This window comes from Centropristis striata, chromosome 5 (genome assembly GCF_030273125.1).
Source record: "Centropristis striata isolate RG_2023a ecotype Rhode Island chromosome 5, C.striata_1.0, whole genome shotgun sequence".
Classification (NCBI taxonomy): Eukaryota; Metazoa; Chordata; class Actinopteri; order Perciformes; family Serranidae; genus Centropristis; species Centropristis striata.
Genome location: NC_081521.1, coordinates 40,428,381 through 40,642,325, shown reverse-complemented (window position 1 = coordinate 40,642,325; position 213,945 = coordinate 40,428,381). Strand labels below are relative to the sequence as shown.

The following is a 213,945-nucleotide window of genomic DNA, read 5'->3' as shown; positions in this document are numbered from 1 at the left end:
AGTAGATAGATTGATTACTTTATTCATCCCTGAAGGGAAATTCGATTGTCACAGCAGTCCGGTATATTAAGTTATTAAATGAGCCCTGTCTTTTCAAAATGAAAACACTTCTTACATAAATGCATCAATGCAAATAATGTTATAGTATATTTAGAATATATCAAACAATCTGAGTGGGTTCATTCTGCATAACAAGTACTTTTACTTTTGATACTTTAAGTACATTTTGATGCTGATACTTTTGTACTTTTACTTCAGAAAGGTTTGAATGCAGGACTTTTACTTGTAGTGGAGTCATTTCACAGAGAAATATTAGTACTTTTACTTAAGTAAAGGATCTGAATACTTCTTCCACCTCTGCCCTTTGCATTATTTTCCACACGCTCTTTATTTCTCAGAGGGGGAGTTAGACAGCAGAGCTTCAACTCATGCCTGAGAGGTGTTTATGAGGACGCTCAGGAAGAGCAGCTGTGTAGCTCAGGCTACGGCCACAACAGAGGCTCCTGGGTATTCTTAAGATGTTGGTTGGCTTTAGGGGGAGAAAGCATGTAAACTGCCTGGTTGTGTTGTGTGAAGAAATCACAACAAGTTGATTGGCTGTCCGCTTCAGCAGTTTCTTTTAGGAGGCAGCAGCACACTAGTTTAGATTTACTGCCCGCTTCAGTTGAAATGTGACGAAATCCAAAAGTGGAAATGACCGTTTTTAAATTACTCCCATCAAGAGATAGTGTCGTGTGGGCTTTAAACGTGACCGTATAGTATATCTATAGCTCATTAAGGCAGTCATCCGTGTTAAGCCAAAATGACACTCAATTTATTCTCTCCATTAAGGCATACAGCTTGCATAAACCCCACCTGTCAGACTGTGGAGCTGCGTCCTGGTGAAGGGAAACCGCCACTGTTCCAGATGGCTTACTGTGCTGTCAGTGGAGGGGATCAATGAGGTGGGCATTGAATGAGACCTGACAGGAATGGTAAGGCTGCTCCCTCAGGACGCTGTGAGAAGGTCTGCCTCGAAAGCAATCTCTTTGTTGAAGAAGTCTGGGGTTGCTGCTTTGCGCCCAATGAAAACATTTGTGGTTTCTACATTTTGGCTGAGCTGGATTTAATGGCATATTTTAAACATCTCCGTTTGAGTGTTTCCAGGGAAAAAATGGCAGCATGAAGAGAGAAGGGCTCATGTTTATGGTGCAGAATTCATACAAACAAACATGAATTTGCAGTAATTGAGACCACATATGCACTACACACACACACACACACACACTTGTACTTCTATCTTTGTGAGGACCCTCATTGGAACAGTGAATTCCCTTGCAAGGTGATAACAGTTTGGGATTTTTCATTAGTTTTAGTTTTAATTTAGTTGTGATTTTTTTGTTTTCAAATTCAGTTAGTTTTAATGAGTTTTTAGAGTGAGTTTGCTAGTTCTAGTTTAGTTTTTATTACTTTTAGTTTGTTGTAATGTGGTATTTGTTGGGTGGGAGATTAAAAGAGGTCACAGTAAATTTTGCCTTTATTTCCTTTGTCTGATCCATCTTCATTATGGATGAAAAAAAGTTGACAAAGACGAAAACGAAAGACATTTTCACTATAATTTTAGTTAGTTTTGTAACCTCACAATACAGTTTCAGTTAATTATCATCATCATGTAACCTTTAACCCTTAAAACAAAGTCTGAAATCTCAAAAAAGCCTTTAAAGAAGTGAGGACCGGCCGAAATGTCCTCACTTTGCAAAAATGTCCTCACTCTGTTGGTTAAAAGCGTGTTCTGGTCCTCACTATGTAGGAAGTACAAGAACACACACACACACACACACACACACACACACACACACATTCTTGCACTTCTGTGAGGGCCCTCATTGGAATAATTAATTTTTCATTAGTTTTAGTTTTAATTTCGTTGTGAATTTTTGTTTTCAAATCCAGTTAGTTTTAATTAGTATTTAGAATGAATTTACTGGTTTTAGTTTAGTATTAATTTTTTGAAATGCTTTAGTTTTAGTTTAGTTTTTTGGTGGTTTTAATTTTTAGTAATGGTGTATTTGTTGGTTGGGAGATTAAAAGAGGTCACAGTAAATTTTGCCTTTATTTCCTTTGTCTGATCCATCTTCATTATGTATGAAAAAAAGTTGACAAAGACGAAAACAAAGGACATTTTCGCTATAATTTTAGTTAGTTTTGTAACCACACAATACAGTTTCAGTTAATTATCATTATCATGTAACCTTTAACCCTTAAACAAAGTCTGAAATCTCAAAAAAGCCTTTAAAGAAGTGAGGACCAGCCAAAATGTCCTCACTTTGCAAAAATGTCCTCACTCTGTTGGTTAAATTCGTGTCTTGGTCCTCACTATGTAGGAAATACCGGAACACACACACACACACACACACACACACACACAACCTAAAAAAAAGTTGACCTCCATGCCAAATTTCCGCCTCCTTCGGCGAAGGATGAGGCCACCAAAGGATAGGAACTGTATATTTTTTCTGGACGGAGCAACCAACAGAGAAAGCTAAAACTTTTTGCAAGACTGTCTGATGGTTCATGAGTTTGGCCATGATATGAGAAATCATTACCAATTCATGTTCCTTTTTCTTTTAGTCCACTCTGATTGCCGAACCCCCTTTTACCAATCACCATGAAGAGTGAGAAGATTTTTCACCCCCGAGGAATTTAGAGGATATGACCTGTCGTCCACTGCCTCCGATTGGCTAGTACCTGTCGTCCACTGCCTCCGATTGGCTAGTACCTGTTTCCTTCACTAGTTAGGTTTAGACCAGGGATGGGCAACTGCAGGCCCAGGGGCCGCATCCGGCCCGCACCCTCACTTGAAGTGGCCCTCAGTACAACTACATGCATTTGAGCATTTTTTGAGCAAATCTTAAAAGTGCAGTGTAAAAATGCACAAAATGACTTCTTGCAATTAATGTTGGTCTGCTGTTCTTGCACTGAAAAAAAAAAAGAAATCACAGTAAGTGGTTATTTTTAATTTGCAAACCTTTAGTATTCCTATTTATACTGTTATACATGCATTTGAGCATGAAATATGTTAAATTACTGCACTGTAAACATAATTAAAATTGCAGTGCATTGCATATTTAAAAGTGCACGGTCCTGTATGTGGCCATGTGGTAGTGTCGATGAAAAATTGTGGCCCCCTCCAGCATTTAAGTTGCCCATCCCTGGTTTAGACGTTAGGACTGACACTGGTTAAGGTAAGAGTATTAGGGTAAACAGATTTATATGCCTTTAACCTCCTAGGAAAAAAGAAATAGCATAAACAGTTACTCAGCTGTCCTTTCCACAAAATCTTGTAGTCTGGAACCTGAAGTTTTTGAAACAAGACACTCCCACTAACACGCCCCCTTTTTACAATTTACCCTTAAAACAAACACACACACACACCATGCCAAATTTCAGTGTTCTAATACAAAAACTGTGGCTGCTAGAGTGTAGGGAATATTTTTTTGACTGACCAGCTGCAGAAGACCTATAGAGCTGCAGCTAAAAATGAAACAAATATCAATGCAAATCTCATCAAGCTCCCGATCTATATCCTGGCTGTTTTGATTTGTTATAGAAGCACCATTGAGGAAACTCCCGGACCTATTTGGTTTTGGTATTTACGACTTTAATTATGTATTATAGGGATATCAGAAAACCGAGTCAATTACTTCATGGCCTACAATGTTCCCTTCTGTGTGCCAGTTCAGATCCATCACACAAATGCGTGTCTATATGAGGTGATTGCTGGTCTCAGCAGAGAGTATTTGGCATTCTCTGAAAATAAAAAAAGTTTTCCACTCTGCTGGTTAAATGATTGTGGCCTCTTCTTCCATCACAGCTGGCAAATGTTTTGCAGGGCTGAAGTAAGAGAGCTTCCGAGAGAGTTTGCAACTATATGAGCGATTTCACAGAAATAAATCTCTCTGGCTGGCACCCGCACTGGCACCAGCATATGACTGGTCAGCCAGAGAAAGAAAGGAGAGAGCCCAAGAGCATAATAATGACGAGCAGTATTTTTTTGAAGTGGTTAATATCCTGTGGTTGCTGCCATTCCTCATCCACCAGTCATGAGTTCCAGTACTTCCAAATGTCCCAGAAGCTATTATGAGTTGATGGTATGTATGACTTATGGAGCTGCAATGGTTTGATAGTGTAATTGTGGACTAGTAAATATGAAAATGGGATTTTTAGGTTGAAATAATGTGATTTTATGATGTGATTTTTTTGTGGTACTGTTTTTATTCCCTTCTCCTCCAATTTAAAACACAAGGTCAGTTAAAGAGCAGCAGAGCTGGAAGGGATTCAACACCCCACTGAAGGACACTTTAACCGTCTAATGGGCGCTACGACTCACGGATGTGAATCTCGGATAGTTTCCTTCCCTTCTAACACCGTGGCATTTTTGTTGTGCTGAGGGCACAAAACACAGACTTTTATGGTGTGTGCATTGTCTGGGAGGTGTTTACTACAGGAAATGCATCAGAACTGAGGAATTAGGAATGGCATTTGGCAGCGTTGACGTGCAACACCACCCTGTGACTACTGGCTGTTAATGGCTGTGTACTGTATATCCTTCTGGGTGGCATGTCCAGGCTCTTCTTGGCCTCCTGCCATGTGGATTAGGGAGCCACAGAGAAAAAACCTCATGTACTCCATCTGTATCCCATGTCCTCAAACTGTTTCCCACTGTCACTGATTTGCTGCAGCTCTGCCTCCACATTAAAATAAGTTATCTGAGATCATTAGAGTGCAGCTTTAAAGGAACACTCCACCGTTTTTTCATATTAAAACATGTTATTCGGTCAAGTAAGACGAGTTGATACAGACCTCTTGCGTCTCAGTGCGTGCACTCAATCGCCCTGGCGCGCGGCGCCACTTGGCTAGCACTTAGCTTAGCCCAGTTCATTCATTAGGATCCAAACAGATGGACAGTTAGAAGCGACCAAACTCCTCCACGTTTTCCCTATTTAAATACAGCTACACGAGTAGTTAAACGACCAAGTATGGCGACACAAAATAAAACGTGGCGCTTTTCTAAGCGGATAAAAAGGAGAACTATAATGTATGGCGGAATAGCACTTGGGAGCACTTCGACTCGGCGCAGTAATATCATCACTCCTGAGGGGAGAAGATTTTTCAGGAGTGATGATATTACTGCGCCGAGTCGAAGTGCTCCCAAGTGCTATTCCGCCATACATTATAGTTCTCCTTTTTATCCGCTTCGAAAAGCGCCACGTTTTATTTTGTGTGGCCATACTTGGTCGTTTAACTACTCGTGTAGCTGTATTTAAATAGGGAAAACGTGGAGGAGTTTGGTCGCTTCTAACTGTCCATCTGTTTGGATCCTAATGAATGAACTGGGCTAAGCTAAGTGCTAGCCAAGTGGCGCCGCGCGCCAGGGCGATTGAGTGCACGCATTGAGACGCAAGAGGTCTGTATCAACTCGTCTTACTTGACCGAATAACATGTTTTAATATGAAAAAACGGTGGAGTGTTCCTTTAACACGGTAAAGCCTGCCAGAAAGGTAAAGCCCTCAATTTTATGGACGCTGCATTCTTCTTCTGTGTATGCACTGTACGTAACTGCATCCAGGAACACAACTTCTCAACTCAGCTTTGAAGAAATGATCAAAAGAAACACGAGTGGATATGAAAATGTTGTGTTTTTGACAACTACTCTAAAGCGTACGTTGCTTTGATGACAAAGTCAGCCATGGGGGAGCGATCACAAGACACAGGGTGCAGAGCGACTAATGCAAACTGCCATAGCTCCGTCTCAGTCACTGACTCACCTCTCAGTCCCTGGACACATGGTTGCAAACTCCTGCAAGGGATATTTTTAAAAGGCAAACAGACTTTTTCCCCCCCTGCATCACAGGCTGTGTTTGCTTTTGAAACTTTCCAGTTTTTTAGCCCCACTTTTAAAATGTCATAGAAATCCTATGATTTAGCCTAACATCAGTTGGCAGATGGGGCTGTGATGGCCAAGCATGAAAGTTAAGCATCGGGCTCTTTATATCACAGGGCAGTGCTGCAGTTTGCTCTCATACACTCATGAGAATACTCTGCTGCCTGTGTAAATCTGCAGCCTCCTGCCTGCCACACATACAGATCTGCTGCACAGTTAAGTCATTTTTTTATTCTAACACTAACACACGCTGCTCCCATCTATTATGATCATTTCACTAGAGGGGGTACAGCCTGCTGGTGGAATGGCAACACACAGACAGCATAGTAAACAACTCTGCAGGAGAGACGCAGCACCACCACACTGTGCTACAGCATTGGGAACAGAACAGGCGGACTACAATGCAACAAAGTTGTTGGGTAATGTGTTTGCAATATGAGTGTGAGATTTTGCAACATGGTCTCACAGAAATCCGTGAAATAGCCACAGATTTCGCTTAACTCAAAATCCGTGGAATAGCCACGGAATCGCTCAAATTTCCGTGAAACTGACACGGATTTCGCTACAATGCAAGTTAATGACAGTCATATTTTTCTGGCGAGATCTTCACCACAAAGTGATTATGTACATTCACTGAGTGAAGATTTAGAAAATAAAACATATATTTCTCGCTAGAAATGTGATCAAAATCCATTTTTATGCAGAAACTAAGTCAAAATATTGATTTTTCACTAAAAATGAGAGAACTGTCCGCCATGTTTTTTGTTCTGACCGCCGGGACCTTGAAAGTCACGTGACTTGGAACAAACCAATAGCCACGGGATATGACTGTCATTAACTTGCATTGTAGCGAAATCCGTGTCTATTTCACGGATTTCTGTGAGACCAGGTTGGATTTTGCATACATGCAGAAATGAAATGAACTGGCATAAGAAAAGATTTTTTAACCCATAAGAACCCAGGGTGACACCCATGTAACAAACACTTTCAATTTTCTAGAATCTCCCATATTCAGCTTTATGCTTCACCATAACTCATTAACTCTATGGAGTCTTGGGCTATTTTGTGCATTTTTGAATCATTTTCGTGTCTTTGTAAGTCATTTTGTGTTTTTTTTTGGTCATTTGTGTCTTTTTGTGTCATTTTGTGTCTGTTGTTGTGTCTTTTTTAGTTATTTTGTGTCTTTTGTTGGTCATTTTGTGTCTTTTTTTGTCATTTTGTGTCTTCTGTGGGGTTTTTTTTGGTTATTCTGTCTTCTCATTTTGTGTCTTTTTTGGTGATTTTGTGTCTTTTTTGTGATTTTGTGTCTTTTTAAAAGTAATTTAGTGTTTTTTCAGTAATTTTGTGTCTTTTTTTAGTAATTGTGTGTCTTTTTTTAAGTAATTTCGTTTTTTCTGTCATTTTGTGTCTTTTTTGTTTAAGTAATTTTGGTCATTTGTGTCTTTTTGTGTCTGTTGTTGTGTCTTTTTTAGTTATTTTGTGTCTTTTGTTGGTCATTTTGTGTCTTTTTTTGTCATTGTGTGTCTTCTGTGTTTTTTTTTTTTGGTTATTCTGTCTTCACATTTTGTGTCTTTTTTGGTGATTTTGTGTCTTTTTTTAAAGTAATTTACTGTTTTTTTCAGTAATTTTGTGCCTTTTTTTAGTAATTGTGTGTCTTTTTTAAGTAATTTCGTTTGTTCTGTCATTTTGTGTCTTTTTTTTTAGTAATTTTGGTCATTTGTGTCTTTTTGTGTCATTTTGTGTCTGTTGTTGTGTCTTTTGTTGGTCATTTTGTGTCTTCTGTGGGTTTTTTTTGGTTATTCTGTCTTCTCATTTTGTGTCTTTTTGGGTGATTTTGTGTCTTTTTTGTGATTTTGTGTCTTTTTTTAAGTAATTTTGTGTTTTTTTCAGTAATTTTGTGTCTTTTTTTAGTAATTGTGTGTCTTTTTTAAGTAATTTCGTTTTTTCTGTCATTTTGTGTCTTTTTTTTTTTTTTTTAGTAATTTTGGTCATTTTGATACTGCCTCCAGCAGCCCCCAGATAATCTGAGTTTGAGACCCCTGTTCTAGAAGATTTAAAGTGTTTGTTACACAGGTGTCACCGTGGGTTCTTATGGGTTAAAACTCCACATCCACCCCTCCTCCAGCAGCTGCAGAGCGATTGTTGCGCTCAATGCGACCTGCAGATTCATAAAACTTGAAAACCCCGCCTCCTTGACAGCCAGCGTCTGTTTACGAAAAGTCACGGGAGCAGCATGGAGCCAGAGGTTCCTCACCGAGATGTCATAGCGAGCTGCCAACAGGGGGGAGCAGCCGGACTCACACAGAGACAACTACGCTCCACATCATAATGTAGTCTGCCACGTTTGCTTGATTGATATTTAGACGCCTGCAGCTTGCTACGTGATTAGGAGCTTCTAGTTTGGTGTGCAGTGGGACTTCTAAACGCGCGTAGCGAGAGTATTCCTGCTTCTGACTTCCAACAATGGCGAGGCGTAAAAGGCGCAACCTACTGAATTGTTGCGCGTAAAAAAAAAAAACCCAGTCTGGACTACACGGAACCATCTCCCGGGGCTTCTGCGAGACAACAGTGGGGAGCAAGCACGGCGCACTCGGAGCGACATGGAAAGCCCAACCGAGAACCCTACCAGGGCTGTGGAATATCTGAAGGAGCTGAACAAGATCATCGAGACCCAGCAGGAGTTGCTGGAGAGGCAGAGGGGAAGGATAGAGGAGCTGGAGCAGCAAGTGTCCGACTTGTGCACGGAGAACGCCTGTCTGAAGGAGCAGTACCAGCGGCACCTGGCAACCTGCAGGCTGCTGCAGGGCAGCAACAGCCTGGTCACACTGGGAGCCATCAAGGAACACATCACACAGGAAAAGTAAGGGATGACATCTTTACCAAAGTCGTGCAATCTCTCTTTCACTATATTTCCTTCAAAGTAAAAGATACTTGATTAAAGTCATTGTTGTTAGTTTGTGTCCAACACTGCCACACAGTGATCCGCAGCTGCAACGAGGCTACTTTGGGATCAGATGCTTTTCATTTTACTGATGTTTGCTGCTGGAAAATGGGTCCGTGGATCATGCACGGTACAATAACAGAAAATGGCTATTGTTGAGGCAGAACAAAGCTTTTCTGATCATATCTGGACATGCACAAAAGGGAATTTGATCATAGCATCCAGCTTTATTGTTAGGACAAACCAGTCCCAACAGTTGTTTCATTTCCCCTCTGTCACTGTGTGTGAAATACATAGCAGATCAAGTTGATCTTGAGATGCTGTAAATTCATCCTGATACAGACATATCAATGTTTCTACATGTGCAAGAATGATTTTTTTTCAAATACAAAACACAGACTTAAATGCTTTCTGATTATTCTGCTTTGTCATCTTTGTTTGCATCAGTGTGGTGTGTGTCAGGCTCTGTAACTTCAGCACACTAAAGTCTGAACTATGCCTGTGCTGTAGCCCTCAGTGGTCTTAAAAGAGGATTTCATGCGCGTGGACAGGCACATTAATCTGTGATATATAGAATGCAATAGCTACAACCCCTGGGAAAAAGGCACATACTTGGGATGGAGCCATTATGCAATTATGTTTTAGGGCTGGCCCTATCTGCAGGCAGTGGGTTAAGCTCCAGGCAGAGCAAAACCAGAGTAGGTAGGGCAGATGTAGTGGAGCATTATATCAGGAGTGCTAGTAAAGACCTTGATAGTGAGGCAGGATTACCCTCCCTGCACAGGTCTGCGCTTAAATTCAAAATCTGTAGGCTATATATCCAGAATGCCACAGCATGCAGACATTTAAACTGAGCTTTTGTCAGTCTGCAGATTCATGTGATCATACTTGACCTTTGTGTCCGAGGCCTTGTTGGTGTCATGAAGATCAGTGGCAGCAAATCAATAGTGATGACTCATGGACTGTATGTCTTTGCTGGCTGGTAAAACCAGACTCATGAGATTAGGACATACTGTAACACTGACCTTTAGCTTGATCCCTTTATAAATCTCTCTCGGGCACCATGGCGTATTCTGTGTGATTTCCCTGGAAAATCAGTTTGCGGCTGTCGCTCATTTCGTTCGGTCACAGTGTCTGAACACTATTTCAGTCCTGCTCCGGTAGGACGGCACAGAGGTTATAGTGAGGAGAGCGTGATTACCCCAGTGAACCTGATGAAATATGACGGCTGTTAATAATGTAAAGTGTGCTTTATGGACGATTCAGGATTTGAAATGTCATTTAATTGCAGTGAGCAATTTAAAGAATGTGGTGATCCTAAGCAAGACTGATTCCACGATCTATAAAGGTCACTTTAGCATCATGAAATGGGATTTAAATAGTGTGTGCTTGGAAATTAAATTGTGTAGCCCTCCATTTTTCTTTTTTTTTTTTGCCATTATCTAAGATCAGGAACACAGTAACGCCAATTAGAGCAGCTTGATGCCTGTTTCTTAGCTTTCCTTTTTTTCTCTGAGGGATTCCCAGGAATTCCCAGACTCGGGGTCTTCTCATAATCTGCCATTGAGTTCATACATCCAGAAGGAGCTCTGGGCAGCTGCTCCAATGCTAAGAGCCATTTCTAGTCGTCATCTTGAGCTCTGGTGGCTTGTGGTGGACAGTTGTTATTATTTTTAGCTATTCTAGTGGCAGGGCTCTAAGGATGGCAGTCTGCTGAATGGATGGTCAATCCGCCACTTTAGCCACTGGCCACTATTGTCCTCAAAATTCCCTCTGCAGCCCAAAAAGCACTGTTTCCTTAGAGCAGTAGTTCTCAACCTTTTTGAGTCGCGATTTAACATGCATGTTGTCCGTGACCCCCACTCACTGAACACAATCTCACACGCACAGTTCAGATCACCCAAAAAAGAAACAAAATGACCAAAAAAAGGAAACAAAATGACCAAAAAAGACACAAATTGACCACAAAATGATCAAAAAAGACACAAAATGACCAAAAAAAGACACAAAATGACCCAAAAAAGATACAAAATGACCAAAAAATACACAAATTGACCACAAAATAATCAGAGAAGACACAAAATTACCAAAAAGACACAAATTTACCACAAAATGATCAAAAAAAGACACAAAATGACCAAAAAAAGACACAAAATGACAAAAAAAAAAAGAAATTAAGTGACCAAAAAGACTTTAACACATTAACACTTTAACACAGTGGAGACAGAGCTGACTTCCAAAATGATTTGGCGACCCCCAGAAATCATCTCACGACCCCAATTGGGGTCGGGACCCCAAGGTTGAGAACAGCTGCCTTAGAGCACCATTCTAGAGACATCTGTAAAACTCAACAGGACACCTCAAACTGCAAACAAGGTCAATTATGACCCTTTTCTATTATAAAGTTTTGAACCATGAAGGTTTTACATTTCGTAAAACTTTTCTCGAGCGATTTAAAAAATTCCTTTAAGCTTTTCTAACCACATATCTTCTTTTCTGTCTACTTCTTCTAACTATTTGACCATTTCACATTCATGCAGTATTTATTTATTTATTTATTACTATATTTCTATAGCACCTTTCAAAACCAGGGTTACAAGGTACTTTACAAAGTACATTATCACGGAGGCAATACAACAGTTAAAACAAAAATAACAGAACATCATCAAAAACAGTGAACAAGCAAAAATAATAGGATACAAAAATTAAAATATGTGTAAGACGTTAGAAATCATTGCACAAATGCCAGTCTGTACAAGTGGGTTTTTAAAAGTTTTTTAAAATGATACACAAACGGTATTCTCCAGTTCTCTTTGAACTCCTATAAAGCAGGCTAACCTAGCTAGCCTATGCTAATAAGAAAGATTGCACCTCTGTTACTGGGAATTTGCAGAGAAGCTTGTGACAACAGCGGCATGCAAAGAAGGGGTTAGATTATTAATAATGTATGTTGTGATTGGCTGTTACTGACAGCACAGGGGCGTACTGGTTTGTTGTATTGTGGAAAAATGTCAGTCATTCACGTGATTTGTAAGATTTTAAATTTGATTTGAAGCAGAACTGATCGCTGGGCCGCCAGTCAAACAGGCCTGGTGTAAATGTTTGTGCTGACTTCATAACAAAACTGCTGAGAAATGCAAATCAGAGATCTCAAGCCTGAATATCAACATGATCTGCAAACAGCAGATGCTAATGTCGTTTAAACAGACACACTTCAGACCTTTGCTGTGTCTGGAAATTCTCCATAAAAGTGTAATTTACATAGACAGATCCGGCTTCCATTGACATAACAAATTTGAGGTTTCTTTTTTGACTTCAGGCCAAGAACGTACACACAGTGCTCTTTGTCCTGTCAAGCATTACCTGTTTCCCTCTTACCATGGTGGTTGTCACTCTAGCTATGTAATCAGGACCTGGCGTGCTCCTACTGTAAGGAAGCAGATGAGAGCAGTTATAATGGAAAGCCAATTGTATCTGATTCTGGCTCTCAAACCAGGAACGTGTCCTAATCTGCTACACATTTCTCTCAACAAAACAAAAGTTTAGCAGACTCCCCGCAGCCCTCACTTATCTGTAAAATGGTAAAGTTTGACTTTTACTGTGAAAGAAATAGTTTTGTTGAACTGAAATATGCTTGTTTACTTTCTTGCCTCAGGTTAGATTGATACCACTATCATGTCTTTATGCTGGAATATGAAGCAGGAAAATAGTTCTCTAAGTTGAGCAGACTGTAAACAAGGAGAAAAGTACTGAACATACAGTACAGGCCAAAAGTTTGGACACACCTTCTCATTCAATGCGTTTTTCTTTATTTTCATGACTATTTACATTGTAGATTCTCACTGAAGGCATCAAAACTATGAATGAACACATATGGAATTATGTACTTAACAAAAAAAAGTGTGAGATAACTGAAAACATGTCTTTTATTTTAGATTCCTCAAAGTAACCACCCTTTGCTTACTAGAATATAAGACATGTTTACAGTTATTTCACACTTTTTTGTTAAGTACATAATTCCACATGTGTTCATTAATAGTTTTGATGAATCTACAATGTAAATAGTCATGAAAATAAAGGAAACACATTGAATGAGAAGGTGTGTCCAAACTTTTGGCCTGTACTGTACTTTTTGTGGGATGATTTGACCAAATGTGAAGCGTGGCGAGAGCTAACTGATGACCTCGTGCTGAGTGTTAAACTTTTTATCAGAAGGAAAAACAACTTTTTTAATGACCTATTCAAACCCTAAAGTGACTCTGCTTTACACCAATATATTTCTCTTCATATTTCATTACACTCTTGTTCAATGAATGCAGGTTGTCATATAACATCCAGTGAATTTATAATCCTATTACATTCTACTCTCAATAGCGTCTTAATATGATCCAGACATCTGTCAGTTTGAAGCTTTTATCCCTCTTTGCTTCCCTTTTCACTTGTCAGCTGTGTGATGTATTTGTATTACAGTCATCTTGAATACAGAGTGTTCTGTATTGTTTGCTCATACTGTACTGTAGGCAAATAGTTGTGAGCTGTGCTGTCTGTCCTCACTTGGCTTAAGATGTCATACCATTATGTGACTCCATAATGGAAAGAAAGAAAGGAAGGGGAAGAGGAAAGAGAATGTTACACGGTGTATAACAGTGATTTTCTGTTCCAAAACAAGTGGCAGATAAAGAGTTTCTGCTACTGAATCATGCATTAGATAGTGTGCTGCTATCTTGGGTTGCCTGTAAATGGAAGGCTTTTCCCTGTATGTTGTTTGTATATTTTTCCATCTATCCTCTTTTAGAAACAAAATGCACAGAGCAGGAAATGTGATGCACGACTGATAGTGGAACCTGTGGTGCCAAGTCAACAGATTTCTCAGTGAACTCTGCAAAACAGGCTCCTGGGTAACACTACCGGTGGGGTTGACAGGATGTAGGACTGCTGCGCAGGTATTGGATATCATCTCTGTGTGCATTGACCCAGATGTGGATCCATAAACTCATCCACCTGGTTAATTGTAAACCCCAGGAGCTGGTTGAGCAAGAACAGCTGAGGAGGAGTTAGGGCCGGGTGATTAATCAACTTTTATTTTCAATTACGATTTTGCCTTGTCACTATTATAAACAATAAAATGATCAAGATGAAATGGTTATTGAGCTGCATTCCCTTTTGCATGACGCTTTCTTTTTGTTCTGTGTTATGAATCCAGAGTGCCCTTTCGTTTACAGCGGTGCTGCACTGTAAAAAACCTTTGTAGAAATTACAGTAAAAAACTGCATGCTTGCATCAGAAATAGATTGTCAAATTAAACATTGTACATCACCGTAGTGAATACTTTCAATTACTGTCAATCAAAGAATATCATAAAACTTTAAATTCAACTGCCATAAACTGCAGAAAACACACAGTTTTAGTGTAAAAATATAAAAATTTTGATGTAAAATGAATGGAGAAATACCATGATGACACAATTATCCTAAAAGTAATGGGATTATTCTGTATAAATTACAGTTTTTGCTGATATTTACATTTACATACGCTCACTGTATTTTTTACAGTGAAGTTCTGGCAACCAAAGCTGCCGGTATTTTACCGTAAATTAAACTGATTTTTTTTTTACAGTGCACGCAATGGATTAAAGAGGCTATGTCCTTTTTAAAAGTAGAGAAAATTAGATATTCAAGAAGGGGAAACTTGAGCAAATTCTACGATAAATGGCAACCGTTTATGGACTTTTTTTGTGACGATGTAACCCCCCACACTCCTTTCTTTTCTTTTCTTTGTCCCTTTTTATTTATTTATTTTTATTAGTATTATTATTTATTTATTTTTTACTTCCTCCTCTCTCTTTTATTATTATTTATGTTTTTTATCTGTTATGTTTATGTGGTCAGTTTATTCATTTAGCCAGTTTTTGCTGAGTTACTGACTGGAACATGTTAAACATAGCTTTAAAAAACACATTTGATTTAATTCATTTTGAGCTTATTAATTTTGATCTATTTATTATCTTACAATATTTATTTTAATGTATGTATATGTATTATTTACATTTTTTAAATATATTTTTTTACATTTCCATTTATTTGTTTTTCAGTTAACCCTTGTGCCTCCCTCAAATTTTCTACCTCTAACCACCCTTGTGGACAAAAACGTCCACGCACACTAAAACTGCTATAAAATAAAAATACATCAATATTTTTTTCAGATTTTTTTCCATAAATCTCTAAAACAACTTCAGACTTGTTCAAAACTATCAAACATTAAATCATTTTCAAAAGTTTAACCCTTTATATGCCAGTTTATAAATTCCAAATTTTCCATAATTTCTTCCAAAAAAACACAAAAAATTAATTTTTCCCCATAAAATAAATGGTAGGAAGCTGGAATTTTGGTGGTGATTAGAGTCTTGGATATGTCAAAGAGTAGCAACAAAATTGATTTGATTGCATTAGTATTTTTTATGTAGTGCCAAATACTCCCTCTGCCGTCCCTCGTGGACAAAAACGTCCACGCACAGTAAAACTGTTATAAAATAAAAATACATCTATTTTTTTTTTTCAATTTTTTTTTCCATAAATCTCTTAAATTATACATAAAGTTCAAGAAAATCCACTTCTCAGAAGACATGTTAAGAAAAAATAAGTTGTATGAGTAATCATGTTAAATAATTTATTTTTATCAAATTTTTTTCATTTATTATTTTATAATATTTATTTACATTAAATGTTAAATGTATTTATTATTTACTATTTCATTTTATTATTATTTTTTTTTTACATTTTTTGTATTTGTTGTTAAGTTAAATTATATTTGAAGTTCAGGATTATCCACTTTTAGCTAATCCAAGTTTTTAGGAAAAAATACACTAAATGCAGGATTTCTCCAAAGTCAGTAAGTCATCATGTTAAATAATTTATTTTATCTAATTTTTTTCATTTATTATTTTATAATATTTATTTACATTAAATGTTAAATGTATTTGTTATTTACTATTTCATTTTATTATTATTTTTTTTTTAATTTTTTTTTATTTGTTGTTAAGTTAAATTATATTTGAAGTTCAGGATTATCCACTTAGCTAATCCAAGTTTTTAGGAAAAAATACACTAAATGCAGGATTTCTCCAAAGTCAGTAAGTCATTGTGTTAAATCGTCATAATCTCAATTTTGACCAAAATAATTGTCATGATGATGTTTGCCATAATCAGGTAGCCCTAGCAGGTTTAACCCATAAGAACCTATGGTGACACGGTGTCACAAACATTTTAAATGTTCTAGTAATGTTCATGTATGTTTTTTTTCAAGTACATAAGTGTGTTTTTTAGTGTCCTACAGCTACAGTAGCTTGTTGAGAAGCCGTCAAATAAGGCAGTGTTATTTATATTTATTTATTATCGATTTATTATTATTTTGTTACTTAAAAACAAATCTGAAATGGAATTTGTTGTCTAACAGCACTATTAAGGTCACAATTGACAAGTGATATATGTTATGGAGATGAAAACAAAAAAGGCAGATGGTTATTTGTTTTTATTTATTATTGATTTAATATTATTTTGTTAGTTAAAAACAAATCTAAAAAAAATATTTATTGTTAAACAGCACTATTAATGTCACAATTTTGATATATGTTATGGAGATGCAAAGAAAAAGGCAAGTTTGTGTTTCTGTAAGCAGAATAGGTGTCTAGTTTATTTATTTAAAAATAAGAAATATCATAAGGTCCACTTGGTCTGTGGTATATCTGCCATAACTTTTTTTTTTTTTTTTTTTTTAAACATGTTTATTGCACATTTTGTTAATTTACAAACGGTGAACAACATAGAACAAGAAGGCACATACAAGAAAAAAATAATAACAATAATGATAGCAATAATTATGATTAAAAATAAATAAATAAATAAAAAATAAATAAATAAATAACTGGGGGGAAAAAAGGGGGGGGGGCTTTATAACCACAAAATAAATAAATGAAAAAATAAGTAAATAAATATATACATACTTATATCTATGCCATAACTTTTTTTCCTTTTTAAGGATTACTGGGTCTGGGTTCTTATGGGTTAAATTCAAAGCTAAAACTCCCGTTTAACTTGATTTCAAGAAAGTGTGAGGATAAAGATTGTTCAAGAATTAACAAACACACACGTATCAGTTTTCTCCTGAGTTGCCTGCCTTGTCAGCCCTTTCGTCCGACAGTATTTATGCTGACCCTGTGCAGTTTTCTCTCCTAATGGTGTTTGTTTTTAACACTGCTCTACAGTTACTTGTATCCCTTGTGTTCACTTAGGAATTAAATGACAGCTAATACAAGATCGGGCTGCAAGTTTTTTGCTGCGCACTTTGGTGATAAATGACTTTTCATGAGCAGTTAAGTCTGACTGACTTAAAGGCTTTAGCAGACTTTAAACCACACGTTGCACCTTGTCTGAGAATATGATGCGCTGTAAAGTGAAACAAAAAGTGAAGTGTGCAGTTGTGATGATAAATGTTTTTCGTGCACGATGCAGGAGAGACTGGCGGTTTAATCAGAGTGGATGCACTGTGATCTGAACCTGTCCTCTGGGGTTTAGGGTGGAATAGTGTTAGAGAGTGCTTTCTCTTCTTATCTCGGTGCCGGTGGATGCATCTGCCAGCCCACATTTAGCATTCAAACTTTGTCCCAGGCCCCAGATAGCCAACCGAGTGTAAACAATATTTGGGACGCTGACGTGATCGCTGGAGAGATAACTTCTTCAGCTGCAGATGACAAAAAAGCTGACGTGTCATTTTCTGCACAGCTTTGTTTTTCTCGACGTACGAAAACAGTATTCTAAGTTAGCTCTGTGAAAACAAAGGTAATTTGCTACCTTTTGCACCACACAAGACAGTCGGAAAGTCATTGTTTGCTGAAACAATGCAGCCGTTACCATGGAAAATTGTATTCAGAGGAGAGTTATATCTCACATAAGCCCGGTTGAGTGTGACAGCTGCAGTGGCAGTGTTTGTAGAGGTTGATTTTTTTCTTTTTTTTACATTTAAATTCAGTATGAATCTGAGTCGGTAAAGAAGTTATCTTAAGTGATCAAATATTGATGAATAACGTGACAAATCATTGCTAACTCCAACTCTCTCCCTGTTACTGCTCTAATGGAGCTAATATTAATGTTTCAGTTCTGATGAATGAGCAGCAGTGCTCTCGAGTTGTTGATTCAAGTTGTTGATTTTGTGGCAGATCTCAGGCAGGGTGTGTGCCAGAATGTGTGACAAAAAACCCTAAACAAACATGTAAAGATAATCCGCAGACAATGTATACAGTATATCCATCTTCTGTAGAGTGGTTTGCATTTGTTGCACATATTCAGCTGCTAAGAAACTATAATTGCTTTGATGCTTGAGACCTGCAGTCAAATGACAAGTTAAAGCAGCTGCAGAATTATGCAAAAGGAGTTTTTAATGGAAGATGAGTGCTAAAAAAAACATGTTTAGTTTGTATTTTTACCTGTTTTTGGTGCTGTTAATGGGCTTTCTTTTAACTTCCATTAAAATTGGAATAAATTGTGTTCGAGGGGTTCTGATTTAGTTTTATATGGAAGTAAATCTGTGTCATCGGAGTTTGAGAGTAGATTTTCAGTTTGACAGCATAATTTGTCTTTCTCGTGCTCAGATTTGTTCTCCTCATGCTCACATTTTGCGCTCGCACTCAGATTTCTGCTGCTTTCTTTCAAAATGTGTGCGTGCACTTAAAAATCACATGCTTGTGCTCACATTTCTTCTTCTTGGACACAAACATTTCGCTCGCACTCAAATATGTCCTGTGCTCGCTCAAATCTAAAGTCTAAGTTAAGGAACGCGCCTAAGACCGGGCCACAATCTAGCGGTCTCCCTATTGGCTGGTGAAACACACTATTTTAAGCGCAGTCTGAGCAGACACCTCAACCTGAGAGGACGTGCGTGTTCTGGGTCCGAGCACAAAAGTTTTGAGAGCGCAGAGTTGAGATCTGAGCGCGTAGACTTTAGATTTGAGCGCGCACAGGACATATCTGAGTGCGAGCGAAATGTTTGTGTCCAAGAAGAAGAAATGTGAGCACAAGCATGTGATTTTTAAGTGCACGCACACATTTTGAAAGAAAGCAGCAGAAATCTGAGTGCGAGCGCAAAATGTGAGCATGAGGAGAACAAATCTGAGCACGAGAAAGACAAATTATGCTCTCAAACTGAAAATCTACGCTCACTCCGATGACACAGATTTACTTCCATAGTTTTAAAGTGTAAAATCTGAGGTGGAGTAAACGCATCCTGAGTAAATGTTGGTGATCATTGTTAAAAATTGCTTTACTGTGAAGAGAAACAAATTATACAAAATAAGTACAAATAAATACATAGCTGCAAAACTGGACTTGTTATTGGTTTCCGTTTGCTTTATTGCAGGTATGTCACTCTGTATATTTAACTTCTGTCATTACAACACTGATCTCGTCTGTTACACAGTACATCTCTGAGTTTGGAATCAACCCAGAGGACTTAATAGTCAGAGGAGTTCATCAATAGATATCGAGGCATTTGATAAAGGTTCTTTAAGGTTGTCGATATCGGCTACTGAATTATCTCTCTAAAGTCACTTGTGGTTTTATATTACCCTCTGTTACAGTTGTAGAGGCTTCTTTTTTGTAATTTGCTGCCTAAGAAAACCTCAGCTGCCATTACTAAGTCCCCTGGATGGAGCCTGGAGACTGAAGATTGGCAACTTCATAAATAGTTCGCCCCGAGCCAGCGTAATGCCTTTAGCATGTGTTTTGGGACCCCTCGGCAGAATATAATAGCATGATGGAGAAAGCTGTTTCTTGTGGCTGGCGGTGTCCACTCATTTACCCAGCGATCTGCTGAACAATCAGTGTGCCAGACCGAATTTACGAGCACATGAGCTCCCTCCCTCCCTCCCTCCAGCAAAGCCCCCTCTAATGAAATACCCCTGCTAGATTAATGTCCACGCAGGGATGATTTGCATTCAGACCCACCTATAAATCTCAAGCAATGGCCAAAGACAATTTGCAACTCAAAATCAACTGCAGGCTGCTTTCATAGGTCCGAGCCTTCCTGCATGAGTGTGGCTGCAGACATGCTGGAGGAAAGCCAGGCCCTGCTGACCTCTGGTCCCCACAATCAGGCCTATTAAGACTAGGGTGGTCACAATACTAAAAAAAACTCCATACCGATACTCAGGAAAATATTCGATACTCGATACCATTTTCGATACCACCAGGATAAAAACAAAGACCCCAAAATTTAACTGAAATATTTTTATTCACAAGAAAAATGCAACATGTAAAAATTAACAGAACCACAGGTTAAATATTTATAATAAAAAATAGTTGCGCAAAAAGAAACTATGATAACAAGCTTCAGATACTCGATACTTTTGAAAATGAGGATGTATCCGGATACAACGTTTTAGTATCGATACTTTTTTGAGTATCGATACTTTTTTGAGTATCGATACTTTTTTGTGTTCAATATCTTTATTGAGTTTTTCATATAGCAAAAACAACAACAAAAAAATAAAATAAAGATAAATACAACTATAAAGCAATCGGCTGGAGAAACATGAATGGAAGGTTATGACATGTATTCAAAAAAATAAAGCTGTACAGATTCTGCTCCTTTGCATATATACAGCATTATGAGTAGCCAAATATACTTTACACAAACCAGCACAGACAGCCACAAAAACAAACAAACAGAGCTGTCTTAGACAAAAACAACAACCATAACAACAAGAACCACAGGGGGTATCATACATAAATTTAAAAAAAAGAGATCATATATGATACATAGAGATAAGTGGGGGGAGTCCCCCTAGAGACAATATCCACAGAAGCATCATATTATCTCACTTATGGTCCAACGACCCTTCAACACAATGGCAGTTAGTCTCGTACCAATATAAGTCAGGAATGGGGACCAGATTCTATAGAAAGCTTCAGTCATACATCTGGACCTATATGTTAAGTATTCCATGGGTAACATATCAAAAATAAATTTATGCCATCCAGCTATTGTTTGGGTTTACAGTCTATCCACTTCAGCAATATGTTCACACAAAAAGTGAGAATAGAGAAGAGTCTTTTGGAATGTGCACTTTTAAGTCCAAACAGTAGACACAACGGGTCTTTTTTGGGTTTAATGTCAAAAATTAGTTGTAGTTGGTTTTCTACATCTTGCCAATATTTATCAATATATCTACAAGTCCAGACACAATGAATAAAACTCCCCACCTCGACATTACACTTAGTGCACAGTTCTGATTTACTGTTGTCCAGTTTAAGTATCGATACTTTTGACAACCCTAATTAAGACACTGTTAAGGTTGGTTTGTGTTCTTTGATCTTGCCCCATAAGAATAGATAATGATGACTTTAACAAGCACTCGATCTGATGGTTTTGCTGGTAAAGGCAACACCAAGGGTGGTCAGACTGTGCAGCTTAGTGCGAGGCAGGAAACCATATTAGGTTTAAATAGCCAAACTCAACTCTGCACCACTGCCTCAGTTCGATTGAACTTTGGTTTAACTTTTAACAAGCAAGAGAGTAAGAAAGAAGAACCTGCTATTAATCCCTTTGACATTTGATTATACTGTTTTCAAATTCCATCGTGGGTGTGCATGTGGAGGATAATGTGGCTGCATCTATTCTAAAAACATAAAGCTTTTAGATTGCGAACACCCTCAGATTTCTAATTCTTAGCTGGGGAAAAACCATCATGGTGTGAAAGCAGAGCCTCGTGCCTCATTCATATTCTGCCTGTATGATCTGCAAATACGAACTTAACCTTTACATTGTCCTCTCCTTCGACCATGCAGCTTTTTTTCCTGTTTCTGATCTTTTTAACCCATAAGACCCCACGGTGACACCCATGTAACAAACACTTTAAATATTCTAGAGCAGGGGTCTCAAACTCAAATTACCTGGGGGCCGCTGGAGGCAGTATCAAAAGGACCAAAAAAATCTAAATTACTTAAAAAAGACACAAAAAAGACAGACAAAATGACTTAAAAAGACACAAAATGACCAAAAAAGACACAAAATTACTAAAAAAAAAGGACACAAAATGACAGAAAAAAACTAAATTACTTTAAAAAGACACAAAAAAGACAAAATTACTAAAAAAGAGACACAAAATTACTAAAAAAGAGACACAAAATGACCAAAAAAGACACAAAATTACTAAAAAAAAGGACACAAAATGACAGAAAAAAACTAAATTACTTTAAAAAGACACAAAAAAGACAAAATTACTAAAAAAGAGACACAAAATAACTAAAAAAGAGACACAAAATGACCAAAAAAGACACAAAATGACTGAAAAAACACTAAATTACTTAAAAAAGACACAAAATGACAGAAAAAAGACACAAAATGACAGAAAAAAGACACAAAATGACAGAAAAAAATAAATTACTTAAAAAAGACACAAAAACCTCCACAAAATTACTAAAAAAAGACACAGAATGACCAAAAAAAACCCACATCATAAATATGTTCTGCGTGGTTCACTTGGTCTGTGATATATCCCCCATAACTTTCCTTTATGGATAACTGGCTCTGGGTTCTTATGGGTTAAGTATAAATTATCACCTAATCTGTGTCACACCGTCTTAGCCAACTCATTATCATAGGTTTTTACGCTTCTTTTGGGACTTTTCCCATGTTATTTTGTGGCATCTAGGTGAAAGTTATCCAAATGTCTGCTATAAAAACATCTGAAGCAGGTCAAATTTGTTAGCTGATACTGAACTTGATCTGGAATGAAAATATTGTGTACTGATTTTTTTAACCACTCTGCAAAGGGACCCAGAGAACATAATAATGTATTAAATAATATTTAATATAAATTTTACAAACAATGAATTACACTGTCAGCCAATTATATAAATGATAACTAAGAAAATAAATAATAAATATGAATAAAATTATTATTATGTCGGTTCAGTTTCAGTCAATTTCTGACTATTTGAAAATAATAGAATAAATAAATAATAGCTAACACCATTTCTAAATCACGCCAAGCAACGTATGCTGCATTATATATTGTGTAAAAAAAGTTTTCATAACAGCACATATCGGACAGCATATACACCAATACTCATATGCCTTTGATCGGCCAATATCGGCCGATAATATCATATATACACTACTGGTCAAAAGTTTTAGAACACACCAACTTTTCCAGAATTTAATTGAAAATGATGCAGTTTAATGTCTCAGTGTACTCTGAAATGAATGCACATTTGCAACATTTGAAATTCTTTATTGAGCATGATAGTGTTTTGAAAGTAAAAAAAGATTAAAAATCAAATTTTATGTTGGACTAAAGGACTAAAAAAAGACACAAAATGACAAAAAAAAGACACAAAATGACCAAAAAGACACAAAATGACTAAATAAAAGACACAAAATGACCAAAAAAAACAACAAATGACTTACAAAGACATGAAAAGAATTCAAAAATGGACAAAACAGCCCAAGACTCCATAGAGTTAAGTTGTTAACCCATTTCTTGTTCCCTGAAAAAGGCCTACTTGTATAATTCTGAAATGTACATTATTTTTCAGTTTTGGTTAAGCTTACCTTTTTTTATTTACCTCTGGCAGTTCACCACTTACCTTTGGACCCTTTCAAGCTGTTCATTTGACTTGAACTGCTTGAATTTCAATAAAAAAATGGAAAAATTGGGGTGTTCTGAAACTTTTGACCGGTAGTGTATATCTGTCGGGCTCTATAAATAAGGTGTCTTGATAAACATGTATGGCTTTAACTAAAGCCCCAATCTGCGATCAATGTTGTGCTATCATAGATTCAGTGTTTGTGTCAGTGTTCAATAAAACTAATATTCTGATTGCATTGACATTAGACCTGTTTACATTAAGGTTGGGTGTTTGGGGGGTAAATTGCCAGTGTACCCTTAATTGCATGCACAATGTTGAACTATTCTTCTAATTAGCTAAATAGAACAGACTTTAATGGAAAGCTGTGCCTTTCTTACTTTGCTATAATGCTATATTTCCTCTGGATATAAAAGGAACACATTACCGTTAAAAATAATTCCTCTGTTTGTTTCCATAGTTCTCAGAAACAAAGCAAACACAACCCTCTGTGATACATAAAACACACCCGAAAATGTGCCCAGTTTTCCTATTTTGTGAGAAAGCTCATCGAGTGTAACTCTTAAATGTATTCTAATGTGAGGTTTAATGCATGTAAATTGGATGCACATTGCACACTTTGTTTACTGAACACTCTTTTTACTTCAAGCTAGCCAAGTCTTCAAATCCCTTTCCACCGTCTTTTATCATTACAAACTGTGATCAACACTAAAGCAGCACACTCGGAGGGTCCACAAGGCCAAAGTACGCTCGCTTGTTCATTCTTTATTTCTTCACAGTTGAACCAATTATCCGCCTTGCAGCTGTCAAAACCAGCTGATGCAGCAGCTGAATCGAAGGCAATTTGTAGCATAGTACCTGTGGAGAGCTGTTTGAAAGGCTGCCACTAGTTTTCTGCCAAGTGGGAGTGCAGTGTGTGTGTGTGTGTGTGTGTGTGTGCATCGTGGACGAGGTGGAGGCTGAGTCAACAGCTAAACACAGATGAGGAGATACTGCTCACACATCTTCTTAGTCATCACGGGTAGATGTCAAACACGGACTCACTCACAGCTGGCTGGGCCTTTGACAACCAATATTTGTGCTGAAAATTCTGCAGGATGAAGTTAGGAGTCACTTTTTGCTGATTCTTGTGTCTCCTTTGTTTGGTAGACATGCCTACCTGCCTTTAATAGGCCGAGTGAGTGACTTGCACGTTCAACAGTTTCCATTGTTTCCACTCTTAGGTGTTGGACTATATCCTGCATGTTTCCACTCTGGCTGCTGTTTGTGTTTCTGCGTAACCCTGGAGATTGCGAGGGTTGATCTAAATCCAGGCAATATGTTCAGGAATGTAGAGTGAAAGTCGACTTGTATCCAGCTCTCTGTGTTTCAGGTGCTTGTTAGAATCGAGAATGGAAGCAGTGCAGTTTATCTTATCAGTATGAACAAAAATCTGAGATTCAGATCCTGTTGAAATCAGAATATTGACACTTCACATAGTATTTTCACTTGAAATACTGAGACTGAATAGAAGTTGGTAAAGTATTGCCACAAGGCTTTTTGGCTTGAAATAACAGAATATTGCCACTAATATAAGACAAAGGCTGCTCCCTTTAAATATCAGAGTTTCCTCCATTTAATTGGGACGAAAGTCCAATGGTTGCATTGAGAGAAATGAAAGAATACTGGAAATATACAGAAGTTCACTGAAACTATACTTACTGGGCAGTACGAATTATTCAGCAGGGGCTAAATCTGCATTCCTTTCTGAATTCTGAATCCTCAGAATTCATCTCTGTGAGGGCAAGCGAGCAATTAAGGGGCCATCTGGGGTTGGTAACAACCCCCAGGTGTGAGCAATTGTGCACCTCAATTGTAAATTCCAACCATTCACAGCTCTGGCAGAGGGCTGAATCCAAAGACAAAGGCTTCTCCCTTTAAATATCAGTTTTACCTCCATCTAATTTGGACGAAAGTCCAATGGTTGCGTTGAGAGAAGTGAAAGTATACTGCAAATATACAGAAATTCACTGAAACTATACAGACTGGGCAGTATGAGTTATTCAGCTGTTGTTATTTCGATCATCACATCCATCTACTCTCTACTCTCTCTAAAATTGGCATCTCTGGCTCGGCTCTGTCCTGGTTTGATTCCTACCTGAAAGGACGCTCATTCAGTGTATCCCGCCATGGACAGTTGTCTACTTTGCATTGCCTCACCACAGGGGTTCCCCCAGGGAGTCAGATTTCCTGCTCACATGGCTTTTCCTGTCACTTCTATGCAGATGACACTCAGCCCTATCTGTCATTTCCTCCTGGTCAAATCTCTAATGCTGACCTACAAAGTTGTCTCCGGTACTGCACCCAGCTACTTGAGCGCCCTCATACAGGCATATGCTACCTCACAACCGTTGCGCTCTTCCAATGAATGACGCCTTGCTCTGCCACCTGTTGGTCCAAGGCAATCCAGACTCTTTGCTTTTTTTGTTCCCCGTTGGTGGAACGGTACCAGTTCCTACCAGAGCAGGGACGTCCCTCTCCTGAAGACCCAGCTCTTCAGAGAGCATCTTCTCTCCTAGCACCAGACCACAACTCTACTCCTTAAAGAATTGTCGGTAACACTTTACTTGAAGGTATCGTCATAATAGTGACATGATACTGTCATAACTGTGACATGACACAGTCATAAATGTGTCATAAACATTATGTCAATGTCATAAACGTTTATGACTGCTGTCATTAAGTGTCATTTGGTTTTTGTCATGACAAGTTGACATTCCTTGGGTTGTCTTGATTATGACAACTTGTGTACTGGATTGCTACTCCTGAACCCTTCCTCCAATTTAGTGTACAGTAAATAGTAGTGAAAACAACAAAAAAAAGAAAATATTGTCATATGTAATTGTATCTGTCAGTTTGTACTTCGTGATATGTTAATGACAAATCAAAATGCTACCATTTTACTTGAGGTCAAAGAATATCTTCATTACAGCGTCATAATGGTGTCATGACAGTCAGTTTTGGGTATCTTGTCGGTATTCTGTCAAACATCTATGACCAAGTGCTAGAATTGGTCTGTAACCTTGCACATCTAATTATAATAATCATTATGCCAATTTGCCATAAACACAAATATAGAAACATATTTTGTTTATGTCAAGTTGCCATGACAAAGACATTTTGTGGTAATGTCACTTTGATTAAAGTCAAGTTGTCATAATCAAGACAACCCAAGGAATGTCAACTTGTCATGACAAAAACCGAATGACACTTAATGACAGCAGTCATAAATGTTTATGACATTGACATAATGTTTATGACACATTTATGACTGTGTCATGTCACAGTTATGACAGTATCATGTCACTATTATGACGATACCTTCAAGTAAAGTGTTACCGAATTGTCACTAGCACTTATTGCTGCACTTATGACTCTTATTGCACTACACCGTGATTGTTCCCCTTTTTCCTGTAAGTCACTGTGGATAAAAGTGTCTGCTAAATGACCAAATGTAAGTGTAAATGTAAATATTCACCTTGGCTTGCATAACCTAAATGCAGCCAAGGCAGATGAAATATCTTCCAAAGACTCATCAATAAAGATGGCGCTCCCGGCTTGACAACAATACTGATGAGTGACAGAGTCAGTATATCAATTCTTAAAGGTCTAGTTCCTCTCTCGGTGCATTCTATGCTCTTTGACATTTGTCTAAATAATATATGGTCTATTAAGGGGGTGTCAGATGAGTACATGATGAGTTATGAAGGAAGCAGGTGGACTGTTTTGAGCAGTTTTCAGCTATAAGTGTGTGTGTGTGTGTGTGTGAAGGACTGCTGGGGCAGACAGCCAATGGGGGTCACGCACCACTAACTCCTTAGAGATACATAATTTGACAGCACCACGAGAAGCAGACCACTACAGAGGACTGCACTTACTCATTAGATCTGCTTAGCCAGACATATTTCTGCCTGTAATTAGTTGCTGATTAATACAGATCATTTAAGTCTCAGTAATATGAACGGCACAAGCAAATGGTGCAGCGAGGAGCCTAACAAATGATGAATGTCCTTCATTTAGGCACTGGACTGAGAAAAAGTCAGAAACCAAGAGAAGCAGACATAAAGGCACACATGCATGAACCTCATTGGACAAGCAAGAGAAAAATAAAACACCAAAACATCCTTTATCGACTGCAGTGTTCTTTTCGGGGGGGAAAGAAATCTTATAAAATACTGACAATAACTATGAGATACTGCGCAAGACTGACAGTGTTCTTTTGTGGGACCTGTCGGTATGAATGAGCTGTTATAGCAGACCGCAGGTTCAAGTCATTGATCACTCAGTGACATTGTTGTGAATTGAGGCCAGAGCCACAAAATTGCGAGAAGTGCTGTTCTGTTTTCAGCAGAAAGTTTTGTAAATTCAGTGTTCCTTCGGATGTGATTTATTATTTTTCATCACAGCTCCAAGGGGTTTGTTTGCTAAAGCTTGAAGCGCTTCATGGCTGTCACGGTTGCCACTGAATGACACAGTATATTCAGTGAACCCAATAACTGCTTGGGTAACTTTGGAAATAACTCTGGTCTAAGCAGTTCAGTTAAGGACTCTGTAAAGTTCATAATGGAATTCCTGCTGTTAGCTGCTTCTAGTATAGTCAAAGATAGGGCTGCGTGTCCTGATTTCAGAGCTGAAGGATGCAAAATATAAGGGAAAAAATAAAAAATAACAAGAGAAATGTGTAGTACAGACATTTTTGCATGCAATAGGATCTCCAGTACACACTTAAAAAACCTTGGAAAACATGTGATCAGTCACACACCTTGCAAAAACTGTAATTACCTCCAATTTTCTTCTGAATTTAGGAAAGGAAATAGCCAAACACATATTTCCTTTATTGTCTCAGCAATGTGCTTTTTTCTTTTTGCAGTAATGTGATGAAGTGCTGGAAGCCATTTCTTCAAGGCTTAACCCTACTCAATATTTTAAAGCAAAAAACAAATAATGGGTTTATAATTACATTGGAGCGGGTCCTTTCTGAACGAGTCGATGAAAGTAAAACAGCTTTAGGGGAAAGTATCCAAGCCTTTATAATACATGGGACTATATTTGAAATGATTATACTAAAAATAGTTTACATACAAAATGATGCTCGGGATGTTGATGTGTGAATTGCTGCAGCTGTGTAGCTTATCCGTATACATGATGGTCCAGGCAGGCAGGCAGCTATGATTAAATGAGCAGACTAGTGCATTTCTGCAGTCGTGTCCAGTTGCACTTGCTCTTGCAGAAAGGCAGATTGATAAACTGAGTCAGCATTTTGTGCGCTGGGTGTGCCCTCTGTCCGTTTCCTCCCTCACAACAGGAAACAGACTGTCCTCATTGCAACACAGCCACAGGGGGAAAAAAGGTACAAATGTATTGTATGCAAGGGACACACACATACACACAGTTGAACAGAGAGTTAGAGGGCAGGGTAAAGACACTGACATGATGGTAAAGACAGAAGTGTTAGATTTGATTTCAAGGAATACTAATGGACGTAGTCGCCGTGATGTCACCCGTTGGTTTGTGGCCCGTTGGAAGCATCGAGTTCAGCGTTATACTCGTCGCCATCTTGTTTCCGATACAGGAAGCATGACCATATTTGGACTGTGGAGGAGGAGAGGGATCTGATCACTGACTACAGCCTCTCTACACCTCAACCTGACTGAGAGAAGCTGCTGCTAATTCATGTTAGCATTAACTGGAGCATTAACTGGGATGTTAGTTTTGGCTAGCAAAAAAACAAAATGTATGTTACTTACCTCAGAAAACTGAGCAGCGACTCCTTGGAGTGTCTGTAAGTGGAGTGTTTGCTTCTCCAGTTCTCGCTTTCTGCAAGATTATGTATTTTCACGCTTTATTCCCCCTCATGTCATTCAGCCACACACATCCACTGATTTTATGGGCAATAAACAAGCTGCTGCGGGCCTCTGGGGGCTCCGCTGTCCCCTGGCTCGTAGCGAGATTAGCGCTGCTAGCGGCGCTAATAGTCCCGCTACAGGTGATCTGGCTACCAGCCGGGGGACAGCGGAGCCGCCGAGAGACCTTTCGCCTTTCAACTTTCGCTCTAAACTATTTAAAACACCATCTACAGCTAAAGAGAGTTTCGCGTCTGCAGCAGCCATGTTGGATCCGGAAAACTACAAGCTTCCAAGTGCCGAGTAGTACGCGTCATCGTCTTGCCGTCCCTCCCCGCTCTGTGATTGGATCCCTAAAACAGGGCTAAGAAACCTCCCTGGTTGCCAGACTGGATGGAGGTTCGAAATTAAATTCGAGCGCGCAAGGCAGTCTGGGTATACCCAGGCTAGGTGATAGCTGGAAATGTACAAAATTCTGCTTCTGAGATTTGAAGTAAAGGGGGGATGCATTTAACAACAGCAAGACTATATCAAAACACCATTTTAAACTCTCACACAATTTATATTTTCACCAAAATTGCAAACTCACTAACTAATTAATTACAAAAAATGTATGTGTTTGTGAATTACTGAGCATATGGCTGGATAAATGAGACTTGGATTATCCTGCATGGGCTCTGTGAGAGTTTGAGACATATGCTTTGATATAGTTTTGCTTTTGTTAAACCTACCTTCTGTTTACTTAATTCATTCATGAAAGATTTATAACTTTTATGGCCATTTTTGTGCAAGAAAACCACATTTTTCTTGGTAACTCGCGGTGACTAATTGACACACAACCGGCCATTATAAAGGTGAAATATACCTTCTTAAGGAAGCAGCCGGGCTTGAAGTCTTAATTCTACTACCGGAGATTTGGCTTCTCTGTTGGCCACCGTGGAAGAAACCAATCTCACAGCTTGTGGAGTCCTTCCTGTGGAATGATACCTCCAATGGGATTTGGCATTTCATGCATTATTTAAAAGGCTTTAGGAATGCACCTGAAAGAACCTCAATAGTCAGTGTTTCTACGCAGTGGAGAAGAATAACAGTTTATCTTGCATTTTAACTTAAATGTATATATCCATCATCATGAAAATTATAGATCCAGCTTATATAAGACAGTAAAATGTGGAATTAATTAATTTAATGACTAGACAAAGCTTATTAATGAGCGAAATGAATACTTCATCATATGCCTGTCTCTTATGACCATACATTCTGTGAGAGCTGTTTCATTATATCCTCACCTACTGTGATCCAAGTTTATACCAAAAGTGTAGTAGTTTACCTTAAATCCAATCAGTACCACTCCTAGTGTTTCAGACTAAGCTCTATTGATTCTGTTTCACTTATAGAGTGCAAATTGCAGCACTGCAGCTTTTACGAATGTCATGAAAAGGAGAAGATAAATGGCAGTAAAATGCGCCTCTGTTGTCACCTGCAGCTGTGCAGCACGGGCTCAGAAATCAAGTGCATAAAGCTATGAAGTTCCATTTGAATAGCAATGACTGATGACACCTCACATGGCGTCCATCTGCTTTACTTACAGTGTGAGTTTTGCAGAAAGTATTAAACTAAGAATAAAGGCACGGCCCAGGTGAAGTGCTGTGTAGATTAGTAATAGTTGTAGTATCAGTACTAGTTTGTGGTCGGCCTCCCTGCAGACTAAAGGAGCTGTCCAGGGTTCTGAGCACTTCCTAATTTGTTTTGAGTTTTTTTTTTTTTTCTGAGGATGTTCGGTCTGCACTGCTGGGTGAAAGAGGCGTAAAAGACTGATATATCAACCAGCAAAACAAATATGGTTTGGGTCTGATCATTTTTTTCAGTGATGCATTGTATACGCAGCAATCGATAGCTCCAGTAATTGCCAATGGATCCGGACTGCAGCATGTGTGTCAATGAATCTCACCCTACCACTGTATTATATTGACCCAGCTCTAGTTTTCACCTCAACCTAATTCAACAGTCGTAATGGGGTTTGCTGTAATGAAAACACCAGCGGTATCAAGTTTGTTCTGTGCTTTATGGAATAATTAAAGGATGCTTGGATGTCTTTGCCAATATAGCAGGCAATAGGAAGCAGGTGTTTAAGTAAAGCGTTGTGGAGTGAGGAGAAAGGTGCACGGCTAACAGAGGAGAAAAAGTAAGAGTGATGAGAAAGGACGGAGAAAAAAAAAAAAAATCACTCAGCCCAACAGAGAAATAGAAAGCATAGCATTATACAACAGAGACAATCATTATTTCTTGAAGCGAACACAATAAAAAGCTGAACAGTACACTCCTTCTGCAATGTTGTACTGGACTCACCTTTCACCATGAATACCTCATTGTTTCCTTCTATGTGAAAAGTGAAAAAAGGTGACAAGGGGGCTCATAAATTTGCCTGGATGCAGCCATGCAGGAGCTTTATTGCCCCTTAGTGTTGTGGTTCACAGAACAGGCTACACTTTATTTCTCTGGTGTAAAGAGTATTTTCCTTGCTGTTTGAAAGCCATTTACTGCAGCCTGTTTCTAAAAGGGCGTAAAGTGAAGTGAATTGATTTAAGTTGCCGATCTTGTTATCAGTTTTCCCAACGGTGTAATTGTTATCTAACTGAATTTTAAGCTTGATGATTGGATTTTTGGTGCGGAAATGCACCTTGGGAGTCTGAGTTGTCTTTCCCCTTTTATGTACACAGACTTGTACCTTTGACTTGTTATTGAAGGAACAGGTATGCTGTTTCGTACCAGGGAATTTGTTCCAGTTTAAGGGCTGTCGTGAATACCGCTTTTTGGGGCTTTGAAGCTTCAGTGAGATTGACAAGCGAACATTCAAAGCTTGGACGGGCGCGGTGCCAGATGGATTTCACTGGGTGAAGAGCTGATCGCGGCCACTGTAGACAATGCTTGTGATTCCAGCAGACGTGCCATGCAGCCGAAAAGAACCTCTATGTGGTCTGAAGCCACGTAGAGGACAAAACAAAACTGGGTCATCGCTGAAACGCAGCACAGATGTGACAGACTCAAGAGGATCAAGTTTTCGACCTGTCTTTCAAAAAGTCCTTCTTTTCCTTCTCGCTGCGGCAGTCACTTTTCCTTCAAATGCTTCTCTGTCATCATCTATGGACAGGAGGAGCTCCATTTCTCCCTCCTCAATAAAAAAATAAAAAAATGTGTAAAAAAGGTCTTCCAAAAAATGTCAAAGAAGAACTGGAAAAAAATTTGGCAGTGGAACGTCCAATGGACTCTTTGTTATTTTTATTAGATGTGTTTCCTGACCACCTGTTTACCACAGAACAATGTTATATATTACACATTTTGTTGATGATTGCAAGAAAAATTATTACTATAAATTGGATGAAGAATGACCCCCCATGATCACTCAGTGGCTACAGAAAGTAAAACATGTCTACATGATGGAATATATGACCAATTACAGCTAAAAGTACCTGTTTTTATGAGAAGGTGGGCCCCAGTTACAGACTATATCGCTTAAAACTCTTATACACTATTATTATCTAAATTATCCCTTTTTTTTTTTTTTTTTTTGAATACAGAACCAGATAAAATATGTGTAATACCCTTTACAGTGCCATTTGTGTGACAGATGAGACCCACAGCATTGAAAGACAGACTTGGTAATGCGAGAAGCTTTGAAGCAAAAAATGTTATGCTGTGGATTTACACCTATGTAATTATAAAGAGTTCCCCCCCACTTCTAAACTCCATACAAGGACCCTGAAACTGAAGCAGTTAAATGGAATTAAGTTGTCATTATTTTGTACCTGCAGTATTCCTACTGCGAGATGTCATACGAGAAAAAAGACCTATTCAGCAGAACTTTAGGTGTTTCCAAGACTTTGCCCAGCCTTGTTTTAGTGGAAACTCTGTTTTACAACCGCTACCTGCAGCCTAAAAGACAATCAACACCAAAGCACAAAAAGAAAGCTGTCTGTATCTGCAAAGGCAAGATGCTGCATTTATAATAAGCGCTGCATTGTCAGAGGAGACATTTTTACACACCCAGTGGAATATCAATGTATAATTTTGTGACTGTCACTAAGTTGTAGCTGGAATTTAAAGTGTGGCCATGTCTTAGGCTGCCAGATTCATCTGTTGAAAAGTGTTGCACCCTTTGTTGCCAGAAAACTGGCTGCTCTAATGAAGTTGCTGAATCAAGTGATGGTAGCAAATGAGGCGTTTTGTTACTCTACATGTCTTTAGCTGCATTACTGACACGCTGCAGCATTCTTGTTTCTACCTGCTCAACAGAATCATTGACCGGTGTTTTTTTCCTCCTTCCAGGTCTGAATGTGACTCCTCCAGAATGGTCAGGTATGTCCAACTGGTCAGGTATGTTAGTGTTACTCTATCTCTGTCTGCTCAGGATAGAACGTCCGCCTGCATTTTGTGAAAATTCTGTCTTTAAAACACCTCTAAATCCTGTGCCTTTTGGTGGGAAAGGCTTTGAGGAAGACATGGTGTTATATAAGGCTTGTGATTTGAGTGTGTAAAGCTGAATATCCTGGCACCGTGGTGCTAGCCAGTTTTTTAAGTGGTTTTTCCTCTGTCTGAAGGATTGAGGCAGGCCTGATGCGGTGTCTGTTATTGGTGTTGTGGATATTACACTGTGGAGGAAATGATGAGATTTTATGTCAAGTGTAGTCCAAGGTCACATTCCTCTGTTGTTAGCTTGTTCGTTGTGTGAACCGTAGTGGCTGGAGATTTGTAGGGGTGTCTCTGCTGAGTTAGGATGTGGGCTGATTTAAAACTGTAACGTGAATCCATCATTGCTGTGAACAAAGCTAAGAAATATGGCTCGCATGTAGACAGTAGATGGGCTCCTCTCACTGGTAAACACACTCCTTATCTGCAGCTTCTCTCTCTTTAGGGACGCTTCACTGTGGGACCCAAACAGCCTCTTCCTCTGTAGCGCTGTACTAAGGACCCGCTAGTGTCTAGACAAGTCAAACAGAGTATCACGGCGCCTGTCCCGTGTTTTAGTGAAAATTTTCCAGGCCATGTCTATTTTTTTTTCCTTTAGGTTCTCAACTGTCTGCGATCCCCAGGCCGCTTTTCTTCTGCTCTAAATGTCCTATCAGAAATGTGAAGTGAATCCAGTGGGCCACAGCCTGGAGATGTGTGCCAGTCTTTTTGCCTTTGTACCATCGCAGCAAATGTGTTTGTGCACGCAAGAGTTAGAGATGTGCATGTGAAGTTTGTCTGTCACTCAGTAGCATCCATTCCCCGGCAAAAGTAGCAAACCAAATAAAAGGAAGGCTGCTTGTAGAAAATAGGTTGTATCAAAATTTAATGTGTGCTGTATAAAATTATTTAAATACAATATCTTATTAGTGTTTAATATTTTTTTTATTTCTAGGTTTTTAGGTAGGTTGCTTTATATAAATTACACTCTACGCCAGGGGTGGGCAATTAATTCGCCTGCTCAATGTTAATGTTATCACTTTATAAAATACAGTAAATTATCTGGTTTTGAGCTGCTACTGATAGGAACACATGTTATGATAAGACTGTTAATGTGGAGTAAATCAAATATAGCAGTAAAAAGTAGTAAATACTCCAATCACTATATCACTATTCCATTTATTTTAAACACAACTGTAAATGACCTTTAGCAAGGTTCATATTTATGTTTTTGTATTATATAGCTTGTTTTTCATGTTTGTACATTTTCAAGGTGTTTCACAATGTTGTGATGCTTTTATTTTGAAAAGGTGCCGTCCAGTGTAAAACGGGTGCTTTAATTTTGAAAGGTAGTGACAGGAAATAACCGGTAGAACGGTTAAATGAAAAAACTAACGGTAAATAATAACAAGTGCGTAATAATTCATATAAAGTTGATATAAAGTATCTAAAGGCTTCTATAGTGGCGACTGACAGGACACAAGGTTTGTTAAAGTTTATTTATTCTGTCATATATATTAGTGGTTATATTTGTTGTCTTAACTATAGTAAAAGTGCTTGTTAGCTCTTTCCACACCAAACAGATGTTATAATGAATATAATAGGCATTTTTTCACACCTGCCTATATATGTTTCTATATATATAGATATATGTGTGAAAAAATGCCTAGATAATTGATGCTGGTTTGAAGGCAAAAGGGTCAAACCTAATATTGATTTGATTTTCCTTCTGTTCACTCACTTTGCATTTTGTTAAAAATTAACATTCCTATTTTTGTATATATATTATATTTATGTATAAATATTTTTCGATCAAATGTTGAAAAACCAGCAGCCAGAAGCTGTTACGGCAATATTTAAGTCACTTTATGTTCTGATTATGAATGTTTGAGCCAGGCTAGAGAAAAACCATCCAGGTGCTGGAGCATACGAAATGGGCTTTCAACATATTATATATAATATAGATATGAAATTACCTTCATCAGATAGAAGATTTTGGTCATATTGCCAAGCCCTACAGAGGAACGTTCTCTATATTATCATGAAATGTATTTCTGCAGCTGATAGTAGACTCTAAAAGCATAGCAGTGGAAATAAAGTACAAGGCTTCAGAGGCAAACAATCCCATCTCACCAAATTGATGCTTTGATGTGGTTGGAAACCTCCCAAATGGCAGCAGCTCTCTGCATATCGTTCTTGGTTGTGAATTTGGCCACGGCTGCAGAATCTTCCCTTCATTAATATGAAGCTGGCGTGCCAAGGCTGTTATAGTGCTACTGTATAAAGTGAGGTTCGATCTTCACGTGCACAAACACAGTTTGGATCACTTGACTTGTTTGGCAGCTACATGCAAAAAGGGGTTGGATGCAAAAGCCATGTCATTTTTGAATTAAAGTGATTGCAGACTTCTGCTCAGCTTCGAGCGATACGTGATGGCACCGATCCTGCAAATTAGTGAAAAAAGATCAAGAGCAGCTCCTCTCCCACTGTGTCAGGTGCAGCTGCTGATACTATAGCAGTGTTAAGCTGTTCAGCATTTATTTTGACACCAATCCATCAAGTTAGTAAGGCTGGGCACGTAAATTGGACTAAACGGTACAAGGTGTTTTTATGCAGGACTGACAGTGATTGTAAAGCAGGTTAATAAATGATATGTAATTGGCCAATAAACAAGGGAATAATAAAAGACTTTACAAGTGGATGGATAAATGATTCAATAAATAGACCAAATTTCAAAGCAGTTAATCAAAAGACACATACATACCAAGGTTATTATAGTTAACGAAAACTAACGAAATAACGAAAACTAGAATTGAAAAAACATTTTCGTTAACTGAAATAGAAATAAAAACTAGAGTTTTTAAAAAAACGACAACTAACTGAAACTGTATTTTGTGGTTACAAAACTAACTAAAACGAACTAAAATTATTGTGGAAATGTCCTTAGTTTTCGTTTTTGTCAACTTTTTTCATTCATAATTCAGTGTTTCTATTTCAACATGCAACACATGGTGAATATGTTTACTGAGACTGGGATGTTTACACTAGAACCAAAATTAAAAACAGTTAATAACCTTATTGGGGCTGAGATGTTAAACCAAAGGAAATAAAGGAAAAATTTATTATGACCTCTTTGAATCTGGCACCAACAAATACCCCATTACAAAAAAACTAAAACTAACAATAAAACTAATAAAAACTAAACTAAAACGAAGCATTTTCAAAAAATAAAAGCTAAACTAAAACTAGAAAACTCACTCTAAAAACTAACTAAAACTAACTGAATTTGAAAACAGAAATTAAAACTAAAACTAATGAAAAATACAAAACTATTATAACCTTGATAAATACAAACAAGACAAAGAGTGTTGAATAAAAGACTTCAGAACTACATCTGTCCCATGATTACACTAATAACTGGAAGAAGAAAAAGAAGAAAATACACATGGGGCTGCACATGGTGGGGTGCCCCGGGAGCAGATGGGTGTTCGGTGCCTTGCTCAAGAGCACATAGGCATTTCCTGGGAGGTGATCTGGTACCTCTCTAGCGACCAGTCCACCCACAATACTTATTGAACCAGCCACCCTCTGGTTCTCAAGCCAAGTCCCCACAGACTGATCTACAAAATAAAAGTTTGAAAATCAGGTAGTTCCTAAAAAATCTGCATTTAGATTAAAAAATAGTGTCAACATTCACTTTTCGGTTAGCCAAATGATTATTTATGTGGCAATCTGAGGCACAAGACCAGGTGGGACATTAACAAAGAAGTCACACCAAGCAGTGGCGAAGTCTGGCTTACAGGGAGGGAGGCAGGGAGGAGTTTTTATGAAATTCAGTTGAGAAGAAATTCTTTGAAACATACACTACTGGTCAAAAGTTTTAGAACACACCAACTTTTCCAGAATTTAATTGAAAATTATGCAGTTTAATGTCTCAGAGTACTCTGAAATTAATGCACATTTGCAACATTTAAAATTCTTTATTGAGCATGATAGTGTTTTGAAAGTAAAAAAAAAGATTCAAAATCACATTTTATGTTGGACTAAAGGACTAAAAAAAGACACAAAATGACAAAAAAAAGACACAAAATGACTAAAAAAAGACAGTCATATCCCGTGGCTATTCCATGGATATTTGTTCCTATTGGTTTGTTCCAAGTCACGTGACTTTCAAGGTCCCGGCGGTCAGAACAAAAAACAAGGCGGACAGTTCTCTCATTTTTTTGTGAAAAATCTATATTTTGACTTAGTTTCTGCATAAAAATGGATTTTGATCACATTTCTAGCGAGAAATATATGTTTTATTTTCTAAATCTTCACTCAGTGAATGTACATAATCACTCACATCATAAGTATGTTGGAATAGCCACGGGATATGACGAAGCGAAATCCGTGTCAGTTTCACGGAAATTTGAGTGATTCCGTGGCTATTCCACGGATTTCTGTGAGACCATGTTGCAAAAATGTGGGGATGTTGTTTAAAATATAAATATTAATAACCAGGTAAGTGCTGCTTGTCCAATACACATGATTGCATTTTGCTCCCACTCCAACATTGTGTTATGTAGTTAATGGATGCCTGTTTGTGAAACAAAATCACCACCTAAAACTAAAATGATGAATATGAAATGTCACCGATGTAAAGCACTTATATCATATTTGACTTAATTATGTATTTTGCATCTCTCTTCTTTTTAAAATTACAGTAGTTGTAGTTTGAGTAAAAAAAAACATGATTCAATTCAATTCAATTGGCTTTATTGGCATGACATAACACTGTATATATTGCCAAAGCAAGCATCAGAAAAAAGGTAACAGTAAGGAATATTGAAAGCAGTATTTACAAAAAATTATTATAATTCTATTATTCATTTTAAAAGGAAACAAAAACTAATAACAATAAAAGAAAGCAATATTTACAATCATTGAATTACAATCAACATATAATTTATACAATCTAACTGTCCCAGCAAAAAAGAAGAAAAAATAAAATAGAAAATAAAAACAAAAGTAAAAAAAAACATGACATGTCTTTGCCTCCATTCTGATGCAGCTCCACTCCTCCCTAAAGACAATGTAGAAGCAACTTTCTACATGCTGCTTTCCCGGCAGATGCAGTATAAGTATCAGTGTGATTATTCAGCAGCATCTCTTTAAAGCATGAGCAAGAGTTTCAAATCAGTGCGACCATATCTGGGAATCAGTCACATGATTTATCTTGGCCCGGAGTTCCCCTTTGTATCAGAGCTCAAAGCTGTTTGAAATCACTACAACTGCCAACACAGCACTCTGCAACAACACACAGCAGACTTACAGTCACTTACATCTCTCACCCCGTTAATATGCCACACCATGACACAAGTGAGCCTGGCTGTTTAAAATTTTGTGTGTTACATGGCTTGGTAGGTTTCATTATCATTAATAATGGAAAAGCCACTGAACTTGGCTCAGGCGCTATAAATAAATAAGCCCTGCTCCCGAAGGATTGCTTTGCACTGGTTTGATAGAAGTTTGAGTGTGTGTGTGTGGTGAGAAGGAGAGATTGGCCCTGTCGGTGATGAGGGGATTATTCTCATACACACTCCATGCCTAATGGCAGAGGAATAACAACATGGCGCTGTTTAATTGGTCTGCTGTTCTGTAATCAGAATAGATGGCTTCATTCAGATGTGATTAGAACCTGGGCGAGATAGGCAGGCAGGTGCTCAACAGCCTCAGTGACCTGCTTTTATTGGATTGTTCTTCGCTGAGTGTCTGATGATGAGATGCTCTCCCACTCCCAGATGCACTTTTGTGCCGCACTCATTCATAAACGCTACTAGCATACGACAGAAGCCTACAGCGGAGGAGTAGTCCGGCACTTTGTTGCAGGATGAGAGTGCTCTCGTCTGCAGATGAACAGTTTTTGGAGGTCCATTAGCGCTCTTGTTATTTATACCTGTTTACTTGCACCCGGTGAGCTCATTGTAATGGATGGCAGCTGTTTAATTGTGTCTGCGATAGAGCCCGAGCTATAGGGGAATTTTTGGAGGAGAAATACAGATGATGATTATTAAAGACAGGGAAAATTGACCAAAATGGCGGCAGATGAAGTTAATTTTTCAGCTGGAATGAAAGTAGAACTTTTCTATGTGGATGTAGCGGATCTTGACTGCTTGAGGACACACAGTCACACGTCCAGTCATAAATACAGTATCTTCTAAGGTTTCTTACACCCACTTAGAGTAACATTAAGGTAAATCTACATTATTTTGTTTTATAGATCTACAGCTGCATAAATAAACTGCGTACAGTTTGTAAATGTGCTAGAAAGCGGCATTTATAGACTTATTTTCAGGGCCCAGTAGAGCATGGGTCTCATGTACAAAGGCTAAGTCATCTGACTGCGACTCACGCAACTTTGCTACATGTCGTCCCCTCTCTTTCCCTCCTTTCATGCCAATCTCCCTCTGTACTCTGTACAAAATGTGAAAAAAAAAATCCACAAAAAATATTCATCCCTAATTCTCTTCATGCCTGTTAGTGGGCACCGTCATAAGGTAAACGTTGTGATGCATTGCACACAAATTGACATATTTATGTAAACGTTGTTATTGATTTACATCCATAACTTGCATACATATGTGGCATTTCAGCCCTATTGTCAACCAATTCAAGAAATGATGATGCTGAGAAAATAAAGAATAAATAAAAAATTAAAAAGATAAATAAACGGCTCAGTTGGTAGATCAGTCACCCACTGATTGGATGGTCAGATCCCTGACCATGGCAGCCTACATGTCGAAGTATCCTTGAGCAAGACACTGAACCTCAAATTGCTCCCGATGCTGCATTCATAGTTGTGTGAATGAATTCCCGCCCGGTGGCAGGTGGCATCATTTAGGGTAACCTCTGCCACCAGTATGAATGTGCATGTGAACGGGTGAATGAGTCTGTAGCGTAAATCGTTTTGAGCGGTCACAAAGCGACTAGAAAAGCGCTATATAAGTGCAGGTCCATTTACCATAACACAATTTCTAAATCATCCTAAGTATTGTTTCCTCATATATTGTTTAAAAAAGTTCTCATAACGGTGCATATTGGACAACATATAAACCAATATTGACAAGATGTATAAACAAATATTGGCCGATAATATTGGTCTACCAATATCTCACTCCGGCTCTAGTCTGAGAGCAGAAAAGCTAACTGAAATTTTAAATGTTATTGCTTGGAATGCTGTATCCATTCTTTCTTCAGTTAACATGTTTGTGCAGAAGCATTTGAAGGCCAGAGTAGCTTGGCAGAGAGCTGCAGCATAGTGAGTGACTGGAGGTATTCTGGAAAGAATCCTCGACGGGGTCTGCGGCTTTTATTTCTCTGTAATTCTCCACAGAGAGTTGGGGAAACAGAGAGGCAGGGATTATAAAGCCCCCCCCCTCCCCTTCCCCATTATTGTAGAGTCGACAATGAAGAGAATAAAGCTTTGCTGGGCTGTTGTTGTGGAGGTCAAAACCCCTCTCGAAGTGTGTCTCAAAACAACACCAGGAGGCAAAGTGTTTCCAATCAATTTAAGCATTAATTCGGCTTATCTTGTTGTATTTGATGCGAAGGTATTGTACGGATCATTTACAAGGCAGAATAAAATGGCAAAGGAATTAACATAAATGGGAGCAGAGAGACTGCACTCTGCAACTTCTTTTGCTTCTAACAGATGAGGCGTTCGTTTGTAATAGCGGTGGAGCTGCAGTTTTCTACCTGCAGGCAGGCCATTTCTCTAAAACAGCACAATGTGTGGACTGAGCTGTGCTTAATTCACACAGAAATCTAACCTAAAAAGAGTCGGCCGGTCCTCAGATGCACACTGACAGTACGTGTCAGGGCAGCTGAACTGATATTTGTCTGCAGGGAGGAGAGGTGACAGGGCTGTATTTCAGGGACGATCCAGTGCAGCGTCTCACCCTCAGCCGTGGCTCTCCGCAGGGACCACACAGACCTATCGTCTTCTCTCGTCTCCGTCGCCATCTCTTGTTGCCATGGTGAGCGATGCTCAACTTGGATGGGTAGGACATCGAGCCTGCTTGTATTTGTCCTTGTGTGCGAGTCCCTTTTGACTGGGCAAACTGGATTTCAGGCCTTAATCAGGCATTGTTCTGAAAACACTTCTCTCTACAGGAATTTAACAAAACGGAGCATGTGTGCGGTGTATGGTGTTAACAAAACGGAGCATGTGTGCGGTGTATGGTGACATAAAAGAATGAAGGACACGGTTTTCGAGGTTTAGAACATTTCTACCGCAGTGGAAAAGAACTGACGCTTTTTTTTAATGAATTGTGGGAGTTTGTGCATCAGTCATTGCCCTGACAGATCTGAAACAAGGTCTGGGTGTTTGATTGTGCAGCACTATCACAGTAACTAATGGAAGACAGGAAGAAAACTCAGATTAATTCAAGGTTCACAGCTCCCAACTCCGCCAGAGCACAGACATTAGCATTTCTTAAATTAATAATTCATTATGCCGAAACAGCAGCAAATGGCAACAGCCATGACACAATTAGCCATTGATATTACTCAGGGCCTCAGAGCAGGATTTTTCACACACAGCCTGAGAATGAGCTGTGTTTAAGAATGAAGGATGCTTATATTTTTTTTGCCATGAATGCTTTTACAAAATGCATGACTGTGGATGAAATGAGGAATGCAGATCTCATGGAATATTAGCAATTATTCCTTCAACATATGTACATGTAGTTTGCCTAAATCAAATAAGCTACGGTTGTCATTATAGGCTTGATGGCTTTCTGCACCGAGCCAGATGCGGCTTTATGTTTTTTGATGAAGACCTCGTCTCCTGAGAGAGATGGGTGTCTGTTTTTGACTGCAAATTGAATGCATGAGAAAACGTGCCTGGCCTGTGTGAGACAACCGGCTCTGTGAAAAACCTTAACAAACAATAGATGAGAGAGAGCAATGCCTCTGTGGAAATGTTATCCAGTGCAAGGAGATGAGAAATGTCTGAGCAATGATCAGTAGAGGACAAAACCGCTTTAACTGCAGTACACTGAGCACAAACTATGGAGCTGCACAGACACAAAGACACTTACCCCAGTATAACCTTTTTTTTCTTTGACCCACCACATAGTGAGTTTTTTCTCCCCCTACACATTTAATGAGCTGAATTTACAACTGGCCTGTTTTCTTTGATATGAACTAAAAATAGATAAGTGGGTATTTTTGGAACAAATGTGACCAACTGAAGTGTGTGATATCATATATAATGTATGATGAATAGTAGTCCAAAAGATGTTTAGTAATATGATTTAAGTATGCACAAATGTCCCCCATTAATACAAAAAGTGTTCTTAAGGACAATCTAATATCACTATCATCTGCACTTAACTCAAGTATATAATATGTGAGTTGCACTATGTTTTGTAAATAAATTAAGTGCAATTTTATTATAGTTTATATTCAGGCTCCATTCATTCACATTGGCAGTATGCACTCAAATTTTGAGCATCACTTTTGATTGGTTCTCTTGTTTGAATGTGTGCCTCTTTTCAAATCAGTGCACATTGTTCTTAGCAATCTGAGTTTTCCTGCAACCTGCTGAAAACACCAAGGTGGGACGCCATGGCAACCGACAAGAATGGGCTTCATTGCAGGAAATTCAGCACCATTTTCCTTCTGAAATCATAAAAAGGACTCTAACATTACTGTAAAGTGTAAAAAGTAACCTGCCAAACTCTGTCTGCAGGTCATGCAATGATGGATCAAAAATGAGTTATTCACTGTGATAAATTCTCAAACAAGTTTCACTTCTTGCAAGTTTGAAAGTCGGACTGCAGTGACGGCGCTCTTTCAAAAGTAGTCATCAATAATAAAAACTGTACAGTATAGAGTAAAGTTGCAGTCAATGGGCCAGAGCATGCCAACACTGATCTGGTGTTTTAAGTGGAATTTTTTAGTATTTGAAGTGGTCAACTCGGCTTTGCTTTCATGTGTAGTAATATTGTGTGTTGTGGTGAGTGCTTTGGTAATTTTGTGTCATACTACACTGTTACTTAGAGCAGCTATTCTCAACCTTGGGGTCGGGACCCCAATTGGGGTCGCGAGATGATTTCTGGGGGTCGCCAAATCATTTTGTAAGTCAGCTCTGTCTCCACTGTGTTAAAGTGTTAATGTGTTAATGTGTTTTAGTCTTTTTGGTCATTTCATGTCTTTTTTTTTGTCATTTCGGGGTTTTTTTTGGTCATTTTGTGTCTTTTTTTGGTAATTTTGTGTCTTTTTTTTATCATTTTGTGGTCAATTTGTGTCTTTTTTGGTCATTTTGTTTCCTTTTCTTAGTCATTTTGTGTCTTTTTAGTAATTTTGTCTTTTTTTTTGTCATTTTGTTTCTTTTCTGCATCATTTTGTGTCTTTCTTGGTCATTTTGTGTCATTTTTGGTCATTTTGTTTTCTTTTTTTTGGTCATTTTGTGTCTTTTTAGTCATTTTGTGTCTTTTTGTTTGTTTTTTGGGTGATCTGAACTGTGCGTGTGAGATTCTGTTCAGTGAGAGGGGGAAGCGGACAACATGCATGTTAAATTTGGGGTCGTGACTCAATAAAGGTTGAGAACCACTGACTTAGAGGTAGTTACAAAGCAGAATCCCATACTACCATTCTACATGACACAAATGTGATACAGTACGGTTCTAAAACAGTCTGTGAAAAATGAGGTACACGGACATGAAAGTCACCAAGCCCCAGTGGGAAACCTCAGAGGGAAAATGGATGACTTTAATGCAGTGCAGTCATATAACATTTAAAGGTTTCTTTCACATTTGCCCTTCTATGTCAGCAGTCTGAGACGTGTTTTGTTTGTCCCTCTGTAGGAGGCATGCCTCCCTACCTGTCGAAGTCTCGGAGAATCCTGGGAGGTTAACATCTGCCGGCTGCAGAAGAGCCGTCCCCTGCCGTAAATGGAAGTCCGCATCCTTTGGGTACAGTAAGATGTTAATTTTATGACTAAGTGCTTAATGTTTGTCCCTTGAGAACCACAGCATTTCCAGCAGCGTGGCTCAGAAGTCTTGTTAATGTCTGAAAGTCATCACAGATTTTATCCATGCCCCGGTCATTAGCCCTTTTTCTGCCAGATGGATCGGTCTTGACAGCTTGAAAACTTTGCTGTGTCCTAACATTTGAGTCTTTGCAGCTGTTCTCCAGTAATCAGCTTTTTATGACACAGCAGTTTCAGCGCTGCAATGTTGTTTTCCTGATGTGCACAATGAACGTCTGTGGCCAAATGCACAGTAAGAGGAGATCATTAGGTTTAGCCTTCATGAAATATGATCTCTGTGTATATGAGCCTTCATCATTGCTCACCCATTAGCCTGTGCTGAGTTCGGAGCCTCTGTAAAAAACAAGGAGAGATGAGCGCAGACAGCCGCATCAGTGGGACAGACTTAGGGGGCTTCAAAAGGCTGCAGAGAGTTTCAAAGATGCCTCCTAGTGCTGTGTGCCGCATCATCAAAAAGCAATGTGGGCCTAATCCATAGCCCACTTTTGGCTCATGTGCAGCCCAAAAATAAATCCCAGTGCATAGTGGGAACGTGTTCTATTTTTAAAGAGCAGTGTTCAGAAGTTTCCGATGACTGGGAACATCTGTGGGTTGTTTTTAGACTTTGGTAACGCTGCAGAAATGTGGAACGTGCTATTTCTTGCTGATTAACACCTCACTCTGTTTGTCTCTGATTATCCCTGTGTGATTGTTGCTCTGTCAGTAATTTTCAAGCACAGCTGAAAGCTAATAGGTTAAATGGATCATGACTGTAAACAAGATGATGGCTGTGATCGGAGGTTGATTGTTTTCCTCTCCGGCTCAGCAGCATTGTTTGCTTCTGTTTAGGCTCACACAGACACACCATCATCAAGCCCTAATTGCTCCGTGATGTCAGTCAAACACCTGATCATACTGACTTTACTGATTTATTGCAGATGGTTACATTAATGCTGGTCCCCAGAGGTGATTCTAAAGATATAAGAGATGTTTTTGGAGAATTTTCTGTCTCTAATTCTAGTGGATATTTACTTCCTGTCTTGGACTTACTTGCTTACATTTCTGGTCAGTTCTGCTGTGAGGATGTCAGTGAATGTGAGTGGGCAGCTCCCACACTGAATGCATGCCTTTAATACATTTCTCAAGGTTTTCAGAATCACACACACACTCCCGAAATGTTAAATGACAGGACTGACAAAAAGTTGCTGCATAAATCAAACTGAAAGCAACATTTAGCATAAAAGCCTTGCTCTATCATGTTCTGTCACTTTTTGTAGGCATTATTTCCTTTAAGCAAGACAGGAAAATCACTTTACATGTGACAAAGTGACAAAAGGTCCTAAGCCACATTTCAACCCAGGATGTTGCAGTTGTGTGGCATGTGCTGTAGAGAAAACATTCTTCACATCGTATCTGGAAAGGAATATGAAAAAATGTCGGGTAATCATTCTCCATTGAAGCAGTGGGGCTGCGTGAGGCTCTCGGCGAGTGATTGATCTTTGTGTATATTCTGATTTTTCTGTTCGTGTGGCATCAGAAGGAAGGGAGGAAGTGAAATATTAATTATTATGCCATTTGTGAGCTGCTGTGCCGTGCCCCCCCAGTATGCTGAATCACTCCACTTGTTTTAGATGTTTTGAGTGAGCATATTGGAAAAGTTTAAAGAAAGCTTTAATTACACAAAGTGTTTGTAGTTGCAGCATTATTCAGCAGAATTATGCCGCAACAAAAAGGTGTTAGTTATTGCAGCCCAGTTCATTTAAGCCAGTGTTATTTTAAGCCGTTTGTTTGATGCAGTCGTTGTCTAAAAGTTCAGTAATTCCCACAGACTTTTGAAACAGAGTCGCAGAACATAAAAGGTATTAATGGGCCAACTTTGTGTTGAAGCAGTGTTTACAGAGACCGGCTCCCTCAACATGCGTTGGGGTGATCTCTGGGGACGACCAATCACATTCAGAGCAGAGCGCCTGCTAGACTATAATAGCAAAAACAACCCCCAGGGATTCGTTTGAATTGTTGCTTTAGCTGTATGTTTTTTCTTCGCCTCTTATTCCTTGTTTGCACTCCTCTCATATTACTCTGTTCCTGGTCTTTATTGCTGTATACCTCTCTCTCCTCTGCCTCCTGCCCCAGCAACAAAGCAATCACATTAATGTGATCAGCTATAAAGCCACATCGGCAGGGTAAAAGCTTATTTCCCATGCCTGATTGTGCATATTTGAGTCAATGTATTTAACTAACGATGCAGTCGTTGGACTGCTGGTTATGATGATTCTGCTGCTTAGCCTGCTAAGATGATCAGCAGAAAGAGCATAGAGTAAATGATATCAGAGCTACAACAATAAGCTCATAAACTGTTCAAATTGATTGTATTCACTTCACTACCACCACAGTGTAACAGTCAGCTCATCATCCGAATGCTCGAAGTACAAAGAGAAACTCATCTCACCAGGTTTTGTGATTGCAGGATTTGTATTTGTGTAATATAAAAGCCAGACCTCATTTATTGTTGTGTTTCTATATGGTTCTGTTGAAAATCTCTCATGAACAGACAGACTCTCCTCTGATTTTAGTATTTTAGTCTGCAAATTACTCTTTTTGCCAAGTTTTGAGTCTAGCAGGCTTTTTTTAGCAGATGAGTTTAGTTTTTTATCCTTCATTAAAGCAGCTTTTAGGGATTACAAAAGAAGAATAAGCTTCATTTAGGGCTGCAACTAATGACAGTTAATCTGTTGATTATTTTTATGTTTTATTAATGATTATTTTTATCTACGAAATGGAAAAAACTAGTGAGAAATGTCCATCACAAGTTGCGGCAGCCAGCTAGAGCTATTAAGATATACTGACATCCATCCATCCATCCATCCATCCATCCATCCATCCATCCATCCATCCATCCATCCAATAAAACGTTCCATCCATCCATCCATCCATCCATCCATCCATCCATCCATCATCCATCCATCCATCCATCCATTACTTTACTTGATTAAACAACTGTTAAAGTTCATTCATAGAAGTGTTGCTGTTTGACTACTATATTAGCAGACCAGTGTTTCAGCTCTAGTTTCCTTTAAATTGACCAAACTGAATGTGTTTTCTAGTCGTTGACCGATACGGAATTTTTAAGGCCGATACCGATCATTTTGACATCAGTCTTAACCGATCCCCGATATGTGCTGCCGATTTTTTTTGGGCAGATTTTTTGGGGCCGATTCTTGAAGCTGATATTGCCTTTTCTCCCTCCATTTACATGATAAAAATGACACAATGATAACAAATGTTACACAAGTCTCAATTAAAACAAAAAAAGAAAAAATTATTAACAAAACAAACAAAACATATTAATAGCTGGATAGTAAACAATGTGTATGTAGTTCTAGGCCTGGAGGTGGTGGTGGCGCCTCAGATGATCCACATATTTGATGTGTTTTTCTTTTTTCCGGTATCAGCAGCAGCTCACCAGAGAATGGAGGTGTTGCACCGAGCCTGGAGGTGTTGCACACAGCCTTGCCTGGTGTTGGCTCAGTGGAATGGGCTAATTGATCGGCGAACGTACGCACGTATCGGCGGATGCCGATACAAGTAAAAAAAACGCAAATATCGGCCCAATATATCGGTCTACCTCTAGTGTTTTCTTTAAAAGACATAACTGTATTTGCCCCTGGTCCAGGAGATAATTTGAATAATAAAATGGGATTGAACTTCCATTGGCTTTGGGATTCAGGACCTTGGAAATCTAAATGTCAATGAGATTCCTGGATTTCACACACATGTACAAACTAAATTACATCACTGGGATGTAGCATGTGCCGCAAGTGCAACAGGATATCTGATTCTGAACAGAGGTGGTTGATAACCTGACCTCTATCTGAAATATGTTCATATTCCTGAAACGTGTTCCTCAAGGTGTTTAATGTCTTTCCATTCTTGACTTGCCCGCGCTGCTCACTGGCACAGTCAATCAGCGGCTGGTAATAAAACCAGAGCCTGTAGATATCAGAGCAGAGCGAGGAAATGATAGTGAAATGAAATGTAAAGCATAACTGAGCTAAATGTTAAAACAGGGAACAGTGAATTAATAAAATGGAAAAAGGTGCATTAATGTAAGAGGTGAATTATAAATCACATACTTCTAAGATTCTATTAAATAAATTTTGAAAAAATGGCTACATTGCCACTGCAGTATGAGTAAAAGATGTGAAAATGGCTCCTTGATCTGCTACGCTTTATTAAACTTAATTTGAATTTAGCAACTAAAGTACAGCAGCAAAGCATAGTTTATGATAATAAATGGTAAAACATTTCAAGTTAGGCAAAAACATTTACATTCACTTATATAGTTTAAAATACATTTCCAACAAGGCAAAGCCATACTTCCTTGCAGTTCATTATGTAAACTACTAGTTTCCAGACTGGAGGACGAGACACCTACAGGGGGGTTATTAAAGGGGGGCTACAAGCCCAAATATAAATAATGTATAGTTCTGCACTGCAAGCAAAACATGGTTTGTGAGCAGATGATGAATCTACACCAAAATAAAAAAAACCTTTCCCAGGGGAATGGGTCCAAGAAACCCAGGACATTAAACCAGGAGACTTCAAGTTGTTGGAAGTTTTATCTGGAAGAAGTGGTTTTGTGTTTGAATGTGATATTTTTGTGTCCTGTTATAGGAAGTTATGTTTAGAATAAGTTGTGTTTTTTTAAGTCTAACCCTATTATTATATATACATATCTTTTACCAAATAGTTTCAGTGTTTAAGACTCAATCTTCTTATCTTGAAAACAGCAGTTGTCTCATGTTTACAACGTGTCCCAGTCATTTTTAAAGCAGCAGTAGTCTTTGACTTTTAGTCAGCTGCTATAGCAACTTGAACCCAGCCAGCCACGGCAACTTCCTGCTGGATCAGGAACTTGTTGCTGGTTAGAAAGTCAATATGTGGGTGGTCATTGTTGATATTAGGGTGGGCTGCCACCAACAAATCAATGCATGGAAAAAATAAAAAATAAAACCCACATAAGGGGGCAGGATGATATTCCTGAATGCACTATTGAGGTCCGGATGTGATGCTGTGAGCTCTTGTCCCACATACTGAACATTATGTCAACATAACAGTTCATCTGTGAAGTTCCTTTTGCATTCCACCTTTTCAGTCACCTTTACGTCCCCATGTCGTCTTCTGCAATGATCCCTCCCACTCACACAGCCTCCTATGCAGAACTCCTGTGCAGCGATCCATCATAAGAAGAAAACGCATTGTGAAAAATCATCCCCCTTTTGTGGCCGCCGTATTGTACTGCTTATATTGTCTTCCCATGGCTGTTGTGTCGAGTGCTCTGCAGCAGTGAGAGGTGAAAGCAGGAAGGGTGTTTATATCAGGTTGAGAAAGTTAAAGTGGGGCAGTCAGCCAGGCCAATGGGGATGCAGGATTGCAGCTTATTGTGAGACAGGATAATTGGTCTGTACGCTTTACTGACGGGAGAAGAATCTGGATTTATCTGAAGGCATGTGGCTGCAACTTGAAAGGAGACGGTACAAAAGCAGCGTGTTATGACCAGATCTGATGTCGGAATATAAATGACCCCATCAATAGAGGAAAAAACGACTTCCTCAGTGGCAGTTACTCAGTGCCATGATGAAAAAGCATGTTTTAACTGATTGGGGTGTTGCCTGTGCAGTAGCTGCTGTATTCATTGCCTGCAGCTGCCTTCTAGTTCAGTCCTGTCCAGAGTTAAGACCTCTCTGCACCCATCAAGCTCAGCTCAAGGCTGAATGAATGCTTTTAAATACCCAAGATGCCCTCCTATTCCTTTCTCCACACTTCACGCTTCTCCTTCGACTTTTTCTTCTTCTCTCCAAATATTCTCTCTTTTCTTCCACTCAATCAAAAACCATCTGCTTCTCTGTATTCTCAAACCCTCTCTGACTCTCTTTGCTTATCTTGTTCCATCTCCTCAATTAAGGAAACACATCTGATTTGATGGATAGATACAGCCAGGGGCATTCCAGAGGTAAACGTACTACTGGGCGGTAATGGTGAAGTGTAAATCTTTCTGCAAATGTTTACATCTCTCTTAAAGCTCCCGTGGTATTACCAAAAGGTCGTAAAGCAGCTTATATTACACCACTGCTCCGTTTATTTGTGGTCTGGGTTCTGATTTGGCGTCGGACCATTAGCACAGATCTGAACCAGGAGCTCCATTTCATGTATAAATAATTCAGATGCTTTATGATATTCATTATGGTGAATGACTCTTTCAGAACAGAACCTGTGATTATCTCCAGGCCCTCTAATAATACCACTGCAGAGCCTATTGATTCCTTGGAATAGCCTGCCTTGGGATCACAGACCCCCAGCCTGCATGCTGCTAACTGCCAGCGTGTTATTTGCTGACGGTTGGAGGCAGGAAGGCAGCTCATGAGGCTGTGATCTCGCCGCAGGGATGAATACGGTGGACAAGTGACAGTAGATATGGAAAAGTATTACCATTTTGAACCTTGCATCATATCTGCTGTGTCTGACTGCTGCCTTCCCCCTCTCTGAAAGGCCTTGACAATATCTGAGGTCATTTTGAAAAGGGGCTTAACGACACAGTAAACATTTATTGTATGTGGCGTCAAACAGTCCTTGGTAAAAGAAGCAGAAGCAGTTGTTGTGTGCAAGAGTTAGGGTTTGTATAAAAGAGGCGGCAATGAAAGCTCCTTCCTTCCCATAAAATCCAGTTGTATGAATTCTTTCTTTATTGGCCCTTTTTATTTACTGCTGTTAGTATTGTAACGTTTTGATTTCACCAGATGGGAAATCACCACTGCACAATGATTTAATGGGCCTATGAAACGGAGAGCCCACTTCCATAATGTGTTTGAACTCTTGGGAAAGCTCTCGGTTTGTCTTTGAAGTTCCCAGCTTCTGTTTCGTCATCACATTCTCTAAGAGTTAATTACCGGCTCCGTGCTGCGCTATGAAGCTGGATCACTGGAAACTCAAAGTTTTGATTCTGGAGTGCAAACGGCCATGTGGCTTATGATAAGTTGCTTTGACTCTTAAATAACAGCAGAGATTGTGAGGCTCCTCGTGCCATGTGTCTTTCACTTCCCTCAGTTCTGCTGTTGATCCTTTTGGCTGAGGGAGGAATGCATCAACATGTATATTTGCATATTTTGTGTGTGTGTAACCTCATTTCACCCTCGTTGTGGCCAAGGTTTTGCGTCGCCCAAGATTGTTGTGATTGGTTTAAAATAATAAAAACAAACCAGAACCTGTTTTGTCCCCTACAGCAGATTGATAATGGGTGAAGAAAGGAATGATGAACTTTTAATTTTGTGGCGGTTTTGGCAGCATGGGGACAAAAATGGGTGTTTCCATGAGCTCCAGAACGCCGTTGGAAAGCCTCTCATTTTACTGCAGCAGGGTCTGACAGTCTGCCCTGCTCAGTCCTGGTCCTGGTTCTGGTTCTCCAGTGCTGGTTCACCTCCTTCCAGTGGACTCAACAAAACAATGCGGACCGCCAGGTTGAACGGTGTTGATCGGGAAATAAAACAAGCTTTCTGGGAAACTGATTAGCTTTTCACCTTTTAATTCTTACATTTTATGGGCTAAATTGATTAATTGGAAGAAAAAAACCCATAACAAATTCTATAAATAATGAAAAATAATTATAATCTGCGGCACAATTCACTAAATCCTTGATTGATTTACGATTTTGATGTTGTGGTCAAGATTTTTCATTGAAACTTTTTCACCACAGAAGGTTATGTCATTATTAGACTATTGAGTCTTAATTCAACAAGCCATTGGTTTTATGCCCTGTCATTCAAATTTTCTAATTCTACTTAAATGGGTGAGCTACACGGTATCAAGTGTGATATATATATTTTTTTTTAACGTAACTATTTAAGGTAATACGGTAAAATTTCTGATTTTGCCAGTCTTATTTTTTCAGTTCTGCAAATGCAATTGAAAGTTAATTTTGATTTAATTTTCAATGAAGAAATTCAAATTGTGACACCCTAAATAAGCTGTTGCAATCCCAGAAAACACCAGAGTCAAGTCATACCCAATATCAACAATCACAAATTTGCCTCACAAGTAAACTTGAGTTTACATTAACTATGCAGAAACGGTACACTGACTGTACTGATAAAACAATGATACATTCTTTTCATGTGACTTATGGGAGATTGTGAAAGCGACTTGTGAAGATGATGCCTAACAGTTTGTTTTCTATAGATAATTCTCTTTTCAGTTTGTTCTGTGCTTTTTTCAAAGTCGAGAGCTGTGAATCAGAGTGAAAGCACAAGATTACCTTGACTCGGTATCAAGCCATAATAACCAAGACGTCCTTTGAAACACTATAATCATGGCAACAAACAGATATCCTGCAGGAAGCAACAACTTTAAAACCCTTGAATCACATAATAGCCAGCAGTCAGTAAATGCCCATGACATGACATTACCTTTAATATGGTCATGATCGAGGACACTTGTCAAATACACACTGTGTGCGGATATTAATTACACATGAAAACAACTACCGTCTGTTATCTATATGCATGAAAAAGCAGCTTAATTATAACCAAATGTGTTGGTTTTTTTTGTTTTAAATCAGAAAGGCAGGAGTTTGTGTTTCCGTCAAGGCTGAACAAGCCCATTGTGCCTGGAGTGCATGCATCTCTTCAGCAGTAATGGAAACACATCCACCTGCCTAGCGACAGTGCCCAGGTGTTACATTTAAAGACAAAATCATGTGTGACATCGGTGTGATTTCAAAAAGCCCCTAGGTGATACAAGAGCAAACGATGCACCCGGAGCCCAGTGAAAACATGTCGGAGCATCCTTTTCTCTCAGCCGATGTTTCGACTCTTGTAAATCAGATGTAGTGAGAGATTAGTGAGCTCTCGCTTAGCTTATCCTTTCAGCTTCATGTCATAGTAATATCGGGGAAAAGGGGCCTCCGTGTGCTTCAGATCTATCTCCCAGTCTGATGGGAGGCATTTGCAATTCCATAGCTCTGTATTGCAGCTCACATCGAGCAGAGGGAGGAGGAGGAGGAGGAGGAGGAGGTGAAGGAGCAACGAGTTGCACACTTCTCCCCAGGAAATAAGACTGGAGAGCGTGATCGCTTGTTCTCAGCTGGTTGTTCAGCTCTCCTACTCAAGAAGAGGGATTTGTTTACGATATTAACAAGATGCTGCCGCTGCTGAATTGCGTGTGTGCGGTGAGATCTGCATGTGAGAAGCAGAAAGTGCCGATGACGGAGGGATTAGATTGTGAGAACTGATCTTTTTTCCCTTCATGGGTCATAATAAAGCAGAAATGAGACGTGCAAAAGCAGCAAAACCTGACCAAGGAGCTCCGGACTAGCCTTTCATTATGCTTTAGTGTGTGTGATATTGCATACTGATGGCTTAATAAATAGTAAATCCCATTTTAATTTGCCTTCGCTTCACATGCACTGTATTTAAAACACATTTATCTTTTCTTACTGCTCTATACTGTACCAGTCAAGAGGGACCTTTAAGAGTATTAAGAGAATAAAGATTAATTATTATTATTTTCACTTCAGTGCATTGTTGAGTCGCAGAGGGGCACTTTCCTGCATGAGTAATATCCTTTTAAGTATATTTTGGTGATGATACTTGCTCAAAAGTATTGCTTGGATTTATTGAAGTGGGGTTGTTTGAGGTACTTTCCCATAGGCAGTGTATTAGTAGATAGCAGTCAGCACGCTCCAGGTTTGGAGAAGCAGCTGGAGTTCTGGCAGGGAAGCTAAGTAATGTACTGCTGCAAAATGTACTTTTGCAACAAAAAAAAATCAATTTCAGTTGATGTGTACAATATTGAGAATGTTCTTACTTCATTATCTGGCCGTGAGAGAGCCCTCTTTAAGTTTATGCAAAGAAAAGGGAAGCGGTTCTGTGCTCTTTACAGTCCTTTAACCTCACAGGAGTTGCTGGTCTAACGCTGCCGTGATTGTTTAGTTTGTTTGTATTCTTGTGTGACTTTGGTGTTTTAAAGGGTTAGTTCAGATTCACCAAAGTCAGTAGTGTAGAGCAGTAGTTCTCAACCTTTTTGAGTCGCGACCCCCAATTTAACATGCATGTTGTCCGTGACCCCCGCTCACTGAACACAATCTCACACACACAGTTCAGATCGCCCAAAAAAGAAACAAAATGACCAAAAAAAGACACAAAATGACAAACAAAAAAAACACAAAGTGACCAAAAAAAGACATTAAATGACCAAAAATACTAGAACACATGAACACTTTAACACAGTGGAGACAGAGCTGACTTCCAAAATGATTTGGCGACCCCCAGAAATCATCTCGCGACCCCATTTGGGGTCCCGACCCCAAGGTTGAGAACAGCTGGTGTAGACCATAGGAGTGTAACGATACATACATACATCAAACTGCATTGATGCATATCGCCGTCATTGAAAGATCATCACAGACTCTAAGTTAACCCTTTGAGTTAACCACATAAAAAATGTTTGCAACATTTGCAATTAAATGCATGGATTGTTTTTCATTTTAATATCTGGAAGAGCCCTTGAATCGAACCGTATCAAAGTCGTACCGTGATATCGGCAAATATCGTACCGTTGTCCAATCAATCAATCAATCAATCAATCAAACTAACATTGTGTTGTGATGAAACCCACGATTTACACCCTTAGTAGACCAGAAAGACATGAGTGATAAACGATTTACACAGAGGCATCACAGGTGTGCGTGTGTGTGTGTGTGTGCGCGCGTGCGTGTGTGTATGTATGTGGATGAGGGGCAGATGCTACGACATATTTATAAAAATATATAACATGGCTCATTTATATGTATCACACAATGAAAATAAATAGGCAAACAAAGCAAGAAGCACTAACGATAGAAAACAAATAAAATAACTAATTAAATAAATTAAAAAAACAATAATAATAATAATAACGAACAAAATAGTAACATTGAAAATAATAATAATTATATAATTATATATATATATATATATATATATACCCACATATATACGTATATAAAAATATTAAAAAAAAAATAAACAACATATAATATAATACATAATATAATAACACAGGGGGATGGAAGACATCTTATTGGAGTATTTTTAAAGTTTAATCTGATCTGAGTACCTCTTCCACCCCTGGAAATATCATGTGTATGTGAGGTCTTTATAAAAATATAAAAAAAATAAATAAACAACATATAATATAATATATAATATAATAACACGGGGATGGAAGACATCTTATTGGAGTATTTTTTCAATCCAATCCAATCCCCTTTATTTGTTTCGCACATTTAAACAACACAAACGTCTCCAAAGTGCTGTACATAAAATCAACAATAAAACAAACAATTCCATATACCAATCAGCAATAAATAATAAGTGTATAAATCTAAAATGATGCCATAAATAAAACAATACAATCAAACAGATAAACATAGTAAAATAAAATAAAAGACGCAGTTAAAAGTTGTAAAATAAATAAAATAAAAGACACAGAGGACCACAAAACTCACGCAGTGTTAAAAAGCCAAGGAATAAAAATGGGTCTTGAGACGAGACTTAAAACATTCCATTTTAAAGTTTAATCTGATCTGAGTACCTCTTCCACCCCTGGAAATATCAGGTGTATGTGAGCTCTGGCTGCAGCAGCTTCACATCAGTATTACTGACACCAGCTTATCGACGAGCATAAACTTCTGCGGTGGCAGCGAAGAGCCTCAGCCGAGGCCCGAGGGGTCAAGAAACCGCTCTGTCTGTACTTCACAGTTAGGAGCAGAGAGACAGCTCTTTGTTTGGCCTGCTATGAAAAGCTCGTCTGTCTTCTGCCTCTGATGTTCTCAGGCTTGAGGCCAAGTCAGTGACAGAAGGAGCCTCAGCACAGCGCTGAGCCCTCTGCCAGAGAGCTACAGAGCGTTGTTACATGGAAAAAGCAGCAGGGAGACTCAGCTTCTCGCCCCTCGTCTGCAGCAGAGGCTGGTGGAGGTCACCATCTCAGGGGAGGGAGGTTTATCCAGCTGTTGACACTAATTGGAAAAGGTTAGGAACATTTTTTGCGGGGTGAAAACTTCATAGGCGTATTTTAAGTTAAAAATAGAAGTGCTGAAATAACTTTAGGCAACACTGGCTGTGATGTTTTTGTTATTTTAGCTTTATTTTTTTTTAATAAAACACACAAACAGGACATGTTTGCATTAATTCCTGTGATTTAGAACACTGCCATCTTCCATCACACATAAAAACAGCATGTTGAATCCCACATACACTACCGGTCAAAAGTTTTAGAACACACCAACTTTTCCAGAATTTAATTGAAAATTATGCAGTTTAATGTCTCAGTGTACTCTGAAATTAATGCACATTTGAAACATTTAAAATTCTTTATTGAGCATGATAGTGTTTTGAAAGTAAAAAAAAGATTCAAAATCACATTTTATGTTGGACTAAAGGACTAAAAAAAGACACAAAATGACCAAAAAAAGACACAAAATGACCAAAAAAAGACACAAAATGACCAAAAAAAGACACAAAATGACTAAAAAAAGACACAAAATTACCAAAAAAGACACAAAATGACTTACAAAGTCATGAAAAGAATTCAAAAATGGACAAAATAGCCCAAGACTCCATAGAGTTAAGTTGTTAACCCATTTCTTGTTCCCTGAAAAAGGCCTACCTGTACTTGTATAATTCTGAAATGTACATTATCTTCCAGTTTTGGTTAAGCTTACCTTTTTTTATTTACCTCTGGCAGTTCACCACTTACCTTTGTACCCTTTCGAGCTGTTCATTTGACTTGAACTGCTTGAATTTCAATAAAAAACTGGAAAATTTGGGGTGTTCTAAAACTTTTGACCGGTAGTGTATGCTCGAATAATGTTGCTAAATAAAACATATAACATGTTTTTTCCTCGCTTAGTCTGTCACACGTGGCCTTATAACAATAACACTGAGGGAAATGTTTTCCCAACATCACTAATGGCATTGATCACATTAGGCTGCTGCTGGTCATGCAGAGAAGGTGATGGAGTGCCATCTTGTGGCGTGCAGATCGTAGTGCTGCGGTGAACGTCTCTTCTTGCCTCTCACTGTGTCACTCTCTCCAATCCTGATGTGTTTGAAGTGGGCTGAAGTCTCATGAGAGGAGACAGGACCCCTGCAGAGCAGCTCAGCTGAGGACTAAATAATGCTTCCCACTGTTAGGCACAGACAGTTCCACCAGTGCTGTTGTTCCTACATATTGTGCAGATGCAGACAAAACGCTGCACAAAGAACATACAGTTTGTCTTGTTAAAGATTTATAAGATCGGAGAAAGCAAGCAACCTGAAGAAGAGGAAAACACAACGCACTTTGATGGGAACAAAGTGCGACATCAGTTTTGAACATTTCACTATAGAGAACTTTCTGTTTTGTGACCTCCAGCAGTTGTATGTCTTTGTTATCTTTCTTTATATCAGCTCAGCAGAGAGCACAGACTGACAGACATTTCAGTGAGAAACAAGTGATGGCAGGGATTTCTGTGATTTTCAATTCCAGCAAAGAGACACTTGAGTTATCATTCTTTTTTTTTAAACAATGACACATTTATGAAGCAACAACTAAACTAGGAAAATGTCATTAAAGACAGTGCTGCATCTAAGGTGCTGTGTTTGCTATTTTTGTAGCTTAATGCCCAAAATAAATGCCCAAAGGGTCATGTCCAGAGACGTCCTAAACCAACATGGTCTCACAGGAATCCGTGAAATAGCCACGGATTTCGCTTAACTCAAAATCCATGGAATAGCCACGGAATCGCTCAAATTTCCGTGAAACTGACACGGATTTCGCTACAATGCAAGTTAATGACAGTCATATCCCGTGGCTATTCCAACATACAGAGTGATTATGTACATTCACTGAGTGAATATTTAGAAAATAAAACATATATTTCTCGCTAGAAATGTGATCAAAATCCATTTTTATGCAGAAACTAAGTCAAAATATTGATTTTTTTTCACTAAAAATGAGAGAACTGTCCGCCATGTTTTTTGTTCTGACCGCTGGGACCTTGAAAGTCACGTGACTTGGAACAAACCAATAGCCATGGGATATGACTGTCATTAACTTGCATTGTAGCGAAATCCGTGTCAGTTTCACGGAAATATGAGCGATTCCGTGGCTATTCCACGGATTTTGAGTTAAGCGAAATCCGTGGCTATTTCACGGATTTCTGTGAGACCAGGTTGCCTAAACACAGTGAAAATGAATTTGGCAGAATCACACATCACAACACACTTCTAGTGGGTCAGAAGTGTTGATTTAGAGGGATTACTTTGTATAAGACTATACGTTGTTTTGTAGTGAAAAAAATCCTACATAGTATATTTCAAACGATGGATCAATTTTTCTAAATTGCTGCTGATTAATCTGTCGTTGGTCGACTAATTGCTTCAGCTCTTGTGTGAAAACATGAGTCAATATCCAGCTCCAGCTCTGTCCTAGATTTTTCTCAGCTGTTTAAAATCGAAGATGCCCACTCATCCTCCTCCAGTGACTGCAGGCATTCTCCCGTTTCATACTGGTTTCTGATACACGTAGTGAATGTGATTCACTATGCAGGTTCTCCAGTTGGCTCCGTCTTCAAGGGGACAGACACAAGGCAATTAGGTTGGAACTCATCAGCATGCATGTACTGTGACGCTAAAAGGCTTCTACCGTGTGTGTTGTTTGTGTGTGCATACAATGTATGTGCGTGAGCCGCCAGGCTGCAAAACCTTCTGCACAGAATCCTACAACTATGGTCCAACAGCCCACATCACACACCGAGGCCAGCTGGATTAAACGGGGACATATGGTGGCAGAGGAGAGCGGTGAGGCTGGCACAGGAACGCCAACCTATGCAGTATTGTACATCTTAAAGGCCGCATAGCATATTGTAATGTTGCATGCAGGGCCACGAAAGGCTAGAAAATGAAAATGGCATTTTGAACATTAACTTCTACCCTTGTATTTGCACTTTTGTGCTAAAAGGTGAATCCCTGAAACCAGGAATTTAAGGTTATTCATCAATTTGAAAAAGCATCTTGCTCAGCGCTCTGCTCCTCTGTGTTTGTGTGCCCAGACTACTAACACTCTGCTTGCTCTGGGTTTGCTGATACTCAGTGTTGTGCAGAATGGAGCTCACCATTACCCCTGTCGGAGCCCCTCCCCCTACAACCTATTGCACATACTGACACACATACACACAGTGAAGATAGCACACAAATTGGTCAGCTGTCCACCTGGAGGTTAAATTACATGCCAAGCTTTGGTAGAATGTGCTTGAGTTTTACTGGAACACCTCACTGATTAGCTGTCGCTGTGCTCTATCGGTGACATTACAAGTGCTAGCCCTGGAATAAGGAGGTAGCTGGCCCCAGAGTCTGCTAGTTAGAGGCTGCAATCTTTACTACAACCAGCAATTTAAAATGTTGAATAGAAATGTCACTTGTGTCTAAAGGGGCTCAAAGGTTAAGGCTGTTCTTAAGAGAACAGTAATGCACTTGAATACAAACATGATGTCCTTATTATAACCTATATTGAGTGGATATCATGGCTTGAGTGTTCCCTGAGGTTTACGGACACCAAATACATCAGAACTCCTCTGGGGAGCATGCAGTAGATTTCATGGCTTGGGATGAGAATAAAGGGCCAGTTCCAGTTGCAAACTAGTTTTAAGAGTGTCTGATCCATTGGAATAATATGCCTTCAAGCTTATCAGTACTTTACTGGCATATTTTTTATTGCATTGCAAAACGATGGTGAAATTTGCAATAAGAAGGAATCGTATCGTAGAGGAAGAAACGGTCAAAAGTGTGGCTTCATTTCACAAATAAATTGCTGCTTGTAATGTCTTAAGATAATGATTTCAAGAATGAGTGGAAACAAAAGCTTAAGTTCCAGGATCGCCATGTATTTGACTCTCTTTACACAGCCACTGCTTCCTAACCAAGCTGCACATCCATTACCAAGGGTATATCATCTTGTTTTAATTAACTCCACGCAGGCAGGTTAAGCAAAATCTTTCTTTGACTAATCTAAATGAAAATGAATGCTGTGAAGTATTATAAAACCGTATAATAAATGAACTGTGTTCAGACTCGGAGACATTAAAACGGTTGTGTTGATGCTGAAAACCTGTTCAGGATCAATAAAGAATCGGATCAATAACTGAATCAGTAATGGAATTAGCATCTATAAAATATATGAAATTGAGTCTGGACAGTGAATGTTGAAAAATTGCTGTTGCAAAACTTGCTATTTTTAATGTGTATGTAAAGCACTTTGAATTACCTTGTGTTGAATTGTGCTATACAAATAAAAAAAAAAAAGAAAAATCCTGCTCTGAATATGTGGACACGAAGAGCTGGAAAATGTTTGATTCAAAAATTATACATGCAGAGTTCCCACAAGTGTACACAAACACAAACAAACATGCACACATACAGTCACATGCGCACACACAAATGGCTCAGTGACAAGCACATGTCAGAGCTGGAGAGATCAGCACTTGTGGGTGATAATTAGAGAGTACATAGCCAGGGTAATTGCAGGGAGATGACGCACATATACAATTAGCCACTACACAAGTTCATTAAGAGAAAGACAAAGGTCTCTCAGCACTATTCACCTTGGCGTTAACACTCGATGCATCGACAGCACCGTGTGCCATCGAGTCTACCCGCGATGAAACACATCCTCCCCTGGAGACTGTTAGCCATCAGCCCAGGGCTTCTGTCTCTACCCCACTGTGTGTGTGTGTGTGTGTGTGTGTGTGTGTGTGTGTCGTCTCCATAGACACTCTCCTGCCTACCATCCTGCTTTGGATGCTGTTACCTGGAGAAGGTGTCAACAACAGTACCATCTATTTCCTAATAGGGACACAGTACAGAACAGTGTACAGTACATTGTGTAAGAAATAAATGGTTTTTAAATGGCTTTTCTTCTTTTTTTAACCAGTTTTGTTGCCAAAATGTCAATTTACCCCTGAATTAAGATGGAATCTTCAGTAATGTTGTCTTATTGCTACTTAAAATTTCACGCTTCCTTTTTTCTGGTTTTGGCATCACTTGTACGTGATGCAATGTCTGTGCAAGCCACATGCTCTCTGTTTCTGCTAACTTCTGGTAGGTCCAGAACTGTAGAAGCACAATCTTTAACTCCTTTACTAAAATGACTTGATTTCCTTCTGATTTCCTTCGCTTCCATTTCCTCCTCTTTCTCCTCTCCTCTCCCCTTTTTAGCTCTGTTCTGTTTCTTTTTTCTCAAGACAATCGCCCAGAGCTGTGCAGCATCTTTACCTGTTTGCACCATTCCTCACTGGACTGGAAAGCCTCATCTGTTTTGAAAGACACTACAGAGAAAAGTGCATTGATTTCAGAAGAGAGAAGGATGGGGATGGAGGGTAAGGGGGGAGTATGTGAGAAGAAGAGAAATGGGAAAAGGAGAAGAGAGAGGGATTGAAAACAAAATGGGAGGGAGGGGAGAGGAGGCATGATAATGAGCCCTACCTCTGACACATCCTCCTGTTTCTATGGCGACCAAGGAGCCAATCATGTGGCCCTGCTGAGGACCGTACTACTGAGAGGAGATAAGAGGGTGGAGAGAGGCGTACGCAGATGCTCCTCTCTGTTTATGAGAGGCGGTATCATCTTCCAGTAGCTCTCCTGCAGGTTGTGCCCTTGTGCTTTTTAGTCAGAAGTGGCAGCTTCCCCAGGCACTGACGCCACTAAAGAATTACCCATCAGCCACCATGCTATAACACAGAGGCTTCTCATCAGTGCTTAACAGACTGCTTCTTTAGCTTCTTGGCTCTACACCCTACCCCTCCTCCTCCTCCATCACCATCACCAACCACCCCCCACCAACCGCCAGCCTCTTGGACGCTCCTTGTTACATCACACACACTGCTCGCTGGCTGCCTGTGTTTGTGACTGGGAGGGAGAGGGAGAGTGAATGTGAGTGAGCCCGTGTGCGCACGCCGTCTCAGTCACGCAGTCCCATTGACCAGCATACAGGATGGACAAGCCAAGCGTGTGGCGCGCCGTGGTGAGCAGCACGGACCCCAGGAGGACACGAGACCCCGGGTCCCACTCCAGCAGACCGGGCTCCGCCATGGGCTACCGGCTCTACGACATGTGAGTAGCGCGTTCGGTGTGAATGCTGTCGGACGGGACGACAGACGGGCTCGCCTGCCTGCCTGGGCGGCGCTGGTGTAGCTCCCATTCATGGAGACAGCAGTGGAGTGGGTGGTGGTAGTGGAAAACACGGTGTCCACCTCTCCGGTGTGTATGCTGAGTCACCTATGGCACCAGGACCTTGCTGTGTCCTCTCATGTTCCCTTCCTGTGCTCTTAGTAAACAACTATTCTCTCCAGGGGAGGGGCGACGACATGGAACAGATCATCTTTGTGCAAAAAATGCCACTAAGATAAATGAATACCATGCGTCTTCATATGCTGGAACCTGACTGTTGTTTTGTATTTGCCCACCATTATGACTGGAATCACAACAGAGTCATGTGAGTGATGGTTTCAGAGCCTCGGGTGGCTCAGAGAAATGACTCATTTCTGGATGACAGCTCTTACTGGGCACATGAGTTCCTTGCAGCTTCTGCCGTATATTTGTGGGTGTGAGTGTGTTCTGTTGTGTGATTGGTACAATGTGTATGCGTGTGTGGCATTGCTAGTGTGTGTGTGTAAAATGCGGCTGAGTCTGAGGTGTTATTTTTGGGATAGTGAGGAGACCTACAGTCTGTGTGGAAAGCTTGCGTCTCTACTTCACTAAATCATGTGTCAGATCTGCTGGGATGAAAGGTGCACAAAATTAGATTGTGTTGTTTTTTTGGAGTTGTGTTCGGCTTTCTATTTGGTGCTGCACAAGACGAATTTACTGCACACAATCTAGCCGTGTCTAGTACTCTACAGAATTTAGCTGAATAAGCATTCTGCTATCTTATTTCTCTGCAGATGCACGTTTAAGTTTGTGTTTTTTTGCTGTAGTGTGTGTATTCTGCATCACTTTCGACCCTCTGATTCCTTTGCAGGCCTGCATGTGTAAGCATGTACCTGAACACTTGAATTTTTCACACATGTACTTAACAGATGGTGCATAACACTGAGCTGCATTACCCTGTCATGTCATGATTTAATGGCATACATGGGGATCAGTCAACTTAATGAATATGAGACCTTCATGGCTCTCCACTGAGTCCTTCACGGGCAATCTGACCCAGCCGTGCACTGGCTTAAATCTCTGTCTTGTTTTCATGTGTACAGTACACATGAATGCATAAATACATCAGATGCTCAAGTTCCTTCACTGTACCGGTAATTTTTGTGCACGCTTCAGTCCTTTTTTCTTGTCGTCGCATTAATGGCAATGGTCCGTCTGTGGTTCTGAGATAGTGGCTGATTTCTTTCCTTCCAGCTTTAGTTCAAAGAGAGCTTTAACCACAGAAAGTCACATGACCACCAGGCTCAGAGGCAGAGCTCAGGAAGGTGAATGTGGTGCAAATCGATGACTTTGTGAAACACTTGTGTTGTTGTTGTTGTGTATGGGACAGAGGATGGTTCTGCAGATTGACACAGATGTTCTGCTTTGACTGTGTGTCAAACAGACTGAGGCTCACAGTGCCCAGCCAATACTGCTTTAATGAGGAGCTGGAGCGGGATGAGTGTGTTCTGTTGTAAATGTCATTTCATCATTGCTGGCAGGCCCCACCCCTCTGGAATTCTAATGCTTTGCTTACAACACTGGAAGACCAGGAGGAGGAGGAGAACCTGCACTTTGTTGACCTTTAAGGATACTACACTTCACTACTCTGGCCTTAACAGAGGCAGTGGTTGCCCTGGGTAGAATTATAGAAACAGTATATCTGTTAATTCTATATCTATGGGTAGAAATCTCTGAAATACAATCCGAAGTGTATTTTGTTTAGTGCAGTAGAGCAAAATACATGGATTGCATGCAGGAGAATAAGCTGAAGAAAAGAAGAACAGAAGCACTGACAATCAAACCAGGTCTGTTAAAGTGCTGCCATGAATTTAGGAAATTGGTTTCCATATAGCCTCCATATTCCATATAGCAGGGAGAGATACTGTATGTTAAGCCTGCACATTATGATATTAGAAATTTAGTAGTAAGTACCAGTGAAATTCCATAATTCCCAATTAGATACCACAGTAAAAAAGGAAAAAAAACGAAATACAAATATTAACGTAAATAATGATAACGTAAAGATTTCAGGACAAGGATAACAAAGATAGCTCTTTGTTGTTGTTAATATGAGGTTGATATGAATTTTAACCCACTCACCTTGAATTCTTTGAATCTGTATGTCTGACTTTATTTACTTGTCTTTACATAAGAGGACATTCATCACAGCAGTTACAGCAAACAAAACAACGCAATAAAAAAGGTGTATCCTTCCACTAGAAGTATCGAGGTATTGAGATGGTGGCCATGATGCAGTCAAGGTTCGGTGCAAATTAAGCACATTTATTATTAAAGTAGAAGAGTGCATTCTTCTAAGAGTGGGTGGTCAGAGCTGCTTACATTTGACCATGCCTTCTGGTCATAAATATCTAGTAAAGACATTGGAGTTGTTTCCTATTTGTTTTTTTCTGGAAAAGTTCAATGGTTACGTTTTCATACTGGTTTTTGTGAATGTATTGTGCATCCCTGGTTATCCATCTCAAATGCAAAGTACCGCCATATGCGACATTTACTATTTTCTTTTCAACGAGTTGTGGTGAAGCTGTCACTACAACTGCATTTGTCCCCATTTTCAACATGTTATTGTTCTTTTGAGTTGGCAGGCATAGAACAATTGTAAGCATATACACTGCCACAGTCAGGTACAGCAACCTGCTGTACTGTAAAGAAAAGAAAAAGAAAAAAGAGTACTGCCATGTTTACTAAAGCACTAAATTGCTTTTTGCGGCCTCCCTACTTCACATGTTGTATTTTGTGACATGGTAATTGTATGGCTCAATCCACAGCACCAGCGTTGCATTTGTCTGAGTGGTTTGACATGAAAATGTATAAACTGTGCAGCAGTATTGTTGGCCAGCTTTGTTGTTTGGCAGTTGTTAACCTGGCTTGTGCGTGAAGAATTGCTTTCTAATAATATGCTAATTTTTGTAATACCAGATCATGAAAGATATCTACTGGAGTTGAGATGTGCACGTGTTTTTTGTAACTAAACGCTTAGTAATCCTATTGTCCGTGACATTACCATTCTGGAGGTTTGATCTTTGCGCATAGATTATTTCCCGTGAATCATAATCGCTTCCCTGTACTCAGCACGATGACTGTATAATATTGCACGGACAAGGTGGCTAATAAACATCAATGGGCTTTACCCTTCATTGAGATAATGTCATGCATTCACAGAGGGCATTCATGCCATAAAGCCGTTACAGCAGCAGCAGGAATACCCATTCCCCATTACTGGCTGAGAGATTCTTAATGCCATGCCCCTGCTCAAGTGATGCCAGTGCTGATGAAAAAGAGAGTGCGTCACCGGAGCTGTAAGGCTCTGACAGCACATTCCTTCACTTTGAGCCCAAGCCCTTGACAGCACAGTGTGCTAGGTCTGCAGACAGAGAGGGTGCACAAAGACAACTGCCAGCAGAGCTCTGAATATGCCTCCACTGGAGACAGCAACTGTAGGATGAATGCCGCTATTGCATGAGACAACAACTGCAATACAATGCATCACATTGCCAGCACATGGGCTGGCACAGAGCTTGTTGTCAGTTCCTATAGCCTCAGTGGATGAGGGCAGAACATTACAGAGCTGGAAGTGAGTCACTAGTTAAAGCAGGGGTACATGCTGTATGTATGTGCAGGCCTGTCTACTTAATAACCCTTTGATTTTCCACTTCTCTGATTGTCCACTGCCATAAATGATTACAGTCATTCCGTTACATGGATGTGATAATAGCTCTACCATTATTACTTCAGGCATTATACCAAGGGCTGTATAGTTTATTTATGGATCAACTGTTTGATCTTTTCCTAATTCATACCTTAAGATTTCCTCTCCTGCTGCATTAATCATGTTATGACAGAACAAACTAGAATAGAATGAAGTATAGCCTTACACATTAGAGCATAATGGATCATAAATAGATGAGAATGGACGATAGGAGTGTCAAAAATCACCTCACTGAGGTGTTTTGACAGCAGAGAGGTAAAAAGAGCTCCAACAGTAGATCTGTCTGCCAAGTCAAGCAGCCTACTGTACCATTTTCTCCACCGATGCTACAGTAACAGTTTGCCAAAATAGTACAAACTTGGCTCAGGCCATGCTCGGTCAGCTCAAAGACTGTCATTTGCACACTAAAACCTCGGCAGCTGGACTTCTGTAGGCTGGCACCGAGTTTTCAGTGGCTGAGTTTGCAGCTGGAGCTGTGTCAGCCATGTGTAAGGATTATCAAACCAACGGGAGCTGCTGGGCTCTCTGGGGCACATCTCAGTGAGTTAAAGTTTCCTCCGGGGAGTAGCTAGTGTCTGATGCATCCGTGGTTTGAAACAGCCCATAATAAGCGCTTGCCTTTGCCAATAGCAACGTCAGAAGCGACAGCACAGAGGAGAGTTGTGTGCATCAGAAAGGATGCATCTCCAGAACATTTTGTTCCTCTGGCAAAAATAAAAACAGATATGAGGATATGTTTATCAGCCACAATGTTACATAATAACAGCCATACCAGGATATCACTGATCACGTTATTTTGCATATTGATTCTTATTTCAATGGTTTCCTGTTTCATAATTGGAAAATGGCTTAAAGCCATTTCTGCAGCGTGCATACCGTGAGTGCTGACTCATGCTTAGACAGTATATTCTTTCTATACATGTTTTTCACTTTCATGACTCTGGTATTTCTGTGTGCGCTGTATTTACTTTATACAAGACATGCTAATCCTATCAGGGATTTTAAATGGTGAATCATCGTCATGTGTAAGCAGAGGCTCAGCTATAAGCCTGTGCACGGCATTCAACAAACCATATCATTGATATGATTATTTAAGAAGATGCAAGCGTCTCTTCTCTTTCATAGCAGACTTGACTACAGAGTGAGGTATTTTTGCCAAACGCAGCCTGCTGTGTTGGACTCGTGCACTGTGCCGGTGGTCCTGCGTCTAACTGTACCTCCTTTGACGGGGGAGACATCGCTCCTCATCACTGCTGGTACCCAGCCTCAGGTTATGAAAGGCCTTCAAGATAGCTGGCAGAGACTGAAGACTGCTGGATCCACCTCCAGCAGTCACAGAGGCTTTCCCCCGCCTTTTTCTGTTCCCTTTTTCATTGCCTTGCTGTTGTCTCTTGCCTTTGCTTTTCTGCTTTTATACAAAGCCAAAGCTGGAGGAGTGAGTCTGCTGTTATTATGGATCTCTCCCCTCCTCCATGTGTCTTCCTCTTTCTCTCTCTCTCTCTCATCCTGCTTTTGTCTCCATACCCTCCTTCTCTTTCCCTTCTGTTCTGTCTGTTTTTTCCCTCTCCACCTATCTTCTGCGTGGCTGCCGGCTAAACATCTGTACTGTGCTCATGCCAACTGCGCCGTAACTTTCATGTAAGATTGTCTCCCCAGAGCACCCCAGTAAAATGACATGAAATGATATTATTTGCCATGTGGTATAAACTAACATGCAAGTTAGTTACTCTTGAGCTTCTGTGTCTCCCTCTTGCAGGAATGGTATCTCCCCACCGACTGCAGCAATGTGTTTTCCATTTTTTTTATAGAAGAGGAAGCAAAACTGTGTGACACATCAGTGAGGCACATATGCAAAGAGTTGAGCTCGGACAGTATAAATCACCACCATAAATCATCCTAATGTTGAGTTTTAAAGCATTTCCCATGCAGCTGACATTAACTGTGTTTAATGATCTAAAAAACGTGTGTTGTTTTTGTGTAGCGATGTTAAAATTGGCCACTTGCGATCTAAAATCTGCCATTTATTGAATGCTTCTCCGATGCAGCATGAATAAGACATAAATGAATTTCCATGCTGTGTGATGTGCTCTGAGTGAATCAGCATGCCTGTCAGACTCCTCGTTCCCCCGATCACATCAGCTCATTGGCTCCAAAAGCTTTGAAAGCATGGAAGCTTCTCCAATCTGCCACCAGGGGGTGAACTTTTCTAACACATCCTTTCAGACAGGCTGTCCTTCACACACACATTATGAGCTCATGTTCCTCTGTGTACTATAAATCCTTCATATAATGACGTCTCTAATGTGAACTTTCAGTGCAACTTTGCTCGCTCTTATTCTGTGATCTATGATAGTTATTGTAGCTGCGTTCCAAATCGCGTACTTTTGCTTTTTACTTTTAATATCTGCTACAGCCGCCCTTACAATTCTATGTACTGTTGCATGCAGCACTGTAAAAAAAAAATCTGTTTAATTTACGGTAAAATACCGGCAGCTGTGGTTGCCAGAAAGTAAAAATTACAGTGAGTGGATTTTCTATTCTAAATTTAAATGTAAATATCAGCAAAAACTGTAATTTAGTCTGAATAATCTGTTATTTTTAGGGTAATTGTGTCATTAATTCATACATCATGGTATTTCTCCATAAATTTTGCATGAAAATGTTATATTTTACCTAAAACCTGTGTGTTTCTTCCAGTTTATGACAGAAAAAAGTTTTGCGATATTCTTTGATTTACGGTAATTAAAATTGTCTAATACAGTGATATACAATTTTTCATTTTATGCCCTATTTCTGATGTATTTGACAGAGTTTTACTGTTATTTCTACAAACCTTTTTTACAGTGAGTATGTACATAGCTCGCATATACTACACTGTAATAAATTATTCTGTAGTCATTTCATTTTTTAATATATTTGAAAAATGTATTAAATATAAATGCGTCCTTGATTTTGAGGCAGTTGTTTAAGTAACTTTAATATAAAAATGTTTGAGATAGAATCTACTTATTTTGTTCACATTAAATATAATCTTTATGTGTGTGTAATTCTAAATCAAGAGAATTTTGAATGAATCCAACACAATAGAATTAGTCCGTTTTTAATTTACAGGCACTTCCTGTTAAGTTGTTATTAACTCAACTTGTAATGTAGTTGGATTTAATTAATAATATTGCGTGCAATCTGTTGCCTCAATTTTATCGAATAGCTATTGTTTATCTTTTTTTACAGCGTACTCTGATTCCCCCAAAACTTTGATGCTGCTGTAAAAATGTAACAAAATCAGAATTAAAAGATTTGCACATCCTTTGAGACCTACATTTAATTGAATCAAAACTTTTTTAAATTTATTTTAAAACATATTCAGTTTTTTTTTTATATTTTCGACAATATCAGATATTTTGGATCCAGGGTTGTACTAATTCATCATAGCATTGCGCCTTGAACTTTGACCCTCTCACTCATATAAGTGGGCCATGATAAACAGAAAAGCATGTTTGCTTGCATACTGCAAAATGCAACTGAATGTACATACTGCATTTGACATACTCTTAATTGGAGCATATTAAATTGTTGTATGGCATACTAAACTGTGTGATAGAATGTGTATTGTAATCAGTGGTGGAAAAAGTATTCCGATCCCTTACTTAAGTAAAGTAAAAGCACTAATACCACACTGTGAAATGACTCCACTACAAATAAAAGTCCTGCATTCAAAACTTACGTACTTATGTACTTAAAGTATCAAAAGTAAAAATACTCATTATGGAGAATGGGCCCACTCAGATTGTTGCTTATATTCCAAATATATTGTTGGATTATTGTTATTGATGCATTTATTTAAGCAGCGTTTAACTGGTAGGGCAAATTTTTTTGCTTTGAATTGATAAATATGCGTAATCATTTTAAACTGATTGTATTTTTCATGTTAAATCTCGACCTGAAAAATAACTAAGGCTGGCAGCTAAATATAGTGGAGTAAAAAGTACAATATTTCCCCCTTAAATGTAGTGAAGTAAAAGTATAAAGTTAGACTTATGGAAATACTCAAATAAAGCACAAAATTGTACCTAAGTACAGTACTTGAGTAAATGTACTTAGTTACATTCCACCACTGATTGTAATGCACAGTACTATCTCCATCTAGCTTCTTTGGTCCCTTTTTGTTGTTTGCAGGAAGGTTATACCAGATAGACAAAGGGAAAGTGTTAGGGTTAAGGCTATTGTCCACTCAGGTTCTTTGTGAGCAAACAAGTCGATTTTAAGGCCCCGTTCACAGGAGGACGGTCTCAACAGAAGACGCAAAAGTGGCGTCTCGTCTTCACTTTTTATTCCTCGTTTAGACGAGCGTTTTCAGGAGGAAATCTGCTGCATACGGTGACGCAAAAGTGTGTGAAATTGGATTGTATGCAGCCAGGCGGCATCACTTAAAGCCATAAGAGCATCTTTGGGCATGCAGAAGTTTTCACACCACACATTTCCATCAGCTACTCCTTCCACAAAGTTCTCCTCCATCACTAGATCTCCCAGGTCTCGTTCACAGCCGTCTGGCTCGCCTCCAATGAATCGGTGCATCCAGAATGTGATGGAGGTAATTCCAGATCCTTCTCTGTTCACTAATACTATCTGTACATATCCTGGACATTTGGTGGAAAGACTCCTGTAAGTTTATTAGAGCTGCCAGAGCAGCTTGAAGGTCCCACCATGGAAATAATCCCACGTTTCTTTATTTCCTGTCCTGGAGCATGTATGTGACGTAAACACATACGTGACGTGAGCAGATCAGATCAGAGTTTTGTGTCTTGTCAGTGTAGACGACACGCTACGGAGGAGAGGATTACACTTTTACACTTTGGAGGGTGGTTTCAGATTTTTGCGTCTTTAAGCCCCCAAAACGCCGTCACCGTCTAAACGAAAGGCACTTCCCATAAAATATTTTGTCGTTTTCACCCGCGAGCGTCCTCGTGTGAACGGGGCCTAAGAGCCACCCTTAACTGTTCTCTTTTATATTCTTGCACCAGGTTCTCACCCATGCATTGTTTCTCCAGTGCATTGCACAAGTAGGACTCCCTGTCCGCTACTTTTCCTTCAGCTCCCTCTTTCATCCCTTCATACATACCGTGGACTAGAGGATTTTCTGCAGCAGGCCATTTTCCCTTTGAAGTGCTTATTGACTGCACATCTCCCGCTCAGAGCAGGTCATGGTGAAATCCTTCGGGCATCTTATCAGTGATTGACTGGGTCAGTCGCAGGGAGAAGTGGTGTCCCTGCACGCTCAATATCAGTCAGCATCAGCGTGCTACAGTATGATGCCGCAGCAGCGACGGGGGAGACGATGAGAGCTTGTCAAATTAGGGCATTTAGTGTGATTGATGGCCGAGCAGATATGATTGTCTGTCTTTTATAGAGTGTAGATTCATATTGATCCACCTGCAGTGTAATGTGGATTTTATTCAGGACGGGAGGAAAATAACTGTCGTATTTTCATATCCTCACCGTATTTTTTTAATTACAAATATAACCCAATCTCAGTCGGGTTATGTGACCCATTTTATTATTCATCTTGAGTCTGACCTCTGCAGAAATGCACTGACATTGGTATTTTTTAAGGTTTGTGCTGGCATTACATCAGAAATAGCGGTGGCTGGGTGAGTCCTGGTCACCAAGCAGTCTGAAGCACATCAGGTCCTACACTGTAAAAAATGTTTGTTTAAATTACAGTAAAAAACTGTCAAATTGCATCAGAAATAGGTGGTAAAATTAAACATTGTACATCACCGTAGTAGATACTTTTAATTACTGTAAATCAAACAATAGTATAAAACTTTAAATTCTACCGCCATAAACTGTAGAAAACACACAGTTTTGCTGTAAAAATATAACATTTTCATGTAAAGTTAATGGAGAAATACCATGATGAAACAATTATCCTAAAAGTAATGGGATTATTCTGTATAAATTACAGTTTTTGCTGATATTTACATTAACCCATTGACGCCTAAAACTGCCTGTAAAACCTCTGGGCGATTTTAAAATCAGCCCCTAAAACCTGAAGTTTTTCTGGAAATTCAACAGAAGTGTCAACTCTTCTACTAAATAATAGACTTTTCAGCCTCTGTAGCAGATAGAAATAAAATTCAAAAAGTATTTGAGAGCTTATACAAATACTACAAAACGACGTATCTGCTTTCCAGGCTTCAATGGGTTAACATACGCTCACTGTAATTTTTACGGTGATGTTCTGGCAACCACAGCTGCCGGTATTTTACCGTGAATTAAACAGATTTTTTTTTAAAGTGTAGATTTGAGTCAGTAAAGCACCTTTGTTGCATGCTCATCCTAAATGTTCAGCTTTCCACTCTTGCCTATTCTAAAAAGGTGGAAAAAAATAATCCGTCACTGAATATACTACACTCTGTCAAACTACAGAAAAATGCTGACAGCTATCAAAATGTTGGCACAGGCGGAGGCACGCATTGTGATTCGTGGAAAGAATGTTCATTTTCAATGCACTTTAAATCACACACATGCCAGGTCACCACACCTGTGGACGTGCCAGTGCATGCCATGTTGAAACATCCATCCATCTACTTATAAAATCATGTCCCGTTGTGCTTGTTTACACACTCCCTCCACCCTTCATCCGACAAAAAACAATTAATTGCCCGTCATGTGTGCTTGAATGGGAGCCACCTGTGTTTTACTGCTGTAATAATTGCTCTTCTTTGCCTTTGACAGACTCTAGTATATTCTGCACAGTGAAACAGTGGGGTTTCCACCCACACTGACGGTAAACAGACATGAATTAGAAAGAGGGAACTAAAAGGTTTCTCCATCTGGCATGAGTAAATTGTCACGATGAACAATAGACATCATGTCCTTTCGGAAAGAGCGAGAAAAATATTTCAAAGTGCAGTCGCTTACCTTTTAACTGCAACCTTAATTGCGGTTGGTGGACTTTTATCTCCGGCATTAGCCTCCGTCGCTAAATATTATCTGATAATCTGCTCTAAATGTGTCTTTACTCCCCAGCAAATGATGTGTAACCACTTAAATTCAGAGTGCAGACATTTAAACTGGAAGACACTCGCACTTGTTATGTGAGGAGAACGTGAAATGTTAACTCGCTGAAAGCAATTTTTTCATCAGTGTCGACTGAGATGAAGAGCTCAGATAAGAGAAGACACTGTCAGTGTGTGGTCACTTTCTGTGAAATGTGTGTAAATAAGCCGGCCTGAACTGTGACAAAAGCCTCATGAATAGTATGTAGATTAATTAATTAATTCCTTAGTGTCCCTGCTGTTCACACGGACTCTCAGTATAGCCTTTGTGCTGCCCTGGCCTTTCTATACATTGGCTTGGGAAGACAGTGGAAGCCCATATTGTGCCAGGAGGTGTGAGAAAAGAGTCATGTGGAGATCACTTGTCAGACGAAACAGATCTAACTATAGCAATTAGTGCGTTAATGTGCAAATATGCACACAAATTAATGCCCGTTTGTTTATTTGCGTGTTTGTGTTTGCATATGCGACTCTACTTGTTTGTGTAAATATGCAGTATTTTCAGTGTTTGTGTGTTTGGACTCTGACAGTGGCTGAATATTGATGAGAGGCCCTTTCCACACCCCTTTTCCCATGACTGCTGGGACTGGGTGGCACTGCAGCGTGGCACTGCATCTCCGGCAGAGAAAGAACAGCGCTGTGCTTGTGTTCAAGTGCAAAACCCCCTTTAGCAAGAAATCTTTCTATGTGTCTTCTAGCTCTGCTAAGCACTGCAGCAGCTTTGGACATGCTGCTAATGAAGACACACACTTCTTTGAAACAGATTTAGCCTACTGGGCCTCTTAAACACAGGAATTCAATTTAACCACATTCTCCATGCATAGCTCCATCATTGCAACATTCACATCACAGCCTCACAGTTTAATTCAGTCAGTGAATCACGCTATCGACCATAACCGAGCATTTAATCAAGCAATTTATGTGCAGTTGTGTTTTTTTGTAATACTTCCATGACCTTAATGAGTCACTGACAACACATGAGAGCACTAGAAGAGTGTATTTATTTTAAACAAAGCGTGTGTATAAACTCATGTGGTCATACAACATTGCAGCAGCCCCTCCCCGCTGAAAAACCGACCAATGGCAGACCGCTCTGCCAGGCTTCCATTTGAAGCTTCAGTAGTACGGTAGTGTTGCCCAGCAACCAGAATCGGCACATTTCTGGGAGGTCCTGTGTGGATGGCAGCCGCTGTAAGAGGGAGAGGGAGAGAGCAAGAGGCAGAGGATCAGGAGAAGGGGACAGAGATAGGAGTGGGTTCAGGATTTAACTGGAGAAAGGAGAAAAAAGAAGAGGAGGAGGAGGAGGATGGTGTTAGTGGATAAAGAGTGAGAAGAAAAAACAAATCTGCCGCCTCATTAGAAAGTTTGTTCGTGCAGCAGAGGAGGAGGAGGCCATTGATGATCCCTGTTGAGTCTGTGCCTGTTCAAACAGGGATGAGGGACTTTCGGAGGATTCCTCCTCGTATCTGCGCTCCGACACATTCCAGTACCTGTGCCTGCTGGAGCGGTGCGGAGCTCCGGCTGTAGCCATGTTGTCTCAGAGGATCCTGGGCTGACGCACTGTGTTTAGGGACTGGCACAGAGGACAGACTGAGTGACCTGGATAGGAGCTAAAAGAGAGCTGAAGCAGCCAAAATAGGGCTTATTTAGCGAGGTGGATTCCTGAGCGTTTATACCGGCTCCAAATCGGTTCTGTAGAGGGTTCCTGAAAGGCCTGAGACAGGTCCAGGAGTGATGTGGTTGTTCTGGGCGGGTTAAAAACCACTCAGGCTGTCCTCTAGTGGCAGTGTGGAAGCTGGAGCTCCAGAGGACGACAGATCCGACGTCCACGCCAGGGATTCACTGGCTGAAGGAAGGAGCAGGGTCCTGCTCTAGTGATGCCATGGTGCTTTTTCATGCTGTTGGATCCCGCTGCTCTTCTGCCCTGTTGATTGTCTGAGCTGAGGATGTGGAAGTTCAAAGCGTTTTGCCTGGATTACTGGCATGTGCTGTGTTTGCACCCACACAACAACTTTTATAAGAGGTATGTTTGAAAACGGCTGCGTTCTGCAGTCATGTTTGGCTTCGATCATTACTTCTTGTACTTCTTTGTGTTTTGGACAACATGTCATTATCACGCTGCTGTCAGCTTGTTGACGTTACCGCTCCCGACGTTAAGCAAATCAATATGATTTTAAAAGGGAATTACTTCATCAAGCATGGCTGATTTATGGAGAAACTGTTGTGGTGCTCAGCTCTGCACGCTGACATGCTGGCTGACTGACAGAGACATTACTCAGGAGCGTGCAAGCCGGCTGAACCTTTATCGATTTCTCCGAGAGAACCGGGTTACGACTGTTATTTTGTAGAAGCACTTGGTTAAGTAACTTAGTACTTAGAATGATCTTGTTTGTGTCGGTTGTCTGTTTAGCATCGGCGCTGCTGAAAAGCACAAGATGGGCTGTCTCTGGCTGAATTCATTCATCTGTGTCCCACTGGGACCTCTCCTCTTTCACCTTTCACCTACTGCATTCTGCAGCCTGATAACTGAGTCTATAGCGTTGCAGCTTTCATCACAGGGGGGGCAAAGAAATCCATGTTTTTATGAATGTATAATGTGTTTTGGGACTTATTCTTCTTTCACCGTAACATGCCAAACGTGTCATCAGATTTGATTTAATGTCCTGATTTGACACTTCAAACTATAAATCACAGCAGTGAATCAGAAAATGAAAGATTCATAACAGCTTCAACATCATGGTTTCATTTTCTTTTTTTTAATATAGTCAAGGTTTTGCCACTGATGTATGTTTTTCCTCAGCTTGCAGGTATGTTAAAAAGGTGCACACTCCTCTCTCACACTGTAAATTACTCACCCCATCCCCCTGCTGCTGTTTTGAGACCATTATACTGCCCATCACGACACAGAGATCTGATGCTCCACATTCCATACATACACACCACCCACTCAAACTGAGATGCATATGCACAAAACAACCACTATCTGTTGAAGAAGAGAAAAGGATGGGTATAAATGGATTTTCCACCATGATAAAGGAGCTTTAATGTTTGGGTGGTCTTCATTTTTCGCTCCAACCAGATGCTCTGTAATCTCACGTGTGTATTTAAAGCTGCAATTTCTGCTTCAAAAGACTGTAGTTGCCCAAATTGTCTCCTCACTTTCATTCAACATAATTCAGATCTTCGGATTTGCAATCGTGCAGACAAGAGCTACAATATTTTAGTGCATTTTCCGTCTGCTCTTGCTAAGATATAAGCAGTTCTGTTTCCTTGGTGCACATCCTGCCGTGCAGATGTTTGATGTCTGAATCAGACTCGAGCTGATGTGTGAAGACACTGATCCAGTACCTGTGAAATTCAGGAGCACATACTTGCTGTCATATCTCTATATGCTCATGAATTCACACATATATAAACACACACTTTGTCATAAGCATTAGTATGCTGAAGGTGAGGATACAGTATGTCCGTGATTCATTAATAATGCATCACCGATTTAGCTGGAAACTCTTCTTTGAACGTAGGCTTCGGGGAACCCCCCGCAGCTGTTGGTGCTACCTCAACATCAACTGTATTATCGTGGTCTTTTTAGTTCTGACCTTGTGCAGCAGTGTTGAAAATCATTAAGTTAATCTTGTGCTGCTAGTGGTAGATCTCAGCCTGTGACTCAGTGGTCTTTGGCATTATTTAGGAAGATTGTAGATTTTTTTCCACACACTCCGAACAAGTCATAATGTGTCTAATCCTGCAGAGTTACTGGAATATCCTGGTCATTGGGCGTAACTCATTACATTGCTCTGGCTCCAGTGCAACATAGTCAGATTGTATCCCAGGACTGAGACTGTGTTGTTAAAGCAAGGTCAGTGTAGTAACTCAAAACAGCCTCTCCCAGCTGCTGAACTGGGGTTCACCCTCCCTCCTGCGTGGCCTTCCCATTGAGAGCAGTGTGATTGTTGGACATGTGCCCAAGTATTACCATACACACAGGGTCTGAAAGCTCTTTCTATCTCTCCATCTATCTCTATCACTCCGTTTCTGCCTCTCTCTCTCTCTCTTACTTCCACATAAACACAAGCGCACATCAAACACACAACATAGGCCCTGCCCATCACCATTGGGGAGCAGCAGATGAGTGAAAGATTGCATTGGACGGCACAAAAAGGAACAAAAAGGAAGGGGTGTCTGCAGAGAGCAGAGAGAGGACTGGTGTGTGGTTCGCTGTGGGTGGAGAGCTTTTGTTACGAAGAGGGATGATTTTCTTCTGCTATATGTAGTGGGCCTTTACCTTACTTGGTCATCAGGCAGCCTGCTAGAGCAGCAACTCTGAGCCCAACATAAACCAGGGCAGGGAGAGCTCCGAAAAGGCACAGACAAAGTAACTTTAGCAGCGAAAGAATGAATTTCTCTGTGGGTTTTTCTATGGAAAGTGAAGGATGTGGGGTGTAATTTGTGGTGGAGAAGGGAGTGAGCACAGACTGTACTTTTGGTGGCTCTTTTAGGGGGAGTTGCTGCAGTTTAGTGTTTTTAAAACTTTTTTTTTTTTTTGGAACCCTTCAGTGCCATGCGCACTTTTTTCGGGCATGTCTGATGCCTCTGGTGATGTCACTGCCATGTGGAATGCGATGTGGAAGTACTGCATAACCAGCCGAACTATAAGGTAGGAGAGCATCTGGACGGGCCAGTGTGGATGGCAGCGGCCTGCAGTATAAGTGGTGGTTTGTCGTTTGGACTTACCGCAGCAGTCTGTGCAGATATTTCTGACGTTCCACTGATCAAATAACATTCCTGTCTATATGCTCAAGCTCGATGGTTTCCTTTCCAAAACCGCAGAAATATATTATCACTGGCACACAGCTGAAACAGGCAGACAGTGAACAGTAAAGACATTTCCAAGGTCTTTCAGGGCAGTCTACTTTATCAAGGACGTGTCTTCGATAATAAAGACTTAAGAATAATCTGGCTATTCTTTTTTAAGCTGTATTATCACTTAACTTTGTCTTAGAAGACTACAGCAAGAATGTCCTCTAACTGCAGGATTCAAATCTCTGAAATAAAACATAAAGCAGTACAAAGATTATCATTATTCTATATTATATGGAAAATATTTCCTTTGAATGTTTCAAGGCCATAGTAATGGGATTATGGGATGGATTTTTTTTGTACCTTTCTGTTACATTCAACCTTTGATTCTAATCATGTAGCCTGCAGGGAAACTAGTATGAACTAATCTGTTCTCTAGAACAGCTATTCTCAACCTTGGGGTCGGGACCCCAATTGGGGTCGCGAGATGATTTCTGGGGGTCGCCAAATCATTTTGGAAGTCAGCTCTGTCTCCACTGTGTTAAAGTGTTCATGTGTTTTAGTCTTTTTGGTCACTTAATGGGTTTTTTTTGGTCATTTTGTGGGTTTTTTGGTCATTTTGTGTCTTTTTTTTGTGTCTTTTTTTTGATCATTTTGTGGTCAATTTGTGTCTTTTTTGATAATTTTGTGTCTTTTTTTGGTCATTTTGTGGTCAATTTGTGTCGTTTTTGGTCATTTTGTTTCCTTTTTTTGGTGATCTGAACTGTGCGTGTGAGATTCTGTTCAGTGAGCGGGGGTCGCGAACAATATGGATGTTAAATTGGGGGTCGCGACTCAAAAAGGTTGAGAACTACTGCTCTAGAACTTCTGTAACTCACATAAAGTTGACATATGTCTCTATTTTTTTTTTAATACAGTTTGTTTCTGTTATGAGATTTTATTTCTTTACATAGCGGGCCAACCACATGTGCCTCATGTATGTGTTTTTATATAGTTTATATCATGATGTTGAAAAACCAGCAGCCAAACTGCTTTATGGCAGTATTTATGTTATTTGGAGTAGGGGTGTGCCATGTCGTATCGTTCACGATAATATCGGTATATTTTTTTTATGGTTAAAAAAAATGCATATCATGATATTGGCAACATTCCTACTTCTTCATGTAGTGGCGTAAGGTTAACATTAGCTAACAATTAAAGTTGTTTTAATCACAAAAAGCTACTTACTCCCTGTCACTAAACACATGCAGCTTTCAAAATAAGAGCACAGTGTGTTAACAGAATCCACCACAGAACTTACAAGAAGACTGTCAAAATAAGATGCCTTAAATAAAACATACAAGAACCTTTATTCTCCTTTACAAAATCTCATTAAAATATGCCCCCGGAATACCTAAATGGTTATTTTTTATTATTTGCTCATACTCAAGAGTCAAGAGTAAATTTGCAACTGTTGAGATTTGCACCTCACACTACATTTTGGATTTTTATTCCTCATATATGAAAGCTGGAGCTGGGCTGTTTCTCTACAGTGGACTTAAAATTATACAAAAATAGGTTTCACCATGTGGTTATGTCATATTTATTTATAGAATTCAGAAAACATGCTTTGTCACGATGAATTGTCTTTGAAGATTTTGGCCATATCGCCCTAAATTCATATGAGTGAAAACTTTTTTCATTGATTGCATCTAAAATACTTTTTAAAAAAAAAATGTTTTTCATAAATTGTTATTTATGCAAACCATGGACAGGAGGAGATAAGACCAAAAAAACACCCTTCCTGATATGAAAATTAGAAATTTGACTAATGTTATTGATTGGACAGATTGTAGGCTCTAATTCAGGGGTGTCAAACTCTGGCCCGCGGGCCAAATTTGGCCCACAGTGTAATATTTATTTGGCCCGCGAGGCAATACCAAATTATTATCTTATTATTGTACTATAAAAACTGACCCGCCAGTATTATACGGCGCATTTACCGCTAATACTACAAATCCCACAATGCCCTGCTGTTGTTTTGGCGCATCAATCCTCTGTGACAGTCGCCATAGCAACCTCAAGCTAGAGCTGTCTCCCAGCTACCCCTTCCCAAAAATGAAGAAAAGAAAGGCAGAATTTATTAACCTGTTGAAAAAGTTTATTTTGATATTTAAATCAGAAGGATGCAAATAGAAAAGAGGCATACGATTTTTATTTAATTTTTATTTAATAAATTAATGACATTGATGTGTTTTTTATTTGAAATGTGATTTTGCATGTCTGCACTATTGAGTTATATATTGTATGTTTATAAGCGTTGCTGGTTCCATATTTAATGTTAAAGCAAAACATGTTTGGTATATATTAAAAGGTTTATTTGTTCAATGTTGGCCCGCGATTTTATTCAAGTTTTACATTTTGGCCCATTGTGTATTTGAGTTTGACACCCCTGATATAATTGGACTACTTCTCTTCAGTATCAGTAACTCCTCCAGTTATGATACCCTCCTCTCTTTTTTCTCTGTCCTTTTTATATTCCTTCCCTCTCCACTTTCCTGGATAAAACATGGGGGAAAGAGAAAAAACAACAAAAAGCAAGACAAAAAGAACAATATTTTTGAGCCAGTGGAGGTAAACATCCTGAACGGATTAATGCTAACCTGCTAAATGTCTGAGAGATTAAAGCAGCGAGGCGATTCATGACTCAGACAGGAATCCGGTGGCAGCGACACCGTAGACACCAGGGTACATCTGATACGAGTCTGGCTCTGTGACAGCATTACTTATTTAACGCGTGCAGATCTGGAGCTCCTCGTCCCATCCTGGATATCCACGGGACAGAGTGGAAGAGGAAGCTGTATAGAGTCCTATCTGAATGCACTGGGATGTTAAACACCGCCTGACAGAACTGCACTGCTTCATACTAGGTAAATGGCTCCAACAGGATTTAACTGTGGGAACATTAGCACAAATTGGTGTTGGCCTGGACTGGACCTGGAGAGTAGGTGATCATGCTTTAGATGAAATGAGAGCAGGCCTCGACCCCTTTGTTGGTCCCCTGCTTTGGTACGCTGGCTTTATGACAAGTGAGGTCTTTTTTTGAGTGGAAGGGGGGGTTTGAGAGGAACTGTTTGTAATGGAAAAGTAGCAACCTGCCAAAGCGGACTTGCATTTCCACTGTGGTGAGTGAAAAAATACTCTCTGGGGTGGAAAAGCTTAGACGTGTCTAGGATGGAAGCCGTTTTCTGGTCAGAAATGTCAGGATGATTGAGATCTCAAGTTGCAGTTAGCCTGAGTGGACTGTTTTTCTTGCCTTGCATATTTGGTGCTGAAAGGATTAAATTCATAGTAATGTTCCTTTTGTAATTATAGTATTCATGTATGGGTGGACCATGGTCACACAGACTGGTACCAGGCCCAAATGGAGGTGTTTATATTGTTGATTCAGCATATTTCTGCTAGCCTGTTTGTAAATTTCATTTTTGTACTCATGCTTGTCCAAATGCGTAGAATAGGTTTACACTGCAGCAGTCTGTATCCTCAGGCTGTTGCCATTGGCTGGCCTCCACAGTGGGGTTCATCATTATGGATGTATTTTTCAAATCGGTGCCCATGACCAGAAAAAGAGCTCACTATGTGTTTGTGCTGTGGTTTAAAGAGGTTTACATCTAAAATACTTTATATGCACAGGGTTTTTACTGATCTACACTGTTAAAAATCTTTGTAGAAATAACAGTAAAACACTGTCAAATAGATCAGAAATAGGGCGTAAAATAAAAAATTGTATATCACCATATTAGACACTTTTAATTAATCAAAATCAAATCAAAGAATAGCACAAAACTTTTACTTTTTTCTGCCATAAAGTGGAAGAAACACACAGTTTTACAAATATAACATTTTCATGCAAAATTTATGGAGAAATACCATGATGTGTGAATGAATGACACAATTACCCTAAAAATAACAGGAATACTCAGTCTAAATGACAGTTTATTGCTGATATTTACATTTAAATTTAGAATAGAAAATCCACTCACTGTAATTTTTACGGTGAAGTTCTGGCAACCACAGCTGCCGGTATTTTACCGTAAATTAAACAGATTTTTTTTCCTTTTTTCCATAAATTTTGCATGAAAATTTTATATTTTTACAGCAAAACTGTATGTTTCTTCCAGTTTATGACAGAAAAAAGTAAAAGTTTTGTGCTATTCTTTGATTTGATTTTGATTAATTAAAAGTGTCTAATATGGTGATATACAATTTTTTATTTTACGCCCTATTTCTGATGTATTTGACAGTGTTTTACTGTTATTTCTACAAAGATTTTTAACAGTGCAGTGGGGTTCATCATTATGGATGTATTTTTCAAATCGGTGCCCATGACCAGAAAAAGAGCTTGCTATGCGTTTGTGCTGTGGTTTTATATTTTTATTTTTATTTTTTATATTTTATTTATTTTATTTATTAGGTTTTATAATACATACAGCACAAGAACATCCATGAACTCAAACACATCCAGAAACTCAAATGTATTGTGCGCACACCATAAAATCAATAAGAAATAATAATAATAATAATAATAAAAATAAACATGATTAGAATGTCCCAAATATATTAGCGTTAATGACAATAAGAAAAATAAACAGACATTCTGATACAAAGAAAAGCAATAATGGTAAAACTTCACAAATGATGCAAATCAGCTATACAAAACCGACAGAGGTGAACAGAGAAGTAAAAACAAAAACAGTAAAATAAATAATTTTTCTTTACTTTTATGTTTAAATTTAAGAATAATAGTTTTCTGTTAGCGCCTGCACTGTAAAAAAAATACTCTGTTTAATTTACGGAAAAATACCGGCAGCTCTGGTTGCCAGAACTTCACCGTAAAAAATACAGTGAGTGGATTTTCTATTCTAAATTTAAATGTAAATATCAGCAAAAACTGTAATTTAGACTGAGTATTCCCGTTATTTTTAGGGTAATTGTGTCATTCATTCACACATCATGGTATTTCTCCATAAATTTTGCATGAAAATGTTATATTTTTACAGCAAAACTGTGTGTTTCTTCCAGTTTATGACAGAAAAAAGTAAAAGTTTTGTGCTATTCTTTGATTTGATTTGACCTCTACCTCTCTTTTTCTTTACTTTTATTACGTGAATATTTTTATTGGGTTTTATAATACATACAGCACAAGAACATCCATGAACTCAAACACATCCAGAAACTCAAATGTATTGTGCGCACACCTTAAAATCAATAAGAAATAATAATAATAATAAAAATAAACATGATTAGAATGTCCCAAATATGTTAGCGTTAATGACAATAAGAAAAATAAACAGACATTCTGACACAAAGAAAAGCAATAATGGTAAAACTTCACAAATGAGGCAAATCAGCTATACAAAACCGACAGAGAAGTAAAAACAAAAAACAGTAAAATAAATAATTTTTCTTTACTTTTATGTTTAAATTTAAGAATAATAGTTTTCTGTTACCGCCTGCACTGTAAAAAAAATACTCTGTTTAATTTACGGAAAAATACCGGCAGCTGTGGTTGCCAGAACTTCACCGTAAAAATTACAGTGAGTGGATTTTCTATTCTAAATTTAAATGTAAATATCAGCAATAAACTGTAATTTAGACTGAATATTCCCGTTATTTTTAGGGTAATTGGGTCATTCATTCACACATCATGGTATTTCTCCATAGATTTTGCATGAAAATGTTATATTTTTACAGCAAAACTGTGTGTTTCTTCCAGTTTATGACAGAAAAAAGTAAAAGTTTTGTGCTATTCCTTGATTTGCGATAATTAAAAGTGTCTAATACGGTGATGTACGATTTTTAATTTCACGCCCTATTTCTGATGTATTTGACAGAGTTTTACTGTTATTTCTACAAACATTTTTTTACAGTGTGGCTTCCTTGTTTACTGGTAGGACATGTGATCCTGACAGTAATAAATGGCCTAATGTGGTGTGGCCATAAGGGAAAGGCTTGAGAATAAACTACAGTGTCACTGTCTCTTCACCTCTTATTGCTGCAGGGTTGCAACATGATGGGAGAATATATTTGGGAACATTGGCTCTGCTGCAGTATCTACAGCGCTCATGTTAAGCTGTACAGCTTTTGAAATGCTAATCATCTGAGGAAGCCAGTTTGTTTACTCTAATGCTGAAGAATGCCACCCTCTAGAGAACACGCTTTTCATGTTCAGGGTGTTTACTGAGGTGTCTGATGAGGAAAATGCATACAGTACAAATAAAAACCCTTATTGTCAGAAAAACATGTTTCCGTAATATCTCCCAGTCTTCTTTTTTTGTCCATGTTATTAGTATGATGAAGCAACCCAAAATATGTGCCACTGCTCTGCTCTTTGTGGTGAGTTAGAGACTGTGAAAGCTCGAGGGAAACACAGGCGCTGTCTCTTTCTGTTGCTTCTTTTTTTTTTTTGCTGTTACTCTACTTTTGATGACATATTCCTTTGCATCTCTTCACAGCGCTTGCCTGGAGAATAATGAGGGTGTGTGCTGCATTAACTTATGTAATGGCGAGCGCGAGGAGGGGTGGATTGGGGGGAGCGGTGAAGGAGGAGGGGGAGAAGAGAAGAGTGATGAGCTCATGCTGCTGCACTGCAGCTCTTATATACACACTCTGCACCTTGTGGTCGCTGTGCCCATGTGCACATTGCACATGCACAGATGCAAATGTTCAGTCTGTGCAAGTTTATTGATTGATTTAAATACAAATATGTATGCACGAAAGAACAGCTGATTTTGGCAAAATAAGAACCCAATTCTGCTGCAGAATCTGGAGGCTGGCTTGGGAGGTCTTTGCATCTTTTTCCACTCATCTATGTCGGTGCTTTACTGTGAATGAATCAATGTGTGTGTGTGTGTGTGTGTGTGTGAGTGTGAGAGTGTGTGTACACTGTCCTGTACCTGCACTACTACAGAGAGCTGATGCTCAGCTGTGAGCAAGCTGAGCCTGCAGAGCTCAGGTTGGTAATTGCTGCTAATCCACCAAGTTCTTTTCAGTGACGAGGTAGACCCTCATTATCCAGAGTGTGTTTTGATTTATGTCAGAAATGAGCGAGGTGGGGTGGGGTCAGGGGATGGGGAGGAGGGGGGAGTTGATAATAGCACCACAGCACATTTACGCTATAAAACAGAGTGGTCCCTTTGGGGGCTTTCAGCTCGTTCTCAGCCTGCAATGAATAGGTGAATAAATGGGTAAAATATTGCTCTTGGCAGAAGACTAAACATTAGAACATCATTGTCCAAGATACTCAATGTTAATATCATGGATAATTGGGAGAGGGGTCACACATTGTCTTGTATACTGTGACTCTATTATTTAAGGCTCATTTAAAGCAGATTTTCTAACAGTACATACTTTATCACAAACTGTGATGCACTGTGTGGGCCCCTGACAAGTGAAATTAGCACATGTCCATGCATGAGAGTGAAATAACCATGCTGTCAGGGAGGCTGGTACTGGTAGCTGGTAAACACTCATTAAAGTTAAATGTTTATCCTGATTGGACTAATTGCTCTGAGCTGTGTGTAAATGCAGGCCTGGCTGTTTTTCCACATGTACAGACGTCTGTATCTTCTAACGAGATGGACAGTGCATTTTTTTCCTGTCAGCCTTAGCTGTTGCCTTGACAACTGGCCTCAGAGATCTGTGCACGTGCATGAAATTGTGATAAATCCTGCTTTCAATCTATGAAGCATTTCCCACAGAGACGCATCTAATGTGTGCACCACTCAGGTTCCCATAGTCACATGACTTTTCTTTATAGTGACATCACTCACAAGGTTCATTCATATTGTACAGATATTGTCAGTCTGTATTGATTTTATTTCTTCAGGCTGCAATTAATGTGACCACGGAAGATGAAGCACTGGTGCACAGGAGCTGAATAATTGATCATTATTGGCATAGATATTATTATGATATGTAGAATTACAGCAGGAAAGCGTGAGTTTTTAACTTACTGTCAGTGTCAGGGCTTCTACCCAAGACAAGAGACAGTTCCTTTCAAATTAAGGGCCACTCAAGGCTGGAATTGAAGAGTCATTTCTGACAAATGAGACTAAGAGATAAAACCTGTCTCCTCATACAGACCGAACATGTCCGCCTGCAGCTTAAATGAGCTCCCTCGGGAGCTGCAGAATAATTCCTCTCCCTCACTATCTGCAGCTCTAACTTCTCTCTTCCTGCACATTTTCTCCCCTTTTTAAAAAACAGTGACCCTCCCACTTCTGCTCTACTTTACATTAACTTGTTTCCTTGGCCCCTCTTGATAAAAATGAGTGGGAGTCTTTTGATCAGTCACATATCCCTTAATCAGCCTGCAGAGTGCAGCGTTGACTGTACACTAGCGCCATCTGTTGGTGGAGAGACTGCAGGACAGAGACTGAATCTCCCTCCCAGTGTGTTGACAGTCCACAGGGCTTTGTCTGCATTTTCCCCAAAGACAGTGGCAGTTCTACACAGGGGCCTCCAGGGGCCACTGCCCCTGTGAAGAAGCCTTTGGCCCCTGCTGTGGCCCCTGTGTCAAATTAATAATAAAATGATCAATTTATAACAATGAACAACTGAACAATTCTAACCTTTTTTTGTTCAAACAATATCTCATTGTACACAAAATGAACCCAGAATGGGTTCATTTTATAATAGTTTAACTCTATGGAGTCTAATAGGGATATTTTGTCCATTTTTGAATCCTTTTCATGTCTTTGTAAGTCATTTTGTGTCTTTTTTGGTCATTTGTGTGTCTTTTTTTGGTAATTTTGTGTCTGTTGTTGTGTCTTTTTTATTTATTTTGTGTCTTTGTTTTGTTATTTTGTGTCTTTTTTGTCATTGGTGTCATTTATGTGTCTTTTTTGTGTCTGTTTTAGTTATTTTGTGTCTTTTTATGGTCATTTGTGTGTCTTCTTTTTGGTAATTTTGTGTCTGTTGTTGTGTCTTTTTTATTTATTTTGTGTCTTTGTTTTGTTATTTTGTGTCTTTTTTGTCATTGGTGTCATTTATGTGTCTTTTTTGTGTCTGTTTTAGTTATTTTGTGTCTTTTTATGGTCATTTTGTGTCTTTTTTGTCATTTTTATGTGTTCTGTGGGTTTTTTTTGTGGTTATTCTGTCTTCTCATTTTGTGTCTTTGTAAGTCATTTTGTGTCTTTTTTGGTCATTTGTGTGTCTTTTTTTGGTAATTTTGTGTCTGTTGTGTCTTTTTTATTTATTTTGTGTCTTTGTTTTGTTATTTTGTGTCTTTTTTTGGTAATTTTGTGTCTGTTGTGTCTTTTTTGTGTCTGTTTTAGTTATTTTGTGTCTTTTTATGGTCATTTTTATGTCTTCTGTGGGTTTTTTTGTTGGTTATTCTGTCTTCTCATTTTGTGTCTTTTTTGGTCATTTTGTGTCTTTTTCAAGACATTCAAAGATTTTGAATACTTAAATATCATCTTTGCCATTTTTCATGTGCTAATGTGCCCCTCTGATTAAACACTGGCCCCTCCTTGGCCCCCACAGTAAAACTGGTCTAGACCCGCCACTCCCCAAAGAAGCAGACGACGTGACTCGTCAAAGTTGTCTGCCTGTTAATGCTCATCAGTCAGTTGATTCAGGCTATTCTGCTGCCAGAGAGTCAAGGGTGGAGAGCTAAGTAATTAGACAATGAGATATATTTTAAGTCAAATAAATGAAAAGTGCTAAATTCCACTGTGAGCCATCAGTGAGTGGAGAGAAGACAAATGGAGGCAGATGGGGGATCCTGATGACTTGTCTGGAGTCCCACAGAGGCTGCTGCAGCCTTGTAGCCTGTTTCTCTGGCTTTTCTCCCAGATAGATGCTTTTGAGATTCACTGCCAAGGTTTACTTAACAGTCCTGATATAATAATGATTTGACAGAGGAGCAAAAGTCTTGTTTTATTTAGTGGAATGACTCACAAATCTGTTATTCCTGTCCTAAATTATTCTATGTAGAGCAACAAAGAGTAAAGGCATTTGCCTAAAAGTTTTATTTTTATTTAAAACAAGAACACCACCAAATGTGAGCTTGTTTCTGAGAATCTCTGCTCTTTTTTTGCCTCATGGGTATTGACTTGTTTTCATCAGTGATAGCCAGCTGGACAGAACTGGCCAGAGCTGGACACAAAAACAGAATAAACAAGGAGAGGTGGATGTTTGCAGAACGGCAATCTTAGACAGTGCTACTCACAGATACAGTGTCAGCTCATCAGACATGCCACAACCCCACCCTGTGCCCTCTCTTTTTCCTCAATTAGAAAGATATACATTCACTGGAAAGGGTTTTTAACGTACACTACTGGTCAAAAGATTTAGAACACACCAACTTTTCCAGAATTTAATTGAAAATGATGCAGTTTAATGTCTCAGTGTACTCTGAAATGAATGCACATTTGCAACATTTAAAATTCTTTATTGAGCATGATAGTGTTTTGAAAGTAAAAAAAAGATTCAGAATCACATTTTATGTTGGACTAAAGGACTAAAAAAAGACACAAAATTACCAAAAAAAGACACAAAAAGACAAAAAAAAGACACAAAATGACAAACAAAGACACAAAATGACCAAAAAAAGGACACAAAATGATTAAAAAAAAGACACAAAAAGACACCAAAATGACTTACAAAGACATGAAAAGAATTCAAAAATGGACAAAATAGCCCAAGACTCCATAGAGTTAAGTTGTTAACCCATTTCTTGTTCCCTGAAAAAGGCCTACTTGTATAATTCTGAAATGTACATTATTTTTCAGTTTTGGTTAAGCTTACCTTTTTTTATTTACCTCTGGCAGTTCACCACTTACCTTTGTACCCTTTCAAGCTGTTCATTTGACTTGAACTGCTTGAATTTCAATAAAAAAATGGAAAAATTGGGGTGTTCTAAAACTTTTGACCGGTAGTGTACATTCACTGAAAAGGGTTTTTAACGTATGTCTAATCAGACAGTGTAAATGAATGTGGATCACATTCTGATTTCTCTTCAGATGTATCGAGAGATTGTTAGACGACCTGTTATCTAACAACATTTTGGATTGTGCTCGGCCTGTCTGAGGATGTGTTCTGGTTGAGAGCTCAGATTTCCCCTTCGGCAACACCATGTGTCCTGAAGAGGGAGGGGAGGAAAAAAAAACAACAATCGGTGACCTTGCAGAGCTGCAACACACTCAGGCTCCGGACGTGTCCCCACTGAACCACAGACATCAACACAGCAGCTGAATAAATGACCACAGACCGGCGGAGAGGCATGTTGGGGGTGAGACGAGTGGACAGGAGAGAGAGAGATAGACTAATGAAAGAAAAAGAGAGATTGAAAGAAGGAGTGAGGCTGTGAGTGAGGCAGGGGGGAGGGCGCTCTGTGTGAGGAGAGCCTCCTCTTTTCATTGACGTTTAGGGGAATGTGCTGATTAGTGGAGAGTAAATCAGTCAGATGGAGGTTCCCAGTCTCCTCAGTGAGCCTGACAGAGCCGCTCTATCTTTCCAGTAACCACGGTCACCTTAGCTTTCAGTAGCAATTTGTCACCAGAGCCCGGATCTTGTTTCAAAAAGGTACAGGCCAACCCGGAGACAGATGTGTGGAGGTAGGTGGGCTCAGCCCTGAAGGTGTGTGTGTGATCTCTCAGGCTGTGAAGTGCAGGTTCATATAGATTCTGTAACGGAGACGGCAGCTGTGTACATTGTCAGACACTGCAGGTGTGTGATGAGCTGGTGTGCATGTAGAAGAATGGTGCAGAAATGATTAGGGGGGAAATTAATTACCAAAAATGTTGATTAATGTCATTTATAAAGCAAAAATAGCAAACTGTCTGCATTTTTTTGCAGCTTCATGAGTGTGAGTTTTTTTTCCTTTTGTTTGTTTTATATTTACTCTATTTTTTTTACTTTTTTCTACTATTTTCTCGACTAAGTAACTACTCCGTTTGTCTGAAAAACAATCAACAAAATAAGAATTATTCAGAAATGCTAATTAGCCGCGGCCCTTTTGTGTGGAAAGTATGTATCATGGAGCTGTTGATGCTCGTACACTGGGGTGCCGACGCCGCCGCTCTAGTCTGATGTCACACTGCCAGGAGGGAGGGTGAGTTGTTTGTGTTTATTTCTGCCTCTTATTTGAAGTCAAAATACATTTTTAATCAAGCTGCACTTTATATTTAATGTGTGATTCGCCACAGAACTTTTTAGCCTTTTAGCTCTTAGCTTCTCTCTCATTTCTATACTCCCATTTCCAATCCCAACATCTTCTCGCAGCACATTCCTGCTGATTGTCCTGCTCATGTCAAGCATCCTGTTGACATCTTTCCAGTGAAACCTATAGCAGGACCTCTGCTGATCTGTTTTTCCCCGATTGTTCATGAAGAGCCTGTGTGCACAGTCCACCCGGACCTGCTCTCATTAGACCTGTTAGCAGAATGGATGAGAGAGGGGGCATCATTAAAGCCTATTAGATGCACAGAGCGTGAGACGGCTTCTCGCTCATCAGTCACGCTGTACATGAGAATGGCGATGAGCGAGTACAGAGCTGCACTGTGCTCAATGCATGCATGCATGCTGCTTTTTCTTTGCTGCATATCACGTGCGACTCACCTCCTTCCTCCCTGTCCTTCCTCCTATCTCCCTCCTCATCTCCTCTGTCTGTCCTGTGCTTACGCTGTCGACTCACTGTATTGTTATCTTGTTGTCCTGGTGCAGGACGTTGCTGAGTTACGTTTTTTCCTTGTACAGCAAATAAAAGGCAGAATTCCCCTCTGGGGTCATTAGTAACAGCGCAGCAGCTATGAATCTCAATTGCTTTTTTATTACACAGAATCCCTCTGTGTTTCATCATTAAATGTAAAGTAATCACTAAAATTGGCGAACTGGCTTTTTCTGCGTTCGCTGCTCATTATTCTGTATTGTGCCTGCCTAAGAAACAGCTGAAAGAAAGTCTCAAAGCTGCTTAAACCTGATGCTGAGGAGCAAGGAGCTTAACCTGAAGCTGAGCAGACAACCTGGTCTCACAGGAATCCGTGAAATAGCCACGGATTTCGCTTAACTCAAAATCCGTGGAATAGCCACGGAATCGCTCAAATTTCCGTGAAACTGACACGGATTTGGCTACAATGCAAGTTAATGACAGTCATATCCCGTGGCTATTCCATGGATATTTGTTCCTATTGGTTTGTTCCAAGTCACGTGACTTTCAAGGTCCCAGCGGTCAGAACAAAAAACATGGCGGACAGTTCTCTCATTTTTAGTGAAAAAATCAATATTTTGACTTAGTTTCTGCATAAAAATGGATTTTGATCACATTTCTAGCGAGAAATATGTGTTTTATTTTCTAAATATTCACTCAGTGAATGTACATAATCACTTTGTATGTTGGAATAGCCACGGGATATGACTGGCATTAACTTGCATTGTAGCGAAATCCATGTCCGTGTCAATTTTGTGTCTTCTGGTCATTCTGTGTCTTTTTTGATCATTTTTTGGGATTGTTTAGTCATTTTTTGTCTTTTTTGGTAATTTTGTGTCTTTTTTTTTTTTTTTTGTGTCTTTTCTGGTCATTCTGTGTCTTTTTTGGTAATTTTGTGTCTTTTTTTAGTCATTTGGTGTCTTTTTTGGGGGGAAACTTAAGGAAATATGCCGCACGTTGAATTATGAGAATGAAGGATCCAGCACTTTTTTGGAACTTCCTATTGGTTTGTGTCCATTTTTAGTGAAAAAAAAATCAATATTTTGACTTAGTTTCTGCATAAAAATGGATTTTGATCACATTTCTAGCGAGAAATATATGTTTTATTTTCTAAATATTCACTCAGTGAATGTACATAATCACTTTGTATGTTGGAACAGCCACGAGATATGACTGGCATTAACTTGCATTGTAGCGAAATCCGTGTCAGTTTCACGGAAATTTGAGCGATTCCGTGGCTATTCCACGGATTTCTGTGAGACCATGTTGCAGCAGATGTTTGTGTACTGTAAAGCCGTCACAGTCACACTGGGCCTCCTGTGTAACTCACAGCGCTGATGGTGACTGAGCCACAAACACATTAACAGATTCTACACGGAAAAGGATCTCATCCTGTTATCAGGGTTGGTTTCAGGATGTTGCTGTGTTTGCTGACTCACCATGTCCCTCATTCTGAAACTGCTGCTCCCAGCTGTCACTGCAACATCTTCAGAGTGTGCTGTACAATTTACTGGTTAAAGGTTCAAGTGAGGCAATTGACCTTATGCACAGCGGAGTTGTTGAACAGCTGGGACTAGAAAATCTCTGGAAGGCTGAAACAGACTGAATGGACTAAATGTCTGCCTGTACAGGGAGGTCTCCAGGTAGATGACTAATAGCTATCAGGTAGCTTTAATAGGGTTTCACAGACTCTGGATCCAATATTTAGTGCGCTTATCTGTTTAGGTTTTATATTCTGTGAGCAATAAAAGTCATAAACAATTTAAAGCTGCTATAATTAACATGCTTATATTAACAATTGATCAAACAACATTGCAAAAGGGTGAACCTACAGATAATTATAACCAGTTCACCTCAGGTCTACCGAGCTTTTCAGCATCTTTCTAGTGGTTTTATGGCCTGCTCTCATCAGCACCGCTTCCAGCTGCAGCATGCAGCTGTTTTAAGCAAAAAAAAAAAAAGTTTTAAAACCCCACAGCAAAAAATAGCAAAACAGAGTTAGTGGCTAGCTGGTGAACAAAGTGGAGCATTTAGCTGCTCAACTACGTTTTCTCAGGTGATGGAGGAGAGATAAACAGAGCTGGTGAGTGAATGTTGGACGGACATTCAGTTACATTGATAAGAGGACAAGCTGCACAGACACAGTCTTACAGAATGTAATATATATATATTACATTCTGTATAAGCTGTTTAGCTAAATGGCTAACTTCCTTATCTGGTGAAAAACATTCACTGAGCCTCTGTGCTTTACAAATGTAGGCGTTTTAACAGATGGATCAAAATCAGGACCAGCTTTCTGAGTCCAATATTACTGCAAGTAAATATAGTCCATATACTTCCAATACTGAATTTGTCTCCTGTTCCTGCACCCTTTTCATACCTAAGGACAGCCTGAGTAAAATGTAAACTCAAACCTGCAGAAATAAGGTCAGCAGATCATAATTTCAGATAAACAGTGTCAGACTGCCCTTCCTATAGACAAAGTATTCCTTTTTCCACAAAGAAGAGTGCCAAGCCAATATATAAAAACTGGAGAAAAAGAGGGCCAACTCCCAGTATTCAAACTTTACTTTAGTTTGAGGAAATCGACTCCACCAAAAGAGCAAGAAAACATTCTCATGTGACCCATGTTAATTCTTTTATATCAGTCACAGATTACCATGTGGGTGTGAGAATCGCTCTCTGGCAATAAGGTCTTGATTGACACCTGAGGCTGTAAGGAAGTTGGGTTGATTAAAATTATAGTCTGCATTCAACCAAAACAGCCCCAGACCAATACGTTAAAACATGTCTGTCTCCTGGCCGCACCCTGCACTGCTCAGACAAATTTGTGGGATCCCAGAAAATGGGAGGTAGAGAAACAGAAGAAACATCCTCTCTGCCCTCTGAGATTTCCACATCCTTGACCAAGCCCATTTATTTTGGAAGTGTGTCTCATGGAAAACCAAGAATAAGTCATGCTTTAGTGCAGGGGTGTCAAACTCTGGCCCGCGGGCCAAATTTGGCCCGCAGTGTAATTTTATTTGGCCCGCGAGGCAATACCAATTTATTATATTATTATTGTACTATAAAAGCTGACCCGCCGGTATTATACAGCGCATTTACAGCTAATACTACAAATCCCACAATGCCCTGCTGTTGTTTTGGCGCGTCAACCAGGACAGGACCCAGAAACGCTCCTCTGAGACAGTCGTCATAGCAACCTCAAGCTAGAGCTGTCTCCCAGCTACCCCTTCCCAAAAATGGAGAAAAGAAAGGCAGAATTTATTAACCTGTTGAAAAAGTTTATTTTGATATTTAAATCAGAAGGATGCAAATAGAAAAGAGGCATACGATTTTTATTTAATTTTTATTTAATAAATGAATGACATTGATGTGTTTTTTATTTGAAATTTGATTTTGCATGTCTGCACTATTTAGTTATATATTGTATGTTTATAAGCGTTGCTGGTTCCATATTTAATGTTAAAGCAAAACATGTTTGGTATATATTAAAAGGTTTATTTGTTCAATGTTGGCCCGCGATTTTATTCAAGTTTTACATTTTGGCCCATTGTGTATTTGAGTTTGACACCCCTGCTTTAGTGGGAAAACCGTGTTTTTTGTGTGTTTCTCAAAACTGACAACATCCTAATCGCTTTTGTTGAAACTGACTCATGATTACAATTTGTCGTACAATGCATAACTGCACAAAGGACCCGTTTGTTTTCCTGCGGGCTCAGAGAGACGGGACGGGGCCTCTAATAAGTAATTGAAGGTCTACAGATCGATGTGCCCTGCAGCCTGCAGAGACCTGGGCTGCGCTTTCAGTCAATAAAACAGTAAGCTTTATGGAGCGTACATCAAACCTCCAAGGATACAGCCAAGGCAACACATTTAGTCTCAGTTTGAAACCTATTCTTCCGTAATGACATAAATATTGTCTCCTTTTTTTTTTTCCAATCTTGAGACTCCTAATATGTGTGTGTTGCAAGGTTTTCGTTAATGTTGATGCATGATCCGGCTGGCTGGCTCTTCTCTAGGACGAGGACGCCCCTTTAGGACTTGTGTTGTTATTGAGTTCCATTGTGCGCCAGAAAGCGTCCAATAAGCTTTGGTTGTGTGTGAATTAAATGGAAGCCAAACGACATTAGGCGCTGTCAGGTAGTTTGTCACGGAGATGGTGGATTAATCCATATGCCCCTGTGTAACCGCGTCTTCCCGTAAATGCCTTGGCATCGTCTCAAGTGGGGGTTATGGGAGGCATTGACAGAAATGAAACAATAAACACGGTGCTGTGTAACCCCTCCTCAAGGGGTTGTTATCATGAATTTCAGTCTGCTTCTCATTCTCCGAATGTCTCTATCGCTCTGTGAAGTCAGTCTTCATGTCCCAGCCAGCCTGCCTGAATGGGGCGTATGTTGAAATATAAGATCTGCTGACTTGCACCCACCAGGTCTTGTGGAAATGTGGAATGAATGGAACTTGCACACTCAGGATATCTTGTTCCACTGGAATATGTCAACATGAATCCTTTTCTCAGCACTCTGGTGACCTGCACAAGAGGTTTCCTCCGCTTCCTTTTACATTCCCGAGAAAAAAGGGAGCACAGATCGAGGATGACTGCTTTATCTCTGTGCTTTTGTTCTGTGATTGATTGCTTCCCCGGTTGTCTGTATAACTTTTAAGAAAAATGATGAACTGGCCAGTCCCTAGTTTGTCTTCTTTTTCAATATCTAAAAACAGTTTTTGGCTCGTTTTCAACCTTCCAATACTTTGACATGCATGTCTTTTGTAGACATAAGCAAGAGAGATTGGACTCATAAATTATTTCCTTTTTAATTCTGCTCTCATTGTTGAGGCGCTTTCAACCGTGGCTTTCAATTAATATTTAATCACAAGTGATCAAGTTTTCAGTGCAGCTGGGGGAAGTTCTCATCACATGTAAACTGACCCTGAGTTTTCTCATCATGACTTGGCCTGGAGGGGTTGTTTTGTTTGTTTTTTTGCTTGAATCTGCAGAGTTTTAGGAGGTGGAAAAAGTCAGGATTTCCTTTGACAAATGGGGCCCTGACGCAGCACTTTCATTATTGGTCAAACTTCTTTCTTACATAATAAAGTAGCAAATTCATTTAGATTTGTCGGTTCTTTTCAGTCTTTTTTTTAGGTGTTTAACCCAGTAGTTCTCAACCTTTTTGAGTCGCGACCCCCAATTTAACATGCATGTTGTCTGCGACCCCCACTCACTGAACACAATCTCACACGCACAGTTCAGATCATACAAAAAAGAAACAAAATGACCAAAAAAGGATACAAAATGACCAAAAAAGGAAACAAAATGACCAAAAAAGACTCAAAATGACAACAAAATGACCAAGAAGACACTAAATGACTAAAAAAGACTCAAAATGACCAAAAAAAGACACAAAATTACCAAAAAAAAGGAAACAAAATTACCAAAAAAGACACAAAATGACTAAAAAAAAGACACAAAATGATCAAAAAAGGAAACAAAATGACCAAAAAGACACAAAATGACTTTTTAAAAAAAAGACACAAAATGACCCAAAGAAAAAAGACGCAAAATGACAAAAAAAAGACACAAAATTACTTTTAAAAAAGACACAAAATGACAAAAAAAAGACGCAAAATGACAAAAAAAGACACAAAATTACTTTTAAAAAAGACACAAAATTACTTTAAAAAAAAAAAGACAAAAAAAAAGACGCAAAATTACAAAAATAAAGACGCAAAATGACAAAAAAAACCCCACAAAACTACCAAAAATGTTGTGTTCAAAATGATTTGGCGACCCCCAGAAATCATCTCGCGACCCTAATTGGGGTCCCGACCCCAAGGTTGAGAACAGCTGGTTTAACCAATGTAGTCTATGTTAAAGGGGACATATTGTGCTTATTTTTAGTTTTATACTTGTATTTTGGGTTTGTACAAGAACATGCTCTAATGTTCAAGATGTTTTTTCTTCTTGATGGCCCCCTGGTGGCTGGCTGCAGTGTAGCACATAAATCCTTCCCCCTCCATGTTAGTGGATGAGACATGAGCAAAACTAAACACTCATCAGGAAATTTTCATTTTGATTCTTTCACAGTCTTTATATAGCACCTAGACCCCCTTTATAATGAAGAAAATTAAACTTTTTTTTTACAATATGGGGCCTTTAAAGATGATTAAAATGAGTGCAATCACAACAGGTTTAAGCTTGAAGTGAAATCTTTACAGTAAGGCTTATCTGTGAATGAATTTTCTATCTTCTTCACAGTATTTGCACAGGATATCATGATCCTCATAGCTGCCTTCACTTTCCCACATCTGTATCCAGTCCTGCAGTTTGGGGCACTTCCTCCTAAAATAACATTATGTTTCCTGAATGATTCTATCACTGTCAGCCTAATGAGAGCCATGAAAATGAAATACGTTTTGTGCTTCAACTTCCAAGCAGAGCAGAATCTTTTCAGTTTGAAATCATTTATGAGGCTCAGAATTGTGACTTAACAAGAGAACAACAACATTTTAGTCCGACACATGTCAGGACCATCGCTACAGGGTAGCCCCTGTTGTTTACTGACTGTGTTTTCCTCAGTCAAAGACTGGAAAGGCGTGATGGAGCAGACATGAGAAAGGCTGCCTTTATATACGCAGTGCCAACACAAACAATGGCCGGTGCCAGTGCAGACGGCCGAGCCGGGAGCTGCTCCTCCCGTCTCAATAGCCGTAGTGTTTCTGCCGTGGGCTTCTGGACGCCGCGGAGGCACCGTCAGCTCTGCCAGAGAAGGGCGGCAGAGCACAGCGTGAAACTAGCTGGAGTCCAGGACTGAAGGGAAGCAAAGCCAGACAAACTGCTGAAGTGATTAGACAGCTGTGTGTGGAAAGGTGAGTGGTGGAGGGATGTAAGCCATCGCAGTCTGAGTATTATAGGAATGGAGAGGTTCTGATCCGTAGCAGGATGACTTTCTATTATATCAGCATGTATGCATCCATATACTGGAGTTCATGGGTGTCAAACTCGCAGCCCGCGGGCCAATTGTGGCCCTGGTGACGATATTCTGTGGCCTTCACCTTGATATGAAAGTTTAATGTGGAAGGTCCCTTTAATTACTTATTTTGGTCTCTTTTTTTTGGTATTTGTGTCTTTTTTAATAATTTTGTGCCTTTTTTTTGGTAATTCTGTGTCTTTCTTTGGTAATTTTTTGTCTTTTTTAAATCATTTTGTGTCTTTTTTAAATTATTTTGTGGGGTTTTTTGGTCATTTTGTGTCTTTTTTGGGGTCATTTTGTGTCTTTTTTGGGGTCATTTTGTGTCTTTTTTAAATTATTTTGTGTCTTTTTTGGTAATTCTATGTATTTTTTCGTCATTTGGTGTCTTTGCGGCCCCCAGGTAATTTGAGTTTGAGACCCCCTAATGTTTTTTGTTTTATGTGAATGGCACTTTACCGTGTTGTGTGTGGAAGGTCCCTTTAATTACTTTTTTAAAAATAATTTTGTGTCTTTTTTGGTCATTTTGTGTCTTTTTTTTAGTAATTTTGTGTCTTTTTTTGTAATTTTGTGTCTTTTTTTGTGGTAATTTTGTGTCTTTTTTTGTAATTTTGTGTCTTTTTTTGGTCATTTTGGATCTTTTTTTTTGTCATTTTGTGTCTTTTTTTTATTTTGTGTCTTTTTTGGTCATTTTGTGTCTTTTGTTGTAATTTTGTGTCTTTTTAAAATAATTTTGTGTCTCTTTTAAAATAATTTTGTATCTTTTTTGTAATTTTGTCTTTTTTTGTAATTTTGTGTCTTTTTTGGTCATTTTGTGTCTTTTGTTGTAATTTTGTGTCTTTTTAAAATAATTTTGTGTCTCTTTTAAAATAATTTTGTATCTTTTTTGTAATTTTGTCTTTTTTTGTAATTTTGTGTCTTTTTTGGTCATTTTGTGTCTTTTTTTTAATTTGGGTCTTTTTTGGTAATTTTGTGTCTTTTGTTGTCATTTTGTATCTTTTTTGGTCATTTTGTGTCTTTTTAAAATAATTTTGTGTCTCTTTTAAAATAATTTTGTGTCTTTTTTGGTAATTTTGTGTCTTTTTTTGTAATTTTGTCTTTTTTGTAATTTTGTCTTTTTTGTAATTTTGTGTCTTTTTTTATTGTGTGTCTTTTTTGGTCATTCTGTGTCTTTTTTTATTTTGTGTCTTTTTTGTAATTTTGTGTCTTTTTTTGGTTATTTTGTGTCTTTTTTTGTAATTTTGTGTCTTTTTTTGGTCATTGTGTCTTTTTTTGTCATTTTGTGTCTTTTTTTGTCATTTTGTGTCTTTTTTGGTCATTTTGTGTCTTTTTTGATCATTTTGTGTCTTTTTTGGTCATTTTGTGTCTTTTTTTGTGGTTATTTTGTGTCTTTTTTTTAGTAATTTTGTGCCTTTATTTGGTCATTTTGATCCTGCCTCCAGCGGGCCCCAGGTAATTAGAGTTTGAGACCCCTGCTGTAGGTGGTGCTGAATCACTAATTCAAGACATCAGATCAAAACTTTCTGCGCAATTAACATGTCTGTTTGCCTACCAGGAACTTGTTTATATGACGATCAGCTTAAACCAAAACACTATTTCACGGCAGACTGCTGATGGCATCTTGTGAGTGATTTGAATGATTGAGCAACGCAACATCTTGGAGATCATCAGCTATTTATCTGATCACTGATGCAGGCGGCAATGAATGGCATCTGATTGAAACAGCGAGCAATTATTATCATTGTAAGCCCTCCAGTCAATTTATACAGTTCAATGATGTCATTTAGCTCATGGCTCCAAATTGATTGCATTGCCACGCGCACAAACAGATGCACACACATGCAAACACACAGATAATTATTTTAGGAGCATGTCTGGTTTCTATCAAGGGATAGATGTTTTTTTTTTTATTATTATTCTCCAGGATTATGCTGATGGATGGCTCCTGGAAATCAGTTCTGGAATCAGGGCGTCAGAGGGACATGATTTTAAAGTGTTTGGCTGATGTTGTGCGTATTGGGAGTCTGTTTGATTGGCCAACGTGGTGCTATTACGGAGAGAGGCAGATACTTTTGGAAGGTTGTGGGACTTTAAAATGATTGAAAATAAACAGAGGAGTCATTTTGAATTTTAAAATATGTATACTTACTTCATCAGGCGTCACAATTTAAATTCTTAATTAAAAAATCATAGAAATACATCACAGTTACCTGACTGATGTGCCTGTGTTTGTTTTTTTGTTTTTGTTTTTTGTTGTTTTTTTTGTTGTGTTTTTTTGGCTGTTCTAGTTCTGTGAGTTGTGCAGCAATACTTCAATGATCACTTTTGTTTTCTGTTGTTTGTTTGTTTTTTCTATTAGAAAAAAAGACTACTTTACTCTTTGTGTATGTTTTAATACAATTGTACTCATCTGCAAAACCCAGTAAAAAAAGTTATATGTATATATATATATATATATATATATATATATATATAAATAGTCTGACAATAGCATAGCCTTCAGTAATTAGTTATTTTATATTATATATTAAACACACACACACACACACACACACACATACATATATATATATATATATATATAAAACCTTTTTTTGCAAGGGTGCAGATACTAATGTCTTTTTCTGCACACCAAATAGTAATTTGCATTCTTTTTAAATATATTTTGAATATTAAGAATATATATGTGTGTATATATATATACGCTACTGGTCAAAAGTTTTAGAACACACCAACTTTTCCAGAATTTAATTGAAAATTATGCAGTTTAATGTCTCAGTGTACTCTGAAATTAATGCACATTTGCAACATTTAAAATTCTTCATTGAGCATGATAGTGTTTTGAAAGTAAAAAAAAGATTCAAAAATCACATTTTATGTTGGACTAAAGGACTAAAAAAAGACACAAAATGAAAAAAAAAGACACAAAATGACAAAAAAGACACCGAAAGATACAAAATGACTAAAAAAAGACACAAAATGACCAAAAAAAGACACAAAATGACTTACAAAGACATGAAAAGAATTCAAAAATGGACAAAATAGCCCAAGACTCCATAGAGTTAAGTTGTTAACCCATTTCTTGTTCCCTGAAAAAGGCCTACTTGTATAATTCTGAAATGTAATGTCACTTATTGTAAGTCGCTTTGGACAAAAGCGTCTGCTAAATGACATGTAATGTAATGTAATGTAAAATATACATTATTTTTCAGTTAGACATGCTGATGATGGTCTTTGCTGTGCCACATTTACCAACACATACCAACATGTTAACCACAGGACTTTCTCTGTGTGACTTGAGACAGGTGTGAGTCTCCCACTGCCTCAAATAGATTATTGCACCAACCCCCAACACGTCCCCGCCAACATATCCCATCCAGAAAAAGCTGGTCTTTTTACATCCTGGTGCCTTTGAATAACCCAGCCGCCCTCCTGACTCGCAACCATGACGAACACGTTTGACCTCAGTAGTCCTGAATGACATCACTGCCACATGACTGCCCCCAGGCCCTGTGTACTGGAGAGAGCGTGCAGTATGGTTTCTAACCAGTGGGTGGCACTGTCACTCTGAGAGCCCACTGTGGAACGGTCTCAGCATGTCAGGGCTCTGTCAGGCTTGGTTTGTGGGTCTTGGCTGCGGTACCACGCTCCTGTAGCCATCATGACCACCTTGGGTATTTATACCCACTGTGGCTTTTGTCACATTTACAGTCAGGACTGCTCTACGCACTAACCGCTGGAGACACATGTCGAAGTCTTACACTGTTTTTCATCTGTCCTCAAAATTTGACAATGTCATTGAAAAGCGCTGCACATCGATCTGCCACAAAGGACCAGATAATGAGAGGAAATCATGCGGGCAATCAGAGGCCATTCTCTCATGTTAATGTGAATTCTTCCTCTTGTTCTTTGCAGCATTGTTCGTCTCCCTCACAGTGTTTACCAGAGTGTGTCACCTCACATGGGTCTATTTTTAGCAGGGGAGAATAGTGCTCTAGTGTGTTTCTGTGCTGGGGTGGGGCTACGGCGAAAAGCTTTAGAGAAATATGGTATCTGGTAATGGAGCGAACTGGAAGGAAAATATTGTAAATGGACAAACAGGGCCTGCTTCTAATAATGGAAACAGTACACAATGCACAACCTCTACCTGCCTTTTAGGGAGATAGCATATGCATGCAATCAGGAGAAGTACAGCGTTGTATTTGCTGCTATGGTTCCATGAAATGTATATTTTTACAGAAACACAAACATGCGGTCGAGCTGTAAAGTAACAGTTTGCTTGCTTTCCATCGTAAGGGTGTTATTTTATATCCATGCATTTTCTCTGCCACTTTAAGCATGTGGAGGTGGAGAAATGCCAAGGACAAGTTGCAAGATGCCCACATTCATATTTTTGGGTAATTTAGAATCTCCACCCCACCTGACTTGCATATGTCTGAGGAATGTAAGAGGAAACCAGAGGAAACCCACGCAAACACAGAGAGAACAAGCAAAAGCTCCACCCAGAAGAGACTGAGCAGCAGACCTGGATCCCTCTTTCTTCCCAGGTGCCATTTTGGTCGGGCTGGGTATCATTTCACTGTTTTATACTCATGCAGGTCTGCTGCAACTCTCAGTTCTTTTAGATATTTTCTTTAGACTTTTCTGTTTGCTGCTGCCTTTTATTAAAACACATAATTATTCATTTCTTACACTGCACTTTAACTTTTATTTCTGTATTTTTAGTAAAAACTTTTTTGGACAGTGTGCTAATCACCTCCTGGCCTCATATTTATACAGACATGAGAGTGATATTTTGTCTGAGTTGATCACAATCGGTGAATCTAAATCAATTCTAAAGGAAAAAGAAATAATATCTTGGTCAGTCTGCTCCATATAAGTCTCTATACTGAGGCTCCTTCAGTGTTGTTGTGATGGCTGTATTTGTATTTAATTGTATTTAATTGTTAATGTTAACTGTGGTTAAATGTTGTAACTTGTCACTTTTTATGCAGCTTTCTTGGTCAGGTCTCGCTGAAATCTCTCTCTGCTGCTTTCTTGGTCAGTGTACTCTGAAATGAATGCACATTTGCAACATTTAAAATTCTTTATTGAGCATGATAGTGTTTTGAAAGTAAAAAAAAGATTAAAAATCACATTTTATGTTGGACTAAAGGACTAAAAAAGACACAAAATGACCAAAAAAGACACAAAATGACAAAAAAAACACCAAAAGACACAAAATGACCAAAAAAAGACACAAAATGACAAAAAAAGACACCAAAAGACACAACATGACCAAAAAAAGACACAAAATGACTTACAAAGACATGAAAAGAATTCAAAAATGGACAAAATAGCCCAAGACTCCATAGAGTTAAGTTGTTAACCCATTTCTTGTTCCCTGAAAAAGGCCTACTTGTATAATTCTGAAATGTACATTATTTTTCAGTTTTGGTTAAGCTTACCTTTTTTTATTTACCTCTGGCAGTTCACCACTTACCTTTGGACCCTTTCAAGCTGTTCATTTGACTTGAACTGCTTGAATTTCAATAAAAAATGGAAAAATTGGGGTGTTCTAAAACTTTTGACCGGTAGTGTATATATTTATATATATATATATTTATCTTCTCATCTAATCTTTGACAAGAAAGCATATAAGCTGCTTTCCCCAAAGGTCAAACTATTCCTTTAAGGATCAAGTTAACAAGCTTTCAGTCCTTCAGGGATAGGAAAAGGACATTCAGTCACTTCAGATCGATGTTTTGCTGCGACAAAATAATCTCAGAAACCATCTCCTTCAGCTCAGCCTGTTATGTGTTTGGACAAACACGTTGTTTTGATCCAGATTGGCATTACTACGTGATGTGTGAACAGGAGAAAAGCTTCTCAGACATGGCTTGCCACTGATGATCTTTGATCATGCTCACAGGATCCCACAGGCAACACATCTGCTCCAGCTTAGCTGCCAGGATGTGATGAGCGCAGGCAGCATATCCTTTAATTACTCACATTTCAGCTCTATTTATACATCTGCTGCCAGATCCTTCTTATGCACAAAAATTCTTTGTTCCTGAGAATTCATTGGGAAAATGTGTTTCTTTTTTGTCTCTCTTTTTTCCTCCTATACAAAGTCCTCTGTGTTCACAGAGCTCTCCCGGGCCACTACATCTCATTTAGTATGCCGTTGTATCAAACTATGACATCAGCCCATTCTAATTGTTTCCAGACCAGGCCCGGGCTGAGTTTTCATTTTATTTTCCGTTTCTTCGCGCGGGTCTCGGCCGTTCAAAAGCAGATAATGAGAAACGGTGCATGATGTCATGTAGACAGAGCACAAGTCTTGTGACCAAGTTTCCAGGAAGCTATCAGTTTCCCTTGTCGTTTCCTTTCCTCGACTCTGTCTTTTTTCATGGGAAAATCCAAGTTTTTCTGTCCTTCTGATAATCTTCAGGTACTAAATCTGTGGGAACACACCTGATAAAGTGGTTTGTGTGGAGCTGACCTGCCGATGCCTCTTTGGCCTTGTCCCAAGTGTAATGTATCTAACTTTTCTTACACTACAACAAGACGGAAGAGGAAAAAGAAGGGAGGGCAGTTATATATACTGATAGAGTAGGAGCTGAAATGCAGAGAGACCATATGTACTGAGTTGAAGAAATGGCGTTTTATGAGCAGAGAGTGGGCCTCTGCTTGGAATTCTCAATGACATCATGCTGGAGCAGAGCCTCGCCGCGCAGCCAGGACTCAGGAGACGAAGCGGGCCTTCACTAGACGGGACGACTAGACTGGATCGTAACACTAGAGAGACCCAGAGGCAGGCAGACAGGAGGATTACTCAGGCTGACTAAGTGTCCTGAAGTTAGCGCAAACTTTTACAGCTCAGCTTTACCTGGAATTCATCTAATTAGATAATTTCAGCAGAACTCTCCTCGATGATTAAACCGACGCTGCCCTTGAGCCTCATGTTGAAACAATCACAGGCTGGAGGCTTATAAGCATCACATGCTCGCCTTCAAAATGAGACCATGATATTACTTCATATCTCATTACCAAACAAATAAAGTCTAGTTAGCCGCTCCCTGTGGTCCGCCAGCAAAACAAAGCCCGCACCATCCGGGGCTAATATCTTATATCATGCACACATTTTCAAAATCTAAACGCCCGCCTGCGTCTGCGCCTCTTGAGTGATAAAGCGACAGAATAATGAGGATGCCAGTTTTATTAACCCATTGAGGCCTGAAAAATCGCTGGGCAATTTTAAAATAAGCCTCTAATTTCTGGAAATTCTGGAAAAATTCTGGGGAAAAAGTGTCAACTCTTCTACTAAATAATAGATTTTTCAGCCTCTGTAGCAGGTAGAAATGAAATTCAAAAAGTATTTGAGAGCTTATACAAATACTACAAAACGACGTAAACGCTTTCCAGGCTTCAATGGGTTAAAGGTCTGTCTTTAATGGGTTCTGTTCTCTTTTTTTTTGTTTGTTTCGTTTACTGGCACTCAGGACTAAATTGATTTCGGTAAGGCTTGTGTGATAGGTGAGATCTGTGAGAGTCGGATATCTGCAGCTCCTCAAGGCCAAAGCAGCTGTAGTCACCAGAATACAGGGCCAAGGTCTCAAACTGAAATAGATCCGTCGGGCCGTTACTGTCTGTCCGCCTTTCTGCACATAATCATTCTGCCTGAGTCACACATTGCAAGTAAATCTGAGCATAAATCCACGCTGGGATCCACGACACATGTTCAGATAGGCTGAAGGGTTTTTGATTTGTAGCTTGGCTTTGTCTCTCATTCTGCATCTTTCGTTTGAAGTCTCAGATGAAAACAGTCCAGAGAAGGTGATCATTTTAGGGGTGCAGACCTGTAATTAGAGGACATCAACATGTCCCTCCAGAGACTGCTGTGTGTGTGTGTGTGTGTAGATGATTGGTGTCCCTGTAAACTGGCTCCATGTGGGAGCCATTCTCCTCTGTTTCCTGTGCCTGTTGTCATTAGGTAGAAAATACCTTTGACTTGGAGGCAGTTTACCCCAACCCCCTTCTCTCAGAGGGGTGATTAGTCACTGGCCTGTCTCAACAACACTGTGAAGTCCAGTGACGAGGCTCCGTCAGTTTGAGGCCTGCTGTGAGGGCTAAACTGGACGGAAGTGCTGCAACAATGGTGCAAAACAAGGTTATAATAGTTTTGGATTTTTCATTAGTTTTAGTTTTAATTTCGTTGTGAATTTTTGTTTTCAAATTCAGTTAGTTTTAGTTAGTTTTTAGAGTGAGTTTGCTAGTTTTAGTTTAGTTTTTATTAGTTTTAGTGTTAGTTTTAGTTTTTTTGTAATGGGTATGTGCCTTTATTTCCTTTGGTTTATCATCTCAGCCCCAATAAGGTTATTAACTCTTACAGTTCTGGGTGTTTTGTATTTTGGTTGGAGTGTAAACATCCCAGTCTCAGTAAACATATTCACCATGTGTTCCTGCATGCTGAAATAGAAACACTGAATTATGTATAAAAAAAGTTGACAAAAACGAATACTAAGGACATTTTCACTATAATTTTAGTTAGTTTTAGTTAACTTAGTTAGTTAGTTTCGTTAACTATAATAACCTTGGTGCAAAATTGGTGGAATTTTCTCAGTTTTACATTATCCGCTCAATTAAACAATTTGAGATATTAAGATAAAAAGGCTAGAGGTGGAGGGGCAGACTTCTAGTTTCTTTGGTTCGAATAGGAAATGTGCAACTTTTGTCATTTACATTTTTTTTATTTCAAAAGGAAGACTTTTTACACATGCTTCCATTCAAAAATGTTTACAATTATAATAAAGCATTTGTTTAACCAGTTGTTCTCATGCCTTCAAGGGTTATTGTAACTGTAAATAATAATAAAAATTGTAATACTGTTTTCCCTTGATACTGTCATATTTTCTGAGATAGTTATTGGATTGTGGAAATCTCTTACTATTGCAACCTGGGCTGGGCAATATGACAATATAAATGGTCAAACCAATATAAACACGTCTGTTTTATATATTTATTTTCTTCTATAATGTTTTAACATGAAAGTTCTAATCTTTGCACATGGAAGCGAAGCTGGAGTGAACCCTAGAGGTGTTAATATTGAGTATGAAGTCTAAAAAAATAGGCGATATCATGATATATATATCATCATCCAGATATGAAATGACCTATAACGAAATGGAAGATTTTGACCGTATCCCTGCGCTTGTATTGCATCACTAGCTAGAGGCGGACAACTTGTGCTCGTCTCTGTTTTTCTGCAGCAGAAAGACACAGAATCCTCTCTGGTTCTTTTCTTAGTGCACATTATAACAGTCACTTCTCCACCCTGAAAGGCTCTATTTATAGAGGTGCTCTCTTCTATTGGCCATCTCTGCCCACTAAGTCTTTTTTCTTTCATGCAAAAAAAGGCTAACAAAAGGTACCTGTGACATTCAGACACACCCAGCCCATTTCCTCGTGCACTATCTTGTGTCTTTATGCCAGCGTCTGTCATGCTTTGTCCTCTTACCTGTCCCTCTATCTCACTGCACCTCTACCTATATGCACCTAACTGGAACAAGCTGTCACTCACTCCCCCTCCTTGCTCTCTGTGCTTTTAGCGCCTTGCTTTATCTCTCATTTTCACCCCTCGCCGTCTAGAGCGCTCCTTTTCATATGTGTGCACGCTCTGTGATAACATGCCTGAAAAGCGTGATTTTTTCTATTCCACTTCTTCTGCTCCGGGGTCATTGTGTGTCCCTTCCTTGCATGATTAGCGTAGTGCAGAAGGTATTTCATTCTGTCTTGTCTCTTTCTACCCAGCTACAGAGCCACCACCGTGCTCACACACCCCTTTCCCTGCACCCCGCCCCCTTCCATACTGCTCAGGGCCTGGCAAAAAACCCCACACTCCCCTGTCTCCCAGCCTCCGCCCCCCTTATACTCCTACCAGCCCGCTGACGGAGGACAGAGAGTAAGAAAGAGAAAAAGAAAGAGCTCCATTTGTCTGTCAGAGATTACAGACTGCCACTTAGCACTGACCATGTACGCCTACCATCCATAGGGAGCTGATTTCACAAGGCAAAGACATGGAAACGTCTGCAAGAAGTAGGCAGCTACAAGATATAGCAGATGGCAGTTTTTAAATGTGTCTGTTGGAGGAACATTTTAGGCAGTAATGGGGACTGGTGAAGGGGACTGTTAATGTTTGGATTACATCGTTTTGTGAGTGCTGGCCAGCATGTGGTGTTTGCAGTGTAACTCAGAGAAGACGCAGTCGCTGCTGGAACTGGAGCTGAATGGCTGGTAAGAGTAAAAGGAGAGTGTAAAATGTGTGTTTGTTTTACTGTGTGTGTGTGTGTGCGTGGGTTGGTGTGCGCGTGCATATGTGTGTTTTGTCATTGGATGAGGTTACAGCGGGCTGTTAGAGCTCATACGGCTTTGTTTGATAAACAGCGGCGAGACAGTGTATTGTGTGTTTGCAAAAAAAGAGAGAGCTGGGATCACATGCCGAATTAACCTGCTTCTTTTGTGCTTTCACATAATCCACGCTAGAAGGTGACAGGAGTAATGTGAGGCTTCAAGCTAAGTCACGAAGATCATGAATTTTAAAGTGGGGTCTGCTGTTTCAATTTGGACTCCTTCACTGTGGAAAACACATCATGTCCCCCATCTCTGAGTCATCGAATGTGTTTAGTCTTACTGTACAGAATCCATCTGTGAGTTAGATTGCCCCCCCGCCCCTCCTCTGCTCGACTGAAGGGCATTCCTGTGGTGTGTCGTGGCCTCCCGCTAGCCGGCCGTGGCTGTGTGCGTTTCTCATAGCTGCTTCTTCAAGGGCAGGTGCTGAGCGTATAGTGTGAAAGATAGTTTAATTATTCATCAGTGAAAGATAATGACAGTGGCTCTGTTGTTGTTGCTGTTGTGTTATGAGTCCTGACAGGAGGAGGAGGAGGAGGGACACTTTGATTCAGACAGAATGAGGCCTGGCTGGTAACGGGGGAATAGTATTGATTTTCTGATTGCTTTAACTAACAAGTACGTTGATGGCATCAACAAAACACCGAAGCTTTCATCACACTTGCAGCGGAGTAGCCTCTTTTTTAATAAGCTGCATCTGTGTTGTGATAACAACGTGTTTATTTCAAGCCCTCTTGAGAAATCAATCAATAATCAGCAGACTTTATGTAGCAGAAAAACAGTCTAGTCACTTATTTGTCATTCTCAAGGAAAACTCAAGGGCCTTAAAGCTACAGTAGGTAATTTACCTGTCATATTTGTTGAAACTGTCAATATATCCTGACAGATGATCTGTGAGAAAAATCATGCTCCATTGCCTCCACTGCGCCTGAATGAAAACAAGCGATCAGAGCCGAGTAGTCTCCAACGCAGCTGTCAATCATGTCAGTCAAACAAGGTGATTTAATATCAAGATTCTGGTGGTGGATGGTTGTAAAATGAGAGTTTGTTGCCATTTTGAAAGCAGTCGAGCAGAGAAGGGAGGGGGATTGCTGTTAGAGGAAAAATTCTGGCATTTTTGGGCATTTCTGGCAAATTACTTTGCTGTTTAAAGTAATTGGGGCAAAGGTTACAATTTTGACATGTAGATTGAAGCCATTCAGCTGTCAACTGGATACATTCAGGTACATCCGAGACTGTTGGCCGTGGAAATGTACATATGAAAAGCTCAACAGCAGAACTCTACACTGTAAAAAAATACTGTTTAATTTCTGGTAAAATACCATCAGCTCTGGTTGCCAGAACTTCACCGTAAAAATTACAGTGAGTGGATTTTCTATTCTTAATTTAAATGTAAATATCAGCAAAAACTGTAATTTAGACTGAATATTCCCATTATTTTTAGGGTAATTGTGTCATTCATTCACACATCATGGTATTTCTCCATACATTTTGCATGAAAATGTTATATTTTTACAGCAAAACTGCATGTTTCTTCCAGTTTATGACAGAAAAAAGTAAAAGTTTTGTGCTATTCTTTGATTTACGGTAATTAAAAGTGTCTAATACGGTGATGTACAATTTTTAATTTTACGCCCTATTTCTGATGTATTTGACAGAGTTTTACTGTTATTTCTACAAACATTTTTTACAGTGTATCGATCAGTTTCTGATCCTGTGGTGAACTGTCCCTTTAAAGATCTCAAACTGAAGTATACAGACTTACAGTAGTTATCAGGCACGACTTACGAGGCTCCAGTCGTCTATATACCGTCTGCTGCAAACTCTCTGGAGTGATCCTGTCAGTCTGCTGGCTCCAGCCTGCAGCTGTGTCAAACAGCAAATCCCCAACCTGCTGCTTCATGTCTAGTTATTGCCGGTACAAAACCATGCATTAGTATGGTTATTGGTGCTAAAAAATGACTGATATATCTAAGTGTTTTACTGGCAGGTTTACTTTTTAATGCTGGACATCATTACCATGTTGCTGTGTGGTCTCCTGACCTTTTACCTGCAAAATCAATTTCCTCACATCTGTGTTGTGAGGGCTGGTGCGTGCATCTGTATTTATGAGCTCTCTCAGTTGCTGTGAAAGGAGAGAGAGAGAGAAAACATCTGCTTTTGTTGTGCTGGGAGCACATGTTGTCAGTGCATGTAGCAGGAGAAGTGTGATACATTTAATTTGATCAAAACCGTTTATATACACGCATGCAGTAAAAGATTATTGTCACTTCATGTCAGTAAATCTGAGAATGCATGTAAATGTGTTAGTGTTATTTCACATATTTAATTATAAACCCCCTTGTGAAGGAATCAGATTTCCATCACCATCTGCCGAACAAAAATAATCCTTGGCAGGCAGATCAGACTTCTTAGCAGCTTCTCAGTAGAATATTGCCAATACAAGATGGTATAATGTGTTTATCCAGCATCATTACCTTCTAACTTACATGAGGTTTTATCTGCAATAATTTGATCTGAAATAAAATGTTCAAAGATGACTAAATATTTCCAACAATTTTCAAACTTATTAGATAATGGTCCTTTCCATTTGGTTGCCTGTCAGCGTCGTGGTTGTCAGCCAGAAGCTGTCATAAAATGGCATTCTATCCAGTTTTAAGCCACATTTTTACAGTCGTTTAACTTTATATTCTAACCAGATGAAGGATTTAAGTACTCGGACGTCTGGATCTTAAGTTATCAGAGAAACAATCCTTCTTTGTTCGCCAAACTCTTTTAGAGAAACACAGATTTTTAATGTGAAGCAGCTTTATTCAGTGTTTTTACCAGTTTTATCACCATCCATTTGTTTTGGAGAGGAGGAAACCTTTGCAAATAATTCAGCTCCTGGTAAAAAAAAATCTCCTGAATAATGAACACTGAAGCAAACCGAACCAGGAGAAGCTGATGGAAATGACAACAACTTCCAGGATCCCACGCTACTTTATGACATCACCAAACTGTGTTGTTTGTTATTGTTTCGTTTGAGAGACCCCTAGACCCCATATTGTGCATTTAAGCAAACACTATTATCAGTATATGTGGTCAAATATTGCTGCAATTACCAGAATTGGGCATCCTTTAACTTGAAAAGGCCTCTAGATTTCATATTCATATCAATGTTTCTGAGTTCAAATTGAGTTTTTTGCCAAAAGTGAGGAGCAACTAAGTTTATTTGTATTTGTAAAGCACCCTTCAATAGAAGAACTTCACAAGTACTGTACAGTAATTAGCAACAGATATAAAATACAGAAGAGTAAAACACTATAAAGTAGAAATCAAGTCAAGTCAAGTCAAAGTTTATTTATAGACATTTAAAAACAACCTCAGTTGACCAAAGTGCTGTACAGTTATTAAAATAGAATAAATCATACACAAATAGGTATAAATAAAAACAATAAAAACAATAAAACAGTAAAAACAGTAAACTAAAATAGAATAAAATAGTAATAAAAACTCAATCCAAAACAGTGTTAGAGATAAAAAGACAAATAAAAGGGTAAAAAAGTAAAAAAAGAAAGCCTAGCTGGGACTGAATGCCAAGGAGAATAAATAGGTTTTTAATAATGTTTTAAAATCATTTAAAAAAAATAATAATAATGACACAAAGAAAGGTTTAAACAGGTGGGAGAGGAGTAGTGGGATTACTTTTGTGGCAATTTTTCTGTAAATATTTGGCATAATGCTCATTGTGTCTTTTAACTTCAAAATTCAATTACCCTTCCTCGGACCAATAGAGCAGTACTGCTGTACAGTTATTAAAATAGAATAAATCATACACAAATAGGTATAAATAAAAACAATGAAAACAATAAAACACTAAAAACAGTAAAAACAATCAAATAAAATAGAATAAAATAGTAATAAAAACTCAATCCAAAACAGTGTTAGAGATAAAAAGACAAATAAAAGGGTAAAAAAGTAAAAAGAAAGCCAAGGATTCTTGCCTAGCTGGGACTGAACGCCAAGGAGAATAAATAGGTTTTTTAATCCATCCATCCATCCATTTTCTTCCGCTTATCCGGGGCCGGGTCGCGTACAGTTATTAAAATAGAATAAATCATACACAAATAGGTATAAATAAAAACAATAAAAACAATGAAAACAATAAAACACTAAAAACAGTAAGAACAATAAAATAAAATAGAATAAAATAGTAATAAAAACTCAATCCAAAACAGTGTTAGAGATAAAAAGACAAATAAAAGGGTAAAAAAGTAAAAAGAAAGCCAAGGATTCTTGCCTAGCTGGGACTGAACGCCAAGGAGAATAAATAGGTTTTTAATAATGTTTTAAAATCATTTAAAAAAAATAATAATAATGACACAAAGAAAGGTTTAAACAGGTGGGAGAGGAGTAGTGAGATTACTTTTTCTGTAAATATTTGGCATAATGCTCATTGTGTCTTTTAACTTCAAAATTCAATTACCCTTCCTCGGACCAATAGAGCATCTCAAAAGACAAATTAGAAGTTGATTGGAAAAACATGCGAGCACTGAGCAGTTTGTAGACTTCTCTGTCTCCTCTGTGACTTGGTTTGGGAGTTCTGCTAGTTCCACACCACAGCTTCTCTTCCTCCGGAGCTTCAGCCTGCACTTCATTAGCCTTCTTCTATTCCCAGAACTCCTGTAGATGTGACTCCTCTTTTCCGGGATGGAGGAATGTTTCTCCCTCAGGTCCGACTGATGGAACGGGTTGAGGCCTGGGCAGGGGTCTGGGCCTGTTTGTTCAGGATGTGTTGAGAGGAAAGGAGGGGAGAAAGAGAGATGGTCGACCTCCCCCACCCCTCAATTCACCCCCCAAATCCCTGGATCCCATGGCTGAAAATCACTGCCAGCTGAGCTGACATGCTTATCCCAGCCTGCATCAGAACCAACGGGGCTCCTGGTGGATAAAGAGCCAGACAGAGCGACAGACACTGTTTAGCAGTTGTTGCTAGTGTTGTGGTATCATATTTCAAGGAGGTACAGTCACTATTAGGAAGGGGTCCTGCACTGTAAAAAATGTTTGTAGAAATTACAGTAAAACACTGTCAAATTATATCAGAAATAGGGCGTGAAATTAAAAATATAATATCACCGTAGTAGACACTTTTAATTACCGTAAATCAAAGAATAGCACAAAACTTTTACTTTTTTCTGTCATAAACTTTAGAAAACACAGTTTTGCTGTAAAAAAAATATGAGATTTTTCATTTAAAATGAATGGAGAAATAGCATAACGTCACAAGGACATAACTACCCTAAAAATAATAGCAGACTAAAGGACCTAAAATGACCAAATAAGTCACAAAACGACCAAAAAAAGAGACACAAAACGACCAAAAGAGACACAAAACCATCAAAAAAGACACAAAACGACCAAAAGAGACACAAAACTATCTAAAAAGACACAACATTACCCAAAAAAAGACAGAAAACGACCAAAAGAGACATGAAATTATCAAAAAAAGACACAAAATGGCCAAAACAATACATAAAATTATCAAATGAGACACAAAATTACAAAAAAGAGACACAATAGGGATAAAATGGCAAGTGATTTTTCAGTCTCAATGACAGATTTTGCTGATATTTACATTTAAATTTACAGCAGAAAACCCACTCACTGTATTTTCTACGGTAAAGTTCTGGCAACCACAGCTGCCGGTATTTTACCGTAAATTAAACAGAATATTTTTTACAGTGTGGGAGAAACATCATTGCTTCATTCTTCACCTCTCAGCACTGCTCAAACATTCTGGATGATAATATAAACAATAACATGACTTTTAGAGTTCTGTCTGGACCATGTGGAGTCATTTCTGGCCTTCTCTGGAATAACGTCATGCAACTTCCTGCTCTGCTGGAGTTCACTCCCTCTTTTTTCCTTCAACATCCATTACAGCTTAAAACATCAGTTCTCAAAATGCTGCTTTCTTCCCTTTCCCCGCCTTTTCCTCGCCATCAAGAACAACTGACCTCACTCTGTGGAGTATTTAGTGACCTCAGAGTATAAAAGAACTGCAGCACTTATTCCCGCTCTCTTTTCTCTGGAAGAAAATGAAGCAAAAAGAACAAAATAAAAGCAAAGATGCCGGCTCTGGCTCCCACTAGGGAGAGGCGAAGCCAGTAGTACAGCTGTAGTTTTGACTTTGAACCTGGATGTTTTTGGAAGTGACGGAGAAAGAGAGTAAACCCCAAATTAGCGCTGTTGGAGCTATGAAAAGCAGACTATAGTTTATTGTGTTTGCACTTGTATAGTGTTGACTCTATCATCCCATTATGTTGTCATACTACATCAATTGAAACTTATTTTGGTTCGCAAATAATTACGCAATTAGGCAAACCAATAGAAAGGCAATTACTGCCAACAATAGTGCGGCAGAAAACAATTAAATGAACAATTAAACTGACATTTTTATCAAAATTGCAATATGAAGTAGTGCAGTATCCAAATCTTAAAATACCATTCTGGATTACAGATTGTGGTGCTGCATAGATGACCCAGCTTACAAATCTTATTCTCCTGACTGAAGACAAATCTTTGTTTCGTACAGATCTGTTTGTAATTACTATATTTGCATTTTTTCCTATGCTGGGTCTGCTGTTTTTATAGTGCTGTGTCCAAAGGGTGGCACCCAGAAATGCCCCAAACACAGCAAAATAATAAGAAATGTGAAAATACAGGCAGAATGCAAAATCTCTGCCACACACTCATGTGGGTCATAAATGATTATTACTTTTCTATGACTCCAGTTTCAGTCAATTCTGCATACTGGTTTTATACCTTTTTAAAGTGAGATACAATGTTTTATGACATGCCCACACTGCAAAAAAAGAAAAGTTGGGTGAACTCAAAATTTCAAGGCAACAAACTTCGATAAAATTTTAAGTTGAACAATAAAACTAAATATTTTAAGTTTTGCTTTTGAGTTTGCTCAACTCTGAATTCAGATTTTTGTCAACCTTAACTGTAAGTTGCACTAACTTATAATTTTACATTGTAATAACTTTTAATCCTGTAACGCTGCTATGAAATGTCAGCTAATGTTGCGACCACAATTTTGAGTTAGCATTGATACGCTAATGGCTACTCTTGTAGCTGTAACAAGCTAGTTAGTTAGTAAGTTAGCCGCTAGCGTCAGTTAGCCACTAGCATCAGTTAGCCGCTAGCTTTCGCTAATGACCAAATTTCACCGCTTTCCTGCATTTCCCAACAAAGAAATAAGAGTTATCAGAACTATTGTCCCTTGTTGTGAACCCCAACTTAAAGATATAAGTAACAACAACTCACCAACTTGTTTTTGAGCAGACAACTGGCTTCCTTTGTTGTGCTAACTTACATTATTGCCCTAAATGTCAATAATTTATATTTCCAAGTTTTACCAACTTAAATCACTGTTTTAGGCCAAAAAACACAAGTTTCTTCACATAAATGTGAGTCCGACTGCACCTAAATCTTCTGTTCATCAGCGCTTTATCCAGATCGGTAATCAAGCCTCTAATGAAGACATAATGAAATCAAAAAAATTACCACCGGCTGTACTCTGGTGCTGTGACAGCTCGCAAGGTGTGACTTTTAACTCCAGGGATGGCTGCATCACAGTTTGCCACGACAGATGGTTGGGGGAGATTCATCCCAATGGCGATTATGCAATAAAGAAGGATTCTCTCTGTGCTGTGAGACATTTTATTTGAGTCCAGCAGTGTAAATGCCTCCTGTATTGGCCCTGTTGCTGTCTGCTGGTCCACATTTTAACATTATGTGTACCTATTGCCCCGAGGGAGTCAGCCAGCTTTAACTTACCATGAAGTTCTTCCATAGTGGCCTTGGCTGACCCTGGATGGGTCAGAAGGAAAGAAAGGGGGGCACAAGATGTGATGCACAAGAATTCACTAAGCTGAAGCATTTGGGGGAAGTGAATGCCTATGCTACTTAACCCTATAAAGCCTGAACCATGAAACAATTGCCAGAAAATTCAGTTTTTTTTTTAAACTGGAGTGTTTATTGAACCTGCTGACAAATTAAAAAAAATATATATATATATATGATTTTGCATGTATGAAGTCTAATTTGTATCATATTTGATACATCAGGTCTTTTTGTACAATTTGTTTCTCACAGTTTGTTTTTCTTGAACACATATAAAACCTAATATTTTTAACCAATTAAAACTTTGATTTTCATTTTAACATTTTTCTTAAACATACAAAATATTTTTTTTTCATATAATACAACATCAAACATCTGCTGATATGATTTTTTCATGCAGTAGAACCAGCAGATTGCCATCTAAAAATACACACCAAAAAAATAAATGATGTATTTCTTTGAATTGTTGGAGAGATTTCTCAATTTTACTCTAAATAAACCTAATTATGTCAGTTCAACCTTTACTTAGTTTACCTAAATAAGAAAAATGCTTTATGTTGCTATATTTAAGGCATAATGTATGAAATGCAAAAATTGACAAATTTTCAAATTAGTCATCATTAATACCTGATGATGTAGAGGTCTCAAAAACGGGTGAATCAAATATGATACATTTGGCTTTATAGGGTTAAAGGCATTATAATATTTGCTGCTTATTCTAACATTAATCAGTGGTAGTTTGGCAGCCTCTGCAGGACAACATATTCCACACTGTAGAAAAGCAGAAGTGCCTAGTTTTGCAAAAGAGGTTCTTCTCCAGAGCATTTCTATTGGTCTAAAAAAAAAGTGTCTGAAACCTTTTCAGAGAGGAGAAGTGACTCAGTTGTATGAGTTGTTGTGAGTTCAGTATTTACATTTACCTTATGTTATATTGCACTTTCACTGTTTGACAAGAATCAACAGGAAGAGAGGGTCAAATCAAATCGGTTCTGAATTACAAATTTACAAAATGATAAAGTATGCATTGTAGCAGACTGAGCTGCAGCTTTAAGTGATCATAGGTTATAGGGAACCATGACTGACCAGCTTTTGCAACATTTTGCTGGTGTGCTGTGCTGAGTGGGGCTGCAAATCAGTAAATCTGTATTTAGTTTAGATTAAAACTTGAATAATGTAGCCACACGGAAAGTGTTTACAAATACATCTGCTCCGTGAACTTTTGACCACATTTAGTTCCACGTTTTTTCCGCTCAGTGCTGGTTGATGTTTGCTGGCAGGCAGTTGTTGCTGTGTGTTGATTTCAGGCTGTCTAATGAAGGAAGTGGATTGTGTACACTGTATGGGTGTGTCCAGTCACAGTTCAAACACATTAGGCTGCCAGCGAACTGTGAATGCGCTGTACCGTGGAGGAGAAGAAATGTTAGTTAGTGTAATGTTACTTATTGAGCAGGTGGGGAACAAATACACCCACATCTCAGCTGTTTCTAAGGGACCGCTAAAGTTTGTATTTGCTCTGTCATTCTATTCTGAACTGGACTTTGTCACATGCATTGGAACTGTGTGCTGGCGCTACGGCAAACATGATGTAACTGCAGTTGGTCACTGATTGGCCCTTAAGGTGGAATAAACTTTGGTTTCCTGGAGGAGCCTCTGTACTCTGGACTTCATTTGACTGAAAGAATGGTGGACAAGATATGGAGGAAGAGCTGGCAGTTTATAGAGAATAGACGGTCTTTCCGCAATAAGCAGCAGTCCCCTTGTAGTACGGCAGAATGTAAGAGTGAGTGAGTAACCTGCTTGTTTTTTTTTTCTTCAAGTTATTTGTGTGAGAAGTAATCCCTGGAGGACGACGGGTGACTGGATGTGTTTAATATTTGGAGAGTGTTTACGTGGCATTTGTGTTTTTTGAATGTAAAACAGCAAATCCTGCGGCAGACTGTCAGATTAACAAGACTTATTATTATTACTCAGATAGGTACCAGTATTAGGCAGCTGAATGAATGTTGATTTAACTGTAAAGTCGTACAATCAGCACATTCCAGAAATGTACACACACTGCAGTTCACTTCTGTCACACCATACGTTTCTTTATATTGGATAACAGAGACACAGTACTAGAGTTTAAGATTTTTCTATTGAAGCGTAAAGCTATAAGTCCCTGAAGTTAAGCCATTTTTTTCTCTGACATTTAATAAGATGGATCAGAAATCCAGCCGCGATTAACCTGATAATACTTCTACCACACTCAAGAATGTAATGCGGATTTTGTAAAGGTAATGAGTTGAAGAAACTTATAGTTTGATTTCCTTTTTTTTTTTTTTTGGGTCTCCCGCTGTATATCAGTGACATGAATACAACTGAATGATGCCCAACTGCTACAGACATTTATATTTATTTATTTATTCATATTATGTATTTACTTTTTGCCTCCATACCCCTCTGGATGTAGATAGTTAAATTGTATGTCTTTGTTTTTTCTTTACTTATTCATATTATTAAAAAGGGAATGGACATAAACATTTGGAACAAGAAGCTATTGATACAAAACCTTTGGCTCTGTACAACTTTGATACTAACATTACATTACATTACATTACATGTCATTTAGCAGACGCTTTTGTCCAAAGCGACTTACAATAAGTGATGATAAGAAGAGATGAGAAGTTTTGTTTTGAAACAAAATTTTGAACTGAGCCATGTTGGTTTTGAAAAAGCTGACTCTTCAGAATGAAACAGATCACTTGCTGCAAAGAGTTGCATGATGGGAAATAAGCCTAATTAGCACAATGAGCTAATTCATTTCAAACTTGAAATTTTGCTCCTAGTTGACTTATATAAAGGTCTAAGAGACAGAGATCATGTTCGTGAAGTTCAGAAATTAATCTATTATCATGGCGCAGTCATGCAACCTTCTGCAACATCTCATTTGCATAATATACATAAATGATGTAGAAATTAGACAGAAATCAGGACATGGCTATATTTTCACTTTTTAGTCAACACAGAAAGGCCGGGAACGCTTTATATTAAGGTCTACAACAGCTGTACATCCATTTGTACTTTTCCTAATAAAAAGATAATAAAAAAATAAAAAAAGAATGTAATGCTCATTGTCTAATCTTGATGAACCATCTAAGCATCCCTTTGCTCTCTTGTTGCAGCGTGGAGGGGGATGGACGGCCCGGTGAGAGCGGCCCTTCCCTGGACGGTGGCGCCGGCTACGGCCAGGGCCCGGTGACTCACGGCTCAGCCATCAGCCCCGACCGGTTCGACAGCCCGCTCTACAGCCACGGCGTCCAGCCCGGGCCCCAGAGACCCCGTCGGCCCAAACTCCAGCACTCGCAGTCCATCCTCCGTAAGCAGGCGGAGGAGGAGGCCATCAAGCGGTCCCGCTCGCTCTCCGAGAGCTATGAGCTCTCTGCTGACCTCCAGGACAAACAGGTACTCCACAGTAGCCTCGCTGAATAGTTTGCTTCAGAGTTCATCAGAGTTTCTACATTATTGTAATTCAATTGGCTTTATTGGCATGACGTAACAATGTATATATTGCCAAAGCAAGCATCAGAAAAAAAGATAACAAGATAAGGAAAGCAATATTTACAATAAATTATTCTAATTCTGTTATTCGTTTTAAATGGAATGAAAAGAAAAACTAATAACAATAAAAGAAAGCAATAACGACGGGTGACTGGAAGTTTATTCCACCTTAAGGGCCAATCAGTGACCAGTATCGTAAAAGAGAATAAAGGTGTCATAAACAATTTGTCTTTAAAAATTATGAATTGTGTGGGGTTGTCACAATACTAAAATTTTCGACTCGATACCGATACTCAGGAAAATATTCGATACTCGATACCATTTTCGATACCACAAGGATAAAAACAAAGACCCCAAAATTTAACAGAAATATTTTTATTCAATTCAATTCAATTCAATTTGCTTTATTGGCATGACGTAACAATGTATATATTGCCAAAGCAAGCATCAGAAAAAAAGATAACAAGATAAGGAAAGCAATATTTACAATAGATTATTATAATTCTGTTATTCATTTTAAATGAAATGAAAAGAAAAACTAATAACAATAAAAGAAAGCAACCCTAACCCAAACCCTTATTAACAAGAAAAATGCAACATGTAAAAATGAACATAACCACAGGTTAAATATTTATAATAAAAACAGTTGTGCAAAAAGAAACTGCAACTATGATAACAGGCTTCAGGTCTGAGGTAGTGCAAAAAACAAATAAATACAATAAACAATAACAATTAGAACAATATTTTGAGGTTGTATGGTTTAGCTGCTTAATAACTTGTTGGATCGATACTTTTGAAAATGAGAATTGTATTCGGATAAAACATTTTAGTATCGATACTTTTTTGAGTATCGATACTTTTGACAACCTAGTGTGTGGGTTACGTAGCAGTAACCGAGTTATGAGATATTTCCTGCTAGATATAAGTTGTGTATCATTTTTTCCGTGCTTTTGCTTATACGTTTGGGTATCTGTTGTGCCAACCCAGTATAGAAAATATGGGATCCAACAAGCCTCTCGGGTTTAGCTCCCTTCCTATGTCACATGCAGGCTAGTTAGAATATATCGCCCCCCATCTATATATATATTTTATATATAATATTTTATATATATTTATAATATATTTTGAGAAATAAGTTTACGAGATTAAAGTGGCAAATCTACGAGAAAAAATGTGCAGATTTATGAGATTTAAAGTGGTGAATCTGCAAGAAAAAAGTTGCTTTTTTCCCCACTTTTTTCTCGTAAATCTGCAACTTTTTTCGCACAGATTTGCCACTTTAAATCTCTTAAATCTGCAACTTTTTTTTCTTGTAGATCTGCCACTTTAATCTAGTAAATTTGCAACTTTTTTCTTGAAATATTACCTGAAGTTACCAAATAAAGTTCTTCGCCCGATAAAGGGTTAAAAATGATGAATTGTGTGTGGAGTTATGAGATATTTCCTGCTAGATTTAAGTTGTTAAGGGGGCATATCATGTTTTCAGTGCATAAATGTTTGGGTATCTGTTGTGCCAACCCAGTATAGAAAGTATCGGATCCAACAAGCCTCTCGGGTTTAGCTCCCTTCCTATGTCACATGCAGGCTCGTTAGAATATATCGCCCCCCATCTGAGTATCTCACCCACGGTTTTAGCACATGAGAGATCTGGCTTCCTGACAGAAAACAGAAAGCTTCCGATGAGCAGACTGTTGTGGAGGAACGGGTTGAACACAAGACTGAGGTTTGCTTCCTGTGAGATACAAGAATACCTTTATTTTCTACTTCAGTTTGTATTTTCAGTTTTAAGTAGCAGTTTATTTAGGTTTAAGAAGAAATCATGGTTTTGGTTAAATTAGGCCCTTAAACCAGTAGTTCTCAACCTTTTTGAGTCGCGACCCCCAATTTAACATGCATGTTGTCTGCGACCCCCGCTCACTGAACAGAATCTCACACGCACAGTTCAGATCACCCAAAAAAGAAACAAAATGACCAAAAAGAGTAAACAAATGACCAAAAAAGACACAAAATGACCAGAAAAGACACAACATGACCAAAAAAAGACACAAAATGAACAAAAAAGGACACAAAATGACCAAAAAGGAAACAAAATGACCAAAAAAGACACAAAATGACAAAAAAAGACACAAAATGACCAAAAAAAGGACACAAAATGACCAAAAAAAGACACAAAAATGACCAAAAAAAGACACAAATTGAGCAAAAAGGAAATAAATTGAGCAAAAAAGACACAAAATGACCAAAAAGGAAACAAATTGACCAAAAAAGACACAAATTGATCAAAAAGGAAACAAAATGACCAAAAAAGACACAAATTGACCACAAAATGACAAAAACAAGACACAAAATGACTAAAAAGAACACAAAATTACCAAAAAAAGACGAAAACACATGAACACTTTAACACAGTGGAGACAGAGCTGACTTCCAAAATGATTTGGCGACCCCCAGAAATCATCTCGCGACCCCAATTGGGGTCCCGACCCCAAGGTTGAGAACAGCTGCCTTAAACAATATCAACCATATTTTGGGTATATTTACGCAGCCAGTATGAGAGAAATAATAAATGTTTTGAATATTAAATCAAGTTAACATGTTCTAGTATGAACCTGAAGATAACCTTTCAATTTTTTTTACAAACCCTCTGAAAACTATTTGATTAGTGGCATCCAGAAGTGAATAAATATCTACAGCATGGCTGCCAAAATTAATTTACTTTTCTCTTTTCTCTAGGTGGAGATGCTGGAGCGTAAATATGGTGGACGATTCATAACTCGGCATGCGGCCCGCACCATCCAAACAGCCTTCCGCCAGTATCAGATGAACAAGAACTTTGAACGTCTCAGGAGCTCCATGTCTGAGAACCGCATGTCCAGGCGCATCGTTCTCTCCAACATGAGGATGCAGCTCTCATTTGAGGGCCCTGAAAAAGTGCACAGCTCCTACTTCGAAGGGAGGCAGGTGTCCATGACGGAGGACGGCACCCCGCTGTCCATGGTGCAGTCTGAGTGTGGAGACATAGAGGTCCACCAGCAGGCCAACATGGCGTCCCACCCGGCCCAGCAGGGGGACCTGACGGATGCCATCACGGAGCTGGAGGACGCCTTTTCCAGGCAGGTGAAATCTCTGGCGGAGTCGATAGACGATGCACTGAACTGTCGCAGCCTTCAAGGGGACGAGGGTCCGGACCCCGAGGCCATGGGCTGCTCTAAGGTGGAGAGGGAGGTGCCCTATCAGGTGAAGTCCCACCGCAGGGCAGCTGGACGAATGCACGATGAAACGCTGGCCTCCTATAGCGACGTGACTCTTTTCATCGATGAGGAGGACATGTCCCCGTCTATCGCTCTGTCGAGGTCGGGGGACCAGCCCTCCAGCACGGAGTCAGACCTGCGGTTGCGCTCAGTCAATTCCTCCCAGGACTACTGGCCTATCGACCCTAAAGACGAGGGTCGTGACACAGACACGAGCTGCCGCAGCACTCCGTCTCTAGAGTGCCAAGAGCAGCGTCTCAGAATGGACCACCTTCCTTTGTTGACCATAGAACCTCCTAGCGACAGCTCGGCGGAGCTCAGCGACCGCTCCGAGCGCAGCTCCGTCAAACGGCCGCCCGTGTACGAACCGCACGGCCACATCGTAACGTCGTCCCAGGCGAGCCCCAAACACATTTCCCACGGCCCGCCGCCACGAGCTTCCTCCCGTGACGACGACGCGCCGCTGCGCCACCGCCACCGCCAGCTGGAGAGCCACTTGGCCATCAACGGCTCGGCGAACAGACAGAGCAAGTCCGAATCCGACTTCTCCGACGGGGACAACGACAGCATCAACAGCACATCCAACTCTAACGACACCATCAACTGCAGCTCCGAGTCGTCGTCGAGAGACAGCCTACGGGAGCAGACGCTCAGCAAGCAGACCTACCACAAAGAGACGCGCAACAGCTGGGACTCGCCCATCTTCAGTAATGACGTTATTCGCAAGAGATACTACCGCATCGGCCTGAACCTCTTCAACAAGTAGGTACTCCGCTCTGCAGGAGCAGGTGCTTGACCAGTGTTTGCATTGATTATTGGCCTATGATAAATAGAGGTGATGTAGGAAAAGCCTAGAATCCTTCTCTCACTGTGTGTCATATATTGAAGTTTATTTTCGTAGGATAAGCCCCTTTGTAGCGGTTAGACAGTGCCGGGGTGCCAGTCAGAGCTAATCTGACAATTTTCTTTGTATTTTTTGAGTTGTCAACCTTACACAGGACCCTACTAACAACCAGACTTAAGCCACCTTTGTCAAAGTCGACCCCTTAATCACAAAACACACACACACAAGATATTGCAATTCAACACAGTGTATTATACAATTCAATGCCCAAAATACAACCCATACTTGACACAGCCCAAAACACCAAAATTAGTCTCTTCCTTCCAAACAAAAAATAGTCCTTTTCAGGTACCCAATAAACAAAAGAGTCAGTTTTTGAAAATAAAAGTTGGTCACACAAAACTCAAACTAAGTGGCGCCTCGAGTTGTCACAACTCGTTTACGAGGGGGTCCTACACACAAAACATCAAGACATAACACAACTCAGCACAATACAATGAAAGGAAACAATACAATACAATACAATACAATACAATACAATACAGACAATAAAATAAAATAGAAAAACAGACAAGACAGACATATACAAAATCACTAAAAATACTGAAATTGCAACCAGAGTTTGAACAAATATTAGATGAGTTGTCCTCAGAACTTTAATTATCTGTATTAATATCAAATACAAAGATCGTTTGAAAGATATTTGCAGCTAAGAAGAAATTAAGTAGGCATTTTAGTTTGTCTGTAGTTGTACATGACTGCAGTATACAACATTTCTTTGAGATTCTTTGTTCATATTTAAGAAACAGGCATTAAAACAAATTTCTAGTTGGTTAGAGCAGTAGTTCTCAACCTTTTTGAGTCGTGACCCCCAATTTAACATGCATGTTGTCCATGACCCCCGCTCACTGAACACAATCTCACACGCACAGTTCAGATCACCCAAAAAAAGAAACAAAATGACCAAAAAAAGGAAACAAAATGACCAGAAAAGACACAAAATGACCAGAAAAGACACAAAATTACCAAAAAAGACGCAAAATTACCAAAAAAAAGACACAAAATTACCCAAAAAAAGACACAAAATGACCTAAAAAAGAAACAAAATGACAAAAAAGACACAAAATGACAAAAAAGACACAAAATGACCCAAAAAAGGAAACAGAATGACCAAAAAAGACACAAATTGACCACAAAATTATCAAAAAAAAACACAAAATGACTAAAAAAAGGCAAAAAATTATCCAAAAAAGACACAAAATGACTAAAAAAGACACAAAATGACAAAATAACACACAAAATGACCAAAAAAAGACATTAAGTGACCAAAAAGACTAAAACACATTAACACATGAACACTTTAACACAGTGGGGACAGAGCTGACTTCCAAAATGATTTGGCGACCCCCAGAAATCATCTCACGACCCCAATTGGGGTCCCGACCCCAAGGTTGAGAATAGCTGGGTTAGAGAACTAAACATGCCTCAAGAATTCCTTAATATAAGTTGTAGAAGATACCTCAAGACATTTCCTCATTTTTTGTCTTATTTTTTACGATTTAACAGATTTGTTTTGACATTATTTTAATTTACCTGCATCTTAATGTTTATTTAATTTATCAGGAAACCAGAAAAGGGCATCCAGTACCTGACTGAAAGAGGATTCATCCCTGACACACCAGTCGGCGTGGCTCACTTCCTCCTGCAGAGGAAGGGGCTGAGCAGGCAGATGATTGGAGAATTTCTCGGCAATCGACAGAAACAGTTCAACAGAGACGTCTTGGAGTAAGTCTGATTTTTATTCTCATGCCATCTTCCTTAAACCAAAGTATAATTGGATAAAAAGTCAGTGGAGAACAGCTCAAAATGTGTGTAAATACACTGAGAGCATAAAAATTACTCCAGAAATCTCTTGAAACATCCTCTTTTATAAACACTCAGTTTGGTCAATTTAAAGGAAACTAGAGCTGAAACTGCTAATATAGTAGTCAAACAGCAACACTTTTATGAATGAACTTTAACAGTTGTTTCATCAAGTAAAGTAATGGATGGATCAACATGGTCTCACAGAAATCCGTGAAATAGCCACGGATTTTCTTAACTCAAAATCTGTGGAATAGCCACGGAATCACTCAAATTTCCGTGAAATTGACACGGATTTCGCTACAATGCAAGTTAATGACAGTCATATCCCAAACTGGTATTTTTTCCTATTGGTTTGTGTCCAAGTCACGTGACTTTCAAGGTCCCGGCGGTCGGAACGAAAAACATGGTGGACAGTTCTCTCATTTTTAGTGAAAAAAATCAATATTTTGACTTAGTTTCTGCATAAAAATGGAATTTCATCACATTTCTAGCGAGAAATATATGTTTTATTTTCTAAATATTCACTCAGTGAATGTACATAATCACTTTGTGGCCAAGATCTCGCCAGAAAAAGACGATCCGCTGTGTTTTATTTTGAAATCTGTTTTATTTTGTAATCTACCGGATGTGCTGTGCGATCTCATTGAATCGCGCTTCACTGTAAATGGCCCGGACTCTGCTCTCCTGTTTTAGTTAAAATATCTTCATTAAACAAACATTGTTGTCTTTTTTTAGCATATATAATATACATACAGTATAATTATTTCTTAGACAGTGTGTGATATTTGATATATTGGGTAGAAATAGGTTTTCACAACCCTAATACGGAAGAACTACAAAACGAGAGGTCTAGGGAGTAGAATAGGAATTGAAGCTAACTTAGCCTTGTTAGATATAAAACAATTGGTGATGATGTGATTCATTGTTTGGTGTCCCCTGCAAGGTTATAATAGTTTTGGATTTTTCATTAGTTTTAGTTTTAATTTTGTTATGAATTTTTATTTTCAAATTCAGTTAGTTTTAGTTAGTTTTTAGAGTCAGTTTGCTAGTTTTAGTTTAGTTTTTATTTTTTGAAAATGCTTAGTTTTAGTTTAGTTTTTATTAGTTTTAGTGTTAGTTTTAGTTTTTTTGTAATGGGCTGTACGTTGGGTGCGAGATTCAAAGAGGTCATAATACATTTTGCGTTTATTTCCTTTTATTATCCATCTCAGCCCCAATAAGGTTATTAATTCTTACAGTTCTGGGTGTTTTGAATTTTGGTTCTAGTGTAAACATCCCAGTCTCAGTAAACATATTCACCATGTGTTGCATGTTCAAATAGAAACACTGAATTATGAATGAAAAAAGTTGACAAAAACGAAAACTAAAGACATTTTCACTATAATTTTAGTTAGTTTTAGTTAGTTTTGTAACCACACAATACAGTTTCAGTTAGTTATCGTTTTTTATTTTTATTTCAGTTAACGAAAATGTTTTTTCAATTCTAGTTTTCGTTATTTCGTTAGTTTTCGTTAACTATAATCACCTTGGTCCCCTGTGAATCAGCTGTGTGGTGGATGAGATGGACTTCCAGGGCATGGAGCTGGACGAAGCTCTCAGGAAATTTCAGAACCACATCCGTGTTCAGGGCGAGGCCCAGAAAGTGGAGCGGCTCATCGAAGCCTTCAGGTTAGTTCACACACTGGAACACGTATCCTTTAACCCTCCTGTTATGTTCATTTTTTCAGGAACAGCAACAACCCGGGCCATGTTTAACTCTCCAGAAGTGTCAGAAACGAAATAATCCCAATAAACATTGTTTATATTTCATTGATAACTCCATTAATAACCCTTTCAATCAATATTTAGTGCAATAGTGTTCTTTTCCTCTCCCAGATGATGGTTCAATGAGGATAATTCTCATTTTTCCAAAAAAAAATGCATGTTAAACTTAAAACTAAACTAAACTAAACTAAATATATATATATATATATATACACTACTGGTCAAAAGTTTTATAACACACCAACTTTTCCAGAATTTAATTGAAAATTATGCAGTTTAATGTCTCAGTGTACTCTGAAATTAATGCACATTTGCGACATTAAATTTAAAATTCTTTATTGAGCATGATAGTGTTTTGAAAGTAAAAAAAAGATTCAAAATCACATTTTATGTTGGACTAAAGGACTAAAAAAGACACAAAATGACATGAAAAGAATTCAAAAATGGACAAAATAGCCCAAGACTCCATAGAGTTAAGTTGTTAACCCATTTCTTGTTCCCTGAAAAAGGCCTACTTGTATAATTCTGAAATGTACGTTATATTTTACCTTTTTTTATTTACCTCTGGCAGTTCACCACTTACCTTTGGACCCTTTCAAGCTGTTCATTTGACTTGAACTGCTTGATTTTCAATAAAAAACTGGAAAAATTGGGGTGTTCTAAAACTTTTAACCGGTAGTGTATGTATATTACATTTTTTCTTTTAATGAAAAAATACTATTAACTATTTATTTTTTTAGATTTTTAAACTTTGAAATGCGTCAGTTTGACTTGCAACATAACAGGAGGGTTAAACGTAGTGAAAATTGACCAATAATTGCACAGTAAAACAGCAGAAAACAATCAATCCTGAGCCAAAGATGATCACAATGAATGATTGTGTTTTAGGAACACACTGATGCTGTGTTAATCCTTACACAGCCATAAAAACACTGCATGTTATCACGCTTTGTGATTGTAACACTAGAAGCACTTTTTTCAGACTTGTATTGATTTTTTTAAAAGTCATTTCTGCTTGGTTTCCACACAGCTGTATTGTCTAGGTGATTATCGGTACAGAAGGAGAACAAACGCTGGGTTCTACTTCTGTTTTCTTCTTGAAATGTTGAAAATGTTTCCTCACTTTGAGCAGGACCGTGTATGTGTTGTAATGTGAGCGTGGTTAGAAGTTCAGAGGGGTGATTTTGCTCTCCTGTCTCCAGCCAGCGCTACTGCATCTGTAACCCCACAGTGGTGCGGCAGTTCAGGAACCCGGACACCATCTTCATCTTGGCGTTCGCCATCATCCTCCTCAACACCGACATGTACAGCCCCAACGTCAAACCTGAGAGGAAGATGAAGCTGGAGGACTTTATCAAGAATTTAAGAGGTATCACAATCTGTGAACAAAATCAAATCAAATCAAATCAAATCAAATAGTCTTTATTGTCATTATATAGTTCACTATACAACGAAATTGAATTATTAGTTATGACAATCATAACACAAGACAACATGAGTAAAAACATTTAAAAAATACCGAGCTAAACAAGGACAAAAACGGACAAAAAAGGACATGTGATGTAATAAATAAGTATAAAAATAAATAAATGGCTACTTAAAATGCTATAATTTATACATGAGGTAAATTGAGTGTTTTGCACATATCAATTGTATTGCACATGTCCGTTTTATTGCACCTTTTAATTAATTTATCCTGTGTGGGTGTTGAGAGTTCTGACAAAATATATTTGTTGCTATTGCAAAATTGCTGCGTGCATAATACACCCACAGTACTTTTATGTCCTTGCAATATGAATAGAAGATAGAAGAAGATCAAAATAAAATCCTTTCCAGATTCAGTGTTCTGACACAGTAGATTTGAATATACTACAACTACTATTATTATTAGACTGGCATTATTATTATTATTATTATTATTTTATTTTATTATTATTATTATTATTATTATTATATATTACATACTGTACTATTATTATATACTGTCTAGTCGCTATAGCAACTGTCTTGCCACTGTACCTTACCTACCAACTGATCTTCTTTTTATCTTCGTAAGTGTCCTTGTTCTATTCTATTCTGTGTTATTACTGCTATATAGCAGTAATAAGTAGTAAATACTCCAATCACTATATAACTTTTCCATTTATTTTAAACACAACTGTAAATGACCTTTAGCAAGGTTCCTATTGATGTTTTTGTATTATATAGCTTTTTTCCCCATTTTTGTAAATGTTTTTGTTTTACAATGTTTTGATGCTTTTATTTTGAAAAGGTGCCGTCCAGTGTGAAACGGGTGCTTTAATTTTGAAAGGTAGAGACAGGAAATAACAGGTGCAACAGTTAAATGAAAAAAGAACGACATAACGAGTAATAACGAGTGCTTCGTAATTCATATAAAGTTTATATAAAGTATCTAAAATGCTTCTATAGTGGCTGACTGACAGGACACAAGGTTTGTTAAAGTTTATTTTATTCTGTCATATATATCAGTGGCTATATTTGTTGTCTTAACTACAGTAAAAGTGCTTGTTTGCTGAAGTGCAACTCAGATATACATAAATCGCCTTCAAAATAAAAGCACTGCGGTTGTATTGATTTCTAATTTCTGGGTGACCTCACGTGGGCCGCACAAGGACAGCCAACGGGCCGGATGTGGCCCGCGGGCCGCCTAATAACCACGTCTGACCTAGACCTTGGTGTATTATCTTGTAACTCTGCTCTTACCTGTGTGCCAGGTGTGGATGATGGAGAGGATATTCCTCGGGAGACTCTGGTCGGCATCTACGAAAGGATCCGTAAGCGAGAGCTCAAGACCAATGAAGACCACGTCTCACAGGTGCAGAAGGTGGAGAAGCTCATTGTGGGAAAGAAACCAGTGAGTACTGTTTATTATCTACTGCAGCTGTTCTCAACCTTGGGGTCGGGACCCCAATTGGGGTCGCGAGATGATTTCTGGGGGTCGCCAAATCATTTTAGAAGTCAGCTCTGTCTTTTTTTGGTCATTTTGTGTTGTTGTTTTTTGTCGTTTTGTGTCTTTTTTGGTCATTTTGTGTCTTTTTTTGGTCATTTTGTGTTGTTGTTTTTAGTCGTTTTGTGTCTTTTTTGGTCATTTTGTGTCTTTTTTTAGTCATTTTGTGTCTTTTTTTGGCAATTTTGTGTCTTTTTTGGTAATTTTGTGTCTTTTTTTGGTCATTTTGTGTCTTTTTTTAGTAATTTTGTGTCTTTTTTTGGTCATTTTGTGTCTTTTTTGGTCATTTTGGTCCCTTTTTTGGTCATTTTGTGTCTTTTTTTGTCATTTTGTGTCTTTTTTGGACATTTTGTTTCTTTTTTGGGTGATCTGAACTGTGCCTGTGAGATTCTGTTCAGTGAGCGGGGGTCGCGGACAACATGCATGTTATATTGGGGGTCGCGACTCAAAAAAGTTGAGAACTACTGATCTACTGTACTAAGTTCAATAAAATACATTATCATTTCCATTGTAGGACATCATTCTCTGAAGTGTCTATAAGATATTCACAGTGTTGCTTATTCTGTAATCAGTATTTAGAGACCCTTATCTGACTAGAATGACTTTTTACAAATAAAAATACCACTTTTCTCACCATTTACTGAGTTTAAAATCAATGGAAGGAACAAAGACATTTAGAAAATCTTGGTAACACTTTACAATAACCAACTAAATAATGTTTATAGATGGTTTATAAACCAATTATTAACCATTTACAAAGTGCTATTTAATCGATATATTGTTTTCAACCAATTTCTTAAAGGTAAATTAATCATTTCAATATAATTTACATACTTAATATGGTGTTAAAAATGTTATAATGAGTGCAACTAAAACTATTAATAAACTATTAATTATAATCTAATTGTTTGTTAATGGTAAAGTAACTATAAACTTGCATTAATATACCATCTTTTTTGCCATTTATAATATATATAAGTAATGATTTAGTTAGTTAAACATTAATAAATTATCTATTTACCATTCTAAATGGCCTATATGGTCATGGTTATGGTTCATAAATGACAATTAAACAATAATAAACTATCTGTTTACCATTTATAAATGATGGTTATTGTAAAGTGTTACCAAAATCTTTTGTACCTTAAGGCAGCTATTCTCAACCTTGGGGTCGGGACCCCAATTGGGGTCGCGAGATGATTTCTGGGGGTCGCCAAATCATTTTGGAAGTCAGCTCTGTCTTCACTGTGTTAAAGTGTTCATGTGTTCATGTGTTTTAGTCTTTTTTGGTCATTTAATGTCTTTTTTTTTTGCCATTTTGTGTCTTTTTTTGTCATTTTGTGTCTTTTTTTGGTCATTTTGTGTTTTATTTGGTCATTTTGTGTCTTTTTTGGTCATTTTATGTCTTTTTTGGGTCATTTTGTGTCTTTTTTTGGTCATTTTGTGTTTATTTTTTGTTCATTTTGTGTCTTTTTGGTCATTTTGTGTCTTTTTTGGGTCATTTTGTGTCTTTTTGGTCATTTTGTGTCTTTTTTGGTCATTTTATGTCTTTTTTGAGTCATTTTGTGTCTTTTTTGGTCATTTTGTGTCATTTTTTGGTCATTTTGTGTCTTTTTTTGGTCATTTTGTGTCTTTTTTTTGGTCATTTTGTGTCGTCTTTGGGGTGATCTGAACTGTGCGTGTGAGATTGTGTTCAGTGAGCGGGGGTCACGGACAACATGCATGTTAAATTGGGGGTCGCGACTCAAAAAGGTTGAGAACTACTGCCTTAAGGTATTGATGTGTGTAAAGGGGGGCACATGCCTGGGCTGAGACCTTCACGCTGGTGATTTTAACACACCCGAAGCCCTTGAAAGATGTCGCCCAGTGCTGCAGTCGGATGAAAAATGAGTGCTTCCAGCTGCTGTAGCACATGGTAGTTCTTACTAAGTCGCAGAGGGAGAGGTGGTTGAATCCAGCAGTTAATTTGGCTGCATAAATTGCAGTAATCTGTTAATTATTAATTATTAGTCAGTTAATTCTGTGTATGAATACTGAACCAGAGCAAATATCAAATGTAGTTCTGACTGTGCTGCAGCCCCTCAGGAGCAGGGCAGCAGGATATCTGCATTGTCCTGCAGGCAATGATATCTCTTTCATGTGTGAAGGTTAAAAGTGTGATTAACCTATGCAGCCTCAGGGACATAGAGGACTTTGTTTCAGTTGCTTTCCAGTGGGATGGAATCTCTCCTGCTCTGCCAGTAATAATTTAATGTATTGAAAAAGGATCCCTCGTCGCCATTTAGCTGCAGAATTAAAAGCTCGGGAGGACACTCTGTAAAACACTTTAAAATAAAAACCAAAGCCAAATTCCTCTCCTTAATAACCAGGACCACCAGAGTGGGCTTCTAGGGGAGGATCTGTTTTCACTCCAACATCATTACAGACTCCCTCGAGTCCTGCAGCAGAGAAAGATCACCACCCTGTACACAGAGCCCGAGAGCTGCATAGCTCTTCATCGCCACTTTAATAGACTGTAGGTGCACACTCTGCAAGGGTAAACCCTTATATTGGGTCATTAATAAACAGGAGAGAGTCCATGTTCATGTTATCAGAGGCACTGGTGTTAAGATTCCCAACAAAACAGCTGCATATAACATCTTCTTTGTCCTCTCCTTTTAGATTGGATCCCTCCATCACGGCCTGGGATGTGTAAGTAGGCTAAATATACATGAATCACACCATATTTGATCATTTTTCATTCAATATTTCACTGTATGCGCACAGCTTCCTGTGTTTTCTCTGTCCCGGGGCGGTGCACTTAATGCACATCAAACAGGTAGTTTTAGAGGCGGATTAGCCGAAAATTTTGCCCCCGAAGCATCACATCTGTCATCACTGCTCCCTCGGGACCGAATCAAGAGACATAAATTGTTAGGTGGCACTGAGCTGCGGTGTTCACAGATTCTGTGCTCAGCAGGGTGTACATCACTGCTGGGTGCAGTAAAATATACGTAGGTCCCTCATTTGTATGGAGATTATTAGTTATGGGAGGGGCTGTGCAATGATTTAGCACCAGTAGAAGTACATTATTTTGGAATACATTAGTGCTAATAAAACAGTACCGATGGTAAATACTTTTATGTTTTTGGATGCAAGGACTCCTCAAGGTTGGTTACCTCAGTGCATAAGGAAACTTTTGGTAACACTTTACAATAACCATCATTTATAGATGGTAAATAGACCATTTATCAATGGTAAACAGATAGTTTATTAAAGTTTAATCATCATTTATAAACCATATATAGGCCATTTGGAGTGGTAAATAGAAAATGTATTAATGTTGAACTATATATATATATGTATAATATGTATATGTATGTATATGTATATATATTAATATGTATATTAATGTAAGTTGATAGTTACTTTACCATTAAGAAACAATTACATTATAATTATTAGTTTATTAATAATCATTATAACATTTTTAACACCAATGTTAAGTATGTAAATGATTTCAAAATGATGTATAGCACTTTGTAAATGGTTAATAATTGGTTTATAAACCATCTATAAACATCACTTTGATGGTTATTGGAAAGTGTTACCAAACTTTTATAAGAAAGAATAAAGTTAACTATAGCAACAATAATCGATGCTATGTTACCAGATAATTAGGTGAAACAAGCCTGATGAAAACCAACTATTTTTGGATTTAGTTAGTCATTTAGTTAGTTATACAAAAAGATTGACCATACAGGTTTAAAGGGTTAAGTAATAGTGCGAACCTGAGCTTATTGTGCCCACACTTAAAACTTAACCCTTTGATGCACAACATGGGTCTAAAGTGACCCGACAGTTTTTATGTTCTATATCTTTGCAATAATTCATCATTCAGTATTCCAGGTTTTCCTCAATTAGTTTGTTTTTGATCATCATTCATCATAATTTTTATGTTTTCCTTTATTTATTTTGAATAGAATCCCTTTTTCTGTCACTACTCTTCTAATACACAACATGGGTGAAAAATGAGCCATATCCATTTTTTAGCTAAGTAGCTTGTTAAGCTAACTTCTTAGCTAACTTCTTGGCTAAGTATTTAGCTAAGTAGCTTGCTAAGCTAACTACTTAGCTAACTTCTTGGCTAAGTTGTTAGCTTAGCAAGCTACTTAGCCCAGTAGTTAGCTATGTAATAATACAAAATCGTTTTTTCTTCATAAATTATTAGAAACAAAATGAAAATAATGATCTGTTTTATCAAAAACAAGATATTTAAACATACTTAGAATATTCTCTCATAAAATAAGTTGATATCAAAACAGATAGCACAGAAACACAGCAGCATTAAATACCAGGGGAAATAAACGTGGGTCCTTTTTTAGCCATGTTGTGCATCAACAGTGTACCCCAAACTTTACCCAAAAAAACAGCTTGAGATGATCGTAATAGTATTTTTTTTTTACTATTTTCAGTTGTGCAACAGAACAATTCAGGCGTGGTCACGCATGTAAAATTGATATTTTAGAATATTTACTTCCTGTTCACCTCCATTCTTTCTGAGCAAAGGGGCAAATCTTTGCAACTTTGCAAAGTTCAGCTTTGGTAAACTTTGACGGTGATTATTGCCTCAGTCACTGGCCTGCATTTGCTCATGTGTAACTGTGCCCTTAATGGTCAGCTGCAGCCCAAAACATAAGTATCCAAAATGTCACCACATACATCACTGTGAACACAAGGAAGAATGCAAAACACGTAAGAAATTGGAATCTGTCGTCCTTTCGCTTCACCTTCTTTAACCCTATAAAGCCTGAACCATTAAATAATTGCCAGAAAATTTTTTTTTAAACTGGAGTGTTTATTGAACCTGCTGACAGATCATTTAAAAAAAATCTAAAAACAATAGGCATATATGATTTTAATTTGTATCATATTTGATACATCAGTTCTTTTTGTGCAATTTGTTGCTCACAGTTTGTTTTTCTTGAACTAGCAAAAACATATAAAACCCAACATTTTTAACCTTTTAAGACTTTACTTTCTTTTAACATTTTCCTCAAACATGCAAAATATTTCTTTCCATATAACACAACATCATACATCTGCTGATATGAAGTTTTCACGCAGCAATGACTGATCCACCAGTGGAATCTGCATATCATTTTTGCTATATCTTGTATTTTTGTGCAATTTTGTGCTCAGTTTTTTTTTCTTCAACACATGTATACATCAGGTTTTTCAGGAAAAAAATATCACACTGATGATGTTTAGGTCTCAAAAACTTGTGTATCAAATATGATACACTTGGCTTTATAGGGTTAAATTCTGCTAAGGGGAAGAGGTGACTTCTGTTCCTTATTACCTTTTGGACTGAGGCCATAATGACCTCTGAAGTGTTGGTATCTGTGCTCTTTTTTCTGCCTCTAGGTGCTGTCGCTGCCTCATCGCCGGCTGGTGTGTTACTGCCGTCTGTTTGAAGTGCCAGACCCCAACAAGCTGCAGAAGCTGGGCCTGCACCAGCGGGAGATCTTCCTGTTCAACGACCTCCTAGTGGTAAAAGCCCTCTGCTGTCCTCTCTTTCCTTCTCATCGTGTCTCCTTGGAGAAACCTTTAAACCATGGGTCTCAAACTCGCGGCCCGCGGGCCAATTGCGGCCCTCAAGACGATATTTTGTGGCCCCCACCTTGATATGAAAGTTTAATGTGGAAGGTCCCTTTAATTACTTATTTTGGTAACTTTGTGTCTCTTTTTTTTTGGTATTTGTCTTTTTTAAATCATTTTGTGTCTTTTTTGGGTCATTTTGTGGGGTTTTTTGGTCATTTTGTGTCTCTTTTTTTGGTATTTGTGTCTTTTTTAAATCATTTTGTGTCTTTTTTGTGTCATTTTGTGGGTTTTTTTGGTCATTTTGTGTCTTTTTTGGGTCGTTTTGTGTCTTTTTTAAATCATTTTGTGTCTTTTTTGGGTCATTTTGTGGGGTTTTTTGGTCATTTTGTGTCTTTTTTGTGTCATTTTGTGTCTTTTAAATCATTTTGTGTCTTTTTTTTCTAATTTTGTGGGTTTTTTTGGTCATTTTGTGTCTTTTTTGGGTCATTTTGTGTCTTTTTTGGGTCATTTTGTGTCTTTTTTAAATCATTTTGTGTCTTTTTTTCTAATTTTGTGGGTTTTTTTGGTCATTTTGTGTCTTTCTTTGGTCATTTTGTGTCTTTTTTAAAACATTTTGTGTCTTTTTTTCTAATTTTGTGGGGTTTTTTGGTCATTTTGTGTCTTTTTTGGGTCATTTTGTGTCTTTTTTAAATCAATTTGTGTCTTTTTTTCTAATTTTGTGGGGTTTTTTGGTCATTTTGTGTCTTTTTTGGGTCATTTTGTGTCTTTTTTAAATTATTTTGTGTCTTTTTTGGTAATTCTATGTATTTTTTCGTCATTTGGTGTCTTTGCGGCCCCCAGGCAATTTGAGTTTGAGACCCCTGCTTTAAACTATTCTCTTTTCATGATTTCAGGTAACCAAGATTTTCCAGAAGAAGAAGAACTCTGTGACATACAGCTTCAGACAGTCCTTCTCTCTGTATGGGATGCAGGTCATGCTGTTTGAAAATCAGTGTAAGTGGCATTTCCCATTGCTCTGCCTTTGTGCCTGTGGCATGTTGGCTGACAGTGTTTACATCACAGGGTTTGATTCAGCGCAGCAACACATCCAGCTGAAATGGAAGGTCAAACCAATGGGCTGTGACATTGTTTATACTCTCCAAACTTCAGAAAGATTCGCTCAATGTGTTTTAACTTGGTTTTGATCAATGGCCCATGTGTAAGTGTCTCTCCCTCTCTTTGCCACCATCCAGATTACCCAAATGGAATCAGACTTACATCAGCGATACCAGGTGCAGACATCAAAGTCCTCATCAACTTTAATGCGCCCAACCCCCAGGACCGCAAGAAGTTCACAGACGACCTACGAGAGTCCATTGCCGAGGTCCAGGAAATGGAGAAATACAGAATAGAGTGTGAGTTTTTTCCCCTCCCATCCCCCCTCTTACTCTGTCTACCAAAGTAGAAACAGGGCATGGTCCTCATTACTCAACTGCGGCACTTTATGAGGGAGAATGTTTACAGGGTTCACCGGATGGCTAGAAGACGGGAGAACAGTTTTTTTTTTTCTCCAAAAAGCAGGATATTTAAAAAGCAATTCCGTCACGACGACTAAAAACAGGATGTTGGAAATTATGCAGATCAATAGTGGGCATTCAGTGTCTCAGACAGGGAAAGGTGGAAAATGTAGAAGTTCTACAGTCATTCGTTGGCCAGAGTGAGATGTAAAACCGCTGCCACTTACCTCAGTCTTTCCTTGGCTTCCTTTCTGCAGCTGAGCTGGAGAAGCAGAAGGGGGTGGTGAGGCCCAGCATGTCCCAGAGCTCCGGTCTGAAGAAGGAAGCTGGCAACGGCAACATGAACCGCGCCAGTCTGGATGACACCTACGCCATGGGTGAGGGCCTGAAGAGGAGCGCCCTCAGCAGCTCCCTGCGAGACCTCTCCGAAGCAGGTACAGCCAAAACGTCTTTGTTTCTACCAGCCGGTTCTTCTAACGGAAAAGTCCTTCTGTCTCCTTCTGTCATCCACCTCTCTGTGATGATGTCGAGGGGATAAAAATAGCAAAATGTTGTTTCACGGCACCATACATTGACTTAAGTGTTTCCCCTTTAAAGGAATACTCCACCGTTTTTTCATATTAAAACATGTTATTCGGGTAAGTAAGACAAGTTGATACAGACCTCTTGCGTCTCAATGCGTGCACTCAATCGCCCTGGCGCGCGGCGCCACTTGGCTAGCACTTAGCTTAGCCCAGTTCATTCATTAGGATCCAAACAGATGGACAGTTAGAAGCAGTAATATCATCACTTCCGCTCCCTCTCACTTCCGTCAGGAGTGATGATATTACTGCGCCGAGTCGAAGTGCTCCCAAGTGCTATTCCGCCATACATTATAGTTCTCCTTTTTATCCGCTTAGAAAAGCGCCACGTTTTATTTTGTGTCGCCATACTTGGTCGTTTAACTACTCGTGTAGCTGTATTTAAATAGGGAAAACGTGGAGGAGTTTGGTCGCTTCTAACTGTCCATCTGTTTGGATCCTAATGAATGAACTGGGCTAAGCTACGTGCTAGCCAAGTAGCGCCGCGCGCCAGGGCGATTGAGTGCACGCATTGAGACGCAAGAGGTCTGTATCAACTCGTCTTACTTGACCGAATAACATGTTTTAATATGAAAAAACGGTGGAGTGTTCCTTTAAAGGGATAGTTCAGATTTATTGGAGTGGGGTTGAATGAGGTCATAGTCTTCGTATTACCTACAGTAGATGGCAGTCAACAACCCACCAGTTGAGAGAAGTAGGCAGGAGCTAGTTACCACTAACCATCAACGTATTTACACCACCTAAAAAAAATGAATATAAATATAAATGTACGCTATAACTAGAATATTTTCACCACTTTACCTTGCTCTCAGACATCCCTGTTAATGTTGATGTTGGGGGAGGAGAGGCCATTCTTTCTAATCGAAGCCACTAGACCAGTGATTCCCAACCCAGGGGGGGCCCAAAGATCCACAGGGGGTCGCAAAGCCCTCTTGATTTTAAGGCGTGTAATAAATCTAACGGGTTAAATATATACAACTATACCCATACATTTGAAAAAAGCCAATCTACAAGCTCACAACACATGGCAAGGCTTCATGCACGTTTGAATGTCTGCTAAGTAATTTAGCGTAAATTTAAACCTCTTAAAATCGAAAGTCAAGGCAAAGCAAGGCAAGTTTATTTGTATAGCACAATTCAACACAAGGTAATTCAAAGTGCTTTACATAAACATTAAAAACAGCAAGACACAATTGAAAACAGTAAAAAGAGTCAATTAAAACAGGGAAATAGAAATAAAAATATAAATAGGATAGGCTGAGTCTCTGACTAGTATGTTATGATCAACTGTGTCAAATGCAGCACTGAGATCCAGTAAAACCAGGACAGAGGATTTTCCTGCATCAGTGTTCAGATGAATATCATTTAAGACTTTGATAAGTACAGTCTCAGTGCTGTGGTGTCGCCGAAATCCAGACTGAAATGTGTTAAAAAGATTATTTTGCATCATAAATGCATGAATTTGCTCAAAAACAACCTTTTCAATGATTTTCCCCAGAAATGGCAGATTTGATATTGGCCTATAGTTACTAATTGTTATTAAAGTCCACACAAACTTGGTGTCCCGTCAAAGCAGAAACTACGCTGATTACAAAGATATGTGTCACATCACTGTTCGGCAAAAACTCGGCGAGCTAGCCCCCAAGGAGGGGGGGGGGTCTGCAAAGTTTACAATAGTAAAAATGTGGGTCCCTCAAGAAAAAGGTTGGGAATCACTGCACTAGACTACATTGACAAAAACATTTTCATTTGACCTCACAGAAGAGGGGAGATGCTGCTCTACCTCCGCCTCATTATTTTAGTTTGTTTGTATCGTTGTGTGACATTGGTGAATCGAAACTATACCTTTAAATCACCAAAGTCACACAATACACACACAAATTAAACAATCAAGGCAGACCAGCAACTCCTGCATTCTGTAAAATTACTGTTTTTGTCAATGGAGTCTGGTGGCTTTGATTTAGACCAGTAGTTCTCAACCTTTTTGAGTCGCGACCCCCAATTTAACATGCATGTTGTCCGCGACCCCCGCTCACTGAACAGAATCTCACACGCACAGTTCAGATCACCCAAAAAAGAAACAAAGTGACCAAAAAAGACACAAAATGACCAAAAAAGACACAAAATGACTAAAAAAAGACACAAAATGCCCAAAAAAGGAAACAAAATGACCAAAAAAGACACAAATTGACTAGAAAATGATCAAAAAAAGACACAAAATGACCAAATAAGACACAAAATGACAAAAAAAACACAAAATGACCCAAAAAAACATGACCCAAACAACACAAAGACATTAGGTGACCAAAAAGACTAAAAGACTAAAACACATGAACACTTGAACACACAAAAATGACTGAAAAAAGACCCAAAAATGACCAAAAAAAGGTAACAAAATGACCAAAAAGACACAAAATGACCAAAAAAGACACAAAATTATTTTAAAAAAGACACAAAATGACACAAAATGACTTAAAAAAGACACAAAATGCCCAAAAAAAGGAAACAAAATGACCAAAAAAGACACAAATTGACTAGAAAATGATCAAAAAAAGACACAAAATGACCAAATAAGACACAAAATGACAAAAAAAACACAAAATGACCCCAAAAAAAAGACCTAAAAGACTAAAACACATGAACACTTTAACACAGTGGAGACAGAGCTGACTTCCAAAATGATTTGGCGACCCCCAGAAATCATCTTGCGACCCCAATTGGGGTCCCGACCCCAAGGTTGAGAATAGCTGATTTAGAGCATAGAAAACGGCTTTGTTTCCCCCTGCATCAACTCAAACTGTCTGTTGGCAATGTAAAGTAGTTAACATATTTTAAATATAGTAGACAATTATAGTTTTTGCTGCCCCCTTCATTACTCCTGCCTGCTTCTTCAGCTGAGGCTGTGTGGACAGATGTCTACTTTAGATATTACACTATAAGGACCTCATTTAACCCCACTTCAATAAATCCAAGCTATCCCTTTAAATCCACTATATAACTCACTCATGATTGGATAGTTTGTTCTGATGATGTTTAACCTCAGCATACTTTGCTTTAGCCGTGACTGAAGGTGTGCTCCACCTTTTTACTATTCCAAGACTGAATATAGACCGATTTAAGAAGAAGAAATGCAGATTTGTCTTCTCAGTGATGAATGAAATTGACGGGCAGTTCTCACCCCCTGATCATCTGGATGAGTTTTATTTCTGAACATTTCCATTCATGTTTTTAATCGTCACTTCTTCTTTTTTTTACCTCACACTTTTGCACTCCTAAGTTGGTTTTACTCAAATACATTTCATGATAATCTTCCGTTACGTTTTATCAAACACCATTTGCCATTTCCTCTCACGTATATTTGTGAACCAAACAAACCAGTGCTGATGTGTACCATTCCTAAGCAGCAACAAGATCAAGATTTAGCTTCAGTCTTGGCGTTTAAAGTCATTCCACATCCATGAATATCAGTGTTTAGCGCAGCCGCTCTGTCTCTGAAGCAAGAATACATTTCATTCATTACAGATAACAGCTATGTGAAGTTATCGGGTGATTAACACGATAACAAAATGAAATCCAGTCAGGGGTCTGCCTCACTGTTGGTAATACAATACGCTTTGTTCTTATGATCACTACCGCAATGGGAAATGATAGGTCAGTCAGAGAAGAAGCCTGTAGAAGTCCCTTCGCCCTCCTGTGTCCTGTGTTTTTGGATGCAGGATGTAGCATGTTAGTGGGGTCATTTTTGTTAAGTGTTTTCTTTTTCCTTTCCTGCCATACTCCCATTTCATGTGTATTTACTGTGTTATTTCCATACACATCAGGTATTTTCCTGTTTATGTGTGATTATTGGTCATGTATCATTGGCTGAGTGTGCCTAACAACGGCAAAAAGTGCTCTGTTCGCCCTCAGACCTGTATATGCCTGTACATCCCATGTGCAACAGCCACTGTATTGCTTTTGATGTGTCTCCTCCTTCGTGACTGTCACTGAGACTGGCTTTTCGCCAACCTTTTGAAAATCCTCATCTTAACAAACGGGTTGTCATTATCCTATCAAGTCGAAAAATCTGAGAAAATTTGGTTTTGGCATCAAAAAAGTAGCCTGCAATATTTTAGTCAAACTTCACTTTTGGACATTTCCTTGGTCTGCCAGACTTGATGAGTCCATATTTGTTGTGATTTATAGAAATTAATTCAAAATTTTAAGCAGTTCGAAGTGCGCTTTTAAGGCTTAAATCACTGAATTTCAATGCAGCTTTAGTTTTTCAGCCTTTACAGTTAGCCACCTGTCACCCACCACCCTCCCAGGCCTGAACGCGCTCCCCCCCCTTCCCGCCCATATTTGGACCTTACTCACAGTCACAATCCACTGCACTGCCCCCTTCGGGACTGGTGGGCGGCCTAAACGTGTGTAGTCAATCCAGGAGTGCTGTCGATCTCTAATCTGTGGTATTGCATGTCTCGGGCAGGCAAGCGGGGGCGTCGCAGCAGTGCAGGATCACTAGACAGCAATATGGAAGTAAGTTGGAAGCAGCTGGTATCCAAGCTACTCTCTATGTGATGATGTGCACTGTGAAAACACACCATTTATTTTTGGTCTTACACCTTCTTTGCTTCATAGACTCAGTCCATTTGTTTGGATCATTTATTTTTCTTCCTGGGATGCCTTATAAACCTGCTTGCCTCAGTTAGTGTGCATGCATGGGTTGCCTGCCTCTGATCCTGCCCCCCTTTTTTGGAAGCCAGAGATCTCCTGTTTTGGTCATGTTATATGACCAATATACACTTTATCTTCAAACAAGCATGACTCTACTAATCCCTCCTCTGATCCCTCCCCTTGTCGCCTGTCTCTGTCTTTCATTCAATCACATCCAAGCGGTTTTCATTTGGTTCTTTTTTTCAGTGGCAGGGTGGTAGCTCTGTGAGACACTAGGACACTGTTCATCTCCTGCAGCCTCCTTTCTTTTTTCCCTTATCCACAACTTCTCTTAAATGCTGTAAGGTTCAGGGAGGAACGTAGCCTTCATAGTGAGAGGTCTACTGATGGGCTTCACACGGACTTATAAAAAAGATGTGGATTTCATTCATTCATCTTTCCCTCATTCCATGTGTCCATGAGTTCATGTGTTGGGTTGAAGTCTGGGACCCTGAAAATTTCATTCTGCTTTCAAAGACGTCGTGTTGTCTTTCTCCAGTCGTAGATGAAGCATGCACTAAAGGAAAAGCCTTTTTTTTTTTTTTAGGAGAATTCAAACCTGGATAGTGAGCAGTGTTGGACCTTAAAAGTGGAGGAAAAGTGTCCAGGCCTGTTGTAAAGTCTGCACACCAGAGCTTAGTTCCTCCTGCCTTCTGACTTCTAGTTGAATGCTAACGTGTGGATGCTGAGTTTGCCTGTCACATCCTCTGCATGTGGAAACTATTGTAACAAGTTGCATGTGTGACTCTTAGAGGGTTTGGCACACTGACTGAAATGAAGATGAAATGTTGTCTTTTCTACCCGTGTTGATGTCATTATTTATGCTCCTGATGGTATTTATGTAATTACTCTTGTTACAGATTTACGGTTTGAAGCCAGTTAGTCTCTTTACAGCAGAAAACAGGCTCCCTTCATCTTGAAGCTGAATTATTCCTAGTGTTGCTGCTGCCTACCATGACAACATTTTTAGTTTCTCATTTGCATGCCCTATAACATTTTGCTACTTGTTTATCTAAAATAAGAAAGCTGTGAATTCATCCTGCTGGTGCCTTGTAGCTGTAGTTTAGTAGCTGTTGTGCAGCAGCACGTGTACAGTGTCTGACGGACATGCTGTTACCTTTTTTTCCCGCCTGCAGGGGTCCATCATTAGCAGTCCACACACACGCCGGAGAGCCACCACCCCACGTGAGGGCGCACCCCGCGGCCATCCCTCCATCCCTAACTCAGCATCGACCTCCATCCTTGGGTCGCTCTTTGGCAGCAAGCGAGGCAAACCGTCATCCCAGAGCCACTCCCCTTTCCCCGCCCCGGGTCAGCCCACTCTCATATCCCACAAGCCCCACCCCACCAACCTGCACCACACAGCACAGGTAGCACACACAGTCCAGCTCCACGGTCACCACTCGCAGTACTGCCAAGTCCCGCAGAACCCGCCGCCTTACCACCACCACCACCACTACCACCCCCCTCCTCACACGCAGTACCACCAGCACCCGGGCTACGCCGCACACGCTCACCAACAGCCCCATTCACAGCACAGCCATTACAGCCAGCATCCCCATCACGCCTCACACTCCCAGCATGCCCCTCACCATCACAGTCAGCAAGGTTCGGCACCTGGCGGACCTAAACCGAAACACAGTGGCATCAGCACCGTAGTGTGATGCTCCTCACACGGAGAGGAGGAGCGAGGAGGGGACTTGATAAAGGAGGGACAATTGCTTACACCAAAGGGACTGACAGCAGAACTCTATGGCCTGTCCACTGTGTTTTACCGCTGCTGTGATGGGAACCAATCACACGCAGCCACCTTTTTCACCTCCAGGTCCAACTAATATGCAGGATGGAAATCGGACACAAATCTTCCACCAGGGGCCTTTTACTAGTTTGCCTGATCATGGGCCTGGCCCCATCAGCGTTTTTTGTGGGCGGGGTTCTGTACAGGAAGATGCTCTAGCATTTTCCACACACACACACACACACACACACACACACCGCCCGGCCGGCCGTGACGGCTGTGGAGAAAAGCTCTCTCAACAAGCCGCTCCCCCACTGCTTCATTCCTTCAATATCCCGTCTTACCTTCACATAATCAGGAGGAAAGACCACCTGAGACGAGAACATGGCTGACTGTTTTCTCTGTCACAATGATGGCATCATTTCTCGTGCACAGCCTTTCAGAAGTCGACTTTCTTTGGTTTGCAGATCCTCCCATCATATGAATGCAATTTGTCGTTGCCTCCCGTAGAGCTCATATGTAGTGAACAACCTAGATATAATCATTTCACACTAACTTAAATCAAAGGACAGGTAAACAACTGAGTCTCAGTCATTGTAGTTCTAGTGCTGTATTTACTGTAGATGACAGCTATATGTGTTGTCTCCTAGCTCTCATAAATAAATGTGCCAATTATTAATGCATAATCTATTTAGTCAAGACTTCATGTACAGTATATTGTGCGTAAAGTAATTTGTAAGATTATACTTACAATTATTATTATCAGCAAAAATGAATTTTATCAGTATTATACTGACTCTGTGGTAACAGGATGTAGATCTGAAAGGAGTGAACTCCCATTCAGTCCGGCCTATAATCTATTCTGGAATTTTTGCCTTTCAAACGGATCAGAAGGAGCTTCTGGATGGCAGCTGTTGCATATATGGGCCTCGGTACGCTGTGATGTCACAGCTGAGGCCTCAAAGCAGACTTTTCCTGTCAACTTTCATGAATGATAAACTGGGCTCGTCGTCGGTTGTTTTAATCTCAGTTTACGTCTCATACCGTGGCTGCTCAAACTGTAAAAAGTAACAAAGATTACCTGAAAAGACATTTTAAATACACTCAAAGTTCAAATGTTACAAACGGACCCACGAAAAGCATTGAACACGTCAAGTCTGTTGCCTTTAAGATATGCGACAGCTGCTTTCTCCGCTCTTAAATCAAAAAAACAAACACTTTTGAAATCTTTTTTTGCCTTGTTTAGTATATTTTTTTTATTCACCAACAAGGTGTGGTGAGTGAATAAAATCAGTTCTTACACAGTGAAGTATTTTTTTCATCTTTTTTCTATCATATGTGCAATATCTTTGTAATGATTTTGTACATTAAGAACAAGCAAGGTGTCCCTCCAATTTGTGCGTTTTTTTTTTTCGTTCATGTTGCATCATTATTTATTTATTTTTTTGTTTTTGACCCCTGTCAGAGTCTTTCTCAGTAAATTAATGTGTGGCTGTCCTCGTGGTCTTATGAGAGGCACAGACTTGGAGTTCAGTGGAATGTCTAGTAAGTGATTTTTGCATGTAATGTTATTAATGTGAGGCTATCCCTCTGCACATTGTATAACAAATCAGTGTTACCATAGCAAGTTTAAGTGCAATCATGTTCAGAAAATGCAGACTTGTACTGAGAGTGGAAGTCTGTTATCTTGTTGTCCAGAACGAGATTCAGGTGAAAAAAATATCTTTTTTCATTTAAGAATATATAAATACTTACTTACACAGTTCACAATGGAAAGAGGAATGTGTATATATATTTTAATAAAAGGAATATGCTTCTCTTTGGGCTGAACAGAAATATTTTGCTGGATAAGCACATATGAAAGAACACTTTCATTTTTTCAGGAAATGCAGTTATAATATACAAAATGCAAACTGAACAAAGGAACTGGGTATATGTAAAGAATAACTTTCTACATTCTACAAATAAGAGTCTATTCTAGTGTGTAAACTAGTGACAGTAAACTGTTTGTCCCAATATTCAGGTTGTAAATGTATTTTAACATTCACAAAGAAAACCATTGCCATAAGTCAGGCTTATTCTCACACATTTCTCCTCATGTGAATTAAGAAGGAACGTTCAGATGGCAGACATATCACATATAATGATCAGTTGAATGTGTCTTTCCATTGATTTCATATATTTTGCTATTAATTCTGAAATCGTGGGATGATGTAAAACCGAGGAATCTGTTTATTTTGGTGTGTGTTGTAGTGCTTCAGTTGTCTCCAGTCATTCTTTGTGAGAAAGTACCCCAACAATGCACTGCATGGATCATCATGTGTCCTATTCACTGTGAGCTGATGGGGAGAAAAAAAAAATCAGCCTATCAATTTTGACTTTTGGTTTTGATTTTAATTTGGAATTTCCTGATGTTGACGTGTTCTTGTTGCTCCATGTTAGACTGGTAGTTATTCAAGCTCGGCATGCATTTCATCAAAGCCATTGTGTAAATTACAAACATAAAGAACATTGCACTTCTGTTTCTGAGGGCTTTCATCGTGTAAATATGGGATTTTGGTGTGCAAAGTGATGAACTGCTTGGAAGGAGGGTTTATCTTTATGAAGCTGTAAAGGGACCAAGACGGGGGTTAACACAGCTGTACATAATGTGTATATGATCAGTGCTCTATTCTGATATCTGCAGTTATGATCAGGATGTATATACATAACCTCACAGATGGATACGAGGGGTGATATATGAACATATCGATTGTCTCTGCCTGCAGCTGTCGTGAACTGACATTTTGCTGTAGAAATAAAAAAACAGACTGTTAGAAAGTCCGCTGCCATTTACATCCAGCTCTCTTTTCATACATGCAACCCCTTCACACACACACACAGATAAACATACACACATCCTGCTGCAAGCTGTTCAGTCTGGCGTGAGACACATTTAAAAAAAAAAAAAAAAAAAAAAGGAAAAGACAAGAATGGCCTCATTTATATGTGCATTCTGTTTGTACAGTGAGTAGTGAGTCAGTAAGACCCCAGTTATTGTAAAACTTCAACTGTGACAATGTTGAGAACGCAAAATAAACAAATATATGACTTATGGTACACATGTGTTGTTTTTGCTCTCCAGTGTACATGAAGTAGAAAATCTTGTGTCCTATTGAGTCAGCTCTCAGTGTGAATCAAAGGGAAACTAGACTGTTTTTCCTCCATTTTGTATAATGCATTTTGCATTAGTGCCTTATCTTTAGGCTCCCGTATCTTCCACTTCCAGACTCCAGCATGACTTTCCATTACTTAATATTGCTCACTTCCACTAGAGGGCATGCAGTAAAGTGCTTTAAAATGAAAAGGAAAATCTGTGCCATCACACCACCTATGGGCCAAAAGTGAGAATGATTCTTCTTAATCTGACCTCTCCGTTTGAAATCCCTTCTCTGAAGCTGTGAAAGTGAGGATTATTTTCTTGGATTGCATATTTTCTTGGACATATTTCCATTTTGCTTTGCAGCTCAGAATTTCCTTTAAGAAACATTTGCTCTTTGGCCTCAAGCTCATTCAGTATTTGGCTTTCAAAATATCTCACAGGTAAATTTAAATTCACACAAAACTGCACATGCTTCAAGCTTTATTTTTGCAGTAAAGTGCCCCAGTGTGCCCTCAGTTTAGGCTGTCAGTACTAAACTTTGTGTGGGAGAGCTCCAGATAGCCTCCGCCACTGTTTTTATTAGATAGACTCTTATCTCCTTTAAGCAGATGGATTTCCTTCATTAGAAATGCGCCATAACCGTGCAGTGTTATTGGTGCGTTGCTCACCCTGACGTTGCTCTGTACTGTGTGTGTGATAACTCAGTTTGACAACACGTCAATTACAAAACAGGGGAACCTCGAGTTCAGCAGAACTTTTGAAACATTCTTCAATGCAACATTGGACTAGAACGGTGAATATATAATTACATTTTAAGGATGACTGGCACCACAAGAGGCAACTTCCAAGTTGGCTTGACTTGAAAAGGTTTGTAAATTATATAATTTAATGTATTCTATTTGTCATTTAGCTTCAGGATACACGGGAATGTTTAGAATCTTTCACCTCATAGATCCATTTTGGGCGTAAACAATAAAATCAGTAATAAGTTTTGGTGTTTGGCGCTTAACCCATAAGAACCCAGACCCAGTAATACTTAAAGGAAAATGATGGGGATATACCACAGACCAAGTTGACCACATAGAACACATTTATGATGGGGTTTGTTTTGTTTTTTAAATCTACCCCTAAATGTCAAAGATCTGTGATGTGACATTGGGCATTTATGGTATTTATGTTTATGATATTTCTTATTTTAAAATAGAAAAACTAGACACTTTTTCTACTTACTGAGACACAAATTTGCCTTTTTCTTTACATCTCCACAACATAAATCAAAATAGTGACATTAATAGTGCTGTTTAACAATAAATTATTTTCCAGATTTTTAAAAACAAATAACCATTTGCCTTTTTGTTTGCATCTACATAACATATATCAAAACTGTGACTTTAATATGTTCAGGAAATATGGTCAGAACAAGTTAAATGCAATACAGGACAAACTATTAACGGATTAGATTTGTTAAATGGGTTTAGACTTAACCTCCTAACAAAAAATATGTTTATTTTTAAATCACTTCTTGTCACAGCGAGTGTTTGTTACACGGGTGTCACCATAGGTTCTTATGGGTTATTGTTATTATTGTCCTGATGCATAGTTTTATGGATACTGTTTGGTATGCACTGAAAAAAATCCTCTTTGCAGACTGGAAATGAAACGTGCAAATCGGGATTAACCTCTTCCTTTTCCTGCAGGATGCTCTCCAGTTTAATCTTAGCTGCCGTCCTTGTCTGGGCCACATTAAGTGCACACACTACCAGTCAAGCCTGCCTATGTTCAGACCGCCTGCCTGCTGGTCTGCAGGTCAACTGCAGCTCTTCAAACCTCATGGAGCTGCCTGGCCTGCCCGCAGACACAACAGAGCTCCATGTGCAGGACAACCGGCTCACCTCAGTGTCTCCAGGCCTCTTTGACAAGCTGGTCGGTCTGAAAAAGGCCTCACTATCTGGGAATCCCTTCCACTGTGACTGTAGGATCCAATACCTGAGGAACTGGTTGCTGAAGAATGATGCTGTTGCCACCAGGAAGCCAACCTGTGCCAGTCCCAGCTCTGTTGCTCAGAGGGCCATCGTTGATCTCAGCGATGATTTCTTCTCTTCCTGCGCCCCGGAAAACTGCACCGGCGCCGCTTATAACGCCGTGATGGGAGCGATGCTATGCTGCCTTGTTGTTCTGCTTCTGTGGAGCTTGAGACTAGCAAAAACATCCACCTTCATTCTCTCCATATATGGGAGACATGCGGGATTCGAGGCGGGCTCTTTGCGCTCACTGAAGCCCAAACACAGGAGGAGGCTGCAGACTGCACAGTCAGCCTCCAGCCTGGATACTTTCACTTTTACAGAGGATCAAGAGAGACCACTTCTCAACATGGAGTTACTGCCACAAGTACTGGATGTGTTGCACAAGAAGCACAATATCAAAATAAAGGCCACCTGAGGGACCTACCGCAGTGGAATCATAAAAACACTACAAGTGGCACTTAGAGTTGATGGCAGCACAGTGGATTTCTTTGTTTTTTTTGCAGTGAGCTGACTTTAATGCTTTAACCCTCCTGTTATGTTGCGGGTCAAATTGACCCATTTCAAAGTTTAAAAATCCCCCCCAAAAATCCTTAAAAGTAGTTTTTTTTAATAAAAATTAAAAAAAATTACATTTAAAATAACATTAAAAAAAAAGAAAGTCATGTTAACTATTGTATTTTATGTGTAGATCTTTCCAATGTACATAAAAAAAGTTTTAACATGCATTTATGAAAAACGAGTGAATTATCCTCATTGAACCATGATCTGTTCATATCCATTCATAAATATTGATGGAAATGGTTAGTAATAGAGTTATTAATGAAATAATAAACAATGTTTATTGGGATTTTTTTTTTAGTTTGACATTGCTGGATAATATAATACAAAATATTTAAAAAATAATAAATCATAAATATTTTAAAATAACATGCTCTGGGTCAAACTGACCCACGAACATTATTGCGGTTCCTGAGAAAACGAACATAACAGGAGGGTTAAAACATTATTAAAAACCTATTTATTCTCCTTGGCGTTCAGTCCCAGCTAGGCAAGAATCCTTGGCTTTCTTTTTTACTTTTTTACCCTTTTATTTGTCTTTTTTATCTCTAACTCTGTTTTGGATTTAGTTTTTATTACTATTTTATTTCATTGTTTTTACTGTTTTTAGTATTTTATTCTTTTTATTGTTTTTATTTATACCCAGTTGTGTATGATTTATTCTATTTTAATAACTGTACAGCACTTTGGTCAACTGAGGTTGTTTTTAAATGTGCTCTATAAATAAACTTTGACTTGACTAAAGTGCTACAGTCAAGTCTCCTCAGACTTCTTCTGGGTAACTAACATTTTGTTCTACAATGCAACCTGATTTTATGCTGGGAAATTTTAATCATTTAGCCAGGAAATACACCAGATAAATGCATTATAAACAGTGGTGAGATGTAACTAAGTACATTTACTCAAACTCTGAGCATAAGTACAATTTTGGGGTATGTGTACTTTACTTGAGCATTTCCATTTCATCTAACTATTCTTCTACTAAACTACATTTATTAGGCAAATATTGTGCTTTTTGCTCCATCCCATATAGCCAACAGCTTTAGTTACTCTCCAGGTCAAGATCTAACATAAAAACATGATCAATTTAGTCTTTACCTTGAGAAAATTAAAACGCTACTTACATAAATGCATCAATGATAATAACAATATATTTGGAATAGTCTGAGTGGGGCATAATTCTGCATAATGAGTACTTTTACTTTTGGCACTTTAAATACATTTTGATGCTGATTTTTTTGTACTTTTAATTACGTTTTGAATGCGGGACTTCAACTTGTAGTGGAGTAATTTCACAGTGTGGTATTAGTACTTTTACTTAAGTAAGGGATCTAAATACTTTTTCAAACACTGCTTATAAATAATTGTCATTGTCAATCATTTATTCTGAATTGTATAATTTTTGGTAAAGCTCAAGGACTCATGTACTCATATAACACTAAGTGTTATCTATTTAATGCCAGAAATGGGCCCTTACCACCCTTACTATTACTAATAGGCTGATATTTATACGAAAAACACACTATATCATTTTATTGGGAGGAACCAAGCTATTCTCTGCAAAATGAAAATAAAATAAATCTAAATTAAAAAAAAAAAACGCCTTAACTAACATTTGAACATAAGCGTATCAGGGAAAATTTTGGAATTGTATTGAAAATTACTGGGACATAACTGATCATCAGCTTATGGATGCTATATATTTGTTTAACCCTCCTGTTATGTTCGTTTTCTCAGGAACCGCAATAATGTTCATGGGTCAGTTTGACCCAGGGCATGTTATTTTAAAATATTTATTATTTATTATTTTTTAAATATTTTGTATTATATTATCCAGCACTGTCAAACTAAAAAAAATCCCAATAAACATTGTTTATATTTCAATAATAACTCTATTACTAACCATTTCCATCAATATTTATGAATGGATATGAACAGATCATGGTTCAATGAGGATAATTCACTCGTTTTTCATAAATGCATGTTAAAACTTTTTTTATGTACATTGGAAAGATCTACACATAAAATACAATAGTTAACATGACTTTCTTTTTTTTAATGTTATTTTAAATTTTTTTATTTTTATTTTTATTAAAAAAAACTACTTTTAAGGATTTTTGGGGGGGATTTTTAAACTTTGAAAATGTATGTTTTAAAGCATAGACTTGTACAAAGATTCTACACTGTGCTGCCTCTTATAGCTGAGTGATCAATATCATGACCATTTCTCATAAGTTTTGGATCATTTGTGATTGGAAAAAAACACACAGACAATTTGCAAAACGTGTAACTTTTCTTATCGTTTCTTACATGAAGGTATTTACAGTGATTGAAATACAACAAATGATCAAATGTGGTAAAAGCGGTAAAAGTTTTTTCATTGACATTGTACTTGTATCTAAATAAATGTCTAGATATCTTTTTGCTTCTGGAATAAAAGCATAAAATTGAATTTCTATATTATAATAAAGAGGTTATGGCAGGAGGATATGGCAACATTTAACAAAAGTCTCCGTTCTGTGCAAATACTGGTCAATGCTCTCACAACAAGACAAAATGCAGACAGACAGTTCTATTAGAGGACCATACAGCACATCAAACAGCTGTTTTTACACAACAAGTAATATTCTTATACTCATGCATAGATTTTCAAGGATAAATGGGTAAACAAATGACTAAAAATGCAATAATAAAAAGTCACCTTGAGAATAAAGGTCAACCATTATCTGAATATGCTTCTTAAAAACACTGGTAAATTCTTGTAATAAATATAGGATGATTTCAGGATTTTCAATTATCTAAAACATTACTATCATCTAAAAAAATACTTAGTAGGGTAAAATAAGGCAGTTCCTTAAAATTTTTCTTAATGAAAACAGGTAATTAAAGACTATCGCAAAAACAATATAAAAGAGCGGTTGACTGTAACAGTTAAATGATTCAATTTTCTCTAAAGTTTTCCTCAATGTTGAAAGTTTAGAAGGTAACCCACAGTTTGTCAATGCCCCGTCAGGTGGTAAACAATGTCCACAGTGTTAGGCTCTTTTAGGTTTGTGCATTAAGTGGTATAATCAGTTTAAAGGAACACTCCACCGTTTTTTCATATTAAAACATGTTATTCGGTCAAGTAAGACGAGTTGATACAGACCTCTTGCGTCTCAATGCGTGCACTCAATCGCCCTGGCGCGCGGCGCCACTTGGCTAGCACTTAGCTTAGCCCAGTTCATTCATTAGGATCCAAACAGATGGACAGTTAGAAGCGACCAAACTCCTCCACGTTTTCCCTATTTAAATACAGCTACACGAGTAGTTAAACGACCAAGTATGGCGACACAAAATAAAACGTGGCGCTTTTCTAAGCGGATAAAAAGGATAACTATAATGTATGGCGGAATAGCACTTGGGAGCACTTCGACTCGGCGCAGTAATATCATCACTCCTGAAAAATGATATTACTGCGCCGAGTCGAAGTGCTCCCAAGTGCTATTCATTAAATAGGGAAAACGTGGAGGAGTTTGGTCGCTTCTAACTGTCCATCTGTTTGGATCCTAATGAATGAACTGGGCTAAGCTAAGTGCTAGCCAAGTGGCGCCGCGCTCCAGGGTGATTGAGTGCACGCATTGAGACGCAAGAGGTCTGTATCAACTCGTCTTACTTGACCGAATAACATGTTTTAATATGAAAAAACGGTGGAGTGTTCCTTTAATGCTCCACCTCCACCTCTCTACTAGGACCTCCATGATTAAAACAACAAGCGGTTAGCTTAACTCGACTTAGGCACAAACTTCTCCTGCTCAAAGATGAGGTCAACAGCTTCTGCCACATCGTGCACAATGTGGTCCGGCTCCACCAGCTCGGGGTCAAACCTGAAGTCCCGGTGGCCGTGGAACACGGTCTCCTTGATGCAGTGACTGGCATCAGACGGCACCTCCATGTTGGGGTTGTACACCCCTGTGCAGACGAGGACAGACTTGCAGGAGGTGGCGGAGGGCAGCGCCAGCTCGCTCTCCCACAGATTGTCGCCCCCCTCCTCCTCCTGGGGCAAGGCAGTGGTGGACCCTGTGGCGGAGACCATCTTAGCAACAGCTTTGGGGTTCTTTCTAGCAACTCTCTCCTCCAGGTAGCGGTTGTATAGATTGGCGCCATAGATGTCAGTCATAAGGTTATCCCTAAGAGTGCAGAAGGGAAGAGGTTACTCAGTGCTTTACACAGTATGCATAAAGCTTGACTATACTGACATGTGCCAGGATGACTGTATTTACTGCAGCTCAATGCTACTCCTTTATCCAGTTTTTTTGTTATTAAACTTTGGTAAGTCTATAGTGCATTATGAGTGCATTCATAGTGAATTATAATGCTCATTATAATCAATCATAATGCATTATGACTGCATTCATAATCACATATAAAGCTTCATGATGCACTATATCAACAGTTATAAATATAGCTTATAATGACTTATAAATCCAAGTGTCTTATGAGTGCTCTTGACTGGTTATAAACTACAGGCTGACTGATGAGGCTTATAATACATTACAACTACTCATACCCCTCTATACACACACCTCAACAATCAATTGTTATAAGGACTCATAGGATGCCATAAGTATAAATAAATGATCAATGTATGCTTTAAGTAAAGTGAGGTTCATATAGACGCATCTATAATGCAGTATAGCTAATCATGATGTTTCATTGTTGGCGTTAAGTAAAGTGTAACACATTTTCATGCGCTTACTTCTGCATGACTGAGAAGTACGCTCGCGCGCACACACACTGCAAATAAAGAAAAATTGGGTGAACTCAAAATTTCAAGGCAACAAACTTCGATAAAATTTTAAGTTGGACAATTAAACTAAATATTTTAAGATTTGTTTTTAAATTTGCTCAACTCTGAAATCAGATTTCTGTCAACTCAACTGTAAGTTGTACTAACTTATAATTTCACATTGTAATAACTTTTAATCCTTACTTCTGCTAACTTCTGCAATGTGCTGAATTGGCACGATTGTAACGCCGCTATGAAATGTCAGCTAATGTTGCGACCACAATGTTGAGTTAGCATTGATACGCTAATGGCTACTCTTGTAGCTGTAACAAGCAGCGCCGCTAGCATCAGTTAGCCGCTAGCATCAGTTAGCCGCTAGCTTTCGCTAATGACCGAATTTCACTGATATCCACATTTCCCAACAAAGAAATAAGAGTTATCAGAACTATTGTCCCTTGTTGTGAACCCCAACTTAAAGATATAAGTAACAACAACTCACCAACTTGTTTTTGAGCAGACAACTGGCTTCCTTTGTTGTGCTAACTTACATTATTGCTCTAAATGTCAATAATTTATATTTCCAAGTTTTACCAACTTAAATCACTGTTTCAGGCCAAAAAATACAAGTTGGCTTTTTTGCAGTGCAGTCGGATTAGTGTCTATCACGTGACAACAGTCACCCAGCTCAATTTTAAGTTCAATATTACAATATATTACTATTAAACTACCTCAGACATTGTGATTTCCTTTATTTGTTTAAGAAAAATACTGCTGTGTTATTGTTTTTCAATAAAATAAGATTCAAACATTGAAGGTGTATGCTGTGAGTTATAAAAAAATTGGTATCAGCCAAAATTGGAACTGGCAGGTCTGGCTTTTTAAAAAATCAGTGAACGGTGATTGGCCAGAAAATTGGTGCACCCCAACACACCAAATATTTTAATTATGAAGGATTTTAGTCATCAAACATCTGTATCTTAATCTTTAGCAGCAGCTTGGCTCACAGCCCCTCTGCTAACATGAAACTGCTGTATTCAGTGTTTTTAACAGTTTTATTACTTCTGATTTGCTACATTTGTTTATGAAAGGAGGAGATGTCTGTAGAAATAAACACTGAGGGGAATCCTAACCTGGAGAAACTGCAATGATGGCATTGCTCCGTCTTTTGTTACTGTTTTGATTTGATTCAGAGACCCCTCGCTGCAGAAAATTGCACATTTATGCACATTTAAAGTAAAAACAACCCAAAGGCAACAATCTTGATAAAATGTTGAAGTGAAACTTGCAAGTTTTCAAAGGAAGGTGTGGTGTGTTCATTAACACGCTTGTGGGTAGTTGAAAGAGAGAAGTTCTATGTTTTCATATGATGTTTCTCACCAGATTATTAAGCAATGCTGCAGCCTTTTAGCTGGCTCGAGTTAGAAAGCTGTGATCACATGGACTTTCAAAAACTGGTAAATAAAAGTCAGATAAGGTGCATTAAACTTTCGTTTCATTACTCATGTGCATTGTCCTCAGACTGTGTTAAAAATAGATTCTGAACAATGTGATCTATTTGCTTCCTTATTACTATTATGCTGTTAAAACAAACTATTCTGGAATTACTGGTTGCAAACACATTCAAAATGGGCCCGCCTCCCTGGCTCAGTGAAAGTGAAAGCAACTCAGATATGACACTCTCATATAGAGAGTGAGCTTTGCCCACCTGGTGTTTTGCTTTGTGAGTGATGATTGAGAGTGATTATACATTGTTATCAGCCTGGGTATACCCACACTGCCTTGCACGCTCGAATTTAATTTCGAACCTCCATCCAGTCTGGAAACCAGGAAGGATTCTTAGCCCTTAGCTTTGTTTCACTTGTTTCTATGACAACGTTAACAAAAAGAAAGGCCGTGTTGTCACCGGAAGAAGTGGAAATGTTATGTAATGTAATTTTGTGTCTTTTTTTTTGGTAATTTTGTGTCTTTTTTTTGGTAATTTTGTGTCTATTTTTAAAATTAATTAATTAATTAATTTTGTGTTGTTCTTTTTTTAGTAATTTTGTGTCTTTTTTTAGTAATTTTGTGTCTTTTTTTTTGTCATTTTGTGTCTTTTTTAAGTAATTTAGTTTTTTTTCTGTCATTTTGTGTCTTTTTTTTTTTAGTAATTTTGTGTCTTTTTTTGGTCATTTTGTGTCTTTTAAAAAAAATTATTTTGTGTCTTTTTTAAAAAAAATTTGTGTCTTTTTTTGGCCATTTTGTGTCTTTCTTAAGTAATTTAGTTTTTTTTCTGTCATTTTGTGTCTTATTTTTTGTCATTTTGATACTGCCTCCAGCGGCCCCCAGGTAATTTGAGTTTGAGACCCCTGGTTTAGAGCGAAAGTTGAAAGGCGAAAGGTCTCTCGGCGGCTCCGCTGAGATCACCGGCGTTATGGTAGCGGGGCTATTAGCGTCGCTAGCGGCTATTAGCGTCGCTAGCGGCTAATAGCCCCGATACCACAGACAGCGGAGCCGCCAGAGACCCGCAGCAGCTTGATTATTGCCCATAAAATCAGTGGATGTGTGTGGCTGAATGACATGAGGGGGAATAAAGCGTGAAAATAAATAATCTTGCAGAAAGCGAGAACTGGAGAAGCAAAGCAGCAGCAACACTCTCTCACAGACACACACACAACAAACATCCATCTCTGTTGCTCTACTACGTCATCTGGTATAACTGATCTGATTGGCTAAGAGCTACCTACAGACGCTTTGATAGACATTCTAAGCGTCCAATAAACGGCTCCGGAGGATCGTAAACCACACCTCCTCTACGGAGAAATACATTGCTCGTTGCCAGACTAGCCCTGATTTGAGAATAGTCTGGTGTTAGCCAGGCTACATTGTTTTTGCAATACAGAAGAAAAAAAAACCCTACCCTATCGCATAAAGGGAAGTGACAGGAAGTTTCCATTGTCTCTCCATGGCCTGGCTTCTGATGAGGTACTCTGCAAAATGGTAGGTCAGCTCACTGGGTTTTCCCATGAGGGCCTCATACTTCAGGTCTTGACCTGTTATCTTCTTATAGATGTTCTCTAGACACACAAGAAATGTCCCATGGCCAAACCTGAGCCAAATGAGAAGACAAAGGGATATATTAACATCTGGCAGCAGCAGCTTTGAAGATCGTTCTAAAATTATCCTTCTTTTAAAAGGTTCTGTGACAGGTTACCGTGGAGAATGGGCTTCAGCCATCCACATGAGGTCCATGTTGCAGGCCAGCAGGGGGAGATGAGGCGTATTGTGGAGATGGTGAGCATTGCTGAGGTTCCCTTTGGTCAACAAAGTGTCGATTATCAGCTGGAGGTTGGTCTCCCATCGAATTGGCTCCCCGAACAGAATCACAGCTGTGTGGGAAATTAAAAGATTACCATTAAATGGTAAATGGTAAATGGACCTGCACTTACACTACCGGTCAAAAGTTTTAGAACACCACAATTTCAAGTCCAATGAACAGCTTGAAAGGGTCCAAAGGTAAGTGGTGAACTGCCAGAGGTAAATAAAAAAAGGTAAGCTTAACCAAAACTGGAAAATAATGTACATTTCAGAATTATACAAGTAGGCCTTTTTCAGGGAACAAGAAATGGGTTAACAACTTAAAGCAGTTCTGCAGCAACGGAGGTTGATCAAGCCTTGAAAGTTGCTAAGTTGCTACCAATTCCTACAGGTGTCCCAACTTTTCTTGATCACTTACAACCTACAAGTTGCTCCACATTTAAGGGAACTTCTGCAACAGAGTTGGGAAGAACTTTCTGAAGAATATTTGTGTTCAGCTGTTCTATCTGTTAAGGTGGATACTTCCATGAGTCAACAGTTTAGAATACATTTTCCTTTCTAAACTGATTCTCTGATTTCTTTTTTAACTTCAATTGTTTATTTGTTATATGCATTAATTTCAGAGTACACTGAGACATTAAACTGCATCATTTGCAATAAAATTCTGGAAAAGTTGGGGTGTTCTAAAACTTTTGACCAGTAGTGTATATAGCGATTTTCTAGTCGATTTCCACTCACTCAAAGCTCTTTACACTACAGACTCATTCACCCTTTCACACACACATTCATACTGGTGGCAGAGGCTACCCTAAACCAGCTATTCTCAACCTTGGGGTCGGGACCCCAATTGGGGTCGCGAGATGATTTCTGGGGGTCGCCAAATAATTTTGGAAGTCAGCTCTGTCTCCACTGTGTTAAAGTGTTCATGTGTTAATGTGTTTTAGTCTTTTTGGTCACTAAATGTCTTTTTTTTGGTCATCTTGTGGGTTTTTTTAGTCGTTTTGTATCTTTTTTTTGTCGTTTTGTGTATTTTCTGGTCATTTTGTGGGTTTTTTTGGTCATTTTTTTTCCTTTTTTTGGTCATTTTGTGTCTTTTTTGGGTAATTTTTTTTTGCTTTTTGGGTTATTTTGTGTCTTTTTTTGGTCAATTTGTGTCTTTTTTTGGTCATTTTGTGTCTTTTTTGAATAATTTTTTTTTGCTTTTTGGGTTATTTTGTGCCTTTTTTTGTCAATTTGTGTCTTTTTTTGGTCATTTTGTGTCTTTTTTGGGTGATCTGAACTGTGCGTGTGAGATTGTGTTCAGTGAGCGGGGGTCGCGGACAACATGCATGTTAAATTGGGGGTCGTGACTCAAAAAGGTTGAGAACTACTGCCCTAAACGGTGCCACCTGCCACCATTGGGAATTAATTCACACACTGATGAACACAGCATCAGGAGCAATTTGGGGTTCAGTATCTTGCTCAAGGATACTTCAACATGTAGGCTGCCATGGTCGGGGATCGAACCACCAACCATCCGATCAGTGGGCGACCACTCTGCCAACTGAGCCATTTAATTTCTGCAATATCAAATATATCAGAAATCTGACACAGTAGGTGGCAATGAGAGGATTAATATGAAGTACATGTTCTCACCTTCAACCTGAGGAAGGGTGCCAACAGGACTGGACTGTAATGAAAGGAGAGAAACAGATTATGTCCTGTGTGATTTTTTCTATTTTCAGCAATTTCTACACCAGATTCCAATATCTTACCGGCAGTTTGGGTCTCCTGTTGTGGTCCACCATGTCCAGCAATGGGAATGATTCCCTCAGCATGTCAACACTGACCACATTCTTAAAGCCCACACTAAAGACAGTGTTAAGGTCAAATCACGAGAATCATGCAAACCTAATTTAAATGGATTGCAAACACAAAAAATACACTGTAAAAAAAACCCCTGTTGTTTTTACGGTAAAAAACCAGCAGCTGTGGTTGCTGTAATAAATACGGTGCAACTTTTTGTAATATTACGGTAAAATTATATTAGCACTGTTGATTTCCCGTTTAAGATTGCCATTTTATTCCATATTTTACCATAAAAAATAAAAAGTTTTTCCATCAAAAGAAACACTGTTCTGCCATATAACTGACAAGAAAATACTTTATAAATGCCGCATTAATTAAAGATTTTACCATTAAATATTACAGTATATGTTTTTGTCACAAACACGGTGCCAGAGTATTTTACAGTAGAGTAATGTATTTTTCAAAAAAATAAACTGTGAAAAAAAAATACTGTTCTGGCTGATATATACATTTACGGTGTTTCATTGTTACTGAAACTGAATTAACCCATTTAGCATTTTACGGTCTTTTACTGTCATGGTTTAGCAGTTTTTCACCTTAAAATCTCCAGACATTTTTTACAGTGTAACAGAGCAAGATTCCAGGATACTTTTTAGCTATTTCCAGGACTGGTCCCTGTCCTGAGACCAGCACACACTTGTCATGAAACTTCTTGAACATCCTCAGGGGACTATGGGACATGATGACTTGATCTTGTGTAATCTGGAAATAGATCAAGTGTAAGGAGAGGTTAATAGCAGCGTGACATGAGACACCACATTAATAAAAAACTTTTCACAGGGTTCCCACACGTTTTCACAAATTCAAGCACTTTTCAAGCACTTTTAAAGCTTTACCTGCACCTTACAGCTGTGGTCATTTTATTTTCAAGGATTTCCACCACCTGTATGAACCCTGTTTTTATGTCTGAGTGTGTTATATTAGTTCAACATAAACTTCTGGTTTTATATGCAGCACTTCCTTTTGATCACTTCCCTCAGTTAATCATTAGCCATACTTGTTTATTTTAACTATGTTGTGGAACCATTTCAAAAAGGTCAATACAAAAATCAAAATGGCAGATTATTTCCACATCCTCAAACTATTAATGAGTGGGGGAACTAATTTGAACTGCTAAACATATTTTAGCCACCAAATAAAGGCTCTATATAACTTTAAGTGTACTCGATATTTATAATCTCTCCTTTCTGTCATACAACTTCCCATAGGAGACTGAAACATATACTCCATTCAAAGCTACCAGACTCCATTGACAAAAACATAAATTTTACTTCACAGAACACGGTGCTTCTGGTTTCTTTCTTGCCTCAATTAGTTAGTTTGTTGGTTTTGCTTGTTCTTAACTGTTTTAAATCAGCGTAAGTCACACAATAATGCAAACAAAGGACCTGAGCCATGCAGCGGTAGACCAGAAACCTTTGTCATGTGAGGTAAAATTACTGTTTTTGACAAAGGAATCTGGGGGATTTAAAGCAAGTACAAATGTGTGTAACAGCGTCATTTTCCGATGGAAAAGGGACGTCACACAGCAAGGTAAAGTTGAGAAAATATTCAAAATACTGTGAAAACTTAATCTGATATTGATTTAATTTGGTGGTCCTTTTTTAGGTGTCTAAACTCTGAAAACTGAGCTTCTGTCTCGATGACGTTACTCCTGACTGCTTCTGACTATAACAGATACCTCATACAACCCCAAAAAAACTAGAACCATCCCAAAATATATCTATTCATTCTTTATCTATCTATATCTAAAAACAAAGACATATTAGCTCCATTAACCTGCTGAGAGCCAAGCTTTTGTTTGGTATGTATTGTTAGTTTCTCCTAGATATTTTGGATTTGTAGGACCTGATAAATACAAAAACTAAGCATTGTCTTTGAACAGGAATTCGTTTTTGAAAATAAATAATGGGTTCATTTTACTGTATAACACAATTAATTCACCAGTGAATAAAACTTTTTATTTCCTTACATTTACACCCTCTCATTTGAAGAATGATAGTAAAAGTCTATTCGTTTTCAAATGAATACTTCCTGATTAGCAGAGTCGTAGCTTGTTGCTAATGCTAAAAATAGTCAAACTTGCACAGAATATCAAGCTACATACATTATTAAGCACAAATACACAAGTTTTAGCCATAAAATCTGATCAGCTTTGGTACCTGGTCCACTTTTGTCTGGGTAAAAGCTGTTAATTGACTTTACCAAGATGCTGCCATCTGATTTTTACACTGATTGATGTATTGTTCTTATTCTAGAGTGCATAGTTATAGTTAAGCAGAATGAAATATAAGGTCCAGAAAACCTAAAATGAAATGTCCACATATGAGGACGCAGGGTCACAGGAGGTTAAAGGCAAATTACTTCCACCATGGTTAGCCACTTAGACTAACTAGTTAATTGTTGTAACACCCATAATAATAGAGCCCCTGATAATAAGGTGACTAGTTATATATATATTTTTTAGCTGTTGCTATGGCATTTATTTTCCACAGGTGGATAACTTACAGGAACTCCAAGGATGTGAGAGAGCTGGTCTGCTTTTTTTTGTCGAAGGCAGTTCCCTGCATTCGTGACAAAAACAACTGGCACCACAAATTGTCCCTGAGAGTCGACCAATTTCTCAAAGGCCTTTTTTGCAGCAGGGATTGGCATCCTTCCTCTGACAAGCACGCCATCAATGTCAAACAACAGCCCAAAGCTTGGCTGTGGCTGTGAAAGGGAAGGGCAAAAACAGGTTAATCAGCAAAACTGCAGGCAAGAAATCAACATGTAGGAAAAATAACAACACAGTATGAATTAAAGGGGGTAAGCTGTTTGGTTAATATGATCAAAATTGTGTTATAATGGTGACTCATTACATGTATAACAATCTTTATGTGGCTCAAATTAAAATATATGGAGACAAACACCCTGCATAAACATCACAGGTCATTTTTCTTCAGAAATGGAAATGTTAAACGACTTAAATCTAGGCTGCTTTGCAGAATGACTGTGAATATTGTTTTCACACATAATCATGTATTTCTAATGCCATATTAAGGACAATGCTAGAGTATGGCACAATATGGATCCTTTATTATGATGGCAACATACGGGGCAGCCACAGAAAAGCCATAGAGAATCTTATGGTGACACAGCATTACATAGGGGATTACTGTTAGCAATTTACACATAAACATAAAGCTAGGCAAACATATGTAAAAAGGTTATTTGTCTCAATGTTTTTGCTGTTACTGGGGCGGAAAAAAACAATCCGCGATTGTTTTTGTCATGAGGGAAACACAGTGAGCTATCTGCTGCTGTTCCATCAGCGCGTCCACAGCTGACAAAGTTGCATGCAACATTGTGTGCAACATCGATTTTTATTCCCTGTAATAAAAAAAAATCTGAAACAACTACAAAGTAGCGCCCTATCAACACGGTATTGTTCTCCTACATGATCCCAAGGCGCAGCAACAGCTCCAACCGTACCTTGCTAATAGACTGAGTTCCGCAAAACCCGCACCGAGAACCGGCAAATTCAGCTTTGCGTCTGGCTTGACGGCTACTCAGGGTGCACAGGCCCCGGTAAAACGGCAGGAGTCCCCTCATCTCCTTTGTTTATCGCCGGGTTTAAAAGAGAAAAAGGAAGAGAAATGAAAAGGACCCGGCATAAAGCGAAAGCCGGCTCGGTCCGGCCGCGCTGGCTGATCGGCTTGTTTTTTTCCTCGGAGGTTTTCTCGCCTATAATTTAACTGGGTGAGACCCGATGACGACATATGAGGAGTAGGAGGGTCTCTTGCTGCATCTCTGCCGGAAGGAGATGTAGAGCTGCATCTGCACTGCAACCCCCGCTGCCATTTTAGACTCCGAGGTGGAGCTTTTCATTTCTTGCACGCACCAGCATCTCGGTGCGTCACGGGACCGGGCTGCAGGACTACAGGCGCTCCGGGATCCACATCTACACAGTATATATCACCACTATAGCCTTCTGTTAATACATGTAATCCTAGTGGGGTTGTTTACGTGGTGCGAGGCTCACACAACATGGATACAGATGCACCATTAAGATGCAATTCTCCATTTTACGCCCCGATTTTACCTTTAAAGCGCATGCATGGTGTCACGTGGAGCGTCCTGGAGTCAGGGGGGCTACATTTGCTGCAGAGAACCTGAAGGAATTTGACAGGGAAACCTGACTCTTGCCACAGCTTGCTCTAAATTAAAGCCTTTTTTAAGAAACTAAAAATGAAAAAAACAGGAGTGGTAATGTTGCGCAAATGTTATGGAGCCACATAGTTTAGGACAAATGTGTTTACACTGAAGGGATCTATAGAAAATCGTAACAAAGGGCTTTCTGCTTAACATAAGAGGACAAAAGGTCTGTTGACCAAAGGCCAGTCTGCTTTGTTTACTGTAAACCTGTATACCCATCTGGTTGTTTATCAGGCAGATCTGGTCTTTAAGATGCATCTTTTAAAAGGACAGCTGAGTTGACTCAGACATCTTGAGACAGATCCTTTGATTTTGGACAAAACCTGTAAATTTAAAGACATTTTATCACAAGAAAAAAGAAACGACACAACAGGTCCTCCCCGTGCTCCTCCAGCTTTATTGATAGTTTAAAATTACATTTCTATTTTCTAGGACTTCAGTTGCACTTTCCTTCCGACTTAAAAACTGAGTACAAGCAAATGGTATTTATACAGTAGTCTAAGTGATATTGTACAAAAATAACATTTTGATTTCTGTGAAAACATTTTTCATTCCCAAATAACTCCTAATTCTGCTGTTCTGACAACTGTTCTTGATGTTAAATTTTGCCAAGGTAAAAACAAAAAAATTCCAAAGCCATTTTAAAGGAAAAGTCTACCTTGGACTAGCAAGTGATATTTAAATTGTAAACAGATTTCTATAAAAGAACGTGTTTCTTTTAATTCCTCCAAAAAATTTTATATCGTAGCAATATAACATGTAGTTTGTTATCGCCCACTTAGCTGCTTGTAGGGCTGAAATGCATCATGTTATGAACTGTTTCCATGCCATACTCTCTTGGCCAACTCATATCCCACTAAAACAAACCAAAATAACCATACATGGAAGTTCGGTTTCCATTTACTCCCTTCTTCTATCTCATTTTACTGAGGCTCACTTCCACAAGTTCAGAGGTCCTATAGATTCCCATATGTTCAGTCCCATTTATTCTTTCTCTGATCACCAGTGGCTTGGAAAGGGGGGTTCTTTAACAAAGCATTATACATAACACCGCTACCAAACTAAAACATTTTTGTATTGAATGCAGAAAGATATTTTTTTCACCCCTTTCATTGTATTACATGTCGAGAGGCTCACTGGCCTGGGACTAGCCTCCGTTAGCCAAACTTTGGCCAGTGAAGAGGTTTCAGAGAAAATAATACAACCAACCATCAATCTGAAAAAAGGAGGGGCAACAGAGGGCACTGATTATGCGCTGCCTTCGATGGTGCAATCTTTTGCCAGGTGGCCTGCCTTTCCGCAGTTGTAGCAGTTAGTCTCGCTGGCTTTACTGCAGTGCACAGCAACGTGACCAATCTCGCCACACCTAGAGGAGAAAAATCATCAGTTTAAGTGAGACAAAAAAAAAAATGGCACTTTACTTTCAACAGAACATCACAGGGACACAAAAACCCTGCTGACAGGAATTTAAATAATTGAAAAAAAGACCAGAAGTCTGCTCTCTCACCTGTAACATTTCACCTTATCGCAAAGTTTTTGGATGTGTCCAAACCCACCGCAGGAGTAGCACTTCTGCTCGTTGGCATGATCACAGTCGCGGGCCATGTGGCCAGCTTTGCCGCAGGTGTAGCACAGCTGCTCCCTCTCCTTTTTGGGCTCCTTGCAGTCCCGGGAAATGTGGCCACTCCTGTGGCAGTTGTAGCACGCTGGACAGAAGCAAATAACAAAAACAGCCGTTTGTTAAAAAAAAACGTGCTACCGTTTAAAAAGGAAAAAGGCCGGTTATACACAAATGTTAAATCTTTTTTAGATACCATACTGTCATGTGAACCATGGGAAATTAAATGTTGTAATTACTTCTGTACTGGTGGTGTCAGAAAACACCACTTCACACCAACTAACTAGATTGGAAATGGAAGAATTAGAACTGTCAATGCACACCATCCTCAGTTTGGTCACAGTCCCTGGCCATGTGTCCTTGGTCTCCACACCGATAGCAGAACAGCTCTGAAACGACACACACATTACAATGCAAAAGATGAAAAGGTTGTAAATTATGACTTTTACTCCACAAAAGTGTGTCCTCGGATGATTATGTTCTATTGGAAATGTTGTGCTGAGACCCATTAGTCACTCAACAAGTGAGTAACACCAACACATGTATACAAGTGTGACAAAAAACAACATGTGAGCCAGGTGATGGTGATAATTGCCCTATACTGGGTAATAGATAGTACCCTTGCTTCGTCCCCGACCCCTGCCGCGGCCACGTATACTGGTGACATTAGGGCAATTCTTGATCCAATGCCCGGATCGGCCACATCCAAAACACTCGCTGCTGCTGCTCATTTCCATTACCTAAAAAAAGAAAAGAAAAGAAAAGACATCAGTATAAAATAAAGTCTTTACAAGCACCTTTGACCTCACACGCACTTTCTACACAGGAATCATTTTAGCTCTGATTTTCAGCCATCTTAACAGGTTTCACACCAAATAAACATGAAGAAAATGTCTAATATTGTTTATATTCTGTGAAACATAACAGTAGAATCATACTTGTCATAGGCAATAATTGAGATGATATGGATGCCGATTTATGGGTTTCATTTTGGCTCAAAATGAAGTTTTTTTTTAAGAGTGGCCATATTAACCAATTAAACTGCTTAATATGATCAACATAGCACTTTACACTTTATTTAAGTAGACTTACACAATATGTTTTAGCTGTACAACGTGCATATTTAGTTGTCTATGTGGTGGGAAAGCCTGTAGATCAATAATACTTTGTTTTTAACCAATGCAGTTGTTTACACGGGGTCATATAAGGTGACACGGACAGCTGTTCCTAATGATGGATGTTTCAGCAGTGCTCCCACTATACACCAGGTGTCATGAGTGCCATGTCACCAAGAAACCATGTGCAGGGTTGTCAAAACCAGTCCATACTCTGAGCTGTCAGAAGTAGCTCATGTACACCATTTCATAAAATTTTGTTCAGATTACAATGATTTAAACACTATTCTTCAATTCGGAGTCACTCTACAGTACACACCAGTACAACATAATGACTAGCAGGGGGATCTAGTCTATGATCAGACAAAGGGGGATATTTTCCAGCTGTGGTGTCTATCATAATTGGCCATCAGACTACAACTAACTACTACTCTAACTTACACGATTTCTTCAATGGAAGCATGCTGTTTTCGCCATAGGCCAAACTTCTGTTTGCTGACGGTGCTAAAGACATCAAGTCGGGAGGAATACGAGTTAATGAGTAATCAAGCTGCTCTAATAAGAACTCTGAAAACCACGGAGGATAACAGTGGGGTTCAAATCACCATTGAATGACACTGAAAAGGCTAACTTGTTGCTTGCAATTTGGTATTATGAGCATCTAAATACACCCTGGGCCTTAACTTATGCTTACATAATACTGTTAATAGTTTTTGGAAACGTGGTTTCACTTGTAGCTACACGAGCTCGTTTCCACTGAAGTAAAAGACAACAGAGTTTCGTTTTAAATCCGGTAATTTAGTCCAACATGGTGCCACACGCCACCGACTACCATTACCGCAGAAATGGCCATGAAAGCACGCCGTGGGTTGTATGCTAAGTTGGGAAGCTAAGCTCCAGAGGGCAGAGTCCCCATTTGCATCGTGTTTTGATGAGCATCTGCTGAAATAAGAAGCCCGATGCGCACATTAAAGAAAGCGCAAATGGATTTAAATGCATTACGCGGACCATATATTCCGCGTCAGTACACCAGACAACGTGATTCCGAGCTGAAACGGAATCAAATGCCAAAGGTTGAAGCTACGCTGGCGTCGGCCTAGTCACGTTGATTTTCCTGCGTACTGGCGAGACACAGGCGCTGCTGGCTAGCACGTGTTAGCACGGCGCCTCACGACGCACGGTTCAGTCGACGATCAATCACCTTTTACCCGGTAAGAAAGTCTCGGTGTGACGGTTAAGGCGATAAAGGTTTGCCGTAGATGCTTTCTGGCGGGTATTCGGGTGAATATACGATAAAAACAAAATTTCCCGCGCAGGGCGCACACAGCAAAGTCGTTATCGGGCCGAGCTGAGAACCCGCTGCACCGTTACTTTAAACCTCACCAACGAGTGCGTTTTACGCATGAAAACCCCACCAAATGTCCAATTTTTCGCCATCGTGAATTCAAACATTGTATCTCTTCAAAGTTTACATGTATATAACATATGCTGGTTAAATCAGTTTTGGTGCTGTTTTTATTGCTTACCTCGCTGGCTACCTAGCTCTGTCAGTGTTTACGCCTCCTTCTTTGCGCTACATGCGGTGTGAGGAGCAGGAGTTCCTGAATTGTCATTCACAGGATCCAGTAAAAACCTGCGCTGTCATTGGTCACATACTCTAAAAGCAGCCAATCACAGACGACAATGACTGGACACCGCCTCTATGAATCAGCCAATCAGGGACCCGGAACGGTCCCTTTTTCCCTAAATCGACAAGCATTGTTTTCCCCAATCTTAAAATCGTCACACTGTTCAAATTAAGTCATTTTTTGTCAAAAAAAAAAAAAATTGTCAAAATTTTGTCATCTCCTCATGACGCCGGCCACCTATGGTAAAATCTCCCACATCCTCAGGTGATCAGATCATGTTATTTTACCCCTTTAACCCTATAAAGATAGATAGATAGATAGATAGATAGATAGATAGATAGATAGATAGATAGATAGATAGATAGATAGATAGATAGACTTTATTTATCCCAAGCTGGGAAATTACAGTGTAGCAGCAGCATTACACACAGAGACAATGACAACAAAGTTAAGTAAAAAGAACAACCTAGGCATACTTAGGTAATAAAATATAAAAATACAATAAAAATACAATAAAATATAGAGTGTCTAAAGAAGGAGTAGAATAGAATTCCAGTGCAGAATAAATATGAATATACAGTATAAAAAATAAAAAAAAATTGGTGCTATGAAACAAATAAGGTGCAATGAACAGTGTGCATAAAAACACATAAAGTGCATAGACAGCATGTAATGAACCAGGTTATTATTTGTTATTGTACAATGTGATGGCATGTGGCAGGACATATGAAAGCCAAGTGTATCATATTTGATACACAAGTTTTTGAGACCTATACATCAGTGTGATATTTTTTTCCTGAAAAACCTGATGTATACATGTGTTGAAGAAAAAAAAAAGAGCAACAAATTGCACAAAAATACAAGATATAGCAAAAATTTATATGCAGGTTCCACTGGTGGATCAGTCATTGCTGCGTGAAAACTTCATATCAGCAGATGTATGATGTTGTGTTATATGGAAAAAAATATTTTGCATGTTTGAGGAAAATGTAAGAAAGTAAAGCCTTAAAAGGTTAAAAATGTTGGGTTTTATATGTTTTTGTTAGTTCAAGAAAAACAAACTGTGAGCAACAAATTGCACAAAAAGAACTGATGTATCAAATATGATACAAATTAAAATCATGCATCCCTATTGTTTTTGGATTTTTTTTTTTTAAATTACCTGTCAGCAGGTTCAAGAAACACTCACACAGTTTAAAAAAAGAAGAATTTTCTGGCAATTATTTAGTGGTTCAGGCTTTATAGGGTTAAGATAATGGGCTATGTCAAGTGTGTGACTTAAGTGGATTTATTATGCCTAAGTCAAAATAAAATGTGACTTAGGCAATTATTTTAACATGCCTTTGTGACTTAAGCAAGATGTCAGAAACATGACATGATAAGTATCATGAGCATTAATGTTACTTCAAAGTGTCATGATGTTCATGACACATCCCATGTCATGTTTATGACACGCTCATGTCACTCTTATGTAGACACCTTCAAAATAAAGTGTTACCATATCTTGCTTCAGTCACGAAGGCATGTTCAAAAACATTGCCTAAGTCATTTATTTCTCTTAAGTTACATAATTTACACACAGTGTTATTACTATGCCAATAGCTATCCTTTGTTACATCCTTTTTGAGTGAAATGATCAATAAATGTCATATGTTACACTTTTGGTGAAGTTTTTTGTGTTTTGCTTGAAAAAATGAGTTAGGCGATTATTTTCACAGGGTGATGAAATGACCAATGTTGTTACCACTATCACTACAAAAAATAAAATGAATAACAAGATTTGTATCAGGTTAAGGCAATGCATACTATAGTTTCCAAAGACTAGGAAAAACTTTGGTTGTGGTGCTGAAAAGTGCCACAAAAGTGTAAGAAAAATACATTGACAGCAAGGTCTCTTTGCAGAAAACATTAACTATTCTAGAAATAATGTAGATGCCACATGAAACTGTTTACAACAAAGTCTGTAGATAAGCACGACAGGTAAAAGGAGGGGGGAAATCAGTATTTATTATTTTTGGAGTGAACTGTCCTTTGAACAGGAAGCCTGAAAAGTTGTACTATATGATATACTGCTGACCTCTCTAATTTTCTCTCTTTAGTAGCTAACTTTACTGATATATCAGTTTTATTTAATTAAATCAACAACAGTACCTAAGACATGTCCCAGAATCACAATCTAGGGCTGCAACTAACAATTATTTTCATTATCAATTAGTCTGTCGATTATTTAAACGATTAATTGATTACTTGTTTGGTCAATAAAATGTTGAAAAATATCAATTAGTGTGACCCAAACCACAAGATGAAGTCAAAAAGACACAAAATGACTAAAAAAAGACACAAAATGACTGAAAAAGACACAAAATGACAAAAAAAGACACACAATTACTAAAAAAAAGACACAAAATTACTAAAAAAAGACACAAAATGACTGAAAAAGACACATAATGACCAAAAAAGACACAAAATGACTAAAAAAGACACAAAATGACTGAAAAAGACACATAATGACCAAAAAGACACAAAATAACCAAAAAAGGCACAAAACTACTAAAAAAGAGACATGAAATTATCCAAAAAAGACAGAATGACTACAAAAAGACACAAAATGTATAAAAATATCAATCAGTGTGACCCAAACCACAAGATGACGTCCTCAAATCTCTTGTTTTGTCCACAAACCAAAGAGATATTCAGTTTATTGTCATAAAGGAACAAAGAAACCAGAAATATTCACATTGAAGAAGCTGACATCAAAGAATTTGAACTTATTGTCTTTAAAAAAACGTCTCCAACCAATTATTAGATTATCAAAATAGTTGACGATTAATTTAATAATCGATTATTGTTCAATTAATCAAATAATTGTTGCAGCTCTACAATGATCTGTATAAAGATGATTGTATCTGGTCCTTAATAAATGCTACCACTGTTTCTGGTTAAAATGAACAAGGCAGAAGAAAGTGTATGTTTATTTTAAGTAAAAAGTGAATTTGCAGTGTGCGAGAAACAAACTGGAGTACATCAGAATCTTTGACTCTGAGCAGTCAAACAATATCACAAAAAATAGCATCATTAGTCATTTTTAAGGCCTAAATAATTGATAATGAAATCAGTCTTCTGATCAAAAATATATTGATAAATGACTCTGTAACAATTATTGATTATTCTCCTCATTTTTGCACTTCTTAGAAAAAGTGAATTGCCATTTATAAGCTGCTTTGTTTGTCTGTGAATGCACCAAAGTTAAACTAATAAAAGTAAGTAGTTTCTTTATATTCCTTTGAATTATGGTGTGTCTGACATTAAGGTTAATTGATAATTTGTTATGTTTGATCTGATTTGTTTATTAATCGTAAGAATTTCGAGTTTGGTTAATCATTATTGTGAAATTCTTGTTTATCTAATTCAGACACATTTAATATAATTTAAAGAATGGATGTATGAATTGTTTGGCAAAATATTGTAATTTGTTCTCTCTTTTGTTTAGAACAGGGGTCTCAAACTCAAATTACCTGGGGGCCGCAAAGACACCAAATGACGAAAAAATACATAGAATTAACCAAAAAAGACACAAAATAATTTAAAAAAGACACAAAATGATCAAAAAAACCCTCAAAATTAGAAAAAAAAAGACACAAAATTATTTGAAAAAGACACAAAATGACCAAAGAAAGACACAGAATTACCAAAAAAAGACACAAAATTATTAAAAAAGACACAAATTACCAAAATAAGTAATTAAAGGGACCTTCCACATTAAACTTTAATATCAAGTTGGGGGCCACAAAATATCGTCTTGAGGGCCGCAATTGGCCCGTGGGCCGCGAGTTTGAGACCCATGGTTTAGAACCATGGCAATCATCCTACAAGCATCCCCTTTTCCCTATTTATCCACAAAAGATAAATAAAGCAAATTAAACTAAAGCAACCCTGATTCCTGGTGGTTTGTGGCTCCAGTCAGAACTTTTAATATCCTACAATATATACCAGTAATCAATATCATCTAACAATGGTTGTGTATGTGTCTCAGATAGTTGGGCCCAGTGCATAAACCTTATGGGGACCCTACATGTCTAAGGAGTCAATATTGCATCATATATTGAATACAAGTGGACTGATGGAGAAAAACAGTTCATGGGAGCTGCAAGCATCTCAGCTAACTGGCCTGAGTGCTCAGTCAGATCAATAAGTGGGAAAGATGCATTCATCTCAGTCTTAAGGTGGATTTTGCTGTCCAGCTCTCACATAGTGTTTATTATTCTGTGTGGTCTTTAGTCTGCAGCTGACAACCTTTAATACAAAGCAGGGTAAAATATGCCAACCTGTGATGCATCATTTTGAGTTGATTAAGAGACTTATCACCATAATATCCCACTCTGACTGAAATACAATGGTACTGTTGCATAATGGGATGGGGGACCTTAAAACGCTCCACAATGACAAAGCCCTGCCCTCAGCTTCACAGAAACAGTATTTGGCATTTCTGGTATTTGTTAGATGGGATATCTGTTAGAAAAAGACGTTTTTATAAAAGTTAACTAAAGTTAGAAGGGTAGAATGGAAGAAATATTGGACTGTAACATGGGTTTGTGATTTAGAGTTGTAACTAGAATTGTCTGCTACTGCTGCTTTATGGAAACAATGTACGTTGAACCCATCAGGACATATTGACCAGGATGTTGATGAAGCTGTTTTATTCTCAGATGGTGTCAACTCCAGCTTGCTGAAAGGACCGATGAGCCATCTGTAATAATCAGGGGACCTCAGGGGACCCAGACCGGGATGTTTCAGAGATGTTGAACACATGGTGAGTGCAGAGGCTATAGTTTCACATTTGTACTGTTTCAAGGCCAGTTTGCAAAAGAATAAGCTGCATTATTGGTCAACAAAAGCTTATTTTTAAGTCTCTTTTGATGTTTTTATGCTATCAATTCAAAAAATATTTACACCAAATATAGGTGCAACTTTTTTAATGCAGCCTAAGCTACATGTCATACAAGTTGACTCTTTATTGTATTTTTTTTTTTTTTTACCAGATATGTAAAATGTAGCATGACTGTCATTAATATCAGGAAGGCTTTCATATCATATCCAAGGCTACAATGTTGCACTGTCCCCACATCTCCAGATGGTGGTGCTCTTGGAGTTCACTATGGATTAGCCTGCCCCCTTTATTCCAAACCGGTAGTGGGCCGATTTTCTTGCTTTTCAAAAGATACTGCTGCAACAGAAAAATTAACCAAAGTACATTTTAAAACCATATGAACTATATTAATGTTTCACAGGCATTAGTTTTTTGCGAAAATATTACCAATGTGAGCTAATGAACGATGTACAGGCTACAAAATAGGACTTTATATATTGTAAATATGCATGATATGGTTATATATTAAGAGCACAACACTTTAAAACTTTACAGTTAATTTTTAATAAGCAAAAACAACGGTTTCAGCAAAGTGGGAGGGATTAAATTGTGCTATAGTTGCGCAGTGTGAGTGATGCTTGCAACTCTTGTTATGACTGCAAGGTCCTGTTTCAATCAGTGGCGTCAGACGGACGAAACGACACCAACTCAAACCTTTTCACCTTCTCACGAACAACCTAAATATTGATTGAAAAGCGAATCAGCAACGAGCAACTTCTGGGAGTTTTAATTTGAAAGTGCTTCACGGGACTTAAAGAATATCCCTCGTCGTGTCACTTTGAGGGTCCGACGGATTTTTTCCTCTCGCATTTACCACGACTGGGAGATCAAACTTTCCCTCTTATTATATCTGCTGCCTGGTTAAAGAGAGCCGCCTAGACGACCTTCACGTCTTACATTGTCGCAACATTTACCGGATGAGCGATTATTTGATACAATTTCATGGTCTTTTCCAACTTTTTCCTTTTTCTTTGAATGCGTTGCAAATATGATGATGTCACCGACGCCACTTTTTCCTGAAGTTATGGCGGAGCACAACTTTTCTAACTTCTCTTGGTAAGCACACACAGGCTACTGGCTCTTAGCGTCGAGATTCCTTGAATTATGTTTGAAATGCGAACTACAAACTGTTAAAAGTGTCTCTCCGTGGGGCACATGGCCCCCAAATGCATCGTTTGAACTGGTGAGATTTGAATGGAGAGATGTGCAGTGAAGTTTAACTAAAGAGTTCGCTTCTGAGGGCCTACGGGCAATTTCACAGCAATAACTGGATCTACCAGGCCTTATGACAACACACGGAGCCACTAATAGCTCCTGTAAGTCGTGCACGCATTGCACTAGTAGCACTAACTTACTAGTACGTTTAAGAGCTTGGATGCAACTGGAACTCCATTGAAGGCGTTCAAAAGTGACTTTAGTTAGCCTCTCTCAAAGTCTGCAGGATCTTATTCTCTTCGTTCACTAGATCAGTTGTTGCTTTCTGTCCCTTCTGCTCTACACAGTTGGTAAAAGGGCATTTGTTTACTCTGCACCTTATTCATATATATGGAATATGCTACAGAAAGACCCAAAACAGCTGACTTAATTTCTTTGAGCACTTTTAAATCCAAACAGAGTTACTGAAGCCAAATCCACAATATGCACTTGTTTCTCATGACGCGTTTAAGGTCTGTGTCTTATGTAAATATGTAACTGTATTTTGTGTTTGCTGCCTCTTGGCCCTTGAAAAAGAGATTGTTAAACTCAATGGGATATTTCCTGGTTAAATAAATGCTAACCTGCTGGTATTAAACTATTTGTGACTTTGAAGACTTAAGTCTCAGAAAGTCTTTTCTAGATGCAACAATTGTGTTTTTAAAGCTGATTGTCTTATGTTATATATAATAGATCCAAGCAGACGGGAGTAAAGTCTAATTATTCTGGACTTTTTTCCCTATTTATACCTCTTTTCTGGATGGATCATTGCACTTGTTTTGAACACAGTTTCTGCAGCATGGTGAGAAGGGTGGAAGAGCCACAATCTTCCAAGTTGCTGCTTTTCTGTGCTGTTGACACACCAGAATGTCTGTCTGCTGTGACAGCTAACCACTAACTGCAGTAAATCATCTCTTCAGTGTTAACAGGTCTTTGTATAAGGCACAACAGATAATTAGGAGTTTTGCAGGAGTGAAAGTAAACACACTAAAAATGCCCTGCAGTTTGTATTGAAAGTGAAGCAGAAGAGGGCACATGGTTGTTTGTGATGGGTTGCCCAACTTAAGTTGTTTTTCTCCCTTCAAGCCACTGCGTAGTTGACAAATGTTTGACAAATGGTTTTTCAAGAAGGTTTTTATTTTGTGTTGCAGTATTTTTCAAGTTGTTCTTCCCTCTCTCTCTTTATTGAATCACCTTTATATGCGAACATTGTGACCCTTCACTGTAAATTGAGTTTTAGTTGTCTTGTTTTCTGAGCATGCAGGAAAAAAAAGTGAGTTGAAAGCATATACTGTAAATAACACGACTGACCTCTGTGGTGGCCTGAGATTCTCCTGCTCTGAGTGGATTAGTTTGTCGACAATGCTCTGCTCTCTCTCAAATAAAAAAGAGGACAATTGCTAGTTTCATGCCAAAAAAAGCACATGTGGTATTCTTAAAACACTGTTGTGTGAACCCAGAGCTTAAAAAGCACATAAGACCACTAAATGGTCTTTAGTTTTCCTGTCACACATGCTACCAACATGCTGACATAACTTTGAAATGACCCTAAGAGGGTTGATTGCACTTGAGGAGATTATGTTCAGAGATTACATACAACAAGTTCTTGATACCTTAAGCCAAACATATCTTCACTACTTTGTTTTCCTGCCTATGAAAACCTTTCAGCGTTTTGAATCCATTGACTGAGCACAGCTACTTTTTCAGTGGGGATTTTTTAAAAAGTAAAGCCACTTTTTAAACAAGCTGCTGGGAGTGTGATTGTGCATCTACAGCTGAAATCATTAGTCGACTAATTAATAAGTTGATCAACAGAAAAACAATTGCTTTGATAATCAACCAGTCCTTAAAGTCATTTTTCATGCAAAAATGACAGAATATAGTGTTTTAAACCTCTCAAATATGAAGATTTCCCACTTTTCTCTGTATCTTTGGCTTTTGGACTGACCAAACAAGACATTTAAAGACATTTTTTGACTTGGAGAAACTGGGATTGGACACTTGTAGACCAACGAAGGTTGACGATTGCTAATTGAGAAAATAATCAGCCGATAAATCGAAAAAATGGGAAAAGTGTGAAGTTGAAAGTGAAGTGAAGAGATTATCAACCAAAGGAGTTGTATGCCCTTAACCCATTGAAGCCTGGAAAGCGTTTACGTCATTTTGTAGTATTTGTATAAGCTCTCAAATACTTTTTGAATTTCATTTCTATCTGCTACAGAGGCTGAAAAATCTATTATTTAGTAGAAGAGTTGACACTTTTTTCCCCAGAATTTTTCCAGAATTTCCAGAAAATTAGAGGCTTATTTTAAAATCGCCCAGCGGTTTTTCAGGCCTCAATGGGTTAAAAACATTGATGGAAGAATGGACTTAATTACTTTTTTCCCTGATGTAAACCATTGTCACTGTATTTAATTTTTCAGACCCATCTTTCACACTTTAACTCTGCACACCACCAATATGCTTACATAGCAGAAATAAAACTAATGTAATATTGATTAAGTTGTCCTGATGTAAGCTTTCAAGCATTTGTACTGCTGATACTATATGTGTTGGGGTTTTTTTTTCAGACCATTGAGTGCACTTGGCTTTACTAATGGAGCACCTCCAGGGAGCGTGGAAGACCCTGAGCAACGGCTTCGGGATGAAGGATTCTGCGTTCGAGGGCCCGTGCCTCTCCCCGACCATGGTCCAGGGCTTTCCCTGCCAGCGCCGCTCCTCAGACGACAGCAAGATCCCGGACTCCAAGACTAGCAGCACTATCCGCGTCTACCTCCCAAACCAGCAGCGCACCGTGGTGAGTAGAGTGTTACTGCCGGTACAAGATGTCATTAGCCTGGCTAACACCAGACCAAATCTCATTGGAGATTAGGTCTGGAATCCAGCCGTTCATTTCTCCGTAGAGGAGGTGTGGTTTACGATCCTCCGGAGCCGTTTATTGGACGCTTAGAATGTCTATCAAAGCGTCTGTAGGTAGCTCTTAGCCAATCAGATCAGTTATACCAGATGACGTAGTAGAGCAACAGAGATGGATGTTTGTTGTGTGTGTGTCTGTGAGAGAGTGTTGCTGCTGCTTTGCTTCTCCAGTTCTCGCTTTCTGCAAGATTATTTATTTTCACGCTTTATTCCCCCTCATGTCATTCAGCCACACATCCACTGATTTTATGGGCAATAAACAAGCTGCTGCGGGCCTCTCGGCGGCTCCGCTGTCCGCGGTAGCGGGGCTATTAGCCGCAAGCGACGCTAATAGCTATTAGCCGCTAGCGACGCTAATAGCTAGTAGCCGCTAGCGATGCTAATAGCCCCGCTACCATAACGCCGGTGATCTCAGCGGAGCCGCAGAGAGACCTTTCGCCTTTCAACTTTCGCTCCAAACTATTTAAAACACCATCTACAGCTAAAGAGAGTTCCGCGTCTGCAGCAGCCATGTTGGATCCGGAAAACTACAAGCTTCCAAGTGCCGAGTAGTACGCGTCATCGTCTCACCGTCCCTCCCCGCTCTGTGATTGGATCCCTAAAACAGGGCTAAGAAACTCCCGTGGTTGCCAGACCGCCTGGAGGTTCGAAATTAAATTTGAGCGCTCAAGGCAGTCTGGGTATACCCAGGCTAAGATGTCATGCTGATCTCCAGATTTCAGAGAGACTGGAGGTTGGTACCAAGGTTATTATAGTTAATGAAAACTAACAAAATAACCAAAACTAGAATTGAAAAAACATTTTCGTTAAATAAAAATAAAAATTAAAATGAGGTTTTTTTTTAAAAAACGATAACTAAATGCCCAAAACTGAAAGCATTCTGGAAGGAAGTGTTTGAAACAGTTAACCCTCAGGGCCCACTAAGGACATTTTCAGCCATTTTCACTTGATTTTTGGCAATAATTTTGGCTGTGATACTGCAAATGACATGCTTTTTGGAAGAAGGATTTATTTTTTGATATATTTTGAAATTCTAATTTAATTTTTTCTAATGGCTCTATAATACACTGTGTACAAGCTTACTACCCTTTCGAGCCCTTTCGGGCTGAAAATGTCCACCTCCAAAAAAATGCTATAAAAACTTTACAGATTAATATTTTTTTTTAACTTTTTTCTGCATAAACCTCTTAATAAAATATTTGGTGGAAATATTACTATGGATCCAATGGTGGCCCTACTAGGTCTATTACCAAAAGGCATTGAAGGAAGAGCCAAAAAATATCTTTTACAGATATTACTAGCAATTAAATGCATTACAGTAAGGTGGTTGAAGCCCCAACATATAGTATGTGGTCTGAAAAAATAAAGGAAATATATCAAATGGAACAAATAACATACTCCTTAAGACTTCAAAAACATATATTCACTAAAAGGTGGAGCCCTGCTATGGGTATACTGATATAATTTTATTTCTTTTATTCCATTTTAATTTATATTTTTCTTTGTCATTATAGTCTCTGTATTTTTTTTTGATGTACCATAAGTGTTACCATGTGTATGAAACAGCAGATATGTTGAAAATGATTCTGTACACGATTGTGAATGAAACTTAAATAAAAACTAAGTAAAAAAAAACGATGACTAACTGAAACTGTATTTTGTGGTTACGAAACTAACTAAAACTAACTGAAATTATAGTGAAAATGTCCTTCGTTTTCGTCTTTATCAACTATTTTCATATGTAAACCTTATTGGTTGATATGAAATCTATTTCATCTATGTGGTTTTATTTTTTAATAAACTTATTGGGGCTGAGATGGTTAAGACAAAGGAAATAAAGGAAACATTTATTGTGACTTTTTTTTAATCTGGCACCCAACAAATACCCCATTACAAAACAACTACAACTAATAAAAACTAAACTAAAACTAAGCATTTCCAAAAAATAAAAACTACTTAAAACTAGCAAACTCACTCTAAAAACTAACTAAAACTAACTAAAATTAAAGTGAAAATGTCCTTAGTTTTCGTCTTTATCAACTATTTTCATATGTAAACCTTTTTGGTTGATATAAAATCTATTTCATCCATCTGGTTTTATGTCTTAATAAACTTTTTGGGGCTGAGATGGATCAGACAAAGGAAATAAAGGAAACATTTATTGTGACTTTTTGGAATCTGGCACCCAACAAATACTATATTATATAATTACTATATTAATATTTTTTATTTTTTTATTTTTTTTATTTTTAAAAATGCAATTTCAATTTACAATACTATTATGTTACTTCTTTCAGTTTTACTAGGCTAATGTTATGGCCAACTTGTGGCCATTGAGAGGTTGTGATTATTCTTGTGTTCATTTTTTGTTTGTTATGTTTGTGTTGATGCCTGTTGTCTTTGTTGTTGTATGTCTGTAAATTGTTGAGTGTTTTGTTTTGTAATGTACTTTAGGACCCCCTCGAAAACCAGAGGATTCCTCTCAAGGGGTTTATCCTACTCAATAAAATTTCTGATGATGAAATACCCCATTACAAAAACTAATAAAAACTAAAACTAATAAAAAATAAACTAAAACTAAGCATTTCCAAAAAATAAAAACTACTTAAAACTAGCAAACTCACTCTAAAAACTAATTAAAACTAACAAAAAACAAAAAATCACAACTAAATTTAAACTAAAACTAATGAAAAATCCCAAACTATTCTAACCTTGGTTGGTTCACAGTTACCTGAAGGAATATGAAGCTGCTTACCAAGCAAGAGAGGAAGAAGTAGCTTGTAAAAGAGACGTACCTTTTCTTTTTTTGTCCCCCAGGTGAACGTGCGGCCAGGTATGACTCTGTACAGTTGTCTGATTAAAGCATTGAAGGTGCGAGGTCTGCAGCCTCAGTGCTGCGCCGTCTTCAGGCTGCATCCAGGACAGAGGAGGTGAGCTCAGACTGGGTCTAAAACATCACATATTTGACGATATTATCACATTCTTACCCGCCCTTCATGCAAAATCTTTTGTCGACTTTTGCAACAGTAAAAAACTACGGATGGATTGGAACACTGACTCCTCTTCCCTGATTGGTGAAGAGCTACTTGTGGAGGTTTTGGATCATGTTCCCTTGACAACGCATAACTTTGTGAGTACCTGAAGCATTAATTATGTCCTAAAACACTCAAGTTACGGCAAAGTGTCGCTGCTAAAAAGACATGCATGTACTTTTTTTGTCATTTTCAGGTTCGGAAAACATATCTGAAACTAGCGTTCTGTGACATTTGCCAGAAGTTTCTTTTGAACGGTTTCCGTTGCCAAACATGCGGCTACAAATTCCACGAGCATTGTAGCACCAAAGTGCCCACGATGTGTGTGGACTGGAGCAATATCAGACAACTGCTGTAAGTGTCTTCACCTTGAAAATGGAAGAATTATGTAAAAAAAGAAAAAAAAAACACATCAGTGTCTTGAGTTATTCATGATAGAAATCAGGGTTTGCTTTTGGTGCTAGAAATCCTACACACTTGAATTTTAATGTGCTGTTTCAAAGGTTTGACATTTAAAAAATGTTTTTGAATAAAGTGCTTGAAATTGCTTTTAAAGGATGAGAAATACACAGGTAACACATTATAAAACATGGAACTTTGTCATTCTTTAATTTCTGTTGAACGCTGCCACGACACATCCTTTAGGTTGTTTATAATTTAATATGATAAATATTCTTTATATACTTTATATTCTGTATATAATTATGTCATTTACCACAGCTATGAGGTGCTGGAAAACCTTGAAATCATGCTTTGAAAAGCGCTGAAATATGACTTTGGAAACCCTTAGAAATATAGTTTATGGACGCACTTTTCATCCTAAAACCACACTCTGTATGTATATACAGAGTGTGGTTTTATATACTTATAATTACAAATTTTCAATCAAATGTCATGTTATATTCATTAACCCTTTGGTGCACAACATGGGTCAAAAATGAACCGCATTATCACAACAGATTATATCCATTTTTCCTTTCATACTTTATGAAGGAAAATAGTTTTTGTATTATTACATCAAGTTTACACACATGGTTAAAAAATGACCTTGTGCATTAGAAGCGTAGTGATACAAAGTGATTCACTAAATTAACAATTTGAGTATATGTGTAACTACGTTTGTCTTTTTTAAGGTTTAACTTTAAAAGAGTTGTTCGAACCACCAGATTACATTTGAAAATCACATATTTTAACATTTGAGACTTATTAGAGCCACCAAACAATAATTTCCATTGGCAAAACACCAATTTAACAAAATAGGATAGTTAATATTTGTCTTCTTTGTCAGGTTTTAAAGACATTTTTAAGAAATGAAAACAAAAATAGTATGTATGATGATCAAAATCAAGTTATTTGAGGAAAACCTGCAATACTGAATGATGAAATGAATTTATTGCAAAGATATAGAATATAAAAACTTAATCGAGTCACTTTAGACCATGTTGTGCATCAAAGGGTTAATCAAATGTATAAGTCAACATTTTTTGAGATAAAACCGATAAAGAAAGTTCTGCTGGTACTACAGGTCTCCTGATTAGATGTAAGCTTATGTATATCGTTAGCCTCTTAGCATAATTCATCATTTTCAGCCATTTTTTGGCCAAATTGTGATATCTGCCTAACTCTTTAAGTCCAAAATCACTTTCTGCCTTAGTAATCTCTTTGACTTAGGCATTTTTGCATACATACAAACCAAACTATTACTATTATTTATATGTAAGAGAAAAATTGCCTTAGTCAGGGCATATTCTGCCTAAGTTACTTTTATCTGTTATGAAATCGATGTGTTTAATTTTTTTATGCAAACTTGTTCACACTTCTATTTGAACTTACTGTTAGCAAATATGCTATGAGGCTAACGATATGGATTTGCATGCTGTCACTGAGAATAGAAGCTTATTTGTGTTATTTTGCATGAAGGCTATGGAACAGACACACTTCACTAAAAGATCCATATCATTGACAGTGAAGAGATAAGCCCTCTCACCTGACAACCATTGTAGTCTTTAGCAGTCAGCTGTTGATTAAGCGCTGTAATATTCTCCCCCACTGTATGCTGGGAGATTTACTCCGTCACTCTGTGTCTTCAGGTTGTGTCCAACACCTGGGGACAGCAGCGCCCCGTCCCTGCCCCCGCTCACCTCACGGAGAATGAGAGAGTCTTTAACAAGGTTTCCAAGGTAAGAAAAAGTATATTTGTTTGATCTCAGGTGCATAAACAACGTACAAGCTATATGAAAATGCTTTTCCAACCAGAGGAAAGAAGAGGAATATTAACATAAAGTCAAAGTCAAATTTATTTATATAGCGCATTTACAGACGGCTGAGCCGCTCCAAAGTGCTTCACATAAAAGTGCAAAAAGTGCAATAGACATGCTGTGTGGAGATTCCATGTAAACAAACAAAAGTGTTGCTCACCAAAACACATTGTTGGTGTCCTTGAGCTAGAACAGATGTGTCCAATGTGTTTCCTTCCTCATAAAACATTTGCAAAGCCTTTTTTTTAAAAGTATTCCAAACCTAGCTTATTTACATCCATATGTGTTTCTTCTTCCTTGTTTTCGCTTGTGAATTGTACCATATCTTTGAGTGGAACATGTATCGTATCACCTGCATGTGTATTTGTGCACGAGATAAACAAAACAGGGACATTTTACCTCATAGAAAACCGCTTCATAGCCACAAGAGGTCAAAACATGTCAAACAAGTTTTTTAGTACTGTGTGTTTCTGGTTAATAAGATTGAGTTATTGGATGGGTATACTGTAAATTGGGGTGGAGCTACATTGGCAGGCTTATGTAGCAATTAGGGCTGTACAATCTTATCCAATATTGTAGTTCATATCAGTTTTAATCAGTCAAAATACAACAATTGGTTATTTTTTTTGCAGCCCTATTAGCTGCGACCGTTGTCATTTTCTGTTATTTGTCATACTTACACATTACAACCATGACCGTTTTGTAAAGAGCCCTAATCTGAACTAAATTAAATCCTATTTTTAATGACGTCCTCAGCTTTATGGGGGCTTACCAGTCCAAGTGCTGATGTAACGGGAGGCGTGAAAAGAGCCTGTTGTTTCAGGAGCACTTAAAATGGTTAAAAAGCACCCTGAGCTGCCAAATTAGTGCTCACAGAGTATCAACTTGTTCCATGCAGAGCCATCTCAAATAGTCTTTTGAAACATAGTCCTGTATTGCCAAAAGGGGGATTTTTCTCAGCAAGTACACTCCCCACGGCCATAAGTGTGACTTAATATGATTTCTGTGTATATATATATATCATTCAGCTTCCACTGTCCCCATTTTAACCAGCAGCCAGCTATAGTACAGCACAGTTATTAATCCAGTAACATGACGGGACAGTAAGGGTGAAAGTGAACATCTCCAGTCAGACTAGCATTTGGATTGTTTGCAGATTAACGTGTTTGGCTGGTTGGTGATCTTTGTACTCTTTAGCTGGTTCAATGCTGATCTTGGCAAACATCAAGGGCAAAATACTTCGACAGTGGCAAGTTGGCCAAAAATCAGATAAGGGAATAATAAAATGAACGAACCAAGGTTATAATAGTTTTGGATTTTTCATTAGTTTTAGTTTTGATTTTGTTGTGAGTTTTTGTTTTCAAATTCAGTTAGTTTTAGTTCGTTTTTAGAGTGAGTTTTCTAGTTTTAGTTTAGTTTTTGAAAATGCTTAGTTTTAGTTTAGTTTTTATTAGTTTTAGTGTTAGTTTTAGTTTTTTCGTAATGGGCTATGTGTTGGGTGCCAGATTCAAAGAGGCCATAATAAGTGTTTCCTTTATTTCCTTTGGTTTATCATCTCAGCCCCAATAAGGTTATTAACTCTTACAGTTCTGGGTGTTTTGAATTTTGTTTCTACATCCCAGTCTCAGTAAACATATTCACCATGTGTTGCATGTTCCAATAGAAACACTGAATTATGAATGAAAATTTGACAAAAACGAAAACTAAGGACATTTTCACTATAATTTTAGTTAGTTTTAGTTAGTTTTGTAACCACAAAATACAGTTTCAGTTAGTTATCGTTTTTTTAAAAACTCTTTTTTATTTCGGTTAACGAAAATGTTTTTTCGATTCTAGTTTTCGTTAGTTTTCGTTAACTATAATAACCTTGGAACGAATAACTAATTCCTCACAGTGCTATATATTTTTTTTGTTTTACCCAGATTTTGCATGCATGGTAGCAGTTTGTTTATGACACAATAAAAACAAATGATGCTTTAATGGAAAAAGTGAGAGAAAATGACATGAAATGAAAGCAGAAAGCCCCTGCAGCAGCACGCCCCTGTGTTGGGTGCGTGATTCAAAGAGGTCATAACATTTTTTGCCTTTATTTCCTTTGGTTTATCATCTCCGCCCCAATAAGGTTATTAACTCTTACAGTTCTGGGTGTTTTGAATTTTGGTTCTAGTGTAAACATCCCAGTCTCAGTAAACATATTCACCATGTGTTCATGTTCAAATAGAAACACTGAATTTTGGATGAAAAAAGTTGACAAAAACGAAAACTAAGGACATTTTCACTATAATTTTAGTTATTATTATATTATTATATTATTATTTCAGTTAACGAAAATGTTTTTTCAATTCTAGTTTTCGTTATTTCGTTAGTTTTCGTTAACTATAATAACCTTGGAACGAATAACTAATTCCTCACAGTGCTATATTTTTTTTTTCAGTTTTACCTAGATTTTGCATGTATGGTAGCAGTTTGTTTATGACACAATAAAAACAAATGATGCTTTAATGGAAAAAGTGAGAGAAAATGACATGAAATGAAAGCAGAAAGCTCCTGCAGCAGCACACTGTCTGGTTTTAAAGAAGTCACAGAAGTCAGTGTTTGCTTTCAGAGCCGTGTGTCACTTGGAGTCGGAGACAAACAAAAGCTTCTCTGTCGTAATATTCCATCCTTGTTCACCTCCGCAGCTCGGCCCACCGATATTCCACCCCTCATGCCTTCAACTACACCACGCCTTACACACCCACAGGTGGCTGGCTCTCCCAGAGGCAGCGCTCCACTTCCACACCCAACGTGCACATGGTTAGCACTACGCTGCCTGTAGACTGCAGCATGATTGAGGTAACTACACACCACCCCCTGGGGTCCTCCTGTAGCTTCAAGACACTCTTAAAATATCTCCTGCCTGTCTGCCTGAGAGGGATCTGGCCCTCCTACGGACTTCTCAGGCATTCCAACTATCTCCCCCTTGCTTCTGTCTGCCTCTTATCTACCTCAGAGTTGAGTAATCCACCTGGACAGGGTTGAGCCTGTTTTGTGTAATTCCCCTGATGCCATCTTATTATAGCGATTTTAAAATGTACAACACTTTAACTTCCCCCTGTTCAGTTCTAGTTTCTGCTTTTTCACTGCCCATGTTGTTGCATAATCACCTCACTAGTTTTGCATGCTTTGTAGAATATTCTCTCTACTTTCTGTCCAGGTAGCACCTGGATCACTCTTGTCTTTTCCTTACTTTCCTTTCCTTTCCTTTCCTTTACTGTGTCCCCTTTCCTCCTGGCCTTTTGCATTGTGTACCCTGCTGGGGAGTAGCTAGACTGCCTGAATACCTCTCCCAGCTCCTGGTGCCATAGATTCTGGCTGAAGAGGAAAGTAGGTATTGTGCACTTCTCCCAGTCTTTTGTTGAGGCCTCATCCGAGAGTCCAGAAAAGGTTAGAAAGCGGAGCGTCTGTGTGCAGTCTGAATGGCATGCAATGCAAACAGGCTATCTGCATTCACATCTTCAGCACTGAAGTCAAACCATGAGTGACTGCACAACATGTGGTTTACTGTTCAAACATGCTGACTGAACTTGTTTTTTTTTTTATTTTTCTTCGCCTGTCTAGGATGCAATGCGTGATCATGACTCCGGTAAGTGCTCGCTTTGCATTTTCTCATGTTGTGTACTTTCACACTGTATAGCACTTCCTCCCTTCACCCCAAATCTCCCCTTTTCATTGTCAAAGTCAAAGTCAAATTTTTTTATTTAAATAGCGTATTTACAGACGGCTGAGCCACACCAAAGTGCTTCACATAAAAGTGCAATAAAATACAGAATTGACAAAGGTAAAAAAGAGACTAATGTGCACTAATCGAACATTAAAACATAGGTGTTCAATTTTCAACCTTACTTTGTGAATTGACTGTTTAGCAATCTCCCTCTCCATAATATTTAAGGCATTGAAAAATAGCAAAGCAGTAGAAGAGTTGGTAGTGTGTTAATGCAAGACTAATCTGTCTGATAGGCCATTAAACAGGAAGCTCTACAGACCTTTGTCATTTATCTTTTTTTTTTTTTTTTTTTTTACATTTCCCCTTTCTACTTGATGTGTTCATGTGTATTCCATTTAATGTGTTTTCTTTACCATTGGCCATTAATCGTCAAGCTTAAAGCAAATTGGGACAAAGTCAACAGTTATGTCCCACATTTGGGAAAAAATAGCTTGCACATTTTGCATACATGCATAACTTATTATGTACTTATACGTCAGTGTATTACATACAGTAGATGGTGGTTGGTACACCCTACTTTTGGAGAAGCGGGCAGGAGAACCAGCAAGGAAGCTACATAATGTACTGCTCTCCACACTGAGGCAGCACCAACCACCACCTACTGTAGTAATACACTGACGATGGATAAGTGCCTCATTCTACCCCACTTTAAAAAAAAAAAAAAGCTAATCCAGATAGTGTGAAAAGTAGTTGTGAAGCTCAGGTTATGTACACTACTGGTCAAAAGTTTTAGAACACACCAACTTTTCCAGAATTTAATTGAAAATGATGCAGTTTAATGTCTCAGTCTACTCTGAAATTAATGCACATTTGCAACATTTAAAATTCTTTATTGAGCATGATAGTGTTTTGAAAGTATAAAAAAGATTCAAAATCACATTTTATGTTGGACTAAAGGACTAAAAAAAGACACAAAAAAACTTAAAAAAGACACAAAATGACAAAAAAAAAGAAACAAAATGACCAAAAAAAGACACAAAATGACCAAAAAAAGACACAAAATGACTAAAAAAAGACACAAAATGACCAAAAAAAGAAACAAAATTACCAAAAAAAGACACAAAATGACTTACAAAGACATGAAAAGAATTAAAAAATGGACAAAATAGCCCAAGACTCCATAGAGTTAAGTTGTTAACCCATTTCTTGTTCCCTGAAAAAGGCCTACTTGTATAATTCTGAAATGTACATTATTTTTCAGTTTTGGTTAATCTTACCTTTTTTTATTTACCTCTGGCAGTTCACCACTTACCTTTGTACCCTTTCAAGCTGTTCATTTGACTTGAACTGCTTGAATTTCAATAAAAAATGGAAAAATTGGGGTGTTCTAAAACTTCTGACCGGTAGTGTACCTTTCAACATTGTTAGCCAGAAAGCTAATTTTACAATCTGATTGGAAATCTGAAAGGGCTCCTACATTTGAAATGTGAGAGCTGGGTAATGTATTACACTTGGAGAAAATCAGGTACATCATATCTGCTAAAGGAGGATATCTTTTTTTTTTTTTTTTTTTGGCAACCTTTTCTTGATTTAATGTCTAAAAACGGAATTAGTGCTATTCTGTTGCTGTGCCATTTATTTTATACCCATGTTTTGTTTGTCTCATGTCAAAAAACATCTCTCATCTCCAACTATCTCTAATTTGTATATATTTTTCTTTTATGAAAACAATAAAAATAAATACACAAAAAAAACCCAGACTACTGTACAGGCCAAAGGTTTGGACACGCCTTCTCATTCAATGCGTTTCCTTTATTTTCATGACTATTTACATTGTAGATTCATCAAAACTATGAATGAACACATGTGGAATTATGTACTTAACAAAAAAAGTGTGAAATAACTGAAAACATGTCTTATATTCTAGTAAGCAAAGGGTGGTTACTTTGAGGAATCTAAAATACAAGACATGTTTTCAGTTATTTCACACTTTTTTTGTTAAGTACATAATTCCATATGTGTTCATTCATAGTTTTGATGCCTTCAGTGAGAATCTACAATGTAAATAGTCATGAATCCAATCCAATCCCTTTTATTTGTTTCGCACATTTAAACAACACAAACGTCTCCAAAGTGCTGTACATAAAATCAACAATAAAACAAACAATTCCATATACCAATCAGCAATAAAAAACAAGTGTATAAATCTGAAATGATGCCAAATGAAACAATACAATCAAACAGATAAACATAGTAAAATAAAATAAAAGACGTAGTTAAAAGTAGTAAAATAAATAAAAGAAATAAAAGAAATAAAGAAAACGCATTGAATGAGAAGGTGTGTGTCCAAACTTTTGGCCTGTACTGTATATCTTTATCCCAAAAAAAGTTTTCCTATCCGGCACGCTGTATAATCCTCTAGGTAGAATTCCCTGTACAGCCAGTCCTCCAACCTTTATTCCATGCTTCTCCGTCTCCTCTTTGTGTTCCTGAAGCCGGGAGTTCCCCCAGCCAGAGCCCCACAGGCTGGTCCCAGCCCCCGTCCAAAGCCCCGGCACCGGCCCAGCGAGAGAGGGCCCCGTCCTTCAACACTCAGGAGAAAAATAAAATTGTGAGTTCTGTGTCTTCCTAGTACGCAGGGTAGTAGAATGAACTACTCTTGGTGCTGTAACAAAGTCTTTTCTTTTGAAACAATCAGTTATTTTACCTATTTTATGAAGTTTTGTGCATTTCAGAAGTAATTTAACTTCTACTTGAGTAAAATATTGTGATTTCTATCCAGGCTTGTATGTTATACAGGTGCTGGTCATATAATTAGAATATCATGAAAAAGTTGATTTATTTCAGTAATTCCATTCAAAAAGTGAAACTATATACATTCATTCCACACAGACTGGTATATTTCAAGTGTTTATTTCTTTTAATTTTGATTATTATAACTGAAACTAATGAAAATCCCAAATTCAGTATCTCTGAAAATTAGAATATTGTGAAAAGGTTCAATATTGAAGACCCCTGGTGCCACACTCTAATGAGAAAATTACCTCAAAACACCTGCAAAGGCCTTTAAATGGTCTCTCAGTCTAGTTCTGGAGGCTACACCATCATGGGGAAGACTGCTGACCAAGGTTATAATAGTTTTGTATTTTTCATTAGTTTTAGTTTTAATTTCGTTGTGAATTTTTGTTTTCAAATTCAGTTAATTTTAGTTAGTTTTTAGAGTGAGTTTTCTAGTTTTAGTTTTTGAAAATGCTTAGTTTTAGTTTAGTTTTTATTAGTTTTAGTTTTTTTGTAATGGGCTATGTGTTGGGTGCCAGATTCAAAGAGGTCATAATAAATTTTGCCTTTGTTTCCTTTGTTTTATTCATCTCAGCCCCAGTAAGGTTATTAACTCTTACAGTTCTGGGTGTTTTGAATTTTGGTTCTAGTGTAAACATCCCAGTCTCAGTAAACATATTCACCATGTGTTGCATGTTCAAATAGAAACACTGAATTATGAATTAAAAAAGTTGACAAAAACGAAAACTAAGGACATTTTCACTATCATTTTAGTTAGTTTTAGTTAGTTTTGTAACCACAAAATACAGTTTCAGTTAGTTACCGTTTTTTTTAAAAACTCTAGTTTTTATTTTCATTTCAGTTAACGAAAATGTTTTTTCAATTCTAGTTTTCGTTATTTCGTTAGTTTTCGTTAACTATAATAACCTTGCTGCTGACTGGACGACCATTGACACAAGAAATAAAACTTTTTCATGATATTCTAATTATATGACCAGAACCTGTATATCGAGTTAATCTTTTCAGAGCAAGTTATGCAATCTCCCCTACAGAATAACCGCGAATGATAAAAGTTATACTTAGACTGTGAGTCTCACATGAGTTGCATCTTTTTGATTTTGTCCATCCAGAGGCCTCGGGACAAGCGGGACTCCAGCTACTACTGGGAGATCGAGGCCAGCGAGGTGCATCTGCACTCCCGCATCGGTTCAGGCTCATTTGGAACCGTGTACAAAGGGAAATGGCATGGTAGGAATGTATTTCAGACAGGGCAGGGCACATTCAGGTGTAACTACTAACACTTTCACATTTTCATGCAACATGGTCTCACAGAAATTCGTGGAATAGCCACGGAATCACTCAAATTTCCGTGAAACTGACACGGATTTGGCTACAATGCAAGTTAATGCCAGTCATATCCCGTGGCTATTCCAACATACAAAGTGATTATGTACATTCACTGAGTGAATATTTAGAAAACAAAACATATATTTCTCGCTAGAAATGTGATCAAAATCCATTTTTATGCAGAAAATATTAATTTTTTCACTAAAAATGAGAGAACTGTCCGCCATGTTTTTGTTCTGACCACCAGAACCTTGAAAGTCACGTGACTTGGAACAAACCAATAGGAAAACTTATTAACTGTCTTTAACTTGCATTGTAGCGAAATCCGTGTCAGTTTCACGGAAATTTGAGCGATTCCGTGGCTATTTCACGGATTTTGAGTTAAGCGAAATCCGTGGCTATTTCACGGATTCCTGTGAGACCATGTTGGTTTCATGGTACACTTAACACTTTTAAATCAGTTAGCTGAGTAACCGCTTTTCATATGAGCTCTTTTTTTATGTGACAGTTGTAACCAGGCAGTGTGTTTTTGTTGCAGGTGATGTAGCAGTGAAGATTTTAAAGGTGACCGACCCCACACCAGAGCAGTTTCAGGCATTCAGAAACGAAGTGGCAGTCCTGAGGTATGACATTAACCCATAAGAACCTATGGTGACACCCTTGTAACAAACACTTTAAATCGTCTAGAATCTAAGATTTAACCCATTAAACCCATTAATAGGGTGTCCTGTATTGCATTTAACTTGTTCTGACCATATTTCCTGTCACAATTTTGATATATGTTATGGAGATGCAAACAAAAAGGCAAATGGTTATTTGTTTTTTATTCATTATTAATGTGTTACTTAAAAACAAATCTGAAAATCTGTGATAATTTGGTGTTAAACAGCATTATTAATGCCTCAATTTTAATATATGTTGTGGAGATGCAAAGAAAAAGTCAAATTTGTGTTTCTGTAAGCAGAAAATGTCTAATTTATTCATTTTAAAACAAGAAATATTATGAACACAAACACCATAAACGCCCAATGTAACGTTTATGTCACATCACAGATCATTTTGACATTTAGGGGTAGATTTTCTTTTTTTTTTAAAACATCATAAATGTGTTCTATGTGGTCCACTTGGTCTGTGGTATATCCCCCATCATTTTCCTTTAAAGATTACTGGGTCTGGGTTCTTATGGGTTAAATGGGCCAGTGTTTTTCAGCCGTTTTGAAAGATGCATTTGCATTTTAATCACCTTATCTTCGTTTTGGTGACTTCCTCTTCCTCATTGCCTCTGGTCGCAGGAAAACACGACATGTCAACATCCTGTTGTTCATGGGCTACATGACAAAGGACAACCTGGCCATCGTGACCCAGTGGTGTGAAGGCAGCAGCCTCTACAAACACATTCACGTCTTGGAGACAAACTTGAAGATAATCCAGCTGATAGACATCGCCAGGCAGACGGCTCAGGGCATGGAGTGAGTCGAAAAAAGAATTTAGCCTTTCAGATTAAAAAAAAAAAACCCACACACATAAAAAAAGGAACTGAGATGTAATCTTTTTTTTTTTTTTTTAGCTATCTGCATGCAAAGAACATCATTCACCGTGACATGAAGTCCAACAGTATCCTTTCTATCGGCTGCTTCACTGTTTGTACTTAAGCCTGATTTCCACCGGGCGCGTTCCTGCAGCGCCACGTCAGTGTCGCGTACGCCGTTGCAAATAGGTAACACTCTAATCAATGAGAGCATTTCCACCGGGCGCGCTGCGTAACGTTACAGCAGCGTCTCAGCAGCGTCTCTACGTGAGCATTACCGTATTTTCCGGACTATAAGTCGCTCCGGAGTACAAGTCGCACCAGCCATAAAATGCATAATAAAGAAGGAAAAAACATATATAAGTCGCACTGGAGTATAAGTCGCATTTTTGGGCGAAATTTATTTGATAAAATCCAACACCAAGAACAGGCATGTCATCTTGAAAGGCAATTTAAAATAAAAATAGAACAGAGGCAACAACAGGCTGAATAATTGTACGGTATGCTTACGTTACATGACACAACTGAGAACGTGCCTGGTATGTTAACATAACATATTAAGAGTTATTCAGATAACTATAGCATAAATAACATGCTAAGAAGTTTACCAAACCATCCGTGTCACTCCAAATAACTAAATTCCAATGAACTTTTACTTTTAAACAACTCCGCTAACTCCGGAGGTAGAAGATGCGGCGCTTCTTCTTCTACGTCGCTTACGTCAGACTCATCCTCATACTCGGCCTAGAGCGCCCTCTTGTGGTTTAGTGTGAAAATAACATGTGAAATGATATACCGGTAATAATGTGTTAATAATTTCACACATAAGTCGCTCCAGAGTATAAGTCGCACCCCCGGCCAAACTATGAAAAAAACTGCGACTTATAGTCCGGAAAATACGGTAGGTAGGACTTCTATTTCTCCGCGAGACGCTGCCAAACCGCGTAAATCTCAACAGAGCAGATCACACCAGACAGGAAGTCCGACTCAGAATCAGCGTAAAACACTTCTGCCCCTTTCAAAATAAAACACAATACGCAGTTCATGCAGCCTAAAACTACTTCACATCAACATTATGTTATGACCGGGGCACCAGATCAGTAATCAATCAATCAATCAATCAATCAATCAATCAATCAAAGGGTCTCAGAGGATCGGCGACACGGACGACACGAGACTGATTGTTGAAGTGGAACATCATACAATAATTTATGACATAACATATTGTTTTTATAAGGATAGATGGTCAGATCAACATATCTTTCACCTCAGAGAAGCAAAGTAAGTTGGTTGTTGTTGTTGTTTACTTTATACACACAGTTTATCCATAGCAAGGTTATAATAGTTTTGGATTTTTCATTAGTTTTAGTTTTAATTTCGTTGTAAATTTTTGTTTTCAAATTCTGTTAGTTTTTGTTAGTTTTTAGAGCGAGTTTTCTAGTTTTGGTTTAGTTTTTATTTTTTGAAAATGCTTAGTTTTAGTTTAGTTTTTATTAGTTTTAGTTTAGTTTTAGTTTTTTTGTAATGGGCTATGTGTTGGGTGCCAGATTCAAAGAGGTCATAATAAATTTAGCCTTTATTTCCTTTGGTTTATCATCTCAGCCCCAATAAGGTTATTAACTCTTACAGTTCTGGGTGTTTTGAATTTTTGGTTCTAGTGTAAACATCCCAGTCTCAGTAAATATATTCACCATGTGTTGCATGTTCAAATAGAAACACTGAATTATGAATGGAAAAAACGAAAACAAAGGACATTTTCACTATAATTTTAGTTAGTTTTGTAACCATGCAATACAGTTTCAGTTAGTTATCGTTTTTTTAAAAACTCTAGTTTTTATTTTTATTTCAGTTAACGAAAATCTTTTTTCAATTCTAGTTTTCGTTATTTCGTTAGTTTTCGTTAACTATAATAACCTTGGTGCCAACCCCCAATTGTTGGAGGTGCATTATCAATCCATCTGAGCAATATATTCTTTCGAGCAGCAAATGTGAGAATACTGAGCAGCCTTCTTTGATGAGTCCCTTTAATATGAGGACTGGGTAAACCGAGAAGCAGAACCTGTGGATCAGCACAAAGTTGGACATTAAAAATCAAATTAAGTTTGCTAACAATTTTTCCCCAGTACTCCTCAATATGGATACATGACTAGATACAGTTTTTTTAAAAACTCTAGTTTTTATTTTTATTTCAGTTAACGAAAATGTTTTTTCAATTCTAGTTTTCGTTAACTATAATAACCTTGATCCATAGACTGTATAAATAGAGTTTAGAGTTTATCACGGGACCTTGCGGTCTCCCGTATGGTTTATTAGGATTATCGCGTGATCTCGTTATCTCGCGTGTATACGGCCGGCTCGCTAAGCTGACCGGTGGAAATCCCCAGTTAGTGTGAAAATTGAAATACTGGTCAAGATCTGTGTTAGACTCCGTGTGCTTTAGCTGTGACTCCTTGACAGCAGCGTAGACATCTTCTTGCATGAAGGGCTAACAGTGAAAATTGGGGACTTCGGTCTGGCAACGGTGAAGGCCAGATGGAGCGGCTCACACCAGGTGGAGCAGCCGTCTGGATCCATTCTCTGGATGGTCGGTAACACAGCTTTCATTTCACTAAAGCAAATATGCTGACACACTTTCTGAGTTGTAAAAATGTTTATTTCTTGTCTCTTGGTCCACAGGCGCCTGAGGTTATCCGGATGCAGGATAACAACCCCTACAGCTTCCAGTCTGATGTCTATTCCTATGGAATTGTTCTCTATGAGCTCATGACGGGAGAGCTCCCATACTCCCTGATAGCAACTAGAGATCAGGTAAGTTCTCATCAGTGATTCTCAAAGTGGGCTCTGTGGCGCTCTGCCAGGGGGGGTTTCAAGGTTTTCAGAGTTACTCATTTAATTTTTTATGATATAAATGTATGCATATTGTTTTTAACAGAACTTAGATTTCGCTGTACTCTAATACAGTAGTTCTCAACCTTTTTGAGTCGTGACCCCCAATTTAACATGCATGTTATCCGTGACTCCCACTCACTGAACAGAATCTCACACGCACAGTTCAGATCACCTAAAAAAGAAAGAAAATAACTAAAGACACAAAATGACCAGAAAAGACACAAAATGACCAAAAAAATACACAAAATGACTAAAAACAGACACAAAATGACCAAAAAAAGGAAACAAAATGACAAAAAAGACACAAATTGACCACAAAATGACCAAAAAAAGACACAAAATTACCAAAAAAGACACAAAATGACTAAAAAGACACAAAATTACTAAAAAAAACCCACAAAATGACCAAAAAAGGGGAGAAAATGACCAAAAAAGACACAAATTGACCAAAAGAAAAGACACAAAATGACAAAAAAAAAAAGACACAAAATGACAAAAAAAACATTAAGTGACCAAAAACACTTTAACACAGTGGGGACAGAGCTGACTTCCAAAATGATTTGGCGACCCCCAGAAATCATCTTGCGACCCCAATTGGGGTCCCGACCCCAAGGTTGAGAACAGCTGCTCTAATAAATCTGTCACTCTTAGAATCTGCAAAAATGTTTAAACATACAGTTGGTAACTTTTGAATACTCTACACCAGGGATGGGCAACTTAAATGCTGCAGGGGGCCACAATTTTTCATCGACACTACCAAAGGGCCACATATAGGACCGTACACTTAACCAGATATGATTAAACTGCAATTTTAAATATGTTTACAGTGCAGTAACTTAACATATTTCACTCTCAATGCATGTATAACAGTATAAATAGGAACACAAAAGGCAAATAAGAAATAACCACTTACTGTGATTCCTTTTTTTTCAGTGCAATAACGGCAGATCAACATTAATTGCAAGAAGTAATTTTGTGCATTTCTACACTGCACTTTTAAGATTTCATGCTCAAATGCATGTAGTTGTACTGATGGCCACTTAAAGTGAGGGTGCGGGTCGTATGTGGCCCCCGGGCCTCCAGTTGCCCATCCCTGCACTACACTGATATTTGTCACATAAATGTAATAAAATAGGCTGCATCAAATTATTCTATAAATCAGTAGTTCTCAACCTTTTTGAGTCGTGACCCCCAATTTTACATGCATGTTGTCCGCGACCCCCACTCACTGAACACAATCTCACACGCACAGTTCAGATCACCAAAAAAAGAAACAAAATGACCCAAAAAAGAAACAAAATGACCAAAAAAGAAAAAAAAATGACCAAAAAAGACACAAATTGACCAAAAAAAGACACAAAATGACCCAAAAAGAAAAAAAAATGACCAAAAAAGACACAAATTGACCACAAATTGACCACAAAATGACCAAAAAGACACAAAATGACCCAAAAAAGAAAAAAAAAATGACCAAAAAAGACACAAATTGACCACAAAATGATTTTTAAAAAAAGACACAAAATGACATAAAAAAAAGAAATTGAGTGACCAAAAAGACTAAAACACATGAACACATGAACACTTTAACACAGTGGAGACAGAGCTGACTTCCAAAATGATTTGGCGACCCCCAGAAATCATCTCGCGACCCCGATTGGGGTCCCGACCCCAAGGTTGAGAATAGCTGCCATAAATGACGGGGTCACCACTATATTCTCTATCTTGTAATGAGAAAAGAGTGAGAAATATACATGTCAACCTGCATGTCAGGAGAGCAGTAGTTGTCCACCACAATTTGACAAAATGCAAGAAAGGTCACATGTTTTTGCTACCTTGCTAGATTTAGTGGTGTAAAATGGAGCCGGATCCCACAAGTGTCGAAGCTCGCGACTTCCTCTGGGTCCCAGTGTCGGTCTGCGAGGCCAGAAGGTGGTGGAAAGACACTGGGTCGCTGTCTGAAGGGGGTTGTGGATCTGGCTTCAGGCCCACCATGGAACAGAGGCGGGCGTCCTGGAGCCACTGGCCTAATTTTAGATCCCGTAACACAACCCTGTTGGTGTGTGAGAAAAGGGGTGCATGGGTGTGCATATGTGTGGTTTTTGGTCCTCCCACAGGCCACAAGACCTGGTCTGGATCATGCCTCGCTCCTTGTTCAGCTCTGTGTACTGTATTGAAAGTAGGCTAAAGTTTCTGTACAGAGTGTGCCCATATATACTGTTATGATCCTCTGCTGAACTGAAAAAGCACATGGAGTACTCCTATCACCAGTTTATCTCTGCAGCATCATGCTCTCCTGCCTTCACAATAGCTCCAGTGTTTAAGATACTTGGCACCTTCGGCTCACTGGCTATATTTCTAAAATATCTCTTGACACGTTGTCTCTTGTCTGTGACTCCCTCCTCTCAGATTATCTTCATGGTGGGAAGAGGCTATTTGTCCCCGGACCTCAGTAAGCTCTACAAGAACTGCCCCAAAGCCATGAAAAGGTTGGTGGCCGACTGCATCAAGAAGTCGAAGGACGAGAGGCCGCTCTTCCCGCAGGTAAACTTCTGTCAAATTGCACACTTCAAGTAGCCCTCTGCGGTATACCCAGACTGCCTTGCACGCTCAAATTTAATTTCGAACTGCAGCAGAGTCTGGAAACCAGGAAGGATTCTTAGCCCTGTTTTAGGGATCCAATCACAGAGCGGGGAGGGACAGCAAGACGATGACACGTACTACTCGGCACTTGGAAGCTTGTAGTTTTCCGGATCCAACATGGCTGCTGCAGACGCGAAACTCTCTTTAGCTGTAGATCATGGGTCTCAAACCTGCGGCCCGCGGGCCAATTGCGGCCCTCATAATGTTCTTATGTGGCCCCCATCTTGATATGAAAGTTTAATGTGAGTTTTATAGGTATGGTACTTTACCGTGTTGTGTGGGGAAGGTCCCTTTAACTACTTTTTTGGTAATTTTGTGTCTTTTTTTTGTGGTAATTTTGTGTCTTTTTTTAAAATAATTTTGTCTCTTTTTAAAAAAATTATTGTGTGTTTTTTAAATAATTTTGTGTCTTTTTTCGTAATATTTTGTATAGGCCTATATATATATATTGTAATTCTGTGTTTTTTGGGTCATTTTGTTTCTTTTTTTGGGTCATTTTGTGTCTTTTTAAAATGATTTTGTGTCTTTTTTGGTAATTCTGTGTATTTTTTTGGTCATTTTGTGTCTTTTTAAAGTCATTTAGTTTTTTTCTGTCATTTTGTGTCTTTTTTTGGTTATTTGGATACTGTCTCCAGCGGCCCCCAGGTAATTTGAGTTTGAGACCCCTGCTGTAGATGGTGTTTTAAATAGTTTAGAGCGAAAGTTAAAAGGCGAAAGGTCTCTCGGCGGCTCCGCTGAGATCACCGGCGTTATGGTAGCGGGGCTATTAGCGTCGCTAGCGCCTATTAGCGTCGCTAGCGCCTATTAGCGCCGCTAGCGGCTAATAGCTAATAGCCGCTAGCGGCTAATAGCCCCGCTACCGTGGACAGCGGAGCCCCCAGAGGCCCGCAGCAGCTTGTTTATTGCCCATAAAATCAGTGGATGTGTGTGGCTGAATGACATGAGGGGGAATAAAGCGTGAAAATAAATAATCTTGCAGAAAGCGAGAACTGGAGAAGCAAAGCAACAAACAACACTCTCTCACAGACACACACACAACAAACATCCATCTCTGTTGCTCTACTACGTCATCTGGTATAACTGATCTGATTGGCTAAGAGCTACCTACAGACGCTTTGATAGACATTCTAAGCGCCCAATAAACGGCTCTGGAGGATCGTAAACCACACCTCCTCTACGGAGAAATACATTGCTCGTTGCCAGACTAGACCTCATTTGAGAATAGTCTGGTGTTAGCCAGGCTACACTTCAAGCTGAATAAAGAGAGTTTTGTTTCTTTAATCTTAACTTTCCCTCTCTTTTATGCATTTTTCTTTAGATCTTGTCCTCCATCGAGCTTCTCCAGCATGCCCTACCTAAGATAAACCGCAGTGCCTCAGAACCGTCCCTGCACAGAGCCTCTCACACTGAGGATATCAATGCCTGCACCCTGACCTCCACCAGACTGCCTGTTTTCTAGAGGCCCTCCTCCTCTCCTTACACTTCCCCCTCCTCCTTCTCCTACGAAATATCCCAAAAATACTCAGTTTGCCCAAATTCTCAACATACAGATGCAAATGTTGACCTACAATGTACACGCAATCATACATAAACCCATGCTAATCAGCAGAATGTGTAAGGAAGAGAGGGAAGTGCGTCTGAGATTTACTTTGATGATGGATTGCAGTGGGATGTACACATGAAGAGGCCGATACATGGAGGTGGTGCCTTGCTTATTGCTGCACGTATTAAGTAAATGCATTTGGGGCAATGCATTTGGTAAATTTTGTAAATACATGCACGCACATCTACCTAAGAAGACGATAAATGGACACTGAAGGAAGCTCAAGAGAACGACAGGTGTCTCTCTTGATTTGGGTTCTGTGAAGTGAAGCACACCCTTCTATCCGGCCGTCCTGGTTTCTGATGAAGAGGACCTTTTTAAAGCTTACTTGCCTTAAGAGGAAACAAAGCCTGGACTAAGATCCCGCACAATTCACCTCCTCTTGTTATCACAAAGCCGTTGGATGTAGTCCATATAGTTGCACAGTAGTAGTTGATTTTGCATTGTCTTAAATGATAATGGCGTAGATATGGGAAATTGTTGTCTTCTTTTTTTTTTTCTTCTTTTCATCGTCTATTTTTTTGGGTCATTTTGGAAGAAACCTAGCCTGTAAGACAGCGAGCATGAGTGACGAGAGAGAAAAATTGAATTTGCACATTTTAAGCAAAAGCAATGGTTATGTTTCAACAGTCTACACGTTGGCTTTACAGCTCTGAGTAAACTGATTTGTAGATATCCACACATTCTTATCAGTCCTCGCCTCGGGGAGGCTATCATGAGCTGGACATTTGGCGGTTGTCTTAAATGTTTAAAATGATTTGGAAACTAATTTGTATTTGTTGTCTTTTGATGTCTCTTTCAGGAGGTTAAACGTTTTATTGTGTACTTGGTGAGAATGTTGTCTATTCAATATTTTAATAAAATTAAGTTAAATTCCTTTGCCAAACATTTGTTTTTATTCTGTTTATTTTATGGAAAAACATTGAAAAGTCAATATAATGTATGTTATGGGCTTCATTTTAAATGACGCAGTGGATGCATGGGAGGTGGGCAGCAAGGTTATTATAGTTAACGAAAACTAACGAAATAACGGAAACTAGAATTGAAAAAACCTTTTCGTTAACTGAAATAAAAATTAAAGTTTTTAAAGAAACGATAACTAACTGAAACTGTATTTTGTGGTTACAAAACTAACTAAAACTAACTAAAATTAAAGTGAAAATGTCCTTAGTTTTCGATTTTGTCAACTTTTTTCATTCATAATTCAGTGTTTCTATTTGAACATGCAACACATGGTGAATATGTTTACTGAGACTGGGATGTTACACTCGAAAAACTCAAAATTCAAAACACCCAGAACTGTAAGAGTTAATAACCTTATTGGGGCTGAGATGATAAACCAAAGGAAATAAAGGAAACATTTATTATGACTTCATTGAATCTGGCACCCAACATATACCCCATTACAAAAAAACTAAAACTAACACTAAAACTAATAAAAACTAAACTAAAACTAAGCATTTTCAAAAAATAAAAACTAAACTAAAACTAGAAAACTCACTCTAAAAACTAACTAAAACTAACTGAATTTCAAAACAAAAATTCACAACGAAATTAAAACTAAAACTAATGAAAAATCCAAAACTATTATAACCTTGGTGGGCAGTTGACAGATTATGCTGCTTTTCTTCTTGTTCACTAACAGTAAAATCCCACACATGTGTTAGACTTTGTGGCAGGGTGAAATGTTTGCTGTAGCAGTGGCAACGTGGTGTAACCTCACAGGGGATCCAGTCCAAACACGCCACCAGGGGATCCCACCAGTGGCTTTACATGCACTGCAAAGCCACTGGCAAACTCAGTGGAACAACAATCATTCAGCAAGGGAGGGACGTGTGGTGGAAAGAGGACAGTTCTATTTTATTTTAGTGTAAACATTCAACCTGTAGGGGAGAACAGGAGAACTTGATTTGATTCAGTCCCAAGTGCAAATTTATAGTAAATATAGGAAACATTTGCTGCAATCTAAATATGGGAATGTGTTTGTTTTTTACACTTTGAACCAAGGTTATTATAGTTAACGAAAACTAACGAAATAACGAAAACTAGAATTGAAAAAACATTTTCATTAACTGAAATAAAAATAAAAACGGGAGTTTTTAAAAAAACGATAGCTAACAAACTGTATTGTGTGGTTACAAAACTAACTAAAACTGACTAAAATTATAGTGAAAATGTCCTTAGTTTTCGTCTTTGACAACTTTTTTCATACATAAACCTTTTTGGTTGATATGAAATCTATTTCATCTATCTGGTTTTATGACTTAGTAAATTTATTGGGGCTGAGATGGATAAGACAAAGGAAATAAACAAAACATTTATTGTGACTTTATTGAATCTGGCACCCAAAAAATACCCCATTACAAAAAACTAAAACTAACACTAAAACTAATAAAAACTAAACTAAAACTAAGCATTTTCCAAAAAATAAAACTAATCAAAACTAGCAAACTCACTCTAAAAACTAATTAAAACTAACTGAATCTGAAAACAAAAATTGACAACAAAATTAAAACTAAAACTAATGAAAAATCCAAAACTATTATAACCTTGCTTTGAACAGAAGCACAGGGCCAAAAAATAAAACATGATGGAAGCTTTTTGAGTTATCTTACTTGAATCACATGCCTCAAAAAGCCTCATCACAGCGTAAAATAGACCTGATGTCATCAGAAGTGGAGCAGCGTAATAAGAGCAAAAGCCATCGGCTGACCGCCAGTCGTCTATTTTTACAACAGTTTTGCTATATGTGTTTATCTGTTCTATTTCTGCATTCTGACAAGCCACACAGGCTGGCCAGAATGAAACCAACAGAGTCCAAATGTCCTCCACCCCTGGCCGACAATAGCTCCATCTAGTGGCTGTTCCTCCAACATGCGTGTCAGCCCTCTTCATATATACAGATGCATCTCAATAAATTAGAATATCATGGAAAAGTCAATTTCCAGTAGTTCAAGTCAAATAGCCCCAACCAAGTATTGAGTGCATATAGATGGACATATTTTTCAGAGGCCAACATTTCCATATTAAACATACTTTTTAAAAATGGTCTTTTTTAATTTTTTTGAGACACTGAATTTTAGGTCTTCATTAAATGTAAGCCATAATCATTATAACATTGAAATTAAATAAATTAAGACATTAAATGTTTTAATCTGTGTGTAATGGATCTATATAATGTGTTATTTCCACTTTTTGAATTCAATTACTGACATGAATAAACTTTTCTATGATATTCTAATGTATTGAGATGCACCGATAGATAGATAGATAGGTAGATAGATAGATAGATAGATAGACAGATAGACAGATAGATAGATAGATAGATAGACAGATAGATAGATTACTTTATTCATCCCCGAAGGGAAATTCGGTTGTCTACTATCACATGTGGCTTTAAGTTATTGTGTGACAGCTTAAGTATGCGTAAAGGATTACTCTGGCTGCGAAAAAAGTTAAAATTAATTGGGAATATATAGAAATTAACCACTAATTCATCAAATAATTTTCTGAGATGTTAATTTATGATTTTAACATTTTTATAGGAGTTTTTTAAATTATTACCTATACCTATTTTGTATTTAAATGTCATCAACTAAACTCCAATAACACTGTTACTGTGTGTAACACTGTTAAATAACAGAGATAACAACCTTTCAGTAAAATGAGGTTAGGTTGTAGTGAATATGGTTTCTATTTTAAAATGCATTGATTAATTTATCGATTATTTTATTAATCGATTAATGAATGCATTTATTTCATTTTGTCTCAGTGATTTATCTAATATTGAACACCGAGGGGCTTCATGCCGATTGACACCAGTAGATCTGCGATTGTCCAGAACAAATTTTTTCTCAGAAGAGAAATTAGATGAGATTAGAGATTAGATACTAGACATATAGACAGATAGATAGATAGATAGATAGATAGATAGATAGATAGATAGATAGATAGATAGATAGATAGATAGATAGATATATAGATAGATAGATATAGATAGATATTTTACCGTATAAATAAAAGGTTTTTCCATCAAAAGATTTGACATATAATTGACAAGAAAATACTTTATAAATGCAGCATAAATTAAAGATTTTACCATTAAATATTACAGTATATTTCTGTTAGAGATATAGTGTTTAGTACATTTAACAGTGAGAAAAAGTATTTTTACAAAAAATAAATGCAAAAATTACAGTGATGCTTTTTGTTACAAACACGGTGCCAATGTATTTTACAGTAATAGAGTAATGTTTTTTTATTTTTTATTTAAAACCTGTAAAAATACTGTTCTGGCTGATATATACATTTACAGTATTTAATTGTTACCAAAACTGAATTAACTTATTTATCATTTTATGGTCTTTTACTGTCATGGTTTAATAGTTTTTCACCGTAAAATCTACAGACATTTTTTACAGTGTAGGAGCAAGAGATAAGCTAAAAAGAGACAAAATATCACTAAGACAAAGGAGGTCGAGTTGAGAAAACCATTTGAGCTATACTTGAGAAGTGGGATAAACTGAGGAGATCCCATAGTTGTATGTCCCTGATCTCATTTACTGTATGTCTCTGTCATTTTGAAGGAGAATTTAATTGAGACATAATTGAGATCTGGGGCATACAACTACACTGTAAAAAAAAATGTCTGTAGATTTTACAGTGACCGTAAAATGATAAATGGGTTAATTCAGTTTTAGTAACAATGAAACACTGTAAATGTATATATCAGCCAAAACAGTATTTTTTACAGTTTTACAGTTTTTTTACATTACTCCAATGTATTACACTGTAATATGTATTAAATATATATATAATATATATAAAATTACAGTGACGCCTATATATATATATATATATATATATATATATATATATATATATATATATATAGGCGTCACTGTAATTTTTGCATTTCTCTTTTGTAAAAAAATACTTTTTCTCAATGTTAAATATACGAAACACCATATCTCAACCTAACATAAATATACTGTAATATTTTATGGTAAAATCTTTAATTTATGTGGCATTTATAAAGTATTTTCTTGTCAATTATATGGCAGAACAGCGTTTCTTTTGATGGAAAATCTTATTTATACAGTAAAAATGGAATAAAAAGGAAATTTTAAGCGTGAAATCAACAGTGCAAATATCTTTTTACCGTAATATTAAAAAAAGTTCTACCGTATTTATTACGGTAAAATTCTGGCAACCATAGCTGCCGGTTTTTTACCGTAAAAACAACAGGTTTTTTTTACAGTGTATGAGAGCTCCTAAGGGTCCCTTTGGAGAAGTAATTCAGAAACAAATAATCACAGAATGATATAAATATGAGAAGCTCAAACTGATCTCAAAAGATGAGATTAAGCAACACATGAGCAATTAATTTTTCCTCTGGGTGAGTCTGCCACAGAAAAGCTGAAAAGTCCAATGGCCCACTATGCCTTCTCAATTCAATTTCAATTCAATTCAATTCAATTGGCTTTATTGGCATGACGTAACAATGTATATATTGCCAAAGCAAGCATCAGAAAAAAAGATAACAAGATAAGGAAAGCAATATTTACAGTAAATTATTATAATTCTGTTATTCATTTTAAAAGAAAAGAAAAACTAATAACAATAAAAGAAAGCAATATGTACAATCATTGAATTACAATCAACATATAATTTATACAATCTAACTGTCCCAGCAAAAAAAAAGAAGAGAAAATAAAATAAAAAATAAAAACAAAACAACCAACAGCTGTGTGTCACTTGCCTTATCCCCTATAGGGGTTAAAGCTCGGGACCGAAACACAACACAAAGCACAGCAGTCCAAAAAAATAAAACCAACCCTACGCCCACCCACATGGGGTTTAAGAGGTTAAATATACTGTCTTTCTACAGTTTTCTTAACCCTCTATAGCAGTAGTTCTCAACCTTTTTGAGTCGCGACCCCAATTTACCATGCATGTTGTCCGCGACCCCCGCTCACTGAAAAAGACACAAAATGACCAAAAAAAGGAAACAAAATGACCAAAAAAGACACAAAATGACTAAAAAAAAGACACAATTGACCACAAAATGACCCAAAAAGCAACAAAATGACCCAAAAAAGAGACAAAATGACCCAAAAAAGAAACAATGACCAAAAAAGACACAAATTGACCACAAAATGATCAAAAAAAGAGACAAAATGACCAAAAGAGACACTAAATGACCAAAAAAAGACACTAAATGACCAAAGAAGACACAAAATGACCAAAAAAAGACACAAAATTACCCAAAAAAGACATGAAATGACCATAAAAGACTAAAACACATTAACACATGAACACAGTGGAGACAGAGCTGACTTCCAAAATGATTTGGCGACCCCCAGAAATCATCTCGCGACCCGAATTGGGGTCCCGACCCCAAGGTTGAGAATAGCTGCTCTATGGTACGCATTATGATGCCAGTTGGGGAAAAAAAAGTTTGGAGCGTTTTTTGTCTGAAAATAGATAAAATTAATATATTCTGAAGAAATTTTCTTAAAAAATAAAAAAAAAATTGGGAAGTTTTTGGGGTTTGTTGTACCATAACAGTGCACAAGTGAAAAAGAAAGTTTTTAAAATTAATTTTAACATAATTTATTTAATAAACATGTGTAAAATATTCAGTAGCTTCAACAGGGAACAATTCAAAACATTTTAAATTTAAAAAACATTATAAAAGGAACTTTTTTACCCGTTTCTTGTCTGTACCATTGAACCAACGACCCATTGAAGTGTATGAAACTATCAAAAAAGAAGCTTTACTCACCTATCAGTAGGAATATATTTTTTCCAGATGGAAAAGGGCCATGAAACGACGTTTGAGTGTTTTTTTGTGGCGCAAAATGGTAAAACTGTTTCCTTTGGAAAAGTCTGCAAAAAAGGGTTTCAATATGGCCGCCTGGAGGTCATGTGACAAATTAAAGCATTGCTATTGGTTCCCTAGACTCTTCCCTCCTTTTTAAAGTATCGCATCACTCAAAAACATGCATTGTAGAAATCTGACAGGCCAAAAACGGGGGCAACACCGTACCATAGAGCAGCTGTTCTCAAGCTTGGGGTCGGGACCCCAATTGGGGTCGTGAGATGATTTCTGGGGGTCGCCAAATCATTTTGGAAGTCAGCTCTGTCTCCACTGTGTTAAAGTGTTCATGTGTTTTAGTCTTTTTGGTCACTTAATGTCTTTTTTGGTCATTTTGTGTCTTTTTTTGGTCATTTTGTGGTCAATTTGTGTCTTTTTTGGTAATTTTGTTTCCTTTTTTTGTGTCATTTTGTGTCTTTTCTGGTCATTTTGTGTCTTGTTTGGGCATTTTGTGCCTTTTTTGCTCATTTTGTGTCTTTTTTTGGTAATTTTGTGTCTCTTTTGGTCAGTTTGTGTCTTTTGTGCTCATCTTTGTCTTTTTTGCTCAATTTGTGCTCAATTTTTGTCTTTTTTGGTCATTTTGTTTCCTTTTTTTGGTCATTTTGTTTCTTTTTTTGGGTGATCTTAACTGTGCGTGTGAGATTGTGTTCAGTGAGTGGGGGTCGCGGACAACATGCATGTTAAATTCGGGGTCGCGACTCAAAAAGGTTGAGAACTACTGCCATAGAGGGTTAAAGGGGTTAAAGCATGTTAATGTGCTCTTGTAAAAACCTGAAATACAAGTATGAACCTGAAATTGAGCACATTATGTCCCCTTTAAGCACAGTATTTCTTAGGTACTTTCCACCACTTATAGATCAGCAGACAGAAATCTGCTCTGTGATGTTTCTCTCTATCGATACACTGGACTGTAGCAGCTCAGAACACAGACTGAAAGGGAAGAGAGAAGGACAAGCTCCTTCCTAATGCTATTTGACAAAGACAACCTCCAGACGTGGTGCACTCATCTATAAAAGGAGCCCTGATCAATTTAACAGTGTCTGCCAAGACCATACTTGCCTTCCTCTGTTATGGCCTCCAACTCTATCTGACAATAAAAGCCCATCAAACTGATATAGTGTTATGTCCTACTATCCAACTCCCATTGCAAAGTTGGGATGTTGTGGCTAAATTGAAAATAAAACAGAATACAATAATTTGCTAATCCTCTGTGACGTATATACAATATAAAACTGTACAAAGACAATTTAATATTACCTCTTAAAACTCCACAAAGACAACAAAACTATTGATTTTTTAAAAATTGATGTAGTTTAGGTTGTGTTTTAGCCACATGTTAAACAAACACACCTGCAGAAACTATATGCCACATAACCACATGCCATCACACTGTACAATAACAGATAATAGCCTGGTTCATTACATACTGTCTATGCACTTTGTGTTTTTTTATGCACACTGTTCATTGCACTTTATTTGTTTCATAGCACCAACATTTTTATACTGTATATTCATATTTATTCTGCACTGGAATTATATTCTACTCCTTAATACATACTCCTTCTTTAGACACTTTATTTTTTATTGTATTTTTATATTTTATTGCTTGAAGTATGCCTAGGTTGTTCTTTTTACTTAGCTACACTGTAATTTCCCAGCTTGGGATAAATAAAGTCTATCTATCTATCTATCTATCTATCTATCTATCTATCTATCTATCTATCTATCTATCTATCTATCTATCTATCTATCTATCTATCTATCTATCTATCTATCTATCTATCTATCTATCTATCTATCTATCTATCTATCTATCTACGGTTCAAACGAAGCCTTACATATGCATTTTGGCCTCACAGTTCTTCTGTCATATATTTGTTTGTCTTATCCTAACATTTCCCCTGCCCCTAAACCTACCAGGGCTTGTATTTGTAAGAAATAAACTCATAATTCTGAATTTGATTCTGTTTTTTTTCTGTTTTACACAGCATCCCCACTTCTTTTCGTCTCGTTTCATATCTGTTTATTTCGGTCAATACATGTCATCAAAACTAACCAGAAAAAAAACACATTGATCAAAGTAAACAACATGTAAACAGAGAGAGAAAATTGATAATAGACATTTGGACCTAAAAGGCTGAAGCACAGCTTATTACGCCTTATTACCCTGTTACAACTCAAGTAAATTTAAAAACTAGAAATGTACAATCTGTTATTTATCAACAAAAGAAATAAGCAGTCACAAAAGAGAGAAAAGAAAGAAGCTTATTACTCATTACTCTAACTTATATAAATGAATCATCCTATTTTTAAGTAATTTTTTGAATAAGTTAATGGTATTGCAAGTTTTCAAGTCTTTCTCCAATTTGTTCCATAAATCAGAATCAGATTTGTACAATAGAAGGACAATACACTTTCACTTACAAAGAAAATGTTTTGTTATTGTAATTTCAGTGATTGTATCAATTCTGTGACAAAGTGAAGGCACATTAATGCAGCTCAAAATAGATAGATAGATAGATAGATAGATAGATAGATAGATAGATAGATAGATAGATAGATAGATAGATAGATAGATAGATAGACTTTATTCATCCCAAGCTGGGAAATTACAGTGTAGCAGCAGCATTACACACAGAGACAATAACAACACAATTAAATAAAAAGAACAACCTACACTGTAAAAAATGTTTGTAGAAATAACAGTAAAACACTGTCAATTTGCATCAGAAATAGGTCGTAAAATTAAACATTGTACATCACCGTAGCAGATACTTTTAATTACTGTAAATCAAAGAATAGTAAAAAACTTTTAATTCTACCGCCATAAACTGTAGAAAACACACAGTTTTGCTGTAAAAATATAAATTTTTCATGTAAAGTTAATGGAGAAATACCACGATGACACAATTATCCTAAAAGTAATGGGATTATTCAGTATAAATTACAGTTTTTGCTGATATTTACATTTACATACGCTCACTGCATTTTTTACGGTGATGTTCTGGCAACCACAGCTGTCGGTATTTTGTCGTAAATTAAACAGATTTTTTTTTACAGTGTAGGCATACTTCAAGCAATAAAATAGATAGATAGATAGATAGATAGATAGATAGATAGATAGATAGATAGATAGATAGATAGATAGATAGATAGATAGATAGATAGATAGATAGATAGATAGATAGATAGATATACTTTATTTATCCCAAGCTGGGAAATTACAGTGTAGCAGCAGCATTACACACAGAGACAATGACAACACAATTAAATAAAAAGAACAACCTAGGCATACTTCAAGCAATAAAATATAAAATACAATAAAATACAATAAAAAATAAAGTGTCTAAAGAAGAGTATGTATTAAGGAGTGGAATAGAATTCCAGTGCAGGATAAATATGAATATACAGTATAAAAATGTTGGTGCTATGAAACAAATAAGGTGCAATGAACAGTGTGCATAAAGAACACATAAAGTGTTTTTTTTTTTTAAATTGTACAGTGTGATGGCATGTGACAGGAAAGATGGCTCAAGTGGCTAATTATGAAACCATAGTAACACAGATACTGTATTGACTTCTGTGCCTCAACCACCTGGACTCCACCACCAGATGGCAACAAGAAGCTCTGTATGTATTTCTGCTGGGCTGTGCTCACTATTTAAATATTAAAACAACAATGCTGATGCTGTATCATTCTGTGATGTTGCCCCATTTCAACTTAAGAAATAAACCATGTTCTATTATGTTCTGTTCTGTTCTGTTAGAAATAACAATCAGGAGCATTGCTTGATATTTATTTATATCTGCAATAAGACTTTATAACTCATCTACCTCTGCACTAAATCTACGCACAACACTTTGCTATGTTATTAATATTATTACTATTATTATTATTATATATACTGTTGCTGCCATTATTACTATTATTACTATATACTGTAATATACTACTATTATTATTATACCGGCCTTACTTACTTTATTTATATTTTTCATTTTATTTTTATATTGTTTATTATCTATTATTACATATTATATTATATATATTATATACTGCACTATTATTATTATTATATACCGTCTAGTCACTATAGCATTGTTGCATCATATCACCAGTTTAATTATTACCATCATCTTGCCAACCATCCTACCAACTGATGTTCTTTTTTAACTTCTTAAGTGTTCTTGTTCTATTCTGTGTTTTTTTTTATTGTTGTTTTTATTTATGCTACCTCAGTATTTTATTCTATTGTATTTTATTGTACTTGAATACCGGACTGCTGTGACAACCGAATTTCCCTTCGGGGATGAATAAAGTAATCTATCTATCTATCTATCTATCTATCTATCTATCTATCTATCTATCTATCTATCTATTAATCTATCTATCTATCTATCTATCTATCTATCTATCTATCTATCTATCTATCTATCTATCTATCTATCTATCTATCTATCTATCTATCTTTCTATCTATCTATCTATCTATCTATCTATCTATCTATCTATCTAACAAAACATTTTCTTTGTAAGTGAAAGTGTATTGTCCTTCTATTGTACAAATCTGATTCTAATTTATGGAACAAATTGGAGAAAGACTTGAAAACTTGCAATACCATTAACTTATTCAAAAAATTACTTAAAAATAGGATGATTCATTTATATAAGTTAGAGTAATGAGTAATAAGCTTCTTTCTTTTCTCTCTTTTGTGACTGCTTATTTCTTTTGTTGATAAATAACAGATTGTACATTTCTAATTTTTTAATTTACTTGAGTTGTAACAGGGTAATAAGGCGTAATAAGCTGCTTCAGCCTTTTCGGTCCAAATGTCTATTATCAATTTTCTCTCTCTGTTTACATGTTGTTTACTTTGATCAATGTGTTTTTTTTCTGGTTTGTTTTGATGACATGTATTGACCGAAATAAACAGATATGAGACAAAACAAAAAGAAGTGGGGATGCTGTGTAAAACAGAAAAAAAAACAGAATCAAATTCAGAATTATGAGTTTATTTCTTACAAACACAAGCCCTGGTAGGTTTAGGGGCAGGGGAAATGTTAGGATCATAATAATAATGTTAGGATAAGACAAACAAATATATGACAGAAGAACTGTGAGGCCAAAATGTATATGTAAGGCTTCGTTTGAACCGTAAAATCATATAGTTTCTGCAGGTGTGTTTGTTTAACATGTGGCTAAAACACAACCTAAACTACATCAGTTTAAAAAAAATCAATAGTTTTGTTGTCTTTGTGGAGTTTTAAGAGCTAATATTAAATTGTCTTTGTACAGTTTTATATTGTATATACGTCACAGAGGATTAGCAAATTATTGTATTCTGTTTTATTTTCAATTTAGCCACAACATCCCAACTTTGCAATGGGAGTTGGATAGTAGGCTATCTATCTATCTATCTATCTATCTATCTATCTATCTATCTATCTATCTATCTATCTATCTATCTATCTATCTATCCATCCATCCATCCATCCATCCATCCATCCATCTATCTATCTATCTATCTATCTATTTACCAACCACTGTGTTTACCACTCTGAACCTTTTTATCTCCTTCCTGACAGCATGGAGGCTCTTCCGCTGTGTTCCTCAGCAGATGGTCGGTGCAGAATGAACCCGAGGCTGCACTAGTTGTTCCTGTAGTTTGGCAGCTTGGCAGCAGCTGGGAGGAGTCTAGACGGAGCTCCTCAGCTGGAGCTCCAAGGCCCACGGTGTCCTCCCTCTGTGTTCTTCAGTGGCTTTTACCACCACCAGGCTCACACAGGGTCACTGAGCTTGTAATGAGGGGAAAAACCTACATCAGCTCCATCTGGAAGCCTCACAAATACTTTACAGAAACATATTTTATCTGTGGGAGATGTTTGCTGATATTTGTTAAAGAAAACAGCAAGAATCTGCTGTTCTAAGACAAATAACAGACGTGATCGTCTGACATGCCATCTAGCTCCAGGATCTCAGACTTCTCTGTGTATTTCCCATAAGAACCCAGACCCATTTATCCTTGAAAGAAAATTATGGAAGATCTACCACAGACCAAGTGGACCACATAGAACACATTTATGATTTTTTTTTAAATACTACCCTTAAATGTCAAATATCTTTTAGATATTTATTATTATTATTATTATTATTAATTAATTAATATTTAAGATTTAAAGGTTCTTATGGGTTAAAGTTGCTCTCATGTGGACATAGAAGGCTCTGCAGCCATGTTAATCACTCATGCGTCATCTGCAGGCAGAGAGTGTAGCATGGTGATGGAGGACAGGCCTGTCCTTCATGAATAACAAGAAGATGAATAACAAGAGGAAGCACACCAAGCGTCAAATCAGTGGAAAAACAACAAACCAGAAATGTTCAGAACATTTTTAAATATATTGTTGGATTGTAAGGCTGTGTGCACTCCTGTTAAATGTTCATAATTTTAAAGAATAAACCCTCCTCTTAAAATTGTGTTTTGCCTATTGTTAACATCATTTGAATGTCTGACCTTCACTGAGCAGAATCATCTGTGTGCAGTGAAAACTGGAAGTCTCTAAGCAAATGTATTATATAACCAACATGATCTATTGTGTTGTTTTTCCACAATTTTGAACACTACAACTGTATGTTTTTTTTTACTTTTTCAAAAATAGCATGATGTTTTTTAAAATATTTTTGGACATACTATAACCATGATGATCTTACAATCTTAAAGTGTTTTTAGGGGATTTTTGAACTAACTATACTGTGACCATTTATTGACATATTTCAACAGAATTTAGTATGCCATTTTTTTAAATTTTGTACATCCCATAATATGGTGTTCTTCTGTAATTTTTGGACAAACTATGCTATTAAATGTATCCACAAACTATAATTGAGCATTTCAAAATTTGACCTTTTAGCATTTTTTGACATACTATAGTTTTTTTTTTCATTTTTTAGACATCCAATATTATGGTGTTTTTCTGAAAGTTTCAGTTTCTGAAAGACTATAATAGGGCCATTTTAGCATTTTGGGGTCTTTTAAGTTTTTTTCATTTTTTTTTTTTTTGCCATTTTTTGTCATACTATAGTATGACAAAAAATAAA

The 213,945-nt window shown here is 38.2% G+C and overlaps 5 protein-coding genes across 10 annotated transcripts; 3 read left to right on the top strand and 2 right to left on the bottom strand.

The window, feature by feature from the left end:
* The first annotated feature begins 8,159 nt into the window (after window positions 1–8,159).
* On the top strand, window positions 8,160–148,059 carry LOC131972114 (IQ motif and SEC7 domain-containing protein 1-like). 4 transcript variants are annotated; one of them, XM_059333878.1, is made up of 16 exons: window positions 8,160–8,783; window positions 33,712–33,741; window positions 44,685–44,792; window positions 119,799–120,078; window positions 122,908–124,187; window positions 125,893–126,054; window positions 127,681–127,803; window positions 129,102–129,268; window positions 130,635–130,774; window positions 133,529–133,558; window positions 136,274–136,399; window positions 137,344–137,443; window positions 137,683–137,844; window positions 138,204–138,380; window positions 142,996–143,045; window positions 144,359–148,059. In XM_059333878.1, exons 1-16 carry the CDS (start codon window positions 8,524–8,526, stop codon window positions 144,884–144,886), a joined length of 3,723 nt encoding a protein of 1,240 aa, XP_059189861.1. In that variant the 5' UTR covers window positions 8,160–8,523; the 3' UTR covers window positions 144,887–148,059. The 4 variants fall into 4 exon arrangements, with proteins under 4 accessions (XP_059189861.1, XP_059189864.1, XP_059189863.1 ...); XM_059333881.1 differs by lacking the exon at window positions 142,996–143,045 and having other exon boundaries at window positions 8,172–8,783; window positions 144,359–144,508; XM_059333880.1 differs by lacking the exons at window positions 8,160–8,783; window positions 33,712–33,741; window positions 44,685–44,792 and adding an exon at window positions 108,551–108,630.
* A 548-nt stretch (window positions 148,060–148,607) lies between these two features.
* gp9 (glycoprotein IX platelet) lies at window positions 148,608–150,773 on the top strand. Its single transcript, XM_059333925.1, has 2 exons — window positions 148,608–148,969; window positions 149,800–150,773. The coding sequence occupies exon 2, from the start codon at window positions 149,801–149,803 to the stop codon at window positions 150,539–150,541; it is 741 nt and encodes a 246-aa protein (XP_059189908.1). The 5' UTR covers window positions 148,608–148,969; window position 149,800; the 3' UTR covers window positions 150,542–150,773.
* A 3,515-nt stretch (window positions 150,774–154,288) lies between these two features.
* LOC131972128 (haloacid dehalogenase-like hydrolase domain-containing 5) lies at window positions 154,289–164,760 on the bottom strand. Its single transcript, XM_059333906.1, has 8 exons — window positions 164,069–164,760; window positions 163,103–163,306; window positions 161,184–161,296; window positions 160,501–160,594; window positions 160,382–160,415; window positions 158,643–158,817; window positions 158,349–158,537; window positions 154,289–154,853 (listed from the first exon to the last, which is right to left on the bottom strand). Exons 1-8 carry the CDS (start codon window positions 164,186–164,188, stop codon window positions 154,448–154,450), a joined length of 1,335 nt encoding a protein of 444 aa, XP_059189889.1. The 5' UTR covers window positions 164,189–164,760; the 3' UTR covers window positions 154,289–154,447.
* Window positions 164,761–165,165: 405 nt separating this feature from the next.
* Window positions 165,166–169,172, bottom strand: cnbpa (CCHC-type zinc finger, nucleic acid binding protein a). The gene is made up of 5 exons (XM_059333929.1): window positions 169,051–169,172; window positions 167,029–167,149; window positions 166,733–166,798; window positions 166,299–166,497; window positions 165,166–166,157 (listed from the first exon to the last, which is right to left on the bottom strand). Exons 2-5 carry the CDS (start codon window positions 167,144–167,146, stop codon window positions 166,040–166,042), a joined length of 501 nt encoding a protein of 166 aa, XP_059189912.1. The 5' UTR covers window positions 167,147–167,149; window positions 169,051–169,172; the 3' UTR covers window positions 165,166–166,039.
* A 5,470-nt stretch (window positions 169,173–174,642) lies between these two features.
* Window positions 174,643–200,856, top strand: raf1a (Raf-1 proto-oncogene, serine/threonine kinase a). Of its 3 annotated transcripts, XM_059333902.1 has the most exons (18): window positions 174,643–175,135; window positions 177,844–178,070; window positions 181,007–181,119; window positions 181,217–181,319; window positions 181,418–181,575; window positions 183,312–183,401; window positions 186,161–186,314; window positions 186,786–186,905; window positions 187,080–187,104; window positions 189,681–189,796; window positions 191,094–191,211; window positions 191,849–191,933; window positions 192,603–192,779; window positions 192,878–192,924; window positions 195,304–195,422; window positions 195,515–195,646; window positions 198,134–198,268; window positions 199,686–200,856. In XM_059333902.1, the coding sequence occupies exons 2-18, from the start codon at window positions 177,870–177,872 to the stop codon at window positions 199,824–199,826; spliced, it is 2,034 nt and encodes a 677-aa protein (XP_059189885.1). In that variant the 5' UTR covers window positions 174,643–175,135; window positions 177,844–177,869; the 3' UTR covers window positions 199,827–200,856. The 3 variants fall into 3 exon arrangements, with proteins under 3 accessions (XP_059189885.1, XP_059189883.1, XP_059189884.1); XM_059333900.1 differs by lacking the exon at window positions 186,786–186,905 and having other exon boundaries at window positions 174,644–175,135; XM_059333901.1 differs by lacking the exons at window positions 174,643–175,135; window positions 186,786–186,905 and adding an exon at window positions 175,142–175,262.
* The last annotated feature ends 13,089 nt before the right edge of the window (window positions 200,857–213,945 follow it).

Coding starts and splice junctions, on each gene's coding strand:
- LOC131972114 (XM_059333878.1), top strand. CDS start 8,524: ATGGAAAGCCCAACCGAGAACCCTACCAGGGCTGTGGAATATCTGAAG. Junction 33,742..44,684: donor GACTCCTCCAGAATGGTCAG/GTATGTCCAACT, acceptor GTCCCTCTGTAG/GAGGCATGCCTCCCTACCTG. Junction 126,055..127,680: donor TTCAACAGAGACGTCTTGGA/GTAAGTCTGATT, acceptor CCTGTGAATCAG/CTGTGTGGTGGATGAGATGG.
- cnbpa (XM_059333929.1), bottom strand. CDS start 167,146: ATGGAAATGAGCAGCAGCAGCGAGTGTTTTGGATGTGGCCGATCCGGG. Junction 166,799..167,028: donor GGGTCGGGGACGAAGCAAGG/GTACTATCTATT, acceptor GTGTCGTTTCAG/AGCTGTTCTGCTATCGGTGT. Junction 166,158..166,298: donor GATAAGGTGAAATGTTACAG/GTGAGAGAGCAG, acceptor TTTCTCCTCTAG/GTGTGGCGAGATTGGTCACG.
- gp9 (XM_059333925.1), top strand. CDS start 149,801: ATGCTCTCCAGTTTAATCTTAGCTGCCGTCCTTGTCTGGGCCACATTA.
- LOC131972128 (XM_059333906.1), bottom strand. CDS start 164,188: ATGAGGGGACTCCTGCCGTTTTACCGGGGCCTGTGCACCCTGAGTAGC. Junction 163,307..164,068: donor GAACTCAGTCTATTAGCAAG/GTACGGTTGGAG, acceptor TCCCTTTCACAG/CCACAGCCAAGCTTTGGGCT. Junction 160,595..161,183: donor GTCCTGGAAATAGCTAAAAA/GTATCCTGGAAT, acceptor CACTGTCTTTAG/TGTGGGCTTTAAGAATGTGG.
- raf1a (XM_059333902.1), top strand. CDS start 177,870: ATGGAGCACCTCCAGGGAGCGTGGAAGACCCTGAGCAACGGCTTCGGG. Junction 187,105..189,680: donor AATGCGTGATCATGACTCCG/GTAAGTGCTCGC, acceptor GTGTTCCTGAAG/CCGGGAGTTCCCCCAGCCAG. Junction 195,423..195,514: donor CTGGATCCATTCTCTGGATG/GTCGGTAACACA, acceptor CTTGGTCCACAG/GCGCCTGAGGTTATCCGGAT.